The sequence below is a fragment of the Canis lupus genome, chromosome 12, assembly GCF_011100685.1.
Source record: "Canis lupus familiaris isolate Mischka breed German Shepherd chromosome 12, alternate assembly UU_Cfam_GSD_1.0, whole genome shotgun sequence".
NCBI classification, from domain to species: domain Eukaryota; kingdom Metazoa; phylum Chordata; class Mammalia; order Carnivora; family Canidae; genus Canis; species Canis lupus.
In genome coordinates, this window is record NC_049233.1 from 52,332,874 (window position 1) to 52,621,231 (window position 288,358).

General features: G+C 34.3%; 1 protein-coding gene across 5 annotated transcripts; it reads right to left on the minus strand.

Annotated features, from left to right (window-relative positions):
* Positions 1-14,561: 14,561 nt before the first annotated feature.
* On the minus strand, positions 14,562-184,520 carry EPHA7 (EPH receptor A7). Of its 5 annotated transcripts, none has more exons than XM_038554745.1 (17): positions 184,176-184,519; positions 179,642-179,706; positions 175,356-176,025; positions 125,456-125,611; positions 124,271-124,606; positions 45,682-45,806; positions 42,514-42,682; positions 37,572-37,680; positions 36,862-36,917; positions 32,853-32,966; positions 31,807-31,992; positions 31,142-31,203; positions 29,199-29,408; positions 28,304-28,453; positions 21,211-21,404; positions 19,832-19,987; positions 14,562-18,113 (listed from the first exon to the last, which is right to left on the minus strand). In XM_038554745.1, exons 1-17 carry the CDS (start codon positions 184,270-184,272, stop codon positions 17,999-18,001), a joined length of 2,970 nt encoding a protein of 989 aa, XP_038410673.1. In that variant the 5' UTR covers positions 184,273-184,519; the 3' UTR covers positions 14,562-17,998. The 5 variants fall into 5 exon arrangements, with proteins under 5 accessions (XP_038410673.1, XP_038410672.1, XP_038410671.1 ...); XM_038554744.1 differs by having other exon boundaries at positions 32,853-32,978; XM_038554743.1 differs by having other exon boundaries at positions 42,499-42,682.
* Between the last annotated feature and the right edge of the window lie 103,838 nt (positions 184,521-288,358).

A 288,358-nucleotide genomic window follows, 5' to 3' on the forward strand; every position in this document is an offset into this window, starting at 1 on the left:
ATTTACATTTTTGATCATCTAATGGAGAGTATAAGATATTTACATTCCCTGGTTCTTGAAAGCTTTTAGGACAAAGTTCCCGGGATATATGCCTATATTTCTCTCCTGCTCAGCAAGAGCCCTTTTAAAAACAGGAAATCAAACAAACAAACAAACAAAAACAAATAGATTATTATCATATGCAGAAAAGAGCATGATGTTTCAGAGTTAAATATAGCTATGAAGGCTATAAGATCCTGGATATATTACTTAACTGCTCTAGAACTTGGTTTTCCCGTTTGTGGACTGAGAATGATGATAATACCTGTCTCATAGAATTATGATAAATAAAAAGAGACCAATATATTGAGTTTAGCAATGCACTCCCCTACAGATGGCTATGATGTAATGATGTCAGCCATCAACGGTTAATTATTAGATTTATATATGCCTCTTTATTCTCTCATCAAAAGACTACATAATCCTACGTGTACCTAATATGTATGAATGTGTGTATGTGTGTGTGTGTGTGTGTGTGTGTATTTTCAGCAGCTTCAAATACCCCAGCATCATCTCTGAATTAAGGACAATTTTTATTCTTGCAATTCTGTTTATGTTTATCACTACTTCTGATATGGTTTTTCAATCTGCATCCAAAATGTAGTGAATTCATTTTTAAATGGCAACTCTTCTTTTTTAGAATTTATAGACAATTAGCTTATTAGATATTCCATCTAAAAAGTAGCTAATTTCTATGTGCAATTATGGAATGACAATGATTTGCAAGAGGAACTGTTGAATTCTAGGTATTGTCTTAGCACATCAGAACACATATCACCTCGTGAATGTAGCTGCAAGAAAAACCTAACATTTTTTTGTTTTTGTTTTTGTTTTTGTTTTTTACTGAAAGTCCTTGAAAGGAACCAGTTACGGGTTAAGCTGTTTAAGTTTGATGTTCTAAAGAATCTGGTCCCTGATGCTCCTATGTTGTCAGATAATAGGAGGGTGAAGGAGGGATATGAGGTTTACACCATAAATGGACAATACATGTTCTTCTATTTAATGTATAAGTTTATATATTTTAAGAGCCCCATTAATATGTATCCAGATGGTGATAATTCATATAGAATCTTTAGTATTTTAAATGTATATGTTTTGAAAAAAACCTTTTGGATTTTGTTATTTATCCATTTATGTAAGAACAGAGATAACATGTAAGTGATAGCAAGTATTTGGATAAAAATAAAATAAAATCCATATCTACTAATGTTTCTAAATATCTGAACAAAAGCCAATAAATAGTGACTGGCTTTTAAGCTTTCCTTCAGGTTGTTTAGATGTAACACATTTACTTAAGCTCTTAATGTATTATGTTACAGTGAACATGGATTCTGGAGATAACTTACCCAGGTTTGAATCCTGGCTCTTATTGGTCTGTGTGTAACTAAGGGAAATCATTTAATCTCTCTAATCTTATTTCCACATCTAGGAAGTGGGGATAATAAAAATTCTTACCTTAATGAACTTTAGATGGGATAATTGAAATAATTCATGTACCATGTGTAGCATATTCTTGGCAAAAGGTTAACTACTATTATTGTTAATAGCACTTTAATTATTATTATTTTTATTACTGATTATTTAAATATATTTGGAAACTATGCTTAGTTAATACTAATTAAGAAAAGAAGGAAAACAGATCAGCTCAAGAGCTTCTGATATAGCCAATAAATTAAATCTGCCAGTAGGAAGGAGAGTGGGGGATGGGCAAAATGGGTGAAGGAGAAGAGGAGATACAGGTTTCCAGTTAAGGAGTGAATAAGACAGAAATAAAAGGCATCAAAAGGACTATAGTCAAGGATATTTAATAGTGATTGTAGGTGACACAGGTAGCTACACTTGTGGTGAGCATAGCATAATGTAGAGAGATGTTGAATGTTATACACCTTAAACTAATGTAGCACTATGTGTCAACTATACTCAAATAAATAATAAAAGTTTAGAGACTGAAAAAAATTATTGATTATATATATCTAAAGAACACTTCTAATATTTAAAATATAAGAAAATACAAACGAATTTCAGTATGATGAAATCTATGAAAATACCCTTTGTCTCATTTTTAGTCCATCTAAAACGGTTCTAAAAGCATATTTACCGCAAGTGGCTAATAAAAATCAGTCAAACTTTATAATCATTTATGTATTTTGTCTTGTAACGATGTTACAAAGCTCTATTATTACTTGTCTGAAAATTGCCATTTATTTGAAAATCCCTGCTGAAGAGAGAGAGCAGAAAATATTTTCCACAAAGAAGCAAAATCATGATGACTACTATAGAGTTAAATTGGCATACTCATACAGAATCACTTAGAGTTCTGAAATAATAACATTGGGAAATTAAAAAAAAAGTCATAGTCTTTGGTATTCTACATGGTATAGAATGACCCACAGGGAAATATAGTGCTATTTCGTGAATCTTTTACAAACCTGAAGGATGTATTCAAATTGGCCCCAAACAATTTTATGGCAATGATAAACATATTTCTGTTGATCCAGAGGGATGATCTCAACTTCCCATTTCTTGGCTAAGGAGGATTAACATAATTAAGATGAATATCCTTCCCCGTACATTCCCCCATTGTAGACATGTCTGAAGCTTTATGAAAAATCACGAGACAGAGGCAACTGTTTCATTTTCCCTGAGGTTATGAGGGGTAGGGGTGGAAAGGAAACTTGCAAACAATCATCATTTATAAGATTTCTTGTAGGCGAGGAAAGAGCTGAGAGAGTGCTATTCTGGACCATCCCAAAGCATGATAATCCATATTCCACATCAGTGGTTCCCAAACTTTGCTGCAAAAGAAAATCACCTGGATTTAAAAAAAATAAAACTCCACATGTGTAGATCGCACCTCCAACAACTTATATCAAAATATTGCTGATGGACGCAAGGCATCGGTAATTTTAAAAGACCCCCAATGGATCCTTCCGTGTGTCCCAGTTTGGGAATCATTGGCTCAAATGTGAGCTTGGAGACCTCAGCCCTAGGCTCTGTTCTCTTATATGTAGCACCAGTTGAAAACTAAAGTTTTCCACTCAGGCAGACATTTCGGTGAAATTATTTGGGGCTGCCTTCTTGCTACGAATTTCGGCCTCTGTATGAAGTATTACCCAAGGAAAGTGGGAAAATAAAAAAAAAATAATAAGATATTTCTATCTGGCAAGATTTCAAACCGTGTAAGTAACATATCAGGGCTGCTATAGAGGGTGTGCAAGGTGCAAGGGGTGCTAGCAGTTATGAGACTGGCAAGAGAATTAGAATGCTTGGGCTTAGATAATCATAGAAAACACTTAATTTATAGCTTACTAGGCAATGGGAACTCTGATTCCTAATATAAACAAAAAGACTATTCTCCTACACTGTTTTGAAGTAAAATTAAGTGTGTGTGTGTGTGTGTGTGTGTGTGTGTGCGCGTGTTTTAAATGCCAGGGTCCCTCAAGGTTTTTGACAAATGATTCCCAACCTGGTGGTAGTGTGAGAAGTAATAGTTATTGGAGGACTTTTGACCAATGTGCTTCTATTTAGCTCTAAAGACAGCTAAGCAATTTGCAAATATTTCCTGATAGTTCTGTGAAAATCACATGAGGTAAACATGGAAATTGTACTTCTGTCAAGACGATCTTAGGTGACCTAATACTCCATAACTTGTTTGCTTGCCTGATTATTTTTGGTTATTTAAAAAATAAGGCTAACTCTTCTTTCTTTTTCCTTAAGATCCCAACAAATAAGTTCGCATGGCTTCTCTCTCATAAACAGTTAAGACACTGAAAGCTTAAAAAAATAGTTTCAAGTAAGCCTCAACTGCTACCCTTCAGATGAAAGAAAAAAAAAAAATAGAAAACATCTAACACTGAAAGCTTGATCAATAGGTGGAAATGCTTCCAAAAATGCAGGAATTCACCATTGGAATTCTATAATATAGAAGTCATGACATTACTTTGATTTTTAAAAGCTTCCCCAATATTTCAAATGGAGATTTTGTCCAGTACAACATTAGCCTGGATAGAACTGTAAGTTTGAAGTCTGTCTGCTATCCAACTAGAAGTTTACATGCTCCCATTTTAAAACATTCATATAAGGATGAGATGTAGATACTTTCTTGACTTACATTTTATTGCTTAGCTGAAGCTCTTTGCATAGTTATTCAAATAGATTACCTTTTATATGCTGAACTGTGCATGAAGGCAAGATATTATTTTTCCTACCGGTGACACAATATAGAATGCATATCAAGATAAAGTAGAGGAAGATTGTGTTTTTCTATAATTTTCATGATTCTGCCTACAGCTATTTAGAAAATAGGAAAGAAATGGGTTTTGTAAACCTATGCAGTTTTAGAAAGACAGGCTGTTGCTATACTTTCTTGAAAATTAACTTTCAATAAGTAGTAGTAGTAAAAGGAAAGGGAATTTGGGCAAAAGGGGAGATTAAGTTATAAAAATAATAATTAGGCATTTCTCTTTCTTTGCCTTACATTTCATCACTATTTAAATCATCAAGTTCTGATAGAGAGTTAGAGTGTTATCCTCACTATCAGCAGAATTAGATTACATTATTCCTACCAAGTTTTCCTATGTATTCACAAACACCCTGTTCAATGAGCTTATTTCTGGTGTGTGTGTGTGTGTGTGTGTGTGTGTGTGTGTGCATTGCATCAATATACCTCTGCTTCCACAAATAATTGGCTTTTAATCTCTTTCACCTTGACTATTTCTCCCCTCTTTTTCTACTTGGATTTTGTATATCTGTGATCTCAGCTGAGTTTTAGAAAATACCAAACGTCAATTTGGAGTAATCCAAATACTTTTGCTGCATCTTTAAAAAATTAGTATCCTGATTATGTTTTGATCATGCAGGCTACTGGTGCAGACTGAATGTTTCATTTCTGCTTCCCTCCAGAAACTCTGTACCTAATCTTAACAAAAACTAAGGGTAGTAATAATAATGAATTTAGGCTGTGCCATACCTTGATGGCACCTTACTAGGGAGAGAATTTTGGGTGTAGATAAACTGGAAAAATTTGCTCCCTCAGCTTCCTTGGCAAAAAGAGAGCAGCCAGGGTATTCTTGTATGCTGTGGAAATGTGGTCACTGCTACCCCTGCCCGGGCTGCAGCATTTCTTGTCTCTGGGGACAGAACCTGGTAGACCAGGGAAAAGGTGCACTCTACCTCAATGTGTCCTGTTGAGGCCTTGGTGGTGTCAAGGAGAGGAACATAAGGATTGTATTATATGAGTAGACAGTAGGCTTTGTTCTCTCTCTCTCTCTTTTTTTTTCTCAAAGCCACACTTGGAAGCAAATATTTTAGCCTCACTTCGTGGGTGATGACACAGGTTCAAATAGCTCCAGGGGATTCCTCAAAGTCACAATGAATGAATGGCCAAGTCTGTACCATAAGCAAAGTGTGTCTTGCTCCAATATCTGTGCAGTTGTCTCATCCACAACTGATTAGTAAGAGGTTTAAGAAACCCACAGTTCACATTTGTACCCTAAGGCAGTGCCTGGGCAGGTTTCTCCCAAAAGTTTATGCTGACTCCAGAAATCTGCATGTTGGGCATAGATCCTTCTTTTGAAAGTTCTCTATAGCTGTTTTCTGGATTCTCTAACATCTTTTATCATTAACTCTTCCACAATCACAGGGCTCTGAGGCCTAACAAAATGCTTAACATTTAAGTTGCTTCCAGAGAACCTTTCTGGATATGTAAAATAAAGCAAACCATCCTCTAATGGGTTCCTGCCTCTTAATTGACAGGTACTGCAGGGTCCTTAGTCACAAAGCTTAACGATTAAAGTAGTAACCTCCAGGCATGCTTCTAAGATCTTCACATACATTAATTTATTTAATTTAAGTAGCAACTTTATGAAACAGGTGCTATTTATCATTCTTATTCTAACAAAAAAGAAAATGAGCCAATCATGGTTGTGTAACAAGCCCAAGGTCATATCCCTAGTAGTGGATAGAACTTGGATTTGAAAGAAGAAACAAAGTAGTTTCTTACCTTATTCTGTCACAAAAAGTACTAACCTTTCCCTCCAGCCAAGTGCAAGTATGTGCAGATGCCTAACTTGCTCAAACTTGTTATAATTTGACTGAGAACAGAAGAGACTTAATTGTCATGTCTTAGAATCCCATGAAGGTGACAATTTCACACATCTGCTTCGGAAATGCAAACAGGGACCACCTTTGGCCATCAGATTTCAGAAGTTAAATTGAGAAAAAGATGGTGCAAACTTGATAACCAGTGAGTTTTGAGAAGCGGAATGGCAGGAGATTTTTAGGAACCTGCAAAATGCAAATCAAGACACAAGGTGCCATATATTATAAAAATTGTGCAGATCTGAACTTGATAATAATTATAATTTTTCAGTCAAAGGTGGAAGAACTACCAAGTAAATCAAGTTTATTTCAGTAACTGTGAAATATATTTCTTTCGTCTCAATAGCTTTTATGGAATTAACTTACCCAATCGCAATAGTTTTGAAATGGTTAGCTTTTAAGTATTGCTATTTATACCTATGCAAACATATTTCTACCTGAGATATATTAAAATAAAAAAGTAGAATGGAGTCTATTTTATTTTAAATGGAATGAGCCATTTGAAAATCCAAAGAGTAATCAGAAACAAAACAAAAAACAGTCCCCCAAATACCAGTCGTCTTCTTACCTGATTTTGAGATCATCTGAAACACAGTGAGAAGGGCCACAAAGGCCTGCCATGGTTGAATTCGATGGGAATATTTACACCCAAGTTATAAATCTCTACAATTATACAGAGCCTAGAAGCAATGTTGACCCAACCTTAGTCATGTTGTTTCAATTCTAGATGTTCTGCTCTGGTCCTGTGGCTGACATTTCAAGATAAGCAAACTCTAGATAATAACGTTAGCTAAACACTCTCCACACAGTGCTAAACCAACAAGCATAATTAGACATGCGTACCAACAAGATTAAAATAGAGAAATCAAAATTTACTGTACCCCAGAGCACTGCCGAACAAGCAAACATGACTTGTAAGTGCAGAAGTTACAGATGTTACATTTAGGCAGCTTACATGTGTGCTGGGTGACACCTGCCTCCCAGAACGTAGGGGCCCACACACAGAATTCATGGCGACTGAGAAACTCCGGGTGGGCTGTAACAACAGATAAATGGTATGTCGTTTGGAGATTTGGGGATATGATTTAGAGTTTATGGGATTAGGGGACCTAGCAGGTTACTAGCCGCCAGATTGTAGGAAGCTTTAGAAGCTAAAACACCTTGAGTTTGAGCCTTCGCTTGACTGGAACCCACTGAAGTGAAAGCAAAGTGGAGGAATTCTTAGGTTACATAATGTCCAAGTCAGGAAGCTTGCAAAGCCACAATGAAGTTAGGAAATACCAATCCAGATCAGAAGAAAATATACCAAAGTCATGAATAAATAAGGAACTGTCGATGTCTTTTCCGACACACAATATTTAGAATTTGTCAGGCTAACTGGAAATTGTAAAAAACAGTTGGCAAGAAGACAGCATGTAAAATTCAATTCAAAAAAATAAAATCATCATAATCTGAATTTAAAACTTGCTCTATATTATTTAAATCTCATTTGTCTGCTTAATTTTATATGTTCTTCATAAAATTGCCATTAAGAAAAAAGGAAGGCAGATATATCCAATCTGATGAATGAGAAAACTGAGTTTCATAGATGTGAATTGTTCTGTCAAGGTCAAGGAATCGGTAAATGATGAAATTGAGGCTAATACTTCTAAAAATGAGAGCTTCTAAATTTCACATCCGACTTGGTTCTTATTTATCCTTTCCAAGCGTGAAGATTCTTCGTTGATATTTAATTTATATGAGTTACATATGATGGTAGTTAAAACTTAGTAGTCAAAATTGAGATATCATAAAAGAAGTAAAAGGTTGTATTTCAGTTAAACTTGAAATTGTAATTTTTTTAGCCCCCATGACAACTACATCATTGTTCATCCAGTCAAAATTATTGATTAGTACCTACCATGTGCAAGCACTATTTATTCAGCCTCTAGGCAATGCTAGGTAAATATATGGGAAGGAAGCTCCCTTGCAGTAACTCCAGGGCCACAGTTCATGCATAGAGAAAATTTGCACTACTATAATAGTAAATTCAATCTCTATTTATTAAAGACAGAAAGAAACATGATAATATATTTACTTCTGAAAGATGGCAAAAGCATGTAATTAAATGCATGTCTCTAGTAACAAATTTTGGTTCTTATCATTGACGCACTGAATGTATAAAGGCAGCAGATGCAAAGACGCTTCAGCACTCTTCCCAAACACACTGCTTGGGCAGGTAGCAGGGTCTGCTCCTGGATGGGGAGCAGATAACAGAGATAGAGTAAGAATTACAGAAGCCTGTGTTTAGCCTATTTAACTCAGCTTACATGTATAAATAAATGATGAAGCATGAAGGTATGCATTTTAAGAATACTAGAGTCAAGAAAACAGGCTAAATACTAAGCATGATACTGCTCTGTGCTAAGGCCATACAGACCTCTTGCCAAAAGAGAGAAGTAGCTATAAGGCTATGGAAATATGTAAATCACTCAATCGATTATTTGGTAAAAGATAAGTAGAAGAAATAAATAGATATTATGGCAGTTGCCAAATTTAAACTAGTCCAAATTTGAAACGATGGAGTTATAATTCCATATCTGTTTCCCAAACAAAAAAGTTTGTGAGCAGTTAGTTAAATATAATATGATGCTTTATCGAATCAAAAACTGAGATGTGACCCTCAACTGCTGATTTCTTTTGGATCATGTGTTGGTACAAAGTGTTTTGATCATTGTGATACTGTGGTCTTGAGGTTCCTAATGGGGTTATACACAGCTTCAAGGTCAATAAAGATGAGGGCTATGTGAGGAACGGCACAGGGCAGCATCTGGGAAATTTCTGTGACATTGAAAAGAGAAACACTTTAGTAGGCTGAGAGTGATTAAGAGGCTCAGTTCGGGAGATTGGTCTTCCTGCATGAGGTTGGGACCAACTGCTAGAGTATCAGAGCCCGCGACCTGAGGGTCACGTGACTTGCAGTCACTCAACACATACCTTTTAAGAATCTGCTAGGTGCTAGGCACTGTGCCAGGCTTTGAAATAGAAATGTGAGCTGGACAAAATTTCTACTTCCTGTCTGTGAGGCAACATAATTGACAGATAAAGGAAAATCTAAGATATATATAATATAATATAATATAATATAATATAATATAATATAATATAATATAATATGACTGGGTAAAGGAAAATGAGAGGTTTTCCAAATTCCAGACAAGATGCTGAATAAAGCCATGCAGAAATCTACCCACCACTTCTTCAATACATAGCAGTAAAAGACAAAATTTTAAATGTATGTTTAGAGGAAAGAAAATGTCAGTTAGCATGTAGATATGTAGATTGTGATTTTCTACTATAGCTCAGAATGCAATGTTTATTAACCAAATGACCTGTTTTTCTTATAGTTTCCAGAGGCATATTTACGTCATTGAAAGAGATGCCTAAAAAGTGGGAAAATGATATTAAGATACAAATTACGAATTAAGGGGGATTATGTGTTTTTCCTCAGACTTAACTTTTTTTTTGTCAAATGTGTGTTTTAAAGGTAATTACATATTCTTGCTTTGAGGTATGGGAATAGAAACTATTTCTGTCCTTTAAACCTGGGTTGAGCTCAATAGTTACTAGGTGAAATAAAAGACATTCCCTTGCCCTCACTGGAAAAATCATAACGACAAGGGCGTGTGAAAGAATTTTGTATGCCAAAAACACAAATTGGTTAGTCCAGCAGGAGGTGGTAATGGTGAAGATCACACAGGCAGGATCTCAACTGATGATGCTGTGTTACAGAAGTGAATTCAATTCTCCAATTAGTGAGGGGCCGTTAAAATCTTTTAAACTGGGGGAAAACATGATCAGACACGTGTTAGAGAAAAGACTCTGAAAGTTATAATTAAAAAGGCTTAGAGGAAGAGAAACAGAGTAGAGGATGTGACATTAGTCTAGGTGAGAAGTGATGAAAACCTAACTGTAGGACAGTGGCTGGGAGGATGGTGGTAGATTCCAGAGATATCAAAGAGGTAAAATCAGCTGGACATAGTGAAAGATGGTTTATGGCCAGATGAGTGAAGTTTGACTCTTTGGGTCCTGACTTGAAAGATATGTTAAATGGTGATTTAAAACAACAACAACAACAACAACAACAAAACCCAAAACCTGAGAAAAGGATAAGGATGAAATTTGGGACAAAAACACATAATTTATTTCTAAAATTCATTGTGTGTTGGGTCAGAATTCACAAAAGTGTGTTCATTAGTGTTTGTTAAATAGGTAATTAGAAATAGAGACAAAAATATTTCTTCTAAAGTTATAAGAGCTAACATGTATTAAGTACCTACTGTTATGAGAACTTTCCAACTATCAGTTCACAAATTAGACAACTCTTAAAGTGGGTGTTTTTTATGTCTATTTTACAAGTAAGATAGGACGAAGGAAACAGAGAAATTAAGTCATTTGCCCCACGTTGCACGGGTAGTGACAGGAATCCCACTCCTGTGGTCTGTCTTCAAAGCCTCTGCCATCACCTACCACAACTGCCTCTTCATGATGTAAATGGTAAGTAGACTTACAGGCTGGCTCACGAAAGTCAATTTTATGATATATTGATTTAACTATGGAATTACTGACGCTGTCTTGAGTTTGAGAGAGCTGGAAGTGAGGGGTGTTTTCATCATAGAAGAAGAAAAAGAGTCTTTTCTCTTGTCTAAGCCTGATTTTGAATTAGTCACAATCACATCTCATTTATTTTTGCAGATTACTGCTCCTTAAAAAAAAACAACAAAAACCACTTTTGTCACGCCTCTGTCTCATCAAACAAGATATTGGTAAATAGCCCTTCATTGTTTCTCTCATCAAGTCCAATTTCTTCTGCTTGATTTCAAGTTCCTCTTTAATCTTGCTCAGTTATTTACAACCAGGGATACCTCCTCCTCTCCAACAGCTGGAAGATCCTGGATTTGACGCATCCTCGTCTTGCTTGCTAATCAGCTCCTTCTGCCTCCCTTTCTTACACGGGTCCATGTGTCCGCATTCCTCTGCAGGGTCCCTTGGGCCATCCTGCTGCCCCAACCTATCACAGGAGCAGCCATCCGTGCTCGGAAATTAGTTTTCTCCCTCAGCACCCGGTTTACTACCACCTTCACTGCACCCCATTCATCCTTCAGAGCACCTGATCCTCACTACCTTTTAAGAAGAAGCCAATTTGAATTAATTTGCACTTCAAGGATTCTAAAATATTTATAGAGTGTCTACCGAGTGCCAGAAACTGCTAAATCCCCAAGGACGCAAAACAAAGATTTCCATTTGGCTTCTGCCCCTCCAAGAGTACTTGATCCAGTGGGAGAGACACACGTACAAATAGTCTGACAGAGCACAGTGGGAAAACCGCAGCACAAGCAGCCAAAAAAACAAAACAAAACAAAACAAAACAACCAAAAAAACAAAGCACAGGAAAGAGAATTCTGGCTCCTGGGGGTCAGGAAGAGAAGACTTGGAGGAAGGAACTTCTGAGATGCGTCTTGGAGAATTTTCCCCATTTAGAAAAGTTAGAGGGCAGGTGAAAATCAAGAGCCAAGATATGGAGGCAAAGGATATGTTCTAGGGCTCTGATCCAGAAATAAAAAATAATTGATTCGTATTTCAGGCACCACTGCCAGACTGTGGTCCTTCAGACTTCATTCCCACCATATCCTTATTCTGGTGGGAATTGTCAACAGCTCTCCATTGCTTCTCTCATTAAATTCAGGGTCTCCTAGCTGACTCCCTCGGCTTCCTGTCATTTATCCCTGCCTCTTATCTAAAGGGTAGCATTAGTTGGTGTTTGCTGGCTTTGTTTTGTCAGTAGATCAGAGGAGGTTTAGCTGCTCTGGGTTCTGCTGGCTCCACACCACACCTGACCTAACAGGCAGCACTTCATTTGGATGAGTGCAGTCAGTGAACCAGCAGTAAAGCCCATGCCTGAACTCCCATCCACCTGTCAGGTAGAGCTCAGCAGGTCTGCTTGTGACATCAGGTTCCTGTTTTATTCTTTGTTACATTGGGTTCTGGTGAACACACATGGAGCTTGGTGTGCAACTAGCAAAGATCTAGTGAAAACATGGAATTACAGTAATGCATGACCAGCAGATCCCCTGACCAGCAGAGCCTTGAAAACTCTTGTGCAAATGTCAGAGCTGAAGAAATGTGTGGGTGTCTTTCCTTAGGAAAGAGCACATCTTAGCCTCGTATTCTATCCAGTTTTTAATGTTAGCAGTGTCTGTACCTCTAGCAAATTGTCAAGAGGGATAGCAGGTTAAACTTAGGACTTCCTCTTTTAATTTGCCTCAGAGTCTAGCCTAGCAGTGTAGTAAGTATCTGCAAATTCGCACCACTTTTAGAAAGCATTCTTGAGTTGGGTGCCTCATTTCTATGCATTGCAAAATATTTTTAAAAGAAGCATATGACTTCTCTGAACATTCGTTCTACATATATAGTTTAATTTTCTCTTTTTGTTTTACTAGTTTGTTGTCCAGTCATTGTCTTTAATTCGTTTTGGTTACATAGAGAAAGGTGAGATGAGATTTGAACAGTATAGGTTTGTTCTCTACTAAGCCAGACCCAACATTACTTAAAATAAATGTGCCCCTGAGTATCTTTAATGAAGAACCCTAACACTCATTTCAAAATACATTGTGCATTCTTTATTTAGATATAAAATCCACAAATATATTTAATTAAAGGCTGTAGATTTCAAAAGGGAAACAAGAATAATTTCCAGCAATAGAACCTTGGGATATTCGAAATGATGATACACACTGCAGGTTGTATCTGATTGAGCTTTGTTATTTATGGAGGCTTTGAATAGATAACACCTCACTTGTTACTATCTCCAAATCATCAAATGTTGGAAATTTAGAAATCCCTACTACTGTTAGACGCAAAGAATTCCTAGTGCTATTACATACCTACAGAACACTAGAGCTACTTATTGCTACTTACCAAACTTTGTGCAATAGGTCCAATTAAATTAGATCAATTAATTAAATTTCTTTTAACCTCAAGGTCAATCAGAAGAGGTCTTTTATTGTTTAATTATAGATTTAATTACATTCAATCACTGAACTTGAAAAAAATATCCCCTTACAGCACTTAAACCTGACGAGGCTCACAGAAGCATTCCTGTTGAAATATTATATTCTCCTGCCTGTATTCTTCAAGTTGAGATGTACTAGCCAGAGGTAGAAGAGCAGGGACACAAGGGGTATTGAGGGGACACTGTCACTAAACCAAAAGGATGGCATTCCGTTAGGGCACTTTGGACCTTTGCCAGTCACCATGCACTCTTTTCTCATTCGTTGCGATTTTTTGCATTCAGGAATTTGATCACCTTTTTGCTTTACCTGTCTTCCTTTCAGCAGCTTTCTTCAAAATTGATACTGAGTTTTCACTGCAGCTAATAATGTAAAACAAAATGGTAAAGGTAGGAGTTAAAAATACTTAACAAAAGATTGTTACTGATGATCACCATGAGTTTCACATCTACTTTTTTTTGCCTAGTGATAGAACTTGTGTATCTTTAATAGCTTTATGATTTTGCAGAGAAATGGGTGCTGGTAGGAGAGCATATTTGGTACTACTTACGAATCCAGTCCTTTAAGTCATCATGTGACTGCCCCTCAGTGTTTTGAGCCATATTATTCTCACCATGTGAACTTCACAAGAACTTTGCCTGTAGAACAGTCAGGGATAGCCAAGACTTCAAGGTTCAACTTTGCATTTCAGCTTAGCCTCGCCTGAACCTCAGCATCACAACTGATCAGCAATGGTAGCACCTTATCTGGTCTTTGTCTACTCTCATTTTTGGAAGCATGTTTAGATATTTGTTAGAGTGTCTAGGCCTTAAATTGGTGATGCTGCAGAATAGGGAGCACTTAGTTCAATGCATTGCAGGGGCAAGTTGGAATGATCACTGAGTCGGTGTCAATGGCAAACGACCCAATCAGACCACCGAGCTTCACCTTTTCTGTTTGCTCTGGATCCTATGTTTGCATCCTGCAGCATCTTAAATGCAAAAACTCCCCAGGTTGCCTTTTTATATCAAGTGTCTAAAATATTTGTCCCGATTTGATGACAAAATATTTCCTTTCACATGCAAATATCCTGGTTAGGATCATGTAAGTGCAGTTTCAAAAAAAGAACAATAAAGGTTTTAACTAAAATGCTTGATAGCAGGGCTCTTTGAAGATACAGTCTTAACTTGTTATTCTGTAATAATTAAAGTGGAATTAAGTCACTGTGCAAAAGGATGAAGGGAATCAGTGGCTATTAATTTTCTTCATATTCTGATTGGTCCACTGAAATATTTCAATGAAACCTTTACTCTAGACATCTCCTTTCATGATATTGTGTAATAAAATAAAGTGAGTAAAGGACATAAAGGAACCCGCCAATGATTGGAGACAGGATTTTCTTTACATTGTCTAATAGACTCGTTTATTATTTTAAGCTGGTAAAAAGAGACTTATGATTCGTGTTGAAGAAAGAGTTATTTGTGCTTGATACATTGAAGACACTGTTCAAAAGCAGTTTGTCCTTATAAAAGGATGACCCCTGTAGTAATTCTTAGGCAAGGAGGGACAAATTCAACCAACAAAAAGCACATCTCGCCCCAAGTTCCCCATGATTTCTCCACATAGAGCAAAAAAATACACATCAGTAATTTATTTGAACATGCACATCAGCGAGTAGCCCAGTTCTGGCTACTCGGGAAACAAAAGGGAGAATATTAGCATTACCTAAATTAAAAAAAGAAAAGAGGTGAATTACACCATTTTAATTGTCTTAAAAACACGGATAAGAGGAGCAATTAAAATATAGTCCTAAATAGTACTAGCTAATGTAGATTACATAAGTATACAATATGATTCAACTAATAGTGCTCTGACAAGCATAAACCACCAGTTCTAGTAAACAAGGCCCAGATCAATTGCTGAGAAAATGTTAGATTCAGATGTAGTAAAAGTTACTTTTATTTCAGTACTGAATGCAAAACACAAGTCAAGTGTGAAGACAGCATTCTTAAAAAGGTGGTTCTATTAAAGCAAGGAGGCCATTTCCTTTTGCATTTTTATAATTTCTCAATTCTATTTTTGACGTTTGCTTTCTCTACCTTTCCTCCCCTGAGCACTAATTTATCAAAAAAAGACTTCAAGGTGCAAGTTGTACATTCTTATCATTATACCACTTCGTCTCTTTCTGGAAGAGAGTATTACAATCAGCATTACAACGTTAATTCTTTTTCTCTGAATATTTGTTTCACATACATGTATTTCAAAATCATAACGTTGATTGGGAAAAGAAACCTACGAACGAGAGAGTGATGTATTCATACACTTCCTATTGTGCTGTGTGTCTTTCCCATCCCTTCTCCCCTTTCCCTGTAAAGAGCTGTAAAAAATTTAAGGCAGATGAGGTATATTGCTGAAGAAAAAAGTTATTTTTGAAAAAAAACTCAAAAAAACTTTTATTCTGCCCTTCTACTCAAGAAAGACTACTCAACTATAAATCTAGTGCTAGAAAAAAGCAGGAAAGACACCGTTTGCATGTACCATACTATGTCTTCTATTTCTAGAATGGCTTTTTGTTAATTTAATTTTAATAGAAAAAATAAGCACCTTAAGCTATGAACAGGAAAAGAACTTCATTATTAGTGAGTTTAGAATCCAAACGGAATTAGGAACACTCACTCAAACTCTTTCACTCATTCTCTCAAAGGCCAATGCTACTGATTAGAATTGTAAAGTGCTGTACTTAGTATAAACACTTGTATACACTGCGGACACTGAAAAATAACCCTCAAGCACATTGTGTTATAGTTCCAAAAATATATTTACAGTCTATTACAAAGATTACAAATGGAAGTGTCTAGGTGACTGTATTATGCTAATTAAAATTATTTTACAGATTATTTTTCCTTAGGGACAAAAAACATTTTAGTGAAATTAAAATGATTTTTCTAGTCAATCAAAAAATAAATTAAAATATCAAATAACACTGTACAGTGATTTAAAAGAAAAAAAAAAAGGGTGGGGAGGGGTTTGGGAAGCAATCCATTTGAGTTTTTCTATAGCCATCTTTGGTCCTAAATGTGGGAAAACACATTATGTAGCACTGAAAATACCTGTTCTTTTGTGATGCTCTGCAAGTAAAATAGAAAAATATAGTGCATTTTCAATGTATTCAGAGCCCACTACAGAGAAATGTGTGTACAAAACAAGACAGTATAAATAAAATTTACAAGTTTTACAAAGGAACATTTACAGGTTTTTGTTTCTGTTATTTGTTTGTTTGTGGATGCCCACATTATCAAACAAGACCAATTATGACCGATCCCTGGGATCTTTCTCTATTAAAATCATTATAAACAGCCCAATTCTCTTTGGAAGTACAACAGTTCAATTCTGGGGTAGTTCATGATTTTCGTAACTTTGAAAGCATTACTCACAATATGTATACATTCCTGAAATATCTATAAAGACACATTTAATTATTGCTTATGAAATTCTAACACAGTAATCAAATAATATGGTTTAATAAATAAAGCTTAAAAAAAGAAAAGCCAGATCCTTCACCTCTTCCTCATACGGTAAAAAGAGTTATTTCAGTTAATAAGTTTCTTATGTCAGCGCTCACAAATAAAAGACTTTTTAAAACCTGCAGTGGTGATCTTCTCTGCAGCCAATTTGTTTGTGAGAGGTGAAAATGTGAACTGCCCCTTTTCTCACGCTTTGGAGTTCTAATATAAAACTTCTTTCTTTTCGTGTTTGGACTGCTAACAGAATAGGATACAAAATATACGTCAACTATTTCTCCTAAATTTCCTAATGTCTCAATATTGAAAAAAAAAAACCTTGATGTGCTCGGATTAAATTTTAGATAACACTGGATAGTTCTTGCTCTCAGAGACTTGCCTTCACCAACACTCTTTAGATGAAGTGCCTCAGTTTTTTTTTTTTTTTTTATAGTCACAAACCTACAATTTGAGTTTTGTTTATTCTATTAAATTCTGTCTAGTAAAATCACTCTATAAACAATCTGTTAAAAGTGCCTTTAGTACTTATGGATCATTATTGCTTTTTTTTTTTTTCATTGAAAAGATAGCGTGTTGTCTGATCTTTACAAAAAAATTTCTTTTTAAAAAATACCAGAGCTCTTGGCAACTTGCATTTTCTTGACTACCTGCCAATTAGCAAACGATATCAAAACAGCACTGATTAAACAAAATAAAATGGCACAAAAAGGATACCAATGTTCTGACGGAAATAGATCTTCAATCATGCTATGTCTTTGTTTGTTTGTTTTAATTTGAGATTCTTTCAAAGGTACCCAGTGTAGTAATGTGTCATAGATTAACACTAAAAAGGTCCAAAGCTATAAACAACTTTCTAAAACAAAGTCCTTATGAAGAATAAACACAAATGGTTTTAAAAAGGAATCGTCTGAAATCACATATTTAAGGAAAATATTTCATTGATTTTAACAATAAGATCATGATTTTATTTGACAAATATATTCTTTCTTAAATTCTTTATGTACATTTTAAAAAGTCTATAAGATAAAAAGGAGGTTAGAGAGCTCAAGGTGTTTGGATGTTTTCAGGTAGTACTTTGTTTATTGTCACTGCTGTTTTCCTGGCCACCAGTGGTGGATTCTAAATTCCCTTTTTATGTATTCTGGTGGCACTTAGGAGTTCAAGTCTATAGGTGCTTCTTAGATCTTCTCTTCACTGGAGGAAGGACCCAGGACTTCAACTGTCTTCTAGCAGCATTCTTATGCATATACCGAAGGCCAGTACTGTTCTCTCATATAGTCCGTAATCTCCCTCATAAGGGAGAAATGCTTATCACACTTGGATGCCAGTTCCATGTAAATGTAGCATTTGTGCTCTCATAGTCTGAATGCTGCTCATGATTTTCTTTTGGTGGCCAACCAGTGTGATCCCTAAACTCATCACATCTCTGAAAAAGACAAATGCATTTTGTTAGTTACCCTACAAAGAATTTATTTGGTACTAAACTGTCATCAGCGCTTTAATTAAATCACCTGTTTATCATGAACAAACAGATCTTATCTCAGTGGGCTTGGGTATTATGATCCTATTCCTGCCGTGGGTCAGACTGGCAAACTGTATCAGCGTGCTCCTTTGCAAGAACCTAACTGCTCAGGCTCTCAGTTCGCAATAAGTCATTTTTAAACTGATTTGAAATTTTGTATATGGTATTGCCAATCTTAAAATTATTCTTAACTTAAGGTAAGATCAGGAAATGTTATTTGAAACATTGCATCCTTGAACCTAGGTGAAGTCTAAAATTTTAAATTGTCACAAAAGAATGCAGTATGAATGTGAGAATCAAGAATCTTCAGGCAGCCCGGGGGGCTCAGCCTTTAGCCCAGGGTGTGATCCTGGAGACCCAGGATTGAGTCCCACATTGGGCTCCCTGCATGGAGCCTGCTTCTCCCTCTGCCTGTGTCCCTGCCTCTCTTTCTCTGTCTCTCTCTCTGTGTCTCTCATGAATAAATAAATAAAATCTTTAAAAAGAAAAGAATCTTCGACGATCACAGAAGATTTATACTGAGTTTAATTACCGTGTGGTAATCCTGAGCAGATATTATTGGTTGCATACTCAACCCCGGTTCAGTTCAATCATTTAACTCAATTTTAGAAAAAAATTGGTTTCTATGTTTAATAGTGTAAATGTGACACCAACTAACTGTGTCTCTGTGTGTGCACTTCTACCTTTCCTAATAGCCACAGAGGTTGAGCTTAGGTGTTTGCAAGCAGCTAAAATATAGCAAGAGTATAGTACCATAATATTTCCTAGTAGTGGTCCAATAAGACTTTGAGAATCCTAGTTTTTCAGGGAAGTAGATTGCTTTGGAGAGATAAGGTATAATTATGCTAGCTCTACCCACGTGATGATCAGAAGTAAACCAAACAAGATAGCACGCACATGCTTAAACTTTTGGAGGTGCCACTTCCTGACCACCAGGAGAGAGCAGTTGATCGCTGGCCTTCTCATCTGAAAAATGTGAAACCCTTTGCACAACAGAACCTAAGCTGGATAGAACCTCCATAACTGTTTCCCATTTTCACACATAGGGAATGAGAGGAACTTCATTGCCCATAAGAGTTATGTTGCAGACAAAGAAGCTGAAGTTCAGAGATAAGAAATGGATACCCTAAGACCACATAGTCAGTGATGCATTGGTATTGGGTTTGAAGCTTTGAGTTTTTAATGTCATACAAACACAGTGAAAGAAATCCTTCTTTGCGGTGGCAAAAGTTCCTTCAGTGAATAGGCATCTAAATGATACTATGGTTAAGGAAAGAGGAAGACTCACTGTGTGTTTAGAACACTGGCTATGGAGACAAATTAGCTACCCCTTACTAGTTGAGTCAGTTCAGGGAAAATATATACATTCTCTAGGCCTGAGCCTTTTGTACAAAACTAATGACTGAATAAAATTATTGCTGTGAGAGCCTAAAAATATACTGTAAATTCAGAGGTCTATTTAGCACAATGCCTGGCACATAGTAGGCACTTAATTAAAGAGATGACCTTCTCTCTGATTTTCTGGCTTACCCCTCTTTAATAATATGGCAGGTGACCTGATGTAAAAAGCTTGGAATATACGTAATATATACTTAAATAGAGTTTTCAAAGTTTCAACTTACTCAATAGTCATCCTGGCCACTGATTCAAGGGAGTTGTAACCAGCTGCTGTGAAGTTATCTTTATATCTTTCCATCTTAATAGCTTGTAGCCATTCTCCAACTGAACAAAAGGTAGTGAAGTCAGGAGTGTTTTGATCCAAAAGAGGACTTATTGGCCTAGACACAAATGAAACAGAAAGGAAATTTTTTTTCATCAACTACTAAAGAAAGAATGTCTTGGCTCATACAAAAATGAGAGCATAAAGAATAAAATTACATATCCTAATGGGTGTTACAGTAACAGATAAACAGACAAGTTAATAAAAAGCTAAAGGTTGGGCAGCCCTGGTGGTGCAGCGGTTTGGCGCTGCCTGCAGCCTGGGGTGTGGTCCTGGGGACTTGGGATCGGGTCCCGCGTCGGGCTCCCTGCATGGAGCCTGCTTCTCCCTCTGCCTGTGTCTCTGCCTCTCTCTCTCTCTCTCTCTCTCTGTGGCTATGAATAAATAAATAAAATCTTAAAAAAAAAAAAAAAAGCTGAAGGTTGCCTGGTCACTACAAACTCCAAAAGTTAGTTTATTTAGATTTGACAATCACCCAGATGTGTCTTCCATATATTTTTAAAAATATTTGTAATCAGTCTACATTTATTTGTTCATCTGCTTCACCAAAAGTGACAGGGAGTAAAGGAAGGAAGCACAGTTGGCTGTGGACTACTTGTTTGGACTAAGTGGTGCCATTGAGAAGTTGTACCTTTGCTGTGCCATTGGACCCTTGTGGGTACCTTGTGAGTACCACACACCTCCACAAAGGCACAATGAGCATCAGGTTTACCTGGTAGCTGGAGCTGAATAATTTCTAGTGTTCCTCACAATGGTGCAAGCCAAGTGCAGAGAATGGATGGAGTATTTTGGACTCCTTTTAATGGGTAAGCTAAGCCTTGTTCATCACACACTGAGCTACTGTCATAAAATTTAACTTCCCAGAGTCATTTTATGAAAAGACTCAAAGTAAAGAAAATACAGCATGCAAAAAAGTAAGGCGAGAGAAATAAAGACCCACATAACAATATTACTGACTTGAAAATGTGAAATGCCACCTAATCACAAAATTCCAGTTTGGAAAGTCTTCTAAAAATGACAGCCAGTGATATCTGCCATAACTTTTAAGAAAAAAACAAACAAACAAACAAAAGGCAATAATAATAATAGGTCTCTTTATACACTAATAAGTTAAGGTAAGCCATCTGAAAAAACAAAAACTTCATGAACACAATAAACTTCACATTGATTTATAGTTTAACACAAATGTCAACTTGCCATTGAGTTAGGACTGAGGAGATAAATGATTTAAGTGAGTATTTGAATGACCCCCCAGATTCCCTTCCCATAGGTATTTCTTACCTACTACAAGTTCCCAGGGGTGTTTTCAGACTATTTGGGTTTCGAATCATTTTGTCTAGAATTCCAACTATCTGTTCAAACTTTGGCCTTTCTGCACGTTCCTTTTGCCAACAATCCAGCATCAACTGGTGAAGACCAGCCGGACAGTCCATGGGTGCTGGTAAACGATAACCTTCTTCTATCGCTTTTATAACCTAATAGCCAAAGGGACATTAAAATTATTACTGATTGAGGTTCAATTATAATAAAATGCATTATCTAGTAGGCAAAGTAGTTCATCTAGATAAGAGTGAAACACACTTTGAGGCTTTGTGAAAGACTTGCTTATTTTATTCCCAAACATCCATGAATGTTAAATATGTAATTACGGGGTGCATGAAGAGCATGACCCCATGACACTTCCTTGATAATTCAGCAATTAGGAGCAGTGATTATAGTCCCCCAGGGTGCAACAGATAGAAAAAAAAAAAAAACTTGTGTCATCCCAGAGATTTCGAAAAGGGAATATTCTCTGATACCATTTTACCTGGATATGGTTGTACGTGTACATATTTATCTATGAATGTCTGAATTCTTCAGGTTGTAAGAGGGCAGTCTAAGTTACCCAGAATTAACCCCCCAAAAGTTTCACTTTTTTGCAGCGTACAAATGACACTTTCAAACAAGATCTCAAAGTACGTGCATATGCTATGATAGACAATATTACCAAGAACACTATTACTTTAAATACTACAGAGCCTATAAAACTTTTGAAATGTACAGTGTTATAACTACAATGGTATGCCAGAGCAAGTAGTAAACAGGTGGCTCAGTGAAGGTGAATGTACCAATTTCCAAGTTTAGTGACTTCACACTAGCAGAGTGAAATCAGCCCTGGGAAGGGCACAGTGCGGGTTACACCAGGAAATCAGGAAAGGTTAGAAATTAGGGCTCTCCCACTCCGAGTACTGGTTGTTGAACTTTTATGAGCATGTCACTTTCTATTTATATCTAATAACAGTCTAAGACACTGAATCAAGCTTTGAATGTTCATGAAAAGTAAGTCTCCAGAGATATTGGTACACGGCAATCAAAGAGTCTGAAAGCTACTTATTCAGACTTGAGTCTTTTTATTTATATGGAAAGCAAAAATAGATCTTAAAAATCAGAAATTGTTATAAATCTGAGCAGCACAGCAAAATAATTAAGAAGGTAAGCAACACAAATAAGGACTTGTAAAACATTTATGTAATATCAAGGGGGGTTAACAAATCCTTTTTGATACTGACTGACAAATAGCAGTAGAAATGAAAAAAAAAAAAGGTGACTCTAGAAAGAAACAGAGGTAATCTTGAGTTTCTCAAGAAAATAAAGGCAAATGTAGGCAGACTAAAAGCTGGCTTTAAGAAATGTTGATTAGCTTAATATTTGTAGGGAAACATCTCCCTAAGTGGCTTGTTGACATTCAAGAATAGCATATTAAAATGTAAAAGATTGCAGAACGGGATGAATAAAGTAGCTGGATCAACAATTTTTACAGGAAATTCTTTGTACGAGAAAAGTCAAAAAAGTATACTTTAAGAAAAATCTATGTTTGTATGCAAATTGATACAATTTAAAAGATAAATAAATCAGTTATAGTAATTTTTGAAAAGTATTGTATGATAAAATCCTCAGGTGAAATTCTCCCCTGATTCAGTTTGTATGTCCTCACATCAGTTTACTTGTACTTTGGAAAGCTGGGTTAAGTTATTTAAATAGTGGCTTAAGTTGTGAATAAGCAAAGTTAACGATTTCTAAAAATTTACATATTGAAAATGACCAAATAATAAACAATTGAGAACCATTATTAATGGGAAAGGAGGGGCTTTCCTTATATTTGTGGTTGCTTGTATTTGAACATAAGCAGTCTCCTTCTGATTTGACAGGACTCCATTCCCATGCTCATAACATTAGTGCAGTCATTATTTTGAACCACCTTCTAATCTATGTCCCTGCTTGTAGTTTGTCTTCAGATGTCCAGAAAGGAACAATGCATGTAGAGCGATCTTTCCTTTTTCCTTGCCCTGTAAATAATCTTTAAGGACGGGAATCTAGGAGTGCCTGGATGGCTCAGTCGATGGAGCATTTGAGCCCCAACAAGGGAGCATTGGGTAGCAATTATTTAAAAATAAAATAAAATGTAAATCTAAACCTTATCATGATTCTCCTGACATTAATACTCTTCAGCAGCTCTCCAAGCCTTCATAAAAATATTTAGAATTCACCATTGAACACAATATATTCTTAAGTCTTTGTCCCAATGAACATAGTACCAGTAAGTGATTCTCACAGGGTTGAGTTAATGAACCCCCTGGAGTTAGTCCTGTTGCATTATAGGAATTTCATGATTCCTATTACTACAGCAGGAAACATTTATCTCAGCACCAAATGAAACTTCTGGCTTTCAAAGATTCAGTGGTTTACACATTTTTAAAGGAACAGCAGCTGAGGATGGCATTTAAAAAAAGAGATGCTTTGGATGGGAAATGGACTTAAGAACTCTAAATTTCCCATTAGCAATCATGCACCTACCTCTAGGAGCACTAGAGATAATTGCCTGGAACCTTCATCTTCTCTAGGACACAGGTTGGCATAATCCAAGATATACATACCCTTGTAGGGTAAACCTGCTAATGGGTGACGATGAAGGCACAAACTGAATCTAGAGGTTCTGCAGTTTTTGTTTGGTTAGCTGCATTTCATTGCAATTGGGAAAATACAAAGCACTTTCTTTTTTTTTTTTTTTTTTTTTTAATTTTTATTTATTTACTTATGATAGTCACAGAGAGAGAGAGAGAGGCAGAGACACAGGCAGAGGGAGAAGCAGGCTCCATGCATCGGGAGCCTGATATGGGATTCGATCCCGGGTCTCCAGGATCGCGCCCTGGGCCAAAGGCAGGCGCCAAACCGCTGCGCCACCCAGGGATCCCTACAAAGCACTTTCTGCAAATAGTTATACATTCTTGGAAACAACAAGGCACACAGGTAAAGTGGTTGTACCTACGCTTCTTAGAGCATTATGTAATTACTTACAGAATTCATTTAAAACATTTTTTTGTGAAATAACCAGAAACCCCTTGGACAGGGGTTTGCCTATCCAGGTCTGGCCTTAATCTTCTAACAAAAGTCAAAGAAAAAAGAAAAATGTTAAGCAATTTCCAATTCTAGATAGGTCCCAGATTAATAGGAAGTGACTTTTGGTAAATGACATTTATAAAGGGAGCACTTCTTTGGTATATATTGTAAAGAAAAACTTAGACATAAAAACAAAAGTTGCTTGCTGCAAAGTGTTTCAGTATTATTATAGTATGATCTTTGTAATTAAGAGAAAAATGAATACAGAAAGACTCCATGATAATGGGCCTGTAATAACTCAAAATGTGATCTAATGAGACTGACTTTGTTTTTTGTTCATGCTCATTTCCATTCCATTAACCTTACAATAATATATGACCCACATTTTATGCAATTAAATATTTTGGACCCCACATACAGGATGATAGCAAGTTTTGCCAAAAAAATCACAATTTTCTTTCTACCATAATATAAAAAATTCAGTCATAAACCAGTGGCGAATTTTAAAAGGAAAGCTGAAGTGCTCACAATTTATTTTTATTTAAATTTAATTTGCTAACATATAGAGGGCTCACAATTCAACTGAGTACATTTAGCTAAAGTGTATTATATTTTTGAAGTTCTTAAAATGTTTTTAGTGAACCACTTTAAACATTTATCTTTATGTCCCATATCTTATGGAACTTTAGCTGTTCTTATCATCCTTCTGACTATCTACTAGTGGAACTAACAAGCTATTGGTCTAGCTTAAAGTGAGAAGAAATGACTTTATTGAATATATGAACAGAAAAAAAATAATCTATATAAAGAATTTCAAAATCAAAATTACCCTCAAAGAATTGAGGGTAAAAGTCTTATTTGAAATATTTAAGACACGGATTTAACTAAAATATAGTTACTAAGAATGCCAAATAAGACCATTTTCAATTTCTGTAATATTTATTATGTTTGACTGAATTTACATACATACAGATTTTTCTTTGAAAGGCCATTACAGAAAAGGCTAAACATCTGCAGATTTTTAATGAAAATTAGAAATTTATTTGGGAAGCTCACTGTCAATTTTATTAGCAAATAATTAAATTTTAACTGCTTCTGTTGCAGTAAAAATTCAAGAAAGTTGTAAGTATGTGAAAATACGGTAAGAATCTGTTCAAGTGTTAATCAAGTGATAACCTGTTTGGATGTGGGTATCATCAGAACACGCATACTATCTTTTCCTGAGTTTTTCTTGCTCACTGCCCTGCCTAGCATGCAAATAAAGCCTTCTGGAAACTATCTACCTCACTGACTTCTAAAATACCCCTTGTCTGTTCAGAGTGATCACAGAAACCTCCCTTTACTCAGCCTGGAATTTTGTGGACTTGCTTACAAACATAACCATCAATTTACAGTTTGTTTCTCACGGTGTCTTATGAAAAGTCTTAAGATCCAAGGCATTTGAAATTTGAAGGCTTTCTAAAATTCCTGACAAATTCCTAGCTACTAAATTTGAACAATTTAATTAATTCACTTAATAGATCAACCCTGGCTAATTAAAAATAATAATAATATCTAGTTAGATCTGTTGAAAGCAAACTTCCCCAAAAATACAATCTATTCACACATAAACAGGATTTCCATATACATCGAAGGGCTGTCATATCTCTTAAATTTCTCCAGGGAATACTACTCCTACCAGAAACTTCTAGTAAAACAAACAAACAAACAAAAAAAACAAACAAACAAAAAAAAAAACTTTTATCTAGGTAATTTTTTGCCAGAATGAAATTATTTTGAATTATCCATTTTTCACCATTTGCATTTTGAAACTTAAACATGTAATTGCTCAAATAGCACTTTAACAACATAAGTATAAACCAATGAATATTATTCTATAAGAGGAGTATTAATATAAATTTCAGTATAAAAACTGAACTGTGTAGGTAATCTCTTACTATTAATATGAACTTGTGTCTGAATTTTTAAATCAGACTTTCAAAATCACAAAAAAGAAGAAAGATCGTGCTAAGCATTCTAGATCAGAAGTCAGTGTTATTGAAGACATAATTTCATTTGATCAGCAAAAATATTTATCAATTCATGATATAATAATTATAGATTTTTGACATTTCATTTTCAGGAAAAACAAAAGAATATTTAAGGACTTCTAAAAATTAGAATTGAAGATTTTTTTTCTTATAACCATTTCTATTATCTGATTTTTGGAAGTTAAGTGAACTTTGAATTTAAGTCATTTTATATTCCTGTCATTCCCTTTATGTTTGAATCTGGTACAGAAGGAAGGTGTCAAAAGAAATGAAACTCCACTGAGTGTCTAGGGAATGTAAATATTTCTCTTTCTCTGCCCCAAGGATTTGTTTGCCCACATTTTGACAGTCCATGAAATCTTTGACACTGAGTCCTGTCAAATATTAACAACTTTGCCTCTGCCAAACGGACTCATCATTTAGACTTTATCTTTGAAAAGCAAAAACCAAAACCAAAAAAAAAAAAAAAAGTTTCATGTCATCTCTCACTTCAAAACACCAAAACATTTAGATGACTTAAAAAGCTCCACCTCTTCAGGCTGTGAACTTCTCAGCCAATTCAGAAATTTGTGGGAAAGTGTCCTGAAAATTACCTTACCAACAAACAATCTGATTTTAGTTGTCAAAAAATAACTGTCTACAAGTTTCAGGAATTTGATATGGTAAATTCTAATAAACAAAACAAAACCCAAATATGGATTTGATATAACAATGCTTATGACCTCTTTTTGAATAAAATAAGTCATTTTTAACCTTACTCACCTTCTTTTGCTGTGCATGTTTATAATACTTCCAGAATTCACTATTCCACTTTGCTGGTCACATCCTTCTTTTAAATGGCAATATAGACTTTCCTCAAGCACCACTTGTGTCTTTACTCGTAAGGAACATGCATTTGTACCATTTCCAAACTCCTTCATAAAACCTTTGATCAATTTGTCCCAACTTAATCAGCATATCAAATCACTACCAATGTGTACATCTCTGTTGTAGGACAGGGAGTCTATTTGGCTGGTCTCCACACACTTTACTAAGTTTTTGCTCCTGGACTGTTGAATATGCCCCCTTGGAAAATCCTCTCATTAGCTATGACCAAAGTCATCTCCAGATTTCTAGTTCAAATCTAGGGTACTTTACTAGATTTTAAACTTGCTCTACTTTTATCTAAATTTCACTCCTATTTTCAGTAAGTTGAACTATATGAATCTGCCAGTATTTGAAAGTTATTGACCTATACAAATGCTGATTTCATAAGATTCAACCTATGAGAAGCAAATATTCGCTTGCATTTATGCTATATGGTTTTATAAGTGGTCTCTTGCTATGATGTATGACCCTAAGAACTGCCATCACCTTCTTTTCTCAAGGGATAACAATATGTTTTATGCCTTAGTATGTATCAAGATACATATTTAATAAGCACCAAATTTTTAGGAATTTCCAAAAGTACTCCCATGTGATTGCATTCTAAAATAACACAGGAAATACTTACCAATGTTGATCATAATCTCTAGTTTGTCTCATGAAATTAAAATTTAATCAAATCAACCAACAATAGATGGTTTAAACTAGTTTTCTAAGAACATTAAAAGAAAAAGAAAGATAAGCTTCGAAGACAAAACACAGGCCTCCTTCCCCTCCTCTCTGCAAATGATCTTACTCGTGTGACTTTTCCTCTAGAGCTGTGCAAGTACAGTATCATTATCTTTATTAGGAGGACATATCCTTTGCACGCTTCTATTATATCAAGAAGATTAAAAAAAAAAAAAGAAAGAGAAAGCAAGTCTTCAAAATGAAATTAACTGAACCACTAATTTACAGTAATTTTTGTGGGAATAACTGAAAACTCAGCAATCATATTTTAAAAATTCTATATGTTTCTTTTTTATGAGCCATTACCTACATGTTCCAATAACAATGGGTATCAATGTATGAAATCCTTTTTGTTTAAATAATGTAACACCTACATCTTGATTTGACATGTCCCAATAAGGTCTTTCTCCATAAGACATAACTTCCCACATGACTATTCCATAGCTCCATACGTCACTGGCTGATGTGAATTTCCGGTATTGGATGGCTTCAGGTGCTGTCCACCTTACTGGAATTTTTCCGCCCTGTTATAAAAAGATATTGAAATTTTAAATATGCATAATAACTTATAAATCATTTATAGCAAAACTATATAGCTACAGTTAAACATTTGTATATTGGTTAGCAATTCAGCAGTATTGCATCTATCCATCTTAAATCTCTCAAGTGTATTTAAACTTACTAATCTGGTTTTAAAATATCACCACAAGTTTTCATTTTAAAGGCAACTCAATTAATTAATTAATTAATTAATTAATTTTAAGGCAACTCAATTTAATGGACCCTTTGGTGGTCTTAGGGCAAGAGTCTAGTGGAAAGACAATGACAAATCAGGCAGCATAATTATGAAAATGGAATGAAATATGGGGAATTTAAATCCTCACATATTTTCCTTTTTATAATCTCACAAAAGTTATAAGAATTAGCATAGTTCATATTCTTTGAAAATATTTACTGGAAATGGGACTATATTTCTCTCCTGCAATTATGAGAGCTAGCAACTAGATGATATTGCGTAACTGTATATTATATATTGGAACACTTTGATACAGGACAAACATGTTGCTACTCTTATCACACTTCTTCTCTTAGTCTATACATAGAGTGAAAAGCAACAATGATTCTTCCAAAAGGAAAAAAAAAACAGCAACTACAAAAAGCTGAGATCAATTGGTCTCTTTTCTCCTGTTTAGTTTCATGTTAAGTCCTGCCTTCTTGGTAGGAAAATCTTAGGAAGATGAAGAGGTGCAGTAAGAGACTTTTTCTTACAGTTGTTGTATAGACAGCTTCTGGATCGTCCTCTATAACCCGGGACAGGCCGAAATCTGACACTTTACAAACAAGATTGCTGTTGACAAGAATATTGCGAGCTGCAAGGTCCCTGTGAACGTATCCCATATCAGCCAAATATCTCATTCCAGCAGCAATTCCTCTCAGCATTCCTACTAACTGAATGACGGTAAATTGCCCATCGTGTTTCTACAGGAAGACAAGAATAAAAGTCCTTTACTGTACTTTCAAAGGGAAAAAAAATGCAGTGAAAACTGTCTGCATGCTAGTCATTTACTATAGTATAATAGGAATTATTAACTAATTTTCTATATAATACAGACTTTTTTTTTATTGGAGTTCAATTTGCCAACATATAGCATAACACCCAGTGCTCATCCCACCAAGTGCCTCCCTCAGTAATACAGACATTTGTAAAAAAAAAAAAAAAAAAAAAAAAAACAAAAACAAAACAGCTGCTGATTCTACTGACCTTCAGAGAATACAAAATAGAGTTTTGGTAATTGTTTAGTTATTTAGATTGATGCCATTTGTATTGATTAAAAATAGCATCAGGTTAGTCAGATCCAACAGTATACAAAGATTTTTGAGGCAAAGATATGGAATGGAATATCTGAAAATTTTATCCCTGACTAGTCAGGGATAATTTTTTTTTTTTGCTAAAAAATTATGTAAACAATCCAGAAATATATAAATGGAAAGGAGAAAGTATTTGATTAAAAATGAAGAGACACTAGGAAGTATAAAATGCTTATCCTAGCTGACTTTGTTTTCATTTTATATTTTTTGTTGTTTTGCTGTTGGTGAGAATATTACTTGTAACAAAGATTCTCTAAAACAGATGCACTAGCAAGTGGGATTGAGAGCTCTTTGCAACAAACGGGCCACCATTTATTTTTTTTTTTAAAGATTTTATTTATTTATTCATGAGACACACACACACAGTGAGGCAGAGACACAGGCAGAGGGAGAAGCAGGCTCCATGCAGGGAGCCTGATGCAGGATCCTTGGACTGCAGGATCATGCCCTGGGCCAAAGGCAGGCACTAAACGGCTGAGCCACCCAGGCATCCCCCACCATCTATTTCTAAGCTGTTTTTAACTCATAGATTTCTCCTGAACTTACAATTGGATTTTAAATATGATGCATGACAATACTGGTTTGAGTTAATAAACTTGCTGGGTGATGCTTTATTCCAAAGAATTGATAATTATGTATACCATAAAGATGAGAAAAAAAAAAGTTTCTCTAAATCTTCTGATTGCTTATAAATTTAAGTTGAATGTATCATTCCAAATTACATATGATAAAACTGGAAGTCCTCTTATTCCTCAGACTATTTTCTCCTTGCCATTTGAAAAAAATGTTAACGTGTTTATATATGTAGGAGAAAAGTCTCAGAGCAAAACTGTGTATGTTTGTATATTTAGAATTTACTACAAAAATAACTACATATTATTAATTTTCAAAATGTTAGTGATTCTGCCCTTTACACTCATTGTTCACATTGCAATATGATAGAAATGGTCCCATAGAGCAGAATTGGGATCATCATGCCAGTATTGGATGGTGATCTCAATTTTTAGTCTTCTCTGTACTACTTCTTTGTCCCGAAAAAGTACAATGTTACTCTACAATATATATTCAAAGTAAAGGGCTTCAGGTGGGTATCCTCTGTACTTGAGGGAACATATTAATGAAAACTATTGTTTAAACTACAATGTATCACTTATGTGCTCAAAAAGATTCTAGTTCAATCCAGACTAGGAAACTGATTTTTAACCTATTTTGCTTTTTTAAAAGCAATTTTCTGATCAGTTAAAGTTTATAATGTTTACATTTTATACTATAAAAAAAATCAAACAACTATAGCGGTAGTATGGATTGTATATTTAGAATGAGAAGACGGTTTTGTTACTTACCCTGAGAAATGCATCAAGGGCTCCATTTTCCATGAATTCTATTACTATCATGACTGGTTTCCCTAAAATTAAAAGAAATGCACACACACATATATATATATATATGTATACATAAGGAAAAAAGCATTGCTTGAGGAACCATAACCTAGACTTCAGGCATATTCCCATTATCACCCTGGATAAAATACATGGTACTCTTCTGAGAGGCTGAATGGGTGAGCTGTGAGTGTTTCTAATGTCCACAGTGCTGCTGCTAAACTCAGCGTCATTTACTGTCTGTTTGGAAGATGCTTATGATTCACAAAATTAAACAACAAAGTCAGTGTGCTCTTCTGATGCCTGCTCTATGAATGAAACTCAAGAGAAAATGACACTTGATATAAAGTGTAAAGACTAAAGTGTATCACTTTTATGGATGTTGAAGCTGAATGAAAATATCAGTCGCTCCATCTGTCTATCAGATTTATTCTTTGACTCTCATCCTGTCTTCATTTATACTGATTTTTTTCAGAGGTAGTAACATAAAAGAAGAAGTTAGTCTGTTATATACCAAGAAAAACATTCATTTAGAATATGCAATATGTTCATAACTTGGCTTTTTAACTAGGCACAAAATAACACTAATTTCTGACAGTCCACTTGATAAATGAAAGATCAATATCTACCTCTTGTAACCACCCCTTCCAAATGGACAACATTCGGGTGGTCAAACTGCCCCATGATGCTGGCTTCACATAAAAAGTCTCTCCTTTGTTTTTCTGTGTAACCAACTTTGAGGGTTTTTATGGCTACTGCAACATCTCTTTTCCCTGGAAGTTTCAAACGACCACTGCAGACTTCTCCAAATTCTCCTGAAGTAATAGAACAGGCAGGTGTATTTTAATCTCAAAAATATTTCTTCTCTCGAAGTCAATGCATAATTCTAGAAACAGTTTTAAGGTTTACTAGACTATTTGTTAAACTACTATTTTTCAACTGGATTAGCACAAAGTTTTTATGAAAAAAAAATTTAGATTTGAAATACAGTATATAATGTACATTGGTGACAAAAGCATAAGGTCACATTTGCAAATTCTGAACATGGCTATTGCTTTTACTGTTTGAGAAGGGAATATTTTTTAAAGATTTAAAAGTCTGGAATTCGTGTGTACCATTACTGCTAAATTTAATGGAGTTGGATCCAACATGGATAATTACTATGAAAATATGTTGTATACATAGGAAATAACATTCCTTGTAAATACGTCACATATATTAATTTTCTGCATGGAATTAAATGGCTGATACCTACAAATACATGAAAAAAAGATAAAATTAAAGCCTGGCAAGAAGACGGTAAATCAAGTAAGAGGAAATGTATATTCCAGCAAAATCCAGCAATATTAAGAAATTTAATATTAATTAAAATAAAATACTAAGTCATTTCCTAAACAACGTTCCAGAACTATTATGAAGTAGCTTCCAGTAGAATGATATGTTAAAAATCCAACAGAAGACAAAAGATACACAGATTCTCTGTGCCACATGCTTCTTTTTCACTTTTTTTTTTCCTTGAGCTCTCATAAACAAGTACAGCCTCATTGCTTCCAACAGTTCAGGTAAATGCAAAAGTTCTATACTTGAGGTATAATTATTTGCCTGTCATTATGATGTATGACTTTCGATCCTGGCTAAATGGAACAGCTGAACAAGGAAGCTACAACAGCCTTACCTGCACCAATCACACGCTCAATTTTAATACAGGAGGCATCTAGCTCCTTGGCGAATTGATGGACAGCTCTATTTGGGTCCTCATAGGTTTCAGGGTCAATGTAGGTTTTGGTGCCTGGAAATTTAACTGTAATGATGTAAGAAAGCATGACTGTGATGAAGCAAAGCACTTATTGTGCAGTCAGCCCAGGAATTTCATTATGCAGAGTGCTCCTTGGAACAGTGAACTTGCTTCCACATCACCTGATTCACAGCAGTTTCAACAGACTACTTCAGTCTGTTGGCGTATAGGTATTATCTGCAAGCTTCTATAGGTAACATAGGATCCAGCTCATAGGTTACTAACTGAATTGCTTTTCCAGTAAATCAACAAAAGACATCACCAAAATTCTCTGACATGACTCTTATCAGAGTGGAGGTTTAATTAAATTCACTGCTATCATGGCATAGTTCAAGCCATATTGAGGTTTGTAATGGACTTGGAAACACATTTGTAAATCTATCAGTCAGTCAATCAATCAAATTAATACACTGGGAAAAGAAGACATTTCATTTACAGGTAGCCTACTACACTGACAGCAATATTAAAAACATTTAGACATCTTACTTATTCTTTTGATTTATTTTCTTAAAGACCAACCACCGTTGACATATACATAAAATTAGTACAAGATGTGAGGGACTGCTATCACAGAATCAGAGAGAAATCTACTAAAGACACAGTTTCATCTTCACCTTGAAGGGCAGTAGAGGCCAGATACAAAATGCAGAGTAAAGTTAGAAAATTTACAATATTCCTGGGATCTGCTAACCATGTATGACAGCAATTTGAAAAGGAATGGTTTATATGAACTTTCAATTATAAGGCTCTGGAAAGAGGTAGCCAATATGCCTCAGAAAAGGTAGTCAAAATTCAAACAACATAGAATCATCTTAAAAGTTAAAATTCGTCTTAAAATGCACCCAGAAGCATGCAGGTAACAGATAATGCTATGTCAACTTTAAATCAAATTTAATTACAATAATGTATTCCAAATCTAATCATTTGGTTAAAGACAAAGATAAGATAGATAGGCATATATTTGGTTATATTAATGCAATAAAAAGAATTACACTATATCCTCAAAAAAACTTTATTGTTTTTAACAAAGCCACTGAACAATCTTTTCATTAAATCTTACTATTTTGAGAACAATATATTTCTTTATGTATTACACTGCAGCCTAACTGTGCTTATGTCATTACATTAACTTAAAATTATATTTTAAAAATAAACACATAACAAACAAAAAGAAGCAGAATGTCTAAAGAAAATGGGATTTAAAAATCTTGATTTATTCTGTTGTAGTTGATTGTTTATCCAAAATTGATTGTCTTAAACAATTATTGTTGCAGTTTATAAAACTGACAGATGCTCATTTGTTACTAAAGCTGAACATGAAAAAAAAAACACAAGAAGAAAAGAGAGAGGGGATAGAAAGAGAAAAGATAGAAGAAGGAGTACAGGGAAGAGGGGGAAAGAGAAAAAGAGAGAAGGGAAGAAAACAATAGGTTAACCTCCTAGATTGGCAGGCAGATGGAGAATGAGCCATCTTCTCCCTTTTTATTCTTTCTTTCTTTCTTTCACTTTTTTTTTTTTTTTGGTTTTGTTTTGTGATAAGGGAGCTAGATTGGAGGTAACCTTCTGCATCTCAAATGGGTCTCTGATGGTTCTTTATTCAAGCTGTCATAAAACATTTTGACAGGCCAGAGCAATTTTGGCATAAAAACATGAAATACTGCCCAGCTTGGATTCAAAGACATTGTTAGAAGAAATGGTAGGAGGAAACAAAATGTAAATTGGAATTGCTTCACTAAACTTCTCCATTGTGTTTATATCTTTAAATGTAGCATTTGGGGCCATGGAGAGTTGAGGGCGCCTGATACAAATGACTGGACATTCTATTAAATTCAGTGCTCTAAAAGCTAGTTAAATGGTTGCTTTCATGTTCCTGTAAAAATTCAATCTGGTGTCTTAGCACCTAAGAAAATTGTCTGTATACTAACGAAATAAAAGGACACTGACTTGTAAATAGCTGGTGACCATAGCTTTGTGCTTTACGTATTTTAGATACAGCTATAAAATCAAATAAAATGCCTGGTTCTCATCAAATGACAAGAAAGGATATCTTTGTAAAAAAGGTGATTCTAAAATATCCAGGATTTACCAGGAGGGGATATTGTGAAGTGCACTTTGGTTTTTCATTACTCATCTAAAAATGGATGTTCCGAAGTAAGGAAAACATTAACATAATTTCTGAATTTGTGGTTTGTTGCTTCTCTTAATTTAAGAGTATGAGCTTTTTTGTGTTTTAATATCTCATTTACATTTCTCACAAGTGTTAAATATCTTAAAACCACCATTCATATTTTGCTCTAGAGATGAAAACTGTTTTTATATAGTAAGTTTATCTTGTCTATGTCAGCAAGTAAAACATGCGGCTCTATTTTTTTCTGATTACAAACTTGATGTCAAATGTAAAAGAAGCAAATGGCATCAAAATATTAAAACTAAGTGATGACAATTTAGCATAAGGGTATACAACATGTTTTAGATAAGCCATGTTTCAATTTACTTTCTGCATTAACCTGAAAGCTAAAAGCAAATAAGCTAAAAGGTATTTGATAATTTGGGGATATCTCAGATATGCTCAATAACGGAAAGAAAAGTGACATACTGATGAAGGTAAAATTAAATGACTCTGTCATAAAATTATTCACAAATGGGTAGAATTGGGCAATTTCGGAACTGTAGGTTACTCTTCAATATACATTTTAAACTAGATATAAAAGTTTAGGCATTCAGGTTTCAATCTGCTCCTTTCTGTTGGGGAAGTGTTACAAATAATTCATGTTGTGAAAGAGAAAAAAATGTAACCTCCATTTTTTCTGTGTATCTCTATAAACTGCCTATGGCACTCTCATCACTGATAATAGTAATGATAATAACAGTGCGCACAATTTGTGTCTTTAACCCACACATTTTCTTGATTGATGTTTATACATTTTTGTGACTTTAGAATGGGTACATGGCAGTATCTTTTTAGATACTGACAAAGTAATTTGATAAATGACACGATAATTGATGTAATTCTTAGGCCAATTTATCTATCCATGAGAAATTTTAGTAAAGATTATACTACCAAGAAAAATAATAAATGCATTTTTCTTTTAATATTTTCAAGGATTAAGAGTAAAAACAATAGGTTTGGATAAGAACATCATTAATTGTCTGAACTAAAATCATATGATTGTGAATTTTTACTTTGGCTACATGAACTAATAGCATTGATTTGCATAGCTCTCATTTTTTTACTTGCCATCCACATTGCAATAGGAATAAGATTAACGCAGATGGGCATCTGTTTTGTTGGGTTTCTGAAGATCTCATCAAAATATGATTTCTATAATCAACTTTTAAGAGTCAGGTAACCCAAATCCTCAGAAAAACACTGGAAAATTGAATCCCATTATTATGTAATTTATATCTGGGGCAATATCTGTCTGACAGACAATGTATGGTAGCTGAAGAGAAAAGGCTCCATAGCTTTGTCTTTCGTGGTAGCATCACCCACTGGGTGGGAAATCAAGGGTCTACCCTTCTAATTCCAAATAGATTCCTTAGCTAGAACATGGGCCATACAATACTTAATGGAGTATTGTTACAATGGTATGAAACACTTGGACATATTTTGCAAAAAGAAAAATTGTCACATAAAAGTAGCTAAATATCCTGCAGGAATATTAAAATCTCTTGTGAGAGATTACATTTCTCAATCTATTTTATGATTTTAAAATTCACATCATATGATTTTCATTCTAAATGTCTTGTTCAAATGCTTTAAAGCAACATTTGAGCTCATTACATACTCTGAAGCATGAGACATTAGGAATTTATTCATGCCAATACTAACAACCAGGTGTCTGCATTAATTGGGGTACACAATAATAAAGAAAAGCCAAACACTTACAATGAAAGTAAAGCTCTTCATCCCCTTCTTGGTCAGCTTTGCTATAACCACAGTGCCTAGAAAAAAATCAGATTTGTGATGATCCCAATCAATGATCCTACTTTATATATTTAAAATTCAGTACAACATACCTTAATTCTTTAACAACATGCTAGTTAGAGCAATAAACAAAATACAGAAACTTCCTGTCCATAGTTATGGACTCATTAATAATAATATATTAACTTATATGATTAAAAAACATACAGAATATAAAATCTTTGTGTGAAACAATATAGAAGGAACATACTTCATAGATTTAGATTTATCAGTAAGTGAATAGTTGCTCATACTTTTTTCTGAAAAACAACAATGACAACAACGGATTTTAAATGGTCTCCACAGACCAGTAAGTAAAAGCATACATTTTTCACCAGCTATCTCCTATATTTATTATGAAAACCTAACTAAAAGTAACCAATAAAAATGCATCCAATAGAAATTACAATATTCATTGCTCTTAAATGAAAGGCAGTGAATTATTAAGCTCACATTGTATTTTGACCTTGGGAGAAGTGAAAATTATTGACCTTTAATATTTTATATCAGACAAAGAGCGTTTGCACTTACTTTCTAACATTCTAATACACTAAATAGTAAGTAATAGGCTGACATAATCCTGAAAAATCAATACATTCTGTGTTAAAGATTAGAACAAATTTGTGTTCTACCTTCTTCCAATGATGAAGCCAAAGACCATGAACACCAAAATGATGGTCCCTGCCACTGCAACCACGGCAATTATAATAACAGGATTCTGTTCACTGGAGACGGCTGTCGCTAGAAAGAGAGAAAATAGGCTCAAAAACACTCAATACCATGTAAGAACTTGAGAGGGCAAACAAAATCTTGTGCATAAGAGATATCTATGCTTTGTAATTTACCTCTAATTTTAAATAAATGCATTATATTATAATAATATAAATTTAAATAAATGCTTATGTTTTGCATTTTGAGGGTGTGGCAACGACAATACTTTCATCTATTTTATATTTCTCAGCTATGAAAGATACTTATAAAATGCCTTTATTGAATGGCTATCCCCCGCTTAGCTGTTGAAAACTTAGTTATGAATCAATGGAGAGAGATCTTTGATCTACAATCGTTATTAACTTTCCATCTTTTCCCCAGCAAGGTATTCGATCTCTGTGTCTCTTCTTCTGATATGTTTAAAAAGGGGAAAAAAAAATAAAAAAAATAAAAAGGAAGCAACACATACTGTTAATTTTTTCAAAGCATCTTAAGTGCTTTATCTCTCACATCATCAATATAAAATAAAAATAATCATGGGTTCATAGTAAATCTTCCTGATTTTTAATGTACCATAATTCAGGAAAAAGATAAGCAGAATTATTTGTACTCATTTGACAAAGTATGCTATACACCCAACTGAGAGTTTAAGGTAAGAGATGAGGTAGGCTATTTATGAGAGAGCAAACTCTTTGGAAATACTTTAAAATATTTTAGCATTATCTAATTGCAGATACTTCCTGTACAATGCTAAGTGATTCTTCTAAGCTTATTAATAAGACAAGCCTAGCTAGACCTTTCTCTTGAGAGTCTCTTTGGGAGCAGTATATGTTTACATGTCCTTTAAAGCAGGCCCTGATTCCGATTCCTCATCAAGTCACATGGCTTTCTCACTTCCATTTTTCCAAATTAGAAAAGTTTTACTTACACGATAATTCATAATTGTCATATTTTCCCCAGAGTATTATATTTTCAATACCAGTGCAGATTTCATGAAACAATCAAAAGAGTGTAAAAAACAATGGAAATGTGTATTCCAACAAATGATCCAGTTCCAAATATCATTTAATTTATAATGTCAAACTAATATAGTTTGCTTATTGCTGAAACAATCAACAGCTGTAATCTTTAATATAAGGCCGGATGGAAAATACTACTCCTTCCCGGTGGCAGCAAGGGACTAGGTCTCCAGAGCAGTAAATTATATGTAGGCAGAGTATGTCTTGCCACAACAAGCAGCATGAAGCTTTCTCTGATTGGCCCTTCTCTATTTATCTATATTCTTCTCTTGACCACTCATTTCTTAATTTTGTATACCTATGCTAACTATAGATATATTTTATATCGAAAAACAGTGAAGTAGCTCTGGTGTAATTGACAGTTTCTGAACAAAGGCATATACACTCTCCCTAATTCACCACCTGCTGATTAGCTCCCTGAGGGAATTACACAAGGAAGGAAGGTTGGGGAAGAAGAAAAAGAAAACTTTTAGGCTTTAATTTCTGAATTGCAGCTATTATTCTACAAAGAAAAACTTTCAAGTATTTTTGATTTTTGGTTTGGTTTGGTTGTTTATTTCAAATTTTTATCTATCTTTCTATTCCCCCCTCTATAGATGAACAGAGTAGTTCATAACTACTGTTCATAAGGGAGGAAAACATTATACGTCTATGTGTAGAAATAGTTTCCATTCAGTCTATGTGTCTCATGGGTCTAATTCTTTGCTTGTCTTAGGCTTAGTTCTGTGTTAGTGTCAGAAACATAACTCCAACGAGAAAATTGAACTCAAGTGAATGATGATTAGAATTTGTGAATATTTATACGTTTTTATATATAGTCAGGGTCACACTTTAATCTTTCCACAGTCAACATTTATGGTTAATATTTTCATCTATTTCATGGGTAATAAATTTTAAAAGTAATCTTTAAGTGCCATAATCACCACACCATGGTTTTATCATTGTAAAAACACTAGTATTGACTCTGAAGAGATGGGGATTTTAGGATATATGTGCAATGGAATAATCTGTTTAATTTCCCTTTTCAAACACTGCTCAAGGGACTTCTCTTTGGTGGCATGTTCTCTTTTTCCCTTCTTCCAAGCATAGTGGATCACTGTTTCCTGACACTCCGATAGCATTGGGCCATGCACTCCAATGCTTAATTGTAGAGCAGAATTTGTATACAAGTCTCTCTCTTTCAAAGTACTTTCAACAGAGAATAATTGTGTCATGTGTCTCTCTGCATCTCTAATTCTTAGCACAGTACCCTGCTTGCAAAGGGTGGTCTGGAAACCTAATGGTCCCTCAAGAGCTTTTCAGAGGATCTGCAGGCTATAAAACTATTTTATACGATATGATGTTATTTGCCTTTTTCACACTCATATGCTCACAGGTGCATAGTTGAGTATTCTGGAAGTTACATGACATGTGAAAACATCATTATTCTGATGGCAAATGAAATATGTGTTTGTGTGTTTGAAACTTTTCTCAGTTTTAATTTCTAATGGTGAATATTGATAGATATAACCGAAAAAATCAAAACCGAAAAAATCAAAATCTCTTTGGAGATCCTCAGTATATTTTAGTAGAACAAAAGCTTAGGAATGGCTGTGCTAAATAATAAATAAAAGCTAACTTTCTGCATGTACTCTGTGTGCATTAACTTAGGTCATATTCAGAATACCATTGAATTAGGTATTGCCATCCTAGCAATTAGGGTACATGAACTTATGCAGTCTTACAACTGGATATAGTGGAACTAAGATGTGAAACCAGAAATATGCCTACTGCACTGATTGATAGTGGTAATCTGCTCTATGTTGATGATTGTGAGGTATTCATTCCTTGCGTCTTTACTGAGTGCCTTCTACCTGTCAAGCACTGATAGTAGGAACTGGTAAGACAATAGCAAGGGAAAATATATGGATTATACTTCCATCAACTTTATATTCTAGTGGAAGAGAATATTCTGATGATAAAAATTGCAAATTCTTTCCTATGCAAAAATTTAGTTTTAACATTAATTTCATATGATCATTCAGGTTCTACTACTGCATCTTACTTTCTTTGAATCTTAGTTATTTAATTTTTTAAATAATGAAAATAATATCTATGAATCTCAGGCATCAATAAAAAATAGTTTAGCTCAATATCCTCAACTTATGAACTGAGCACAATGAACAAATTCATTTTGAAAGTTTTCAAACCTAGAGGTTTAACTGACAAAGAATGATTAGATAAATGTGAGACAACTAATTAATGTGTCTAACTTAAGTTTAAACTATTCATTAGAATATAAAAAAATCATTTAAGGTTTTGTTATATGAGAAATCACAAAGTGGTATTATGAGATCAGTCTAAAATGAAAACCACAAAAAAAAAAAAAATGAAAACCACTAGAACACATTTGATACAAGACCACTCAAATGTTCAAATGTTGAAACCTTAACATAAAATGCTTTAATGTTTTTGTTGCCATTGAACTTAGATGCTCTCATTTTTAATCTTAGATACTCCACTTTGAAAAGATAATAAAGAATAATGGTGTTAAGTTTATCAAACAAAATTATGTGACATTTTTTCAACTGATGCCTTTGTGTCTATAATTCTATATAAATAATTTCTATTTCAAACTTATTTCAATGTCTGTTTTATTATTTGAGGTTCTGAGAGTTAAAGCTCGATTTAAAAACACAGCAACATATTTTGAAAGAAAAATGCAGTTAGTGGACTTACAGAGGATTTGTTAATCAAAGAAAATTTGTCAATTTGCCTTTTAAGAGAACCATAAAAATATTTTTCTGAAGTCAAAATAATTGATCAAAGTTATACTGATTTAATTTACTTAAAAACTTTTTACTAAAAATTGAGGAAAGAAAAAAATCACATAATATTTTTTAGCTCATGTTTCTTTAGACTTTTGTGGGTAGACCACACTGGCAAGACAACAAGGTAACAGCTGGGTGAACCCTAGGTCTGAGCAGTAATATCAGGAGAAATCAAGAACAAAATGCTGAAACACACCCTGATTCCTCAGCGAATGGAAGAACAACCAGCATAGTACTCAAGCTTTTCTGATCCTGCTCTCTGACAATAAACAGGGACATGCATTCCAACATATATCTGCTTATCTGTGCTACCCTATAGACACATACATTTTTGTTATGTTCTGCTGAATTATAAAACAAACAAAATGATAAAGGGGATTCAAGATACACGATGTTCTATTTTTAGGCTGAGTGGTTGACACAGAGATATTCATTTAATTATTATTCCTAATATTTCATATATACTTTGAATATATTCTCTAGGATGCTTGAAATATTTTATAAAAGATGAAAAGTGATGATAAAAATAAAAATACATACAACCTCTAAGATCTTCTCTCTGAACTGCCATTATTGAAATCATTGTTAAAATCCAAGTGGCTTCAGTTAACAAATATTTTTATAGATCATCTTTCTCTGGCTCACCCTGTGTATATCCTGGCTTCATTTGGGGGTTTCTTTGAAGGAATACCTTTGGCTGATGTAATCAGGGTAATATTGTTCTGGGTTCTATAGAAACATCTTGTGTCAGTACACAATTGAACATGTCCTGTTTCTATTTCTGACTTCATCTTTTCCAAATAAACCCAGTGTGTATTAAAGAGACTCATTTGAATTATTAGATTCTAACACTGAGAAACAAAACAGCAAATTTTAAAGTGTTATTCTGTATAACCTTTACATATTTATATATTTACCTTTATATATAAAAATAATCTTAAACCAAATCAGTACCCTCATATTGGGAAAAAAAAATTGACAGTTATAGAATAAGAATCCAAACCAAAGGTGGTAATTACCTTCAAACATTTTACCTGTAGCTTCCTCTAGTGTAGCAACGTCAAGTCTGGGGCTGTAATTTCCATAACCAGCAGCAGTAAAAGCCCGAATCTGGAAAACATACACTGTTCCTGGCTTCAGGTTATTAATGGAAGCTGAAGTGGACTTGGTTTTTACTGTCGAATAGGTCCGTTCCCTTTGATCCTGGAAACAATATATTCAGGGAATATTTAATTGTAATTGCAACCAGGCAATCTGACAGCCAATTCTTGCAATTTATTTCAATTTGCTGCATTGTTTTTATAAAGGCTACATTGTACCCTGTGGAATATTGTAACATTGAGTTGTTTCTAAGATAATATAAAATGTAAATGTGAACACATGCCTTTGTTCTATACATTTCAAAGAGAAATAATTTTGTAAATCATTTATATGTTTTGAGCTTTTGCTTTGTTGGTAGAAGGCACAGTGGTGAGAACTATTTAGCCATAAATATAATCAAATGTCCTATTGAACAAAACCTGGGTACACTTGTAAAATCCATGGTTTAGTAGAGGTTTTTCCTTAATAATGTAGTTCCTTTAATATTTTTCCTGAATGTTATTCAGCAAGCAAAAGTTCATATGCACAAAATAAAGGTATTAAATAAAGAAATTTAGCTAATACCACACCATATTCACCTATCAATTGCTCTCATTAAAAACTGCATTTCTCACAAAATAAAATAACAGTATTTAATGGAGTATTTTAAATTAAAATGATCAACATAAAAGTTAAAGTAGTGTATAATTTATGGTTTGGCAATATTTTAAAGATCACTTAGTTCAATGTCCTCACTTTTCAGAGGCCTAGAGCTTAAAAATGTGTTTGTCATATTATATATGATAAGACTAAAAATTAAAGAAGTATAAAAATTCAGGAATATAAGAAACAGGGAATCCCTGGGTGGCTCGGTGGTTTAGCGCCTGCCTTTGGCCCAAGGCGTGATCCTGGAGTCTTGGGATCGAGTGCTGCATCGGGCTTCCTGAATTCCTGCATGGAGCCTGCTTCTCCTCTGTCTGTGTCTCTGCCTCTCTCTCTATCTGTGTCTCTCATGAATAAATAAATAAAATCTTAAAAAAAAAAGAATATAAAAAGACATTCCATCAAAACAATCAATCTTGATTGATATGACTCTAATGGACTTTTTATTTAAAAAGCTAAAAACTACCCATCAAAATATACAATTTTAGATAGTGTCTTATTTGTTTTATAATAAATAGCTATGTTCTACTATGTCTGACAATAAAACTATTCATTGAAATCTGAAAATGTCAGTCTGGTTGTTTGATTTGCTTTCACATTGATATTTGCAAAAGTGTAAATAAATGTATACTTAAACTGTATTTAGTGAAGCTAGTTTGTGATTGTCTTAATTATAATCATTTATAAAAAATGTTGGTATCATAAATACACATTTATCTCAAAATAAAGAACTTGGCCTAACTGATACTAAATGACATGACGATATCTAGAGATCCCATGCTTATGTATGTTACAATGCAAATATTATTCTGTTCTAATAATTGCCTAATTTGTAAGTTCAGCAAATGTAGATACATTCTGTTTTTATCATGCAAAATAGAAAAGAAACTATTTGAATAAATCTATTCCAGAGTAAGGATGTGCAAAATATTTCCTTGCCCTGTGAGAAACTTCACTCTCATTTACCACTGAGCATATTTTTTGAATGTATTGCATTGCTTTTGAAATCTGATGAACTTTCAGAAGACACTGACTATAAACTCTTAGAACTCACTGGAAAAGGGACATAACAAAACCAACAGTAAAACAAGGATTCCCTCAGAAACACATTTGATGGGGCAAGAAATGTACTTCCTGGTACAAAAATAAAGTGTTTAAAATGTAACTTTGGCCATGGAGATCATGAATTCATAATGCAAAAAATAAGCAAAAATATAAACAATCTGAACACTGAAACTAATCTTGAACTTTTTTTTTTCTTCAACGGGAAAAAATGTATCTATTGCCAATGCACTACATGCATTTAAATTATTCAAGCAAGTCATTTCAGCACCCAAGATTTTCCAAAGCTTTGGGCTCCTATTTTGAAATTCTGTCTAACTGGTTAAAATGGCCATGTATGTTACAGTATCTTAGCTAACTTATTTAAGTCAAGAAGTAACAGTTGTATTAATGATAACCTTAATGTTAATTACTAATATTAATATTGGTAATAATAATCATTTCCATGTTTCACACCTTGAACCAGGTCTTTATGTGAAGTGGAGCCTTTGTAATAATTTGTGAACAAGGGGAAGCCCGGTGGTCCAGCGGTTTAGTGCCGCCTTCAGCCCAGGCGTGATCCTGGAGACCCGGGATCGAGTCCCATATCAGGCTCCCTGCATGGAGTCTGCTTCTCCCTCTGCCTGTGTCTCTGTCTCTCTCTCTCTGTGTGTCTCTCATGAATAAATAAATAAAAATCTTAAAAAAAATAATTTGTGAACAGGGTGCCCATCCCCCTCCAGATGGGTCAGAAATAAACGCGCGCATACACTCAATTATGTCACTATATACTAAATTCTAGTCAGCATGAAGAGATTAAAGGGCAGCACTTGGGTTTTAGCCATCCCATTTTTCATGGAGAAAGGAGTGTGAAGAAGTGGTAGATATGATTTAGTATAACATATGTGGAATAAATTTCAGGAGGAATTTAAAGGAGCAGAATATCATCAGGGGATTCCAAAGTTTAGAGGAACTACATTATTTAGTACAGAAAACATTTTTATTTTTTCAAATTACTAAATTATTTGAGGCCATCATCATTATCAATAAAACCACATAAATAAAAGAAGTCATTAAATGCCCAAGTAGAGATCCTAAAAGAACCATTTTTCAAAAATGCATTGGGCTGTGTGGCCCCATGATACTAAAACATCTTGTATCTAATAACTATATCAAAAATCAAACAAATATACCACTAGTGGAATATTTTCCTTTGTGTAACCCAGAAACTTAATATATAGCAATCATAATAACGATGAACCTGAGATGCAATAGGATGGTTATTAAAACTGGCTAAAATTAACTATGAATTGCAAAATAGCTCCAAATAGTTGGCATAATGACCAAGTTCAGTCTACAGTGCAGTAGGATGACATGAGACACATCGGCTGCACATTTCAGCTGTTCTTAGCACTTACTTTCTCGTAATACTTGATTTCATATTCGGTGATGACTCCATTGGGATGCTCTGGTTCCTGCCAGGAAAGCTCGACACTCCGCTGCAGCACCCTCTCCTTCATCACTCCGCTCACTTGCGAGGGAGCTGTTTGGACAAGACATGTCAATAAACAATGAGAAAATTCACTGGATGCCTCAAATCAAATGTCACAACTGATCAGTCCCATGCTGTGCCAGTTTCATTAAGGTAAAAGAAAGCACCTTTTCATAGCTCACAATTCAGAAGCTAATGAATATTCAAACAGGACCTTATTACTGTTCATAAACCTTAATAGAAATTTAAATTAAAGTGCAAACAGCAGAAGATAGCATTGTTCAAGTTAGTGAAAAATGGAAATGATGGGGCTGAGAATGACAATTAAGCAAATGAATGCTAATTAAGGCTACAAAATATGATTTCAGATTAATCTCCAGTGATAAACTAAGTCCAAATATTTACTTCACATGCAATGGCAATACACTTTTTAAAAGAAAAAAATAGTTTAGTACTGTGTAAGAAAAAATTATATGAAATGGCTACTTTGGTCTTCAATTAAAGGGATCACACTTAAAAACGTTTTTATGTTTTAACTGTGTGTAGGGGTGTGTGTGCATGTGCATGCATGCATGTGTGTGTGTATTCCCAAAGAATTCCAATTAACCTTGGGAAAAATTTTTTACACTTCATTAGGTCAAGATGCAAGAGAACGCTAAAGCTGCTGCTACTTAAATATGTGTATGAATGCACACACACACACACACACACACACACATATAGACTCACATATAATTCTATGTAACCTAGGCTTCAAGCTTTGATAGAAGCAATTCAAGCTACAATTTTGCTCTCTCTTTCTATATAGATAATAATGCTTAGAGTCCTTTCATTCTAATTAGTGGCATATACTCTTTTTGGTAGCTAAGACTGTGGAATGTAGCAAACTAATTTGCTCTGTCTAATTTGCTCGGTGATGATTAACTAGTTGTCTTCTCTGTCTAAATGAGTAGCTGTACTGGGTTGGCTGAATTTCAGTGGGGTCATTATGTTTCATGTATCATGCTCTATCTCATTCTGTAAAATATTTTCAGGCTGTTAATTTAATTTTCAGATGTCCAAAATTGTTAATAATCCTGCTGACAGAAAAGCAATTATATAGGGCCAAAGCTGTTTAAGCAAGCTTCTGATGTTTATCCTTTTGACTTTATTTTGTTTCTTCTACTTCTTAATATTGTCTTGTATCAATGTCTAAGAAAAAGCATTTTTCACTTCTCTCTGGCTTGGCGATTTTCAGGGAAGGACGTGGAAGATGCATGATTCCCATTTCCTCTCAGATTACTAACAGAAGCGTAACTAGGGCATATTAAGTGGAGCAACTTTCCCTTTAGGGGGATGCAGCTGAAGTACTCAGCAGACTGTGTTTACAGACTAGATGCGTTTCTGATATGTTTCCAATGAAACAAATTTCTAATAAGAAATCTTATTTTGCTATAACTTTTAAAACTTGAATGTAGTGCAGAAGAAGAATTTGTTTCTAAAGTGATTTGTCTCTCCATCCAGAACATGCTTAGCATACTTCAGCTGCCTAGGATGTTCAAGAGGCTGCATCCTCAAGCCTGAGCCTGGGGAAATACAAACCCCACTGAATTTTGAAGTGAGATTCTACTTAGCAAATAATCTCCAGTACTCTAATTCACTTAAAATCATTCGGAAAAATCTGTATTTAAATTGTAATAATAATAATAAAAAAAACCTAGAATGCAGCACAAGTAAGACTACTGCAGTAATAGCCAATAGGCTGAATTACTCAGTAAGGCTGTTGGTCTCTGATTGGGGTTTATGATATGATGTGGGCTATTTGGAAACATTCGCTGGGAACAGCTGGGAGGTGCCATCTAGGTCTCTTTCACACAACACACCCGGCTTAATGTGATTTTCAGTGTAAAGCAAACTATATGACACTTTGTTTAGTTTCTATCCTAAATAGTAAGGTGAAGAGAGACTGCATTCTCCAAGGTATGGAGGAGACTTGCGGCATAGATGTACCTCAGTTTGTTTATGACACATCCTAGCAAAATCTAAGTATATAATGAGATTTGATTTCAGCAAGTTACACTGTAAAATTATATTCATTATTTTCTCCTGGAAAAGCACTTTTACCAATAAAATTGTGGTAATTTGGGGTTTGGGGGAAAAGATGTCAAAAAATGCATTTGTAATATACGGTATTTTGAAACCCGTATCACAGCATTAACAGTGACTTTTCCCTCTTTTGTACAAGGAGCCACAGCTATAAATGACTATACTCGTGATTTTCTAGATATCTCCTTTTTAAAAATGTGTCCCTTGCTGATATTATATCGAGTCACACATTTAAGAGGGTCAGAGCTAGAAGTACTAGCACATGGCTCTTGAGGATAGGCAAAATGCAAGATAGGAAATATCTCTGTCTGCTGTATGTCCTTCAAATACAACATTTTGGTACAAGAGAATTGATAATATTTTCCCTTGAGTTTCAATATCTTAGGCATAAAGATATATACCTTATAAACAAAATATCTCTAAGCTAGTTGGATTCTAACAGTCATTACTTTCAGACAAAGTTATATGTAAAGGTAAAATTGAAGTGCTACAAAGACTTTAATCTTAAGACACAGTGATTTCTATGCTTAATATAGTTGATCTAAATTAATCACATTGTAACAATTTAAACAATACACTGACTGTTACACCAAAATATCCAATTAACTACAATCTGAAGTTCATTTTGAAAAGAAATGTCTACAACTAAAATATATACATACTTAAGATCAAGTTAGGTGTTATGACATTTAAATTATAATTTTTGTACTTAGTAAAGTGAAACAAAACCTACTGTCATTGAAATCGATGTGATGCTAATAAATAGTAATTAATAATAAATTTCCTAAATTGGAAAATGTAGGAAAAACAAATACTTCATAGAGAGGAGTTCTTCAATATAAATTTTTAACAGGGTTTCTAACAAAAATGTAACACATTCATTTCTCACCTAAGTTTCTAGCAATATTTGAATATAAAAATTAATTTCAACCGAAGAAACAGATGGAACTTTTTCTACCCCTAAAGATTCTCACAACTTATTAGGGACATATACGGAGTCTCTACAATTGACAGTGAAAGATGATCTTAGAAAATTCAGAAAATGGTTTCTACCTCTCAAAGTGGAAAATCTCAACACAAAAGAACAAAGTTGATGAAGTTGATGTAAGGAAATCAAAGGTCTAATAACAGACCAAAATAAAACCTGTGGGCTGCAATTGTCAGTAGAAGGCTTTGAATTTAAAAATAATCAGTAAGAATGGTGGGTTTACGTACAAACCTGAGCCAATCAACATTTTACAGATTTTAAGCTTCTACTACTGGTGCAAGGTTTCAATCTTAATCAAGTTCTTTTTTAATTCTTTAAAATTTTACTTACTTACTTATTTATTTATTTATTATTTATTATTTATTTATTTATTTATTTATTTATTTATTTTGTTAGAGAGAGAGAGAGAGTGAGCAAGAGAGAGTGCATGAGTGGTGGTGGGAGGTGAGGAGCAGAGGGAGAAGGAGAAGCAGACTCCGTGCAGAGCAGGAAGCCTGATGTGGAGCTCAATGCTAGGACTATGTAATCATGATCTGAGTAAGAGTAAAGGCAGATGCTTAACTGACTGAGCCACCGAGGTATCCCGTTCTTAATCAATTTCTAATTAAAATCAAGTATAGCAGATATATTTAAATTACAAGATGGAGAATACTTCTAAGGACTCTATTTTTTCCCGATAAAATATTAAATTTTCTACATATATGGGAAAATTTCCCAGCATGAAGTGGAGGAAAAAGATAATTTAAAAACATTGTATAATAGATAAATGGCCCTCTAAAGATGTCCATACTCTAGTGCTGGATCATGTGGATATGTAACATTACATGGCAAAGGGGACACTGCAGATGTAATTAAGGTTATACACCTTCCTTGTTTTTTTTTTTTTTAATTCTTATTTATTTATGATAGTCACAGAGAGAGAGAGAGAGAGGCAGAGACATAGGCAGAGGGAGAAGCAGGCTCCATGCACCGGGAGCCCGACGTGGGATTCGATCCCGGGTCTCCAGGATCGCGCCCTGGGCCAAAGGCAGGCGCCAAACCGCTGCGCCACCCAGGGATCCCCGGTTATACACCTTCCAATAAAGGTATTGTCCTGGATCTTTGCCTGTTGGCCCAATCTAATCACATCAGCCCTTGGGAGCAGAGAAATTTCTCTAGCCAGAGTCAGAGAGATGCTATAGAAGGAAGAGCCAGAGAGATTTTAAATATGAGAATAAATCAACCTGCCATTGTTGGAGGGGGCCACATGGGAAACATGAGAAGATATAGAGTGTAGTAGTTTTTAGGATCAGAGACTGGCCCTGGCTGACAGAGAAAGGGAAATGGAGGCCACAATACTACAAGTACAAAAGCCCCAAATTCTGACAACATCATGAATGAACTTGGATGTGGGTCTTCCCCAGAGCCTCCATGTAACAGGCCAGTGCAGCTAACAACCTGTTTTCAGCTAGTGAGGCTGGCAATTGAGAATCCAGTTGAGCCCTGCTGCACCCACACTTCTGACCCACAGAGCTAGAAGATAACAAACAAGTTTTGCTTTAAGGTTTCTGCGGTAGTTTTTTATGGGAGCAAGAGAAAACTAATAAACATTGTAAAAAAATAAAAATAGACTTACTGGAATTTTAATGAAGTCTACGAAAAAAGGTTAGTGATAGTTTCATAATGTGATCTGTCAGACTTTATGTTGAAATAGCATGGAGTCAAGGAATTTTGATCTTCCTTAGGACTCAAAATTCAATGTCTTACAGGAAAAAAAAAATCTCCAATACATATTTGGAAGAATGTGTGTGTGTGTGTGTGTGTGTGTGTGTGTGTGTGTGTGGTGGAACTTGAATGAAGCTCATGAATTTGATTTTGGATTTAAAAAGTAATTTATTTATACTAGTCATTATTTTTATTGTAGTTAAGCATTCTCACTGAATTTCAATAAAGAATGGTGCGTGAAAAAATAGTATTTGTATTTCTAAACAATACAGTGAGGTATTGTTGGGTCGACGAACAGGAAATGACATCTTACCATGTATCTCAAGTTGCTAAATATATTGACAGTTGTTAGATTTCCATGAGGTAAATACAAACAATGAAAATGAAGAAATTTTTAGAATACAGTCAAATACAAATCTGACAATAATCGAATAAGTCTTTATTTAATGCTTTATTTGCTATCCAGTATGGAATTCATTTGTAACAATTGTTTGAAATAGCCAATATGTGTATTCCTAGAAGCTTAGCATTTATAACCCAACTTTTAGCATTCTCACTTTTCCCCACAGATGTTGCATTTTTATGCTACTGGACAAATATATAAAAATATATATAAATTTACTTCAATAACAAACACTAGGCCATAAGTAGACATGACCCAGTGGAGTATCATTGTAACATATCAATTCTATTTTTAGGGTATGTTAGAATACATAAAAAATTCTAACAAATGGGGTGTCTGGGTGGCTTAGTTGATTGAGCATCCAACTCTTGGTTTTGGCTCAGGTTGTGATCTCAGGGTCCTGAGACTGAGTGCCATTGTGGGGTTCTGTGCTTAGCAGGGTGTCTGCTTAAGGATTCTTTCCCTCTGCCTATCTTCCCCAGTTGTGTGTGCTCCCCCACTCAAAAAATAAATACATCTTTAAAAAAAGTTTTAACGTGATTTCACTAATCTCATGAAAAAATAGTCACTAATAATATTATGAGTAATAAATATAAAATTCTATATGAAAGAAAAAGTGCAGGGACTAAGGGCATTTGAGTTTGCAGCAATTATGAACAACCCATTTGCAATAGATGTCTGTCAAATTATTTTTGGTTGGATAAAAGCATGATCTGTGGCTAAAACAGACAAGGTCTCGTTCCATAAGTAGTTGAAAAAAAAAAACAGTGGGAAATGAATTGATCTTTTTTTCAAAATTAAATTACATACTTTGCATTGCTACACATTTAGCATACCAATGAGGATGATAATGTTTTATTCAAAATGTAAGATTTACAATAGAATAAATAAGATGTATCACAGAAGAGACTTTGAAATACATTTAAAAACAACTACTAAAAAGACAACTTGAGTGAGAGCTAAAAATAAGATCTGAAAGTTCTGTGAAAAAGTGATTATGATGTTGAACTAACAGTGCAGGAAAAGATTGCATCCTGGATTGGAATCCAAGTCAGGGATATATGTAAGTCATGTCAATACATTTCCGGTAGAGTGATAAAATACATAACAGGAACAACAGAAGTCACTACTCTGCTATCTGAATAACTAAGAATGGCCTTGTCTTTAAAGATACAGTCACAACATCTCTGTAAAAATGATCTGAGAAAACATCTTGCTAATAATAAAATTGTCTTCTCTGCTACTATCAGATGATTAACAACCAATTGTTTGCATGTTTAATTAATTATCATAGGAGTTAGCACTCCCCAGAAAATCTCTATGCAAAATGCATTAAGGGCAAGGAGGTGAGGGTGTGGAGAAAAGCTACATACAGGGAACCCTGGGTGACGCAGCTTAGCGCCTGCCTTTGGCCCAGGGCACAATCCTGGAGACCCGGGATGGAATCCCACGTCGGGCTCCTGGTGCATGGAGCCTGCTTCTCCCTCTGCCTATGTCTCTGCCTCTCTCTCTCTCTCTGTGTGACTATCATAAATAAAAAATAAATAAAAAAAATAAATTTAAAAAAGCTACATACAGCAGCAATTGGTCCTAAATGTATAATGGGACTGCTGCTAACTTCTAAAATGTAAATTGATGAGGGCTTAATTTGTCATTTTCATATAACTACAATGTAATTGCAACTCAAAATGTAAATAAAGTAAAATGTTGTACAAACAGTAGGTATAAAATAGGCATCTTCCCAGAACTAGCTGTACTCTTCACGTCAGTCATACCAACAAAGGAGTAACTAAATGATGATCTAATATAACAATTCAGAAAGGTTAAGGAATCCTTGATATTAAATCATACATTTTAATCTATCATTTTAAGAACAGGTAATGCTTTTTTACTACAGATCTCCCTCAACTTATGTTAGGGTCATGCCCAGATTAATGCATCTAAGTTGAAAATATATTAAGTTAGAAATGCATTAAAATACACCTAACCTACCAAACCTCACAGCAGTTAGCCTAGTCTACCTTAAACATGCTCAGAACACTTAGATTAGCCTACACTTGGGCAAAATCATCTAACACATAACCTATTCTAGAATAAAGTACTGAGTATCTCATGTAATTGATTTAATACTGTACTGAAAGCAAAAAACGGGATGCTTGTAAGCATATCAGCCGTTCACCCTTGCGATGGAGCGGCTGAATGGGAGCTACAGCTCAGGGCCGCTGACCAGTCTCACAAGAGAGGATCGTACCACATTATCACTAGCACAGGAAAACATCGACATTCAAAATTCGAAGCACAGTTCTGAGAAAATATGCATCACTTTTGCCCCTTTTGTAAAGTTAAAAAATCATAAGTCAAAACATTTTAAGCCTAACCATTATAAATTGGGGGCCACCTGTAGTTCAGTTCTATGTAACACGTACGTGTTTGGCATTTATTATGTGCAGGGAACTGTGGCAAATCTATAAATCTATTATAGTTTGCAATATTTACATATATAATCTTCTTTATATAGTAATACATATGTATATAATCTTTTTTCTGTACTACAACCCTGTGAAGTAGGTACTGTTCTATTTTATTGGTGAAGAAATGAAGGGTTACAGAAACTTAAGTAGCTTCCACTCAGGGGCAGATTTTATTATTTATTTATTTTTAAAGATTTTTATTTATTTATTCATGAGAGAGACACACACAGAGGCAGAGACATAGGCAGAGGGAGAAGCCTCGGGAGAAGCCCAGGGGCCTGATGAGGGGTTTGATCCCAGGACCTTAGGATCATGCCCTGAGCCGAGGGCAGATGCTCAAGCACTAAGCCACCTAGCTGCCCCTCAGCAGCTTATTTTATTTTATTTTATTTTATTTTATTTTATTATTTTATTTTATTTTATTTTTTAAAACTTTTATTTATTTATGATAGTCACACAGAGAGAGAGAGGCAGAGACATAGGCAGAGGGAGAAGCAGGCTCCATACACCGAGAGCCCGACGTGGGACTCGATCCCCGGTCTCCAGGATCGCGCCCTGGGCCAAAGGCAGGCGCCAAACCGCTGCGCCACCCAGGGATCCCTCAGGGGCAGATTTTAAATTGAACCCCGTGTTTTTAAGTTCTCAGTCCCATCTGGTTTCAACTATAGCACAATAATTCCAGGTGAGAGCAGACACTAGAAGGAGGAAAGCTGAGCATTCATTCATTCATTCATTCAACATTTGTTGAGAATCCATGATGTGCCATAATGATGAAGAGACCCTTAGGGATCTGCTCAGTAGGCAACAGTCCCAGAACCTGCATATACCAGAAGAGGTTAAATGGAATAGAGATTTTTTTAAAGGGCAAATTCATGTATATGCTACAAAATTTGAAAGGTATAAGACTCTCTCCCAATCTGGTCACAAAGTTACAAAGTTACTCTTCTCTAAAGCAACCATTCTTAGTTTCTTTGCTCTCTTTCCAGAAATAGTCTAGGTGTGTATAAGTATATGAAGTTTTTACATGAATGGCAATATTCTCATAGCACAGTTGAAAACCTTGATGTTTTAAAAATTGCATTACACACACGGATCTGCACAGCTCTTTCATCAGCTGTTTATTTCATTATACACACGTACTATAATATATTTGACCAGCCCTTTTCCAATAAGCATGGGTCTTCCCCATATGTTTCTCTTGTAAATTATGCTGCAATGAAACTGCTGGTAAACCAGTATTTAATATGAATCCTCTAAGGAGAATAAAATATTTCAGAGCAGTCTAGTGCCAGCTGGTGAAAAAAAGGTGGGTGAGGTTATATGGACAGGACAGGCAAAATGTGGCCATTGTTAAAATTCATTTAGAGTCATTGCTTAATAAAAGGAAATGAGTAGTAAATAAATTTATTATCACTTAAATGTTTAAGACAGCGCCACTCTAAGTGCAGATTGGCTACTCTCCGTGCAGCTGTCAGTCAATGGCCTTTGAGGAGGTGAGGAATTTATGTCAGATATACATCTACAACAGTATTTTTTTTTTTATTATTGCTCAGCTGACATCTTTTTCCTTTGCAAAACTTTCTTGATGAAAGAAGCATTTCTTTTTCTTTGCAGACTCCTTGATGATCTTCTTTATGGGACAAGCTACTTATCATATATTAGCATTCTGAGTAGCAATGTCTTTTAAAAGTACTCTAGCATTAGTCTTAAGTACCCTTCACTATTACACTAAAATGCCTAGAAGGTAAGATCACTCTAACAACACGGTTATTGATTTCTGATGAGAGTTTCTTTTTATTATAAATTCAACATAAAAATTTTCATGATTGAATATAATATAAACTAAGAATTGTATGGACTACGAGAGGATGAGGCCAAAATTCTCACTTTCAGGAGATTTTAATGTAGAAATCGAGTTAAAATGTGAATAAGCACATTTTGAATGCACATGTAAATGTAATGGTCTAGATGAGATGTGAACCAAGTGCTAGTAAATTCCTGGGATGCAGTAAAGAGCAAACCACACAAAAAAAATTTCCCTGTTTCTTTTTTTTTAAGATTTATTTATTCATGAGAGACACAGAGAGGGAGGCAGATACATAGGCAGAGAGTGAAGCAGGCTTCCTGCATGGAGCCTGATGTGGGACTTGATCACAGCACCCCAGGATCATGACCTGAGCAGAAGGCAGACACTCAACCACTGAGCCACCCAAGTGCCCCCCATATTTCCCTGTTTAAAAAAAATCATTTCTAATTCAGTGTTTAACTGTATAACTACGTATTTAAACTTATTATCAGGAATGCTGCCATCAAGTCTATAATCTGCAAGAGAGAACTTTTTATCAACTAAATAACAACAGCGCATGATTTTTCTGTAACGGCTTCCACTAATAAGTCACAACTTATGGAAACATCCTTTCTCTGCCTCAGCTAATACAGAATTATAACTTTTTTCCTAAAATAATATTTCCTTTGTTGACAGTACTATAAGATGTAACATTTAATTATTTTGTAGTTTTTTTTTTTTTTTTTTTTTTAATCTAAGCAGTAGAGTGTAGGAGTGAAGGGCATGGCCCCCATGAACTAGTCTACTGGATCCGATCATAGGTTCCACTGTTTATTTGCAAATTATGCAGCCTTGAGCAAGGAACCAAACTCCCTGTGCCTTAGCTTTCTCAGCTTTAACATACCCATAATCAGATCGCATACTTCATAAATAGAATTGTTCTAGAAATTTAATGTATAAATATATATTAAATGCTTAAAATCATTCCTGGCATATGGTAAGAACTCAAAACAATATATAATGTATTATTACCCTATACTTTTTAAAAATCTATATTGGATTTACTGATGCCTGGGATTCATTTCAGAATACTCTACAGTCAGAGTCAGCCATCAGTATTTTTCAAATGCTTCTCAGATGAAACTAATGTACAGCTGAGTTTGATAACAATTCCTTTCCGGCTATGGGAGGAATGTAAATCTCAAGGTGTTCTCCCTAATAAATACTGACAACAGTTACATTTTTAAATATTATATTAAGAGTTTTTATTCAATTTCTAGAATTTAGAAACAACTAAATTCTGTAATTTATACTGTTTTATATGTACCAGATAGACAGAAAGACATTAATGTTATTCGGAAAGAACATATCATTCTAAAAAATGAAATAACACCCAAAATGGGACATATATTATAATATATGTTGAATTCAGAACAAAATACGATGAAGCAACCTCTCTATTTGGGGTAGTAAGAAAGCAAATATTTTGAATGTTAGTTTTAAAAACCCCTATCACATGTGGTCTATCAGGAAATCTGCCTCCATCTCTAATTTTCCATGAATCCATAGAAGGCTAAAGACTTTGTTATTTATAAGGCCAATGATATGACTTTGGTCCACAACCAGATTTTTTTAATAATTGAAATGAACCCTTAGGTAGAATAAGAGATGTGTGTGTGTGTGTGTATTTGTTATTGACCAAAACCTCCCCTACATGTTATCAAAGTATCATTTTCAGTTGTGTACATCTTTGGTCTTGGAACACGTTTTGTTATAAATAAAGAATTGTGTTGTATTTTAATCAAAACCAGTTATAATACCAGTTGACAATTTTTGAAATGTTAATTTAGTACAAATTCTTATGTTATGAATATCTTTAATTATAATTTTCATAGTTACCTAAGTTCTTTACAACATATTCTTTCTATTAATTGATTTTAAATAAAGATTGTAAATTGTTTTTATGTTTGAATATTTGCATTTGGCTACTGTAACTAGATGGTTTTACAGTATGTATATGAATGTAATCTCTTATTTAGGTAAGTTTAATTTATATACTATTCCATATATCATGAAATCTCATGAATATTCTTAAATTATGTAATGATATACACTAATTTATATAAATTTACATATATATATATAAATTTGTGGCTAAGCAAGCTCATTAGTTCCTCTCCTAAATATCCACACAATGTTTAAAATATTGTTCAGTATAACAATATTCTGGAAATCCACAGATTTGGTTTATTTTTCAGGAGCAGTAAAGAGTGTATTTAAATAAGTAGGTTGTTTACTAACAGGAATGCTGTTAACAAGAATATTAAGGAACGAGGGGACAAGAGTTTTGCCTTAAAGCAGTGTATTAGTTATATACTTTCAGAATAAATCAGATTTTCTATTAGAATAAAACTTGCATTACTGACTGCCACTGTACGCTTACTATGTGCCTCCACTGCATTTAGAGCTTACAAATTCTTTCCCAGAATACCACTATTTTTCATTGTTGAAAAATCAATACAATGTATTGCCACCAGAATTTTTAAAAATTAATGAAAGAATAAAAATTGAGTGTTCATTGGTATGATGATGGGGTTTCATAAAAATGTTCCACATGTGAGTATTCATATATATATTTACAAAAGTAAAGATATACAACATGTCTCTGTGAATTACTACTAGTAAATATATTAACATTTTTTGAAAGCCACTTCCTTATGTGATATATATAATTCAGGGTTTATACACTTATAGAATGATATACACGTGTTTAAAGCCATACAATACTAAATGTAAGGCAGCAAATATTGACAATTTCATATTGTACTCTTACTGTATCTCAAAGTTCGAGATAATAATTGAAGAGAATGACCAATTCTATTATATTAAGTCTGCTATCAATTTCATACTTTTCCACCTTATGGTTTCATTTTATTCTCTATCAGAGAATTGTTTTTAACTCTATTTTTCTGTAGACCTAAAACTCATATGTATCCAAACCATCCTACTTTCTAAAATATTATCTAACAATTTTCTTTTTTTTTGTAGAAATTGTTCCTCATTTGTGCTTTTGTTAATTTTAATTTTTTACTTTTTTTTCCCCAAAATCACACTATGGTGGTGTTGCTCACAATTAATTTTGATTTTCATTTTAATCTCATTCTAAGTTGAATTGTTCAAGAGGAGAAGAAGGAAAAAATGAAAGGAAAGGAAGGGAGAAGCTACGGATAAAGAAAAGAAGAAGAAAAATAAAACCTAAAGTACCTCAAAACTCACTAAAATTACTTCACTTAAAATGTGTAAGTATAAAATGTTATCACCTTGATTTCTCTAGGTATTCTGAATATATTTTCTCTCCAATATGCATAAACTTAACACATTTTATTACTTAATACGTTATCAATACCAGTCATAAATTATTAGTTGACTACAGAACTTACTATAAATGAAGCACTTCGTTTAATAGAGTCTGCTAAATACATTTCACCTAGCATTGCAGCTTGGATTTTAAAGTTGCTGTTTCACAATATATAAGCTACTGCCTAGGAAGTTAGGCATAAATGAAAACTTCATTAAATTCTATAAACCTGTATGATGCCAATAGTGCACTATGGCATTAATTTACTAAATAATATTTTAGTTCCAAGAGAAAATTACTGCCGTTTACTATAGTGGCCAATTAATACCCAAGGAGTAACTTTTATGCACTGGGAAAATGTAGCTTATAATGAATAGTTCTATGTAGGGAGAGTTACTGATTCATGAATGTTTGGTTCCAAAAGTTAATTTGAGGTTTAGTTGTTTGTAATTTGGACTCCATCTCTCATAGAAACGCTATTATAAATAGCATTTTGATTGCCACGTTAGTATACAAACACATATTTGACCGCAAATATTCTACACTGGTTCAAAACAGGAGTTAAACAATCCTATTTTAATAATAGGGACTAGTATTATACAGAAAGAAAACAATATAGTGAATAAAATGTGTTTGTAATCACTACTGAGAAAAGTGTTCAATGCAATAATTAAGATCTTCCCAAATCCCCCTAAAAAATTCTGATGTCCCTTAGCCAGAGACAGAAACTGATCAACTTCTGCTTGCTCTCTGCTTCCCTCCTCTTCTTGCCATTTATGCAGTTTTAAACCTTATTCCTACATATTACCCAGTCTCCAAGAAATAACTATGTCAGTAACTAACTAGAACATAAATACAATTAAGAAAACATCTTCAATTTTACCTTTCATCAGTTAGAGCATGGGTCAATGACCATGAGTCAAACCTGGCTAGTCAACTGTTCCTATAAATAAAATTTAAGTTCTTAAAATAGTTGCATCTTTCGGTTTATACACTATCTATAGCTGCTCTTGTGTTAAAATATCAAAGGTGAGGAATTGCAACGGAGAAAATGTGGCCTGTAAAATGTAAAATACTTTTTATCTATCTAATACTTTTCAGAAAAAGTTTGTGTACCCCTGACCTAGAGTCTGTTTGGCTGCAAGTAGGAAAAAGCAAATAAACAGTGTTTTAAGGTTTTTATTTTTGTTTTCCTCATGCAAAAAAAAAAAAAAATGTACTCTGCAGATGGGCAGTTGCTATATTTTGTTCAGTGGCTCCAGAATTTAAAGATGATAGTTGTGGCCTTTCCCTCATGGCTTCAATATGCTGCTGTTGCTGCTACTACAGCTCTCACTCACATCCACATTGCTGGCATGCAATGAAAAGGCAATGTGGAATGCTCAAGATCTAAATAAGGAAAGCCAACTTTTCCAGCAAGCTTTAGCAATCTTCTGTTTACATCTCATTCATCTCATTCCCTAGACTGGAAATGGATTTTTAAAACTTAAGCTGGGTATACTGCTGCCCTAAAAAATAATAATAAAAAGAGAAGAAAGAACTTGATATTAAAGAGGAAAGTAATAGTGCCTGCCACTTTCATTTTCCCAATAGCAGAGGAAAGTAAGATTATTCACATGATGCCCATCCCACCCCCCACCTCCTTAATTCATGTTTCTTCAGAATAGAGAACAGTAAGGACCAAGGGAAGTCATTCAGATTCCTAAATGAAGGCACTAGATCATGAACAAAAAGTAAAGTTATGTAAACTAGGACTCCGCGAGATATTTATGACACCACTAAGTCCTTATCTGTCACATTTAAGAGGAAGGTGGGAAAAAATTGTTTTCCTTGTTTGACTGTATCAAGGAGTTATTTCAGGTAAGGATTTTCCCTGTAGGGCCAGAAAGTTGTAGGAAACATGAGCAGAGTAACACCAGTTCTGAAAAGGTTGTACCAAGTGATTTAAACATTTATTATACACCATGAATAATATGTCAACTAACATAAATACAGACCTTTTTAGAAGGACACCTTCAATGACATTATTTCATTTAACCATTTTATACTTGGGAAATTCCTTTGTGAAAAAGAGGGTCTCACACTGATTCACAGTACTAGCAAGAAACACTCCACCATCCATATTTTAGATATTTAGTATATGTTAACTAATTGGATAAATTTATTATGTTACAAATCACTCATTATTTTTTTATATAACTAATCTCTTTCTTTCCATTATATTTTTTCTAACAGATTTTATTTTATTTTATTTTATTTTATTTTATTTTATTTATTTTATTTATTTTATTTTATTTTTTAATGATTTTATTTATTTACTCATGAGAAACAGAGAGACAGAGAGGTAGAGACACAGGCAGAGGGAGGAGCAGACTCCATGCAGGGAGCCCGATGTGGGACTTGACCCGGGGTCTCCAGGACCATGCCCTGGGCCAAAGGTGGCGCTAAACCCCTAAGCCACCCAGTCTGCCCTTCCTAACAGATTTTACATAAACTCAACTTTCTCCCATGGAAATAAAATTCTTTCTCGAGCCTATATTCCCTTTCCATCTGCTAAGGAATCTTTCTTTTTCCCATTACATACAAATATGTCAAAAAAAGTTGTCTAGGTTCTTTGTTTTCATTACTTCAACTTCCATTCACAGTCCAACCTTCTCCAGTCTGGTTGCAGTATATCTCATCCTATCTACTGAGTTGTTGATAAGGCTACCCGTGCCCTCATCTAACCACAGGAAAGTATTCTTCTCATTCTTCATCTTTCTTGGATTCTTTGTGACATTAATATTGTTATTCTTTATCTCCTTCCCTCCTTGGCTTTCATGACATATTCTAGCTTTTCTGAGTGGCTACTTCTTTAATCTGTCCTTTGCAAGCCCTTTCTTCACAAAAAAAAAAAGTCTAATTTCCTCAAGGTTGCATAAAATGGAGCTCCTTTTCAATGGTTATTAAGGAAATGCAAATTAAAGCCATGTTAAGATACCGCTTGCTACCCATTAGAATGGCCACAATCAAAAAGATAATAACAAGTGTTAACAAAGATGAGGACAAAGGTACTCTTCTTATACATTGTTGGTGGAAATATAAAACGAAGCAGCTACTTTGGAAAAGCAGTTTGGTAATTTTGAAAGAGTTAAATATAAAGTTACCATATGACCCAGTAATTCCACTCTTAGCTGCCTACCCAGGAGAAAACATAGGTCTACATGAGTTCCTAAATCTGGATGCCCACAATAGCATTATTCATGTAGGAAAAAAAAAAATCCTAAAAGAAACCTAAAGATCCTCAACTGGTGAACAGATAAAATAGAATACATACCAAGGACCAGTATTAATCTATAAAAATGAATGGACTTGCTATATGGGACAACAGGGATGAACCTCAAAAAACATTATGCAATGTGAAAAATTCCTGATGCAGAAAATTCACATTGCATGATTCTATTTACATGAAATGTTTAGAAAATGACCCAATATAGACACAAAATAGATTAGTTTTTAGCTAGGTCCAGGGGTAGAAATGAAGAGTGAAGGTAAATGGTCATGGTGACTATTACTGAATTTATTGTTATTTATTGTTATTGAAGTAACAGAAATGTTTTAATACTGGACTCGGGTGTGGTTGCAAAACTCTAAATTTACTAAAAATCCACTGAATTATACACTTGAAGTATGTGCATTTTATTGTATGCAAATTATATCTAATGAAAGCTGTTAAAAATTGGCTTTGCATGACTTCTAGAATAAGAACCAAAATTCTTAATATGACTTACTCTCCATCTATCTTTCCAACCTCATCATGTTTAATCTCCCATCATTGTCTGCATCTGAGACTCCATTTTATTTTTTATTTTATTTTATTTTATTTTATTTTATTTTATTTTATTTTATTTATTTATTTTATTTTATTTTATTACTATTTACTTATTCATGAGCAACAACAGAGAGAGGCAGAGACATATGCAGAGGGAGAAGGAAACTCCCTGTGGGGAGCCTGATGTGGAACCGGATCCCAGGACCTGGGGATCAGGACTGAATCCAAAGGCAGATGCTCAACCACTGAGACACCCAGGCACCCCCCTGGGACTCCATTTTATTCCTCGGCTGTGTCAAGTTCCTTTTTTGCATTGAGTTAAAACATCATTCTGACTGTTCCTCTTAGAGTATATTTCCCAACTTCTCTTCTCTGATACAACTCAACATATTATGTGTCCTCCTGGAATTAGGGAATGCCCCATTACAGCACTTTAGAGCTGGAAACTGACATGTGTTTGTAGGATTATTTGACGAATGTCTGTTTCCCCCATTAGACTGTAAGTTCCATACAGTTGGGAGGTCATGTTTGGTTCTGCTAGCCAGTATGTCCCCAATATTTATCCCAGTCTTTACGTGTCCATTAAATTCTGGTTTTATGAATAAATAATAACTCTCAATTATTATGAATTTTCATCTAGAATGCAAATGTGTATTTCTTATTCTACTTCCAGGTTAATTCTTCTTTCAAATTACAGTGCTAAAATATCTCATAAAAATTTGTAATGTAGTATATATACCTTAAGATCAGACTTCATTTTTTTGACTACTACTTGCAATGTATAGTGCAATTCTTTAAGGGAAAAGATCACAAAATTCCAAATGATTTTTTTAAGAAGAAACAAATTAGGGATACCAATCAGTGTTAATTAGGATAAGTTAAAACTCAGGCATTGATATTTAGTAATTTTCAGTATATCACTAAGACAAATTTTGATAGCAATGAGTCCAAACTATTAATTAAAATAGTTTTTAAACTAATAGCTTTTGAAAGAACCTAGCATAATTTTGCTTATGGTATTCTGGGGCTTTATTTTATCTTATTAAAAAGTTTTTTCACATGCAACCAAGTTCTCTCATTTTGTCTTATTCTATGTGCCTTTCAGGATTCTGGAGATCAAGTAGGACATATAAAACAATTGGTTATACATAATACACTTGTTAATAAAATAAAGCCTATTAAAATGAAACTAACATAACATTGTGTGTCAATTATATGCCAATTAAAAAAATTAGTGATTAGGGGCGCCTGGGTGGCTCAGTCAGTTAAACATCTGACTTGTGATTTTGGCTCAGGTCATGATTTCAGGGTCCTGAGTTCAAGTGCCCAGTTGGGCTCTGCATTCAGTGGGAGCCTGCTTGAGATTCTCTTTCCCGCTCCCTCTGCCCCTCCTCTCACTCTCTCTCTCTATCAAATAAATAAATAAATAAATAAATACAATTTAAAAAAAATTAGCAATAAGGAAAAATGCTAGTTTCAATTCCCTGAATTTTATTTAAATGGTTATTATAATGATAGATTTAGTTTATACTTATTTTTTAATCAAAAGTGATAATATATATGTTATTTATAAAACTTATCTTCTTAATATTTATTGTAAGTAATTTTCCATTTAATGGAATGGTTATAGCCCTTAATTTATAGTTTCTAAACAATCATAAAAATGACTTTTAAATATAAGTCATATATGAACATATGCAAATATATATACATATACATAATGATATTTATATAAAAACTTCTTTATATTTGTAGCTGGCAATTTATGACCAACATGTTTTGCTAATTCTATGGTTAATTTCCTTCATGTGGTAACTACAGAAAGATATTGTAAATGAAAAGACTTACACATTCTTAAAGACATTTCTCATTTGTGTAAGACATAGCCTCAGAAATTTTATTGGCTGAGATTTTCTAAAAATAAACTCCATATTTAATAAAGGTATGGAATTGACAACACTTCAACTCCCTGTTCAAAAACAGTTAGTGTATGAGAAATAGCATTAGACATTCCTCAGTTCTGTGGGGTACCCGGTCAGGTTTAATTTTAAGGGACTATTGTCACTGTAGTTCATTTTTGTTACAAAATTCTGATCTAAACTTTTCCTCTGGAATTGAAAGAAATTTTTTTCTTCTTCATCTTTCTTTCTCTCTCCTGTCTTAGTTTTAGTTTTAGGTTAATCATTTAGTTTTGTATCTTTTCGCCTTAAATCAGTAGACTATTCACACACAACTCTTGTTCTTGAGAAGGGCAGCAGTGAAGGGGTATCAGCACCTTTCATTACATGTTCATATACCAATCTTATTTCACTCAGTGCCATAGCAAGGCTCCTCAGGATCCCACTGTCTGGGCCTTTTAAGATTAGAGTCTTGGTAGAAACTTACATAAATGACTCATTAAAGATCATTCTACTTTCTGGTTAATACAAATCTGATTCATTATTATCATAAAACAAAACAACACAAAAAATACAACTGCAGAAAATGACTACAACACTGAAATATATCACCATTGTCTGTGTTGCAAATAGTACCCTACTAATGTTCACTTGATATTTGTAATCAGTGGTCCCCATGTGTTTAATTACCTTTTAAAACATGTACATTCTCTCTTTTGTCCACTAGTAAGATGTGTCCAGTGTTTTATTCTCTGGAAAACATCAAATTTCTGAACACATTACTTATTTTTGTTCTAAATTGCCTTGGAAGGCAAGCAGAAGAAAGTGTATAACACATTCTGTGCTATATATATCAATGAAAAACGATAGGCAGATTCTGAGTGGTTTGTACTTACTAAGAATTTACTTTAAATAGAAGTTTCCTAGGGATGCCTGGGTCGCTCAGAGGTTGAGGGTCTGCTTTTGCCTCAGGGCATGATCCCCGGGGGTGGGGGGATAGGGGGGTAAGGGGGGTAGAGAGGGATAGAGTCCACATCAGGCTTCCTGTAAGGAGCCTGCTTCTCCCTCTGCCTATGTCTCTGCCTCTCTCTGTGTGTCTCTCATGAATAAATAAATAAATAAAATCTTAAAAAAAATAAATACAAGTTTCCTTCTGTAGTATTTTAAGTTAAGAACTTTTGAATTGCTTCTCTTTTAAGAAACAGACTCCTAACTACAGAGAACAAGTTTACTGATTACTAGAAGGGAAGTGGGCAGGGGAAAGGTGAAATAAGTGATGGAGATTAAGGGGGGCACTTGTGATGAGTACAGAGTGTTGTATGAAGTGCTGAATCACTATATTATAAACCTGAAACTAATATTATACTGTATGTTAATTAACTAGAATTTAAGTAAAAACTTTAAAAATTATAAATAAAATAAGAATTTTGAACTGAAGGCTAGTGGTTTTATGGTTTTGGAGGTTTTTTTAGTCAAACACAAAAGAAAGGATTATCTTTAAGTACCTAGCCACACAAGCCAAATAAAATATTTGCTAAAAGTTGCAAAAGAGATTACTATTCTACCATTAAATAACAGACAAAGAATAATTTTCTGGTGCCTGATTACTAGGTTATGTGTTGAAGAAATGGAGAACCATTGCAATAGCTTATGCCCACTATCCTTTTTGAAAACTGTATGTTATTCCTTTGATAGGTGCAAAAGGACACCTGACTGTCAGACAGCTGGTGTGAGGACAAACACATGTTTGTGCACATCCATGCAAAAAAATGTAACTCCACTATGTGCCAAAGTTAGAAGAAAAACTATTTTCGATCAGTCTAGGTTAAATTTGATTTCCGTGCTTGAAATTAACCACCACCACCACAACATATGATTGCTTATTTTTTATATGTATATATGCATAATTATAGTAAACAGAAAGAAAATGCATTGCTAATGATGCCATCTCCAGCTTCACAAGTTTTGAAGTCACACAGAAAAGATCCCATCCCAACTCTGCCACTTATGAGCTACACCATCTTGCTCAAGTTGCTAAACTGCCCTGAGGCACACATTTCACCTGTAAAATGGGAATAAAAAGAATGTTGCAAGGATTTAGAAATCACTTAGCACAATACTTAGCAATCTTCCAATAAATGTTAGTATTACTAAGAAAAAAATTAAAGAATAAACATGTCAAATCACTTTAAAAAGCAACAAAATCAAGAATCATTTCTTTTTTTATTATTTTTTTAAGATTTTATTTATTTATTCACGAGAGACACAGATCGAGACAGAGGCAGAGACACAGGCAGAGGTGACATGCTGGGAGCCCGACGTGGGACTCGATCCCGGGACTCCAGGATCATGCCCTGGGCTGAAGGCAGCGTCAAACCGCTGAGCCACTGGTGCTACACTCAAGAACCATTTCTACTCAGGTCATTTACAATATTTGCATTTGTTTTAATGTAAGCTGGCATTTTAAAATTTAACAAAATTTTAAATGCAATATATTTGGAATCCTGACATTTTAAGTCCACAAGGATATACTATATTTAGGAATCTGCTGAGGTGCAGAGATGAACCATCTTATTCAATTATTGTGTCCTATACAATTTATTTTTATTTTTGAACATGACTTGGTAAATGCTCTACAAAATCCATCCATATTGATTCTAATGTAAAGAGGACACTACATAAAATATTATATGTTAAACTCTGGATATTAATTATAAACTATAGCATATTCCTGATTATAGGGAGATTTCTTTACTAATATGTTTGTTTGTTAATTTAACTGATCTGGAAGTATAACCTTAACACTTCTTTATAACATTATTATAACCTTTTAAAACATATTTTGAGGGCAGCCCTCCACCTGTGCCTCTGCTTCTCTCTCTCTGTCTCCTGTGTATTCTCATGAATAAATAATAAAATCTTTAAAAAATAAAAAAAATAAAACAAATTTTGTTTATGTTATTATGGCACTTCGAAGTGCTTTTGATAAATTCCAATTGAGAGTCACAGGGTGTATACCTTAAACTGTGTGACTTTGGACACATTTCATTTCATTATGCCTCAGTTATCTAACTTCTCAAATGGAGATAATATTGAGTTTTAAGATAATACTGAGTTGCTGAAAGCATAAAATGAGAAAAGATGGGAAGTGTATATCATTCTAAGTATAGAATGAATGGTAGCTGGCATAATATTAGCACAGCATACAAGGTCTGTCATGGTTGGCCTCTGTTTACTCCTCCAGCACCACTGCCCATCATTTCCTTTTCATACTTAGACGTCAAGTTTGCAAAATGCCTTCAAGTCTCTTTAAAAGGAAAATCTCTCTCTTTTTGAACAGTTCATGCTATTTCATTACTCCATCGTTACGGCTGCCTGATTTACTCTACACGGAAATCCTTATACCCTAGCCTGCTGGCCAACTTCCTGCTCACCACTTCAAGACAACTGAGGTGTCTCTGTACTTGGTGTCCACTTCATCTAGGCAACCACTTGCTTCTATGCCTGCTCTCTTACAGGATATGAGCTCCACTGGGGGACATCCCTGACACTGCATAGTACCATACACAAAGAAGGCACTTCATGCATTTCTGTGCAACAAACTGTAAAGGCTTTTTTTTTTTTTTTTTAAATCACATTTGGACAAGTAATGTATCTACTTAAAGAAGCTTTTAAATCAATCTGTCATGTGAACACAATATTCACATCTCTATGTTCAATGCTTCCCACTATTGTTGATATCACCTGAGCATTTTAAATATCTGTGTCTAAACCGAAGATACTCATTAGATAACAATAGCAGATATACTTGTTATTGAAAACTGCTGCTTTAAGAAAAGACGAGGAAAAATGCAGCACTCTTATTTGTACTGAAAGGTTTTGCTTTGTTCTTCAGTTAAGATGCCAAATGACAAAGCTGACCCTGATAAAGGGTTATGGAGTACCACTGTATTATGTTATAAATGCCTATTGCTTTAGATCAATATCCCAGAAATTCCCTGCTGTATTTACAAGCCCAGCATACTAACGTGGGCATAAATAAATCATTTATTTTACACCAACAATAGCCTACAGAGAAGTAACTTAACTTTCTCAAGCAAACTTTCATTCTGGAGTATAAAAATAACAGAATGCTTACAACTTCTGTACATGCTAGGTAGACAGCCGAACAACCCAACCCTAGCTAAAGGAGGAGTAAATAGAGTAGAGGTATTTAAGTCAAATCTATGCTCTTACCAATGCTCCAATTTCTAATCATCTACTCCCATTTTAGGACAAATATAAGCTCTTTATAATTTGCTGATCTATGCTAGCAAAGAGAGAGATGAAGGTGTTACCCTTTTGGTTAGTCTTTTACAAGTGAAAGGAATAATTCTAGATCTTGCAAAATTGAAAAGGAATGATAAATTTTTTTTCCTAACAGGCTGGAGATCATTAAAAATATTGATAAATATATATGCTTAAGAACTAAATAACTGAAAAACAAATAATACGTAGAAAACACTACGCAAAGCAACACATGATGCACAATGTTTTTTGTTATTCATAATTTAGTTTGTAAAATTTTATCTGTTTTTAAATTTATTTGCACATATGATTACATATTTTTTATTTAAAACAATTAAAATTTTGGTGATAAGGATTTTTTAGAATACTTTGATTATTTCAGTGTCAAGAGATAAATTCTGAAATATTTTCTTATTTAAAAATATGCATGTCTCACAATGTGAAATAAGCTTCAGAAAGAAATATAAAATTAAATAAGTCATTTAGGAAAATTAGATAGGAAGATTTATCTGTCATGTGTTTATGGTTAGTGCTTGCTCCCAAGATCATCTTTATGAAATCCCTTGTTCCTTTCTTTGACATTTGAAAGAAAACATCGTCATTCTTATGTCTTTTTTAAACCAATCTGTCGACACTGGTATTAAACAACTTTGAACTGATGTTGAGTTGTGTAACAAGTGACAATATCAACTCCCAAGACAGCCGAAATGCTTGCTTCATGAATGCATTTGACAGGTCAGACACCAACCTGATACTTACAAATGTGCAGCAGCAATAAGAAGATTTCAAAAATAGCAAAGGAAAGCTTCTACTTCTTTGGAAGACATGTTTATATTCTCCGGAAAATATTATATATTAATTATCACTCAATTGCCTGGTGTTTGTTGTGATTCAGCTCTGGCACTATATTTTTCAAAAGCAAAATGTTTGTCACCTGCTCGTGGATAAAAACTGGCCCGTAGGTACTGCTGTTTGTAAATGACTCCCAAAGGCAACAAGACATCGTTTTCCCAGGTGGGCTACTCATTTACTTTCTGTTTTCTTTCTCCCACTATTCATCTATGCTGACAAGTGTCAATTATGGACAGGAGATTTATGGGATGGGAAAGATAAAGCCCAATTTACAAATCATTTCCTGCGCAAGCAGACAGGTGCAATGACAGAGCCGGCTTTCTGTAATTGAATTTCTTGCTGCTATCTACTCAGTCACAAGAAGATGTCAACCTCAAGGATGTTAGCTGTGGAAAAAGTCTTAATACACTATGATTTTGAATGTGTAGATGACAATATAGCCTAGGTTTTAACCCTGGACTCGGAATAGAATATACCAAACTAATTTTTTTTTTCATGTAATAAGGATATTCCTTACCCCTGAAATAGGCCATGCACCAGGGATAAGGTGTCAAGGTAGTCTAACTTTAAATTCAGTGACAAGTATTGTTAAGAAAATAAACTCCATTTTGATGTATCAAAAAGCTGGTTTCTATAGAACTCTTGATAACATGAAGAAGAATATTTGTTGGAGAAATGCATATTTTTTTGATGGGTAACTAGTTTGATCCTTATTAAGGTGAATGTTTGCCAACATATACCGGTTTTTAGAAAATAAGATTATGATGTCATCAATTCATTAAGCATTAAACATTGTTTTCACATTTGTTAAAGAAATGTTAAATGTTGCTTTGTACCAAAGAATATATGAATATAATATATATCATCATAGAAAACTATAGTTACATTAATTGCAGCTTACCAGCTCTCAAAAACATTCATGCCTCCCTTGATTATTATTTTTTCATGCTTAGTTTAAATCCAACTTTTTCAGTGTATCTGTTAATAGGCAAAGATTCACATAGGGCACTGATAGTAAGTCAAAATTTGGGAAGTCTACAGAAAGTAGAATGCAACTAATACTTTTGATTATACACATTTTACTTAATTCACTTGGAACATGTGACATTTCTATTTTAAAATAGACTGGCTTGTTTGATAATCATTCTCTCAAAGTTTCAGATTTACCAGTTTTGAAAAAAAATTTATTTTCTGAAAAAATCTCCTAAATCTTACAAAGTGTGATTACTTTTTGAAATTGAGAGAAAGAGAGGAATAAAGAAAATAGGAGGGAGAGACGGAGGAAACTTTGGACGAAATTAAGAAATTAAAAAAAAACAAAACTCCTACATAATCTAAAAATAGAAATAAAATTGTTAACCTAGTAGCCATGGTCTTAATAGACATTTAATCTCCATTTTTATTTGTAAATAATTGATACAGTGAACTATTGTGTGTGTGTACTAGTTTCATTAGTAATATTCTTTTCAGTTTAACAGATATTGCTACATTAAGCAGTTTTGTAAATTCTTAGTTTCATCAGGAATTTATAAAATTTCCCTTTTTTATGCATTTAATTGCCATTCATTTTTGCATTTTCCTACTTATTGATTTATTATCTATTCTTGTTTCTTCAGTTTCATATATCTGGTTTTCTTTTCCTTACTATTTCACACTTTTCTTTTAATATAAACTACTACCCTATCCCTTGGTCAAATATATAACATCTACTGCCCACCCTGCCCATTATATTTTCACTTTCACAGTCAATTTTATCAATCTTTTCTTTATGGGCTGCATTTCCTGGGAATTGCTTCTCTTATCAAAGGCCATAAAGATAGCCTTCTATATTTTCGTCAAAATTATTTAAGTTATAATTTTTTCCCTTCACAGTTGTCTTCATTCTATGGAATTGATATGTATTATGTACAGTGCAATAAATAGTATTGTAGTCCTATTTGTTTAATTATATCACCTCTGTCATAGATCATATTTCCATATATGTTTAAGATATTTATCTTTTTGTATTAGGGTGCTTACCTGTCTTTTGCTATGAGCATATTTTCTTAATTATATAGCTTTATGTGATGTCTTGCTACCATTTTTTTCCAAAATTGTTTTAGTTATTCCTAGCCATTTTCCCTTTTCATTCAATTTAGGAATGGGGTTTTACATACATGCACACACTGTAAGAGAAATCTGATTTTAATCACATTGAATATATAAATCCATTTAGGAGGGTTTTATATATTTATGGTATGAAGAATTCCAAGCAATAAATATTATCTATTTTCTATATTTTGAGGTTTTCTTTATGCCACTTGGGAATGTTTTGTATTTTTCTATATAAAATCATGCATATATCATTGCTCCTTATGATTTTGGTCTGTTAATTTTTATAGCTGCCAACTGCATTTTTAAAATTATGTTTTCTCTTCATACAGCATTCATTTTCATCATTCATTAGCAACACGGTATGCTACACACTGAGGAAGATGCCCTATATAAGCACCTAATTTAATCATGAAAACAGTCCTTGGAGAAGACATTTTCATAATTTTACTGATAGGAAACAGGTTAAAAGAATTTATATAACTTTCTCAAGGTCACTAAACCTATAACACTAAAAGCTGACAAGTACAATATAGATTCTACATGGAGTAGGCCTAACTTAATTTTTTTTTAAGAAAGTGAGCTTAATTACTTGCAGGTTATTGCATATGAATCTTAAGAAAAACATTTTTTTTTTTTTAACCAAGGTTCTCTTTGTTCTGTAGCCGTAAAGACCCCAAACCACATTTTGTGAGAATAAGGTTTGGTGCTCTCTACTACTCAAAAATTTTCCTTTCTTTGTCTCCCATTTAGTCCTGTGTTAATAATTGGTTTAGGATCACTATACCAGAGGTGGCTGCAATTCTGTTGTAGCTATTCTGAATTAAAGAAAGATTTTGAGAAATGCAAGGTTCTTTATAAGTGCAAGTTGCCACTGGTTATTAAAATAAAAGCTTTCTCATATACAACCTTGTCAGCAATAGCACTTAGTGACCTACAGGGCAGCTATTTACTAAAAACAGGAACTCGGTAATTGAGGCTCCTATATACTATATCTGCAAGCTTGCACCAAAACATACTACAAAGGCTTGAGCTAAATGCTTTTTAAGCCGCTAAAGTTTCTACTTCAGCATATGTCTCTGCCCAAAATACCCAGGTCACCACTATTTCCATTATGATATTTCATATGTAATTCCCCATTGATTAGAGTTGGAATTATCCTAAGTTTCAATAGGAACAAAATTAGCCTTCAACTAAACAAGCTCTGCCTTTAGATACATGGCATTTCAGAGACTGCCTTTCCAGGAGGTGTTTGGTAGATCAGTATCCTGTACAACAGAGAGGCTGCTGCTGTGTCTTATGCTTCTCGATTTTTGACCTACTGTGATCTTTATGTTAACCTCAACCTAATATAATTCACAGGTAAAGAAAAGTTCCAATTTTAGGGGATGTTGAACAGAGCTAAAAATTAACATTTGTTGAACACAGTTTTTTTTGAGGATCTATATTAGAATCTTCACAAATATTGTCCCATTCACTCCACAAAATAAACCAGCAAAGTAGCTATTATTATAGTCTCTCTACACATGAGCATTTTGAAGTTTAGAGAGGTAAAGGTAAAGAAGCGTGTCCACAGGCACATACAGAAACTGGCTGAACTAAATTTAAGTAAAAATACACAGGTTACAAAGCCTAGAATATTACATGATGCTATTATCTGAGCTTTTGGTTTTGGTATTAGCTACCAATTTACTATATTTGATTTCCAGTAACTATGATAACTTTCTGATTATAACTTAAGGGTTAGTTCCCTTCCTCTCCCCACTTCATCACAATTTGCAATAGGCACAGAGAATATTAGAATCAGAATAGTTCTTGGTGCGCTAGAATCTGACTTCCATGAGGACTCAGACTTTGCCTTATTCACTCCCATATATTCAGCAAGAAGAACAGTATTAGGAACACAGTAAGAACAGAGTGAATAAACTAAAATACATTTTCAGTTCAAGATCTTGAATTTTATAGCTAGGACACTGAGACTTCAAAAAGCGAAGTGAAAGTGTTTAGTTAGTAGGAGATTAGATTATGATTTGGTTTACTTGTATTATGGTCAGTGGGTTTTCTAGTATTTAAAATGGCCCCTTCTGGACAGCCATAAGACAACTTTTTTTCTGATCTATGTATTAGAAGTACAAAGAACAGAAACAAAAAATATTTCCACTTATGGGTGTCTTTTTGTTAGAGAGTTTAAACAGTTGGACTGCTGAGCATGGTGTGAAGCACTTTCAAGAAATTCTCAGTTGAGAAAATTGGTTGAGAAAGAATACATGATCAGTTATTCATAGTGAACTAATGACCTTCAAGATATAGCACATATTTGTAAATTTTATGAATTGAAAAGTTGGTTTTCTTATTCTATAGACTTAGTCTTACAGCTCTGAAAGTCAACAGCTATTTTATTTTCCTTCAGATGCAAAAACTCTTTAAGAATTATCACCTAGGAATAACCCTAAGAAATGAACAGGACTTATATAAAGAAAATATTAATTCTTTAGTCAGCTACAAAGAGACATATATAATTTTAAAAAGGTATAGAATGTTTTCCGATAGGAAGACTCAATATTGGACAGATATTTACTTTATTCAAATTATTTTGAATTTTTGCCTTTTGGCAAAATTTTTTTCCATAATTTTTTTTTAAGGCCAACTCATTGAGAACTTCAAAAAGGATTTTTTTTAAAAAAACTCAACAAAAAGATACTATCATTTAGCTGGGCAAATAATATTTGAGAAAAAATAAATAAAATTAAGAATGATGATTATAATTTAGTGGCAGAAATGACAAAATATAAGAATCTAAATCTACATTAAGTTAAAAAATGTCATATTAGGCAAAAAACAAACAAACAATGAAAAGTTAGGATTAGAAAGTCCAGAAGTAGGCAGCAGTCTCTATGTGGCATTGGTAGACAATTTAAGCATTTTAAAATACTGTGAGAAGGATAAATTTTACAGTAAATAATATCAAAGCCACTGAAAAGATTAGTGGAAGTCGTCAGAAACACCTTCATGCTGTATATATATTCTTGATAACTAAGTATTTTAACATAAGATCTAAGCCATTGAATAAAAGAACATATGAATAAGTATTTTTATAATGTTGTTAAAGGTTTTTCAAAACATACTGTATTCACCAGCCATTAAGCAAATGATAGACAAAAAACTTAAACTTCTCTGTATCATGGGGCAGCCTATATAAAATTAAAACACAACAAACTGGAAACATCTGTATGTAAATAATTTGAAATATATCCTATTTGTTTTATTCATTCAATTAATAAATATTTATTTAGTGTCTAAGATATCCTAAGTACTTCTTAAAGCTCTGAGCTGAACAATGTATAAAATAGATTTAAAAATACATATATAATTCTAAGGAATTTATATCCTAATAGAAGTAGGAAGGAGATATCTAGAAAGTAACATGAATAAGTAGAATCGATAGTTAGCTACTAATGAGAAGCACTAACCAGGAAAAATAAAGCAGGGGTGAGATATGGGAAACATTGTTGATGGGTGCAATTTTAGATCGGGCATACAGATCACCTTAAGTAGTACAACTTTACCATATATTCCTTTTTGAGACATAAAATGGAAATAAATGGAGACAAAAGCAGCACATGATCAGCATAGTACTGACTCTGCATTTTTAAATTAAATTAAATAGGCTTTTACTGGAGATTTTCTAATTTTGTAATTTCATCAGTAGATAGGTGATTTAGGATTCTGTAAAAATGGGAGGTGAAGTTGTGTTTCTGAAGTATGAAGAAGCAAGGCAAAGACCACTCTTTTTATCCTATGAATGTCCATAGAAACCTCACTGATCTCTCAGTCACCTTTTTCCATGAATTGTTCCTCCTGATTTTCTTTGATTGAATTGTCAAGCATTATCTGTGGAAACCTTTCTACTATTACCTAACTGCCACTTAATATGCTTCTCACATGCTGCAAGACATAAATGTCTGAGAAATGAATAGAAGAAAGATGATTTCGCATCTGTTGTTAAAGACAGCCGTCACTGCACTCTAACGAAGAGAACATTCATTGGAAAATTTTCTGGTTAAATCAGAGGATCCACTAAAAAAAAAAAAAAAAAAAAAAAAGTATAAAGGACTAATAGGCAGTTTAGGACAGAGGGACCTTTAACACTTAAGTTGTACATTTTGGATACTTGTTCAAACTACGTGTTTTGAAAGGCAATAAAAAGACACCCTGAGGGTCTGCGATTGATTCTTGGTTCTAGATTGAAGACAGAAAAGCAGTTTCTATCGGACTGCTTGTATTTACAAGGTAAACTAATGAATCTGTGTAGAAAAGATGTCTGGGGTTGCTAATGCTGGTAGCAATGCTTGCTTTATCTGTTCTGCTCCAGCCTCCCAAACCAAATCAATGATTATTTACTGAATGCCACTACAACCACCTACTTTATTCTTGATGCTCTAGGGGATACAGAATGATTGATTATACCTTAATGTCCTTGACTTAAAGGAGGATATAATCAGGTCAAGAAAGTAAGGCATAAGTGCAGAAAATAAGACATACACTTTAAAGAATGCCATGGGTTTACAGAAGTCTTTAAAACCCTGAGTCAGATTATGTCATTCTTCTGCTGAAACTCTCTAATGGCTTCCCAAGTACCTCAGTTAAAAAGCCCAAGTCCTTAGAGGGGGGCTACTTGACTTCATCACCTACTACCATCTCCCTCTTGAATTTTTAGCAATCGTCTTGCCATATTACCACAACTTACCAGGCAGTTCAGCCTGATGGCTTCACATAGGGTGTTCAATCTGTCTGGAACATTCCTCCCTTAGTTATGCACAGGCTTGCCCTCTTTCTTCCTCCTTATTATTAAGGTCACCCTTTTACTATTAGAATTGTCAATCAGCCCCTGCCTTACCACTTCATTCCTACTCCTATTCTTCTTTATTGCCTTCTAAAATATCATACAGATTATTATTTTTTTGTTGATTATGTCCTTCATCTCTCTAGTATTTATTTAAAAAATAAATTCTAAAATTTAATTTTAAAATTTATTTAAAAGAATAAATTGCAGCTCCAATGGGGTCTGTAAATTTTGTCTGTCTTTTCCCCCGACAGTAATTTGATAGCCTCCTGATACTAAATACATGTATATAGAATCAATGAGCAACTGAAAGAGTTCACAGAAGAAAAGCATGAACTGAACCTAAAATAAAGGGAGAAATGATTAAGCAAGGAGAAATAAATATAGAAGGTGAGGATAGGGAAGAGAAAAATTATGCAAAAAAAAGTGCAAGGAATTATATGAAAGGCTGAAGCAGTTCTACTATACAGAATGTAGTGGATTAAAATCCCCTAATAATTCCCAAATGCTGGTTATAAATCACTTTTTAAAGGAATCTTTCCTCCTACAATTTCGCTATAACCATTAAAAGCCACATGGGCAACTCCAACCTAAAATGACCATGTAGGGGATCCCTGGGTGGCTCAGTGGTTTAGTGCCTGCCCTTGGCCGATGGCATGATCCTGGAGTTCCGGGATCCAGTCGCAGGTCTGGCTCCCTGCATGGAGCCTGCTTCTCCCTCTGCCTGTGTCTCTACTTCTCTCTCCCTCTCCTCTCTCTCTCTCTCTCTCTGTCTCTCATGAATAAATAAATAAATAATCTTAAAGGGACAAGATTTGGGTCAACTTTCCCCCTCCTTTAAAAAAATAATAAAATAAAATAATAAAATAAAATAAAATAAAATAAAATAAAATAAAATAAATAAAATAACCATGTAAGGGAGAAATACTTTCTGATAATAATAAAAAAAAAAACACAATACATACAATGATACAAGTAAGTGACCAATAACTAGTAATTCTGAAAGTGGCTTTCTTGCTAATTTTTTGTGTTAATGCTAATTTACACTTATTAGATATATTTAGGTTACTGTGAAAAATAATGTAGACTAGTAACTGGCAAGCAAATAAAAATCAATCTTTATTACCTATATGAATAGATACTAGGAAATAAGCAATTTTTTTTGCTGTTAATACCTCTATTTTTGACATCTTTGCAAACTTGTAGAAAGATAAAAAAGTTTTTGTTCCCATATACTCTGAATGCTCACAGAGATATAATGATATTTAATACAAACACCAGTACCAATATCTGTAAATGATTACAGATATTCTGTTAATATCCAGATTTTTTTTGCTTTAAAATAAATCAATCTGCATAATGAATGCCACAATAAAATATCAGAATAAAACCTATTTTAGTCTAACAAGTGGAAATATTTGCTAATATTTTTACACTAAAGAAAAACTAGCATGGGAGTGCCTGGGTGGCTCAATCACTTAAGTGTTTGCCTTTGGCTCAGGTCCTGATCCCAGGATCCTGGAATCAAGCCTCACATCGGGCTCTCTGCTCAGTGGGGAGTCTGCTTCTCCTTTTCCTCCCAGCTAACGCTCTCCCTCAGTATCTCTCTCTCTCATAATTAATTAATTAATTAATTAAAAAATGACTGTGAAAATCACTATTTATGCTAGAATCATACTTATTTGAACTAAGTAAATCCACACATATCTCTAACTTTAAAAGAACTTTAAAGAAAATATGATTTGGCTGGAGAATTGGAGAAGCAGCCCACAATCTTTTCTCCTTGCTCATAAAGCCTCCCAGGAATCCCAGTTGGATGACTCTTTATTTGGCTGATGTGCCAGAGATTATACTGAGAACTTTCCACTTTATCTCATTTAATGGAATAAGGGAACCATAATGTTAGCTTCTGTGGGAATGAAAATATAAAGAACGCCCTTAGGGAGTTTGCCAAGTATCAAGTTTCTACAAAGTACCAAAAAGTTGTAGGAATATATTTCTCAGCTACTCAGATTTAATTAAGTAGCAATTTATGTTGATGTAGCCAACCCCCAAATGTGTCCATGACACAGTACTGTGGACTTAAAAATTCTAAAATATGAAGAATTAGAGGAAAATAAAGACCTAAAGCTAGGTAATATTTCACACAGTCTGTTGTACTGAACTAAACACAAGCTTTTTTAAAAAATGTGAAATTAGTTCCAATGGTTAATATAACTTAGGTTGATTTTTCCCCCTAATTTCTAAGCTAAATTCCATGTATGTGTAACTCAAATTAATTTATATATTTATAAAATATGTAAGTAATATAGACTCTTTATAGATAACCTAACTAAATTTGCTAAGGCTCAAGACCACTAGTCCTCAGTTTATTTCCAGCTAGGCTAAAATTGGAACTGAATTCTGTAACCTACAATGGAAACAATAGCTTTTGGTTTATCAGATGAAAGAAATCAACTCTTTCTTGAAAGAGAGAAATCCCTCTGTGAAGATAAACCAAGGAATTTCGTTGTTTTGGTAGAAATTATTTAACAGAAAATATCATAGTGGATATGTACACTTAGAATTATTCCTATTTCAATTTAATCTTAATAGGATACTATTGTATGAAAGGAGTATAAATATGAATATTATATTTGAAAACATAACTGGTAATAAAGTGAAATCAGACTGTGAATCATCAAACCTATCTAAATTGCATCTGTTTACAAAGGAAATGCTTAATGTTGTCATCATTGTATCAACTAAATATTAAGTTATCCATATTTTCTGTGTTAGAAAACCAGCCAGTCTGACAATATGTAGTATAAAAAAAATTCACCATGATGACAAACATAAAATTCTAATTGAGAAGATATTGTGTATACAATATAGCAGAAATAAATCAAAGATAACAAACCTTTAAATCTATTCAGCTAATTAATGAGTTGTTTTGACTCTGATGACACATTTTGAATAACCTTTTCTGGTATAATCTTCAGCTTTCTCTGGATTAAATGTCACCCACAAGACCTCAGCAATAGTTATTATGAAAAGTAGATTAACCTCACTCCCTTTCTCTTCCTAACTTAGAAGACTACCAGGGTACTGAATCTATTCAATCAAAGCTATATATCCAATTAAATATCTATTCAATAAAATATATATGTATTTTATTTTTATTTTAAATTTTATTCTAGGGATGCCTGAGTGGCTCAGTGGTCAGGCACCTGCCTTTGGCTCACGTTGTGATCCCGGGATCCAGGATCGAGTCCCGCATCAGGCTCCCTGTGAGGAGCCTATTTCTCCCTCTGCCTATGTCTCTGCCTCTCTCTGTCAGTCTGTGTCTCTCATGAATAAATAAATAAATCTTTAAAAATAAATAAATAAATTTTATTCTGGAGAGTATAGAATTTTCAAGTAAAGTTTATTTATTCTCCTCAGGCTTATTTATTACAAATTGAATTTCATGGCATTGAGATCAACTGTTAGTAGACAGTGGAAAAAGAAGAACAGTTATGTTAAAACATGTATGCACCTGTGATACATATTAATACGGACCAGTCGTTATGACTGTTTTCCTTATCCCCTGACAAATTATGTGATCATATGGTGTCCTTTTCATTCTGGAGAGAGTACTCATCCAAGCTCTGAGCCTGGGTGAAACCAGGAAGATCTACTAATAACAACACTACCCTGCACGGTCACTTGAAACTAGTGAAAGTAGTTGGTTCTCAGATATCAATATTTTTTTATAATGAATATGAATGTGGACATTTCTGTTCCAATGTCATCACTGTCAGAATAAAAGAAGAACATTATCCTGGATTCTTCCATTTTCAGTGTTCCTGGTGGAGGGTGGAGGGTGGGAGAGATGTGGGTGAGTGGAATAAGCTAATAGAAGCAGACTAACAGTATCAGTCACAGAAACCTGACACTGTCCAAACAGAAAGCATACCCATTGTTATTTCATGAAATGCTGACCGTTTTTAATCTTTTGAGGTTTAATCACTATTGAGTGATATGCTATATGATAACTCAAACTCTGTCTCAGGCTCCAGCCATCCCTTCTGCTCAGGATACTAGAACTTTTTCTCTGTGGCTCACTGAACTAAGCACACAGTCCCTTCCACACCTGCTCTGGCTGCCATGCAACAGATTAATACACAAAAGGAAAGAGTATTCTATTATTTCTGTTGTTATAATCAGTAGAATCAATGCACTATTAATTCTGATAACTTTTAACTATTTGTATGTAGATTTATATGGATATTTATATATAGATTTCATATGATATTTTTATGAGTGATTCAAATACTTTTAAAAAATATTTTACTTATTAATTTGAGAGATAGAGAGAGAGTGCACAAGCCGAGGAGGAGGGGTGGCAGGCAGAGGGAGAGGGAGACTCAGATTCCTCACTAAGCAGGAGCTCGACACTGGGCTTGATCCCAAGAACCTAGGATCATGATCTAAGACAAAGGCAGAAACTTAACCAAATGAGCCACCCAGGTGACCCTCAAATATTTTTTTAATAAATAAATTTCAGAGCTCTCTTTCCCTTGAAAGGGTACGTATAGTAATCTTAAATTTCAAAACTCTTCATATGACAGCTATTTTAAAATGTTAAATTTCAAAACTCTTCATATGACAGCTATTTTAAAAATGTCCTGTATTAGATACTATACCATAGGAAATGCTGATAGTAAGAAATCATTGTAGTTACCAAAGTTCTAAATTTTTTCAAGGCACAACTTTTTTTCCAGCATTACCACAATAATACTTTCATTGAAAAGCTGATCTAAAAAAAAAAAAAAAAAAAAAAAAAAGAAAGAAAGAAAAGAAAACCTGATCTTGATTTAAAAATTAATGGCTTATAAAGAAATTATCATTCTTATTGAAATAATTCAAAAAATCCCTGTCACCCAATATGGCTAATCAAAGATATCTTTATTATATATACCCTTCAAATGAAATCTATTTTTCAAATTTCATAAATTATAGTAATAAGCAATTTATATAATTAATATAAGTATATAAAATGCATACCTATACACAAATATTATACTAGTATTAAAATATTTTATCATAAGACATTTTATTCTTCCGTTCAATTTAAGTAAAGAGTAAAATAAATGTTCATGTGGAGACTAGCAATTAAAAGCTTTAACATAGTTTCTCATAGTACATATATGAGTAGTCACACAATTAAATGAACAATGTAGGTAAATATTCTGTTAATCTCACTAACATCAGAAAATAACATTTTCCAGTTCTTACTTTTTAAAAGGCAAACAAGAAAAGTGAGATCAGGAGTGTGGAGAATAAATTTTTAAGAGGTGGATTTTAACCACTTCAGTCACTTTGTATTTGGTTCACAGTCCTTAATTCCTTGACAGCTTTACTGCTTTATCAGGCATCTAACAAGTGCATTTAAAGAGACTAAAAGGGGGTATGCTTTTGAACAGTCTTAATAAAGATGAATTATAATTCATTTACATTTTCATGGTGCTGAGTTTTGGAATAAATTACTTGGCCTATGACATGAGTCAAGTTCATATAAATTTTGGTTATAGCCTCAGTGGAGAAAATTGTCACGCCCAACCCCCATATAATTTTTCAGTTTCTTTGTGGGAAGACATTGTAAACTGAATGAAAATCAGAATGGAAAATCCCCCAAATAGAGGACATCAATTTTTCTGCATATAGTATTTCACTTTATAGACTCATTAAAATTCAAAATGAAACAAGCTCACAGCAAGTTTTCTCCTATACTGTTAGTTACAATATACAATGAAATAATCCATTTACAAAGTAATTTAACAATAAGCACCAAGTCTTTGGGTAAGTCTATTTCAGTAATAAATGTACCAAATAGATTATAAAAGATCTATTTTTAGAGAAATAGGAGGGGATTATCAATAATGGTGGAGAATTGAAAACAACATAAATATCCTATTATTATTATAAAACCAGAAAGTGATGTAACATTTTCAAAAATACTTCTATTCATGAGAAAATGATACTATATGATATTGAGAAAAAAGTAACATCAAATACATGTTAGCATATATTAAATATATATATCAATATATAGAATCAAATATATGTTATTAATAAAAATTTGGGTAGATTTTAACAGTTGATTATCTTCTTCCTTGTTTGTACAATGTACATATCTGAATTTCCTATTTTATAACAAAGACATATATTTTATAGCTAAAAACAATAAATGTTGTGAGACCCTCATATAGTAAAACATTATTTTATATTCTCACTTCTAAAATCTTTTTTTTCAATCCTTCTACTTCTAGCTTATACGTTTTTCTCCATTATTTTTCTATTCCATCAACTGCCTTATCCCTCTCTTTATCCATTTCTGGATAGAAATGGGTAGAATGTTTTGAAAAATAGTCATATTGAAACAATCTTACAGTGTTCACATCTTTCCCCTTGTGGCTCAACAAGCAAATTCCATAGGAAATATTGCTTTTTATTCAGGAAAATATCTAAAGTAATTTGTTTTTAAAAATACAATATGTCAAAATCAATTACACCAGAAAGTAAATTTTGAGAAGTTTCATTTTGGTTAAATTGTTCATTTTTAAAGAGAGTTATTATGAAAAAAAATAGTCTACATAATATACCCATTACCACTACCAGCATTTCTAACACTAATTATCTATTATTTAAGTGGCATAGTAATCAACCTAATAACTATTATTGTGATTCCAATTTCAGAGACAAAGAATTTTAGACTTGGATGAGCATTTAACAAGGTAGCATACGAACATCCCACTGCAAAGCTTTCCCAGACTCGCTCTGGCCCCCCATTGCTCTTAACCTGCTTCACCATCATTAATTAGAATATTCATTTACTGAGCTTTGACAGAGACCTCAGTTCAACCAACAGAGTAGCAAGTAAACCTTATGTACATGGTCCACAACCACGACCAACTATTAGAACCACATTAATGGACATTATTCTGAAGAACAACACATGACAATCTTTGAACTCTAAACACCTTCCACTATTGGCCGACCTTTCCTTGTTCAACTTGTTACCTATGGTCTTCCATGCTTTTGCCTTGCGAATTTCATGGCTGGTGAAGCTGTTTAAGCTTTTCACAATGCGTTCTTTTACTCATGATTAAAGTGCTCATAACTCATTCTCAGTTTTGATCCTCTCCTTAGAGAACTAGTTTGTTTTATAAGCCCTATTGCAGGACTGGGCCTCCTGGAATGGGTACCTTAAGATATACCTTTAATGGCTTATGTAAAAGTAAATACCATTGGTCCTGTTATAGAACTTAAAGTTCATCAGGTTCAAAGAAGAGATGCCTGAGCTAAGCTCCTACCTTTTTTTTTTTTGAAAATGGTTAGAGGGTGCAATGAGAACACACAATTTTTTTTTAAAGCATGTGATTTATTTATGCTACCATAGGAAGGTTCTGCACTGCCATAGTTATAATGATAGAGTGAAGCCAACAGATAATTAGGTGAGTGTACTTTACTCTCTCAAAACACAAATGATAATGCAGGCAAGAACTGATTTCTAATTTTTTTTCTATTCAACGATGAATATGTGGCAGATTATCTATGTTTAAGAATGAGAACATGACATCCCCTTTCTAACTTCCTAAATAATTTAATGTTGAAAACTAAATCCTTAGAAGTTTTTCATTTGCTGAACTGAACATGTCAAGCAGCTTATAATATTAGGATTTACTCTTACAGAATCAACTGGAAAATATTTAAGGTTTCTTCATCTGAAGCCACAGATATTTTTAGAGATCTTGAAAGCTATCATTTTGATGTATATCATTTTGATTTGTATTTGATTACATATTACACTTAAAGGATTTCTAGGTTGTGTATAATACAACTTCACTGCAAACATCTACACTTTTTAAGCATTATCTGTTCTTCTAAATTACTACCTATCAGGTCTCAAGTTGCTTATTTGATATGTGATTAATCATTTACACATAAAATATCAACTAGAAATTGTAATTACTTCCTATACAAGTTGCTAAAAATGACTAAGTAAACCTAAGGCATACATTTTTATTATGTCTGATTAAAGAAGAATGATATATTTTTAAGAACTTTCTATTGATTATTGAGCTTCTATATTACATAAATTAATGGTGTTGATTTGAAGATTCTCTGGACATATAGCCTATATGTTATGGCTTCTAAATGTATAAGTGATGTAGCTATAAAAACAAATATTGGAAACACTTAGAAGTTGGATGGAAAATAACAATTAGCCTTGACAAGAGAAAACTGAACCACAGCCTTAAGATGGAATGTAGTAATTTCATATTGCACATTTAGTAAAGCTACCTGCTGTGTTTACTAGGGTCATTCCTCCCTAGCCGCTCTTTGCCAAACAAATAATAACATGCTGGACACTTTGGATTTCCTCTCTTCTCTCTGCTAGGACGAAAGTAAGCTTAAGGGCAGATGCTTTTCGGGGCTTTACTCTATACTGTGTATGTTGTATGTTTGCTTGAATAGACATACAACGATGTTGCAGAAACCCCATAACCTTCTGGCTTTGGAATGTATCAGAGGAATTTTAAAGATCTACTACTATTTTAATTAAGTTTCAAATAAACTAAATGAAACAAATTCACATGCTCCTGCATGATAGGTGTTAGTGTGTCCTAGGAATGCACAGTATGAACCACACTAGAGATCAGCTTGGAAACAGAGTTCAGAATGGAGAGGTACTAGTTTGTGAGACACACTTATGTAAGACTCAGCTTTGTGCTGCTTTTGGTCCTTTATGTGTGAATTATGGGCCATGATTGATTCTCTGACATATTTTTCAGGGTATTTCATTTTAAGAATAGCAAAGTGATTAATCCAACTATGAACTTTCTTTTAATAAGGCCTTGCCAACTGAAGATTTAGTCTTAAGCAGCATTTATACTTGATCCCAGAGTTATACATAATTATAAGTTTAAATATTAACTGCTTGGGCAGAACCAATTTTACTGGAATAAAAACATTGCTCAGTTGTACACTCCCCCACATAAATCCTACCCATCCCCAATCTCTTCAGCTGTTATAAAAGTAGAAATCCTTGACCTTGTCTAGCACCTACAATATGTGAAACTGGCTCCTGCTGCCATCACAGCTGGCTTAAGAATCCCTTGGAGAGTCATTAGCTACAGAAAGAGATGAAATAGCTTATCTAATGAGGTTACAATGTGAGTTGGAACTCTTCATCCTCCTTCACGTCAGCCACCCAATAATCATAGCACTCATTCTCACCTCCATATCTTCTTCAGTGTCATTTTTTTTTTGTATCTGGAACACTCTATTATTTCTTTTTGATCAAAATACTACATTGCATGAAGCTTGGAGAGCTAATCCAATTATGGCATTACCCTCAGAAGAAAAATGTTGTACTTATAAGACATACTGTATTCCTATGTGTTAACATCTCTCTCTTGCTAATTCATGGGTTTCTTAAATGAAATAATATATATGAAAACACTAACACAGCGCTTGGTATATAATATGGCTCTCAAAACTGTGAGTTTCTTTCTCTTGCCTTTATTTTGCCTACAGATTCTCACACAGTTTTCAATGCATGGCAGAATGATTTGGCCTGCATGTCTCCATAGCTTGCCACGATGCTGCCATCTGCTTGGTGAGAAAGTGAAAGAAATGTGTGGAAAGAAACTACTTGGAATCTGGCATTTTGAAGCCAATGAGTTCACTAATTTATGGTATCTAAGTACAGGTTTGTGGACTGGTGCAATTCCTTAATGTAGTTTTCATTTCAATGTAGTAGAAAGAAGAAAAAGACAGATAATGCTATAAATTAGTGCATATTTAATATAGACAAATGTATTTATTTTGTTAGATGTCCTTAATCATACAACTTTATTTTCTGCCTGTACAATTTTTAAACAACAATTGCTTTTACAAAATAGTGGAGAATAAGTATATTGTCATTTGGGGGTATTTTAGGGTTTTCTGCTTTCCTGGCTATGTTATTACCATCATGGCAATATGATAATGGAATTAGTTGTTAATGCTTCATGCAGTTTTTCTCATTTGTCAGGCTTTCTTTTCTTTTTTAATTTTAAAATCGCCTAAAATTCTAGAATCAGAAAACTACTGTCGTGGCTGACAGAAAAAAAAAAAAATGATGGTCTTTTCTGATAAGTATAACTAATTTTTTCTGGTGTTTCAACTTTTCAATCTTTGTTGTTATTTAAATTTAACTTAAATTCTGAACTATAATATGTATACAATAGTTCATTTTCCTAATGTCACAATTCAATTCAAACTTACAAATATTTATTAAGGGCTTACTATGTTCACACTATTCTTGAGAAGTTTAAGGGACATAAAATCAAGGAAAAGAAAGATCTATTCTAATGAAGTTACATTTGCCAGAAGGAAGATAGACAATAATAAACCTAACAACTCAGAAAATTGTATGGTATGGAAAGTGAAAAGTGATCTGGAAAAAAAGAAAACAGTAGAGCAGGGTCAGGGTGTCAAGATGCTGAGAAGTAACAAGCTGTCGTATTAAGTATGTTGTCAAGATAGACCTAATTGAAAACAGAGGGGTTGAAGGATGATTTGAAGGAGATGAGTTAGCCAAAGAGACATCCAGATGAAGATAATTCTAAGGTAGCAAGATTAGCTGGAAAGGGCCCAAAGGTAGGCACATAACTGATGTGTCTTCAGGACCATGGGAGAGACTGATGTGGTTGGAATAAATGAGAGCAGAGGGCAATGGTAAGATATGAGGCTGGTGGAGTTAAGGAGGTGGGGCAGGAAGCAGAGCACATAAGGCCTGGTGGACTTTTCATTTTGCTCTGAGTGAGATGAGGGGCCATAGCTGCTTTCTGAGCAAAGGAATAAAATGGCCTATACTATAAAAAGGTTCTAGTTGTTATGTTGAGAACAGACTGTAAGGGGCCAAGTGTAGAACAACAGAAACCTAAATGAAAGTTTTGCAGTCATCCAGGTAAAAAATGCTAGTGGCCTGGAACAGCCAGACAGCCTTGCATGTGGAAAAGTAGTCAGATTCTCTCTACATATTTTTTATTAATGTATAAAAATGTAGAGTCAATAGAATTTCCTGAGAGACTGCATATATTGACAATCAAGTATTATAGTAATCTTTATTTAGGAACCAATAACTGATAATTATAAACTCACATAAAAAACTATAAATCAATGATACAGTTCATTTTATAGTTTTTTTCCTCATTTCTGTAGGAAGCTGAAAAATAAATATTCTATGCCGAAGCTCTCTCTTACTACTATATATTTACTAGCTATTTAGATGATGGACTGTGTATTGAATTGGGTAAAATGTTGCTGTAAGAAAGTATGGTAGATAATGAAAGCTGTGACTCAGTGGCAAAATCTGTAACAAGCATTGTGTGCTAGTATTACCAGGTTACTCATTTAAGAAAAAGAAACTCGCTGAAAAAAAAAAAAGGACAAAAGAAAGAAAAAAATGAAAGAAGAAAGAAGAAAGAAAGAAAGAGAAGAAAGAAAGAAGAAAGAAAGAAAGAAAGAAAGAAAGAAAGAAAGAAAGAAAGAAAGAAAGAAAAAGAAAGAAAGAAAGAAGAAAGAAAGAAAGAAAGAAAGAAAGAAAGAAAGAAAGAAAGAAAGAAAGAAAGAAAAAAGTAAGAAAAGAAAATTGCTGATCCATTGCATTGATTAATTAACCTCCTTTGGAAACTGTAGAAATTTTACTCAATATTATATTTTCATGCCTGGTTTTATTTTACTCAGAAGTGCTTTAATAAATGTCATATTTTAATACTAAGAAGCTGCAGCATGTTGGAATATCCTACAGGTTTAACAAAAGCTTAGCAAAGCATTTTGATATACATGTAAAATTCAAATAAAGATTCAGTATATTAGTTCCTTCATTCCAAAAGAGAATTCTTTAAAATTAACATTATATTACAGTGATAGGCAGAGTGATTAGGACACTGAATATGCTTGGCTATTTTAAAAGAATACAATCATTAGCACAAAATGATTTGTACTGCAATTTTGCTTCAATTGGGAGGAAAACAATTCCCTTTCATATTTAGTAAATATACTTAAGAATGTAGCTAGATAAAAGAAAGAATGGAGCTAGAAAAATCAGGTTCTGTATAAGCATAATGCTTACTTTTTTCTTGCATGGTTTTAAAAAGGTGCCACTAGACACAGGTCAGATGTACAATTAAAACTGAGGAAAATAGATATATTTTGTAATAAAGAAATATATTGCATTTTAAATTTCATAAGCATTAGTCAGAAAATATAATTTAGAAAATTATATTTAATGCTTACACAGCTTTACTAGTATTTAATGCTTTAGAGACAAGATGGCCCAACACAATTAGCCAAATCCTGAGGCAGCATTAAAACCCTGAAATACGACATTGTAGAAGCTTCTCAAGTAAGAAGTTTTCCAAAATAATTTTGATTAGTTAAAATATAATTTCACTTATAAAATGTCCCATGGTTTAATCAAGATTCTGTGTATTTTTATATATTTTGTTATCATGTACAACTACTAAATAAAAATAGCAATAAGTTTTACTTATCATAAGTGCTATGAGGAAGGCTTTAAAAAAAAGAGGTCTTTAATACACAACCTATGCCCTGAAGAAGAAAATGAATTTGTACTTTTATGCATCGCTTTTAAATTAGTATATCACAAAGTGCTATGTAAACATTTGGCAACCATATTAAAATCCTAAGAATCACCTGCATACATATAAATAATGCACAGAACTAGGCTCCACTCCAGTTATGTACAGAATGAGGACTTCTTAAATGTGGGCCCCAGTATCTGCATTTGTAACATGCATCTGACATGAATTTGGGGGACATAAAATTTTGAGACTCAAAGAATGGGCAACAGTAAAATATTATTAATTGTTGGTATATATGTATCAATCACAGTGGCTGAGAATATGGTCTATAAAGATCAGTAGAAAAAAGGAGACTGGAGCAGATCTTTAAGGATAGGTAGAATTTGAATGCACAGATTTAAATTTGTGAATTTGAAGGAGGAAGGCATTTCTGGTGAGGGGACTGGATATTTAGGGAATTGTTGAAAACAGTAGGTGGTATGACTAGGTGGTCCAAGTGATTTGGGTTAGACTGGGGATAGCAGGCTGTTGTATGTATAATCCAGATCTCCAAAACTTACTCTTTGGTACTTAAGTGTTTTGGAGACTGACAGCTTATGATTATCACTTTGATAATTGTTCCGGGCTGATAAGAGCACCCTGGCCCAGGTTCACACCTTCAGATAGGGGCCATATCCAATGACTACTTAATGGCAGAAGTGGGGATGGCATGAAGACCTGGCTCCTTACCCCAATCAGGACAACTGTAGAGTGCCCTCCCAACTCCAAAGCACTCCTGGGATTACTAAAGAGATTGTTGTGGATGCTCAAGGATTTCCTCTATCCGATCCTGCTCCCTATGCACCCACATGTTTTCATTTCAAGAGCTGTCCTCCATAAATTTCCTGCACACATCTCTGTCAAATTTTGTTGTTGTTGTTGTTGTTGTTGTTGTTGTTGTTGTTTTTGATGTTGTTTTTTGTCTCGAAGTTTTTTAACCTTGGAATTCAACCCACAATGCCTGGCTATAGCTGAGTTTACAAATTAGTGCTCCTCTAGTTCTTTCCTATATATCTGTTTTGTTTGGCACAATGAAAGCATCATTTGCTTTAAGACTGAATTATTAGGGATGCCTGGTGGCTCAGTGGTTGAGCATTTGCCTTCAGCTCAGGGGATGATCCTGGGATCCTGGGATCAAGTCCCACATTGGGTTCCCTGCAAGGAGCCTGCTTCTCCCTCTGCTTGTGTCTCTGCCTCTCTCTGTCTCTCATGAATAAATAAATAAAATCTTTAACAAAAAAGACTGAATTATTAGACAAAAATTGCACAATATGAAGATTTTACTGAAAAATATAGATTTCTGGAATGGACATATGGCCCCACTGTATATGTATGCATGCATCTTCAACCAGAACTGGGAGGCCACTGTTTCCCTCAAGAAGAGTAATTCCCTCTCCATCTCCCCTTAGTCCACAACTACACATTGGCTTCAACATCAATAGGTCAGTTGTTCAGGAATTTGTTTAAATGAATTGGCCAGTTATCTAAACTCCACCCTTTAAGACTTAATCTTGGCTTTTAAAAGCACTAGAAAATAAGGAAAAGCCATAAGGCATAGTGAATAAGAGCATGATTTGGGGTTTGATTTCTGCCTCTGTACAGCCTTGACTTACCCAAACCCTCTACATCTTTACTTTCTTATCTGTAAAATGGGGAAATTAACACTACTTACATTAGAGAGTATTGTGAAGATTCATTGAAATAGTGGGTGCAAAAACAACACAGAAGTCAGTATAAAGTAAATGAAGAAATCAGTTTTTCACACCACACAGATGCATACACTCACATATTTTATGTATATAATACATATATATATACATATATACATATACAATTTATACTCTATATAATTTATATAGCTATAATACACTATATAATTTTATACTGTATAAAAGTGAAATAAGCAAGTAAATTTAAGATGGATATTTGAAGAAAGGAAATAAAGTATTTATTAACATTCTTTTTAAAATTTAGGAAAAAATATTCCAATAAAAATTACATGGATATTGGAAGCAAGCGACTTTTATAGTCTTTGCATAACAATTCTTTTATTTTTGTCTTGCTTTATAAAACATGAAACTTCCTGGAGAATAAAAAAGATTTTTATTTCATAGAAGGATGTTTTTCTGATAGAGTACATAGATACTTTTCCTTAAACAGTTTCTATATTTGAACTCACTAGTTCATGCTCACTAAGAATCATGCTTTTTCCAGTCCACGTTTTAGGTATGGGGATAAAGCAGTTAGCTATGGTTATATCAATGACTAAATCAGGGGTGCATATTAGTGACTCTCTTATCCTGACTTTATTTCTGTAAACCTTAGGTCCCAAATTCATGAGGTACTTGCATCAAATCAGACTAAAAAATTATCTGTGGTTTCAGTGGTTCACATAAATCTCTGAGGCAAGACTTCCAAAAGTCACCCGCAGATACTTTTACTCACTATATTAAGTAGTTTCAAGTACTCAGGGATATTGCATCCCCTACTGTGTGTGTGTGTGTATCTGTGTCAGAGAGAGAGAGAGAGAGAGTGAGAGAGAGACAGAGAGAGAGAGAGTTTTAACAATTATATGAATAAATACATTAATGCTCTCTGGGGACCATATAAAACAATACTTAAACTGGTCGTTTTCAGTGAAACCAATTTATAAGTTTGAATTCAGACTTTATTAATACAGTATCCAAAGGGGAAGCCAAACAGAAAATATGATGTGAAATTTTTTATCAACTGCAATTAAAGCTTTTGTTCATTGCTCTCAATTCAAGTGAACAATTTAAAATGTGCAATATAGAACTTTTTGAGTATGTGTATTTAAGTATTTTAATAATATACTTCTAAATATTTATCTCTCTAGTAAAGAAATGAGTAAGTGGTCTATATTAATCAGCCAAATATAAATGCCTTAAAGCTTAGGGCTAAATATATTATTCTACCTTCCTAAGATGGCCTTTTAACTCCTCATCTGGGCTCCAATAGGGAAAAATGTGTTCCTATATATTTAGGACTCCTGTCATTCTTCCCCAAATGCTCTCCTTCTCTCTCTCACAATTCTACTCATTATCTCCTGCCATTTCTTACAGTTTAGCTCATGAAATCAAAATAATGATTTGAGGTATATAGAATAGAAAGTTCTGGGAAATGTGCAAGATTTTGTATGCTTACAGATATATATCCTATTCATTAGGTACTAGATTTCAATACACAAAGTAGCATGTGTTTCCTGGCCTACTGTAATCAAGATTTTGGAAAGGCAGCTGTTTGACAATTTTATTTACATTTTCTCAGATTTTATTTTTGAAATTGAAAATTCCATCTGGATTAAAATATATTCCTACAAGGTTAGAAAATCAGAAATGAAAGAACGCTACCCCTAACTGATCCTACTGGCTTTCACACAGTGCTGCTCCTTAGCATCTTTCAGCTTGATATCATTTTTGGATGTAGCTAAATGCCAGATACCCTGACAAACATACACTCTACCAGCTGGATCTCCATCTGCTCAACTAAACATTTTCACACCAAATCTGTATAAAAAGCTATGTTTTCAAAGACAGTTATCTACAACTGAAATATTAAAATCTTAACTCCAGGAGTCCTTCCACTTACATATTTCACATGCATTTAAGCACGAATACAAAACTACCTCCGAGTACTATCAGTGGTATGCTTGCTCTCTGTTGTCAAAAGTTATCTTAAACTATCCATGAAGGGGCAGACAGACTTCTGAGCAAAAGAAATATTTTTTAGATTTTTCACAGAAGTTTGGCTTAGCAGCTTTTGACATGTTTGCTTAGGAAAAAATAACCTGCAAAATTAATGTTAGTGGACAGGATGATTTTGTAGAAATACGCATTAAGCTTGTCTTGGGAGAGCTTTTTTTTCTTGCCTACATATGAATTAATTAATTGTCAATAAACGTGTTTATAATTAAATCTTTATAATAGTTATCAAAGGCTTTTTATTTGGGCCTCCATTATACAAAGGTGCCAATGACATCTCAGGTAATTTTTAAACATTTCTACCTGAAAAACAAAATTAATTAAGATGGTTCCATAAGCCTCCATGGCTATTAGATTTTCTAGCTTGGGGAAGAATCATTTATAAAGGACTATTAGATTTTAGGAAACCTAAGAGCAGATGAAAGGCATGAAGTAGAAAAATATAGTGATATTGCCATTGAGGCAAAAATGGGATCATGGAATTCATACAACATATTACTGAATAATAGGAAAAGTTTGGAAACAGGAAACTGCATACTCTCAGAACTGTGTATACTACCTTAGATAATATTGATGGCCATCCTTTTAAAAATATGTGTGTAAGTATGTTGGGGCAAGTAGGAGGAGTCCACTCTCTCAGATTTGAAAAACATATTCAAGAAAGCAAAGGATTAATGATGACTTCAAGATTTACAGAGAGAAACACAAATCTGCATTTCTTAGCACCTCGGCAAACAAACATGAAGCATTCAGAACTTTGCAATTTTTTACACATCAAGTCTTTGGCCAGGAAGCAGAGTGAAATGTTTGTGTGTTCCTAGCAAGAGCAGAAGAGAGGTTCCTTTTCCAAGCAGGAAAAGGGGTGTATAAGACCTTTATCCATATGTTTTCCATTCACTATTCTATTCTTCACTTATTAATAACAATCCAGAAAAAAAACATTATTTCAGGTAAATATCTTTTCCAGGATGGGGGTTATATAGGATAAAAAATGGGTGTGGATGGGAGAAGGGTGATTTGAGAGGAAGGGAGTACACATAGAGAGGTTTTGTTCAGGTAAGTAAGTATCTTACAAGAAAAACACCTTTCAGCTTCCAAGTCTGTACTTCCTCTAAGGAGACAAATAAAAGATCCAAATCACAATGCATAAAAACACCTATGGTGGAGGCCAAAATTTCTTATAAGATTCTACCAGCAGAAAAAAAAAAATAGAAATACAAAGAATAATATATGTACATAGGGAAACACTTGTAAAAATATAGCTCAATTCTAGTGCTGAATTCAAAGAGACCAATGGAATTTAGAAAGAATTAGTCCTAAATGGTTTTTACTTCACAGAAATCTCAATATTACCTCACCTATTCTATATTTTTTTAATAATCAAAACTCTTTAGGGCAGCCTGGGTGGCTCAGCGGTTTAGCGCCACCTTCAGCCCAGGGCGTGATCCTGGAGACCTGGGATCGAGTCCCACGTCAGGCTCCTGTATGGAGCCTGCTTCTCTCTCTGCCTGTGTCTCTGCCTCTCTCTCTCTCTCTCTCTCTCTCTCTCTCTCTCTCTCATGTCTTTCATGAATAAATAAAATCTAAAAAAAAAACCTCTTTAAGTAAAAAACTCTTCAACTTATCCTTCTAGAAGAGATAATGTCCCCCTTTATCAAAATAAATATCAGGACTTTTCAGTTATATAACACAGGCCAGACCAGAGATGGGTAACTGACTCAAAATAAAAATCTTCTAGAATCAATTGTCTAAAACTTTCCATATAGGCCAGACCAGAGATGGGTAACTGACTCAAAACAGACGTCTTCTAGAATCAATTGTCTAAAACTTTCCATAATTGCAACCTTTGTTTAAAGCTGTAAAAGTTAGGAAATAACATCCTGCTATACTACACTGTTTCCACCCTCCACACCTACTCCTGATCTTGCCAAAATATATCCACCTAAGGCACCCAGGTGAAAAATAAAAGATAAAATAAGAAAGGGAATTTAAAAACTGTGCCAACAAGATGACTACCACTTTTGTTAATATTGAAAACAGGTGTACACTTAACCAACATTGATTGCAGTAAAAAAAAAATTGTTTTGAACACACTGGTATGCTTAATACTTTATATTTATCCAGACACACTTTGCAGAATCTGAATATATTTAATTGGCTGAAAAAAAGGACTTTGAATCATAGAAATATCAATGAAGAAAACTTGCTTAATTCAAGCATTTGCCAAGAAAAAATGGTTATCATCAAACACGAGATTAAATAATTATCTGTTTTCTTTGCTGGCTCAAGATAGAAGTAGTGCTGATGCGTTCGCTAACTGAAAACAATGACATAACATCCTATCTTTGCCGTTAGTTAGATCCATTAAAGATTCAAGAACAATAATTGTAGATTTATATGCTGTCTGATGTCCTCAGTCAAACATCAGCCACATAGCAGATAATTTTATCCATGGGCTAATGTCCATTCATGAAAATCTTATAAGAACACTCAAGAATAACACCATAGTGATGATGGAAGCAAAAAGAAAAGGGGATTGATGTCTATCTCTCCCAATAATGTAGGTTCCATGAGACACTATGAACATTTCACTACTGAGTTCCCAGCCCTCAGCAAAATTATTTGAGTGTCAAATATTTAATGAAAAGTATAACTAGAACTTATTTAGGAGAACGGCTGACTAGCCTATGATCTAAAATCCTCCATATCTGATGATTTCTAGTAATTCACTGAAAATTATAAGCAGAAGCAAACATATAGAGCGATTTTTAAAATAGAAATTATTTGTCCCTGGATTTTTTTAAGGTAAAATTATATTCGTTCCTTCTTCTTCATCCATTTTAGTGGGCGAGTTTCCTGCTAATATGGAAATATCCAGAGACCTGGGATCTTATCATGATCTAGCGCAGTTTTAGATTAAAATTCTTCAGACATTATACTCCACGAACACAGGACTCTTGTCTTCTTTGCATACTACTTGATCTCTAGTGGCTAGCAGAGTGTTTGACACATTATAGGCATTTAATATTTATTGAATAAATGAGTGAATGGGCAGAGATTACTTAGACAAATTGTAAAGAAAGAACTTTCTAAGACATAAAGCTTCATAGTTCTTCAAAGATTACTATCATATCTTCCTCAGCTTTCTCCATGTTAGCTAAACCCATTCTTTCAACTGTGACTTCCATTTCATAATTGGACACAATAGTCCCAGATGGAGGTGACAAGTGTAGAGCAGAGCTGAATGTCAGCCACCCTTAGTCTATAGGTTAGTGCAATATAAGATATATAAGATATTCTGATGGCCATTAGACTCATACTGAGTTGATTTTATCCAAAGTTCAGTTTTTACTCCTCACCTTGCAGGGCTATTAACATTTGACACAGATCACCGCCTCCTCCTTGAAACATTTCTTTTCACTTCAGGGCATGAAACTGAATTTTCCTCCAATCTCACCAGATATTCATTCTCTGTCACTCTTCTAATTGTTCTTCATCATCCAATGCTCTGGCACTCAGATCTGAACTTTTTAAAAATTTTATTGATATGCATTCTCCATACTATCATATTTAGTTTCATTACTTTAAATTCCATATCTATGCGGATAACTCCAGATTTATATCACAGACTCAAATCTCACACATAAAACTCCAGATGTGTATATACAACCAGAAGTCAACTACATGCATCTTAAAGTTAGCATGAACAAAACTGAGTTTCTAAACTTCCAACATGTCCCTTTCATAATCTCCTGTATCTGAGATACCAGCAATATCATCTTTCCAGTTGCTCTAGCTAAAATCCTCAGTCACCCTTAGTCTTTCTCATTCTCTCATACCTCACATTCTAATGGCCAACTAATCTTGTTCACTCTGTTCAAAATGTACCCAGGTTGACCAGCACTCCTTACCATTCTACTGATAATAGTATAAGCCAACCCAATGTCAGTTTTCTTCTAGATTATTGCAAAATCCCTCCCAAACTACCCTCCTGTTTCCACCCTTGAGCTCCTTTTGTCTATTCTGAATATAGCACCCAAATGGTATTGTTAAAATGGAAGTAGACTGATACCTCTCTTCTGTTCAAATCCCCTATGGCTCTCTATCGCAATCTAAAGCCAGAGGTTATGCAGAACCCCTCCTTATTTGGGGTGGTAATGTTCTAAGACTCCAGTGGATGCCTGAAACTGCATATTGTACCAAAATCTATATATACTATGTTTCTTCCTATACATATATACTTACAATGAAGTTTAATTTATCAAATAGGTATAGAAGTTAACAAGAATAACTAATTATAAAATGGAAAAATATATAATATCTATAATAAAAGTTATGTGACTGTGGTCTCTCATGGAAAATGTTTTATTGTTCTATATTCACCATTCTTCTTATGGTAATGTAAGATGATACAATGCCTGTGTGGTGAGATGAAATGAGGTGAATGACATAGGCATTGTGACACAGTGTTAGGCTACTATTGACCTTCTGTTGATATCTTAGAAGGAGAATCATCTACTTCTAGACCGAAGCTGACTGTGGGTAACTGAAACCATGGATAAGAGAGGGAATACTGACTGTCATGACCTGCAAGGACCAATAAAACATCCTCCAACCCCATTGGTGTTCTGATAGCCGCTTCTACTTTCTCTCTCTCTCCACACCAGCCATGCTCACATGCATGCTGAACATACCAAACATGCTTTTTGCTCAGGACCTTACATAGACTGTTCTAACTGAAACAGTCTTCCTTTTTTTTTTTTTTTTTTTTTTGGTTTTGCTTTTCTACCTTATTTAGGCTTTTTTTCAAAGTCAACTTTGAAGTCTATCCCGATAACCTTTTAAAAACTGCATCCCTTTTGTTACTCTATTCATGCCTTTCCTACAACTATTTATATGGACATCATCTAATGTTTAAATATTCCCTATGTTTAATATATTTTCGTCTGTTGCATCTTACACCTTACTCCTACTAAAAGTTTCATAAGGGCAGATTTGTGTGTGTGTATGTGTGTGTGTGTCTTCTGTGTTTTCCCAGTATCTAGAACAATGTGTAAAAGTTATCATCCGCTGAATAAATATTTTTGAATGATAAAAGAATGAATGAAAGTTTTAAGGAGAAACATTTCACTTGTACACTTTCAAGTATCAGCCAGCTGGGAAGAGTTTTGGTGTGACAAAATCCATACCTTCCTAGAAGTACACCATATGTCACACTCCATTGAATTTTTTCCCCACTCAAAATAGAGATAAGCTGGTCTTACCCAACTTTATTATCCTTGGATGTCAAAATTTCTCCTTGGACATTGGTTCCTGAGTGACAGCAATTTTAAAGCATACTATGATTACTACTCACTCTGGGAAATTATATATCCTCATTAGAAAATTTCCATGGGGGCAGCCCGGGTGGCTCAGCGGTTTAGCGCCACCTTCAGTCCGGGCCGTGGTCCTGGAGACCCGGGATCGAGTCCCACGTCCAGCTCCCTGCTTGGAGCTGGCTTCTCCCTCTCCCTGTGTCTCTGCCTCTATATCTCTGTGTCTCTCATGAATAAATAAATAAAATCTTTAAAAAAAAAAAAAAAAAAAGAAAATTTCCATGGAAGCCCTAAAAATAATCAATGTGACCCCTCAAAGAACATAACTTAAACAACAGGAGAGAAATCTGCCAGGGGAAGATAGCATGGTCCCTTAAGCAAACTACATACAACCACAGTCAAAATAAAACTTGGACTTAAAAAAAAAAAAAAAAAAAAAGCTAAATAAACAAATAATAAGTGAACATTCTAAGTTCCTAATTTAAAGATAACAAAATTAAGAAACAAAGAGAAGAGTACAATTTATAGAATAAATTAACCAAAACTATATTATAAAAATCCGTGCACATCTTTCATGATCAAAACAACTTGTGATGATGACACCATTATTGTGAAAGTCTCATCATTTTAACACACACAATTAACTAAATCCTCATGGAATTGTTGTTAATGAAATAATGCAGTTTTTTTATTACCATTAACTTTTAACTATTGTCTCCTTTAGAAATTTTATATCTTAGCATCAGTTAGACTGAATGAAAATCTTTTTTTTTTTTCAGATCTGTATTGTAATGATAAAAGTAACACATGCCTGAGATAAATGACTTCAGGGAATGTTCCTCAAGTTTTGAATGAGACATTGGCCTCCAAACATTTATCTATATGTTAAGCAGAAATAATTAAAAATTTTAATTGCTAACATTAGCAGTTTTTATTTCAGATACAAGTTTGATTTTGTCAATTAAAATCTAAGTAGGACCATAAGCAATGTTAACACAAAATAGAAATAAAATTGTCATACGACACTGCAACAGCATGTGGTCAAAGAGCCTTTTCAAGAATTTTACTCCACACTTAATAAAGAATAGGTGTTCATTACCATGAACTGCAAATGCTGATATATGGGATTTTGCAAGCATTTTTCCAACACAGATGTTATTTGTATACCTTTGAAAATAAGGGGACATCCATTGGAAAGTATTGAGGTTCAATAAATTTAGGCTATCCTAAATCCTCTCAAATATCCTTGCCGTTTTCTCAAATATTTTTGAGAATGTTATGTATAAAATAATTTTTCTATGCATAGTCTACTTCCCACAATAATAATACAGCAGAAGAAGGTAAAACCATGTCTCTCTTGCTCAAGGGCTCATTTTCTTTCCACTATACCAAACAGTTGAAGTGAAACCAGAAACAAAAACCAGGCTTGGAACAGAAGATACTGAACAAGGATACTGATAATTAAATTATTAGCAATGTAAACTCTCACTATACTCTAAAGTATAACCAGATCTATTATTTTACTTTAAAATAAACTACATTTTTAGGGCAATGAAGAAAATGTGATAATCAGTGGAATGAGGGGAGGGCATGACTATGGGTAATTGGAATAATCCTTACTATACATTATTAAACATAGTAACTAAGTTCTTTTGCAAACAATGCATAAAGTGGTAATCATTGAATGAAAGTGACTCTTTATCCAAGGCAATCAACAGCATTTTCTCCAAAGACAAAAAATGTTTTATTTCTCTCTCTTCATTGTTAGCTTGGGCATCGGCCAAAAAGGCATCTCAAAAGGTATTAAGCATTTATTGGAGTCCTTACTCTGGAAGTGATCATAGGACTCCGCTTTATGGAGAACACACACATTTAACTACAATCTTGAACCCCGAGCATTTCTTTTTTCTTTTTTCTTTTTTCTTTTTTCTCTTTTTTAAGATTTTATTTATTTACTCATGAGAGACAGAGAGAGAGAGAGAGAATGGCAGAGACACAGGCAGAGGAAGAAGCAGGCTCCATGCAGGAAGCCCGATTCAGGACTTGATCCCGGGACTCCAGGATCATGGCCTGGGCCAAAGACAGGCACTAAACGACTGAGCCACCCAGGGCCCCCCTGCTGAGCCACCCAGGGATCCCCCACTGAGCCACCCAGAGATCCCCGAACCCCAAGCATTTCTTAAGTGGCTTTACATTAGAAGATCTTCTGATCAAGTTCACATTCAAGAGTGGGCATATGGATCAAACATTTCAATAAAGCAATGACTATTTGAAGGAAAAATATTGCAAATGTTGGAATATAAATTAGCAACATAGAAATGCAGTAAAAGAATGAGTTTAAATATAACTTTTGGCAAAAAAATGTGTAAATGAGAATACTACAAATAAAGTATATCACTGTTATTTAGGAAAATAAGTAGAGAGGTAGCCTACCAGGTTTCTCTAGTTTTATTATACTCCACATAATATAGTTACATTACTATCATAAAACTTCATTTTCTAAGGTCTCCATTGATATTCTTCCAGCTAAATCTGAATTTATTCTCTCATTTTCTTCACCCATAAACCCTTTCCAAATCTGTAACTCTTGAATACATACATGCCTTCCTGAAATATGCAGATTATATCTTTAGCAGAAAACAAATATAAGAAGCAAGTATTGGAGCTCCCTCAAACATTGACATAGTTCTTTTTCTTTTCTTTTAGAACTTAGTAAAAGAGATTCCTTCTAGAATGTATACTAGATTTATTTACAAACACACATAGCATTTTTCAAGGAAATTATCATGGAGAGTTAAAGAAATAATCTGCATAACTGAGGACAATTTTTTTTTCACTTAAAATATGCAAACAATTGAGGTAATGATGCTTTCTCACCCAATGAATCTCCAATGTAATCTGTGTGTGGCAAACAGCAACAACTACATTTTGCATTGTTTAGCTTATCAATGATTGCTTCAAAGGTATGTATTTTTCACTTTTTAGTTGCTAGTGCAAACTACTGTGCCATTTTATCTGTTCTGTGGTATCCACAAGCCAATATTGAATGAATAGTCTTTCATTTTATTAACTCTGCCTTAAGGGGAACATACACAACTCTAAGTCACATTCACTCACATAGTTCAATTCAAAAGAAATAACGTCTTAACCCATTTTCTCAAAAAAAGTACATATTATGCACCTGCTATGCACCTGCATTTTTAGGTGCTTGGCTTTAGAAAACATGTTTAATAAAGAGTACTTATTCAAGAATATTCTCACAGAATTGGATTCAAAGTATGTTTACAGCAGAGCTCAGAGAACCTAGTGGGAGCTGAGGAGGAGATAAAAATCAAGCAAAAAATGTAAAAAATAATCTTCTTGGAAACTTAATAGATGAATAATAATCTTCAGAAAATAAAATACAATAATTAAAATTATAATTCCTTTTGCTCTCACTCTGGCAAGTTACATTTCTGCTAATTCTGGCTATGATTTTAAGAGAACATGTTATAAACAATGAATAGTTATTTACAGAAAGTGAGCTTTGTATATTTGTCATCTTTAAACTGACAAACTTTTATAAAAATTTCAAATTCATTTCTCTCTGCTAAGTGGCTTATATTTTTATTACATGCAATTTCTACAGTGGAACACAATCATAACTGTAATAAAGTTTAATTTTTGTGCTACACTTTAATGTATTTGCTCATGGCAAAATAAGCAAGTTTGTATGAACATTAGTATTGGTTTTGTGCACATCTTTTTAATACACCTTAAATTCTGAAGCCAAAGGCAAGAACTTTTTTAGAAAAATGCCTTAAAGTTTTGGTACAATTAATTACAAATATTAGAACATTTTTGAATTTCAAATTTTCAAATAAACTGATATGATCAACAATGTGATCAGGCAAAGATTTAAAGCAATTAAATTGTGCAGTGTTAATGAAAATGTGAAAAATGATGGTTCAAAATCATCAAAATAATAGAAATTAATATTATATTTCTAGCAAAAGCTCTCTAATCTTAATATACAATAGGTACAGTTTGAAATACTTTCCAATTACTACAGAGCAAAGTTAACATATAGTGTTAGAAAAAGTGTCCAAAGAAGCATATTAAATGTTATCATGACTGCTACTCTGTTATGTCCTTGTGGGTTTTTCCAGGCATTATAATTAGGATATATTCTGAATAAAATCCAAAAATACCAGGGTTTTTAAAAGTGTGATGCAAATCCATTTAATTCCCTGATAACCATGAATCTATTTGGATGTTTCCCTGTTTAACCCAAAAGTAGTATAGATTGTGATGTGTAGACCATATTTAGAAATTTTCCAGTATGAGTATGCATCACATGTTTATTAGAATTGACATTTTCTCCAGAAATAGGACAACACAACCATAAACATCAAGAGCAGAAATAGATAATATAACCTAGGGAAAAAGAGGATTGGCCACAGGGACTGTCTGACATCACTGGTCATTTCACTCAGCCACTTTACAGCCTATCACCTTGGGCAAATTGTTAACTTCTTCCTGTGTTCTGAATAATAACATATTCTTCATAAAATTGTTGAGAATTTGATACCTAGGGAGTCAATAAAGTGTTAACAGGCAGAGCTGAATCCTTAAATATCTTTTATGTTACTCCATTCTTTCTTTTTCTGCTTCCAAATAGTATGGGTGGAGGGGTGAGGGGAGAGACTCAAGAAATATTATACAAATTCTCCTTACTTCTGTTTTTAGTATTAGAATGAAATGAGACTTTTCATCCAATGTAAAGCATAATCATCTACATATGTGTTATATTATCTGTCTAGGGTTGTAATATAAGCTTTTTGCCCTGACCAAATCTGGGACATGAATTCTATTTAAAATTTTACAACTTCATTGGTATTTACATTATAATTCCAAAGGATTAAAGTTCTGGGTGTCATTAGAGACATAAGGAATTACTTAAAAAAAAAAAAAACTAGTGAAATAATTATATTTTAAAAAAGCACCTGTGTCTTGTAAGACCACCAGAAAAGATACAGAGCAGTGAAAAAAAAAAAAGAGGCAAGAAGGAAAAACCTATTGGACCCTAAGTTAAACTGTAATTTGGTAACACTGAAATAATCATCTACAGGTTTTTTTTTTTTAATTTTTAAATCCAATGCTATTTATACCAATCAAAATGGAGACCTAAAAACTAGGTATAGTTTCTGAATTCTCATAATGATAATTTCTTACTAGCATGTGAATAATTGTAAATTTTCCTTTGCATTTGGTGAAATCTTAGGGAGAGAAAGGATTAGTAATAATTAAAAAAAGATTATTAGGATTCAAATCACTCATGGGGAAACTCCCTTATATATCTCTTGATATTCCAGAGAAACAGTGGGATAGAGATCTGAAGATCTATTGGGATATGAGAGATAACACTGCCTCTTTCTCTCTGTAACCTATGAAAAGTGGCACAATTATTTTTATCCTAGTTACCCAATACAAATTTTATTTGTATTGTATTTATTGTTTTTATTTATATTATTATTCATATTTTTATTTATATTATATAATATATTATTAATAATATATTGATTATATTATATTTATTTGTATTTATATATTGTATTTATATTGTTTTATTGTATTTATTGTTTAATTCCAATTTATAAATTTTGAAAAGTACATGTAAAGTAGTATCATAAAAGGGAAAAAAGTTAGTTCACATAGTGTATTGAGTACCAAAGACTTTCGAGCCTTTCAAAAATTACTATGGCTGTTTAATATAAAAGAGAAAAATAATATACAAGCATTGCGTAACTGTAACTGTAACATGGTTCTTGATTTTTAAGATTGCCCAGAGGGATACTCTTTACACTCTCTTCAATGAGTTTAGCATCAGTAAACCATGCAAGTGCATGGCATACATGAAAGTTTCAGATTCTATTCATATGCCATATGTTACAAACTGCTTTGATATGATGTGCCATCACTTTGAAAGCCTAGTGGGCAGTCACATGTACCACCCAACAAAGCCTTTTAAACCGCTTATAAGAACAGAAGCAGACAGATCTTCCTCAACACCAACTCCAATAGCAACTACTGCTCCAGCAGCCAAGGTAACCTTTTGCTTCCACTTTAACAATTTTACCATAAATTAGAAGAATGTTTAAAGTGATATAAATTGGATACCCTTCATAAAAAACTGTACTAGGGAAAGAAAACACAAACAGGCTCGTATCGGCTAACCTGTTCCTTTGTTCGGCATCTGTGGGGATGAGGGTTGGAAATGGTCAGGAAAAAGGCATGAGTGAAGTATAAACGAGTGATTAGAAGTGATTGATGGTGTTGTTTTAGGGTATTTGGCAAAGGCACACTCACTATAGTGAGAATCTTTACAGAAAGTACCTTAAACAACAGAAGAGTGTATTGCTGCTTTGTTTTCAAATCCACAATTCAAAACCTCACTTTTCTCCCATGGGAGACTGACCCAGAACACTAGAGAAAGATCCTCAAGGATAAGGTTGCTGAATAATGTCAAAGATTACCAGTGATCAAAAGCAAGGTTCCAGTGACCGCACACCATTTCCAAAAGGTCAGAATCACGAGATCTTGTAGTAAGTGACTGTATTTACAGACTGATTGAGTAAGACTTTAACAAAAGACTCTATTTTCATTCTTTGGAATACAGATTAGAAATGAGACCTACTTTTCTGTGGGAAGTTCTTTGACAAATTCTACCCTTAGAAAAAGCTACTCTTACAAATATAAAATCAGTTTGTTCATAATGCTGCTTTTTATTTAGGAGAATCCTAAAGTATCAAGGAAAGAAAATCTGTTTTGAAGGGGCCTTAAACAACTACTTTTTAAAAACACTCATTCTGATTTGTATAAATGTATTCAGCAGAAATTGAGAGATTTATCTTATAGAGGACTAGCAGAAAAAGAAAATATTCCAATATTTTTCCATATCAAATAGTACAGCATCTGAAACAAGTCTGTTGTTATTTTCACTACTGATCTCAAACCTGCAGCTCTCAAGTTAGATGTACGTCAGAAAGAAAAGTAAATATCACAGGATGTAAAAATCTGCAGCATCCTGGAGGCAAAGAAATGAATTCTCAGGGAACAGCCCGTTCTTTGTTCACCATTTATAGGACTCTTGTGACATCGGAATAGTGGTTGCCAATTGTTTCATGCTTTTTCCTGTACCTAGCTGCTCATGGGCAAACCAGATAGGAGGTCAAGAAAGGCAGGAAGGAGAGAAAAACAGAGATGAAGCGGTGAAAGGAGGAGTAAGGAAGTTAAAAAAAATAAGTAAAGAAAAGAAAGTAAGGGAGGGATCAGGGAGGAGGTGAAAGGAGAAAGAAAGATGAGAGAAAAAGAGAGAGGGGACATGTCAAATAGCATACAGATCTAGGCCAGGAAGTCCAAGAATACTGACAAGTTTCCAAAAATCCTCATCAACAGCCCCTGGGGGTAGAAATGTAAAAGGCAAAGGCAATAACTTTCTAAGGTAAAGGTCTGTCTGGAATTGCTTCTATGTATTATTCTACCCATAATTAGAATACTAGCGCAAGGGAAACCTGGATGCCTCAGTGGTTGACCTTCTGTGTTTGGCTCAGGTTGTGATCCTGGGATCCTGGAATCGAATCCTGCATCAGGTTCCCCACAGGGAGCAGGCTTCTCCCACTGCCTATGACTCTGACTCTCTTTCTGTATCTCTCATGAATAAATAAATACAATCTTTTTAAAAAAAAGGATAGATATGCAAAATTATGTTCTTCTCCTTCCTTGCTTTTTTTTAAATTCTATTTTACATCTTTTGGCTTTCTAATTCTTGCCTTTGTTTTCCCAATAGTTTGAAGTGATCTAAGAGGGATGTGCATACAAGGATGTGTATTCAAGGGCTCATTTTCCATACAACAGAGAAAGAACCAATGGAAAACCAGAAACCAGCGAAATATATTACATGAGAGAACAACTTTCAGGTACTCTGGAAGCTTTTACAGAGTTACAAAAGGGTGATTCTATACCACATCTGAAATTCTGAAATTCAACTTTCTTTCTAAATTAGTACTTCAATAAATCCTATTTCTCCTGCTCCCAGTTTGCCAAAAGTGGGCTTATGTTTCAAATGTAGATGTTCTCATTTAAAATTTCCTCAAAGATTGTATATCTGAATGTTAAATAAATTTAAAAAGTCATTTAAATCTTTTTCTTCTTATGTGATAAAGATGGACAGCAGAGTATCTTTTAAAAATTTAATTAAAATTGTTGATCTTTAGATAATCTTTCAATTGTTTCTATAAAATCATTCTCTCCCAATTTTATCTTATTCTCAAAATACTATATAAATTGGATCCGATAGTGGAAGCAGTTCTGTATTCTGATAAAGGAATAGAGAAAATTATACATAGATATGAGATCTACACCTAGAGATATAATTCTAGGTATACCTAGAGAACTAAATTTTATGTTAAATTAAGTAAACATTAAACTTTATGTAAACACACATATAGTACCATGAGGTGGCAAATATTTTAACACTACTTAATCTGTTTTAAAACTAGGGATAAAATACATTAATACTTAGCATCTTTTTCTCAAAGTATAACAATATGAAAACTGGCAACAGATAGTTTTAAACTTTTTTGTGTCTTGGCAGCCTGGGTGGCTCAGAGGTTTAGTTCTGCCTTCAGCCCAGGACGTACTCATGGAGACCCGGGATCGAGTCCCATGTCGGGCTCCTTGCATCCCTCCCTCTGCCTGTGTCTAGGCCTCTCTGTCTCTCTCTGTGTCCCTCATGAATAAATAAAATATAAATAAATAAATAAATAAATAAATAATAAATAAATAAATAAATAAAATTTCTTGTGTCTTAAGAATTCAAGATTCACTTTAAGGAGTGGATTATATCTAACACACCTCTTATAAATTCCTGGAACTCTATGAATTACAATGGTTTTGCCCAGAAATAAGTTTTTAGAAATGCCTTCACTTTTGTAGTCCTGTCTATTGAGATGGCTGAATTTTGTGAGAATGAAGTCAACATTAATTTGTATTATAATCGGCATTATTTTGCTAACTTTTCCAAGACTGTGCCTAGCTATAGCTAAATTTATAGCACAACTGTTCAAAATTATATTCTTGTATATCAATATCACCACAGTCAACAATAAAGTGTTTTTATTTTATAATACACTTTTTCATGCATTGCTTCATGTAATACTAATATTAACTAGTAAGATATAAAAATTGTATTACTTGCCCAAAGTCAAAAAGCAACCTGTTCAACTTATATTCAAATATTCTGAATTAAATCCAGTGTTCTACATAGTGATTCAAAGGTGTACATGCACCCCCAATGTTTACAGCACAATGTCCACAATGGCCACATGGAAAGAGCCCAGATGTCCATCGACAGATGACTGGATAAATATATATGTATATATATATATATATATATTAGATAGATAGATAGATAGATAATCTGGAATATTACTCAGCCATCAAAAGAATGAAATCTTGCCATTTGCAATGACATGAATAGAACTAGAGTATATTAGCCTAGAGAAATAAGTCACTCAGACAAAGACAAATACCATATGATCTCACTCATATGTGGAATTTAAGAAACAAAACAGATGAACAGATGAACAGGGAAGGATGGAAAACAAAGTAAGACAAACACAGGGAAGGAGGTAAACCATAAGAGACTCTCAATTATAGGGAAAAACCTGAGTATTACTGGAGGGGAAGTAGGAGGGGGATGGAGCAACTGGGTGATGAGCATTAAGAAGGGAACTTGAAATAATGAGCACTGAGTGTTATATGCAACTGATGAATCACTAAATTCTACCCCCTGAAGCTAATAATGCCTTAGGTTAACTAACTTGAATTTAAATTTTAAAAAGTAAAATAAATATATATATGTATACACACACATATATTTTTTTCAGTGTTCTGAGTCCAACTTGTCTGATAAATTTCTGAAGCCTATATTTCTACACATGCATCACTATATAAAAACAGATTTTATTTTGATAGAAATAAAATAATCTGCTCAACTCAGTATATGTATTGACTATGTCAAGAGCTTAAACAATACATATTTTTGGCAAGTCAATACACTGAGATCTACAACTAAGAATATATAGGAGAAAGCCAAAATAACTCAATTGGAATGTTTCTGGTTAAAAGCCATTTGACCCTACTGGCTCATTATATAATGCTACACAAACAGTCTTCTTGTTTAAGTCTCAATTCCTTGACCTGCAAACATTAAATTAATTATATGTTTAAAAATAAATAAATGCATATATTTTTATATTTATAATTCAAAATGGTGTTATGGCAAACAATAATAATTACTGTAAAATATAAACTCTTGATTCAGAAATGCCAAAAAGAAACTAAATATAAAAAAGCCATAAACTGCTTGGCTGTTAATATTTAAGAGGAAATATATCTAACTACTTAAGAGATAATAAGCCTAATTATTAGAGGCAGTATATATTAATAGTATAGTCACACATGAAAGAATTCCTTTAAATATGAATTTATTTATATTCATATGACATAAATATGCATGTCTGAGTATACATGCATGCATGTACAAATACATGTGCACATACTTTACTGAGAAATTCACAATAGTGAACCATTCAGTAATAAATATTCCTAGACAATTTAAATTCTGAGTTAATCTATACCATCTTAAAAGCAATATTTTGACATATCATATTAGTATTAAATTATTATAACTTCATGTGGAAACATTATGGATAGTAAAATATTTCTGTATATTCTTGCAATCAAATCATTGAGGAAAAAATAAATAGAAGATTCATTTCTGTGTGATGAGAGAAACCAATACTTGGATAAAGAAACATTATTCAGTTTTTACAAAGTAATATCAAATGTTTCAGAAATCCATTTTAATACATATTACATTAAAACACATTCAATTATTTGCATAAACACAAAGGATCAAATTAAAGTTACATTAAGAGATTTTTAAAAAATAAAGTTAGATTTTAGCTGTATAGAATTTGATTAGATGGTGAAATACTTATATATCCAATCATAACCTACAGTTTTGTAAAAATACAAGGCAGGAATTTGTGAGTGAGGTCAGTTTTAGATGCACAGATTTATAGAGTTAACTATATAGATGAGATTGCAGAAGCTGAAGAAATACTCATCCTTTTCCCCAGTAATATCAGAACAAATTTTCCAAAATATCTTACTTTACTGTGTAAACATTATAACCTATTCTAAGTATTGGACACATTCTCTTGTGCTAATCAGGCCATCTATAGCTTAAAATATTGTTGAATATTTAGATCACCTTCAATCAGACAGCTAATCTATTTATACTATATTTCAACTTGACTTTCAAGGAGCTCCCAGAGTTTTTTAAAATGTCTTCAGAGAAGAGAAGTAAAACACCATACATATAATAAACACCCTCTCCAAAATAAAACATTATAAAACACTTAATGCATTTTTGCACTAGACTATTAAACAAGACTATTACAAAAAGGCAAATTATAGAAGTCAAAATTATTGTATGTGTATGTGTGTAAACCAAGTTGGTAAGATCATTGAACTTTGGCATCAATTGGTATAAGTAATTAAGGAATGAAAATTATTAAAATCAAAGGATAGGTAAAACATAAAAGGCAAATTGTCTATTAATTCAGAATAAAGAAAATTGTAGAAAACAGAGTATATGACTGAATATAAAGCAGAATAATTGTGATTCTAATTTTTATCTAATCATCTTTTAACCTAAAGATTCACCTAAATTCATACAAATAAATCCTGAAGTAAAAGAACATGCCTAAATTTAGGTGATAACTGTGGCAAATTTATACCAGCAAATTGATACAGATGTTAGCTACAGTTAACAATTTAACACATACATCCCACAAACAAAAGGACATGCAGATTGGTTACACCTAGAAGTGAAGCCTTTCATGATTACAATAATCTATAGGCTTCACTGAATATGGAAGTGTACTTGTGATGCCAAATATAATTTAATCATAATATTTAAGGAAAAAAAAAAAAAAACTTCTGAGATACAGTTCCAGGATTTGGAAGGCCCAGATCTTTTTCAGGGTCTGCCCAGTTAAAAAGACCCAAGACCCATTCAGGCACACATAATTCAGGAGGCCTGCCTGCCAGCAATAAAGGCCGAAATTGGATACTTGGTGAGATTAATTACCTAGATAGGGCTTGATAATGCAAGTCAAATGGGAATGTAATTAAAGTGCACCTTCCATGAAAATTATTCATTGCTGATGGATCAGGTGACAGATAAATCAAAAGACATTTTAAAAAAGACTACAGGTTAACTTGAAGCAGGTCTTTCCTCTTTATGAAACTCTGTAATTGCAGGTGTGGAATTCACTCTTCCTGTCCTATCCTCATCATGATACCATGAGACAAAAAAAAAAAAATGTAGATTGTAATGTAACCTATTAAAAATAGAAGCCAATAGAAAAACCATTAGGATCACAGTTACAAACAAAAGGTCAGCTAGACTGGAACCAGTTGGCTGGCAGCTTTCAGAAGAGAGTATCACTCTATGTTCATACTATAATGGGGATTGCAACCATAAAAAGAACAAGTGATGAATTAATAAGTTGACTAGTCCCCAGGGCGCAATTCTTACAGATGAAAGGCATGCTGGGGTAATCAAACAGAGTTATAAATTAGATAAATTGAATGGCATAAGAAGTATTTTACATCATCATTATTAAATAAAGTCTTCCTGGATGTGTTGTTAATTCTTTACTGTCAATATATTTATTTACAGTCTAAGAACAATAAAAAACAGTGTTTTATAACAACAGCAGGGTAATTTCAGTTACCCAGAGGGATACTAAATCTAATTTCTACCTTGAGTTCTTTTAGATGTGTTTATTATACACCTAAGAGAAGACAGATGAAACAAAATGTCCAATTAAATGATAGTTATTGGAAAATATGGCTTTATATGTTACTCATTTGGTTGCTCTAACTAATGAACATAACTTGCTTTTATCGGCCTGTATAAAAATGCATAACAGTTTTCTTGTCTGCAAGAATAAAGTTAATGCTGAATGGGAATACTGTGTCATCTAGTAGATGGCATATAAAATTCACAAAAAAGGACAATCACTGTTAGAAAAAACATAACAATATAAAACTTGAAAAATCTTTGTTCTATGGAAATCTTTAATAACAATGTAGATATTGGCTTATTATGACACTCATTTGAATAATTGTGTAACCTTTCTAAAAATTCCCACTTTATATTTTATTTAAACTTGAAAAAAAGACAAAATTCGAGTTGAAATTCCCCTCAGGAATCCACTCATTTCAATATCACATAAAAATCCTTCCAATTAAGAGACCATCAAAATAACAAAAACTGATTTTGCAATATTACCTATAGGCAATTAAGAGGCTTATTGCAAATACTCTAACCTAATAAAGTAATATTTCTAAAATTGTTTTCAATAAAAATAAATTTTACATTGCAGCTCTTTTCACATGAAGAAAACTTAGAAGTAAGAAAATTGACAGGCAAATACATAACAAGATTTTAGACATGTAAATTTGATATATGAGGGTCTGTGTTTGAAGTGCTATAAGTAAATGTATAAAAAATACATCTGTCAAAAATTATCTGTTTATAGTTCCCAACTCCTAAAGGTTACTTACTAATTAAAGTTGAAAATAGGCATGGCAAACACCCAAGATATTTTATCAGAAGACACTGCTTTTTATGTTCTCTGCAGGTTCCAGTAAGTAACTTAATCCCAACCAAACTATAAAGTAAACTGTTCATGATTTGTCAGATTAGCTGATGCTTGTCCAGAAAAATGGTCTGAAAAAAAGAGTCACCAGGACACTATAATTAAGATTCATTCATCCATTTCATCCCTGGATTGAAGAAAATAATGAAACATCAAAGTAGTCAGACAGCAATCTAAAGAAGGTCAGTTAGTATCTTTTCAAACATAACACTGGTATTTAATGCTGCAGGTGCACCAGAAGTAACTTACAGATCATATTAATATCCCAGGTTGGTTGCAATAGCATTATGGATTTGTTATTTATGTCATTTTTAAAAATAAAGGAAATGTGGTTTAAAATAAAAGGTAAAGTCTTAGTATTAATATACTGACTGAAGATAGCAAGAATAAAGTTTCCAAACTTTTAGGTGGGTCTCCAACTTTTCTATGGGTGAGTACAGGATAGGTGGCATGTTTTAAAATGTCTGGGAGAAAAAAAAAGAAACTAGGAAGACAAAGAAATGTGAAAATAAAAGTATAAAATATAACTATAATATACATACATACTATATATGTTATATATAATAACAGTCTTTATGAGATCTGTGCAGTCATTTGATTTGATAACAATATTTCATATTAAGAATGACAATAAAAATATTAGAGGAGACAGTGTTACAAATGCATAGTTTATCTTTATGGAATTAACATCTTTCCTTTTATGACCTCTACTGAGATTACCAGGTTCTCAACAATGAAATTTATGTGAGGCTAAATTTGGGTTCTTAGTGATGTCAGAGACGTGCGAAAATAGGATGAGATGTCAAAACAAGGAGAAAACAAGGTTATGATAATGTATTAGAAAAGAACAAAGGCAGTAATTTTTTTCCAAACAAAATTCAGACTCATAATCTATCTTAGGGTTTTTACCAGTCTGATAAATGTTGTATGAAATCAGCATAAAAAGTAATCTATTACAATTCAATTCAGCCAACACTGAGCACTTACACCACATATGCCATAGCGTTATGCTTTGTTTTCAACCATGACAAATACGATTATGACATTTTCTACTCCGAGTTGTCTATCAAAATTGTTTCTCATAGCTCAAAATTGTCAAATCCAAAGGACTTTCTTCTGTCTTCATTCTATTGACCTCCTGTGACATTTGATTCTATGATTAACTGACTTGGAAAATATCCCTTCCTTGAGTTACTATGACACCCCAACTGGCCTGGGTACTCCTTTTTGATCTTCATCATGTTGTTTTGATAGCCAGCCAGCTCCTGTGGTATTCTCAAAACTCCTCTCTCAAACTTTTAAATTATAGCTCTCTCTCCTCTTCCCCCTCAAAAGTCCATTCATTAACTTGTCATCTATAGGTTCCTGATTCCCAAATCTGTAACACTTAGGCTCCTCTACCATTTCAACACCTATTCTCATAGGAATATATATGTGTTCATAAAATGTATGAAATTTAAAAGTACATATAATCAAAACTGTCTATATACATGCCTATACACACAGATACATCACATTACAGGTGATATAGCTTGATGTCACAGGAGCTAAAGGTGCTATGTTTAAGTATATTAGGAACATTTGAATGAACTGTACAATAGTGATATGGTTTAACCAGTATCTCTGCATTTTATTTCCATATATGATTGTCATTATGAATGCTATGCTCAGACAATGTCCTGCATCTTTCTATATGCTGAAGTTAATGATCAAATATTATTAAAAATTGGGACACTAATTATCTAATGTCAACATGCTATGGATAATTAAGAACTGTGTGCATTTAAGCTATGATAATTGTTTTTCACAGATCTTTTCTAATGCTTGTGTCTTAAACAAGTCAAGCAGCTACAGGACTGCAAGTACATCTCTGCCCCCTACTTTGTCAGAGGACATACATCATCTACTCTGCCTTCTCCTTGATTAATTTTGTTCGGTTGCAGTAATTATCTCTCCTTGTGCAACAGACCTCTTTGTAAATGAAATCCAAGGAATTTGGATAATTTTTCCTGGTTTTTACTCTTAATTGATCCTTGTTTCTTGCTTACAGTAGTATAAAGGGAACTGAAGTCAGAAAGCAGCTGGAATTGACACAAGTACCAACAGGGTTCTGCACTAGTAATCGACACATCTGAAAAGCAAGACCTTGATAGTGTTCTTTCCTTTACCCTATTACTTAGATCATTTGGTTAAAACCGTTAATGATCCTCTTGGATCAATGTCTTTTGCTTGTAGCTCTAATTTACTGCATTGGATGATTAGTACAGATGTTTTTGTGGATGGCTCTGCATCATTCCACCAAATTGCTTGTCTGAATCAAATTTGCTTCAATTCATCACCAATGAAGCAAGGAATAAAATAATCAACATTTACTTTCTCTTAACACTGGTACCAAAAATAGAACAACTAAACACTTGTCAATTTTAGAACCATCTCTTACCTTTTTCAAAGCTATGTCCCTCAGCCTACCCAAGGGCTTAAAATGGTTTGTATGGTGGGGTGTAGCAGAGTGTAGGAAATGGAACCAAGAGGAACCAAAATATGTACTTCAAATTCATGAGCCTGATTTTTTTAATTGAAGTATAATTGACATACATTATATTAGTTTCATCATCAAATTTTTATCATCATCATCATAATCATCCTCCTCCTCATCACCAATTCACATGTGTATTCATCTATATATGAATAATGTATGAAATTACCATCCACTGGCTTTTCATTCTCTGAAATGCGGCTTATTGATTTCTTGCTCTTAAATGATTTCTTTCTGAAACAGTGTCTGTCTTCACAATCCAATTCCTTTAATAATACTTCGGGGGAATGATTGTGATAGTTTTCTCTATAACAAATAAGCAAACAACTCCCAGATCAAAACCATTTTGTACTGTGGAAGAGCACCAAGTAAATCAGGTAACCAGTTTTGGTCAACTAAAAATCAAACAAAAATCACTTCCTGATTCAATTCATATTGACAATCTTTTACAAATGTGTTAATTTGTATTCTTAGCACAGTAATCCTCCTACATACATATATTTTGCTGTTTTATTATTTATAATTGTGTAATACTTCCAGAAAAAGAGACTGAATTCAATATATATTGACTGGGGTTTGCACTCTGAAAAAATTCTTGCATATTTAAGTCTCTGGTGGTAACTTGCTTTTTATATTATTTCCTGCTAAATTTGAAAAGTAGGTGGTCTTGTTAGTCACATTTGAGTTAAAATGGATTTTCTATTTCTCACTTGAACAAATTTCTTGACTTTAAAAGTAAAGTAGCTATTTCTTTACAAATAATACTCTAGTGAATGCATTTTCAATTCTCTACAATCTCCACTCAATAAACTTAACAGTAGCAAAATGAAGGACCTCCTATTAAGGGCAAGACATATAATAAGAATTACTTTACATAATTCCATCATTATCTACTATTCCAGGACAATGATCCTAATGGGCAGTCATATATTTTGTTGAAGAGCCTATTTAGAGGAAGCTTAAATTTAACAAGTTACAAATTTAAATCTCCAAAATACAGTTATAAAAACTTTTTCACTAGAAAATCCTAAAAGAGCACTCACTTCTTAATCATGTTGAAATTGCTAGTTTAAAATTGCCAAGAATTTGACAAACTTGCTCAAGCTTAAAAATTCAGAGACAAACCACATAACTTCCTTTATATAGAATGTTCTGCTACCATCAAAGTAGCACCTTCTATAATTTATGAGATAATAAATTGGCTCTGTTTAGAAAAAAAAAAAACTGCCTTGGATGTCAAAAGCAAAATATTACTATTGGTCTTTCTGGCACTTACCAATGCATTGCAATAAATACGTTTAGTGCCATTTGGAAGGGGAGAAATCATAGAAATGCATAAAATTCCTTCAACTCCCACCATTTGACCCACCCACAAAAGTGTCTATGCCTGTCGTAGGCATATGGAAAATAAGTACTTTCCTTCAGCATGATAAGATGGAACTAAATTATGTCAGGGATGGATATTTGTATTAGCCCATTCAGAATGCCATACTACAGACTGGGTGTCTCAAAAACACAGAAATTTATTATCTCCTAGTTTTAGAGGCTGGAAGTCCCAGATCAAGGTCTAGTGGGATTCACATTCTGATGAGACCACACTTCCTGGCTTGTAGATGGCTACCTTCTCACAGTGTCCTCACATGCTCTACATCAGTGAATGTGCATGGGTAGAGAGCAAGCTCTCTGGTGTCTCTTTTCATAAGGACACTAAGCCTATCAAGATCAGGGCCCCAACCTTATGATCTCTTTTAACCTTAATTACCTCCCTATAGTCCCTGTCTTCAAATAGTTACACTGGGGGTCAGGGTTTCAACACATGAATTTAGAGGAGGACACAATTCAATCCATAGCAATGTTATAAATGAGTTATTATACAAATTAAACTCTTCTCAGATACTTAAGTATCACTATCCACAAAATAGCAAAGCTGAGATGAAAGAACTTGAGAAAAGATTAAGATATATTAAATTGAAAAATATGAGAGGCTACTTAAAACACCTTACAACACTAGAGTTCTTTCAAATGTTTACAGAGTCCTTCCACTCAAGAGTCTACAGATCAACTTGTTAACCTCAACCTAATCTCAACATAAGCAAAATAGTTCATCATAAGTATTTATAAAATTAGAAAAGGGGAGATATGACAGCTCACATAGACACTGGGACTGGAAAACATGGAGGTCGCAAGAAAGTGATGACATGGGGTTGAGAACAAGGTTATTTAAGGACATCTCCTTACATATATTTTAATTGAGGAAATTCATATAATAGCTATATGCTATAGTCTTATCAAGTCACAAAACCACAAAAGGGAAAGAGATTAAGTTATGAAAAAAATATTTTAAGTTGGGTATGGAGCCCAACAAGGGTCTCAAACTCAAAATCCTGAGATCAAGACTTGAGCTCAGATCAAGAGCCAGACGCCCCATCACCTGAACGAGCCATCTAGGTGCCCTTATATTCAATGTTATATTAAAAGAAAATAATAATTCTATTTTCAGTAGGTTTTCAAAATATGAAGAACTGTAAAAATTTTCAAATATAAAGGTCATTTATACCTTAGTATTTTGAAATACAAGTCCTTTAAGCTTTTCTTTTAAATCTCTACTTAAATATCAAGTTATGGTGAAAATTCATTTTAAGATTCTAAATATGTCTATAGTTTCAAGACCAAATCACAAAGTTTTTATACTTGAAATTATTATCTTCTATACTTATTGCATAATTTAAATAAAATTATATTGAATTTGAGTTGAACTAACCCTTTATACTAATCTTGATAATCCTACAAAATCTCTTTTAATATTTTTATATACAAAGAATTTATATATTTAATTCAGTGAATTTACTAAGCATGGACCCTGGGCCCAACTAGTTACAGAGGATAGAGAATAAGACCAAAGATGTCACTGTTTTCTTACACTGTGAATTCTAATAGGAAGTCTACTATGTGACAAATATTGTAAGAAAATCCATGAGCTATTTACTGTAAGACTATGTCACAGAAAGACGTAATTGTCTTCTAAATGTCCATTATAAGTTTGGGATGTGAAGATATTGTTTAGGCATACAGGTCTTTACGTATAAAGTGGTTGGCACATACTAAATATTCATTAAGTCCTAGTTGTCAGTGTCAATGCCAATATGGTCACCAATTTGATTAAAATAGTATCTGAAAAGATCTTCATATATATATATATATATATATATATATATATATATATATATGTTTTAATTGCTATTAGCAACTAAAGAAAAAAACATAAATGTATCTACATGTTTATTTTTAAATTATGTCAAAAATACTTAAGCTTTAAAGAATTAAATTTCACTAATATAGTCTAAGACTGACTTGCTAAACAAAATTATATATATATAAAAAATATCATGCCCTGGGATTCCTGGATGGCTCAGTGGTTGAGCATCTGCCTTTGGCTTAGGTCATGATCCTTGGGTCCTGGGATGGAGTCCCGAATTAGGCTCCCTGCAGGGCTTCTCCCTCTGCCTATGCCTCTGCCTCTCTCTGTATGTCTTTCATGAATAAATAAGTAAAATCCTTCGGAAAAAAATAAAGTATCATGCCCTAAGGCATGAATTAGCATGACTGAATCCTGGTCTGCCTTTCAGATGCATCAGATTTATAAAATAACTAGAAACATGACAGAAATGTGTATTTTGAATGGCTTACTGTTGAAGGAATCTTATTCGGTTGATTTTTCTGCTGTAGAGTACATGTATGTTTATGTACGTATGTTTTAAGAAAACTAACACTATTTCCGCAAAATGTTTTTTTGCTGGTAGTGGTGGCAGATTTTGTTTTTTTGCATTTATATCATTTCACTTTATGGATAATGCTGCATTTCACATTACTTGATATAACCAGTAAATGCTCTCAAACAAGAAAATATATTTTCTTAACATCTTGTTCCTTTAAAATATAAATCAAGCTTATAAATTCCAAAGAAATATCAAAATGTATAAACTTAAATAAGAATAATTTATTTTACTTACAGGACACATAACTTGATGGCCTACCATTTTAAATCATTGAAAAGAGATGATCTGAGTTAATTTATGAGAAAATAGTCACAGTTGAGTCACACTAATAAAAGTGAGTGAAGATATATCTAACAAATTTAGGAAATGACTTTTTCTATCTCCTTTCCATATAGATTTGCTTATGTATGATGTTATATAACTCTATGGTTATATTTCATTTGGGGCATTATATAAACATTATAAATCTAAATAAAGAGAACAGTGAAGCAAATGTTAATTTTGACAGAAAAAAAATCTGGGCATTTGAAAACATAAGACAAATTAGTCAAATTATGATATGCAGGGGTATTTTTAAAGTTTCTTATAAAAGGGCAATAAAATCATAGCCAGAAGGCAAATGCTACAGCCAATGTTCTCTGCAAGAGATTTTGTTATTAATATCCTCAGCAGATAACACCTCTTAGTATGTCCCTTTTGCACTGAAGAATAATTTATTACCAATCCATTAAAACAAGTAGTTCATGATAAGATGACATAATACTTAATAATTCTAGGTAAGCAGTGTATTTGACTGCAATAACCTGGGATGCTGTGATGGACTGCCCACATTTTCCTCAGTGAAGAACTGAAGAATTTGTTTGCCCAGCTGCCAAGATGGCTGCTAAAAAGCAAACCTAGTTCCCTACCCCACTTTAGAATTTCCTTGACTGAAAAATGACACCTTCCTCCTTCCTAGGCTCCTTCCTGTAGCCATGTTGGGACAATACAAAGGTATGAAAGCCTGCCACTCTCTCTTCAACTCTGGGCAATATGAAGATTCCTTACAGGTGGAGAGCTCCCCCATGGAGTAGGCTGAGGATTCCATGAGATTGCATCACATCTCAGCTGCTTCTCTGCTCCATACTTGCTCCCTTCCTTTCTCTTCCTATGGCACTGGTCCCAAGGGCATGGCCTAATATATACCATCCCTGCACAGTAGTCTCCATCTAAGTGTCTGCTTCCTGGGGAGCCCAACGTGGGAAATTATATCCTCTTTCAAGAGATTATAGTTTTCATCTTTAATTCTGACTCAGTGCTTTCTACAGCATTCTAAAATTATCAATCCCATTAAAATTATGGTATCTGTAACTGTATTACTCAGCTATAAATTAATCCATAATTTCAATCAACAACATACTGCACAATATATAGTTTGTATGGTATTATGACTGTTCATTTAACTATGGGCATAAAACAGGCTTGTAGAGGTCCTCTGTTCCAAACCTCTCCTTTATTTAGGAGGGCTACATGAGTTCAAAGGAGTTAAGTGATTCAATTGGCATTCTATTTATGTACATTTTACATATGAAAAATATCAAGACCATAGTAAGTATTCAGTAACTCGTCACTCTTACTATTATTTCCACTACTATAATTGTTATAGTACTATAACACACTTTTCTATTCTAATAAATGTAACTGGTGTTAAGCTAAAAGCTCAATTTTTATAATATGAGGAGTCAAGTGCATGATACCATTTCAGGAGAAAATTCAAGTTCAAAGAGCTGAAATAATGTATCTAAAATTAAGTAATTATGTCATCGAATATCAAATCCTATGCCTTTTCCATTCATGTCTCAATGTTTCCACTCTTGTAAAATCATTTAACTTTTCTTGTGTATGACTAGTTTTCCCATTGGAATTAATTGCACAACATTCATTGTACAGCTTGCAGACAGAAAGAACTGTGTTACATGGTAAAGGTACAGATGAACATAACATATAATCACTGACCTGAAGAATAATTACTGAGTCCTTTAAATCTCTCCAGGGGTAAGACCACATACTATAAATGCTTTTAAAACTGTCCAATTGTTTAAGTGATCATGCAGTGAACTGAGGTATTATAAAAAGAGACAAAAATTTTTGGAACTTTAATACTTCTGCAGACCAGAAGTTTGTGTTAATGCACTTAGTTTGTAGAAGGAATGTAGTGGCACTTATACAATGTTTTAATAGGGGAGATCCTTTTAAGGGCCTAGAACATGACTCACTTGTCCTTCTGGCAAAATCATATTTATTCCAATGTTCTACACTGACTGGCATCTTTTCTGTGAGGATCTCACTTTTTTCCCAAAGATAGAATGAATTATTCCTTCTTGGGATTCCTGTATTTTGTTCCTAATGTTCGACAATATGCATCACATTCTATTCAAGCGCTCTGCCTTATTAGATGTGCAACTAAATATATCTACTACAATATAGAATCCTTATAAGGGTAGACCCAAACTTTACCTTGCTATCCCCACCATCCTCTATACTGTTCGATACACACTACTTGGAACAGTTGGCTGAATTAATATTATAATTGTTATAAAAAATAGCATTTAAATACTCAGCTGTAAAGAACACTTATGTAATTATTATACCATTTCTGTTCAAGAGAACTTTCCAATGTAAGGAAGAATCAGGATTATAACATCTAATATTAAGTGTATGTGCTTTCCCCCTCACTTATATATTTTTAAAAATACCTTCAACATACATATGTTTGATATGTGTCATATTATTCTTAACAAAATAAAACAAAAATGAGAAGTATATATATTAGACTGTTTATGTAGGTCATATATTCCTAATAAATACATACAAAAATTATCTAGATATGAATATATCTACATATATACATATATACATATATATTCCTAATAAATACATACAAAAATTATCTAGATATGAATATCATATATTGTTCTCTATACACTTTTCATCTTAAAGCTAATTATTAGTTTAAAGTAGAATCTCAGTCTTAAGATAGCCTGTGACTAGATAATAGTCCCATTTTACATAGGCAAAACAAAATTAATCTCTTCCTCCTCCAATGTTATGAAACATAATTGCTAATTCCCTCCACACTTCGATAAAGATTTTACAGTGTTTTGCCTTGACAGGTTCACAAAGAGTTATATAAAGAGGATTAATTCAGCATTCATTTTGTAACCTACTAAAATAATATTTTTATGACAATAAAGAGTTTTCAATTTTTTTCTAATATCTATCATCAAACATTTTATCTCCATTTTAGTTATGTTGATCTTCAGTGATCCAGCAAAGAGCACATAACTCATAAGGGCAGGGGAGGGGCTAGGGCACAGATTCTTTAACACGAATACCTTACTCCTACCCTGAACAAAGCATAAGGGGTCTTAGTGTAGTTCCATGTCCACAAACACCGGTGGGGAGAGAGGTCTTGTGCTCTAGTCTCCAAACTAAAAGAAACTACAAGGTGTACATACTACCTTTCAAACACTGGCTGATTATTTTCCATCTTCACTCTATTCTTGCCCAGACACATGTAGATTCCCCTAATAAATCTTTTTATAGTAGGCATCAGTGGATTGCTGATGAGGGGGATAACTGACCAGAGATCCAGATTTAAAATCATTATTGAAATGACTGTAGCATAAACTAGGTGGGAGGTGATGCTGTTTAGTTAATAGAGAATGAGAATTTCAAGGATCATTGCAGGTTTCCATGGACAGTAATGAACATAGGCAAAATTTCAAATCATTCCTCCTTTAGAAAGAGCAAAAATACTGGTGATGGGGAGCAGCGGGAAGTGAGTATACAAATTCCATATAGCAATCACTAATATAATCTAAATTTCCTCTGTTAAAAAATAAAGGAAAAACTTCTGCCCCATGTTGGGACTCCCCGCTCAGTGGGGAATCTCCTACTTCCTCTCTGTCTGCCCCTTTGCAGACAGATTGTCCCTCCCACAATCCTGCTCATGCTCCCTCGCATGCATGGGCACACATTCTCTCTCAAGGAAATAATGTCCTCAAAAAATAATAAAGGAAAACGTTTACAATTATCACAGATTACTGTCTTATTTAGATGCATTTCTTTTTGAAAGTAAAAAAAGCTAACTTTAAATTCATGGGGTCTTAGCATTTGAGATGCAGTAGAGACTATACAGTTGTGAATTAATACTTTAACATAGAAGTATAAACATGGTTTGCTTTTTAACTTTCTTATATTTATTCTTTTAAAAGTTTTAATAGTTTTATTGAGGTATAGTTTATATACCATAAAATTACTCTTTTTAAGTATACAATTCAATATTTTCTTTAGTATATGTACAGAGCTCTGTAATCATCACAATCTAATTTTCGTACATTTGAATTACCTCCTCCCTCCCTCCCTATAAACAAACAAAACTACTTTGCTCTTAACCAGAAGAGAATCAACACCCAAAACCACTTTACCTAACTACTGTAAGATATTTGATTCAAGAATTTATGGGAAAAATTTATGGCCTATTTAGCCCATGAAGTATTAACCTAAAAAATTAAACGGCAGACAATAAATAAATAAATAAATAAATAAATAAATAAATAAACAAACAAACCCCCAAAGCAGCCTATTTGGTGAACTCTATTTGGGGCATCAGTTCAGCACCTTTGGGTCATATTCAAAAATAAATAAAAATGTCCCTTCTATACTTGATATCAGCAGGGATAAAAGAACATACCAACACAGTAGACCTAAGAGTTTCTATTAATAGTTCCAAAGATAGCTATAGTGTCACAATCATGATCCTAAAATGATTCAAACCCACTCACTGTAAAGTTAGAGTGACATATTCCAATGTAAAACAACACAGGCAAAAATTTCTTTCATTTAATTTTTGAAAATTTGAAATTTTCTAGGTTGTTTTTCCCCCCAGATTTCTGCTTTTACACAGGAGATCGGATCTGCAATAGCCTTTCAAATAAATATCAAAATGAAACCTTTAGATTAAGAACTCACTAATTTGTTCAAAATGGTAAGCATGAGACCATATGCATAGTTTTCATTCTGCAGATACAATTTAAATAGGTAACATTTTGTTAAAATTGGCATAGAAGTGAAGAATAGATTAATCTATGTCCAGGAATTTGGGATAATACTGGTTTCTGACAACTAGCCAAAGATCAAGAAGACTTTGTTATAAGCTTATTATGATGCTCACACAGCTCAGTACTCCAGTACAGGTCCCATTTTATTAATGATGATGACATGGCACTTGGTTGCATCTACTACACAGCATCTTCTTTCAGCAGCTAGAGGTTGAGAAAGCCCTCAATTTCTGAAACGTCTTTCAGTAATAAGATTTTTCTGAAGGTTTAGAAAGTCTCCAATTTCTGAAACTTGCTTTACCAATTTGTATTTTCCAAAACATACCACAATAAAGAAGGACTGAGTAGGATACCTCAAATTCCAAGAAGAAAGTAAATGAAAACTGCTTTTAGGCTAAGTTACAAGTTCACAATCATCATGGTTATTATTTCCTAATTCATTTCTTTTGAAACCCTCATGAGATCTCCCAAGTATTCTATTATTATGAACAGTAATATGATCTCTAATATTATGAACAGTAATATGATCACAAATCTGATGAACTTAAAATTCCCTCATGCAAATTTTAACAGACTTGCCATATATTACAAATATCACCTTCAATGTGGTAAAATAGTGGCTAACACAATGTGAGACAGTGCACTCAACTCTTCCATCATTACTAATTATCATGTAGATTTTGATCATAAGCATGTACCACACAAAAAAGTAAAACTGCAAGAATTAGCCTACATCTCATTTTGTCCAATATTTTCACTCTCTTCCTCAAGATCTTCAGCAGAGTTGCCTGTCTTAGAACAGTCTTAACTGGTTTACAATTTATCCCTTTTTATTTCTCTGGCCAGATCTCTGGAGGAGATGTTAATGAGTCTAGCAAATGGTTTAATAGGCGACAGGAGAAATAACAAAGAAAAGTTAAAGGTGTGAATAATCAACAGGCTGGAATAATTGGGTTCTGTGTAGCCAAGTTAACCAAATATCCAAGTGAGACACCTCACTTATGTAGTCACATTATTCACTTAGTGAAGACAAACACAAAAACATACCTGCTTGACCAGTGGTGATACTGACAGCCGCAAAGAGCCTCTGGGATCGGCTTAAGTCAGAAACTCCATTGACAGCTTCCACTTCAAAAGTATAATTAGCGTGGGCTAGCAGGTCCATGACAGTGACATAGTTATCCTCTAATCCAGTCTGCTGTGGCATGTATCCAATGTTACTCCCACAGGGAACACATTCGCCCTGTTCCCAACTGCACCGCTTACACAATATTCTGTAGGTCACATCATTTCTTCCTCCATTATCTGCAGGAGGACTCCATTCCAAACTTACTGTGGTTTGGTTGATGTTGAAAATGAGGTTCTGTGGCGCAGATGGAGGCCCTTTGGAAACCAAAAATAAGTAAACAAATAAACAAAAATAGAAAAAAAAAATGAATGAAAGGATCTACATGGGCCATTAAGCTAGTGGCTCAATTACCATACAGAAAACTAGTTGAAATGCTTTCTTTTACATAAACATTTCATTACCTTGCCTAGGGAAGCTGCATAAAAGCCTCCTTGAATTCACTTGGCAAGAGGCTTTATTTATTTTCCATTTAATATGTCAAAATGAAAACAGGATAACAACTGTCTTTGTACTTTTGCCACAGTCTTTAGTTATTTTTCTTCTAAGCAATTAAAAAGAACAGTTAATGCACCTAAAAAAAAAAACAGTTGTGCAACTGCTTAAAAATAGTCTCCCATTTAACTATATAACAGAGAATACATCTATTCATTCTTAATGTGCTCAAGAATGATTTACAGCAAGTCTGGGATCGGCTTTGGATTTGGGTCTCTCCAACATTCATTAATTGAAGCACCAAGATGTGAGATTTGCTCTAGTTAGTGATGGAATTTTAATTTGGAAATCATGACTTTTTAATCACATTTCATATCCACGTTAAGACTCAAATAAGTTTTACATTTATTTATGATTCCCATTAGATATATGTGAAAAATATTATTAAATATATCTTGATTTTACAAATGTGAAAGTCTCACTAAAGACAGCGTAAGATGTGTCTATTTTATGTTATTATTTAGCCTTATCAGTTCATGAAAAAATGCAAACATTTAACAATAATTAAGGATGCATTCACAAATCTGATGACTATCTCAACAATGTTACACGAGTACAAACAAGTGGAAGGATTCTGAAAGTCCTTTCCTATTTTATTATTATGAACTTACTTGTGCAGGCAACATACGGTGGATCAGATGGAGCCCTGTAATACCCATCCTCACATTCACATCTTGAGGAGCCTTCTTTATCAGAAAAACTGTGAGTTGGACAACGAGCGCACTGAAGATCTTGAGAGGAAGATTTGTAGAACCCACGGCCACAGGCTGGGTATGCAAAAGAAAGTGAAAATACCAATATGAGCAAATAGACTTACTTTTTGATTTTAGTAATATTTAGCAAAGAATAAAATATGAAATTTAATTTGTGAAACCCAAGCTCTCTATGACAAAATTTTAGTGTATATCAATAACCTAGTTTTATGATACTACATTTTAAAATGAAATAATAAAAACCAAATGATACAGTGACCTTGCACCTGTAGTTGGCATCAGTTCAAAATCTAGAGCCCCAAACTGAACAAAAGCATAATTTAACTGAACAAAAACTCAGGTTATTTAATTCAGGGTAACTTCAATTTCAATATAATTAACTTATTTGTTGATACATATTCATATACTTCAAAGTTTTGTTTTCTAAATATAATGTAGCTGTAAATTAACTTTGTGTGTGTTAATTAGGCTCATATAGAAAATATTAAAATAATTTTAATTACCTGACAGAAAGAACAATGGTATAAAAAATATCAACTGATAATGACAGAAATGTATGCCCCCCCAAATTTTCAGAAAATTTCAAGATATAATTTCAACCAATTCTAAGGCAGGCTGCCTTCCGCTAGTGAATTCCCTTGTTACTAAAAATAACAAAATCCTATGAAAAGGAGAAACCTATTCCCCCAGAAATAAGGAGAAAGCCTTCAACTGTAAACAGATGAGGACTGTTCCTCCTCGGCTGAGAGAGGTTAACAGTACAATCATACTAACATGGCAATTGCTCTCAGCAATGAATAGACAGGTACAAAGAATGTCTCTATCACCTCCTAGTGAAGTTGCTCTTACTCATTTAGATCCTATTTTCTATTAAATCAAGTAACCTTGAACCATTTTCTATTACTTATCATTTTTACGTTTAATTGAAATTTAGCAAATTAAATTTTCATTATTTCAACAATTTTATTAATTAATGGCATTATACACTGAATATATTAAATAAGTTTAATTTACCCTTCATATTTATCAAATGAAATATGTTAAAATTTTAGTGACTCTCATATTTAATAAAAATTAATCATATTTCTAAAGAAAGATTAGTGAATATTTAACATAAGTTCAATTATGACTTTTAACTTATGATATTCACATTTGTTTAATGTCCTCAACTTGGGCATCACTCAGGAACTTACTCACATTTTCACTCTTAGGTGGGATAAACAGTCCTATCTTACCAAAATGGTATACTGAGTCATTTCCTACTTGTGTTCACATGCTCAATATTTTAACAAGTTATTCTGATCTACCTGAGAGTTTACAATCATCTTTTGAGCTTCAAGAGCATAAGGCTATTTCACACAAATGAGACATGTATTTTAGATAATTTATAAACTTAAAGGTGTGTTATATTGCAACAGACAAGGGATAGATGTATAAACAGAGAAATACAACCATCTCCTTGTAAATATATGATCCACTACTGTCCTCGGAAGCCAATCTGCCTTTAGTTGGCTTCCTCAATTCATACAGGAGGAAAACACTCACAGATATTTTAGGAAAAGAAGCTTATTACAACTTCACATGTTCTCAGTAGTAATTGCTACAAATCACAGAGAGAACAATGAGATTGATCATAAAATAGTATAACCAAAGACCACACTTTAAAATGTTTCTTTTTTTCTTTTATTTTTTTAAATGTTTCTAAAGATAGAATGCCACATTAAAAAAATGGTTAACTGGTAAGATAAAGGATTTGGCATGGGTTTCTCAGGATAGAAATTCCTCTTTGTAAGTATTCATTGTATCTTGCTTTATGTATTATCTATAATGCAATGATCACATATGATATCCGTAAAATAGAGAAGACCGGGCTTTACTCACAACCTGCAGCTTGATAACTAAGGAGAAGAGAATTAACAAAGAAAAAGAAAGAGACAGAGAGAAGAGGTATGTGCTGACACTCTTTAATGACATGTGTATAATAGTTTTTAGGGAGCAGGGAGATGGGGCCCACAATGGTAACATAACTTAATATGTACTAGGGAAGGCTTCCAGAATTAGTAGGCAGCACACTACCTAGTGGAATTCTGCAGAATCCTAATTCTCCCATTGCAAATAAAAGCTTCTAATAAAGGCATATTCCTATTTTTCTTACAAATAAGGAGGGACATTGCTTGTTCAACTTGCATGGTTTGTAGAATATATATGGTACCTAACGTAGAGAAATTTAAAACCCTTATCACTCAACTTTCAAAGTTACATTAAATTCTGTTACCACTTTAACAGATGGGAAAGCAGATTTGAAGCAAAAGTAACCTGAGTTCTTCAAATAATTCTGTTTGTCTAGGTTAAAACTGGATTTAGAACACAGGACTACTGATACTCAACCATATGCTCTTCCACCAGCCTTGACTGCTCAATGAGCCAAAGTCTGGCACTTATTCAATGGGTCTCCAGGGCTTTAGCAACCCTAAAAATTAATTTTCTATGGGTCCTTGCTGCCTTTTATTATACCCCTTTACTAATTTAAAACTATTATTTTAATTTAGAAAACTATGAAATAATAGCCTCGCACACCTCACATAAGAGATACTAAATACGTGCTCTCAATTGCACTGTGAATTCTGGCACCAAAGATGCCTGCAAAATTGTGGAGTACATGCATGGCTATCATTAAATAGATAATGATAGAGGCAGTACCGGAAAAATGTGGTCATCAAAGTCTTAACATTTTTTCTTTGAAGTAATATGCTGTTTCAGTTCAGTTAATATTGAAAATAATAAGTTGTGACAAGACAGTTTTCACTTAATCTCTAGGAAGACTATTAATTTAGAGTTATTAAAAATAAGTACAAAATCTTTGGAGCTATGGTGTTAAAAGTAAAGCCAAGAACATGCAAAGGCATAAGCTGTATCTCTTAGGATAATAGTGAACGACTGGGTGGTAAAAAAGTTTGGGAAGGAAGTAACAGATGCTCTTAAAATTACAATTTTAGATGAGATATCATACAAAATAGCTTGAGTAAAATACTCAGTGCAAGAAACTGGGGTGAAGTGACATATCTGAGAGTCAGCCACATAAGAACTAGGTGATCTCTCCAATGGCTCCCAAAAAGCCTATGTGGAAATCAAGGGAATTTCTTTTTACAAATGCAGCTGGTTTTCTTTTTCTTTTCTTTTCTTTTCTTTTTTCTTTTCTTTTCTTTTCTTTCTCTCTCTTTCTTTCTTTCTTTCTTTTTTTTTTTTCAGCTGGTTTTCTAAAATGTACTAATACAAAAGTTTTTAGAGGTAAAGGCCTTCTAAAACCTTAAAGAAAAATTCCCTTTATATGCAACTATGAAGTATGCAAGAATAACTTTCTAGGAATTTTGCAAATGCAATTTTAAAACTTTCTCTGCTTTATTTCTCAAGTTGTTCAACAGCATTTGAACTCAAAGCAAGATTTAATTAATGCAGTATGAGCACTATGGTAAGTTAGTTACAAAAAAAACCCATACAATTGTAATTTCCTGCCTTTTGATGTTTTTGATTTTTTAATTGTATATTATTTTAAGGTAACGTTCACTAGATTGATGAAGACTGGGAATATGTATAAAATTTGTTTACAATATTTAATTACTTTGGTAAAAATAATCTTTCAGTTATCATTTGATTAATAGTATTTTAGCAGTGTTACCACAAAGGCCTGGGATTGATTCTTTCGAATGTTTTTTTTTTTTTTTTTTCAGTCTTTTAGGGTCCTAATGAATAAAATAACGGAAGTTCATTATCCTAGAGCCAAGAACCATAATCTTGTCAGATTTCATACCTTAAGCAAGCCTTCACTTATTCCACTCTTTAAATGAAAAACCACCAAAGTAAAAGGAATCTAGGAAGCATGTGAAACATCTATTTACCACGCACTAACAATATACTGCAATACAGCCACTAAATGATGTTACAATAAGCTATATTACAAGATGTTATATGATCTACTGTGATGAAATAAATATAATTTATTATGTTTAATTTCAACTATTTTTCAATAAGAATAGTGCCCCTATGTGACTGCATTGGTTCAAATAATGTTTGAGATTTCAATTATTTAAAAAAAAGAACACAAAGACAACAGAGTTTCCCATTTAGAAATGAATTACTTAAAAGTAATAATACTGTAACAAATTCTGAACATGAGGACATTTAAATACACGATAGTTGATACTAAAACCTGGCATTCTGATTTCTTGGTTAAACTCTTTAACAATCAGATTCCATACTTGTCTTCAATGGATGTCAAGTGTTTAAGCAACAAGGTGCCAGGCCTTTGAGTATATACTTGCATGATGCATGTAGTCTGTGGAACAATCAGGGTACTAGTAGAACAAATCTGTGTTCAACACAGATGAACAATTCTAAAGGTCATCCTAAAAGCCACAGACAGATTTCTGGGTAGGTTAAGCAATTAGGAGAAATGGAATATCTTTCTTGTGAATGAGGGTGCAGATTCTCACACTCGCTCTGGTTCTTCAGGTTTATGACCTATAAGGGTAAACTTGGGGGATATCCTATCGATTGTATTTATAAAGACCCTTTCCCACAAACTGGTTATCCCAGAAAATCCACATGCTTTTAGAGTTCCTCTACAGATAAGAAAGATTTTCTGGTCCTTAATGGACTCATTTTTTGGAAGTCTTAAGCTCCACTTCTAATCTCAGACACACTTGACACCATCCTGGACTTTAAGGCACTGATAATCTATATCTTAGTCAGCTGTCTTCCATGACTACACATTAGGGACTCTTTGAAAAAACACTAATAACTTAGCCTTATCAAAATAATTGAATCATTATTAAGGTCCAGACATTTCTATATTTTAAAAGCTTTCTACGTGTTTAGAACTATCATCCTGTAAGTCCCAGGTCTTTTTTCCAACTAGCAAAGTTTCTAAAGAATGCATGACAAGATATCTCCACCATAAAATTGATGGTAAAATGAGATATTACAAAGAAATCTAATAAATTAGAATTTTAAGAAAAATAAAAATGAAAAAAATGAAAATTCATTAATAAGCCAATCAAAAATAGGCAGAGGATGTGAACAGCTATTTCTATATGGAGGACAGAACAACAGCCAATGAACACACACAAAAATGATCAATATCATTAGCCATCAGAGAAATGCAAATCAAAACCACAGTGAGATATTACTTTTACCCACTAGGACGGCAATAAGAAAAAAAAAAAGGCAGATATAACAAATGTTGGTAAGAATATGAAGGAGTTAGAAGCCTCATACCGTGCTGTGAAGAATGTAAAATTGTGCAGCCACTTTAAACAAAAACTGGCAATTTCTCAAAAAGCTAAATATAGTTACCAGATTAACCAAAAACTCCACTCCTAGGTATACACTCAAGAGAAATAAAAACGTATATCGACACAAAAACTTGTACATAAAGGTTCACACTGATATTATTCATAATAGCCAAAAAACCCCAAAACAACCCAAATGTGCATCAACTAATAAATAAAACACAATGGAATATTATTCAGCAATCAAACATGGATGAACCTTGAAAACATTAGACTATGTGAAAGAATCCAGTCACAAAAATATATTTCCCTTATATGAAATGTCCAGAATACACAAACCCTTAAAAACACAAAGTAGATTAGTGGTTGCCAGGAGCGGAGGCAGTGAGTAGAAATGGCAAGTGATTATTAATGAGTGTAGGGTTTCATTTTGGGGTAATTCAAATGCTCTAAATTTGATTTGTAGTGATAGTCATACAAATCAGGACTCTACTGAAAAGCCACTGAATTGTTCACTTTAGTGGATGAATTGTATGGTATGTGAATTACATTTCAGTAAAGCTGGCATATATAATGAAATCCATTAATAATTCAACTTCAGATTGAACATACGAGCAAGCAAACATTAAGGAAAAATGCCAAATTACATGTTAATAATATATTAATTTGTCTTTCTAACACATATACTCTATATTCATCTATTTTTATAAAGCTGTAGTTAGGGGACACCTGGGGGGCTCAGTCAGTTAAGCACCTGACTTGATTTCATCTAAGGTCATGTTCTTAAGGTCCTGAAATCAAGCCTGCAAATAAGGCTCCCTGCTCTGCACTCAATTGGGAGTCCACTTCACTCCCTTTCCTTCTCCCTCTCCTGCCCCTCCTCCACTTGTAGGCTCTTGCTTTTTCTTTTTGTCTCTCTCTAAAATAAATAAATAAATCTTTAAAAAAATTAAGGCCATAGTTAGATGTAATAAATTAACTATGAATTATAAAAAATATTAGAAAACTTTAAATCTATAATCTACATCATAATCTATAATCAATATATTCATTTTACCCATTTGTTAATTTTAGAGTTTCATAAATAATAACTTATCTTTTATCTGAGGGATAGCAATTTCATTTTATAAATTTTATAAAGAAGGAAATAGATTCTTATCAAAACCAAGCTTATAAAAAAAAAACAAGCTTATAATTAGGAGAGATTTTTAATTATACAAAGTTAATTTTGTGTGAATATCTGAATAGGCCTTAAACATTATTTTATTTTAACCCATCTCTTTGCTAGGCAAGAAAAGCCCAGCAGCTCTTTCTCCTACCATAAACTAACTGAATACAACTAGATTCAGCTTCTTCAAGTCTTACTCTGTTTCCAGACCTGTGATTTTAAGCACAATTGAACTTTTTCTGAAGGAATTATGTGTATGTGTCTGTGTGTAAAATACGAGGCTTTGCAGATGTTTCCGGCCACAGTTATGCAGCTGCAAAGAGTTTATTAATTATGAACTATAAGTGGATTGTTCTGTAATTGAAACTTTCTGGGCTTTAATATTGTAGAATCTATACACATACATAGTTAGGGATACTAACGAATGTTGTTATTTTATTTATTGCATGTGGACACTGTACTTAATCCAGAGCTTAATTCAGAAAAAGCTAGTCCGTTTCCATAGGATCGTTCAAATTAATGTCTAATGTCTATGCTCTATAATGCGAAGGGGAAAGCACAGCTTGTAGAAATAGTACTCCCACTGCTCAAAGTGCTGACCTCATCTGGGATGGACAGATCCAGAATCTGTTTTTTAATCCTATTGACAGTGCCTCAGTGGGAATAATTACAAAAGTCTGCCTGAACGCCAGACCTCCTGTCACTGATATGCTATGATTTTTCACATTGAGAATGAACAGCGGGCAGAGAGGATAAAAACAACGTGATGCAACGAGTATATTATAGCTTGTGAGGCACCATCCACATTACCCTACAGATAACTTGTAAGAGTTTGGAGAAGAAATGATGCGGAATGTAAAGTTTGTGATAACAGGTGCTCAATTGCCAAAAATATTTGGGGATTTTAAAAACTAAAAAAAAAAAAAAACACACACACACACAACTAATTTCAGGGCATTATAAATCTATCTGTGTTATTTATTTGTGTTAGTTAATTGAGAACTTGATGTTTTATTAATACCATACAGTGGAAAAGAAACATGTAAAATTAGAACCTTCTAAAAGTTTTATTTTAAAACTTCTTTAAAACTATAAAAGAAAAGAAAAGAAAAGAAAGGATTACATAAAGACAGGTTTTTTTGTTCTGTATTAAATTATTAGTTTAGAATATGCTAGGAATTTTGCTGAGGTCTGGCATTAAAATACTCTTTATTTTACCAGAAAATCACTGTAATTTTGACGTCATTGCCAAAATGATAAAAAAAAAGAGGAAAAAAAAATCGTTAGAACATTCAAATCTCTTTTCTCTTCTTATTCTATTTTATAAATATTAGGTTTTATTACATAGGTAATGTGAAACAGCAAAAGAGAACTGGATTTTAATTAAAAAAATCCATGTTCAAATCTACTGCACCATTTAGTGGCATGTAATTTGGATAAGGCTACTTCACATTCCTGGGCTTCGATGTCTTTGTTTCCTCATTACTAATTATTAAGTGCTATGGAGACTCTAGTGTGTTTGTGTATATATAAATATATATATTTTTTCTAGTTACAAAAACTTGTTTTAACAATAACACAGTTATCTAGCTGTTAAGCTCCCATACAATTGGTTTTTTTTGAAATGTGTATTTCGGCCACCATCACCAAACCCCCAAAACCCCACATATAAACTTAGACCCACTTAGTCTTTCAGCTGTGCATCAGCAAGAGTGTGAAAGACGGGTTCTGAAGAGCTGGTCTGCCTCTGCATGCCATCCTTGATAGGCAGTGGCATGCACTGTGTCAGAGATGCATCTGCCTAGCAGTTCACCTCCAGCTCTCCCTATGCCATTGTTGTCAAACACCGTCTGTGTTCTAAGACACGTGCATGTTCATTCTGGTTCATGCAGATATGAATCCAAAAGTGGAGTTTTTAAATTATGTAAATAACTTAAAAACCAACTCCCATAAAAGGAAAGATGCAGAATGAAATCAGACCCTTCTGGATCTCACTCAATATTGTCCTCAGAGGTCTATTCTGAGATCAACCTTCAGATTAAAAAAAAAAAAAAAAACCTGAATTACCTACACAAACTTAGGATTTAGTTACCTACTAGAAAAGGGCTAAACCAGAGTATTTTAGCCCTAATTCAACTCTATAGCAAAACAATACAATTACTGGGTTCCCATGAATTAAAAACACTTATATTAGGGGAAGCCAACTTCACACATTACTTATTCATAGTGACTAAAAAAAGTCACTTATTTATGATACAGTATTATTTTATTTTACTATAGATTTCCTTGAGAGCATTGTCATTAAGAACAAGAGGCTGCAAAGAGGAGCGCTCTTAAATAGCAATTGGTGCTGGGAAGATTTGGCAGGGGCACAAATTACTATATCATTTAGGTCACTGTCAAGTTTATTTTTAAATATTTCTCTTGTATTTATTATATAGTACTGTAAGTTTTATAATTTCAGTTTTATTATTCATTTTCACTATACTAAGCCATTCCTCACAGTTTTGAAAATATACCTAAATAGGTCAGACAATGTAGCCAATGTAGCAATAAGACAAAAAATGATGCAAAATATAGGAGTGAGGATTCCTCTTTTGAAAGATCAATACTCTGGTTTTAACACAATCGTTTTATTTTTTTAACACAATCGTTTTTAAAACTGCACTTCTTAAAAGATAAAATTCATATTCTGAATGACAGATATTGTTAATTTCACCACAGAAAGTCTTACTTCAACAATCCTGAAAAGGCAATACAACTTGCCCTTTATATAAATTATGACATTGGTTTCCCCTCTAGCCTGTACTAGCTGTGTAACCTTTGCAAATCTTAAGTTCTCTGAGCCCAGTTTGTCCATATTAAAAATAGAGAAACCTAATAATACGACTATCTCATAAGGCTATTGTGAATTAAAGTGCTAATTCATGTGAAAAATATAGCACACTGCCTGGCAGAGAATAAGCACTCAATAAATAACTATTATGATTATTTCACAATGCCAATTTCCATGCTGTTTTGATTTCACCCTAGTTTCTACCTCTGATAAACAATGAGCCACTTCTCTATTATCAGATGTGTATGCAAACAAAAAACACAAATTAATTATTAGGTAAATACAGCCAAATTACTATTCCTTCCCTGACTAAATAATTATTGTTTGCCTACTCTTGGCATTGTGCTAGGCAGTGGACCAAAGTTATGTCCACTAAAAAAACAAATACGATGATCTCTAAATACATTTTACCTCTGACCTGGTATCAAATACTATGTATAATCAGTTGGTTGTGTGCTTAAGCTAATTAAATTTCTGATATGTGATCAGAAATTATTATATAAATTATAAATATTGTGTCTTAATTTGTATATTTTGCAATATGCTTAATTATCTCCCAATTCAGTGGTGAATATAGACACTAAAGTCACCTTTCCTGCCAGGGCTGTAGCATTTCATCAATGTGAAGAGAGAGAATTCAGCGCAGGTTGACATGCAGGAAATGTGGGTAGGGACTTATTGACCAATTATATTTAAACTAGAGAGTTATTTGTGGCAGTTACTGTTTTGTCTTTCACTGAGGCTAATAGTGGATCTGGCAATATCAAAATATTTCATAAAAGCAGGTGACTTTAAGTTCAAAAAACTTTAGGTGGGTAAGAAATAGTTTATAAATACAAACTTTTGAAATTTAATCATTTCATAAAATGAACATTTTTAGTTCAAAGAATGAAAATTAAACTATCTTATGAGTGATTCATCAATAATCAGTTTTTCTCCCACAAGACACTTAAATCTACCTATCTGTAGAAAAAGTCTGCAAGATCCACAGACAAAATGAAAGAAATAATTCCATTTGAATTTCTTAAAACAAAGTGCAGTCCTTCCGTTTCAAGTAGTACAAAATGTGGGCTTTTCACTATAATTTTCAGAAAAAAATTCAAAAATGATTAAAACAAAATCATCAGTTAAGACAATCTTTCTAGCTCTTTTATGAAGACTAGTTTTTTCCTTAGTCAGTTATATAATGTGAATCAATACTAAGTCTTGTGAAGCAAATAACCCTAAAGCAGTTTAAGGCAGTTTGAACATGTGGGGAGATAAATAATCATTTCTGTTATGTCAGTGGAAAATTTTCTGAAGATCATAAAGAAATCAGTTTGCCCTGAAGCATGACATTTTAAAAAGATGCATTAGGACAATGAGGATATTCACTCAATCCTTAATTCTTAGAAATAAAAGAAAATAACAGACAGAATAAATCCTCACAACAAATGATAATGTTGAGCTCAATCCTTTTTTCAAAAAACAGGAGCTCACTACACATATACACATACACACACACACAAAAGCAGACAGACTTCTACATATATATACACATATGTATGTATGTATGTATATAGAGAGAGTTTTGAGATAAACAAAATTGTTAGAAATAAAACAGTAAGGAGATGCTCAGCGGCTAAGTGTCTGCCTTTGGCTCAGGGTGTGATCCTGGAGTCCCAGGATCAAGTCCCACATCAGGCTCCCTGCATGGAGCCCGCTTCTCCCTCTGCCTATGTCTCTGCCTCTCTCTGTGTGTCTCTTATGAATAAATGAATAAAATCTTTTAAAAAATAAAGAAAACAGTAAGAATTTTGTAACTGAATCCCCATATTTTCTACTCCTTAATAACAGAAAACCAAATAATTATTCATTTTTATCTCCACACAAAGCAAACAATCTGACACAGCTCTATCTGTATCTGATCCACTTTGCATTCATGGCATTTTGCAAAAAGTGAATGTATGTAAGACCAGAATATTGTCTAATATGTTTTTTAATAAAAACTATTTTTAGAAATGGTAGCTATGTTAGCATGCAAAAAGACATCTAGTTTAGTTCTTGTTTTAATGAATAACTAACTCACACTTTATGAATCAGTTAAAAGCCTTACTCCTCCTAAAGCTACTGAAGTGGACAGTACAAACTGGTCTGTAGGACATACCACAATTATGGCATTAATGCTGTCATATTTATTTCTCCATGTATATGTCTTCCAGTTCCCTGTGCGACCTTCAAGGGCAGAGATTATGATATGTGTATCTATACAACCCAGAGCCTAGCACAATGTCTAGCACATAGCAGAAAGTTAACCTGCATTTACTGAATGAATCATTATTCAACTTGCAATATTAGGCATCTGGTACTAACTGTCCCATTTACCAAAGGCTAATTCACCAAAACAACTTAGTAAACTTTTTATAGTAATCAGATCCATGGAAACAGCATGGCACATTCTTAAGTAGAATGTAGCAGAATCCTGACTGTATCGGTTAAAGGAAGATATTTCATGGGCTCTTATTCTTAAGGAGGTTGCCGTTACGCTGTGCAAGGAGACAACTGCACAGCCATGTTTAGATTAATGCTTTAGATAATTTCTAACATGATCCTATGAGCATCCTTAACACGGTAACATGAATAAATGAAGGAGATATGAAATATTTTATAAGCATATAATTAGAGCATTTTTCTTTGAACATGGTAAAGAAAAGTTCCAAGAGAAGGAAAACTACTAGTTGTGAATTATAAATCATAATAAAACTGTCAGTGTAAGGCTCTTTTCTAAGACAAAAAAGATCAAGTGATAACTCCCCATTCTTAAAAAGTCCATTTTTCCTTAAATATATGACCTAACCAACCTCAAAAAAAAGAATATCCTAGTTGTAGATAATCTAGAATTCCCATATTCTAGAAAGTACACATATACTTTCATTTCTGTTAGTAATTTGAAACTAGACAGGCCACTATTAAAATAAATTCTTGTAATTAACATTTCTATTGGAAAACACAGAAATATCACTGATGCCTTACATTATGAAAAATGATTTCAATTTATTTCTTACTGGCTCTCTTTTAAATTTTAAAAACAATTATTGTAAACAAAAGAGCTAATTTAAATACAATGGGCCGTTACATCTTTTCTTTTATTATAAGTATAAACACACAAATATCCACACACCATTCTGTATCTTTGTCTTTTTGCATTCAATTTCAGATGTCTCTAAGATAAATTAATTCATTCTGCATATGACCTATGCAGAGGGGCATGACAAAAGTAAGGGTTAAAGCCTACTTATATGTACATATAATATTTTACTTTTTTCATATTTAAAAATATTTTATTTTTTTATTCATGAGAGATGCAGAGGCAGAGGCACAGGGAGAGGTGAAGCAGACTCCCTGCAAGGAGCCTGATGTGGGACTTGATTCCAGGACCCTGGGATCATGACCTGAGCCAAAGCCAGATGCTCAACCACTGAGCCACTCAGCCATCCCCTCTCTTTTCAAATAAAAACTAACAGACAAGAAAACTGGATAAGAACATTAAGTACCTTACCATAAAGAATGAGCTCAGAAAAAGTAATGTAAGTACTACAAAGTACATTTAAATCTGAAATAATTGAAAACTTCATAAGTTAAATATTGATTTTTACATGGTAGAGGATAATAATGTAAATGTGTATTTCCAAACAAAAAATGTGTTGGACATTCTTGCAAAGGAAAGTATAAACTGGAATATAACGATCCATTCTATTTCTACACCAATGATGCTATAATATAGCACAATATATGCACAAAAAGTTGGCAGTGCATTAAATATTCCTAGTTAATCAGAGTCAAGTAACCTCAACACCTACCTAAAGGTTTTGAAAATATCAACTTATACTAACCAGATTACAGATAGTCAAGAAGGAAAAAAGCAGTTCAAAGATTGCATGCAAAATTAATGGTAAAGAACATACAGGAGAAAAACAGAATAACTCATTGTGAAGACACACTGTGACAGATGGAAACCAGGTGGAATAGGTCAGACAATACTTTTAGAATAATTTTTTCAACATTTAAGTTGAATTACTCTTTTATAAATGTTCAACAGAGTGATTAGAATACCAGTTGTGTACATGTCTAAATAAACAGAATGTCTATAAGCCACAATGTAATAGACTTTTAGGGATAATCAAGCATTGTGTAAGAATTTGTGAAACCCTTTTATAAGTGGATGTATACCAATGAAAAATGAGGCATCTGATGCTTGAAAATTTTCATATGTTCTTATTTTATATCACCATAATGAAAATAGTAAATAATAACTATGGCATGATAAAACCAATGGTGATCCCTGCCAAATGCCAACGATGATAAGAGGAGAGAGTCCTAACCTCACAAGAATATGACTTTTGCCATTTTTCAATATGACTATCTTAGAGTTTAAATTAGCAGTCCTTTAGGAGGCTAAAAGCTGAATCTTTTCAAAGCTACAAATGTTAAAATAGTATGTCTAATCATAATGTCAGTAAAGGTTTGGAGTTCTAGAATTCTCCCAAAATGAAATCCTTCTTTTTTTTTTTTAAAGATTTTATTTATTTATTCATGAGAGACACAGAGAGAGGCAGAGACATAGGCAGAGGGAGAAACAGGCCCCGTGCAGGGAGCCCGATGTGGGACTCGATCCCAGGACTCCTGGATCATGCCCTGGGCTGAAGGCACATGCTTAACCCCTGAGCCACTCAGGCATCCCAAAATCCTTCTTTTATCAAAGAAAGGGACAATACCACCTCACACCAGTGAGAATGGGGAAAATTAACAAGGCAGGAAACCACAAATGTTGGAGAGGATGTGGAGAAAGGGGAACCCTCTTGCACTGTTGGTGGGAATGTGAACTGGTGCAGCCACTCTGGAAAACTGTGTGGAGGTTCCTCAAAGAGTTAAAAATAGACCTGCCCTACGACCCAGCAATTGCACTGCTGGGGATTTACCCCAAAGATACAGATGCAGTGAAACGCTGGGACACCTGCATCCCGATGTTTATAGCAGCAATGTCCACAGTAGCCAAACTGTGGAAGGAGCCTCAGTGTCCATCGAAAGATGAATGGATAAAGAAGATGTGGTCTATGTATACAATGGAATACTACTCAGATATTAGAAATGACAAATACCCACCATTTGCTTCAACGTGGATAGAACTGGAGGGTACTATGCTGCGTGAAATAAGTCAATCGGAGAAGGACAAACATTATATGGTCTCATTCATTTGGGGAATATAAATAATAGTGAAAGGGAATAAAGGGGAAAGGAGAAAAAATGAGTGGGAAATATCAGAAAGGGAGACAGAACATGAGAGACTCCTAACTCTGGGAAACGAACAAGGGGTGGTAGAAAAGGGAGGTGAGTGGGGGGTGGGGGTAACTGGGTGACAGGCACTGAGGGGGGCACTTGATGGGATGAGCACTGGGTGTTATGCTGTATGTTGGCAAATTGAGCTCCAATAAAAAAAATAAAAAGAAAAAAAAAGAAAGGGACAAGTGTTGAGTGCTATAAAAATATTTTGCAAAATTAGAATTTGGAGGAAACAAATTTTCATCACGATAAGGTATATCACTCTTTACTTACTATCTTCATTATATCTTTGCTTTATTAAGTTATCCATCTAAGTTATATCACACAAAGTAAACTGGCATTCCAATGCATCCCCTTCTGAAGAATCATGAGCTTAACATAAGCATGCTATTTACTAATGGATAAATATATTGCATGCTTTCTTGAAAAAGGAAAAAAATAAATAGTATTCTGATTCCCATTTTACATATTTTATTAATATATGAAGGAACAAATCCTTTTACAATACACCTCAGTGTTTCATAAATACCCCTACTATTAACTTCCAGAGAGAAACAGCGTAACAATAAATAAAGAAGAATTTATCAAATGTCAGAAGAAACAATAAGAAAGTAGTAGAATATTGGGGCACCTGGGTGGGTCAGCAGTTGAATGTCTGCCTTAGGCTCAGGGTCCTGGGATTGAGTCCCTCATCGGGTTCCTCACAAGATGCTACTTTTCCCTCTGCCTATGTCTCTGCCTCTCTCTGTGTCTCTCATGAATAAAAAAATAAAATCTTAAAAAAGTAGTAGAATATTGAATTTCCAACTAACAGAAAGCACTAAAATTACATGGAGTCTTATAAAAGGTATTTAACTAGAGCATTTTTTTAAGTCAGGCTTGAATTTAGAGCTATTTATATCAAGAAGTAAGCTATGTGGTGCTAAACTTTCTGAAGAAGATTCATTACAAATGCATTTGCTATAATTCCAAATCTCATCTCCCTATGAAGCCATATCTGACCTCTGGTTTAAACAACTGAGTCCCTCCTGTCTCTTCCCATTTCTATAATTAATCACTATAGCTAAAATGTATACTTCTGTCTCTGTCTGTCCATCTATCTATCTCATGCAGGGTACATTACACTCTCACTGCAATCTTGCAAGATAGTTATCATACTCTTCCAATCAAATATAAAGGTGTTAATTATATTTCCTTTATATTTCACAAGAGTTTGGTCCTTCGAAGACTTCCTTCTGAATGTTATGCCTGACTAAGCAAGTCTGTAATAGTGCCCAGGATGATAGGGTCTCAAGCATAGTTACGTATTTTGCAATTTTACTTGCCAAAATAGAAGAATCCTGTATACATGAATATATATTGATGATTAAGAAAAAGTTTATAGGTCAGTAGAGAACAGTATTTATAAGAAGGCAAACTATGGGACCAAACACCTTACGTTCAAACCCTAGGTTTGAATGCCAGATCTACCACTAGACCACTAGATAGGAAATTGCCTAGGAAAAGTAAGGTTTTTTTTTTTTTTCATAATAGAATTCTTATGTGAACTAAAGAAATTACAAAAGTGCCTAGCACATATGAGCATTTTATACATGTCAGTAATATTATAATTACTATGTTAACATAGTAGAGAACACTATTTTTTAATCAAGAATATTTAGCTTCCACTAAAATGTAAAAAAAGAAAAAAACACTTCTGGAATATTCTCCAACATTTTTACAAGCAATCTGTTTAACTGCATCATTATAGAAATTATGTAGCTAAATGTCTGGAAGTTTCATTTTAGGAATTCATTTAATAGGTTTGACAGTTAAAGAAATCATATACAAAGAATTCTTTGAAATAACATCATTTTGAAAAATATTCACTTGAAATTTAACCTATTTTCTCTTCTGTTGTTTTTGTCTGAATAAATCTACTTTGTTTAGTATGTTATTTAGGTAGAGGTGCAATTTCAACCTATACTCTACAATGAAAGGAAATATGCCAAATACACATTTCAATCTGTGTAACTTGCCATGTAATAACTAAAATAAAACAACATAAGACAGGCTGATAAAAACTCAGAGATTTGAAAGGGTCAAGAAAAACTCTAATACACTACAGGCAGCTATTACAGATAAAACATTCACTGAAAAGAGAGGGAGAGAGAGAGGGAAGGAAAAGTCATGAAGAAAGAATAGATTTCTATGAAAATACAACTTATTTTCAAGTTAGTTACTGAGTTTTCTTTGCTATTCTTAACAGTAATGTAATCATCCATACACATGATATCAATCTGCTTTCCATCCATATCTGTAAAGTCTGACATTTTTTTCTAAAGACAACTAAGAAAAATGAAAACTACCATTCTCTTTCTTCATGACCACTAAAGAAGAAAAATCACAGTATTTTAGGACTTCTGTCATTATTTCTCTTAGCAAGCATGTCCACAAAGCCTTCATTATAAGAGATTTATGATATATAGACATGAGAGAAGTTAGGCAGAAGGAAGTGGGGCCTTCTCATAATTAATAACTAGTCTGAAGATAATAATCGAGAGAGAGAGAACACTCCAGAAAGCATGCCATACTGTCACCATCAGTGACCAAGTGACATTTCATGGTTTCATTTTCACATGCTAATACAACACTGGTAGTCCACAAACAACTGACATGAAAACAACTGATCGTAGTGTATGATAACAGAACCCCAAAGATGTCTCACCCACGTACAGGAATATATGCAGCTGATTTTCTGGAAAATTGTATCCATCCATTATAAGAACCATTCACTGTCTTCCATTCAGGTGCATTTGAACAAAAACAAAGACTATATAAATAAGTGCATACCCAATAACTGAAGCCCTACCCTTTGGGAAGAAATGTAAGACTTCTTCAATTCTTCAGTCCTGGGTCCCAAGTCAAAGACTCATGCAGACTCATTCATTCTCTCTTTACACCTTTAAGGCAGATCCTCAAAGCACAAATTCACTGTCTTTTCTTATCTTATATTTCTGTCATTCATTCTATTCCTTGGACGTCTTTGCCTTCTGAAACAAGTAGTCCAGAGTCCTCATCACTTTCACATTCCTCACAAAATCTAAAAGTAGTCACATTGATCCTTTACATTTTTTCTAATTATCATCAAATATAGATCTAGAAACAATTTACATAGGAATTAAAAGGCTCCAATATATTATAAAGTTATCCATATGACATAGGGGTATAATTTTAACTTTCCAGTGCAATACTTCCCAAGTGGGGGTTATTTTGCCCCCAGGAAACATTTTGCAATGCCTGCAGACATTTGTGATCATTTTAACTGAGTGATGTTACTGGCATCTGGTGGGTAAATATCAGCGGTGCTGCTAAACAACCTACAGAACTTGCCACAACAATTATCCGGCACAAATGTCAACAGTGCTACTCTTGAGAAAACTTGCTTTCCTACAAATAGGTATCTGTTCATTCTACTTCTGAGTCCTAGTTGTCACCTTGTTAAGGAAGTCCTGTCTTAACCAGGGGAAAAAAAAAATTACAGTTAGACTTTTTGATATGCAAACAAAATAGAACATGATTTTGCCATAAAAGTTAGTTTTAGCTTTTATAAACTTAGTTTTTCTCAAAATTTCTCCAGCTAAAGCCCTAGATTATTTGCTTAAAAATTAACCTCACTTGAAATTTCTATTTAAAAAGGTTTAAAATTTTTTAAAATGCTACAGAGATGTGACAGAAACATTCTTCTTATCACTATCCCCTCTCTCCTATCAGTGTCACTATTTCAAATTTCCATCTACATATAAGGTATGTCTCCGGTTAAGAAATCCAGCTTAACGTAGAATTAAACAACAACAACAAAAAAGAAATAAAGCCTGAACTTGTAATTCCTTCAGAAGCAGGAAACATGGAGGTTTTACTTCCTTCTCCCTTAATATCAAGTTAATTCTTGTCCATTATTCTTTTGACAATCTCAATACAGTAACCCTGTGACAAATGTTTATCTTATTTACTCTACTATCTTCCTGTACAGTTATTCACGTATTCATCATCCAACAAATATTATGAATGCTTCTTACGTGCTCACTATGCAAAGAACTGTAGACATTATGGGAAGAAAGACAGGCATAATCCTTGTCCTCACAGAGTTCTGTCTGGTGGAAGGCCAATAATTCAACAAGCAATTCTAAAAAGCGTGATGTATCATGAACAGGAATCAGTGCAAGGACACAGATAAGTGGCATCTCTTCTGGTGTAAGTGAAACCTGCAGAATAAGTAGGAAAAATGCGAAAGAGAGGGGAAGGAGATTCTTCACAGGCAAAGACAGAACAGAGAGGAAAAAGATCATGGCAATCTGAGGCAATGGCAGGATGTCAATATGCCGGAATGTAGGATACAGATGGCAGAGGAGCAAGTGATGATGCTGGTAAGAGGCAGGGACGAGAGTTAAGGAGCTTTTATTTCATTCTAAGAGGAACAGAAAGCCACAGAAGGATTTTGAGTAGACAACGTTTATATGATAAGACTCGCATTTAGAAACATCACTGTAGCTGCAATGGATCAGCAGGAAGCAGAAAAAGGGAAGAGAGAAAAGGGCCATGGTAACAGGTGGAAGATGATGGTGTGGTGGACTGGAACAGGACACAGGGGGCTCATTTGAGAGAGCTGGACATTCAGTAAATCTTTGGGAGGTAGAATCAAGAGATTTTTATTAGATAGTCCCCAGTTTCTACTCTTACATTTTTCCAATTATCCAGCTCACGCCAGTAGTTTTGGTTTTAAAATATTGGAAATTAAAATGCAGTTTGATTTACGATAGCTAAGAGGGTCCTCACAGCACCATATGAGATATGCAATGCAAGCAAATTTCCCTCATTCAATAGATAAAGCGGAGGCTTAGAGACGTTAAGTAACTGATACCAATTTATAATGTTACTAGGTGGTAAAAATGGGCTTAGAACCCAGCCAGCAGTTTCTGAATCCAGTTCAGTTTCTAGTGGCATGTTTCTTCTGGAACTACACCTCTGCCAAAGTCCTGGGCTGTTTGGTGGATACTGTGCAGTCTTGCACCTGATTACTGTCAAGTATAATTTTCTAATCACTTCATAAATGTGTATGTATATTCAGTAACTATCTCACAAAGAAATGGGGGGGGGAAAGTCATAAACTCTGATTATATGGAATATAACTAAATGAATAAAATCATAAATAGACATTTATATTAATATAAGCAATACAGGAAAAAAGAGATCTATTAGTGCTGTCCAGGCTAAAACTGTGTTTCACATGGATTAGTTGGCAGTATGATCAGAATATAAATATTTAATGAATTATGAAAATCAAATTTGCCTTCATGTAAGTTCACTCTAAATGCACATTAATTCCAGAGAAGCAAAAAAAAGTTAAATTGCCTCTTCCCCCAAAACATAATTTTTCTTTCCATCTAGCTGCATTTGACAAGTAATCCTATAAGGTGCTTTACCTTCTCAGCTCTAAATTTGACTCAAAAAAAGCCTATAATTAATTTGCTATCATGAAAAATGAATACCTGAGTCACAATTTTATAACTTAACTATAGGATAAAATAATTACTTTTGTTAGTAGATAAAACTACCAGTTACACATACATAAATTTTATTTTGTATATGGGAGGTAACAACTTTATATTCTAAAAAACCAAAACATACTAGAATATAAATTATAAAGTGATTATTTTGGAAATTTATAAAATGTGTGGTGAGAGGACACCAAATGCCTTACATAGAAGGTAACTATATAATTCATCATCTCGGCCAGGACCCTTTCAAGACTGAAAGGAGGGCCATTAATAACAACGGAATGAGTGTCACCTTAATCACTAGAATGAGATAACAACAAGGGGAAATGGCTTTTCTAAGAGTTCCTGAAATTCCAATGATGAGCCCCTAATAAAATTCACTTTAGTATACAACTGTAGTAACTAAATAACCTGGACATATACCAAAATTCCAAAATTTGGAGATTTGGGAAATTTTAGCAGCGAGCTCCTCTACACGTGTTTTTTGAATTAAGATCAATATACTTCACAATAACAACTTGCTTAAAACTGAGTTTAAAACTGTGAGAAGGTTTTATGGCTATTTGCTTTTAACCTTCTTCCACAGTAACTAAAGTACCCCGTATACTGCTAGAACCGGGGGTCCTTGCCACAAGTTACAAATCAGATGTCAATCTCCAATAGCATTTAAAAAATCTATTATTATTTCCATTAACTCTATTAAATCTGTAAGAACAATACCCAATTAACTTTGAAAAGTAAAGCACAAACACCAAACAAACCCAACCCTATTATTTCTCTCACAATTCTTGCATGTCAGTTTTAAACTGTCACAGGACAAAGTAAATATTTTGGTAGGGGCAAAGAAAAATGCTTTAACTCAGAACCATTACGGTGTGAGCTGTGACAAGAACCACTCACAATATATAATACAAAAGCAATCTGCTGCCACAGAAGCATTCCTCCATGGATAGGAGACATTTTAATCCGTTTTTTGTAAAGCACGGGAGGAATTACAGAGTTGAAACAGAAACAGAACTTTTTAACATGCCTGGAGAAAGAAATATCCATTAGTAAGCAGCATTCTCACTGGGATTGCATTTCTTGAATATTCTCCATCAAGGAGATGAGAATATCAGTTTTTACACGTTAGTCCAGGAAAGTGATAGTCTGAAATTAGAGCTGCTAAAAACAGGCAGGTACTGTGAAATTCAAGGAAATGCTGCATCAAGAAGCTGGGGGAACGAAAAAAGGATAAAATTCTCTTTATCCTTACAAAATTGGCACATTATTCCAAGTGAGGTAACAGGCAGAGCCTCACAGCAGATTAAAAAGAATTTGAGGACAAATGTTTCATTCAGTAGGTCTTTCTGTATAGCAGATAACTTTCCACCCAGTAAAGAAAAGCCTCGTCTTTTATTAACTCCATTTGAAGGTTTGTGTTACTATATAAAACCCCTCTTTTTCACATAGTCATGGATGTGTTGGCGAGTGCCTCTACATCATTCATACTTATAAAATCCAACATGGCAGGTGGTCCTTAATTTTTCACTGTTAAAAGCTCTGCAGAAGGTGACTGCCTTGTTGCCATTTGCTTTTCATTTGCTTCACTTACCATTTTAAAAAAGTGCCTCCTGAACATTTTCAAAGAGCATATTAGTTAAAAATAATAAAGTCTTCTTTAGAAAAAACACAGAGTAGATTTTTCTGATTTTTTTTTTTTTTTTACTCTTTTACAACCAGGTATACTCATTTCCAAGGATCACATTTGCTATTTACAAATTCATCTATTTTCACTACTCCCTGTACATATGTCCTTGACAATACCATTATACACAGAGAAAATTCTAAGGTGATGAATTTTAAGTTAAAAGGAAAATAAGCAGTAAAAGCAAGTCATTATTTTTTAAGTTACTGGGTTGGTAAGTAATTCATATTTTCATAAATTAAGAACTGAAAAGAAATAGTGGGGAATGCAAGTAAGATCTAATGCAGTATGCCTTTAAAAGATAATACTCTGTTTTACTAAATTCCCTGAAACAAAGTAAAGATTTCTGTTTTAAAAAAAAAAATTTAATTTTGAAATATGTCCTTAAAAACCAGAACCTTTCTGTTTGATTTATTCTGTAGGGCAAATAAGCTGCTTCTTTTGACTTTGTGATTACTAACACATGTAGTTAGTAATTCTAACAACTGGATAATTAATAAACATTAGCAAATTAATCACAAATTAAGTTAAATTAATCACAAATTATTTCACAAATTAAAAAGCTTAAAAACTGTATCAAAGGTTGTTGGAACCAATGAGCTAATAAGTTAGGAGAAAAAAAGTCATTACAGTCTGGAATTCTAAGAGAATCCCCTCTCCCCCACTTCCACCCTTTTTCTCACACCCTGTGATCCTCTCATCTCAATTCTTTAGCTACATTTTTGGAGAGATGAATTGATAGCATTTCTGTCTGTCAACATGCCCAGCCATACTTATGCCACCATCATCAATCAGAATTTTATTTTTTTTATTTCCCACTCACAAACTGAAATGACTCACTTTGATCTCAGTTTTGAATCTTGTTCCTTTCCCACTATAATCCTGCTTTCTATGCTCTTCTCCTACAGGGATCCTAGATGATCATTTTCCCAACTGTGTTTGCAAACACTGCTCCAAATATAGTAATATTTGAACTACATAAAAAGGATTTATCTTAAAGTCAACTCTCCACATTCTATCAATCAAATAAGTTTAGCAAACTCTGGACAGAAACGGTCTTTAATACAATCTTTCAAAGCTTTCTTCTCTTATTATGAACTCTCCAAATGGGAACAGATCCCATTTTATGTGCACTATCCAAATAATTTAACCTTTAACGACTTTGCAACAATTTACTTTGTTATTGCCCTCTTTTCTTCAAGACAACTGTTTATTCTCATTCCAGCGATTTTCTCACATTACCATTCATTCTTGGCTCATGTGAATTTGGTTTCTGCCCTTACCATTATCTAGGTGATGGAACGACACCCCTGTGAAAAGCCCTCCTACCAGGATTTTATCTAACTTGTCTCCCCAGCTTTCTCCACTACTTTCTACTACTACCACTTTCACAGATTATCTCTGACAAGCCACTACTACACACAGCCAACATCTACAACCACATTCATTTTAAAGGGAGAAGCCCACACTGTCAGGTTTTCTGACCTCGTCAAGGATGAGACTAGCAAATGCAGGTATTTGAAAAAACTCTCTTATTCTTTGTCCAATGTACTCAATCAAAGTCTTTATCTTAGTTTTAGGAGCCCAGCATTAAGAGTTCAATTTAAGTGACCCATCCTTTGATAGGAGAGTCTCATTCCCCATTGTCTTAAATCTTTGAGGTAATTTACATAATTTCACACACCACACAAGCAGTTAGACTAAAATTTACCAAGCACTAATTTTTGATCTTGGGATGTCACTCAGTAATATATATGCATTATATAATTTAATGTTAATAATAATATCAGATATCACTCAGAATCCATAGATTCTATCATCATACTCAATTTGAAATGAAGAATCTGAAATTATATGAGATTAAGTAATTTGCCTAAGGTCATAATTAGTAAATAAAATAAAAAATTGTCTCCAACTAAAATGTTGTAACTTAGGAAATTAACTTAATTTTCATAAGAAGCAGAAAAATTAAATATTCTGGGACTTCCAGAACAAGGAAGATTAATTTTGACCTTGAAGATCAGAGGGGCTTACCTGAAGGAGCTAACACTTGGGCTTTTGAAGGACACAAAATATATGAATATTTTGTGAAGATATGGAAGAAAAGCCATGTCAAGAAAATGAAATAAGCAAAATAGAAAATATTGAAACCAAAAAAGTAAAGGCTACATTTAGAAACTACTGACAAACCAAATTAGTCTGGCTGAAGTAAAACGGGCTTTAAAAGAATAGTAGTAATGGGGTGCCTGAGTGCTATAGTCAGTTTAAGCCTCCAGCTCTTAGTTTTGGCTTAGGTCTTGACCTCAGGGTCAAGAGATGCAGCCTGGCAGCAGGCTCCACGCTGGGAGCTTAAGATTCTCTCCCCTCCCCCAGCCCCACTCTCTCACTCTTCATCTCTCTAAAAAATAAAAATAAATAAAAATAAATAATTAAAAAAGAATCTCTCCCTCTGCCCCTCCCCCATATATATATATATATATAAATAATTAAAAAAGAATCTCTCCCTCTGCCCCTCCCCCATATATATATATATATATATATATATATATATATATATATATTTTTTTTTTTTTTTTTTTTTTTTAAGGATAGTAGGGAGGTAACTGGGTGGCTCAGTGGTTGAGCGTCTGCCTTTAGCTCAGGTCATGATCCTGGGGTCCCAGGATCAGAGTCTTACATTGGGCTCCCCACAGGCACCCTGCTTCTCCCTCTGTCTGTGTCTCTGCCTCTGTGTGTTTCTCATTAATAAATAAATTAAATATTTTAAAAAATAATAAATAATAATAAATAATCTTTAAAAAGGAGAGTAGTAAAAGATAACTCAAAATTCTAATGCCATGTGTCACCCTTTAGATGTTGTTTTTCCAAGCATTAGTTCTACCTCTGTGTTGTCCCTAACACAACCCTTGCTTCCCATTCTCCATAACAGGGTCCTTGAGTCACTGTGAAAGGAGCTGTTGCTTTCAGCTTCTCCCACCTCTAATCCAGTTTCCAACTTCCTTTTCATTTATTACCATAACACAACTTTAATTATATGCCCTTCTTAAAAGTTCTTGATGAACTCCTCATGTCTACAAAAGGTACTACAAATTCCTTCATATAACATAAAAAGTCACCTCTCCCCAAGATTTAATATAATTTATCATCTATTTTTCCAGCATTAGTACTATAATCCTTTTCACACAGACCCCAACTATCACCAAGTATGACCTATAATTTCACATATCCCCCATCTTTGCTCATAACATTCACTGGGCCTGGAAGTACCTTTTTATGACTTCATATCTATTGATTAAAACTCAGTGCATATACCATCTCCTGCAAGCCTTTATTTTCTCCCCAATAGAAATTTATTTCCTTGTTTAATCAGAATTTGTGTGCAATTAGAATTTCCTGGCTTATGTTGTAACTAGTTATTTAAACATTCATTTGTTGATGAAAATATGAAGTCTACTTAAGGTGCAGAGAATAAATGTTCAATACAATTTTGCCTTATTTTTGTAGTTTGTTTTATATAGGACTAAGCAGGGCTAGAGGCTGTAAGTTTATATATCTTTAAAAAAATCCTCTTATTATACTTCACCACATAATTCACAGATGATTTATCTCCCTAAAATATGTTCTGTAGTCTAATATGAAAGTGAGTGTTAATTGCTTAAAAGAAATCTACTGAATGGCATGTAAGTTAAAAATTCTATTATTGAGGGGTGCCTGGGTGGCTCATTTCGTTGAACAATGGATTCTTGACTTTGGCTCGTGTCATGATCTTAGAGTCCTGGGATCAAGCCCCATATCAGGCTCCGTGCTCAGCCCTCTTCCTCTGTTCCTATCCAGCTCATGCTCTCTCTCTAAGAAATAAATAAATCTAAAATAAAAAACCTGTATTCTTGATAGAACTAAGAAGCCCAGAGAATTTAGATATGCTGTAAAAGACAATAAAAATGACTTGCACTACAAATACTAATGTGTATGTAATACACAGAATATACCAAGATTCAGTATGTGTTGAAAAAATTGTTTCATGATATTCACTTCCTTTGTGTAGTTAAGTTTTTTATTTTGGTATCATTTTATAGTTAATATGCAATTATATATCAATTTCTTCCTCACACAAAAAACACACTTACATTTGGGGAATTAATATATAAAACCTATTACAACTCATGCTACCCATTTGGAGCTTATTCTTTAAGTGGTATTCATTGCCACAAAACAATACAATTGACTGAAAATGCATAATGGCTTATTACTAACAGCAGTATCTCAAGGATTACCAATCTATAAGAGTTCTAAACTATGTGTTTGTGTATATATACGTATAACATAATTCATTTTGATAAATTTTAAATATTACAATGTGTTTAAATAGTGTAATCTGTTCATCCAGCAATCAGAAAGAAACCATAACAATTAAAACACTTCATAATTTTTTAACCTCCACGAAGTCCCTGTTTTCCTGCTACACCAACTTGGTGTAGTCACCAAGTTGGTCTAGATTATATTTTAAATTAATACTAAAATATTACTGAAAATAAGGAACCTTCTATTTGTTAACTAGAATGGTAGCCCATATTTTTAAATGACAACCAAAAATAGTACTTGTACCCCAAATATTAATGAGAGTGAAGAACAAGGCAAGGATGGGTTGGTTAATTTTGTCATGTTCTACTTCTTTGCTCCTTTTTTTCTTCGTAAAGTTAGAGATAGATTAGATAGATAGATGCGTGTGTACATGCATATGCATATACGCACAGAGTAATACATGATCAGTGCAGAAAACATAAAGATCATAGAATAATCTAAAGAAAACTAATCATAACCTATATCTCACTGACCATGGATGATTCATATTAACAGTTTCATGTATGTTTTTTCACTCTTTTCCTAAAAATTTAGTTAAACTATTTTTGCACTGCTTTCTTATTTGGCCTAATACAGTGAACATTTTCCCATAAATACATATATAATTTAACAACATGATTTCAGAGTCTATATGATATCTCATCTTATGGATATTCATAACAGTCTTAATCTCCTATTCTTGGATATTTAGGCTGGTACCTCCTTCCCAAGAGTCAAAGGTCTTTTTCTTACCCTAAAAAAATAATTTTATAATATATAAAATTATTATAATTACCACCATCAAAATTACTTGTTGGCAATTAACTGAATACTGGACATTTATAATCTTTGTATCCTGCCTTATAGGAGTTAACCTAACTTCATGTATATGGTCAATCATTCCTCTTTTATTTACTGAGCAAGGAGGTTAGCTACATAGGGTGCTAGTTGTATATAAAGGTGCTGGAAGGACATAAAGGAATGCCATTATTCTGTAGAACCTATAATCTAATGGAGCCCATTACAGTAAGGCTAATGAACATCTGACCAGCATGACTGTGGCCTTATGGGGAAGGGTACACAGAGTTGGGAGGGGACGATGAGGAGATTAGAAGTCTTCCCCAATAAGATGGAATTTAGGCAGAAAATGATAATATATGAAAATTGCAGTGGGGAATTCAGCAGTTAGGATGATTCAAATTATTCAGTATGGTTGAGTAATGGGGAAAAAGATAAGCAGAGGCGAGTCAGAAAGGATTTTGAATAAGATGTTAAAAAATATCTCGGGGAAAAATATATCTTTTGAATAAGATGTTAAAAAATATCTTGGGGAAAAATATATCTTGGAAACTACATGAAGAAATGATACGTTTTAAAGAAAGCCATGGTGAGGTACCTGGGTGGCTCAATTGGTTAAGCATCAAGCCTTTAGCTCAGGTTCTGATTCTGGGGTCCTGGGATCAAGCCCCATGTCAGGCTCCCTGCTCAGTGGGAAGCCCACTTCTTTAACTCCCTCTGCCATTTCCCGCCCCCCCACTTGTGCTCTCTGGCTCTATCTCTCTGTCAAATAAATAAATAAATAAATAAATAAATAAATAAATCTTTAAAAAAATAAAAAAGAAAGCCATGATATAACTCAATTTGTATTTTAAAAATAACTTCAAAGAGTAAGTAGAAAAAATACTGAAAAGGAATAAGGCAAACTCAAACAAATAGATTGGGAGGCTACCAACACTCTCCTGTAAGGTAGGTATGTCACAGACTTAAACCAAGATAGTGTCAGTGAGATGGGGAAAACTGATTAGATATATTGAAAAGATTTTATGGAAGTAGAATCGATATAATTTCTGGATCTTTTCCAGCCACATTTACCAAAATAGAAACACAGAGCAATTCGTAGAATAATAACAACTGCAGGTAACATTTATTGATTACTCAACCTGTGTTAGACAATATGCTAAATGCTCTACAAGTACCATCCCATTTTTATGCACATGTATTATCCATTTTCTGTTGCAAGTGTTTTCTGTATATTAGATTATTTGGTCCATACACAATCTCTGGAATTGATAGTTAATATTTTTCACTTTGAATATAAGAGACCAAGGCCTAGAAAGATTATGTAGCTTGCCTGAGCACACAGCTAATTGACCCTATGTATATCTAGTCAGAAGAGGTATTTTTAACCATTATTTAATTATTTTAGTAGAGTGATGTTACCAATCTGAAAGATGTCTCAAAAAGACTCCTGAAAATAAAATACCTATTCACTCATTACAAAAGATACATAACAATAAAGATGTATTAAACTTCTCTTCAGAGGTTTAAAAAACAAACAAAAAAAATTAAAAAGAGTAGAACAAAGACAAGAATGTGGGCTAGAATTTAAATCCTAAAAATTATAACCTGACTTCAAAGTAAATATAATTAATATTCAATTTCATTCTTCTTTAAGCAGAAATTATTTCTCTTTAAGTAAATACTCAGTAGATATAATTTTTTAAAAAATATATTATTAGAATCTGAGTCTATAGCACTATTCAAGACAAATTGAGACTAGAAAAAGGAAACTTTCTTACAGAATAAAACTTCTAAATGTAAAAGGAAGAAGAAAATATAAAAATCAACATTTTGCAGGGCACCTGGGTGGCTCACTGGTTTACTAATTAGCTACAAACAGAAAACAGTAAACTTAAAACAGAAGAATCTGGTATACATAGCCTTAACCAAGTCATCAAACTTAGCATCACAAATAAGGGGACATGATGTGATGCAATGGAAAGCAAATCACATCAAGGATATTGTATCCCTGCCAAAAATTTAACTTGAACTGAATAATGAAGAGACAGCCAGGCAAATATAGAATGTGGCATTATTCTAAGAGTAACTGGTTTAGATTCTTAAAAGGTCAAAAAAACAAAAGTTAAGGGAAAGTTCTAGATTAAAAGAGAAGAAAAGAAATATGACAACCAAAGAAATATAGGATCCTTAATTAGATCATGGATTTAAAAAAGTCAACTATAAAGACCGTCTGAGGCAACTGGAAAATTGGCATGTGTATTATTTATTAAACTTTTTAATGAATGTTGAATTTCTTGTGTTTGAAATATAGTTTTGTGTTTATCTGGCAGAAAGTCTTTGTTTTGGGGAAATATGCTAGAACAATTTAGTAGGAGTTAAGTGTAATGACATCAGCAACTTATTATCAAATGGTTCGGCCAGGAAAAAAAAAAAATTACACACACACACACACACACACACACAAGGGTGGGGAGAGGTAAACATACACAAATGTGGTGATATTTTAAAAACTGGAGACTCTGAAGACCAGTAGGGTGATTAATGTGTTATTCTTTATACTTTTCTATTGGTTAAACATTTGAAAAAGAAAAAAATTATAAGGTAGAAATTTCTCAAATGGAGTTAAAAATTCATCACTGGATTGTTAACGTTATTAATTTTAAGTGTTTTTGGCAATCTATAAGCTCATGTAATTTTATCTCTCCCAGACAAATTTATCATAGTTATCTATAAACAAAAAGCACTCAAGAAATGTTTGTTGAACTAAATTGAATTGGTTTTATATCCCAAACATCTTTCCCCAAAAGTCTTAGAGTGCTGAATTCTTTTTAACTTCAATATTTTTGTATTGTTTGATCTTTTACTTCCCACGCAGCACTGCAGAATTCCTAATCTCCCTGTATATTATATGCCTGTCAGTTTCATCCTTTTTTCTCAGTAAAATGCACGAAATCTTGGCAATAATTAAAATTGTCAACAAATATTTAAATTTAGCTTAATATGTAGCCTTGCTAGGAGTATACTCTAATGAGAGCAATCCCTCTGGAATTTTATACCAGATACTAACCCTCCAGAGGTTCCTACAGATTCCAAAACATGCATCTCTGCCTTGAGGGTAAGAAAGGTCATTACAGGTCTAAAAGTGTGAATGGAAACTTCAGTGTCACCTTCTCTGGAAAAACTAATACGATACCACTGTCCAAGAAATAAACAGAAACAGACAACTGGAAACAGAGGAAAAGAAAACTAGAAAACACTTTATAGTATACAAATGATGAAGCACAATTCTATGGTTTTACAAAGAACAAAACAGAGCGTCTTGACCTTCTCACGTCGATGTTTATGTCCTGGTGGAATGGAACAGAGAAGGACCAAAAGGAAGTAAAATGAATAGGAATAATATCCTCAGTCACAAAAGAAAAGATGCAGATAAACAAGGATATACTGCAGAGCCCGCTGACCTCAGAAAACTTATGAATATGTCTATATGACTATGACCTATAAGTATTATATTTATGAATATAAATAACAGAAAGGAAGGAAGAAGGATGGAAGGGAGGAATGGAAGCAGGGGAGCATGTTCTTTAGTTAACTAGCTAAAAGATAAAGGGAACCAAATAAAATAATTCACTCTTGTAACCTATTACTTCTTCATTTAATTTCCAGCTACTTAAAAATAGAAGTTAAAAACTCTTCATGGCTTAGGAGAAAGAAAATCTAAACCTGAAAACCGAACACCTGAATTGTAGTTGGATGTCATCTCATTATAATGTTTATAGTTTGGAATAATCTGTCAGTCACCATTAGGCATGATTTCCTTAAATATGAAGCGGCACGACCTAAAATTAAAAAAAAATTATGGTACAATCAAAAATTTGAAAAATTATATAGTCATTTCCTGCTTTACAGAAGAAAGCAATTTTTGTACTGAATTCCTTCCATCTCAAGATTCTTTCACAACTGTCAAAAAAAAAAAAAAAAAGCCACAGCTATGCTGACAAAGCACTGTGGAGTAAACCCCAATCTACACATAACTTCAGAGACCTGCAGGTATAGAGAGTAAAATCACCCACTTTTCCTGACAGCAAACATAGGTCATGTTTCTCCAGAAATCCTTGACCCCGAGAGCACAGTAAGAATCAGAAGTAAAATCAACCATGCCCTCAAAGGGATGGTTACCGTGTGGGTTATAGTGTGTGCTTTTGCCTGGCTGCCTCAATAGGAAAAGATGGGAAATGTCAGACTGGGAATTGGAAATGCTGGTTTATTTTTCCTTCCAGATGGACACAAAGGAATTAAATAACTTTCATGGCGATCAGGTTAGAGATGTCACTGTTCACCTGATGATTCTCTTCCATTGATAAGACTGCAAATAACCTGTCTCTTTTTTTTTCTGTACTTTTTTAAACAAGAAAAATTAAAAAAAAGCCCTTAAAACTAAATGCTACTCTCCATTTACCTGATTTTTCCATAAATTGCACCTTAAGGATACGAAAGCAATATTTAGTGCACTGTGACACAGTGTGTAAAGTCACTACCAAGGAAAAGACTAACTTCCAGGGAGGACATTTAAATACATAGTAATTTCTTTCATATTTAAAAATATAAGCATGTGAAGCTTGTCCTTTACAAAATAAACATCGTTTATTATTTTAATAACAAGTGTAATTCCTATTTTGAAATCATAGATTTCCCAGGCAAGATCTTAAAAAATAAAGCATAAAATACAAAATTAAGAATGCTACTTGAAATATTTCAATTTTTTAAAATAAACAGAACCAAATTTTTGTTGGGAATGATTGTTTAATGTACATGTGAACTTATTAAATTATAGCAACCTCTTACTCTGAAGAACATCATTAGGACAAAATATCTCACTTAATAATAATGTATGGCAATAATTACAATAAACTCTGAAAAAGAATGCTTTGATCCTACAGACTGATTGAATGTAAAACTCTGAAATTCACTTTATGACCTGTTCTAACAAATCACAATTCATACGGATGTGCCATCATTAATTTAGCCATTACTAATAACCCTTATTGGTATCTTTTCTCAAATCATAGCCCTCAGCAATTATGGCTTTCAGATCAGAATCTAGGAAGCCCAATTATTTCAGGCATTGCTTGGTGCCTAAAAAAATCTGAACTATAAATCAATATTGTATGTAACTATAGTATCTAATATAATTTTGAATGAGGTAACTCAATGAGTGATTGTTATATACATACATGAAAGATGTTTAGTACTGTCCTAGTCTCAAAATTTCCCATCCAAAATAGTGCCTCGAAGAATAAGCCAATATGTCCTGTGAGATTACTCCACGGGTTCAAATGATTCAACAAGGGATGATTTTGGAAACTTACCAAAAACCATTATGATACCATAATACACTGATTCGCATATAAAACACCCTCTACTAGGCTTGCAGAACTGAACTGGACTGAACTCTGTAAGCTCTCAGGGCAAAGGGGCTGATACTTAGCAGCATAAAATGACACTGGTTTCTAAACTTCAGTGTTACTAATCCAAACTGACTTCTGCAGACCATAAAGTACAATTGGCCTTTTCAATTTAGATTCAAACACCTGGCTAAATCCATTAGCCAGTGATTCCATGAAGCAAAACCTACTTCCTTTTACCAATACTTATTTTCTTTCCTTTTGGAAGCTCTTTGTTTTTGAAGAAATCAAGAAAATATACAACAAAATAAAAAAATAAGCAAAATTGTATCTGTACTCCAGACAACTTTTCACAAATTTTTATCAAAGAGAACAGACTGTACCGATCACTAAGAACAAACTTATATCCAGGATAGGAGGCTCCTATCGTTCCTGGAGTATGTGTATTTATGTCACTGGATTCATCTGAAAGACCCTCTGCACATACTAATGTAATTCAACAGATGTGAAAATCAGCTCAATTTAGTCCATCACCCTTACTGCTACCACCATCATAATCACCGCTACAACCAGGCACAATAATATAATTTAGGAAGTTACTCTTTGTCAGAGTATTGCCTGGAAAATTATGGATTCACAGACTGAGTTTAACACCTGCATGTGTAGATGTAGCATATAATTCATAAACAAAACTACCACTTTAATACTTGCATCTTATACGTACATCATTGTTAAATCTTGCAGAAGATAACCAACTAATGAGAAAGAGCTATCAGAACTCAGTGAAGGTACTATCAACACGATAACTTCGCTTTGGTGTTTGAGCATCACTTTACTTAGAAGAGTGCTTAGATTCAGACAAATGTGGGGAAAAATAAGAATTGACAAAACACATGTTTAGTGTCTTTGTATGATTAGGTTCAGGCACACCGCCAGGAGAAAACTTTGTCTATGATCTCATCTGATCTTAGTTACTTGTCAAAAAAGAAGGAAGAAGAAAATTTCTTACTCATTAGATGGTGTCTTTTTAAGTTTGGTGGAACAAAAACCATGTTCATTCCTTTAATAAGTACAAATAAACAAGACTGATGAGGTGAACAACAATCAATACACAGATTCTACAAATTTTACAACTGTTTATTTTCAGTTCAAACATGATTGATGTCAATTAGATGCAGATCTGTCCTGGTGATTCTCATGAATCCACCATGTCAGATTATCACCTTCCATGGAACTCTTTGAAAATCCAATGCTGGGCTTTATCTTTTCCCTAAATCCTTAAATTCCACAATTTTTAAAAAAATCATTGTTTTATATTTATCACAGCTATTTTTCTTTTTTTGTCAGTGGTAATGTTTTACTTACAGAGTACAGAGGCTACTTAGTATTGTTGATGTAATGGACATTTATGATCACTGGTACATGTTAACCTTCATTTTTGCGAGAATTTTTTAAGTACTATGAAAAATACTTCAGAGTGAAAAATGCACACTATACAATTTAAAGTGTAATCTCAGTAAGCAAAATATATGAAAATCTTGATTTATAGACAAAGAAAGACTATTAGATTGCAACATAAATTGCTAACTAGGAAAAAAAGGTGCTTATAGACAATGCTGTAAAAATAACAAAATCTAGCCTTTCTGTCTTAGTCTTTAAGGAGACCATTCCACTTTTTATAATCACAAAGAAATATATTGTTTCATTATGTTTTAAATGCAAACTAGTAACTCAGAATTTTCTGGAAATTTACATATTTTATTAGTGAAAACTCAATCTTCTTTTCCTGTGACAAGGCACTGTCACAAAGACTAAAGAAGCCAAATAAGAGCTTGTCTACAGCACAGTCAAGCTCTGCATATAAAGTGTCATGACATGTAAATGAAAATAATACAAAGCTAAATTGGTGTCTAAATGGTAAATCTGTGGCTATTGTGAAAATCAACTAAAAATATGGAGGAGCGAAAGGATATATATTTGCTTACTTGACACACACACACACACACACACACACACACACACATTCTGTCCATCATTCACTTTTTGAAGTGTCAGAAAACATTATTTCTCAAATGACACACAGGGCTTCATTTGCTATGCATAAGGTCAGTGAATATTAGCTTCATTTACACTTGGCTGAGAATCAGTTGGTGTCAACAGGAGAGGCTTAGTTCCTCTACTGAGCCGGGTTAGAATCTGACAGAGAGCTGCCACTGAAGAAGATGGATGATCTTCTTTGCTGACCCTGCTCCCCTAAAGTGTCATAGTTTGGGTCTCTTTCTATCTCCACAACAAAAGACCCTCTCTGAGCTTCCCAGTGGCCTTCAGCTTTATTGGTGCTAACAGGTCCAGACATTTTCATCGATTGGATTCTCTACCTTTTAAACACAAGAGCTTGCCCTTTTTGGCTAGCTAAACCTTGGCACAGATGTCTTTTTTTGTAATTGCGTCTTTGCTGTCTATTGGAAAGGATGCAGTCAGACAGGCAAACATCATGTCAGCACAGAAAATGTTGAACTATTTATCTCAGTTTCCCAATGTCATTTTAATGAAAGTGATATGTCATCTGTCTGAAGGAATTAACCCTTAGATAATCTCATGGTATACTTCTAAATGGAAAGTCAAAATCTCATGCCTATTTGATGACTAATATATGTAAAATACGTTATGTGGAACTAGTCAGCAGGTAGGAAAGAAAGTACTTTTCATTTTATGTAAGTAGTTACCGACAACCATATTTTAAAACAAATATACCCAAAAATATTCTATATGATTTTCATTCTATATGATTCTATTCCATATAATTTTTCCATTTTGCTTTGTACTACTGGCTGACACTGTGAAATATGGCCTTCTCTGACTAAAAAATATATATAAAATATTTAATATATAACAAAGATGCTGTAATGATATAATAAATTACATGTTGCTTTGAGATCCTGGCTGTGAGCTATTTTAATATGTTAGAGATTTGTTATTGATATTTGAGTAATCCGAAAGAAATTACCTAACCTCAAATTCAAATGTTCTAAAACACATATGCTAAAATGATGAAAAGTTCTTACAAACAGATTTACATGTAACACATTTTACGAGAAATGACTATTTTGAGTATGTGTGGATAACTCAGACGCTCTAAAATATTATAATATGTAACTGTCAGCATTATTTATTCCATGCAAAATATAATTTAACATATTGGCATAGATGGAATTGCAGTTAACTAATAAATATATATGTATGTAAAATATAGTGATCTCAGTACAAAAAGAGAGAACTAAAAATAAAAATAAATTATACAAAAATGAAGATAAGGATATACCAATTGTATCTCAAGTTAACCCTTTTGTTAAACTGCAGACAAAATATAATGTGATCATTTTCTTGTACTCTGAAATAAAAATATTAAGCCTCTATTCAAAGATTCTGAAATTCTGCCTATTATTTTTAGTGTTAATGCTTTCATCCAAATTGAGAAAATTAGCAAATTACAGTTGAAAGTAACTATTTATTAAAATCTCCATAGCCAAACATTTTGCTCTAGATAAATTATTAACAACTCTCATTAAAATGAGTATACTTATCAAAGCTGAGGAATCCACTTAAAAATATAGTGTTGAGACGATTTAAGGAAAAAAACTTCAAGAACACAGCTTCCTTTTATTTTTAATATCATATAGACTGTACATCAGTGACTTTTAGCTTTTATTCTCTAAATTGAATAGTATTCCCTCAATACAATGCCAATAATTTCAAGTATGTATGCATGAAGCAACTATCAGCCTCTCTCTATACATATATATATATTTTTTCACTTCTTTTTCTAGAGGAGAGAATGAACAAAGTCAACATTCTGCCTCTAGGATGTGAGCCAGAAGGATCAGGAACCTGATTTTTTAAAAAAATCAAATCAGTTACTACTTTAATTTGATAATTATGGCACTAAACAACTAAGATTAATATTAAGACCTGATGAGTTCTTCAGACTATGCAATGTTTTTTAAAAATAAAAATACCAGTAAGACTCCTCATGCCCAATCTGGGTCCAGGATGGTTTTATGTGTTCAACTGACCCAAGCAGTATGCCTATGAAGATCCTCAGGAGCATGTCCGTCAATCAATGTCAACATTCTGTCAGAATCCACTCTGACTGCCAGTGACAGTCAGTTATCTATTGACATTAATGAATAATAAATAAGTATGCCCTTTAGGTTTATATGAATACGATGTATATTATTTTCAGTGTAGATTAGCCTATATGCAAAAGCAGATTTGTTTTTTTGTTTGGGGGGGGTGTTTGTTTCTCATCTAATTCATTAGGCAATGGTAAAAAAAAATATGCAAGCAAAAACAAAAGCAAGTGGCTGCAATAAAAGATGTGCTTAATGTGAACTCTGGTATACATTTGTATTTTGCTTTTCAACAAGTCAACCTTGTCGCAGCTTGTATCATATAAGCTTCAATGAGCTGTATTCACAGGCCCCTGAATATTTATGCTGTCTTTTACGGACCTAACACGTAGTTTGTTGTCTCTACGATAGAGTATTTGATGACAGAAAATCTTTAAAAAACTAAAGATCGGAAGAAGTTGTGGCAGTATCCTAACCTTGCTCGTCTTTGTATTCACCCTTAATCTTCCTTCCTGGTGGGAAAAACTATTTAAGTTATTACTAACTCTCCTTTGTTGTTAAGTCCCCATCTCCCTTTCTCATACCATAACAAAACTGTTATAGCTTTTTGAAAAATAAGAATTAAGAACTTTAATTAAACATTCATATATACTTGACTAAATTCCTTTTTGACACTGACATGATAATTCTAGAATTATACAGTCGCAGTCCAAACATTACAAAAGGGATGATAACCTCCAGCATTGATCAAAGTATAGTTTATTTTCTTAGTTTAGTAAAAAAAAAAAAAAAAAAAAAAGTTAGAATTCAGATTATAAAAGATTTGCCACATATTATGACTTGTGATTTTTTATTTTTAAATTGACCATTTTACCTTCCCATTATGAAACTCTCTTCTTAATTTAATATTAAAAGCTTAATTTTATAAATTTTTGTAAATAATGAACACTATTGATGATTTGAAAAGGTTTAAAAAATAGATTTCCTTTTATATCTAATTAAGATTTCTATTCAAAACATAAAAGGATAGAGAGTAGTTCAAAACACAAAGGTATGCCACCATTAGATTAAAATTTTGCAACAATAATGAATAATAGTTTTTAATAAGGTTTAAGATGTTTGAATTGATATGCATAGCATGAAATTATAATATGTGAAATCACTGTCACGTAAGGAAGGCAAAAAGACATAATGTTGCCAACTATATGCATAGATTCAATAAGTGAAAACACGGAGTGGGTAATACCTTCACTATTTTAATGCACTTGGTAGATGGGGAGGTTTGCCCTGAAAAGTTTCAATCCAGGGAATAGCATAGAATTTTCTAAAAAGTAAATGAAAAGCTATTGCCAAAGTCTACAACACTGTGGGAAAAGATGTGGAGGAGAAAAAAAGAAGAAAAGAGAGGGAAGTGGAGATGGGAAAGAACATCTACTTTACCACATTTAAAGAGGAAGGATTAAAAAAAAAAAAAGAGGAAGGATATTAGAAAGAAAGATGGCTACACATACTGGGATAGCCTCGTAGATAATCTTGAAAATCAACAAGAGAGCTGTTTGAAATTTGAAGTGAACAGCAATGTTGTTATATTGGAAAAAGTTAAGAAGCAGTAAAATGATCTAACCATTATGTTCAGCCTTGAATAACACAGTATTCTTGTACATAACGTTTGTGCAGAATAAACATGAGAAACAGCAAGGAGCATGGCTGAAATAGCAAACTTTAAAAGTTCCTATCAGGTTTCATTTGCAAACTAAAATACTATCTCAACATATTAAGCTTGGAGCCACATGTTTTCCCAGCTCTAGGTCACAACTTGAATGCCTAAGCTTAGTATGTTTTAATTTTAAAGGTCAGTTTGAGAAATAGATTTTGCAAAAGTCTGACTGTCCCTCTGCCCTTGCAGGGTCCAAGGGGCTAAGGTCTGAAGAAGGTTTCTCAGAAGACATCCAGTCAGAAATCTAGGTTAAATGGCAGAGTCTCTACTTCCTTCCAAATTCTAGGTTTCTGGTAATGTAAGAGGTGTCCACTATCCTGTGTTGAAGCACATTTATATACAATTGTCACAATATCCAAAATTTGTTAATTGCTAAAAATTCACCTTCCTAAGAGCTGGTAAAATAAAAGAATTGGACATTAAAAAAAAAAAAAAAGCAAAAGAAAGAATAAAATAGGACTTTACTTTCTTAAATGGCAGAGGAAACCTGAAACAACCTACTTAAAAATAAAGAAGTAACATTAGTTTATGTTACTCTTTGTGAAGGAAAATTTAATGACATTGCTAAAGTAGCTTTTGTTTTTTTTTTTTTCTTTTTTGAATATGCAGTAATCCAAGAATATCCTGTAAGAGTTTTCAGCCTCCTTGTAAAAGTCAATTGAGATTTCCACAGAGAAGGAAGACTTAACTATTCAGCACTTACAAATTAAAATATTAGTGCAGAGCAATTTAGAAATCTAAAAATGGGTCAAGGAAAAAATAAACTTAATTTTTTATTCCCTTATATTGACTTATGCTTTTTTACCCTTGAGGCAGGTAGAGGTGAGCAGTTAATGGGCGTGTGTGCGTGTGCATGCATCTGTATATGTATACATACATATATACGTATGTGTGTGCGTATGTATGTGTTGTCTGTAATGTCAACTTAGAAAAAAAAAGGAAAGAGTAAGTTCTGATTTCACTTTGGGATCTGCCATGAATGAACTGTTAGAACTATAAATGAGGTCTTTAGTTGTCCCACTTATTAAAAAAAAGAGAGAGAGAGAGAAAAACCCTCTAATTTATTTTTTATAATCTTTAAGGTACACTCAAACTCCAAGAATTGATAATTCTAATTGTCTTGGAAAGGATTATACCCTCAAGGAGTGCAAGAATGTCCACAGAACAGTTTTGTTATAATGAATTTATATATTTGAGTAGTAAGGTGCCTGTCCTATCTCACATCTCTTTTCAAGGATAAAAGTACTTTATAGGAAAAGGTCAAGTGAAATAGGAGCACTGTGTAGTATAAGTTATTTTGCCTGTGAAATGTAATAGATATGAAGAAATGGTTTTAAAATCAATCAGGTTTATTTATTTCAGCATTCTACTAGTTTAAATTAAGGTCATTCGTTAATGTCATTAGGGAACTTAATGCCATTAGATGTCATTGTCTAAACGGGAACCAGTTTAGCTAATAATAGTAAACTACTAAATAAACACAGAACATAAAAATCACTGGAAAATACAGAGTAGTATAGTAAAGTCACTAATATTCAGCTTCTTTTTCTTAGAATAAACTTTTATTATATCTAGTGATTCTTTAGATATATTCTATCCCTCCATACCTTCCACTCCCATCCTTAATCCCTCTCTTATCCTACTCTGTTATAGAATGTTCTTAAAAAGCAAAGTAGGTAATACTAACCTAATAGATTGTTAACCAACTCTAATAAGTGAAAAATGCAAAATATGCAGATAATAATTATATCCGATTGTCTATTTTATTAATAAAACCACCGTGGTGTTCCCTTCACCAAATATAGGTTTTCAATAAAAGGCTGTAATTTAGTGTTAATGGCTTCAGTGCAGGTCAGAAGCTAATATCCTAAGTGAGAAGCTAAACTAGGTTCTAGTTGAACCTAAATATAAAATACAGTATGTGTCCATTCAAAGCCTCCTGGGTTTTCTCTTAGAAGCAAGAGATATTATCATCAACAGTAATTTTTTCATTTCAAATGAAAAAATTCAAAACCCACAACACAAAAAACATAACCTTGAAAAATATTTTCACACTCCTATACCCTAGAATATATTTTCCCTGGTTTTCTGTATCATTCATTGACCCCAGACTAAACAAAGTAAACCGAATAATAAACCTTCCATACTTGTTCATAAGACCACAGAATTTGAAAGAAAAAATACACATTTACTTCAACTAAGGTTTATCTTACTCTGTGTTCCCGTGACAAGCTGTTAGATGGGGAAAATACTACGATATATATACACAGATGTTACAATCTTTAACAAAGTTGATATCACAGGTAGAAAGCAAAAAGTTATGTTTATAATTCATTAGTTTGACCTAAACTCAAAGCTGAATTGCTTTTGTTATCAGATTTTTTAAAACCTCAAATTATATAGGCACAAAACCTACTTTTCACATAATAACACGACATGACTATCCTAATAAAGACATGCCTCCATAAACTAAATTACTAAGGTATTTTGCAGATGATGCGATAACTAAATTCTATTAAATGTGAGGGAAATTAGAATAAAGAGACTTTCTGAAACGTTCCTCTCTGAATCATGCATCAGATTTTTATACACAGAGGAAAATATCAAAAGTATAGCTAGGTCAGATTTCTCCCATGAAAAAAAATATTATTTGCACAAAATAACTATATTATACACAATATCATCATAAAGAAAATATTTTGTGGGTTGTAATTATAGTGATAATAATCTTAGAGGAAATGGCTAGAGTTAGATACAGAAATCAAACCAAATATAAAATTATCAGGTATCATTGATTTGCATTATGACACTGCCTGCCAGAAATTAATGACAATTTAAGCTTCCACCGAAATATAAAAGATTGACCATATACTTGCCAAAGTTAGGATAATTAGAAAGGTTCTGAAGTCATATAAATCATAGAAAGGTATAAATTCTATACATTAATTTCATATTTCCTTGCTCCCTTAATTTTCCCTCACTTCAGATCTTCCTTCTTCCTGTCCTTTCTGTAGTGAGTAGTTACCATGTTCCATGCACAGTGGGTACATACAAAGATGAATGAAGATTAGTAAAAAGCAGTATAATTTTAAGTGAAGTCTACAATGTCCTGGTAGGAAATTATAGTATGATTCTAATTTAACTATGATCATGATATTTATCTGTATTTTTAAAGACTAATGAGCACATATCTCTGTAAAGGACAGAAAAAAATGCTAACAGTAGGTACACTAGAAAAAGGCCCTGTGAGACAGGAGCACAGGTATGGCACTCATTGCAGATCTACATACATTACCTGTTCAAAAATGCCTTAAACAAGTATCACGAGCTTCTGAGAGTGAATGATTGAAGAGTAAAAAAATCTGTAATGTAGTTATAACTCAAATAGAAATATATATGGACATGATACCCAATTTATATAATTCCTGATTTGTAGAACAGAGTATAATATTAGCTTAGGGGTTGATTTTTCAGGTTTGTTTCTATTATTTCATTTTGTTTGGCAATTCAAGATAATATTTATAGTATATAATTTGGAAGCAAAATAATCTTATAAAAATCACTTTCCCATGTAAGATCAACATAAATATACTTCAAGAGTTTCTTTTTTTTAAGTCTATTTATTTTCTTTTAGTAATATCTATACCCAATGTGGGGCTCAAAGTCACAACTTCGAGATCAAGAGTTGCATGCTCTTCTGACCGAACCACCCACATGCCCCAAGTCCTTCTTATTTAAGAAAATGTTACCAGGCTCTTGGAACTAAATATTTCTCAAAACACATATATTAGTAACAGGACTAGCTTTCAATCCATCAGAGGAGGGAGAAGCAGAAATTTAAAGAAAGACACAAAGAGACAGAGAATGAAAATATGACAATGAACAAAGAAAAATAGTTTTATTATTCACAGAAATAAATTCCATATCTGAAGCAGACTCCCACCCAGGTTTTCTAATGATTAGCATATCATCTTGCTATGCTATAAGGAGAACAAAACAGAATAAAGGGTTCTCATACTCATCAGGTTTAAGGCTAATAACAGAAGCTAGCCATATATGGCAAGAAATTAAATAGTTATATGAATATGAAATTTAAAAAATATTTGCCTTGGAAGTGGGCAGTGTATGATTAATTCTTTAAGAAAGCTGAAAAACATTTACTGGAAGACTAAGGTGGTATAAGAACTGTACTTAGGTGGGTACAATGGCTGGTAGGAAAAAACCATAAGTTTTGATTGTTAAGGAGCTTAGAAGCTATAAAAGGAATGACAAATAAAGATTAAAATCAGATTTCCTACGATGATTCCCACAGGGAAAGTGCAAAGTATTTTATAAGTATCCACAAAAAGAGGTGATCTAAAAGGGAATATGAGGCATTTAACTTGAAATTGTAAGGAAAGGCAAAATTTCAACCTGCTGGCACAAGCTAGCTAGCACTGCAGGTAGAAGCAAGGCATGTTAAGTACCAGAGAGTGTTACTACCAGTAACTGCTATCAGAATCTGGAAGAGAAAGGTCATTGAAGAATTTGGGAATGTGCAGGATTAAGATACAATAACTGTGAGAGGCCCTGATGGGTTTTATTTTTTCTGTGTATGTGGGGCCAAATGTTAAGTAATAGGGCATCATAAAAATTATCTATGAGTGTACTTACGGTAGAATGACAGATCAGTACCAGGCCGGAGAACAGGGGCTCTGAGTATGATACATATGTGACAGAAAAAGAGAAAAGAAGATTCAAGTTGAAGAGAGTTAAATGCCAGCCTAGAAAACTACAAAATTTTTTATTGGTAATGAGGAGCTTGAAACCTTCTGATTAATAAAGTAATGTGTGTGTTGTGTTTGACAAAGCTGCATTCTGACTGCCACATGAAAAAAAAAAAACTGGGAGAGGAAAGATAATGGCAAAACTGATGAAATATTTAGGATGTGGGGAAAGACAGAGATAGAAGTATTTTGAAATTATAAATAAAGGAAAATGTTAAGAGTTGTAGCAACTTTCGAGATTTAGAAAGACCGTTTATTTTTATAAAAGACTGTGATAGATAAAATGCCCATCTCTAAAGATGTGAGCTCTGCATTGGGTAGGGGCAAGGATTCCTGAGCCAGACCACTTTGAGTAAATAGCAGTCTACCACTCTATGTGGATTGTGGGCACGTAACCCACTTCTCACTGTGCTTTGGTTTCCTTACATAAAAATGTGTGTGTGAGTGTGTGTGTGTGTGTGTGTGTGAATTTGCATCTACATATCATATGTATACGTAAATGTACATATACACATCTTATACACATATCTCAATATATATAGTATAGATAAATAATGTGACACTTCAGTAGGAGTATTTTTTTGTACTTTAAACAGGGTGATAATAGTACCTACCTACTGGATTAAATAGTAACATCCCTCTGAGACTAAATGAATTAATATATGGTGAAAACGCTTAAAACAATCTCTTGCTATCTATTAATAACTAGAAAGCACCCAAAATCTATGACCTGCTTTTGTTGAAGGCCTTGAATCTCCTTTTTTTTGAATCTCCTTCTTTTAAATTATTTAAACTATGTCTTCTGCTTACTACTCCATCACCTGAGCCCTGTATTTTACACAGATGCTAACTTAATTTTAAAACACATATATTCAAGATACAATTCAAGCTGTTGTTATATGAAATACCAGGTTACGCATAACTTATAATTGTTAAAAAAATATCAATGTTCAAGATAACTTAAAAACTCAGAGAACAAAAGATCACTCGCGATCCCACCAGTATATAAATTGCATTATTTATGCTTGCATCTATTCTTTCCCCATGCATATCTTGCATATTCTAATATCAATGTCTGCAAAGTTTTATCCTTTATTTTTCATTCAAAATTATATGTTTTAAGATTCCATTTATTTATTCCTGAGAGACACACAGAAAGAGAGGCAGAGACATAAGCAGAGGGAGAAGAAGGCTCCCTGTGGGGAACCCAATGAGGAACTTGATCCCAGGGCCCTGGGATCATGCCCTGAGCTGAAGGCAGATGCTCAACCGCTGAGCTACCCGGTGTCCCTCATTCAAAATTATTAATAGAGAGCAATTTAAAATTCCTATGTCACATTGCTGATATTTTAAGGACTAATTTCAATCAAGGCGATGCACTTAACTTCAGACATTTAGGTTATTTCCAATATTTCAAGTCATATACATTGCTGAGAAAGAAAAGGTTATGTAAAAAATTATTTTCTTTGAAATATCTTCTCCAAAAAATTACCAAGGATGAGATTACTGTCTTAAAGGGTATTTAACCATTTGTGGCCCATGAGATCTAGCCTCATTTAGTCATTGCCATAAGATTTCTTTACTTAGCAAACTCCTTGTTGCATTATTAATAACAAGGTAATAGCAAGCATTCATTGATTATTTGCTATGTCCCAGATACTATTCTTAGGGTTTTTACATGCATTATTTCATTCAATTCTAACAAGAACCCTATGCGGGAGTACTCTTCTTATTAGCCCCATTTAATACTTAAGGAAATTAAGACTTCGTGAGATTGTCCTAGTTTATAGACTTGGTATGTTGTAGAGAATTTGAAAACTCTGTGACCCTACAACTGAGCTCTCAACCCTGTACTTTAACTTACTTTTCTATTTATATTTAATTATAAACAAGATATCTTATAAAGACTCATTTGTTATCATAAAAAGTGATGGTACAAATTATATGCTACTTAAAAAAAAAAAACATGGTCTTCAAAAATCTAATCAACACAGATTTTAATATTATCAATGCTTTCAAATTGAATAAACGTTTTCATTTACTTAACTATAGATATGTCCATTAATTGTATGCTAATAAAATAATGACATATGTTAATATATTAATATAAAGTATTAAGAAGCAATTATTAGGGAAATCCCTTATAATAAAAATTAGGAATCGAAAATTATTTGAGTTCTCCTTTACATTAACATCATCAAAAAAGAAATTCCTAAATTTTTGTTTTAATTCAGAAAATCAAAATTAAGCAATATAAATAATGCAAGTATATCATATCTTTATGATCTGATATATGTGCATATGAACTGTGTAATATTCTTGGACTTTTTACAGTTAGGGGGACCATATATTTTATTATCTAAATCTGAACACTTTGGAAAGCAAAGAGAGACAATATTAACAGAACAATTACCCCAGGCAACTGAGGCATAGAGTCACCTTAGTTAGAATAAAGTTTCACCATTTCTTCAGTAACTAGAATCCATTGGTTAAAATCCAGGACAAATTTTAGGACGCAGTGTAGTATAGTGGGGAAAAAAGGCTTAAATTGGTAAACAGGATATTGGATTCTTACCCAATTTTCTTACATACTAATTTCCTTGAGTTTCAGTTTCTTCATATGTTGAGTGAGTGAAAAAATAATACTTTCAATCTCTTAGTGATGTGGTAAGGATTAATCGATAAAATGAACATGATTTAGTGTAAACTGAAAATCACTCATAGAAACCCAAGTTATAATATTAATGTTCCACACTTTACAAATACTATTCTACTTTTTTAAATTCTACTTTCATTTTTTTAATTAAAAATTATTCAAGAGTTCCAAAATTTTCAAAATATATTTCAGAATACAATTTTATTAATCTTCTGAATATATTTATATATGTAAATATAATATAACCTGCTAATGTGCATAGAAGCTACGACAACTCATAGTAATTTTTTTAAATGACTTTTTGACAATAAAAGCTTGCTAACCAACTGGAATTTATTTATTTTTAAATGACTGAAGAGATGTCTTCATTAAAGCATTATCATAAAGAATTAGAAGTTCTCCATAGATTGGCCGACTTGAGAAACATTTGTCTCTCAAAATTGAGTAATTTTTTCAAAATCATGAAGAAAAAAGAGCTCATATCAATTAATCAAAACTGTGATCAGTTTTCACACTTATTCATATTTCAAATTATACTCTAAGAAATATCACCATGAACTTCCTCTCCACAAAGTGCCTTGATAAACTTGCCTTTAAGTGGCTAACCACCCTCATTTGGCTAGAGACTCACTAGCATCCTCTCCCAAACACTTCAGTTTTCCTCAATATGGGACTGGAATTTGTTTTCAAACTCTTAACAAGATCATTGAAAGGAAACAGGAGAAATACTATAAAGGCAGGCCTGGATTGATTCCAGAGGCAAGTACTCTCACAGCAATGCACTGGAATTATGCCAAGGAGGGAAGTGTTTTTGCAAATGAACATAGTGCCAGAGTTAAGTATAAGGTCTTTAATTCCTTTGTCAACATCACCAAGGTTAAAAATTAAGAAAGTTATGTGATAAACAATTTACTTGACTTATAACAGTGCACACATACTCTTTCAGTTCAACCATAAAGGAGGCATCTTGACTAATTACAGTTTTTTTAACAAACTCTTTTTAATAGTTAATTCCATCTATTTCAATGCAGGGTTAATGCATATGACAGAGAAGTCATTGTACTTTATTTTTAACTACCTGAGTGTGGTTTGCAGGTGACAATGATTTTGGTACACAAATGTGGTCCCAATTCTTGAAATTGAAATAAATAAATGTGGATAATTTTAATAGTACCACATTTAATGAGATTATTTTGCTGATTTGGAAGAAATTGAGAGTGTTTTCTTCACAGTAAATGTCTCTATTGTAGTTAAAGACTGTTTTTCTTACTAAGTTCTATATTTGTAAGTATAAAAATCAAATAGTTCCTGTTTGTTTTTAATAAATGCAAAAATCATTTAGATTAAATTACACAAAATAATACAAAAAACACAGTAATTTTCTTTAAAAATCTTTAAGCCTTAAAAGGGCAGGAGGAACTTTACCGTTATTTCCTAGACTTTTCTTAGACAGATTTATTTGGGCATTTTTATATATATTCTCACTTTATCTACTATGTTTCCCATTTTTAATAGTGCGAAAGTTTAAATTCCACTTTCACATCATTCAAAAATCAACATACTATTCAAACTAGCTGTTTTTACAGCTATCATGTAATAGTATTTTCTTAAATTTTCTTATTATAAGTAATTGTTGTTAACTTTCAGTCAATAAGAATATTGCCTTTCATTGAATTGATTAGTTCACTAAGAAGATTTCGACACTTCCCCAGTGGTATAGGATTCCACCTACGAATACTGATAAATTTTCAATAGTTTTTTATTTCCACATATATGGAACCTGCAGGGTGATCTACTCAATAAGAAATTCTACCAGCATAAGGGATAGGGTAAGAAGACAGTTGGGTAGGACAGGTTTTACTCCTTCACAGGGGTGTCAAAGGAAGTTGCTAAACTGGCCTATAGAACCTGAACCTATAGCATCTGTTTGTTTTGCCCAGAGTTCACTTCACAACATTAGTTATAGCATGGATGATAATTGAGTGCTGGGTCCTCAGTACTTTACATGCTAGCAGCCATCCACTCCACATGAAGTATTTAATTCTTCAATCAGGATAGAGAAGTATATTTGTTCCGTTTATCTATATAGTTTATTTAACTATTTAGTTGGACAATGTAATATATTGTCCAATATATTATCCAATATATATATATATATATATAATTAAGAAAGTTATGTGATAAACAATTTATTTGACTTATAACTTATATATTGGACAATATAATATATAAGTATGTAATTTTTAAATTTCTAAAACCCACATTAAAAAGAAAAGAAACAATTAAAATTAATTTTAATATTATAATTTATTTAACCCGGCCTATCTAAAGTATGATTCTTTCAACATGTAAGCAGTATAAAAATTATTAATGATATGTCACATTCTTTTTTTTTCTACTAAGCCACTGAAATTCAGTTTGCAAATTTTACTTATAGTACATCTCAATTTAGAATAGCCAATTTTAGGACCCTAAGAGCCATGTGTGGCTCCTAGTTACCATGTTGGACAACACAGATCTAAATATTTTTTTAAGATTTCATTTATTAAAAAAAAAAAAAAAAAAGATTTCATTTATTTATTCCTGAGAGACACACAGAGAGAGAGGCAGAGACGTAGCCAGAGAGAGAAGCAGGCTCCATGCAGGGAGCCTGATGTGGGACTCAATTCCCAGACTTTAGGATCACACCCTGAGCTGAAGGCAGACACTCAACCACTGAGCCACCCAGGTATCCCTAAATATTTTTTAAGACCATTTTTTTCTTTAACTATTCTGTTAGAAAGGAATTTTATGAGAAAGTAATGTTTCATTTACCAAATTAATAAGACCAAGACATGTGAGTTCAGTTCAGAGTATTTGCCAGGATTCTCTTTGCTTTGTGCAGAAACCAGGTCAATATTGTAGCTAAAAGTCCAAGCTCGGGAATCAGAATGCCCTGAATTTGATTCTAAGCTAAGACAGATATTATTTCCTAAAGTAACGACAAGCAAGCAGTTTACCCTTGATAGTGCCAATATTTTTTGTCCTATAAAACATATATGATAATGAAATCTACCTCATTAAATAAACTAGTATATACAAGCAGATGGAAGAGTATTTCCAAAGAGTAAGTTACTACTGTTAGCTCCAGTCCCCTCTAAATTAGGATTTGCAATTATTTAAACTATGTTGCTGGCTTTGAAGTACAAAGAGTATATAAAAGTTATTTTGGGAATGTATTTTGTTCTATAACTTATAAATTAAATCATATATAAATAATATAACCTTATTATAGAATATTTTGGGATATCCACAAATAGAAAAATATCTATCAATTTTGAAGGTCGATGTGACATAGTTTTAAATAGAAAAATACTGGGCAATTATAATGACTACAAAATAGTATATAAGAAAAAAATCCTGTTTTGCCAAATAAAGGAAAAGGTTCACTAATTCGTATGCTCTTATTGTTTTAAAACATAGGGAATGTCCAACTGATGTATTAGAATAACTAAAGCTTTGCTTTGGCCCACTTCCACAAAAAAGGTGGTCCACGATAACATGACTTATCAGAAAAGCATTCATTTTATTATTTAGTCCAGAAAAGAAAGATGGCTTTGGCAGAAGTAACCTCAGAGATTTATCAAGTGAAATTTGATGATTTTTGTACCAAAGTTTTAGTAGTTATTAAAAAAATTCTGAAAGTTTAGAAATATATTTTAATGTGCCCTGTCAGGAGAGCTCTTGTTAGCAGACCCCTGAAATCTCCTTTTTTTATGTGATTTACAAGTCCAGAGAATACAGATTTCACAATAGGAGGAATCCCCTATCACTGAATCCTGATTAATATCACACCTCACTCTGCTCACTCTTCTTTCTTAAATCTCGTGGACCAATGTGCAACTGTCAACTTCTAGGTCAAACATAGGGCAAATTAAATCTTAAGTAGCAAACCTCATTATTGCCAATATTCATTGCATATCACTCATGCAGTTATCACTGTGGAGAAACTTTTGAGAGTTCAACAGTGACTTCGCTTAAGATCGGCTGGATCGGAATGCTGGGGTAGCATAGACTTGCTTGTTAAAATAACTACCATTACTCAATATATCTGATATTGAAATAGAAAAAAATGCAAAGTGGAATTTTAATAGCACATATTACTTACGTTCACAAGTGTCCCCTTTTTGCTGGTAGCCTGCTTTGCAGATACACTTTCCAATGGGCACTAACCATTCTCCTTCTGCACTGCAGTGCATCCTGGGGGAGTTTTCCGCCTCTTCCTCTGCACTGCTGACACATGTCCCTCGAACCTCGACTAAAGAGGAAAATTCTGAACCAGTCACTGTATCTGGAAAGATAGCTAAATTCTCAATAATGGACCAGCACTTCTTGTAGTATACTTTGACAGAAACCAAAGCTATGCAAGCCCCTACATCCTGAAAGGCAAGATAGAATCCCTTTTTGGACAAAGGTCCAATCTCTCTCACCTCAGTGTTAAGCTTCATCTTTCTTTCACCAAGGTCACCTTGGGTAAAACTTTCATCAGCAGCAATGGTGTCTATTTTTACATAGAGATTTTCTCTTATATTCCTGCCAGTGTCGTAGTCTGTTTCATAATAGTACAAATTAAAGGTTTCCTTGCAAGTTCCCAGGACTCCAGGAAGACTGTTACAATCCCTCAGGGTAAATTTCAATTCTACAAAAATCCTCTGTGCGTTGCCTTTCGAAATCCAGTTAGTCCGCAGCCAGTTGTTTTGGTTGGGTTCCATGACCTGGCACACCTGGTACGTTCGTATTGGGGTGTAGTTCTCATCCAAACCACTGATTTCTTCCCACTGTAAATTTTTTTTTAAAAGGCTATCAGTCAATCAGCAAATAAATAAATAAATAAATAAATAAATAAATAAATAAATAGCATTTGTATTTTGAAAGTACATGAGGAACCTTTCGTAGCACAAATAATTATCTTTGAAAGAGTTAGGTAGATTCCTACCGTGGCCAACACTGTCACCTGAGAATACAGGGCTCTTAGCTCAGCTTCATCCTGGTAGCGGGACATCATTCAGGTTGCTTGTATCGTTTGCACATACAATAAATATTTCATTTTGTTTAATGTCTGTTTGCTAGTGTATTAGTGTTTCTTTTTACATGTTTGCTTATGTCTATAGTCTCCACTGAGATTATAACTTTTATAGACTAAGTGCACAACACATCGCTTAAATTACCATTTAATGCATATGCATATGGACACATGGCAGAATTTTTGATAACTCAGTTGACATTTTAAGTGTTGATGTTCAACTTAGAGCACCTAAAAAACAAGGGAAGAAAATGCCAAGAGTCCTCTGAAATGCAAAAGCATTCCACAACATGTTGATATTCATAATGCGAAATCTTTTACCATCTTTTCAAAATGAGATATAAGGGAACAACATTTTACAGAGTTCGTTATTTATTGCAGTGTTATATATAATACTGTACATAAGCCACAAAACTATAAATAAGTAGTTATAAAAGCATGATTCATCTTTATAAATAAATTGCTTTCAATAGACAATCAAATGTACATGGCAAATCAGCATGCTGGATCATATTTCAGTAATAAGCTTTTTGACAGGAAAAATATCACATGTTTAAAAATGTCCATTCACATGCTGATGCAATATATACTATAGCAAACATATATTTTCATAAAAAGGGAAAATAATAAGTTTAGCAGAACTTGCAACAATTAAAGACTATTAAGCTATGTATAATAATATCTAGACTGCTCATTAGCAAATAAATTCATTTCACCTAAAATAGTCCTAGAAGTCTAAAATAACAGATGATTATGTCCTTTCTTACCCATATTACAAAATTTCCCACTTTATATTTAGGCTATCTTAATAGTGAAATCATCATCCACTTGTATTCATTTCCCCAAAATAAAATGCCAAATATGAAAATATGTTCGTATTCAATTCAAAAATCACACAGCATGTAATATTTAAACCATTGTTTCAAGAAAGCAGATAGGAAAATAAACTAGTAAGCCTGTGGCAATGAGTTTTATTTGTAAAACTTGATTAGAGAATCAATTTATTACAATACTTTAAAATATTAATACCTACTTTTAAAATTGTTTTTTAGAAAACTGACAAATTAGCAAAATACTATCATTCAGAAATCTCTTGTATGACATTATATATTTGCTACAATTTTATTATATATATCAAAATTCCTCAAATGCAGCAAAGAACCCTTTGTCATGTGCAGCTTTTATTCAACACAACTTGAGTTTGTGACTAGTTAATGGTGTGCATATTTCCCTTTGTCTCAGTTAGCTGCTTATTATAATCTGTCTGAATGGCACTTAGCCAAATATAACCAAATTCATCCATTTGGATGCGTAGATTTTAGTCTCTAAATTAGATTGAAATTATTAAAAGTAAAACTAATAATGATATCTACCAAGAAATCAAAAGCTCCAAAGAAAAATGTGCTCTTTTTAACAATTCCCCAGCCTGAAGAAACCAAGGCTAATTATTATAAAGGCATATCTCAGGATTTTCTTTTTCTAACTTCAAGAACGATCGTGTTACTTTGTTTTACGTATGAAAAATCAATTTCACTACCTACGAAACCCAGTTAATTTTTATTTTTATTTAAAAAATTTATTCCTGAGGGAAAAATTTCAAGACAACTATTGTATAGATCACAAATAGTGAGACTACACAAATGCATTTAACACAACTTTTGTTTTATTATCTCACTTTTCTAAGAGATTGCAATCATTTCTAGAAATGACATCATTAGGAAAGAAGCCTTAATTCAGATACTATGCTTTTATAGTATACTTCTAAAAATATTTTCTAGAAACATTATCTTAATAACACTTTATTACCTGCAAGATATTTAATCACATGAAAGTCAATCCATTTCATATATAAAAAAATTCTGCGGTCAACATTTCCTAATATTATCTCTTGATTCCTCCAAATATGTAGGGTTAACTGTTAAGATATTTGGACTGATAAAAAATGCCCATTTGAGTCAAAGATAACATAGACAGTCATAATTTATCATTTTGCGGATTACATTGATGAAATACTACAATCACTACAATCCTGTATCAGTTTACTTCTCCTTAGAGATAAAAACTATCCTCTACCTCCATTTGTTTTAATTGATGGATGGTAGAAAATAGTCTACATCTGTCATTGGTAAGAAAGATGTTTCTTTTTAATTGTGAATGTCTTCCTGAAATGTGTATTATTTTACTCATGGAAACTATTCCACTTACGAGAAAAGTATGACATTCTTACCTTAAGCCCAGAACACTTTTTATTATTAATCTGTAAAATACTTGTCATTTTTTCATAATTCAATCTGACCTATACAGATAACTACAATATGATCTTCAGCAATCTCAAATATTAATTGAATAAAAAATCTCAATATTTTAAGCAGATTTGCATTGTTCACATTTTGCAGTATTAAACTTACTTCCAGTTCATGACATATTGATTTTATGCTCTTCTTATACTAAAAAAAATCCCTTTCAGACTTTCCTTCTTCTCTTTGCAAAATGTGTTATACTTTTTATATCCCCACTTATGCTTCTTACTGTAAGGAAGATCAACTTAAGTAACAATGAGATATACACTCTCCTTTCTCAGAGCCCCTTTCTTCATAAGGATAAAGTATGTGCCCTCTCTCACAAATAAAATAAGACCTAAAGTCAAAGACATTGAACTACATTTAAGTAAGTGATATACCTTTCCTGACATGTGAAATGTAATGGTCAGAATATCTTTACTTTTATTTTCATAAATTTTTATTGGGCAGCTTTTACTCCTATCTATTATAGTAGGTTTTTAATATGTACATGTCCTGCCATTGTTTCTGATTAACAACAGCAGATAGCACGTGATAAAAACTTGGAGAATCCAAATAATATTTTACAGCAAATTCCATGCCAAAATATTGAGCATATTGCACTTTCAGTTACCTTTTAAAGTGTATTTTGAATGATGCTAAAACTGTTTTTAAAAGAGGAAACATATCACATACTGTTTTAAAGAACTACATACAACCTACCTAGTGATTATACTAAGAAGTATAAAGCAACTAAAGAGGTTTAAGTGAGTTTGTGGAGGAAATGTTCCCTGTAATTAGTTAGCATTTATAGCCTGGAAACTGAGGTATGATTCCTCTCACAATAAGAACTCAAAAGATTATGGTTATAGAGACTTTTTTAAAATCCATTTCCCCAAGTACTAAGTATACCCTCTCTTAACTCAAAGAACTCAATGTCTCATTATAACACAACAAAATGTTGAATGAGACATTTGGAATTAAAACAGTTTAAATAAGAAGAATGTGAATAATTCCATGGGGGAAGGGAGGAGGTTGTATTTCTTACTTTCAAAAATAAAAGGTGATTTTTTTATGAGGAGAAGCACTTACCCCGTTGGGGGGAGAGGAAATCCATTCCAACTCTGTTTGTTGTGCTTTAGAATCCAGCAGTAGTACTGAAAAAGAAAGTTTTAGTTCCAAATGTTACATGAAAAATGTAAACACATTTGTAAAAGTTATTAATGTGAATCCAATTTTTATATAATTATCACCTTATGATCTAAGATATGTAAACAGCTATCTATGTAAATGAACGATGAAATGAATACCCACCTGCTACAAGTATATTCCCCTTTCTTGGGAGAAAAGATGTCAAAATACCATATGATTTTTGATATTTTTAAATTAAATAAGTTCAAAAACTGAAAAATAGCATGAAAGTAACATAAGAAAAAGATTCGTGGTATATCGATTCTATAGTAATTATATATTGTAAAGAATTTTATGAACCATTGAGCACTCCAAATTTTGTCAGATATAACAACATGAACATAACAAAATGTAATTCTGTATTAGTCCTCGGCTAATCATTAATTTGTAATGTGCCAAAAGTATTTCCTAGCACCTTTTGAGAATTGAAGTTTATTTTTTAAAAACTTTTCCATACAGTATCTTCTCTTAAGCCAAAACGACTACAGTAGAAAATTTTATCAGACAATGTCATCATGAGAAAAGTAAATTGCCCATTTTTTTTTACAAGATATATTTCTGGGTTAGTCAAACATCTGTTTTCAATATTTCTATTTTTTAAAATTTCCAAATATTTCAAAGCATTAGCTAATTCTCAAAATGATATATTTAAACTCTGACTTGACTTTGTTCCTGACTTGATTTTTTAAAAACGGTTGTATTCCACTTTTATGCTATCAAAAAGCATAAATAATTCATTTAAATGTATATAAATGTAACAAATGTTCCGGATAGTAATAAGACAACGTATTCAAATGTTATACATTAATATAGATCATGCATCCAATTCAATACACTTTATTGCTTTTTAAGGCAGTTACTCTCCTAAAGCAATCACTCTGTTCAAACTGATTGACTTAAGAGTTTTTATTCTTCAAAAATATTCCTGACTCTACAGCGTTCTAACAAATGTATCAATTTGTCCAGAAATAATACTGGATATATTCCCAATCTCGTAAATGTGCTTAACATCAACCTCAACAAAGATGTCAAAATCTGGGCTTAAACAAAATATACGCTTATATGAACTTTTAAATAATCACTAGAGGAAAAAAAAGTGCATTTAAAAGGTAATGGAAATTTGTTACGCTAAGAAAACAAAGGAATACATTGATTATGTGTTCAGCTCCTTCACACCAGTCAAGGTTATTCTCTGCAACTGAAAACACATGGATAAAGGGACACTTTTTTTGCAAAAAAATGTTTCACACTTAAGACTCTTGGGAAGACCAGGAAAGCACAAACCTCGGTCACAAGCACTCGCCTCTCTTTCAGATAAGGGGGCGGGGTTGGGGGGGGGGACGACACACTTGCAAAACACCAAATTGTATCTGGCGCTGGGAACATCGCTAAATCGTTGGGTTAGTGAATTTACGTAAAGGGATGTTTGAAGTTTATTTTGTTTTTGTCCTCAACAACACAGACGAAGCACAACGAAACAAGGTGGGATCTGGGCTCCTTTTGAGATGATTTATTATTACTACTATTATTTTTGTCTTCTGCACTGACAGGAGACAAGTGGATTTTAAACCCAGGTGACCTTCGGGTCATTTTGGAGAGTGAAACAAGGAATGTGATGATTGTTTACTGCCGCCCCGTTACCCCTCAGCGCTGCCCGGGTTGGGGGGGCGGGGGCAGGGGCCGCGGAGGGCGGGTGATGCCAAACAAGTAAAGGGGGAAACTAACACACAGAACGGACGGGACGCCGGCCCCGGAGCGCTCCTGCGGGGGGAGCTCAGCAGCGCCGCGGGTCTCCCGCCGTCCGCTCTCGGTGCGCGCTTGTGCCTTCCCGCGCGGGGCTCCCTCCACCTCCACGCCCACCAGGGCTTGGGGCGCCCAGGCCGAGGCCTCGCGACCCCCGCGCCCCGCCGCGCGGGGTAAGGGCTACGGGGCAGGGTGCGGGGCGCGCGGCTGCCGAGCCTGACGGGGGCCGGGGCGGGGCGGGGCCCCCGGCGGGGCGGGGCGGGGCCGGGGCGGCCAGACGGGCGCGCCCGCCCGCCGCGCCGAGCATCCATCGCGCCTCCGCCAGACCCGGCCGCTCCGGGGGGCCCGTGGCGCCCTGGCTCCACAGGGAGCGGGAGGAGGGGGAGGAGGCGACAGGCTTTCGGGAAGCGTCTCCTTGGAGGGAGAGGCGGCGGCGGCGGCATTTACTAAAGAAGACGAAAAACAGCAGCTGCGCTTCGCCTCCAAGCGTCAGACTCGGACTTGGACACGCGCTCCCAGGAGCGAGAACTGACCTCCCGAGAGAGAACGCGCGGGAGGAAAGTGCAGGAAGGAGAGGTCCCTCCTCATCTTCCTCCGTCCAGCCCGCGGTCCCCCCCGGCCCCCCGCCCCGGGGAGGCCTGGCTGGCACCTGCGCCAGGCGTTTCCCAGCGCGCGCCCCCGGGTCCCGCTCGCTCGCCCCAGAACCGCGGCTCCGGACCTCGCCGCCGCCGAGCGGGGCGCATTCGCCCTCCCGCCCACCTTTGAAGCATCTCACTTCTGCACTGAAAGAATTCAGCCTCCTAGAATCAGAATCCTCTCCACGTACCCTGCACGCACAAGAGAAAAGCGAGCGAGCGAGCGAGGCGTTCTGGCTGCAGGAACCTCTCCCCCTAGTGATGCAGTTATTTATAGCTCAAACTCCTGCCGGGTCTGCGCGAGCCTGCGCGCCCGGCTTCGCCGCAGCGGTGCAAACTTTTCCTCGGGTCCCGCTCTTCCGGAGCGATCGGTGCAAGGCTCCAGGATCGAATGCTCCTAATCGCTAACGTTATGCGGGGAGTAGAACGTGCATTTTGGCGTGGAGGGCTGTGTGTTTCGGGCAGACGTCGGTGCATACGCTACCGCGTAACCGACAGCTCGGAGTCGTGGTTTCCTCCGAAAATTTCTCTGAATGGGTTCAGCGTCAGCACCGGTTGCAGATGTGGAAACGCGGGGAGGGGGCGGCGGGTGTCAGAAGGTCAGGCTGGCTCAAGAAGTAGGACAGGGCGTTGGGTTGGGGGGAGTGTGGTTTGAGTGAAAGAAGAGGGGTGCACGAAAGGAATGCAAAAAAAAAAAAAAAGGCAGCACTGAATCACTAAGTTTTCAGGGCAACCTGAAGCGAGAACCGGTATCGATCGGAGCCCCCCTCCCACCCACCCCCGCCCCGCATCACCACCGTGACCTAAATCTGATAACAGATTCCTCCAGCCTCCAGGAACAATTCATTATCAGTACTCTGTTGTTAAATACCGGGAAATCAACCTCAGGTGTGCAGTCTGGAAGACAAGGTGCGGGGAGCCGGGCGCGCGCGGGGGGCGGGGGGGGGGGGGGTGATGGAGATGGTGACATTGCTCAACAAGCAAGACATTTCCATTGAGAGGATTTATTTTTCCCCAGCTCCAACTACAGGCACCGAAAGGTATTTTACCTTGTCAGTGGTTCAAAGGAGAAGAAACAATAATGATGACGATGATGACCATATACACTGAGGCGTTATCTGGCCGCCCACACGAAACCGGCTCCCTCCGTCCCGAACCAGCCTTCAGGGTCCAGGTCCTCCGCAAGGTCTGACCAGTCAGGACAAAACTGCCCGCCGGGCAGCTGCTGGGGGACTTGAAGTGGCCCGGGCGGCACCTCGTTGTCGGTTCCACGGCCCCAGCGCCCCCCTCCCCGCCTCCCCGGCCGGCCGAGCCCCGGGGCTCCGGGACCCCCGCGCGGCGCGCGCTGATCGGGGCTCGCACGGTCGCTCGCTCGCTCCAGCTCGGCGGCGTTATTGTTCCGCGCCGGCGGCCGAGCGCCCACCGCAGGCCCGCGCCGCCGCCTCCGACGCAGCGAGCGCTTCATCAGTCACCCGAGCGATCGGGGCTCACGCGAGCCGCGGCCCCGCTGGGAGGGCTCGGGCGCCGGCCGGCTGGCCCCGACTCGAGACGCGGCGCTCGCTCCCCAGCCTCCCACCAACTCCGGCCGCAGCTCACCCGCCGGAGGCGAACACCGGGAGGAGGAGGACGAGGAGGGGGAGGAGGGGGAGGAGGGGCAGGAGGAGAGGGCCAGCGCGGAGACCTGCCCCGCCCGCGCTCCTAGGGAACCAGCCCGCCGGTGATGCCCCCGCGGCACCCCCACCTCGCCCCGCCGCTCCCCGCAGCTGCTCCCGCCCTCCGGACTGCCCGCGCCTGAAGCCCGCTCCCGTCGGGCGGGCGGCCCCGGGCCCCGGGCCCCGGGCTCCGGGCTCCGGGCCGAAGGCGCTTCGGAGCAGCCCAGCTCGCCGGGAGCCGCGGGAGCCGCGGGAGCCGCGGGAGCGGGGAGGGGGCGGGGAGCCGGCGGGGGAGGGTCGCCCGGCGCGGGAGGCGCGGCCGGCAGCCCCGCGGACCCGGCGGCTCGTGCAGGTAGACCGCTAAATAAATAAGTCAGAACAAACTTTGCTTTCCCATCGCCTTACCTTCCTTGGCAGCCTGCGCCTCCCCGGTGTGTGCAAAGCGGAGCAGCCAGATGTAGCACAAAATAATCCACGAAGGGTGCCGAGTTTGAAAAACCATGGTGCATGAGCAGGTTTTATTTTAGGTTTCAGTGGAGTCGCAGCTTTTTTTTTTTTTTTTTTTTTTTTTTTAAATGCTGTTTGCTCCGAAGTGGGTTCTTTTGTATTGCGCTTTTCGCATCGAATTCCCCTGCTCGATCTCCGGCCGGCTGCTCCACGTTTAGCTTGCTTGCTTGCTTGCTTTTTTTTTTTTTTTTTTTTTTTTTTTTTTAATTTTTTTTTCTCCCCCCGCCCCTCCTGTTCGTTCGCACCGTGTTTGCTGCCTGCAAGTCTCCGACTGCAGACCGGCCGCTTGCTCCACACTCCAATAATATCAATTAGGGGGGAGGGGGCGGGGCTCCGAGCCGAGAGCCTCCGCCACTCGGGCTGATTGGCAGGCGCAGCCGGCCTGTCAGGCGGCGGTTCCCAGGGCCGGGGGGCGGGGCCCGGGGAAAAGGCCGCCCCGGCCGCGGGGGCGGGCCTCGGGGCGCCGGCCAATCGGCGGCGAGCGGAGTCAGGTTGCGGGTCCAGGATTCCCTCCAGGCTCCGAGCTCCCAGCTTTCGCTAGACGCTCGGAAAGGGAGGACGCGGATGGCAGCCGCGGTGCGCGCTGCTGTGGGCGCTCGGCTTTTAGCAACCGCAGCTCGCGGGGAGCGGAATCAATCCGAGAATAAGGCTCCCAACTTAGAGTCCTGTGTATGTTCATATAACGGTACTCCTCGTGGTCTTTTAGGAACCAGAGGCAATGCCAGCCACCTCTCAGCTACCAAGCACGGAACCAGGAAAGTGAAATAAGCTGTGTCTTTGAGTAGAGTGCCTTCTACTTTTTTTTTTTTTTTTTTTTTTTCTGTTACTCAAAACCTCCGCGAGTCGGGTAACTTTGTTCTTTTCATTTCTTGAAAGGTTTCCACTTTTCCTTTTTCTGTTACTCCACAGCAGTCAGCTCTAGGCACCACCCCGCACAGACCCTGGAAGAAGAAAAGTATCCAAATGTATCATGTCCAAACAGTGTTTCCAAGAGTTTGCAACAAGCTCTGGCAAAAGAAACAGAGGAAAAGGGAGTGGAGAAAGGAAGTCTTTTGTTTTAGGTGCCCTCTTCACCCGCACCCCCCCCCAGCCCTATCATCTCACAATAGTTTGTGGGGTGAAGTAGGACTCTAAGAACGTGTAGAAGGTTCCATGTCACATTTCTTATATGTTTTAATGTTTTTTGAGGTTTTCCTTGGATTGCCCCATTTTGAATGTTTCCCATTCCGTTGCATGAATTACACTTAATTTTAAAGAATGTTACCACGCATTGAATTCATAAGGCAAGACCTCTTTAGCAAATCGATACATTCCAATAATCATCCAATTATATAATTACTATTACTCAATCTTTCAAGGGAAACTGAGAAGAAAAAGTATAACCAACATCTCCAGTTGAATTCATCCAATTAAAATAGCAAGGGCGACTGCGTAGAGAAATCCGTTTACCGTTAGGCAGTTTCGGACACTTTGCAATTCAAGAAGTGAGTAATGTAATAAGAGGAAGAACTTTAAAACCTTAATTGCCAAATCACCAATTTCAAAGGTCACAGCAGAGTAACTTGATCACATGTTTAAGATGAGCTCTGTGTTCTTGTCTCATATTTCTTCCTTTAAAAAAAAAATCTGCCATTCATTCATGATTTGCCTTTATTTATGATAAACACAAAGTTTGATCTCGCCTAAAACTCCAAACTTTTCCTTCCCTTTCTATATAGAAATATAAAGTAAATTGAGTTGTTTCTGGTATTTGTAGCAAAGAACTCTCAGAGATGACAGATCCCCGGATTTTTAAGTTGTATTTTATGGTAAATTGTCTCCTGTAGTTTTAACTTGCCTAATGCAATTACAAAGAAGAAAGAAATGAAATTTCCTTCCCTAGCCTCTCTTTGCTTCTGTAGTTTATTTCTTAAATGTTACTTGTTCCTAGCCATTATGCCTATTAAATATTTCAGAAATTTTGTCTAAAAGCATCTTAAGTGCCCTTAAAAGGATGCATAGAAAATGTAAACTGCTTAATAGATTAACCTTGAAAAGAGACCCCCGCCCCCCCCCCCCCCGGAAAAAAATGTAGAGTGTACTTGTTACAGAGAAAATCAAGTGTTATTTACACAAATAGATGCTTTAGAGTAAAAAATTGTAAAGTAAAACATAATTAAAAACATAAATCTCCACACATATGCTATAAAACTATTAATCTCAGAACCACAAACTCACAAATATTAAACCACTTCTAATAGTTAAAATAATTCTACAGGATTTCAGCACTTTCTCCAGGGTCTCATCCCCACTACTTACAATGACACCAAGGTAGCCTTTAAAGTTTAAAATATTCCTTTCATCTATTGAATGACTAATACTCAGTGATGTGAATACAAATAACTTTCCATTAAACCAGGAAACCAAAGAAGTAACATCCTTCACTCTGATGAGTGTAGGTGGTATAGGGAGTCCCCTTATTGTGTCCCTTCTGTCTGTCAGACACAGGAGCATGTGCAGCCTTGCTTTTATTTTTAGAGACAAGAGGCTTCACATTAAATGCACATGTGCCAGGCTGCTGACAGTTTTCCCTGCAGAATTGCATAGTGATACTCATTTTTAGGTTTACCAACCTTCTTTCTTTTGTATCTAGGTATTGATAAAGAAGTCAAAACATTTAAATAAAAGTGAATGACTTAGTCAACAAAAGAATGCTTATCGTGCAGTGTTATGCAGCATATATTTTAGTATAGGAATTGTTAATAGACAGTATTCAGGTAACAGAAAAGTACATAAACCTATTTGTACATGAAGCCCTTGAAATAAAAAATAATCAGTTCACGAAACTTTCATGTTTTAAAATAACATTTAATGGCGAATCTTGTTCTACCACGTTAGAAATGGTTTATTTTAGCTTCACATCTATGATTTTTGTTATTATCTCTATAGAAAATTCTAGAAAAGTAAAGGGTTGTGTGTATACAAAATGAGTTAGAAAAGAATTCATCTTCCTGAGCTATATGAAATGATGTATACAACCAACACATGTGAGCCAAAGCAGAAATTCTGAAACTATTTTTTTTTAATTTTTATGTATTAATTGTGCAGTGCAGTTGATGGAGTAGCCTATATATATTTAGCTCATTTGAAATAAATGGAAAAAAATAGAGCTACATCTTAACATTTCCATTTGCATGCCTTCTTTTGAAACATCTATCATAAATGTATAGTAGAAAGATGAAAATACCTATTTTTAGATGCAAGAAGATATGCCTAATTTTTCTGCACCATGTTATTTCCATCTAATTACTAATAATCACACATAACCATATATATATGAAAATAAATGTACAAATTCAAGACACACATTCCAAATGAGGATATAGCTGTTATCTCCTTTTAACATGCTTCAATACTCATATTCACCTCACTGCTTATCTCTGGGAGATATTCTATGACTTTAAGGAAGAAATAGTAACTTAGGAGTAAATCATAGTGACTTTGGGGAATTAGTTCCATGAATTTTCAAATAAAAAGCCATTTTGTGTGTGTGTATGTGCACGTGCATATAGTAAACAGGCCTTTAGAGGATAAAGTACAATCTGAGACTTCAGTATGTTACAAATCCAAGGCTGCCAAACTAAATAGTTAACAACAACAATGAAATCAAAGGGCTGTTTCTGAACCTACTACTTTTGCACTTACTGTCTAAATGCATTCACAGCTGGTAAATGTGAAAATGCAAGTTCATCACAGAAAAAGGGGTAATTTAAACTGAATTAGAAAAGGTACTGTGCAGAAGAAACTGATTATAAACAGAAAAGAAACATTATGTCTCTGTTAATAGATATTACAGAAAATTGGGTTCTCTATTTGTGATTTCAGTCAAAATGTAAACAATCTTTCCACTGTGCAGGAAAACCATTTACATATTTACATTAGCATGATTTATGTAGTATATATAAAATATTTATTTGCAGTCCAGTGTAAAAAAAGTACATAAGCTAGGTTCATAAAACACATAGTCATAATTTCACCTATTTTTCTAAGCTTCAGATTTAGCCAACGGTATAGGAAGTCAGAGGTCAGGAATCAAATTATAAGTCAAGACTGTATTTTGTGTACAAAAGTTTATTCATTTCTGTAAGGTCAGATAAATAGATACTGCTATGAAAACAACAAATATAATTCTCTAACTGCAATTATTGAGTTGCTGTAAGACCACTTAACAGAATTAAAAAAAAAAAGTTATATCAAAATTGTAAGAGTCCAGTTGAATTTGCTAAGGTGGTCACTCGGAAATTTTCTAATCATTTACAGTATTCAAAAGTGTTGAGTCAAATAACTTTTATTATTTGATATAATATTAAAAGAACTGCTAAGAGAAAGTGGCACATTATACTCACAATCACTTACCCCACGTTCAGTACTCTTGAGAATTTTTTTTTTTTAAATTTGATTTTGCCTGCAGAGGTTCTTCCTTTCTATTAGTTATATTTCATTTTGCCATAAATCGCCAGCGCTGATAGGAAGAACTAGCTTAAATTATGCAAATTACTTCTACATGCTTTCGTAGTTTCTCCTCTTGCAATCTTTTTAGCTCTTTGAAACCTTTGGATTTTAGGTGTCAAGGATATCTGCGATGATTCAGTGACCACCAGGGGGCACCAGGATCTCTGGGTGTTCTGGCCAATCAAGTCCACACGGAATGAAGACAAGGTAATTATGAAATTAAATATATAATTATATGTATTTATATCTATATAACGTGATATGTAATTAATATATATTTGCCCCATTGGCACTTTTGAGTTTCTTATTCTCTTTGTACCCGTGCCAGCCGACTGAAGGCCTTCATAAAAATTTGTGAGATGTTCTGTGACCTAGTTCAGTCTATAGAGACCAAGTTAACTGAAGGGGCTCCAAAAGTACCTTAGAAGGTGAATATCTTGCAGGAAAGCTCTCTCCAGTTTTTTAAAGCTTAACATCTGAGGGACTCTGAGTCCCTAGATAGACCTTAGATATTCTCTTTCTTATTCTCCACCCACTTAACTCCCAAAAGTCTTTTTTACCTGGGAAATAGTACCAGGCTGAGATTGAGTATTCTCTTGAACTTGATGGTTCTGAGCTTTAAGGATCCTGTGAAGTTCTTAGAACTCTCTAGCTTAAGGGGCATTTTAGAGACTACTTCTTACCATAGCCTTCTGCCATGGTTAATACTAAAAATGAAATTCTATCAAAATCTGCCTGGCTACTCTCTCAAGGAGGTATAAGAAAAGGTCTGAACAGTAGGAATTTCTATGTATCAAAGTAATTTAGGAATAGATTTTATAGGTTCAGAGAGAAAATAGATTTGAAGAGTATCTCCAACCTATAAACTTATAAAACTGCAGGTACTCTCTGCACTAAGAATGAAGTTCTGTATACTGCCAAAGGTGGTGACTTCTACTAACCCCTTGACCTGATATGCAGTGTTGTTCCCTATGAAGAAAGTGAGCAAATTTGTATAAGACAAAGATCCTCCTGGGAGGAGAGGTATCATAAGTCCCCATCCCAATCTGGGTGTTTCAACAATATTAGAAGTTCTGAAATATTAGGATGGTTCTGACTATTTAAAAAAAAATGATCTAGAGAACCTCAAAGAAGTACCCATTGTGAGGGAAAGATAATTCTAGGCTCAATATTTGCTAGGTGAAGTGTCATATACCTGACGGTCAAAAGCTCTCTGAACCCAGCAACTTGGATCTGTAAGTAAGAATGAACTAAAAGAGCTGTACTATTGTAGCTCAAATGTGAAATAACATAGCTGAGAAAGGAACTATAAAGTAAGGCATCACTAGCAATTCTCTATAAAGCCAGGTTTCAAAAGTTACACAGTAAAGCAGTAATGAAAATAAAATGGACTTAGGACGCCTGGGTGGCTCAGCGCTTCAGCGTCTGCCTTTGGCTCAGGGCGTGATCCTGGAGTCCCGGGATCGAGTCCCACATCCAACTCCCTGCATGGAGCCTGCTTCTCCCTCTGCCTGTGTCTCTGCCTTGCCTCTCTTTCTGTGTCTCTCATGAGTAAATAAGTAAAATCTTTAAAAAAAAAAAAAAAAAAAGGAAAGAAAAGAAAATGGACTGAACATACTACTCATTTGGAAAAAAATCTGAACCCTTTGTACTGAGTGTACTTCTAGGAGTTCTTAGTTATGGAGAGGAGAAAGCCTCAAGAAGGAGATGCAGGATTTCCTATTTAGTCCTATTTAGTTTATCCCTTAAAAGGGATATGACTATATTTCTTCCTAATGATATGGATCAAATTGATTACAGATTCATAATCTAACTAGCATAATATCTCAGAAGGAGAATACTAACAAAAACCTCAATTAAGAATAGGATTTGGGGGCACCTGGCTGGTTCAGTTAGTGAAGCATGGGATTCCTGATCTTGGGGTTGTGTGTTCAAGCCCCACATTGGGTCTCAGCTTACTAAAAAAAAAAAAATAGAATGTTCAAGTATTTATTGTATAGTTAGAAAGACATCAAAGGAGCATATGCAGGTGAATAAAGCTTAGCCCAATACTCCAGAGACCAAATATCATCAGCAGGATTCCTTTGTGACTCATATTTCCTTTTAGAATCAAGGAGATCATATGTTTAGAGAAATAGGTAACTAGCCAGTTTTCCTCAGTGTTGATTTCAGTCATGTCAACAGTGATGATGTCTTCATAATCACAGTATTGACATAAACTGCAAGATGATTCAGTGTACAATACGATTTTATCATCTGGCTTACCCAAGATTGTTTCATTTTCCCCTGTCTGCACTCAGATCAGATAGAAAATTTTCATGAAAATTTGCACTCCATCTCAGATTCTATGGGGTTATTATTATCATTGTTTGGTTTTATAGATGCATTGCTTTAGCTAAAGCTATAGAGTTAACCTGGCACATTCTTCAGTTGATTTTAGATTGATGAAATGACTGAGGTCAATCTCAGTTTAATTAAGTATTTTAATATCTGATAGTCACTCTCTTGTCAGTCTTTTAACAGGCAAGCTCCGGTGGCAAAGTCTGTAAAACTAAAGATGTGAAAAGCATGGCAGAAGGTTGCTTCATTTAAGGATAGACAAGAACCATAAAAGACAAAACCTCCTTTATCTACCTCACAAGTATAGGAATAGAATAAATTATCCTACAATCCAATAAAGAAGGCCAGGACTCCTTATGAGAATATTTTCAGATCTCAACAGGGATTTAAAGTTTCTTTTTTTTTAAAAAATATTTTATTTATTTATTCATGAGCGACAGAGAGAGAGAGGCAGAGACACAGGCTGGGGGAGAAACAGGCTCCATGCAGGGAGCCTGATGTGGGGCTTGATCCTGGGTCTCCAGGATCACACCCTGGGCTGAAGGCGACGCTAAACCACTGAGCCACCCGGGCTGCCTGAGATTCAATGTTTCTATACTATCAAAAATCTCTCTTCATTTTAACAATTTATATTTACATATATTTTTGAATTAAGCTTTTGAGGAAATAATTACCTTCTAAGTTTGAATAAAGATATATTATAATAACATACATGTCTCCAGGTACTTTTGGGAAACTGTCCAGTACATCATCACATTTTAGCTAAAAAATAGTTGCATCCATTTTACAGAATAATAGCTATGACTCAATTGGTTGTATTTGTTCTCAAGGCTATACAACAGGATGGTAAAGATACTGAATAAAACAGGGAAAAATGCAGTTACAAGCTTAGAATTAATGTTAGAGTTCTATGTATTCAAATATCTCAAAATGAATATTTTAAAAATTTTACTCTATAATCACCATTTAAATGTCTTTTATTTTATTTTATTATTATTGGGGGCGGGGTGCAGTGCAGGGAGGAGAAGAGAGAGAGGGAGAGAATCTTAAGCAAGCTCCACACCCAACACAGGGCTAGATCTCACAACCCTGAGATCATGACCCGAGCAGAAATCAAGAGTCAGACACTTAACCAACTGAACCACCCAGGTAAACCATTCATTTAAATGTCTTTAATAAAGTTTAGGACTTCAAAAAAATAGATTCATTTTTGACCAGATAATGAAAGTATAAATTTTATATAAATTTTGCTGTTGGAGATATGTGTGTATATCTATATCTATATCTATCTATATCTGTGTCTATATGTATCTATATATAAAGATCTTTAAAGTTCTATATGAAATTTAGCTATAATGGTATATATTTTTGTATAATTGTGAAAATATATAATTTTGATTTTCTCATATTTTATTGTTTATTGTGAAATATACTCTGTTAATAATATCTGTTATTCAAAATTAAAATGTTTTCAGGTTATTCTTATAAGGCATATGTCCCATTGTTAAGAGTAATGCTTTTCCTATCACATTTACTTATTTAAACATAAATAATAGGAATAATGAACACAGATCCAGAAATATTCACTATTCAGATACACATATAATGCACCATTTCTAAGGTTTGCTTGACTCACAGTCTTTGTATATTTCTCTATACCTAGTAGAAACCAGTAGACTTTCACCTTAGTCTCTATCCTAACTAAGCCTAGTCTTCAGAAGCAGAATTCAAGGAGAATGAGTTAAACACTCAGAGAACCTATGTTTCATTCTTGAATCAAGGCCTATATCTGGTTTTCTAAATCTGGTATTCAAATCCCTGTCTTAGCCCCTAAGTGTGAGTCCCTTCCCACTACCCATCCCTCTAATGGGATTCCTGTTCTAAAACCTAGCCCTATGACTTAGGCCTCTTAGACTTTTCTCATTACTGGTTATGATGTGAACGATCTGCCATCTGCCTCTGTGCTAACTGCTCTTCAGTGCCTTTTTTATTTTTTTTTTTCCTCCTGCCACCTGCTATACTTTTCTGAATCTGTCTTATCTCTACTATTTATATGTAATATCTCTACTATTTATATGTAGTACCATTTTTCCCATCAAATTTTTATTAATTGTCCAGTAAATACCATCTGCCTTTCTAGAGCCCTTAATCACCTGCAGATTTAGGTATTTCATTTATCAAGCCTAGGTGTACCTTATTTCAGCCCTGACCCTTTCTACTATCATATTTTTTTCTACATTTAGCCTGCAATGTCTTTGCCACATCATGAGATGCCATAGAATGTATTATTCCTCTGATTATCAAAAGTCATGTTGTAATTACTAAACTTAGTAGAATAAGGCCTGGTTTTAGAATTACCTCTTCCTTTTGTCGTCTCTTCCTTTTGTCCTTCTTACTCTCTCTTTTGCTCCTTCCCTCCTTTATTTCCTCTTTCCCTTCATTCATCACATTTTACAAAGCACTTCCAATTATTTAGCCTTTGGCTAGGTATTGGTATGCAAAAATAAAGAGGAAATAATCCTCCTGGTACATGACAGAAATAAACACAATTCAGAAATTAAAAGTGCCTTTTAAATGACAGAGGTGGTCTGTTAGATGTGCTTAGAGCAATAAATCAGACTGGGAGAGCATTCTAGAAGGGACTGGCATTTTAGATTAATTTGGGGTTGCACAGACCTGGTCAGATAAAATAAAGGCGATAGGGGAAAGGTAATTTCATACAGCAGAGATAATATTCAGGGAGTGTATAAGTTATAGTTTACTGAGGAAACAGAAACCACTCTAGATATTTTAAGCTGAGGTAATTTAACTTAAATGACCTTGAAAGTAGATCTTATGATGTGTGAGTTAGGAAATGAATCCTCCCTGAGTTGAGCTTTGAGATGACCACAGTCCCAACTGGCATTTTGACTGCAGCTGGTGAGAGACCCTTTAGCTAGAGGATCCAAACAAATGTCACAGGATTCCTGACCCAGAGGAACTGGGATAATAAATGTTAGTTGTGTTAAGCAGATGACTTTTGGGCTAACTTATTATGCAATTATATGAAACTAATACAAAAACTTACACAAATTGTTGTGAGCACCTAATTTCCAAAATGAATCTCTTCAACTTAAAATGCCTAGGTTAGTTTCTCTTTTCTCAAATCATCTATCAGATCACCTAGGTATGAGGGTTGAGTTGCTCCATCTAGTAACCAACACTTAATATTTTCCACATTTTTATTTTAGCCATTCTATGCGGTGATATCATACTGTGGTTACAATTTTCATTTATCTGATGACTATTCAAGTTGAATACTCCTTTATATGTTTACTGGCCATCAGAATATTATCATTTGTGAAGGGTCCATTTTTTAAAAATTGTACTTTTATTCTGAGTTGTCCTTTTGTTAGAGATTGTAGGAATTTTTCAGATATACAGATAGGCATCATTTGTCAGATACATATGTCTTGCCGTACTTTGTGGTTTGCCTTTCACTCTGTTCGTGACATCTTTTGATAAAAAGTTCTTCATTTTATTTTATTATTTTAAGTTAGCTCTACACCCAGCATGGGGCTTGAACTTACAACCCCGAGATAAAGAGTCACATACTGTACTGACTGACCCAACTAGGCATCCCCAAATTTCTTCATTTTAATATGGTCCAATTAATCATTATTTTCTTCTGTGATAGGTAATTTTAGCATTCTGTTCAAGAAATCTTGGCCTAATTCAAGGTCACAAAGATAGTTCTGTTTTCCTCTAAAATAAATATTGTTTTACCTTTTATATTTGGATCTTCAATCCATCTGGAATTGATTTTATTTATGGTGAGAGTTAGGGATCAAGTTGTATTTTCTTTCCCATTTACTATTCAATGAACCCAGCATCACATTTGAGAAGACCAACTTTTCTGTATTGCAGTGCAATAGAGCTTGGGTCATAGATCCAGTGTATGACTGTGTGTAGAAGAGCCTACTACGTTGTTGTTGTTGTTGTTGTTGTTGTTTTTAAGATTTTATTTATTTATTCATGAGAGACACACAGAGAGAGAGAGGCAGAGACACAGGCAGAGGGAAAAGGAGGCTCCATGCAGGAAGCCTGGTATGGGACTCAATTCTGTGTCTCCAGGATCGTGCCCTGGGCTGAAGGCAGATGCTCAACCGCTGAGCCACCTAGGCATCCCCCAATCCTACTAAGTTTTTAAGGAAATTCTATTGTCAGAAAAAATGTGCTAGTCAGAAATCTGCATATTTATCTATTTGTGTAAGAGAGAGAAATGTGCTGTTTGAAATCCTATGCCATCACATACAGCTCTACAAAGATCCCAATTTTGTTAATAGGACTTCAAAAAATCTTACTCTATATTTTGAGACACTGTCTAGTTATTATCTATTTTAAGTTTCCCTTGATCCTTGGAAAATGTATTGCTTGATGTAGACAAGCCCACAGATGTTTTATCTTGCTCCCATTTCACTGGATAGGAAGTAGCAAGCAGTGCCATGAATGATATTATGAATCATGGCCGGGACAGAAAAGCTTTTAACAGTATGTCCATCAACTTTTTCCAAGATAAAAGAGATCCAGGAGCCATGTATTCCTGCAGCTTCCTGTTCTTGCACTTCTTGCATTATCCAACCTGGGATAGAGCACAAGCTGAAAGTGATTGTAAATTAAGTGATTAAAGTAACTTCGAAATTTAGGTATAAAATACAGCATTTAAGTTTAAAATACATTACCTATCTCCTATAATTTTTGTATTATTCTGTTAACTGAGGTCTGTGCTTCTGGCACTGAGGGAACACTTGCCAGAGGGATCTTTCTATTTATCTTATTTATTTGTTTGTTTGTTTTGGTTGGTTCACATCTCTTTAATGAGATCAAAGAAAGACTCCTGTGTGTGTTTGGTGGGGTAGACTTAATACAGTCCCCCGAACACTGCCACTTTCCTCAGTACTTCACCCCTTCCAGGCAGATTCTAAGAGGGCAGGGAGAGGCCAAGGAGAGCTCAGGAGTTGGGACCAGGGCTGTTTCTAGTGGGCAAGTAATGGACCCACGGTCCTAAAACTGTTTTTATTTATTTATTTATTTATTTATTTATTTATTTATTTATTTATTTCAAAGATTTAATTGATGAATTTATTTATTTAGAGAGAGAGCATCTGAAACAGACTCCACACAGAGCATGCCTGTGGGGCTCAATTTCACAACCAAGATTATGACCTCAACTAAAACCAATGAACCACCCAGGTGCCCCGTGGGATTCTTTTAAAAACTTATATCAGAACACACCACTCTTCCACTGGAAACTCTCCAGTGGGTCCCATCTCACTTGGTGGTAAAACTCAAGTTCACTGATAAAAATAAAAGGCCTAACAATCCACCAATCTAGGATGTATCTGACTCCCCCTGTCTTGCCTCTTTCCCCCTTCTTACTTTTTCCATGACACTGACATCTTGCTTTTCTCATAAGCCAGGCAAACTTCAACATCTGGGCATTCATATTCCCTGTGTCCTCTGCCTGGCATGTAATTCCTCTAGACATTTACATAAATCATTCCTTCACCTCCTACAGTTTTACTCAATCATCTCTTCTCTCAAAGGTTTCCCTTGGGCTTCTCTATCCCTTTTGTTTTTTTTCACAGATTTTATCACATCTCAATATATCATAGCTTTACTTACCTTGTACATTGTCCTTCTCTCCAAACTAGAATGAGGACTCATAAGGATGAGGGATTTTTAAATTCTATATCCCTGGTGCCTAGAACAGTGCCTGCACACATATACCAGCTACTTAATTGTTAAATAAATGAATGGTTTTCAATTAGTTTGACCATGTGTTTTATAATTAGCTTTATAAAGCTATTTCTGGAGAAATGTTTTATGAGGACATTTCTTGCAGTTTAGATTACTTGGAGGCAAGATTTTTGGCAATGCCACTGGTAATAACAATTCAAATCTTTAAAGAGCATTAGAGTAGCTAATATATAAAATTCAACAGAGGGAACAACATATCAGAGGATATATATTCATTTTAAAGAGGGCTATAACTATTAAAATACAGCAGATAATTATTAGGGAAATAAGGAAGAATTAAGCAAAATAAGTTCTCTTTCTAATGCTTAGTCTAAAAAAATCATTTCTGAGAGTTCAGGAAGATCTAGGTGGGAAAGTTCATCCTACCTACAGTTTACCTACTTAGAAATGAAATGTGATAATAAAGGACATGAAAAAGTATTATTCACTAAAACACAAGTTTCTTAAAAGTAAGTTATATAAAAGCTGTAGAGCAATTCTTTATATGATGACTAGAACTACCTTGAAAATGTATGCAAATCATGTGTAAAACTTTATTTTCTTGGGAGGGAGGTTAGTTTCCCAAATCTAATTGTCTAATTGTCCCAAATCTAATCCAAGCTGAAAAAAAAAAAAAAAAAAAACAGAAGCCAAATTTAGATCAATGATTTTCATATCTGGTAACACATTAAAATCATCTAGGAAGCTTTTTTAAAATTATTAACATAAGGGCCTCATTATAAGCAGTTTGATCTAATGTAGTGTAGGGTATAGGCACTAGTTTTTTTTAGCTCCTTGGGTGATTCTATTGTATATTCAGAACTAAAAATAATGGTTCTAGAGGAGTTCTGTTGAATAGACATATAATGTAAGCCATATGTAATTTAAAATTTTGTAGTTGCCATATTAAAAATATTAAAAAACAATAGGTTAAGGAAAATGTTGCTCAAAGGGTAATAAATTTCCAGCTATAAGATGAATATGTTCTGGGGATCTAATATATAGCATGATGACTATAATTAACAATACTGTATTATATACTTGTAAGTTGTTAAGAGAGTAGATCTCAAGTGATCTCAACACAAAGCAAAAAAAAAATTGTAACTTAGTGAAGTGATGGATGTTAATTAAACTTATTATGGTAAACATTTTGCAATATGTATATCAAATCATCTTGTTATATACCTTAAACTTATGCAATGTCATATGTCAGTTCTATCTTAATAGAGCTGGAAAGAATTTTAAATAAATATTGAAACTCATTTTATAAATACATTCTACTTAACATAATACATAAAAAATATTATAATTTCAGCATGTGTCACTGGCCACATTTCAAGTGTTCGATAGTTACATGTGGCTAGTGGCTAGCCTATTGGATACAGTATGAATAAGAATCACCTAAATATTTTATTAAGATCGCTTCCTCAGAGTTTCTGAACCAGTAGGTCTAGGCTGGGACCTGAGAATTTACATGACTAATGGGTTTTCAAGTGATATTTTGCTTCTGATTTGGGGATCACACCATGAAAACCACTGCTTTGAAACAATGGCTTTTAATGTTGACTGTTATTGGAATCCCTTAGGAAATTTTTAACATGATACTACACCTAGAGGTTCTGACGTAACTGATCTGAGATGAGGCCTGGTCTTGGTTTTTTAAATAGATTGTTAGGTGATATTTTTAAACTTTTTATTTTTAAATAACTATAGCTTCACAGATGTTACAGAAAGTGTACAGAGAGGGACTATATGCCATTCATCCAGTTTCCTTTGATATCAATACTTTGAGCAACTATTGTAAATATTAAAGCTGTAAAGTTGACACTGGTCTAATACATGGAGCATATTCAGGCATCATCCGTTTTACGCATATATGTGTGTTTGTGTTTATGCAATTTTATTCCATGTGTAGATTCCTGTAGCCACCACTGTAATCTACATACAGAATTGTTATATCAACAGAAAGATTCCACATGCTCCCTGTTTATAGTCACAGCCCCTCCCGTCAGCATTTCTAACTATGGCAACCACTAATACTTTCTCCATCTCTATCATTTTGTTATTTCAATAACGTACAAATGGAAGCATACAGTCTAGAACCTTCTGAGACTGGCTTTTTAACTCAGCATGATATGTGTGAGGTTCATCCAATTTGTTGAATGTATCAATGGTTCATTCTCTTTTTGATGAGTAGCATTCAATTATATGAATGTACCACCGTTTATTTACCCATTCATCTCCTGGAGGACATTTGGATTGTTTCTAGATTTTAACCATTACAGATAAAACTATGAATGTTCATGTATGGGTCTTTGTATCTTCATAAGCTTCCATTTCTCTAGAATAAATACCCAAAATTACAACTATTGGATTATATGGTTAAGTACAAGCTCCATAAAAAAAGTGAAACTGCTAAAATCTTTTTCAAAGTAATCATTTTACATTATGATTAGCATGCATGAGTGATCAAATTTTGTACATCATTGCCAGCATTTGGTGTTATCACTTTAAAAAAAATATTCAATTAGAAATGTAGTGATAGCTCATTGTGGTTTTAATTTGCATTTTACTAGCATCTAATGAGACTGAATATTCTCTTATGTGCTTTTCTGCCATCTATGTATCCTCTTTGATGAAATGACTCTATATATTTTGTCTATTTTATAGTTAAATCATTTGGGTTTTTAGTTTTTGTACTGTTGAGTTTTGAGGTTTTTGTATATTCTAGTTACTGAACCTTTTATAGATATGTGCTTTATAAATATCATCTCTCAGGCTGTAGCTTGTTTTTTTATCCTCTCCACAAGGTCTTTAACAAGGAAAAAGGTTTTAATTTTGGTGAGGTCCAATTTATTGATTTTTTTTCTTTTATAAATTGTGTATTTATTATCAAGGCTAAAATCTCTTTGCTTGCCCTAAGAAAGACTTAGGACTTTCTTCTATGTTTTTCATTGTGTGTGTGTGTGTGTGTGTGTGTGTGTGTGTGTGTTTCTAAAAGTTTGAAAGATCTACATATTATATTTAAAACTGTTGGGATGCCTGGGTGGCTCGGTGGTTGCGTGCCTATCTTCGGCCCACGGCGTGATCCTGGTGTCCCAGGATCGAGTTCCATATCGGGTTCCCTGCATGGAGCCAGCTTCTCTCTCTGCCTATATGTCTTTGTGTCTCTGATGAATAAATAAATAAAATCTTAAAAAAAAATAAAAATGTGATCCTTTGAATTTAATGTTCTCTTATAAGGTGGAAGATTTAGGTAAAGTTTCATTTTAGGGGTCTATGCTCCAATTGCTCCCACACTACTTATTGATAATACTTCCCCAGCAAAGTCTGAAAACCATTGTGAACTGTCAGATTATTACCCTTACATCTACCACACCTGTTCTAGTGCATTCTGTAAGTTATTTAGAAGTATCTTTCAAGTGTCTCAGGTTCCAAATTCACTGAAACATCTGGGGTTTGGCTAATTCAAGTATTTTAAGTTGAGGTTCAGTTTTATAAATACATTTCTTCACTTTCTTCTCCATGTCTCCTTCTTCCTTCTTATACTCTTCCTCCTCCCCTCCTTTTTATTCCTCTTCCATTTCTCCTCTTCTTTCTCCTTCTCATAGCAAGATGAGGTTGCAGATACTGGGATATAGCAATGAACAAATCATACTTGTCTTCATGGAATTTATACTCTGCATGAATGAGACATAATATGAACTAAAAGCAATGTAATTTTAGTAATAAGTATTTAGAAACTAGTAAATGTTAGTAATATAATAAAGTTTATTAGAAGAAAAGACTACTATAAATCAAGATGTAAGCAAAATCCTTTTTTAAGAAGTACTATTTCAGCTGAATTTTGAATTAATGAGATGGAAGGAGGCAGAGAAAAACCTGGGGAAAGGGCTTTTCAGGTTGAAGGAATGGTTGGAACAAAGGCTTTAAGTTGTCATTGAAACCGATCCTTTTTTGGGACACCTGGGTGGCTGAGTGGTTGAGCATCTGTTTTTGGCTCAGGTCATGATCCCAGGACCCTGGGATCAAGTCCCACATTAGGCTCCCCACAGGGAGCCTGCTTCTCCCTTTGCCTATTCTCTCTCATGAATAAATAAATAAAATCTTAAAAATAAAAAAAAATGATCCCTTTGAAGAACACACAAGGTCAGTATGGCTGAAGTTGGAGAAGACAGTTTGATTCTATTTTGGAGTTGGTTGAAAGAGGCCAAATCATACGCATTCTTCTAGGCATAGGTAAGAAGTTTTTATTTTACTGTCATTCCATGGGTCGATGGTGGTTGGTTATAAATAGAGAAGTAATGCGAGCACATTGTATTTTTTTAAAGATTTTATTTCTTTATTTGTTTATTCATGAGAGACACAGAGAGAAGCAGAGACATAGACAGAGGGAGAAACAGGCTCCTCACAGGGAGCCCAATGACCAGGATTGGGTCTGGGATCCCCAGACCAGGATCACACCCTGAGCCAAAGGCAGATGCTCAACCGCTGAGCCACCCAGGCGTCCCAGTGCACACATTTTAAAATGATCACCTTGACTAATAAGTCAAACAAAATAGTCAAAGGACTCTTGGAGAATTCTCAGTAAGAGATGATGGTGGTGTGGACCAGGGTAGTAACAGTGGGGATAGAGAGAGGTACTTGGATTCCAACTACATTTTGGAGTTGGGTGAAAAGATTTGTACATATAATAAATATATGTAGTGACCATAAGAGAAGAATAAAAGGTAAATTCAATGATATGAGAGATTGGCTAAATAATGTTATAGTTTACTGAGATGGGTAAAAACTGGTGGAAAATAAATCTGTGAAGTGTTGAGTATCCTACGTCTATTTTGCGCTTGGCTAATTCTGAGATGCTTACAATATATCCAAGTTGAGATGCTAAGTAGTCAAATGGACATACAAATCTGGAGGTCAAGGGAAAGGTCAGATACAAACACATGCATTTGTCATATAGTAATTAAAGCCTCAGATCTTGATGAAATCACATAGAGTGAGAATGTAGATATAGAAGAGGATATATAAGGATCCCAATATACAGGAGTTGTAAAGGAGTAAAAGTGAGGAATGTTGTGGGATCATTGAGTGCAATGATCAAGAAAGAATTCTTGAGATGTTTTACAGGGCAACTTAGTAAGTTTATTTAAGTAGCACAGGGACAAGACCCGTGGGTAGAAACAGCTGTGCTTTTGCTGTACAAAGCTGGTGGTTATATGCTTAGTGCTCAAGGAGGAGGGAACATGCAGGAAGTATTAAATCATAAACATTTTCCTCAAATTTCTACTCATAAAACAAAATTTTTTAAAGATTTTATTTATTTATTCATGAGAGACACACAGAGAGAGGCAGAGAGACACAGGCAGATGGAGAAGCAGGCTCCATGCAGGGAGCCTGATGTGGGACTCGGTCCCGGGTCTCCAGGACCTGGCCTGGGCTCAAGGCGGCACTAAACCGCTGAGCCACCTGGGCTGCTCTCATAAAACAAATTTTGCAAGATTTCACTGATGTTTATCATTCATTTTGATATTAACTATGGATGAAATTTGCAGTCTGTCATGAGACCCTTTAAGAATGTGGCAACCCCGGGACACTTGGGTGGCTCAGGCATTTGAGTTTCTGCCTTGGCTCAGGTCATGAGCTCAGGGTCCTGGGATCAAGCCCTGCATTGGGCTCCCTGCTCAGTGGAGAGCCTGCGTCTCCCTTTCCCTCTGCTACTTTCCCTGCTTGTGCTCGCTCTCTCCCCCTCTCTCTCTCTGTCAAATAAATAAAATCTTAAAAAAATATAACTTAGCAACCAGCACTTACTTGATCGTTATTGAAACTATGCAGGCTATTGGTCAGTCTTCTAGGCTTAAGGTGAACCTTTTTCTTCTTCTATCCCTCATAAAGGAAGCCAAGTAAACTGGAGTATGATATGGAAATGTCTTTCAGGAAGTGGTCAGTTCTGCCAAATACTGACAAGAGGTCAAGCATAAGGAGTATTTGATTAAGATAGAGAAGTGCTCATGGACTTTATGTACGTGTACTTTATGGTGATGGAAATATGATGGCAGAAATTTATGTTTCTCTGATCCTACAGTCTGAAGAAAAGATAGAAGCAAAATTTGAGAAGTTTTTTCATAATAAGTTTTGCAATATTGTGGCACATACAGGGTTGAAAAGTGAAAGCAAAATAACTTAAAGCTAGATGAAAACTTACTGACTCATTCAGGAATTGATGAGTTCAGGCTGATTTTAAGTCTATCTGAGGCTGGGGAATCAATCATTTCCAAGGCTCTCTTTCTGACTGTGTCTTTAATTCTCCACCACTCCCTCCCACCTCTGGCTTTATTGGGTGAACTTGTTTCTGGGAGGGGTACATTCTCTGGAGGTTCTAGGACATAGGTGGGGAGAGGACATCGCAGGGAGGTAGGGGCTCTGTAGGAGTAGATTGGGACAATAACCAGGATTATGTAGGTTGCAATTAATTCAACAAACACATTTTCAACTTTTCCTTACTTCCATCTATGAAATAGTCTATTGAAGAGTTGACTGTATCCTCATCATGTACATAAAAATGTTCATATGTATGTTCACACAATCATGTGTGACATATAAATGCATATTTATGTATGTGTATAATATATATATATACACACACTCATGAGCACACAAATAAATGACTTATAATAAGTTTTTAATTTTTAAAAATTGAAATACAGTGTTTCTAAAATGTAGATGGTCCTGTTGATCTAGTAGTTTCCTGAACTGCCTCTGCAAAGTACTGGGCACTGTTTGTTTGTTTGTTTGTTTTAATATGAAGCAATTAAGGGAACATATTCATGGGCAAAATCTGAGATTTGTTTAAGGAGAGTGTGTATCTTCGTGATGTAAATCTAGCTTTAGTCTTTTTTTTTTTTTGAGATTTTATTGATTTACTCATGAGAGACATACACACACACACAGAGAGAGAGAGACAGAGAGAGAGAGAGAAAGGCAGAGACACAGGTAGAGGAGAAGCAGGCTCCATGCAGGGAGCCCGATGTGGGACTCGATCCGGGTCTCCAGGATCACGCCTTGGGCTAAAGGCAGGCGCCAAGCCGCTGAGCCACCCGGACTGCCCTAGCTTTAGTCTTTTATGCTCAAACTATCCTCATAATAGACTGTATTATGTATAGCATGTACTTGATCACTATTTTCAATATGTAGAACAAATTTTAAAAGAAAAGAGGTCAAAAGATAACCCACTAAAAGAAAAGTAGATTTAAAAGGGAAAACATAGTGTTACTTTAACTTGCATTAAGCCTAACTCCTAGGTCCTAATTCAGTTGTTCATGAGATGTAAAATGATCAAATGCCACTGACACACTCCCTTTGCATCTATTGCAACAAGGCAGAAGCTCCTTGCAAGGAAAACATCTTGAAAGGAAGAATATGAGACTAGAGTTCCCAACAGAGTTCCCTGTCAGAGTTTGATGGAATAAGACCCTTTTAGCTTACTACAGAGACTTATGCCTTGACAGAAGTCATATATATGTGTGTGTGTATAATATATGTGTATGTATATAAAATATATGGGTACGTGTGTATATATGTATATTCATACATGCATGTGTACATGTATATGCACACACGTGTATATATATATATATGTGCAGCTGATCAGAGAAATACACTCCACATACTTGTAACAGATTAACTTGTTCTTTATACCCAGAGCTACCCATAAACAAATTCTCTCTGCACGTTGCAGATCCCACAACTTATCAATTATTTTTAATAACCTTGTCTAAACTCAGTTGGGCAGGTGAATATAGTTGCAAAATGCTATCCATATATCATTGTCTTTCAAAGACAAAACTACTTTTAAAGAAAAGGAATTATTAAAGCAATCATGATCTACCATGTGTGCTATATATGGACAGACTGGGGAAACAAGTAGGTTTCCAGGGTAGATTTCTTGGTACTATGTGTGATGGTTTTATCCATTCAAAGAAGGTTTCCATATAACAGCTCTCTTTTTGTCTCTTCTTCAGGTATAGGTTCTAGCATCATATAACCTCAAATAGTGCTCATTAAATTTTCTGAGCACCTGCTCTATTCCCTCTGTTTCCATCATACAAAAGTTGATAATGAATTCTCTATTCCATCTCACCATTTGCTTTCATCCATTTTTCTCAAAGGTTTTCAATAAGTATAGCTTCAATAACTCAGGCCTGACTAAGTTCTAAGACCGCACTGTTAGAAAAATTGTATGAAAGGGAAAGAATTGATGGTACCTATTCACTAATTGAATGTGATTTTTGTAATAAGTCCAGCTCTTAGTTCCAGACATATATCGTGGAAATAAATACTATCCAGGGAACACTATCAAAAAGGTTATTACAGCCTTACTCTGGGGTACATTATTAAATAATACATAATGATATACACATGCGCATCTAGGGTCAAATCCCAGTCCCATTCTTATATGCTTTGTGATTTAGGGCAGGTCTCTTCTAGCTGTTGAGTATCAGTTTTCTCATCTGTCTGGCAGAGATGAAAATATGCGTCTCACAGAGTAATTTTAATGACTCAAAATTATGAATATAGCTCACTTAGTGCTTTGCAGTCAAATTTTACAATTAACCTTTTAAGCAAAAACATTTTATTAGTCTTTAACAAAACACATTTATAGGTAATTATATATAAAATCTGTGTATATATTTTATATATATAAAATTGTGGACCTGTTGTGGACTACTTAGCAGCCTAATTGATAATGGAGAAAATTGCTAAATGTGTCCTGGTTCCTTTGCCCAGTCTTTGACTCTATCCCAACATTCCTACTAAGTGCCTCACCCTCTCCAGTCTCCTCTGTCTCTTACTTGGAACAAGTTACAGATCTCTGCCATGCTGGAGCCCTCATATATCTGGGGTAGGTTTGAGGAGCCCAAAACCCTGAATGCTTCTGCAGAGTGAACACAGTATCAGTCTGTGCCACTCTGCCCCAATCTCCTGGCAACCTGGTACTAATTAAATTAAAAACACTAAGTTACCTCCCACTTCTACATGAGTAACTCTCCTCTGCTTACTTGCCTCTTTTTCATGAAGGAAAAAGCTTTCTGCTCCACTAGGCTAGACAGACTTGACTAGAAGAGAGGATACCTCCAACTGTATAGAGATACAGACAGAAGGCAATGTTACCCCTCAGGGTCCTTGAGAAATTCTATAATTTACCCTTTCTCATCAGAAGTGTAATTTTCTTGCTAGACTCATTTTCATGCTGGTCAGGAAGTTAGTGCAAAAATTTATTTTGCTTCAAATCCTTGTTCTTTGACTCTTCCTACTTCTACTTTACTTTCATCCTGTTTCTTAAAGGGAATTACAACTTTCTTTCAGAATTCACATCTTAAAAGACAGTTCCGTTGAATACACACACACACACACACACACACACAGTTTTAAATCTGAGATATATTTAACACACAATGTTATATTAATTCCAAGTGTACAACACAGTGGTTTGACAAGTCTATATGTTATGCATGCTTACCACAAATGTTACTACCATCTGAGAACAGAGATTCTAAGCACAATAATTTCTTAATTTTCTTAAATAATATCCTACATATTTAAATCTGAAATAAGTATCTCATACTTCTAATCTTTTTTCTTCAAAGAAACATTGCATTTCTAATTCAGATTTAAATTGCTCTCCCCTCACTGTCTCGCCCTCCCAATTGGTGGTAATTGAAGGAGCATTTACTGTAATACATGCCATCAGGCAAAGTTCATATTTGAACAACTGTATGCCACAGAATTTCCAAAGAAGGCTAGATTTAAAACAAAAAAAAAAAATATAAGATGAGTCTTAAACATTGCACAATGTTAGTTTTGAATGTGCTTGTGACATGTACCTGTATCTTTCTCTTTTGAGTTAACTGAAAGTTTCAAATAGAATTCTTCATAGTTAAAGCCGGTTTTGGAAAAAGAGAGCTAATCCAATAGTGCATTGTTGAGCTGGAAAAAGTTGCTCTTCTAAACATAATAATCCAATTACTTGAAATCAAAGTTATACTACTTTCGGTGTTAAGTAAAACTAATATATAATAAGAGTTGAATCAATGTAAACTTGCAAACAGTATAAGAGATGAGCTTTAGATGAACTATTTAATGCAGACCAGAAAGGCAAATCCCAAACCATTATCAGACATGAAGAGAAATAAATGAAGGAAAACTGAATGATTAAATGCTTTCATCTGGAAATTTGATTTCAATATTCAGAAACTCTACAATTCTCCTAATTCATCATGGTCTTTGTTTATTACTAATAAATTAGTGTGCTGATGGAAAGAATTCATTACCCTTTCTACACACTTCACTAGTTGCAGGTCATTTATTAATCTGTGTTATCTGGTAGGACTAAAACAGCTGTAATTACATTGTTAAACATTGATTAATAAGCAACTCTCATCACTAATAAAAGAAACATGTAAAATGTGTATTCTTTCAAGTATTCGGCTTAAAGTTTTACTCTCCTCTTGGGAATAAGGAATTTCAGAGTGTCATTAATATTCTTTCTGAGCAAACTTGATTTGCTTTTGCAGCTGCTTCCGGTCACACCTATGAAACCCGATTACCAAAAAGAATTCAATTACATTGAAGAAACTCATCTTGCCCACAAAATAATATTAATTCCCTAAAATTAGCATTCAAAATGGAAATCGATTTTTTATGATTTTCAGTTATTTTTTTAAATTTAATTTTAAAAGGCTAGTCAATCAAAGCTGTGTTTTTATTTCCTCTATTTTGATTATGCTATCGATTACACATCCCTTTGCGGTTTGGAATTCAAATATTTTACAGATTGGCAGTGCTTCAACAGCCAGAAGCATATTAAAAAGACTCTGTAGTTACTGTTTACTAGGTTTCCAGGGTAATCAGGTTGATTTAAGTGTTACCCAGAACATTATTACACGTCAGATATTTTGATTATCATTAACAGTAAACAAGCAGATTATCTCTGACACGTGAACAAATTATACAATTTCCGTTCTGTCAATATCGTAGAAAATAAAATGTCAATTTAAGAAAGAGTTTTCCAGTAGATGTTTTACATATAACCCCTTCAAATTCATGGCTTCTTAATAAAATGCCTCTTGCTGTCAAAAATTCATCTCGAAATTTAAGGTGCTATATAGTCACTTACCTTTGTCACTGAACTGACTTCTGCCACTGATTTTCTCACACACATATTTGAGTGCCAGGATCTTCAAAGAGGTAGCTGTCATTTTTAGGCAGGGTGAGAGTGTAGCGGAGCTGAAGGTGGGCGCCAGAGGTCCCAAGCCCAGCTGTGCCACTAGATAGCAGTGACTTGGGAAGTTACCTAAAGTTTCTTATAGTAAGAATGAATGGAGATAATGTTTTTAAAAAGTACAGTGTGGTTGACTTACAGGAGACAAGTACAGAGTGTTATTTTCCCTCATTTTTAAGCAGGGTGGTCAGCATGCTAGCTACTGATTTTTTTTTTTTAAGACTAACAGGATGATCCTCCTATTCTCCAAATATTTTAACTAATTGTGTGCCTCTGACACCTGAAAATTTATCGGTTATCTTATCAAGCTTCTATCAGTGATACACACCTAAGTGAATTCAAATACTGGAATTACTAAATGTCCAAAGATGATATTGAGATAAAAAAAATCACAAATTTAATAAGATGAGTAGACATGGGAAGAGAAAGGCCCCAGATGAGGACAGAGTCAGCACAAAGAGAGGACCCAGTAAGACACTAAAGAAGGGGACTAAGTGACTGGATAGGGAGAACAGGACAAATAGGGATAGGCCCAGGTTACAGAAGTAAAAGACTCCAGTGGTTCCATGGGAAACCTGGTGTCATCCAACTGGCAACTTGACCCTGAACACAGGAATCATACACGTTAAGATGCTCTTGGGTACTCATAGCAGAAGGCAACAAGAGCATTTATTGGGAGAATTTTTGGAGATTATGTAATTAGAGAGAAACTGGAAGGCTAGGTTAGTGGAATGGATTGACCTAAGTGCTTCCAGTAGTAAAAGTACAGAAGGTACTACAAATGTTCAGAGGCTCCTACTGCTGCTGCTAAGGAAATGAGCAGATCTTCTTCTGCTTGGAATAAATCCTAATTCCTTAGGTTATATTGTTTACTTCCTCCAAATTTAAAACTTGTGAAGATGCATCCCATTCAGGGCTCTTAGCTCCAGAGACTCACCTTAGTGGGGAGAGGACAGCAAGAGGAAAGGTCTATCTGTCTAGCTTTCACAGTCCAAGGCAGGAACACTTTTCCCCACTTGCCCATGGAAACGATAAACAGTGACAAATTCCCTCAAAATAAAAAAGGGGGTTTGATGCTGTTGAAAGCAAACAAAGAAGAAACAGCACATTATAGTACTTGCCTTATGTGCGAGTCTTCCAAAGCGAAAGAGAAAATGAAACTTCGCTACTGTTGAAATAGGGGTTCCACTTCATTTTTGCTTGAAGAAAATTATATAATACAGGATCTGGGCAACTTGCTAAAGGAAAACTCATTTATTTTCTTTCTGGAGGATGTGCTAGCGATTTTTTTCCCCCACTCTGCTTTGTGCTAGGAAAGGCTGACTTTTACGGCCACATCAATTGGTCTCCCTTATCTTCTGATTAGGTTTAGAATGGGAGACAAAGCCAGAAATTGGAGATCAGGAGGACATGAGTTTGAGATATTCATTCGTCCAGCTGCCTTCCTGTCAGGCTGCATTCAGGTTGGTTGTAGCTATTTCTCTGTTGAAGGCCACAGCTCCTGTTCTCCTTTTCCTACAGTTGCATGTTTACCTGGGTTCTAGTAAATATTCTCTCCTTACTCAGGCCTGAGTCTGAGAGTTCTTCCCACTATCCTGAACATCTAAGGACGGTATACAATTCTTTATTGTTTTCCTTTCACTGTGTCAAAGCCTTTGTAAAACACTCCCTTCTCTGAATTCTCTTCAATCACATACTCCTTTGGAGTATGTCTGGTTTCCTGCCATAACATGGCCAATGCAGGTGGGCTATGGGACACATCATTGTCTGGGAATGGACTTACTCTGTTCCAGAAATATATTTGTTAGTATTAGGGGGAGAGGGTAATCAGTGTAAATCTTGGGCATAATGCATGCTTTCACTAATATTTCTTTCATTCCTTTAAAATAAGGATGAATCAGTATCAAGGTCAATTTGAAAAAGTCACCACAGCCTTGCTTGAAGGTTTTTTTATTATTTCAAATCCTCATCTATCCTCAGATTCAAGAAGTGTTCTAGAATAAAATAGGAGTCATTCTTCTCTTTACTGATCCCTTTGTGATCTATGTATCCTGAAAATAAATTTATTTAAATTCAAGTTTAAGAAAGAGTTTAGGGATGCCTCAGTGGTTGACCCTCTGCCTTAGACTCAGGGCTTGACCCCAGGATCTTGGGATGGAGTCCCACATCGGGCTCCCCACAGCGAGCTGCTTCTCCCTCTGCCTCTGTCTCCACCTCTCTCCCTCTCTGTGTCTCTCATTATTTATTTATTCATGAGGTCTATGAATAAGGAGACCTATGCAGGACTCAATCCTGGACCTCATGATCATACCATGATCATCTGAGCCAAAGGCAGACGTTCAACCACTGAGCCACCCAGACGTCCCAAGAGTTTATAATTTGTAATCTGTCTCACAAACTTTTAAATTTAAAAAATCATTTTAGAATGCATTCATACTCTCATATGTGTTAAACTTCTCACAGAACAAATAAAAATCACTTACCTAAAAGATTGTTTAAGACTATTTGTATCTCTTCTCTCACTTTTTATTCCCCTAAAAGGTACTGCAATCTGACTCCTCTTGAAACAATCATCTCCAGATTGCCAAATTCATTTGGACTGAACCTCCTGACTGCATGGGATTTCTCATCTCTTTATTGGAAATTGTTCCTCTCTTGACTTTCATGGCAGCAAATCTGTTTTCTTACCTGCTTGACCATTCTTAGAATTGTTTTCATAGCACTTCTTCAAATTTTCAACTGTTACTCAAGGAAAACATTCTTCTCCTTCCCTCCTTTCCTTTTGTTGTCTCTCTCATCTTTTACTCTCCTCCTTTCTCCTATAAGTGATTTCATTAAAAAAGTAACAGCTTTAACTTTGACCTAGACCAGAGGCTGAAAATGTAAACATCATCAGGGGCTCACAGGTAATACAAATGAATGAGGCAGATGGAGGTAGATGGAGGTATATGTATGTGCCTCCTCACTAAGTAGTGGAGTAGAGAGGAGGGGTTATGTCTTTTGAAAGGCCATCCTTTACTTAGTAAGTGGAAGAATTATATGTTAATTTACTTCAGGCCTCCCTAAACTTGTATCTCAAGAAGAGTTGAAATCAGTCTCCAAATGTTGTCCTATTAGTCCAGAAACATATTTCAACATTGTGTATATCAAGCAAAACACTTGTATAGACTAGATTTGATTTCAGTGTGACTAATTTTTGATGTTTAATCTCAACCTTTATTTTTATGACTCTAAATTTGATTTTATATAATTTCTCTGGAAAGCCCTATTTATCTGTATGGCTTCCTCCTGAAACTCACTCAGAATGTTCCCAAACTGTGGTCAACTATGTTTATTTGCAAATGTCCCTCTCTTTATTTGTGATTTTCAAAAATATCATCATCATTGAGACCAACTGCCCAAGGTAGGAACCTTGACTTATTCTTTATCTCTCAATGTTTCTAGTCAAGAGATCCTGCATTTCTTGAGTCAGTTCCCTTTTCTCTGTTATCACTGTTTTATGGCTCTGTACATTTTCAACATCATTTAAAAATCCACCCTAACATCCAAGTATTTCACATATATTTTTCCATCGCCTTTTCACTCCCTCATGAGATTTTTCAAATCTGCTTTTTAAATTTTTCAAATCTGCTTTCTCAGATAATGCATGGGAATTTTAGAAACCCCAAACTGATTGTGGTTGTGCTTACTGTAGTATCCATTTTACTCATTTGTAAGTGGGTCAAAATATCCCTTTAATGTTATGACAAACAAAAGAGTAGAATGAAAAATTCTCATTAATTTTCAAGATAAAGTATAAGATTTATATATTTTTTTGCTTGTAGTAGAATACTGCTACAGATGTTGCCAACAGACCTGTAGTGTGTAAGTTCACTATCTTCTCTCTGTATTATTATGACAAAAAGTTTGAAAAGCATATCTTAAGGACAAAATTTAAGCTATTTTCATGGCATATGAGCCTTTAATAATTTGGTTCTAATTCATCATTTCTAATTCATCTCATTTGTATCCTTTACTCTCATTCACTCTTTGTCCACATCACTCTGAATTTTTGTGGTTTCCCAAACATACCAGACCCTCTCACTTCATGCTTTTGCAGAAGCTCTATTCTCTGTCTAGATCATTCTTTTTTGAAGTCTCAGGTCAAAAGTTAGCTTTTTAAGAAGGCTTCCCTGTTCTGAGGTCTTTAACCACTTTCACTTACATTGTCTTCTAATTGCTTGCTAAATTTCTCTCTTTCACTACAGTGTGAATTTCTGGAAAGCAGAGATCTCCTTTTTAATCCCTAGTGCCTAGCAGAGTGCATGATAATGATTGAAAGAATGAATAATGAACGTAGCTGTTGAATATATTAAGTGTGTGTGTGTGTGTGTGTGTGTGTGTGTATGTGTGTGAATAAATCCCAGAAAGCATTTCCTCTAACATATTTAGTAATGAGATTTGTGTTAGGCCAGATGTTGAACTCTATCAATAATAGTAATCGAAATCAAAAGTAATTCAAATAATTCTTGGCTGTAATTACTAACACTGTTCAATAATTATTATAATTTAAACACCTTAGATAATAGTTTTGAAGAAGATTTAAATACCTTGGATGTCAGTTTAGGAGAAAAACTTCTGCTCTGGCTATGTATTTTTGGCTTCAACATTGCTGGTTTGCTCCTCTAGATCCTCTACCCTCTTCTTCTCTACCTTGTTCTCTGAGGAATCTGAACAACTTGGCCTATAGCCATTGGCCTCTTGTGCCCAGAAGCTTCTAGTTGGGTCTAGCGCCCTGTGGAATATCTGAAAGAGGGAAGAGAATAAACTCAGTTATTTATTCTCTTGGTCCTCTTTATGCAGTGGTCCAGTACCTGCCCCCTCTCTTGTCCTTTGGGTCAAGGTGCTGCAACTACACAGTTACTGCTAAGCTCTCATTGCTGCATTGTACTTTGTGGTTGCTCTGCACCCCTATCTCTGCAAATAGCCCCATATTTGGGTGGTTTGTTGAGTTATCCTCATTTGAGTGTGACATCTGTTTTTTATTGGGAACCTGACTGATATAATTCTCTCCTATTTCCATGATTGCTTATTCCTTAGACAAAATTCAAAGCAAATAAAGAATGCTTTTTCTGTGTGTGTCTGTGTGCGTGTGCGCATGTGTAATTTTACAACTTTATATAACCATAGATTTTATTCACCCTTAGGCAGATGCACGTGTGTGCAAGACTAACTTAAAAATGAACAATGGCATGTTTTAGTAAAATGTCTTTGAGACCGATAATTCAAAATTATATAAATCGAAGTTGAATAGCATGTGCATTTTAAGAAAATTTTCTGTTAAGCAGAATTATTTATTAAAGAGCATAAATCAGAGGCACCTGGGTGGCTCAATGGTTGAGCATCTGTCTTTAGCTCAGGGCATGATCCTGGAGTCCTGGGATCAAGTCCCGCATTGGGCTCCCTGCAAGGAAACTGCTTCTCCCTCTGCCTATGTCTCTGTGTCTTTCTCTGTGTCTCTCATGAATAAATATACAAAATCTTAAAAAATAAAGAGCATAAATCAAATTAAAATAGAGTATTTTTTCAGGGTAACTCGGGTTAAGAAAAGCTTTCATGGGGGCACCTGGGTGGCTCAGTTGGGTAAGCATCTGCCTTTGGCTCAGGTCATGATCTCAGAGTCCTGGGATCAAGCCCTATATTGGGCTCCCTCCTCCTGGAGAAACTGCTTCACCTTCTCCTCTCTGCTTGTGCTCTCTCCCTATTTCTCCCTCCCTCAAGTAAGTAAATAAAGTCTTAAAAAAAGAAAAAGGAAAGAAAAGCTTCCATGAAAGTTTTGTGTTTAGAACAAACAAAAGCTAGTTTTATACTTTCTATGGAAAATAATTAAAATCAACAGTAAGGAAGATTAATAATTTAAATAATTTTCAAACATTTTAATATATTTTTATTTATTTTTATTTTTATTTTTTCTTCATTCTAACATATTTTTAAAAGGTGAAAATTAAAGATATCACCAATAGTAACATGTTATAGGTATTAATAAATTATTTTTAAGACCATGAAATAATTTTTTAGCATTCTTGTCATAGATTCTTAGTGTACTGTTTTAGTTTCTAACCAAATTGTGGTTTTTATTCCAAAGTATTAAAATACAAAAATATACTAAACATTGCTAAAACACTGTACTCAGGGTTCCTGTTGTGAAATCATTTTAAGATCCTCCTGGTATTTTAATGAATACCCTTCCTCCAGATGATGCTCAAATAGATTTGCTTCTTCTATAATGTTTTGTCTAGTGAAGAACCTAGCTTGTACAACATGGTTTCCACACATAGCTCTTTAAGAGTCAATCCTTAATATTTAAAAAGATAATTTTAAAATACATTTTAACAAGGGAAATTTTCTGAAGCAAAGATTATGCCTTTAACTGCTCTATTTTATACGCATATCTGTTTCTATGTTTCTGTAGCCTTATTCCTTTTATTTTTCATGTCATAACTTTTTTAAAAAAAACCTGTACTCCTCCCCTGCCCCGTTTTTCTGAACCTTCCCAAATGAGAGACCAGGTTGCGTAATCAAGATTGGTGACTCTGATTTGTCATTTTTCAAAGTACGGCCTATAGATGAAATTGATTGAACTGGTCATAAAGTCAGGTTTGTGTTTTTTGTTTTGTTTTTGTTTTTGATGTTTTTTGTGGCACGTTCATATACTATAGAAGCTTTGACAGCACTGGTGCTCATGTTTTGGGTCATACTTCAAACTTCCTAAGAATAACACCAGTATGAAAAAAACACTAACCCATGATCTGACATTCTGATGAATGTGATCTTGAAGTCCATCTATAAGAAGAAACACAAGTGACTATAAATCATTTGATACAGTCTAGTTAGAGATATGAACAAATAGAAAACCTGAAGACAACCAACATATTGATTTAGTCACAACTAGAGAATCTCATTGACTGCTGGACACAAATTCTGCCAATCTCCTAGACCTTATGTTATTTTTTTTTAACCTAAATCATTGTTTTACTATGCTCTCTTTGACAGAGTCTATGTCCGTTCTCTTGACTCTACTGTCCCAGTGGAGTCGCTTTACTCCACCAATAGAAACGAGTCTACTTCTCTAGAGCACAACTTCATATTCCCAGTTCCTAAACCATCTGACTTAGGAATGAACAATTGAACTGGTGAACAGCCTAAGACATCAACCTGAAGATATTTAGTGAGTAAGTGACTCTTCTAGCCTGAGGCTCTGGAATGTAGCGCTTAGAGTCATTCTCACTCTTATCCCTAGGGGATCCCGTTCCCAGAAAAGGACTAATAAATAAGCCAGTCTCTTTTTCTCTTCCCTTCTAGATGTACAAAAGTGTTGCTTCTAAACACCTACCTATTAATTGGGCCCTTATTTTCCACCTAGACCTGTTTCTGAATAGTGACCTTTTTTTTTCTTACTAAATTTCCTGGGCCATCAACCAGATTATAGCCATGCTCTGCCTTCCTGCTGGGATCTAACACCTGCTCTTGTAAACCCCTTTTTGACTTTTGTCTGAATCCAAATTGAGTTTATTACATTCTTTGTACATTGTTCATGGCTCATACTACCTCCTACACCCCTTCCCTTTTCAACTGCACTTTGTAGTTAGTTCATAATAAATCTAACTATTAAATCCTACACATAATCTCCACACCTGTTCTGTCCAGTGGATTTAGATTAAGGTCCAAATGGCTTCTTCCTTTCCACTCTTTTGTTTGGCTGATTGGAGCTCCAAATCTCATACCCCAGCCCAATGTGTGACATGTCCCAACACCCTATGCTTCCTCACTCCCTCAGTAATTCCACAGCACATTCTATGGTATTCTAAGCTTTCTGAACTCTCTACATCTGCAGCCAGGTTGTTTATCATTGCTTAAAAAAAGAAAAAAAAAATCCTAAGACTGTCAATGTAATCAACTACAGGTTCATTGTTACCCCTCAAAGAAACTTTGGTGGTAATTTTTATATCCCTGAGAAGCTGTTTTACACTCACTCGTTTCTTTCCAGCTTCTAAGAACATTTCTGCCATCCCCGTCACTTCCACTCCCCCACTCGTCCCTTACTATCTTTTGCCCTTACTCTCGGAGAAAATAAAGAACAAGCCTCTTTGTGAAGAGAACTACAGACACTCTAGGGGTGCTCCCTGCAATGGCTTTATTTGCTTCTAATATTTCTGTCAACTCTTTTCCATTTTCCTTGTGTCTAACAGAAAGATGTGCCTGCCACCATTCTTTAACACAGCTTCTTTTTTTTCCTTTAAATATTTTATTTATTTATTCATGACAGACACAGGAAGAGAGGCAGAGACACAGGCAGAGAGAGAAGCAGGCTCCCTGTGGGGAGCCAGATAGAGGACTTGATCCCAGGATCACTACTTGAGCCAAAGGCAGAAGCTCAACCACTGAATCACCCAAGTGCCCCTAACACAGCTTCTTTAACATTCTCTAGTTTCTATAATTCTCTCTCTTACTATAGTCCTCTCCTCTTCATTTTCAATCTATTTCATCGTGATCATCAGAACACCTAAAACATTTCCTCTCTCTTCCCCTGGTACTTCTTGAACGTTTTCAGATCTCTTTTCTTCCTTTTACCATGGAGGAGACTGTAATTGTCACTCATCTCATTCTCTTCACAATTGCTTAAAATATTTTTTTAATTCACAAACAGGTGTATATAATTATTTAAAAATGGGACAGTGAGCACACATGTGCCTATCCAGTTAAGAAATAGATCATTACTAATACAATTGAATAGGCCTGTGATAATTGCCTCCTTTCATTCTATCCTAGAGGTAATTGCTATCCTAAATTTTGTGATAATCATATCTTTGTTCTTCTTTATGGTTTTATATATGTGTGTGTATCTCTAATTAATATGTTGTGTGTATTAATGCAATATTTGTCACCACTCTTTTCCACCCAGCAGACACCCCTCTGTTGTGGTTTCAGAGACCTGAGCTTTCATCTCATAGCATTTATTACATTTATTTTATTTCAGTTCCTTAGACTATGAGCTCTTTGCACATTTTTTTAATTCTCAGAACTTAATCAGTGCCCATAGGCATTCAATAAATATTATTTAAATAAATTAATAAAAGAAGAAATTGTGGGCACAACCTCTTTGTGGGTTCAGAGGTCCTGTATTTTCATTTTAAAACATTTAAGTAGGTGAACACATTCTGGAGTAGAAAATTTTCAATCACAAAGATTGAAACAAAAAGCATGTTCTAGTTAAATTTCTCTTATAATCCCAGTTCTGTCACTAATTGACTGCCACCTTGGGCCATTTACTTAACCTCTTGGTCCTCTGTTGCCTAATCTATAAAATGAGGTTGGACTAAATGATCCCCAAGGTCCTTTCCAGCTGTGAAATTCTATGATTGTCATCGATGATTGTATAAATAAAAAATTCAATTAACAAGAACATCTTAATCCCTAAGCTTTATCACTAAATTGAGATTTTACTTTTTCAAAAAGCAATTATTTTATATACACAGAAGGAAAAGAAAGTGTTCACATACCTTCCTTTCCAGTTACAATTCAACGTCATCAACAGAGGTTTTTTTTTTTTTTTTTTTTTTTTCTTTCCACAATGTGCATAATGCTCTTCCTACTCAAACATAGGGATTTCTCTTCCTTGAAGGGGCATCACTGAGAGATCTCTTCTTTATTTAATCAGCAAATTCATTGCCTACCTTAAATAGAAGTGTCACTTGTCTTACTCTACTCCAATGAAATATGCTAGACTCTCCAAATCTAACTAGACAGTCTAGACTGTACCTGTTGGGTGACTAGCCTGCGCTGATCTCTTGTATCTTTAATTACTGACCTTGGCATACATATGCTCCTGGACTTTTCAAAACTCATTTCATCTCACTAACCCATGTTCACCTTTCTTATTCCTCTGGTTTTTCCTTCCTATTGCTTCTTTGTCTTCCCTCCTATGTGTAGATTCTATGGAGAGACTTCTGTGTAACATCCCCTCCCTAAAAGTCCTATGTGACTTCCTTCCATAAGCCTTTCCCTTGAGGGAAATTCTTCACCCACTATGTTACTGGTACAAAGTCAGAATCTGGCCACAAAATTATATAATCACAGAATATTGAAAATAAACATAAAAGGTAGTACGTGGTCATTGTGAATTTTTAAGTTCTATTATGATGTAAATGGCCTACACTAAATTATATATATATTATATATATACTGTGTATCTAATGTATATCTTGATAAGCTTTGAGGGATGTCTACACCTGTGAATCCATCAATAGGACAAGATAATGCATCTTTCATTCCCTAAACTAATCTCATAACCCTTTAGAATTCCTGTTTTTTGTTAGAATTCCTGTTTTCTGCCCTTCCCATGCTCCTGTCACTCTCCCCCTCTCACACTCTTGGTGCCACTCATCTGCTTTCTTTATAGATTATCTAACATTTTCTATAATACTATATACATGAAATAATAGAATATCCATACATTTTATCTGGCTTTTTTCACTTAACATATTATTTTGAATTTATCCATATCATTTCATATATCAGTAAGTTCATTCCTTCCATTGACAGAATAGTATTCTGTTATATGAAAGTACTACTATTCATTTATCTGTTGATCTATTGAAGATTTTTTTTTCCAATTTTAGGCTATTACAAATAAAGTAACTATGGAAATTTGTATTCAAGTCTTTGTTCAGACATATTCTTTTGTTTATTTTGGGTAAATACTAGCAATGGTATAGCTCGATCTTATAGTAAATACTTTAAGAAACTGCCAAACTGTTTTCCCAAGTGGTTGTACAGTGTATGAGCAACAGTGTATGAGAGTTTCAGTTCCTTTACAACATTTTCATTCTTGGTATAGTCAGTTATCCTAATAGGTGTAGAGTAAGACCTCACCATGTAGCATATATATATATATTTATAATATTATAAAATAAAATAATATTATAAAATAAAATAATATATTATAATATAATAAAAATATTATAAAATAAAGTATTATTATTTTATATATAAAACATTCAAATTTTGCTAATAAAAAAACTAATAAAAATGTAGAAAAGATTTTTGAAAATATGGAAAAGTTTTGAATAGACATTTCACTAAAGAAGATGCACTGGTGGCAAATAAGCACATGAAATGATGCGCAGCACCATTTGTCATTAGGGCGATGCATATTACAGATATTTTGATTCATATAAGAATCAATTAACATGAACTACAGTTTACAAAACTTCCTACTATTTTCCTATCTGGTTGAACATAGTTAAAATCATATTACATATTCAATTTATTCCTGTTTTTACCCTAATGCAATGTAGAAGAATTTAGTGCATAAATATGGTGTTTCAGATTATGTCCTTGTTATGCTTTCAATTACCAAGAGTGAAATTACAGGACATAGCAATACATATTTTCATATTACTTCTCATAAACATTGTACTATGGTCAAACTTCCATTAATGGATGAAACTTTTTCTCTTCACCCACTTGTAGAATTATTAACCTTAAAAATATCTTTGCAAAGCTATTTCTTGAAGAATTGATTTTTATCTTAATTAAAATGCATTTCATTACACTTGATAGTCAACATTTTTATACAGTTATACATTTTATACATTTAAGTGAAATTCCTTTTCAGTTAATTGTCTCATATTCTTTATCTGTTGTCTCATTACTGTCTCAAACTTTAGTTTCTATGAATAATGTTTATGATACCTTCAACTTTCAGTTTTATGTTTTCATGTTGCCAATATATTAATTGTATCCTCCCTGTTTTTTCTAATGACTTTAAACATATAAGTTTTAATTGTATGTTTTTTTGTTTGTTTTATGTGTCTTGGTATTTTATATTTAAGTTTTTAATTAATCTAAATATATTTTGGTATGTCATATAAAGAATTGATATCTTTCTATTACCTGACCATTTATTCAGGACAATGACTATGTTCCACATTTTTTAATCATATATTCCTTTCATCATGTAAACCAATTGCTTTATGTAAATTTCCAAAAAAATTGTTTGATTCCTGCTTGTCTGTTCATGAATGTATATATATATTTTAATTATGGTAAGACCTCTTTGGAGTTTTAATTAAAAATATTATTACATGTTTAAAGTAGTTTGGAAACAATTAGGTATTTATATATTTTGTAATCATGTCCACAGATAACTCATGACTTTCAATTCATTCAAATATTATTTTCTGGCTTTCAGAAAGTTTGTAGTTTATTTTATACAAATCTCATATATTTCTTGCTCGTTTCTTACTGAGTACCTGAAATTTAATACTAGTATATATGTTTTTTAATTATACTTTTCATTGTTTAATACTGATACCCAGGAAGTTATGTCATTTTGTATTTGTTTTAAGCTACCTTATTGAATTTTCTTGTAGTTTTATAGTATTTTTCTTTATTCTTTCAGATTTCCTAGCTAAATAAACATATTATCCATAAAAAGGATGTTTTTAATTCTGATTAGTTAACATATTGCATTATATTAATCTCAAGTGTATGATATGGTGTTTCGACAATTCCATACATCAGCCAGTACTCATCACAAGTGCCCTCCCTAATCCCCATCACCTGTTTCATCCTTCTTCCCCCTACCAACCCATCAGTAACCACTCCAATAGTAACAATGAGTTTGTTCTCTATAGTTCAGTCTGTTTCTTGGTTTGTCTCTCTTTCTTCCCCTTTGTTCATTTGTTTTGTTTCTTAAATTCCATATGTGAGTGATATCATATGGGACTTGTCTCTTTCTGACTGACTTTTAATTTCTATTTTTGATTAGTTGTAGTGGATAGAACTTCCAAAGGCATTAAAAATTATGGCAGTTTTACTGGAGATTCTTGTTTTCCCCCCTGATTTTATTAGTGTTTTATATTTAGTATGAAGTTATCTCTGCTTTTATTTTATATTTTAAAGCCAGTAGTAAGGTTTACTCAAATTGCCTCAAATATCAGAATTATTCCTCATTTGATCAGATAGTGATCTTCTAATTGCGTGAGGATAAGAATAAGAAGTATAGCATTGCAAAAATCAAATATATTCCCTCAGATTACCATAGCTTTAGAAATTGATTTCTTATTTCTAATCCAAACCACTAATGGTCAGAGAAATCAATTGATGGATATATTCAGTTAACAAAAATTTATCAATTTCCTCTCTTAGACTTTTGAGACCTACTCTGCCCTTCGATTCATATAACATGTATTTGAGGATGATAAGAAACGTCTCAACCATTGAGTATTTCAGGTTTGGTAAGTCACTTCACCTTTTTGCATCAATGAGATTCTTAATTGGCAATCAACGCCTTTGTAAATTTGAGCAAATTGGTTCATTTTCCCCAGTTTTGTTACCTCATTTATTTATAAAAGGATAAGATAGAGTATCTCTACTATCTTTTTAATTAACACTTTCTGTCACTTTATAACAATGTTTGTTAGAGATAAGGCATATATATGTGGAAATATATATAACCAAAAAAACCAACCAACCAACCAAACAAACAAACAAAAAACAAAACCCTCAAGAGTCAATGTGGTATTGTAGAAATATCAGGGATTTTCGCTCAGATTATTCCATATCAAAATTTTGGTGCTACCTTACTTTCTGTGGGACATTAGGTAACTTATTTAAACTCTACAAGCCCAAGTTTCATTGGTGTCAATAGGAAATACTAAAATTAGTATCTGTCATCTTTGTGATGAGAACTAGGTAATGGTCTTGTACCATGTGGGTCTGTGTCTGTTATAGTACCAGCAAGAAACAGCACACCTGCACTAGGTTCATTCTAGAATAATGTATTTATAGAGATACTAATTATGGAGGTATAGGTGTATGGTAACCACAAAGGATATTGCAATAATGTAGAGCAGCATAGCAGGAGACAAATTGTTACCACACTTGGATTCAGGGGGTATGGTGGAGGAATAAGTTTTGGGAGCTTGGAGGGACACAGTCAGCCTAAGACAGAAATAAATTTCATTCAGAAAGGTATAAACTTGGTTAACAGCCTCATTAAATCAAATCTGGGCTCCTGAATTTCAACTCTAATAATATCTGTGTGGTTTAGGTATCTTCATATAAACAGATATTCAGAGAAGTTTCTTCACACTGAAACTTAATGAAGGTAAGCAACTTTTGTTTGTCCAGAGTAACTGAGTCCATAAACCAAAGGAGGACTTTATAAAATTTACAGTATATTCAGATAAGATTTATAATGGAAAGGGTGTAAGTCCTGATATTTCCAAATTACTCTCACATAAAACTTGTAACATTCATTTAACAATACGATGTATCCAATCTGGGTTCTGATCTCTCTGTCTCAAGTTTGTCTTGCCCAAATCTATCTGACCTAGCTCCAGGATCCTTAATACAAGATTCTCAGTCTTTTCCTATTTTCCTTCCTGAATGCGTACTCTTTAAGTACTAGATCTTTATCAATTGATTTCTACAGAAAGCTGTGTTTCACTTCAATATGCTCTGGAAACTGCTGTCCGGGAGTAGTTTCCAGCTGCTCTCTGCCCTTCTATTCTGAGAGCTCTGTGCCTACTGGCAGCTGGTTTCTCTTTGTAGAATTAGTATTCTCTTCTTTACTTTGCTGATGCAAGAGGGGTTTTTAGTTCCTTGTTTTAAAGCTCACTTCCTGCTTGGAATCAGAACTGGATCTGCTGTTGCAGGGAAACATTGATGTCATGACACTTCCTTAGGTAGCAATAGCTCAAGGCACCATTGTTTAATTACTTCATGTCCTACCTGTCAGGAAATTAACAGAGGTGGATGATGGTATGATACAAAGCATGCTGGACAGAAATTTCAACCTTGGGCTATTGTTGGTTAGTTGTCCATTTTCTAGCCATGCGGTTTGAAAAATTACTTACATTTCTAATCCTCATTTTTTTCTTATTTGTAAAAATGAAATACACTTTTATGCTTACCTCACATGATTGCTATAAGATTCAAATGAATTAATGTAGCAATATAATTTGCAAACTATAAAGTGGAAGGCATTATTACTATCTAGAAAAATGCATATTCTTGAGCCTTTGGAAACAGTAACAGTATGTTATGTAAATTAGTATTGACTTTGTGTTCGTATTTTCCCACCTGACTAGCCAAATGAAAAAGACATGTATTTCTCATGAAAATCTCAAGGGATATTAACCAATCTTCCTTCAGTATATTTAATATAATTCTAAGAATTAATAGGTAACACTTAGAGTAATCACAGATACAAGACTGCACAAATCAAATCATAATCATGTTCATTTTACACTAATAAAATTTCCAAGAGTAGAGTGTACCTTTGCTATTTGTGACTTACTTGAAATAGTTTTCAAGCCTCCATATAGTTTTTCCTTCAGTTATAAAACTTCAAAATTATTATATTAACATGAAGAAGGAAATTGACCTTCATTAAAAGCAATGACTATTATTAATTTATTAATGCAGGAATTATTGTATACTATTCACATGAATCAGCCTACTGCATGGTTGTTTGGATCTTTAAATGTTTATGTGAGTTAAAGTTTTATTAAGGGATGTTATTTTCCTTATATTTCTTCTTTTATAAACCAAATCATAATAATTGCATTATTATTGCTTAATATTATATCTTTATTATTAGTAATTAGGTTCTGTACTATTTTTCAATGTGCAGCAAAGAGTATTTTAAGAAGGAAGATAAGGATATTAAATCAATATTTCAAAACACTAACATTTCTCCCACTGTTTTAGAATTTTAAAATAATTATCTCACTTTATTTTCTCTATTTCAGTCAGACACTTAAATATATTTGTGATCATTTGAACATTTTCCCACAATCTTCACACATTTTTGCTATTTTATTGCTGTCATCTACTTTTTTTGAAGTATGGCATTTATTGAGTGCTTATCTGATAGTTGACACGAGGTACTGTAGCAAGTCAAAAGAGGTGCTTTCTCTTATGAAGATTATACCTTCCAATAGAGAGAACAGGTATAAACATATCCCCAAATAGTTAAACAAGAAGACATTTTTATATGGTAATAAGTGCTGTAATAATAAAACTAAAATATGGGATCAGGAGTGGTTGAGGAAGATAAAGAAGAGAGAGCTGCTTTAAATAAGATGACCAAGGAAGATCTCTTTCAGGAGGTAACATTTGAGCTGAGACTTGAATTATTAGAATGGACCACTGCTTTGGAGTATAAGGGCAAGGACATTTTAATCTAATTACAATGAGAATCCATTGGAAGATGTCATCAGATAAGCGATTTGATTAACATTTTTGAAAGTTTGCCCTGGTTAGCATGTGGAAAATGAGCCATGTGAAAGCCAATGATGGAAACTGAGAAACAGGTTGGGAGGCTGTTACAATATTCCAGGTGAGAGAAGAAAGTAACAAACAAGGTGGTCAATGTTCAATGGAAATGGTCAGATTTGGGATATATGTAAGAAGTATAGTGATTAGATCTCTCTGATAGATTGTATGTGGTAGGTGATGAAAGAGATTAATAAATTTTACCTTTTATATTTGTAGTGTGATCATCTAGGTATCATTGACCATGAGTGAGAAAATCTAAAAAGAGAATCAGTTTTGGGGTACGGTATTTGGGGCTAAGGTGGAGTCAAGACTTTTATTTTTTTTCAGATTTTTATTTATTTATAAATGAGAGACAGAGAGAGAGAGAGAGAGGCAGAGACATTAGCAGAGGGAGAAGTAGGCTCCATGAAGGGAGCCTAATGTGGGATTCAATCCTGGGACTCTAGGATCACACCCTGAGCCAAAGGCAGATGCTTAACCGCTGAGCCATACAGGCATCCCAAGACTTTTGTTTTATACTTGTCAATTGAGATGCCAATTGGGTACACAAATAAAGAGATGAGTAACCATTTAGGTATATTATTCTAGAATATGGACTATTCATCCTTTTTTTCTAAATTCATTCATTCATTCATTTATTCATTCATTCATTCATTCATTCATGAGAGACACAGAGATAAAGGCAGAGAGAGAGAGGCAGAGACACAGGCAGAGGGAGAAACAGGCTCCATGCAGGGAGCCAGATGTGGACTCAATCCCAGGTCTCCAGGATCACGCCCTGGGCCGAAAGCAGGCGCCAAACCGCTGAGCCACCCAAGCATCCCTGGATTATTCATTTTAATGGAAGACACCATTAAGTTTAGCCAGTCAAAACTTGAAACAGATTTAACATTTTTGACCACTATTATATACTAAGATCTTAGGTATCATAATTCAGAAAAATGTTCACAATACTGTCAAGTATTCATTATTTCTCAAAATCTTAATTGAGAGAAGGCTATCTCTTAGATAACTCACATAGTGATAAAGCACAAGATTTAAATTCAGGTATATTCGATTTCAAACTTCATGCTCTTTCCAGTAAAACCCACTGCCTTCCAGGTATTAGTATTATTGTAACTTACATTCCTATCACCTATTTAACAAAAATTGAAAATATTAAAACCAGTTGTATTTTTGCATAATGGATCTACTACACCATGATAAAGCTACCTTTGATACCATTTCCACAAATCAACTGAAAGAACATTCTTGCAGGTGCTCCAGTTTTGTTTCAACTCTAAGTGTATAACATAGTAACTAGCACGGCTTCTGTAGCTTCTAAAGTAGCTCTATAGAGCTACTTTATGAACAGTTAAGTTTAAGTTTGAAGTATAGATATAATGTTAAAAGGGCTCTTAAAAAGCATTTTTTCTCTCCACCTGTTTAAGAATTTGTTCTGTGGTATTATTCAGCCCTGAGATAGAAGGTCATCTTGCCATTTGCAACAACATGGGTGGATATTGAACATATGCTAACTAAAATAAGTCAGACACAGGAGTGCTCTCTGATATCACTTATATGCAGAATATAAGAAAGCCAACTAGTAATAACAGAAAGTAAAATGGTGCTCCAGGAGATGGGGTTGAGGGGATAGGATGGATATTGTTTAAGAGGAAAATTTGCAATCAGTAGTAAATAAGTCCTAGAAATATAGTCACCATAAAATGAATATAAGCAACAATATTGTGTTATAATCATTAAATTTGCTGAGACTAGAAGTAATGATTCCAACCACTGAAAAGAAGGATCATCATGTGATGTGTTAGAGATGCTATTTTTATGTGAAGACAGAGGCAGAGATAAGATGCAGTGACAAAGAATGTGGGGAACCACCAGAAGTTAGAAGAGGAAAGGAATAATTGATTCTCCCTTAGAGCCTTCTAAGGGAGTGTGACAGCTTGATTTTGGACTTTTGGCCTTCAGAGCTGTAAGTGAATAAATTTCTGTTGTTTAAGCACCACCACCACCCCCAGTTGGTGGTAATTGTCATGGTAGTCTCAGAAAATTATACAATACAGTGACCAAGCAACAGTTCAAGTTTGGAAGGATTTAAGTTCTAAACCTGACTTCATTATTTATTGGTTCTGTGACCTTGATCAAGTGATATAGCCAGGGAACATCAGTTTCCTCATTTCTAGGAGAGGGGTAACAACACTTAACTATGATATTCCCAAGTGTCAATGAAACAAAGCATAGAAACAGTAAAATACTATATAGACAGGAGTGTTTCTATGTCTCCTTAGAGTCACCTCTTAAAGATAAATCTTTGAGACCTTTACCTCTTCCTTATATGATATAGGTTCCAAATCCTTCATCAAAATGGCTATCTTTTTATGGAAGGACTAAATTCTACTATTCTGAATATAGATTTTATCTATCATTAGACTATAAATCAATTAAAGTTAAAAGAGACAAGGAAATAAGAGGAAGAAGGAGGAGAAGAAAGAGAAAGGAAGAGGCAGAGAGGAGAGGGAAAAAGTTATAGCAGAAGAAAGAAGCCTGAAATCTGAACTAATGTCATAAGTTATATCAGAAAACAACACAAAATTCATCATTATTCATAGGGTAGAAATTGGAAAGAAGTGGAAGCAACCAAAACACTAATCAATGGGAGAAATTAGGAAATAAATGATATTATATACCTATAATAAAAGTTATTTAGAGCTAAAACAAATAGCTTCAATAGATATGTACCAAAGTGGCTATTTCAAAAATACAATATTTGATAAAATGTTCAAGTTGCAGAATGATACAAAAAGTATAATGTCATTCATATAAAGTGTATAAACACATGGAACAATATAGAACAATGCTGCATCTTGTTTGTTGATACATAACATGTGTTATAAAAGAATTAAAACATGGAAAGGACTAATAGAAACCGGGTTCTGGATCGAGGCTACCAGTGGGAGGGAGATAGGGAATGAGATTAGCAAATGTGGTAAGTAGCTTTAATATTAAACTATAATGTTTAATTAAAAAAGAATAAAATGAAGGAAGGAAGAATATCTGAAGCAAATATGGCAAACTGATAACAAATCTAGGTGGTACATTCTTGGGTTCATTCTTTTTTTAATAGCTTTTCATATCATTGAAATGTTTTATCACTGCCAAACCAGTATTAGAAAGTATCCTTAAAGTAACACTAATTCTGTAAATAAATTTACCTTTAGTCTTGTTTTTCAGAGATATAACTTACTTTCGAATCTTCTTTGTAAATGTGATTACTTTTGTGGCCTCCTTGCTGCCTAACAGAGAACATCTTTGAAGTCTAAGCATTTTATTTATGACTGTGTTTTTAAGGTTTGGTTCAGAAAGGAAGAGGACAGATCTTCTGGTTTATACTTTCGTTAATCTGGTAAATGACACTGTTCATTCACCTAATGGAAGAGTCTTAGGGTTTGGTTAAACAAGAGGCAAACAGATATAATATGATAGTGCAAGCAATAGTATTTCTGAAATATATTTTGAGAAGGTTATATTCAAATATGTGTTTAATTTTGTTCTGATCATACATAGTTGACGTCTCTAATGGTCTTCAACTTATGATGATGCAGAACATCCCTTTTACTATGATATTCTTGACTGTGGGTATGTGGCTGGGGTTACATTATGAGTTTTGATGGTGCTCAGACTCCACTACACTAATTTGGTTTCTTTCCTTAAATGAATGATATCCTGGGTCAATATACATCTGTGTTTGGGATACTATTTTGTTTAGTAATGTTATAAAGTGATTCAAAGTGGTATGGAGGCCACATAATACCTGTGTTAAATTTTATAAAATCTGGTTACCAAAAACAGTTTTTAAAAAAGAATTTAACTTTGCTGCAACTGTCCCTGTTAATGGAAGAGAACATCCTTTCTTAGCAGAGTTATCATATGTGTGCTTTAGGTTAACTGGCACATTTCTGCCTCAGCTATATATGCTTATGATGCTTGGAAGGTAGTAAGGAAGGGAAGAGGGGAGCTATAAAAGAAGAGAGCAGTCTTTACCACAGATGCATTGTTTTAAAACTAATACAGAATCGCATGGATTATTCTGATGTTTTAGTTGAATACTGAAGTTTAAGCTTATTCTGCTGCTCTAAATCATTAATAGATTAAAACCTGTTCAATCTGTTTACTTAAAAAAAAACATAAGTTTTGTATGGGTAGTATATCAACTTGATATCAAACTTGTTGCAATTAAAAAATACTCATTTGTTAATTTGTGTAATGAATTCATAAATCTCTATTTTGTTGTTGAAATACCAAATACTATTTGTTGAGCAATTTTAAAATGGTTTGTCATGTACAATAATACATTGCTAGTAGGGTATATTTTACTTTCTTTTTTTTTTAAAGAATTTTATCTTTTTTTAAAAGATTTTATTTATTTATTCATGAGAGACACAGAAAGAGACAGAGAGGTAGAGACACAGGCAAAGGGAGAAGCAGGCTCCATGCAGGGACCCCAACGCGGGACTCAATCCTGGGTCTCCAGGATCATGCCCTGGGCCGTAGGCAGGTGCTCAACGGCTGAGCTACCCAGGGATCCCCCAGAATTTTATTTTTTTAATCTTATTTATTTGACAGAGAGAGAACACAAGCAGAAGGCAGGGTTAGAGGGAGAGGAAGAAGACTCCCCACTGAGCAGAGAGCCTGCCAAGGGCTGAATCCCAGGACCCTGGGATCAGGACCTGAGCCAAAGGCAGACACCCAACCAACTGAGCCACCCAGGCACCCTTGATATATTTTACTCTCATCCTACATTACCTTCTTTACGTTTGTGAGAAAACCCAGAAGCTTGTTGGCATTGAAGAGCAAAACGTCTAATTGACATGCACAGTGAAAGTTTTCCTAGCTTTGCCCCTTGTTTTTTTTTTTTTTCCTTGAGTTTTTCATTGTTGATGAAATATTTTAACTCTTTGTTTAGAGTCTCTTCACAGGAAATCCTTTCCTATATATATATATATTTTTTTCTTTTTTCTTTTTTTTTGCAGTAGAGTCACTTGCTCAGTATATATAGTTGATGAAAGAGTTCCTGGCAATCCATAAAAGAACAGGCTGTGGGGATCCTCATTAATCTTCTAATAGTTTCTGCTGTCGTCCCTCACTAAAGTTCCTTGCCTTGTAAAGTATTTGTGGTAGAGCAACAGCGCTTTTGCTTTCCCCTAAGCAAGGTCATCCAGCCAGATCCCAACAAAAGCCACATCACCCTTTCAAATAGTTTCAGCCCTCAGTTGTATTATTGGCTGGGATTCTGAGCCATGAAAGGGAGACACTATTTGTTTAACTGTGCTTCACAATACAAACAAGCCGAGAAAATACAACTCCTCTGGCCTTCTTTGGTGTCTCCTGATAGTAATATAGTTTTACTCTTAGTGACTGCAAAATTACTTTGCAAACAGATGTTAGGCATTTTTTTTTAAGTTTGTAAACATTTCTTTAAATATGGTACCTTAATAACATAGTCATGTGTAGAGTTATCAGAGGATATCTTGCTAGTTCCATTAAAAATAACATGACAACAATCTGTAAAATGTATTTCATATTAAGCCACAAATGTGACTATAAATTAGAATTTAATAAGTTATTTAAGAAAGTAATTTCTAGCCAACTTTTAATGTGTTTTCTTTTTATAATATTAGTCAATATTTAATTTCAAGATTAGGTTTATAGGGTAAACTTATTGAAAAGAGAAGGCATATCTAAGTAATACCAAAAATTTGTTCTCAAAACCTGATAGGAATTGTGCTATGCAAAATTTTATTTATACTATTCTAATTCCTATTAAAATAAGTGATTTTCTCTGTAAAAGAGAAAATAATGGGACTCATCTAACACAAAGTCTCACTTACTTTTTATGGTCTGTATGTGCTCTGGAAAACTGCAAACAATACTTTGTAATATTGTCTATTTAGAAAGATCAACTTGAAGCATATGACTATTTTTTCAATTTAAAGAATCCTTTCTCTTAAGTGAAACTCCCACCTAAAATTGAAGGTAATGTAGGAAGAAAGATTTACATATGTGAATGTATCCCTTTATGAAAATTTACATTTCTAGTGTTTGGTTTGTTTGTTTTTGTTTTTTAGGATCCAAGTGCCCAGATGAGAAGAATGTATAGGGAAACCATCCTTGAAAAAAGGGAGGTATAAAATTTAAAACATACTTAACTATAAAATTTTAAATAATGTCAATTAACTCTAAGGCAATAGTCCCAGTCATTTAAAATTATATGCAAATCAAAATGGTTAATGCTTGGTTTTAAGACTCACATAGCACACACTGCATTGTGATTCTCAAAGTGAGATCTCTCAACTAGCAGTTCAACGTCACTTGGAAACTTGTTAGAGTTGCAAATTCTTTAGCTCCATTCTAGGCCTAATGAGTCCAAAACTCTGGGGGTGGTATCCCAAATAAACTGAATTTTAACAAGCCTCCAGGTGATTCTGATATACACTTATGTTTGAAAACCACTGCTTTATGCAGCATACAAGGTTGGCAAGAACTAATTCTGAGCTTACCTCAGTACAGTCTTCCTAAATTGTAAATCCATGGGAAATGCAAGCCAACACTTGGTCGCTTGATAAAATAGGTCTTTTGTTTCATTAGCCATCTTGAATTTCTCAAGCAAGCAAGATATTTTGGAGGTCACATGAAGAAAATATTTATTCTTCAAAGACAGGATGTTATTTTGAAAATCTCCCTAAGAGAAGGTGTGACTCAAGAATACCAAAGTATATTTCGTTCAGTCACTTTGGTAGTATTTGTGCTTTATTCCGGAATCAGATCTGGATCATTGTTTTCCATATATATATTATTATATATTTTTTCATATATATAATAATATATATATGAGAGAGAGAGAAACAGCACATGTGCACACAAGCAAGATATTACCACTATAAAGATGTATCCGCCTCTCCTAACCTCTGCATTCTGTTAATTATTCTAGTAAAATAGCTATGACATATGAAGCAGAATATCAAATTTTAAACACAATTCTAGTATTTAGGGATGTAGGTGGAGTACACTGAGCAGCCAATGGGATACTTGGAGAAATGTATTCATTGCTAGCTATATTTCTGATAGACACAAATTGTACTGTAATCTAGTAGTAAGAACATTAAAAAAAATCAGTAAAGTTTTTTACTCTGTAGGTAAAATATTTCCTATTCTACTATTGATCAAATGTTACTGTTAATTACCTTCTAACAGTGTATGTTATTTATAAATCTTGGTAAGGCAAAATATTTAATTTCTTTGTATCTCAATGTTCTCATCTATGATTTGGGGATAAATTTCTATCTAAATATGTATTTGCTAAAATTGGAGTAACCTTGAGCAAAAATTGAGATTTGAAAATGAACAGCACTTAATATGATGCCTGGCAAGTAATAACTAATCATTTGATATCAGCTATTGCTACCATTATTTTTATCTTATTATTCCATTATCAATTTCTGAAATCAGGAATATAAAATATATCATTGTGGTGATCATTTTGTATTATATATAATCATTATATTGTACATTTGGAATCAATATTTATATGTTAATTATAACTCAAAAAGTTAATTAAAAATTAAATTAAAAAATCAAAGTATCCTATTGTATGATACTGAGTGTTGTAAAAATCCTTTTTAATATGAGAGAATACACTTTCTATTTTAAAAAGAGACTCAGTAAAATTCATTTACAGGTTATAAAATAACTGTTGTGTTGAGCATTCCGTCCCTAAATGTATACTTGCTTTGTTTTTCATCTAAAGTTTTCCCATTACATTCTGAAACAGAGCTAGGAATAGCAATAGTTAAAGGAATACCGCACAAAATAGTCATTTCTCAAGAGACACAATCCACACACCTACTGTACATTTTTGGAATGTGCTTTAAGTCACTCTTTGAAAGTAGTATAATAAAGTGCACATCAGGAATGGGAATGAGTCCATTCTCACCATCTGTTCTTAATTTTTTTTTTTAGCTGAAAACTCTGTATTATTAAACCACTGTGTAAAATGTTAAAATGGTATTAGAAATCTGAGTTAAATCCAGAAGACTTCAGAGAACTTGAGGTTACTTGAACAAATATTGATAGATGCATTACAGTGATGGGTAAAATAAAGTTAGCCCCTTATTCTCAGGTAACCCTGAACTTTATTTTCTAAACTTCCCACAAATTTAAAGTTCTGGCAAGTATATTGTTAGCCAAATTAGATATATATGTAATTTCTATATAAACATGAACAGTGTTGTACCCTGCTTCCTTTACCCTTATTTTAACTAATAAGAATTTTAATATATTCTCTAGCTCCCAAATCACAAAATTTTAAGAGCTCACATGGTCCCATGACAGAACTTTTGTGACTTTCTGAAGACCTCACAATTTCAGACTGTTTTCAACACAATTGGTAAGTGATTCGAATTGATTTTCCCAAGGAATGTGGACATATGTGGCATCCTTGACAACTCCCTGAAACGTCTATAAAAACTGCCTGAGTTAAGATTCATTCTTGGTATAGACAGGTTTCTGATGGGATTTGAAAAGATGCAGGGTGCCTGGGTGGCTCAACTGGCTGAGCTGCTGACTCTGGATTTTGGCTCAAGTCATGATCTCAGTGTCCTGGGTTTGAATCTCATGTTGGGCTCTGTGTTCTGTGGGAAGTTTGCTTGAGGATTCTCTCTCCCTCTGCCCCTCCCCCTGCTTGTGCTCTCTTTCTCTCTTTCTAAAATAAATAAATGATAAGAAAAGAAAGAAAGAAGAGAAAGAAAGAAAGAAAGAAAGAAAGAAAGAAGAAAAAGAAGAAAGAAAGAAAGAAAGAAAGAAAGAAAGAGAGAAAGAAAGAAAGAAAGAAAGAAAGAAAGAAAGAAAGAGAAAGAAAGAGAAAGAAAGCAAGCAAACAAGCAAAAGTCTTCTTGGCTCCAAAATATCTTCATCTGTATTCCTGCCAATGTCCTAGAAAGTCCCCTATCAATACTCTGTACTGGGATTAAAATGTAAATGTAGTGTTAGATATAGTTTAATTTATTCAGCACTTACACTGAGGCAAGCATTGTAGTATGTTGGTTTACATAAATGTAAATCTTTCAGCATGAGAGAAGACTTGCACTATCTTTGCTCCAATCAAGTGTGTCAGATGGGCATTTGAGTATGTGGAGGATGCCCTGCTTATTTTCTTAGGAGATAAAAGCCTAGTTAATTAATTTATTCTTAAGATGTTCTTGGAAATGTCTCACACAACCTGATTGGGTGGCAACAGTCTGTCTCAAAAACTCTCCCTGGGAAGTTAGGCTAATTACTTGATCCCATTCTTTTATGAATTCATATCACATTGGTTCCTAGGGAATATTGATGTCTGAGCCCCCTTTTGACTGAGGTTATACTCCTTTCTAATTTATCTTGGTTCATTTCCAATGGACAAAACTCTGAATAGTTTTCTGTTCGTAATCTCTTTCAATTTTCTGATGTGTCTCCTGGGCTGACCTGAATTTCTTCTGATACATTCACTGTTTTTGCTTTGCACTGATGTTGCTGCTCTGCCACCACATTCCAGTCTGAGAAGAACCATTTATTCTTAGACCGCTCTCCTCTCTAATCCTCGGTGTTTGGCTTGAAACTGTCGTAATTATCTGTGCGCATTTCTAAGGTCATCCTCCTTGACCATCCATCCACCATACGACTTTCCTACTTACTGATTCCACTTCCATCCTGACACAATCCCCCCCCCCCCCGCCTTTTTGCCCTCTCACCACTTTATAGTCTGTGCATTTTTTACTTCTAGGCTGGAATCAAACACTGACCATACACATCTCTATGTTTATGGATATGGGACCTCCCCTTTCCTCTTAGTAGATTGCTTTTGAATTTGTGTGTGTGTGTGTGTGTGTGTGTGTGTGTGTGTGTTCTCCATTCATCTGCAAGCCCCTCTCACAGTACAGGAAACATTGTCTTCTCTCCTACCTATCTCACACGCATCACACGATCCATCTGGTATTTTATCCTGCCTTAGTATCACTCCAGGGTAGGGCCAACAATAAAAGGTAAAATAATGAAAATAATAATGACTAACACCATTGAGTTCTTACATGTACAATGTATTTGCTTCTAGTGTTTTGCATTTATTATCATGTTTAATTCTCAGACAACTTTATGAAGTTGATAATATTATCACTATCCTAAGAAAACTAAAGAACAACTTGTGAGGCAAGATTAATATTGATCTGGGTAAGAACAATGGGATAGAAAGAGGAGAAATAACTCTGTGAAGCTGATCTTCTTTTTATTTATTTATATTTTTTTATTTATGATAGTCACAGAGAGAGAGAGAGAGAGGCAGAGACACAGGCAGAGGGAGAAGCAGGCTCCATGCACCGGGAGCCCGACGTGGGATTCGATCCCGGGTCTCCAGGATCGCGCCCTGGGCCAAAGGCAGGCGCCAAACCGCTGCGCCACCCAGGGATCCCGAAGCTGATCTTCTATTAACCTTCTGCTACTTCTTCTAGTAAGTATAGCTGATGTCTTCCCATCTTTACCTTTCTCCCTTCTCTCTTCTGCACTTTATCTGGAGAACATCCCATGCACTGACTCCCAGCCCTAGCACAGAAGAAATGCTCCGATATTCTCAGGATTATATTCCTCTCAAAAGTGGATAAGACTTATTTCTGTTGTTTATGTACCCAAATCTGCCATTAGCTCTTATTGAAGGATATTATTCTTGATTTTCATTTTTCATAGAGTATGATAAGGAGGAGAGAGGAAGCAGAATAAGGTTCTTTATTCTTTTGCCTTAATTGATTGCAATGACATTATAATAAAATCTTCAATATGTTGTATACTTAGTTTTGGAATAGAATGAGGGGAGAAGGCAGGAAATTAATTATATATTCTGTCATAGTCAGGTATAGAAACCTTTGTTGGGAAAATGGTTGCAAAAACAGTCTTGCCATGTAAACAATTAGAGTTCTTTAAAAAATAAAAAGAAAAGAAAAGAAAAACAATGAAGAGGGATAGAGAGCAAGAGAAAGAGAGACACAGAGAGAGCAAGCACTGGAGAGAGGGGGGGAGAAATGATGTAAAAGTATTCAAGTTGGAAAATGATCACCAAGGAAGTCCACTAACAGGAGGTCCACCAGTCCCTCCGTGGCCAAACCACTTGAGCTAGTTCATGAAAACTGGGATGGATGACTCAGTCGGCTTGGCTGCAAAGATGTTTAAAGGAAACCTATTCTAAATATCTTACTTTTCTTCTGTATGCTTTCCCTTCCCACAGACATGAAGGTGCACTAGTTGACTGGTTCCCACAGTATTATGACACAATTTACTGGAGTCCATTAATATTCTGTAGGCAGAGGAGGTTTTGTAAGATGCAGAATTCTATGCCTTACTAAGTCCTTACTCTGTATGCCCTTTACAAGGATGATTTTTATGTAATCAACATACCAACTCCTATAGAATCAGTGTTTTTGTCTCTCTTTTTTAAAGATTTTATTTACTCATGAGAGATACACAGAGAGAGGCAGAGACACAGGCAGAGGGAGAAGCAGGCTTCCCTCAGGGAACCTAACTTGGGACTTGATCCCCAAACCTGAGGATCACACGCTGAGCCAAAGGCAGGCACTCAACAACTGAGCAACCCAGGCATCCCTGTCCTTCTTTTAATGATGAGGAAACTTAGAAAGTTTATGTAATTTATCTTAGGTTATACTTAGGGTGCAATGGAATATGTCTCCAGATCTTCTTTTATTTGAAAACCTTTGCTGTTTTTGACTATACCAGTAGCTCGCTCGCTCACTCGCTCTCTCTCTTTTGGTCATCACAACCCAGTTGTGAATACTAGAATTTTTGACAGTACACTTGAATCAAGTGATTAAAAGACTCAAAAGGACACTAAACAGGTTAGCAATAATTACAATGCAATCACTACCACAGCATAACAATGTCTCACAGTATCTATAAAAAAACCCATGGTTCTTTAGCACAGGCCACTGTTGGAGCTGGACTGTTTACTGCCCATTTAAACAAGCGTGGTTATATGCTCGCCAGGGAGCCTTCTCACATGTCACGCTTAATCTGAGTTTATTCTCCGTTACCCGCTTAATGCTAAACTGTGCTTAAAACTCATACATAGAGCATCTTGTACCAGCTCTGAGCCATAATAAAGGACTCTCATCTCAGTGTTCACTCTATAGACATTGTTTAACATTATGTATATTCTGTTTTAACAAAAATTAAATAGTATACATGGACCAAAATATATCAGAGCATTAGAACCTCAAAAGTACCAATCATTCTAGTGGGAGACATAGATGAAGGTGAGGTGTGAATTCCCATGAGATGAGAGAGGTCATAGAAGACATGACAGAAGCAGTACTTTGGATCTAGACCACGAAGAAAAAGTAGGCTTTTACCAAATTAGGAAGGGCGGAAAGGAATTCCATATAAAAGGAGCAGTGTGATAAAGGGCCAGAAGAGCCAAGCCTAGGCCTTGTTTGTAATTGCTGAGTGTATTATATTGGGTGGAACAAAAAGTTCAAGTTAGAAAATAGCAGGATAAGAGACTGAAAGCTAAGGTATCAGGGAGATCATAAAGATGGTGACAATAAAACTTTTCTTTTTTTTTAAGATTTTATTTATTCATGAGAGACACAGAGAGAGAGGCAGAGACACAGGCAGAGGAAGAAGCAGGCTCCATGCAGGGAACCCGATGTGGGACTCGATGCCGGGACTCCGGGATCACTCCCTGAGTCAGAGGCAGATGCTTAACCACTAAGCCCATAAATAAAACTTTTTGGATAGAATACTTTGAGAATGAAAGGAGGTGCTATAAATAATGACACCAAAACAACAGATATAAGCTGGGCCTTTCCTGAACAAAACAAGATAAATAGTCATCTAGGACATAAAGAGCCTTGAATGTTATGCTAAGAAAGTAATTGAGATATTTAGTCAAAGGCACATTTTTAAGAAAGATTATTCTGGCAATAGAGTCAAAAGAAGTATCAGCAAAGAATTGGGAATGACATAGCCATTAAAAGGCAAGGTCAGTGAACCAGGTTGAGTACTAGGGACTTCATTTCTCTCAATCTCTGCCTGAAGTTTCACATGCTTCAAGGAGCCTTCATTGAGCTCATTGCTGGATTCTTTCTTTTTAAAAGATTTTATTTATTTATTTATTTATTTATTTATTTATTTATTTATTTATTTATTTATTATAGAGACACAGAGAGAGGCAGAGACACAGGCAGAGGGAGAAGCAGGCTCCATGCAGGGAGCCCGACGTGGGGCTGGATCCCGGGACTCCAGGATCAGGCCCTGGGCCAAAGGCACTAAATCACTGAGCCACCCAGGGATTCCCTCATTGCTGGGTTCTTTGAAGAGGCCAGCCACTCCCTAGAACTGTCTTCTTCACTCAAATTATAAACCAAATGGAGAAAAAAAAAAGAGATAATAAGCAGATGTTGCTAAAATATCACCTTTCTTACTGATAAAGTCTGTGTTGAAGAATGTGGCTTCTATCTGTAGGCATGCATGCTTCCCTAATACCAAATTCCAAACCATAGGCAGCTCTGGGATGAGGCAAGATCCCTCTGCTTCCTGGAGCAGCACCTAATCTTGGCAGTGCTGGCCAGTCATTCCCAAAAGAGAAAAAGAGAAATGTTAAGTTCAAGTTTTTCAATGAGAAAAGGCATTGTAGTTCTCTGGATTAAAGAGAATTAAAGAGGCAGAGAGAGGTTAGGGGTATTCCACTGATTTTTATCTACTATCACGTGAAAGGAAATATTTAGGTGGGGGTGAAAAAAAATCTGTTACCTCCTAACATGCTTTATCTTGAAAAATTCTTTCTGGACTCATTATTTGCCATATAATGTCCATTCAGTTTATTCGATATTGTTATTAATATGTATTTATATATTCACTACATTCTTCTATAGTGATTTCTACCACATTTTTACACACTTGTTTATATGTGTATGTGTTATCCCCAAATACAGTAAAGTCTCTTACCTGGTCTCCACTGAACACAACTGCTGGATTAACAGGCACTCAGCTATCCCTTTGTAAATGATGCTACCTGCTGCCCAAAACACAGTGAACGCTTGAAACCATACTCCAGTATTCCTGTGCACTTCTGTTTCACCAGATACTCATATGCTTAACAAAAGTTAGATGAATTTGTTTTCAGATCTGTTTATAATAGTTTAAATAAAATTATAATTATGTAAAGTAATTAGATACTATAAAATAACAAAATATAAGTATGACAAGAGTTGGACCTATGAAAACTAAGTCAAATTCTTTGAAAAGGCTCAGTATGTAGTCATCAAAGAAAACTATCCTAAAATTTACATAAGTAAATCCCTAATAACAGAGTAGACAAAGGAAAAAAAAACTAGAAGGATTTTGTACACATAAATCTTCAGAGTAGTCTTAAACTCTCACTTTAAGGAAACAAAGTCTAGAAATTATAAATAATATATTATGGTCCAATTACTAGACCTATGTTTTTTTAAAGTTCTTACATCAAAAGATTGGCGAATGGGTGGTCATTTATAGATTTAAAGTTAACATAGAATCTTTAACCTATATATTATCATTATTTATAATCCTGATGGAACTGTATTTCACTACTACACATGGAGGCCCATTGACAGCAGGGATTATGTTAAATAATCTTTTGTATTCTCACTAAGGTACTTTTATTGTTTTAATTATTGTTGCTAGAGGTGGCAGTGATGGTGATGGTGGTGGTGGCAGGGATTAAAAACAGACTAGATTTGAAGAATAGGAAGGCATCTTGGAGACTGCAACATTTAATGCACTAATAGCAGATGAGTAAACTAAGACTCCCAAAGGATTTGATCATTGTCACACACATAGTAACAGCTGATGTTTAATAAAGGATGAAGGTTGGATAGTTTTGTCTTCAGTTGGTTTTAGAATTCAAATATGCTCAGAAATGTTATTAAAAATAAAAATTTTCTTCTATTTCTTCTTCCTTTCTTTGATATGAATCTAAATGCTCATGCTTTCTGCTATTCTGATCTCTCTTAGCCCTTCATTATAGTTCATAGTGCTCACTCTCACCATGATGAGAATTCTCCAACATTTCTTGCTCAATTATCACAAGGAATTAACTGTAAAAGATAATATTCTGGCAAAATGCATGCTTACCTCTGAAAGAAAAAGATACCTTTCACCAAACAGAAAAACACAAGACACTTATGTGGGCCTTATGTGCACATGTGTGTTTACATGGGATATTTTGTGTTAATTCACTATATTTACTTGAGGAGAAAAAAGTCATGCACCATAGATGTCGCTTTAGAGAAGAGAAGAATTACCGAGGATGAGTACCTGTGATACATGACCAAGATACAGGTTGGAGTACAGTCATGAGTCTGCTCTGCCTTAAATAATGCACAGATGAGAATGAATGTAGAAGAAAGATACAGCCTTGTGTCCCAGTGATTAGAGAATCTTTTCAAGTTAAATCTGAAGACCTAGATACATCTGAATGTTGCTGTAATATGAGAACAAAATGCTATTGTATTCAATTACTTCCTTTAAAAAACACTTTATTAAGATATGACTTTCTCAAAATTGTTCTTCAATAGCTCCTTTAAAGGAAAAGTAGAGAGCTGTTTAATACCTAGGAGAAGAGTAAAAATAGAAGTGTGAAATTTTCTACATGGGAAGTGTGTTTATATAAGCCATTTAAAAACTTATACATCAGTAATAAATATTGGAATTAGATAAGTCAAAGTACCAAAATAATTGTATTTGAATGGAACTCTCAGTGAATTTTCTTCCTTCTGTTTTCTACATTTTTTGTTTTGTTTCATATTAGATTTGTATTTTAGAAGTATATAAATATTTTTTATTATCCTGGGTGGAAAAAAACTGCCAACTTAGGCTTTTTCCCCACATGAGAATAGAGCACTCTGGCAAACGTTATAGCTTTAGCTTGTCAGAATAACTTTTGACATTAAGGACTAAGATTACCAGTATTTTTGTTTGTGGCCTATTATATTCCTCTATTCATTCAGATATTGTACTCTGTTCCAAGTTTTGGGGGAACTCATAAATGGTGTTTCTGGTCATTCTGTCACTAACCAACCTTGTGGACACGTAACTCATGGTCTCAGTTGTTTATTTATAAAATGATGTAAGTAGACTAGCGTACATAAGATCCATTCCAATGCCAATATTATATGATTATAATATTATTATATTCTTGGGCAATGGCTACAATGAATTTGCAAGTAGTACCAGCATCTTTCTCTAGAATATTCCTCTCAGATGATGATGAATTTTCAATTTTAACATCTCCAGTGAGGGGAAACTTTGAATTTCCCCATAACATATAGTGAGTGTTCAAATTATCATAATATTGTTAATGAAAAGCTTTGTAATTTAAAAATATTCCTCCTTACTTTGAACTTCAGAAATATAATCACCCATATTTACATTGTGATATTCATTTCTGTTCCCTGGGCTGTGAAATTAGTTGACTATTTCTAACTATAATATGTTTAAAATATTTGGAAACAATTGTTAATTTTCTTCCCTGCAATTCTTTTACCTGAGATATATATATTTTAGAGTATACTCATTCAGCTACACTTCCTTGGGTACTTACTGGCTAGGCTTATATTGTCTGCTTTAAACTATATCACATAGAATGGGGGAAAAAAATCCAGAAATATTTTCATCCTTGTGGAAATGTAGGAGATACTCATAGTGAATATCTCAGGTAGACACCAATCGAGGTCTTTTCCAGCCTCTGACCACAACTCTTTTCCTAGTTTTGTACAGGGCCAAAGATGATTGACTCAAGGCAGATGAGGCCTCAGTCAGATCCTCTTTCTTGGGAATTTGAAACCTCCCAGAATGTTAGGAATCACTGGACTAAAAGACTTTATTAGTAAAACCATGGGGAAAGGTTTCCAGATTTCTGTAGTTCAGTTTTGAGAACTTCTCAGTTTTCTTCTCTTCTTCAGCACTCTTTCTGGTTTTATATTGTACCTCTGCCTCCTGCCTTTAAATTCTACCCCTCTTTTTCTTTTGATTGAAGATCAAGCCTTAAGAAGTATGCCATATCGAGATCCACAAAAAAGCAGGTTGAGGGAAAGACAAAGCATCAGAGGAGATGGGGAAAGGGAGGTGCTCTATCATAGAAGGCAGTAGAGGAAAATTTCAAGTAGGAAAAAGAGGCTATCAATGGAGACATTGTTAAGGAAATGTGAAAAACTAGGGAAAGTGTCCTGATTTTGGCAATTAGTAGATCACTGTGCAACTTTGAAAATGGAGTTTGAAGTAAAAAAGAGCTTTGTTGTAAAAAAATTAAGGAGTAACATGAATAGAGATAAATAGCATTTTTGAGATGTTTGACACAATAAATATAATTTAACTTGATGAGTTAACAAGTCACAATGGGGTTCCTCATTTGAGTTGCAGATATAAAATCATGTTTGAGGACATTGAAGAGTGAACAAGTAAAAATTAATATTTCTTAAGAAATAGGAAATCACGGAATTAATAATTCAACAATAAATTTTCCTTGGAAAAGGAGAAGTGAATAAGAAGTAAGGGTTGATGGAGGCTACCTGTTATTTTGAAGTGATGAAGCAGGTGGACATGGAAGCTACTATAGGAGTATATTATTACCTCCATTAGGACACAGGACCTACTACATAAATTGGGTGGCCAAGAGAAAAATAAAAATGAGGAGCCCATGGTTCAAAAATTAGTAATTTCAGGATAATAATAGCAGAGCTTTAAGCCAAGCTATTTAAGAGTGGGAGCCTAAAGTATAAATGAGCTTAATATTACTGCAAACAAATAACATAACTATACTGAAGGGATGGAGAAAAAAAGAACTAAAATAAGTAACTTTGATAAGCAATATTTTGATTATATCATCTAAGAACACAGACAAAAATAAATTTCATATATAGTAACTATCATATTTCAGTAGGGGAGTGGGTTAGTAATTGATTGAGCAAATAAGTGGATATTATGAGTAATAAGTGCCAGATTTCTTATTGTGAAGTAAAGAAGTTGTAAATCAGTAAAGATAGGAGGCTACACATTGTTGGAGTGGAATTAAAAATATCCTCATAAATTCATTATTTCTAATATAGACAGATATGTACATACATACAGATAAAAATAAATGTGTGTATATTAATATATATATTTATATTTATAAATATATACATATATATGTATATGTAATCTTAAAAAAAAGAGAGAAAAGAAGAGGAGAGAAGAGACCAAGAACTAGGCACAGGGCATGTTGATTGCTAGTTGGTTTTTTGTTGCTTACAGGCCCTTTCAACAAAATTCTGAAAAAAAAAAAATATATATATATATATATATTTTGGTAATTTGGTATATATATATGTTTATCTACTAAAAGATAGACAAAACTATCAGTAGACAAAACTCTGAAATCTGTCTATCTATCTATCTATCTATCTATCTATCTATCTATCATCTATCTATCTTTCTATTATCTATCTATCTATCTATCTATCTATCTATCTATCTATCTATCATCTATCTATATTTATCTACTAAAAGGGCCTGGAAGCAATAAAAAACCAACTAGTAATCAACATCCGCAGTGCCTAGATTTGGTCTCGCTCTTCCTTCTCTGAGAGGGTAGGGGAGCTTCTCTTCGTCGAGGAGGGTTCTCGAAAGAAGCACGACACCCCCGAAAAGACTCCCCTCCCCCCCCCCTCCCCTCACCCTCCCCTCCCTCCTCTCCTCTCTCTCTTCTCTTCTGCTTTCTTTCTCTCTCTTCTCTTCTCTTCTCTTCTCTTCTCTTCTCTTCTCTCTTCTCTCTCCTCTTCCTTTCTCTTTTCTCTCTCCTTTTTTAAAGAATTTATTTATTCATGAGAGACACAAAGAGAGAGGCAGAGACATAGGCAGCGGGAGAAGCAGGCTCCTCATGGGAGCCTGATGCGGGATTTGATCCCAGGACCCCAGGATCACGACCTGAGCCAAAAGCAGATGCTGAACCACTGAGCCACCCAGGCATCCCTGGATCTTGGTTTCTTAATGCTACTCTCCAACAGACAGAGTCATTCCCTTTGAGAAATAGGAGATTCTAGGGCAGGGAAAGTCCATGATAAGACAAGAATCTAGTATCTTGTGATACTAGAAAGTAAAGGAGTGTTCAAAAAATTATTGAGGTAGGTTTCAATGGCCAAAATCTGGTACAATTTGAGCAAGAAAATAAACAGCAATAGTAATGGATTATAAAGCATAAAAGAAAACAAATATACATGAGTCTATGCTGATATATATGAATATATGTTATAAATATAAATACATATCTGAATAAATAAATAAAATTATTCTTATACATATATCTGAAAAATAATTAAATGAGAAGTGATAGCCCTTCCTTATAGTAAAATTCAAATGAATAATTGTAGAGGAATCAATGGATAAAGAAAATTGCTATTTGATAAACACTGAAATTATGATCGTTTTAAGCAAGAATTATCAAAGAATGCTAAAATTAATAGGTGAAAGTATGATGAGAAATAGAGTATTTACATAAATCTCAAGTATCTTCTCATTAGATACTTATGAAATTCAAAGGGAAAAAATACTAGCTTTATAGCAGAACGACCTATCAGATCCCATCTCAGTGAACAGAGTTAATGTCGCTAGTAATGGGACATATCAATAACTTGAGGTTCCTGATATTATGCAGTAAGAAGGACACAACATTACTTCTGTGACATACTTGCCAAAAATGCATACTCGGAACTATCAGAACACCTGAAATTGAGGGGTACTCTATAAGATAATTGGCCAGTACTCTTCAAAAGATTCAAAGTCATAAATGATAAAAACTGAAGAATTGTTCCAGACTAAAGCAGTCTAAGGAAACATGATATTTAAATGCAATATGTGGTCCTGATTGAATCCTGGACCAGAAAAAAAGACATTAATAGGGCAATTGATGAAATTTCAGCGAGGTCTCTAGATTAATACTAGTATTATATCATTGTTAATTTGCTATCTTTGAAAATTTTGTTGTGCTGTAAAGGATGTTAACATTTGGAGAAGATGAGTGAAAGATACAAAATATTTGTACTGAATTTAAAATGTTTTTGTAGATCTGGAGTAATTTAAAAACAAAAAGTGAAAAAAATTGACTAATGACACAGGACATGTCTTTTTCCTGATACACTGATAATGTAAAAAAAGAAGTTGACTACAAATGAGTATGTACATTGCAGTGTGTGTGAATATTTTAGTGATATATGTAGTACATTTTAGAAATTACATACACTAAAATATTGAAAGCAATTACCTCTGAGAGATTGGATAATTAATATTTTTCTTTTCTTTTCCTTATTTCTTTTTCCCTTTTTCTCTTTTTCCCCTTTTTTTCTTTTCCTTCCATCTTTTTCTTCCTTCCTTCCATCTTTTTCTCTTTTTCCCCTTTTTCTTTCTCTTTTCCTTCCATCCCTCCCTCCTTTTTTCCTTTCATCTCTCTTTTCTCTTATTCCCTTCCTCCCTTTCTTCCTCCCTTCCTTTGATCCTTTCCTTTTTTCTGCCTTTCTCTTGACTCTTCCGTACTTTCCAAATTTTCTACAATTTGTATATGTTGTTTGGAATCAAAAGAAATCATACAATAATTTTACAACACGTTGAACAAGAAAAATGGAAATCTTTTATTTTTATTTTAGTATCTGAGAATAGAGATTATCAAAATAATTTTATTTGGGATCCCTGGGTGGCTCAGTAGTTTAGCGCCTGCCTTTGGCTCAGAACACGATCCTGGAGTCCCAGGATCAAGTCCCGCGTCAGGCTCCCGGCATGGAGCCTGCTTCTCCTTCCTCCTGTGTCTCTGCCTCTCTCTCTCTCTCTCTCTCTCTCTCTCTCTATCATAAATAAATAAATAGATAAATCTTAAAAAAGTAATTTTATTTGTGATTATTTTCTTTTTTGTTGTCTTTATCTTAATTAAGTCACAAGTGGCTATTATGAATCCTTGGACCAAAGCCAGGTAAAAATGGCCCTGTGATGAATGTTTCCTCTAACTTCTCTTTATAGACTATCCTAATGGTCTCTGTTTCTCTTCTTATAGTATTACTAAAATAGTTAAATTCAAGTGGAACAACTTACACCCATAATGGCAACATATTAAGGAATTCCTTTTCAGCTTTGAAACAAGTCCAAGTGTTAGCTCTTCATGTATAGATATTTATGAAATAACTAAAACATTAATATGTACTTAGGTAAAAAAAATACATAGGTAGGTTTCTATTATTATAGATTATCCAAGAACTCCATGGTCTTATATGTGTTTGCTTTAGATTTTGAGTATAGTTCTTAAAATGTAGTAATTCTTGAAAACCCAGAATGAAGCCAACTTGCTTGATTTTAAATCACAACTCCAAAACTCTGTATCTGTGTGACCTTAAACAAGTTACCTAAACTGTCTGTGCCTCAGTTTCTCATATGTAAGATGAACTAATAATATGAGCACTCTCTTAGGGTCATTTTAGAAGGAGATGAATGATTAAATGTATCCCTGGCACATGATAGGTATCCAGTTAAGTGTGACCTAATATAATTTCTACTATACAAACTGAGCTCCTGTTCAGAGGTGACCTTCAAATGATAAACTCCATCCTTACATTAATCAAAGAAAGGTTTGCTGTAATTTCTACCTATCTTTCTACATTAGAATGAGAATTAACCACACTTATAAAATATCTTCTCTCTAAAGCTGTCTTGGAATATTTAACATACCTTACCTTTAAAAACTAAATGCCTGATATTATTTAGAACTTATAGTTGAGATAGATTTTTTCCATAAATTACCTATTTCAGTTTAAACTTCACACTTTGTTACATCCTAAATAATAGAGTCCCCAGTCTGTAGGTGTGCTAATTACCTGAAAGAGTTCTTTACATTCAAACTCCAAGTTGCAGTTAATTAACTTAATTAATTTTTCATCATAATTTGATCCCTAAAGTCCCATTTTGGTTGTAATTTCTTGTAGTGTTCTGAGCTAACCAATGAAGCACACAAGATATAGCATAATATTCCAGCTGTGACTTATATCCTGTATAACAAGAGACAACCAAACAAAATTTATAGCTAATAGACACTAAGTTACATGAAAAGTAGAAAAAAAAAAGATGGAGAAGTGGGCTAGCTGATGCTGTGGATAAGTAAAGAGGAAGAGGCACCTCAGGAAAAGGGGAGAAGGTAGAAGAATTCATTAAAGAAGGAATCAATAAGGGAATAGAAAATATATGGGATTAAAAGAAAACAAAAAAAACAAACCAAGTCTGGAGAAGGTAGAGAGAAATAGTTCTCAGTCAATAGGGCTAAAAAATGAGGGGAGATAGAGCATGGTTTCTAAGACAGCTTATGTGAAGGGGGAGCAATGAGGGAAATGTTCCTTTGAAAACATGGAAATACTAGCTCAAAAATATCTTAAATATCTGACCTAAAAGCAATTAAAAGTGAATCCACATTTGCTTTAAATCAATTACAACATCAGAGCAAAAGTAGTAGGTCAAGGCTGATTAGCAGGTGATTGAGCGATTGGGATTCTAGAAGGTGCTTCAGGGGCTGGAGAAGTGGACTCTATAGTTTATTACAACATGAAAGACTATGCAACGTGATCTCACACTGTACAAGGAAAAGACTCCTAGGAAGCTCAGCACTCGTCTCTCCATCCTCTCTTCTGAGAAGCATTAAGGAACTTTCTTGTCTCTATCTCTTGAGGGAAAATGTCACCGAAGAGAAATCGAAATCCCAAGTCTATCTTATGTGTACATGGCAAATATTCAACATAAAAATTGGTCTGAGATCAATGAAGTCCTTGAAACATCCAGAATAAACAAGCCAGAACATCTGTGAAGTGACATTTCCTCAACAACTTTAGGGCCTCCACTAGAAAATAATAAAAAAATAGATAAATATAATTGAAACTAACAAAAATTACTAATGCATAGCAAATTATTAATGCATAGCATTACTAATGAGAATTGGCAGATATAATGGAGAAGAATGACCAAACTTGACATCATAACATTTAAAATAAGAACATTAAGAATGATTAAAGAGATTTTTTTCTTAAAGATTTATTTATTCATAAGAGAGAGAGAGAGAGAGAGAGAAAGACATAGACAGAGGAAGAAGCAGGCTCCTCATAGGGAGCCTGATGCGGTCCTCGATCCCAGATCCCAGGATCATGCTCTGAGCCGAAGACAGATGCTCAACGACTGACCCACCCAGGCGTCCCGATTAAATAGATTTTTTAAAAAGCAATAAAACTCTAAGAAAATAACAGCAAAATAAAGGGGCCTGAATTCAGAGCCTCTAAAGTCCTGGGATTGACTGAGCTTATCAATAAGTAGTTGAATAACTGGTGTTTAATTTCTGTGGGCTTTAATTTTCTCATGGAAATATTGGTATATCTGTCTCATCGTGTTTGTATAAGGATTGACTGAGAAAATGCATGCAGAATTCCCAGAAAATTAGAAGTACTCAATAAATATCAATGTTTTTCTTACTGTTTATGAAGGAGTAAGTTAGAATTGAAGCTTGGTCAACTCTTTATTTGCCAATCTAAGTATCAACATATATTTGATGGACATAAAATTTTGAAACATGGGTTTCCTTCTTAGGAGGATTGTAAGAAATTAGTATAGAATAAGGAACCAAAAAAAAAAAAAAAAGAATAAGGAACCATCAAGATACGAAGTTAACTTACGACAGCTACATACTAAATATTCTATGTAATTTCTACCTTTCTATGCAGTATCTTCTTCAGGGAGGTGTAAAATATAGTCTAATGCTTCCCTTAAGTATGGCCTACCCTAAGCTACCCTAAGAGGAGAGGGTGCAAGGACAGCAACATCTTTTTCCAGGTATAGCTTAGAATTATTTTTGTCAAATTTGAAATATATCCTTTTGGGATATTGGTTAGAATTTCATTGTATTTACCGAAAATTCTTGGAAAATGGATACCTTTTATAATTCTCCTATTCATCCAGAAATCTGGTGTTTCTCTCCTATTTATCTTTTTTTGTTGTTGTTCCCTAGTGAAGTTTTGTGATATTCTTCTTAAACATTTCTTTTACAGTTAATTCCTTGGGGGTCATGGGAGTCTCCTGGGACCTCTGGAACTGCCTAGGAACTGCAGGAGCTGGCAGGACGGGGGTGAACTGAGACTCTGGGTCTTTGGAAGCTTGACAAGACCTCTGTGCCACATAGGTTGGGGGCACAGGAGCCACTTGTGGGTATAGAAGCTGGCAGGTGCCAGTGTGATCAGTGGCCTGGGATTGTGGGAGCCTGTAGGGGGCTACCTATGGCCAAGGCATCCATCTGGTGCTGGGCAAGCCAGCTCTGGGGTCCATGGTGAAGTCAAGTGCTCATTTCTCTCTCCTCCCACAGGGAGAGTGTCCTTATGTGCTTGGGCTGCCCAGTCTAGGAGGAAGGCTGATGAATGTAGTGTGGATTTATGTTTCCTACACTCTGCAGTCCATCTTTTTGTATTTCAATGCTTCACCCAGGTGCTGGAATCCCTCACCTGGAACCCTCTGCCTGGAATCTTTTCTGTCATCCTCTTCACACTTTTCTTCTAGGACTATTATGAATTCAATAAAAAAAATGTCAATATTTAGTGAAAGCTACTATGTTTTAAGTATTTTTCTAGGTATTATGTGATGTCAGCCTTAGATTCATGTTGAATATTATTTTATCCTCAGTATATCATAACTTACCTCTCATTTTATCTCTGAGAGATTATCTACTTAGTTCTTCATGCTATTCTGGATTATTTTGCCACAGTCATCTTTTTCCTCCCCCTCCTGTATTTTCATCTCTTTCTGCTTTTTTTTTTCTGCAAAGATCTTTATTTAGAGCTAAAATTTTAATTTATGGAAGCACAATTTGATCTCTTCTAAATCTACAAATTTTTTTCTACACCACCTTGTAGTTTCCTCATGAAATATTATAGATATTTAGTTTTAATACATATCAGATTTAACTCTTACATGACCTGTTAAGGCTAAAATGTTAACATCATTGTTGATTCATCTTTTTTGTTCACCAACATCTGATGCTTGACTTCTGTCTTCCATGTGATATCTGGAATCTGTCCACTTTATACCACTTCCACTGGGATAAGTGAGGTACAAACCTCCATCAAGTATGCCTGGATTATCGCATCAGTCTCCTAACTAGTCTCTTTGCTTCCAAGCTTGTTCACTGTCCCCAGTGTATTCTGAACCTCAGCCAGAGTGGATGCTTTAAAGGGTAAGTCAGATTATGTTTGTTTCTGAGTTTAAAATTTCTATCTACTCTCCATCTTTCTCAATATAAAAACCAAAATCCTTTCTTTTTTTTTAAGTCTCTTAAAATTTCTTTTTATTTATATTTTTAGTTAGATTTTCTTATTTTTATTTATTTTTTTATTTAAAATCAATTAACAGATAGTGTAGTATTAGTGTCAGAGGTAGAGTTTAGTGATTCATCAGTTGCATATGACACCCAGCTCCTTATCAGATGTTTGTAGAGAGCCAGGGCTGTAGGCTTTGCAGCAGGGAGCTTTCCTCTGTATTAAAGAGGGAACCTTTAATTAAAGAGAGAAAAAGAGGGGACCTGTATTAAAGAGAGAACCTTTTTGTATTTTTCATGGCAGCCATTACTTAGCAGAGGCAGTTCCATGGATACACTGTGAGCCATTGTTTTGGGATCCAGACACACAAGGCAAGAGTACTTGGGCACTTACTGAGACTCTGATGGGGTCACATTTTGCTGTATTACTCTCCTAATATCCAATTTGGCCTTCCACCTGTTGCTGCAAGGAGTTCTTTTGAGATATCTTCACTTATTTTTCCAAACAAGCAATCTTTTGTACTGAGTCTCCTTATGTAGAGAATTTTCTTGAAGTTCCTGGTATGCAACTATTTTTCTTCCATGTTTGTAATACTAATACAGAATATTCCCTGTATATACTGAATATTTAGATAGTAATTTTAATATGAATTGAGAAATAAGTTAGATATATGTGTTTGATTTACTATTTAATTAAGAAATCCACATGATATACTTAGCATTAGATTCTTAAGGGGAGTATCATTGACCATTTTAGCCACAGAAGGTCCTTTCTTTTCATTTTCAGGCATTGCATCTATATTTTCCCCTCAGAACACTTAAACAATTTTAAGTTATTTAGTTGCTTGTTGGCTCATTCTTTTATCTCTCTCTTTCATTTTGAAAGTTCCTCATGACTAGAAATGCTATCTCTTTTGCTTATTGTATCTCTACTGCCTGACATAGTGCCTGAAAGTCAATAGGAATTTAAAACATATACATTTGCAGAATAAAGGAATAATTATAATTTTAGACAAAATCCCAGGCATATGAGATGAGTGAGGTAGAACCTATTTAGTCTATGCCAGATCAGGCCACAGACCTTCACAACTTTTACTTTTAAATGTGCCTATTTTGTGGTATTCATTTCTTAAAGGAATAAAGAGAAATATGAAAATACAAGGAAATACATCTAACTTTAACTTGTCAGGAACAGCTAAAGGAGCAAGTGTTATTAAATCTGGCAAAATAGTAAACTTTACGAAATAAATATATGCACCATTATACAAATGTAACAATAAAACTGATTGTATTTTCTTTAACATTATTAAAGACACAGCAAGAAGAACTGGCATTTACCTGTATAGAAAAAATAAAAGCTGAACTACAACAAATAACTTCACAGTTAGATCATTAATGACAGGAAAAATTGCCAAAGGGCATTACAGAATATCCTTTTTTTTTTTTTTTTTTTTCAATATCCTCTGGAAAAGAAGTACCAGTTAGGTGTTACAGATTCAGCCTTTATAAACTCAAGCCATCTTTTAAAATTTCTTTCAGATGTAGAAATAAACCAGAGTAAAATATTTTAGACATATTTTTGACACAAGCTAAATGTAAGCCTAGAATAATTTGCTAAATGTCACAAGAGAGGGAAAAAAAATTAGTCAGAATAAATAGCTGCCTTTAAGCTTAACTAGTATTTTCTTGTATCTGTGCTTTAAAAATCACCCCTGTTAGCTAGCAGAACATGTTAAATCAAAAGGATTTAGCATTGTGGTTAATGTCTTGTTCTTTATGATCTGCACGGGCCTAGATATTGCAGCACATATTTTACATATGTAATTCTGCTTTGGGACCTACTTTAAAACCAACGTACAATATGCTGAATTAATAATGCTTATAAATGTAATATATATGGGGAGAGTTTGAAAAACTCTTGATGAAAGGTGATATATATTTATGAGGTGCCAGATGTTTGCCTTTAAAAGTAATTTTTACTAACCCACACTATTGAGATTGGTATTGAAGTGGTCTCTTTGTGGTAGTATATTATTTAAAATATGTTCTGTGAGACCTAGGCACAATGGGGTGAATAAAAGAATAAGTACCTGTCTAAATTTTATGTATTTTTTAAAATTAGGCCATTGGGGTACATTTTTAATGCAGGTGCTGTGGATTAGACAGAAAACAATAAAAAGAGTTATATATTTCATATACAACTGCAGGTGGTGAAAATATACATATTATTGTTATTTTAATATTTTCTTGCCTTTTTTATTATGGAGGTAATCATGATATCATATGCTTATATATCATATTTCTTCCAAGGTGTTCAAACACGTTATGGTCATTAATTATTTTACATTTCATAACTTCCCTAGAGGGTAGCAGGGACAAATATTATTGCCCCATTTTACAGATGAGGTAACTGATTACCAAATGGCCACTCTCCAAATGTCTCCAGAATATTTTCAAGCAATTTGCCAGGGAGTTTTTCCTCTGGCCTTTCACACTATGTGTCCACTGGGCTGTTTCTGTTGCTGTTGACAGTCAGGAACATCACTCTGGTACTGCCCCTGCTACTATGACTAGAACATTGAGGAAAGTGTTCATTTCTTCCCAAACACAAGGCAGAATCCACACGGCATATTGTAATGAAAGCTTACCAATCATTTGGGAAACTAAAAGGTGTATGTTAACACACACACACACACAACTGAGTACTTTCAACAACTGCCCAGGTCCAGACCCATCATAAATCTCCTTTATTGGCCTGCTTCCTCTCCTACTTTTAACCCTTTTCCTTGTGGCCAGGGCAATTTATCTCTTACCACATCTCACATCTGACCCACTCTTGGCTCCACTAAAAGCAGAAGGAGTTTTCTTCCCCTAATCTAAAATCCCCTTCCTGAGGTCCCAGGACTAACTTTTTCCCAGGATGGAAATCTCCATTTTTCTTAAAGGAAACTCCATCCTCTTCTACAGAAGTATGTTTCATCTTAGGGCCATAATAACACCAAATTTACAAAGTAGTCAAATTTATTATGTCTGGTTTCTTTCCCTTGAATAAAATCGTGTGTGTGATAAAAACAGCCTGGCCAGATGTGCCTGTACCTAACTATTTCTCCTCATGAGGGAGTTAGTATATACTGGTGTTCAGTCTCACTCAAGTCCTCTTTCTGTGATGTATGATCCTGGGGTGGATTGTGGTAACACACACAGTTCAGCAGAATCTAAAGTTCTAAGGCCCATCAATACCCTGGCACCTTGTTTGAGTCTCATGTATCAGACATTGTGTTCTTCACTCAATTATTGATTTATTTAATGCTTGTCTGTGTGAGTGTGATGGTAGTAGAACCATGCCATTAAGACAAAGTAGACAGGGTCTCTGCCTTCAGTCATCTTATAGTTTAGGTAAAGCAAAATACAGGCAATTACCAACATTTCTCCTTTATAAAAAAGTATTCCACTTTTCACCTACAGATCAGCCCTTTTCTACTGGACACCAACTGGAGGGACTGTAAATCACAGGTACTCTAATATGGAATGGACATCACTGGTTCCCTTCATCTCCGCCTCCCTCTGTCTCTCTGGAAACACAGAAAGTCAGGCTTCTAGAAGTCTCTTTACTCATGTGATAATTCATAGCATCATTCATAGCCCACTTGCTCCAACTAATCCAGAGAAATAACAATAAGAGTTTGGGTAGCTAGAAGAGCCTGAATGGCTCAGTGGTTGAGCATCTGCCTTCGTCTGGGGTGGTAATCCCAGGGTCCTGGGATCAAGTCCTGCATCAGGCTCCCATCAGGGAGCCTGCTTCTCCCTCTGTCTATGTCTCTGCCTCTCCCTTTGTGTCTCTCATGAATAAATAAATAAAATTTAAAAAGATTTAAAAAGCTAAAGCATCTGCAGATTTTTCTAAAGCAAGATGAATATTTTTCTGAAGGTCAGCCTCAAACATAAACCTAAAATGAACAATAACTAAAGATTATGTATAACTATAGGCTGGGTTCCTTTTTTGGAAATTCTTAGGAAATACTTGATGGGAAAGGGTTTTCAAATACCATTATCTTTTCTCCTTACAAATATGACATTTCATTTGTGCACATAGATTACAAACATATTTATTTTAAAATTTGAAATGTTAGGGAATTCCATAATTTATTATGACAATTATGAATTAGCTTTAGAGAAACTTGAAAATGGAATTTCCTAAGTTTGTTCAATACTCAGAGATTAAAATTAAATAGAAAGTATGATTTATTTTGAAATCTTATCATGGAAATCATCTTTTTTCTCATATTTGTTAGTTTGATCTTTAAAGACTTTATTCATTTATTTGAGAGAGAGCAAGAATGAGAGAGATCATAGAGGGAGAGGGAGAAGCAAACTCCCCACTCAACAGGGAGTCTGATGTGGGGCTCGCCCAGGACTGTGGATCATGACTTTAGCTGAAAGCAGGTGCCTAACTGATTGAGCCACCCAGTTTCCCCTTCCCTCATGTTTGTGACTCAATTAGAATAGTTTGCTTTTTTATTCTTTTTACATGATTTCATGGAATCTTAAGAGTTGGAAGGTACCTTAGAAGTCTTTTCATTTTAACTCCCAAGAACACTGAAATCCCTTTACCCTCATAATAGATAGGTTTTACTCTTTATTTGAACCCATAAAAAGTGGAAAATTCACTCTTTTTGAGGAAGTTTATTTCACTGTTGGACAGGCTTGTTGGCTGTCAGGAATTCTCCATTATTCCTAAAATCCTTCCCTGTTTATTGTCTACATATTGGCTTGTTTATTGCTATGTCTTTAAATATTTGAAATGAAAAATAATGTGCCTTCCCTTGCCCCTTCTCTTTTCCAGGCTGAAACACTTACTTTATGGCAAGAGAAGGACAAGTTATTTCAGGCCTAGGGAAGCACCTTATGCATTAAGCTAACAGCTTTGGCTAGAGCATGGAATTCATGAAGAGTTGTAAAAAAAAAAAAAAAAATAGACAAGTTAGAAATGAAGACTGAAGTCTTGCTGTAAATAACTGTAGGCAAGAAAGTCTTTGATGTTTTCATGAGGCATTGTAGTGATAACATCAGAGATCTGCTTCAGGAAGATTGATCAGATCATCACTAATCACCTAGAGCATGAACTTTTGGTCAGTTCTCCCCTCCATAGATTAGCTTTTCTGCATTCCAGCTCTTGTGTCATCCCCTTTCCTTGAGTGTGGGCTAGATTCTAATCAATAGGAAATGGTGAAACTGCAGGGATGTCACTTTATGATTACTTTATGACTTCCATTGTAATATTGGCTCTCTGTATTGCACGGTTTCATAAAACAAGCTGGCACTTTACAAAGGCCCATGTGAAAGAATGGAGAGTTTCCTCTGGCCAACCACCAGTGAGTAACTGAGGCTCTCAGTCCAACAGCTCACAAAGAACTGAATCCTGCCAACAACCATGTGAATTTGTAAGTGGATCTTGCTCTAGTTAAGCCTTGAGATGACTCCATCCTGGCTGACTCATGGATTGCAGCCCAAAAGAGATCCTGGAACAGAAGACTCAGCTTAGCCACGCTTGCATTCCTGACTTGAGAAACTTAGGTAATAAATGTGCATTGTTTTGAACACCTAACTTTTTATAGTAAGTTATTACACGGCAATGGATAACTAATACAGGGTACGTGTGTAATATTTTGAAAGGGTAATGCTAAAGCGCCAAGCAAGTGTAAGCTGAGTAAGCTGCCAAACCTTAACCCAATGCATACATTTTGAGAATGCAAATGTTATGAACAAGAGTATATTTATACCCAAATAATGGGGGATTACAAATATTCAGATTATGATTGGTTGGTTCTGGTACGTGTGCATTCAGATAGTTCATTCATGTTCGACAATAAAACACAGAACTGTATTATCTGGACTGAGGTATTGCTGACAGTAAAAATATATATATATTCTTGTGTCCCTAAAGAGTGCACTTTATAAATTTTTATAAGCAATTTTGGAGATGCAAAGCATGTGCACGGCTAAAATGTTCAAGTTTTTTTTTTTTTTTTTTTTTTTTTTTTTTTTTTTTACTGGCAGAAGACCAGCCAAATGAAGGCTTTAAATGGAACCTCAGAAATTAAAATACGGGTTAGCCCTATGTTTTAATGTGTTCTTGCTACCATTTTAGTCAAGTGAAAAATCCATTCCAAATACTTGAACTTATAGAGCAGATCTTTGGCACTGTAGCCAAAAGCATAAAAACTAAACAAGTCCTAAAACACAAACAAAATGAAGTGCTGCCAAATCAAATCAGACTACTTTATTTCATTCTGCCAACTCCAAAAATTGAGACCTTCCTTATTGTGAAAATAACCCTTAATGAGTTTTTCTATGATACTGCATTTTGTTAAAGAAATATTGACTAGCTAGTGTCATCAGGTTTCCTCATTGAGAGAACTAAAGTGCTGAGGGAAGAATATCTGAGGACAATTCCTTTGAGATGCAGAGATGTAACAAGGCAAGAAGAATTGCAGGGCCAACATCCAGAGAGAGATAGACACTCTAAGAGATAGAAACCCAATATTTGGGGCTGCTCTTCTCCTAATCTTAGAGGCACCTATAAATTCTATTAGAAACAGACTGAGCAGAACTTTTGATAGATTATCGATACCAAGGAGCAGAAATTCTGATCTATGCTGGCCAAATGAGAAAAGTCCTATCATTTGAATTAGAATCTCCAAAGGGCTACACTGCAGAAGAAAAGGTAATTCAGAAATAAGAAATAAATATCCTCACCTTAATGGGGACTGAAGCCCAAATTTGAACCATCTGAATCTCAGTAACTGGATTAAGGTGACAAATAATCTCAATGCCTCCGATTTACTTAAATCAAACATAAACCCTCAGAGAGGTTCACTTCTGAGTAAGGTGAAACATTTCAACACAGATCAAAAATAATTACAAAGTAGAAAATCTGGAAAAATTACAAGATCATTGATTTAAAGGCACCAGAGTATTCCAGAAGCCACAAAGACTGAAAAGAGTAGAATTCTGGCCAAGATGTAAATTTATGGAAGAGAGCTAAGGATTTTCTGCTTTCTTTGCAAGCATTTGTTGGTTTTAGGTTTGAGACAAAAGCAGAGTTTCCCCATGCATAGGGCTGCTACTAGAGAGAAAGAATGACCAGCAGAGATTTGAGGAGAAGGAGGTCGCATGAGCCTGGTTTGACATAATTAGTTAGAGGTTTCAGGGAGCTCAAACATAGCTGGTCTCCTCCCAATGCATGTCCTGAACCTTAATGCTGCACAAAACCAGATACCAAGGAACTAAGAGCAAAGATTAAATGCCCAAAAGACAAGGGAGTATAGTGTATTTTTAATTAGATTATTAATTATTGAAAATATGTCAATTTTTCCTAAACTTCTTTAAGGATTCAGTGCAATCCCAACCAGAATCCTAGAGAGAATTTATTTTTAGGGAAAATTGGTAAACTGATATCAAAGCTTAAGATCGATTAAAAAGCTATGGTAATTAAGACAGTAGGTATTGGCATAGGGACAGAAGTTGCAGCCAATGAAATGAAGAGTCCAGAAACATATTACTTGATTTATGACACAGGTAATACCACAATGCCAAGGACCAAAGACATTCTTTTTAATAACTTCTCTTGTGTCAACAGTACATCCATATGGGAAAAAATGAAATTGGACACTTACCTCTCAATTACATGAAAATCAATTCCTGTTGGCTTATAGATATAAATATAAAATATAAAGCAATACATTTTCTAAAAAATAATATAGGGGGAATCATCTTGACCTTGAGAAAGGGAAAAACTTTATACTCATTGTAAAAGTGCCAATCTTAAAGCATAGGCTGAAAAATCAGATTAAAATAAAAACCATTATGTTTATCAGAAGACACCATTTGAAGAATAAAAATGCAAGCCCCCCAAAGTGGATGAAATTATTTTAATTACATATAACTGAGAGAAAATTTTTATCTGGAATTTATAAAGGACTACTAAAATCAGTAAGAGAAAAGGACAAATCCACAGAGTAATTTAAAGGACTCTGCAAGGAAGTCAGAGAACACAACCACATTAATCATCAGGAAGATGTAAGTCCAATTCATACCGAGATATTACTACTCATATGACAGAAGGGGTAACATTTAAAAACTAAAATACCAAAATTGGGTAAAGATATGGGATAGTGGGAACTCCAGTACCATTGTTATTGGGGATGTCAACTGGTAGAACCACTTCAGAAAACAATTTGTCATTCTACGCCAACACTGAAGACATGTGTGCTTTTTGATATAGAAATTTTAGTGGAAAGTGTATACTGATCAGAAATATATAAGCCTGAGCTCCAACAGACATACAGCAGAATTTTCACAACAATAATCCCAAGAGTCCCAAACTATACATTAATAAAAATGCATCTCTTGTATATAATGTGGAGCAAAATAAGCCAGACACAAAAGAATATAAACTATATTGTTGGATTCATAAAGAGTTCAAAAGCAGAGTAAACAAAGATATTATGTTAGAAGTAGGGATAGTGGTTACTTTGAGAGATGGGAAGGGGTAGGGGGAGAGAGAGGAAACACAGAAGGGCCTTCTGGGTGATGATATTAGTTATCTATTGCTGTGTAACAGATTACTCCAAAACTCAATGGCTTAAAACAACAAATAATCATACCAGTTTCTATGGGTCAGGAATCAGAACACAACAGGTGCTTTTGGCCTAATATCTTTCAAGAAGCTGAAATTAAGGTGTCCAGCCAGAACAGTCATCCCAAGCCTCCACTGGGGCTGAAGGATTTTATTCTAAGCTCACTGATATGGTTTTGGTACTTCTCTGAAATCTTCTAAACTCACCTATGTGGGCCTCTCCACAAGGTTGCCTCATGAATTTGAGCCTGGCTTCAGTCATTTTGAGTAATTTGAGGGAGAACAAGAGAGGTAATTCCAAGAGAGAAGCCATTGTCTTTTTATTACCTAATCTCAGAAGTAACATCCCATCACCTCTGCCCCATTTTATTTGCTAGAAGCAAGTCACTAAATTCAGTCCATAGAAGGGCATGAATGAACAGGAAGTGGGGATCATTTAGCAGGCCCATCTTCGAGGTTGAATACCATAGATGGTAATGTTCAATTTCTTCACATTGGTGAAGAGGTTGCAAGAGTAATTGTTTTACAATATTTTGTAAAGATTTTATTTATTTATTCCTGAGAGACACAGAGAGAGAGAGGCACAGGCAGAGGGAGAAGCAGACTCCCTGCCGGGAGCCCAATGCTTGTCTCGATCCTGGGATCCTGGGATCACAATGTGAGTCAAAGGCAGATAGATGCTCAACCACTGAGCCATCCAGACGCCCCAATTGTTTTATGATTATTCATTGAACTGTATATCTTCTGTGTGTGGGTGTGCATGTTATCTTTTATAATAGAAATATTTTTAATTAAAAGATGTACAGTCATAGAAATTTCTTCAAGCTTCATATTCTCATAGAATGGAATTGAGATTCTATACAACTCCAAAGAACTCCTTACCTACTTACTTAGATATATGAACTGCCTTAGGAATATTTAGGAATTTTGGCTAAGTATCCCGGTTACAAAGAAGTAAACTCACTAATGTTCAAAATAGAAATTGATAAATTAAGTTGACTACTCTTTTTCCTTGGGGAGCAATTGTCCTCAAGACTCTTATTTAAACATTTCTTTCTTAGTATGTTTTTTCAGCTGATTGTGGACAATTATATCTAAAAGAAAGTCTCAAATTTCAAATTTGCCACAAATGCCATTCTCAATGTGAACTTAATAATTCTCCTAATCAATTTCTTAATTATAATTTTCTAAATTTCAAAATAAAAAATTATATTTCACGGAGGCTGCAGTACTGACTGAGTGGAAAAAGAAAAAGCTCAACTGATGGTATATTTTTGCCACATATAAATAGTGAGACAGAAAACATTGTCATTAGTACTTTAAAATTAGCATTATGAAAAAAAAATTAGCATTATGCTTTTAATGGAAACATAGACAATGCACATGATATTAATAGAAAAATCATTTAATTTGTGGTACTCATCCAATAACAATACACAGATATAAATAAATAATTTCATGGATAAGAGAGGAGTTACTTACATCAAAATGTACTGCTCACTCATTCCTTGACAAACTTGACAAATGGCACAGCCCAGCCAGTCAACCTGCCCTTTTTGATGGGGAAGAGCACAGATGTGAACATGGATATGAAACACTTCTGTCACTTTCCCTCAAGTAAAGAAATCCAGAGGGAACTTGAGAATGGGTTAAGAAGGACTAAGGAAAAATATGATGTTTCCTTTTTTATGTCATCCTTTAGAATAATTAAAAAGCATTAAATACTAAGATTTTTTTAAATATATGCAAATAGTGTACATCAATCTTGATTTTTTTAAAAGCATATATTATGAAATCTAAATCTTCATATTTTAAGAAGAATTTCACAATGACAATAATAAAGACAAGTGTCATTTTTGAACTATTCTTTCTCTCTTTTTTTAAGATTGATTTATTTATTCATGAGAGACAGAGAGAAAGAGACAGAGAGAGAGAGAAGCAGAGACACAGGCAGAGGGAGAAGCAGGCTCCATGCAGGGAGCCCGATGTGGGATTTGATCCAAGGTCTCCAGGATCATGCCCTGGGCCAAAGGTGGCCCTAAACTGCTGAGCCACCTGGGCTTCCCCTATTCATTCCTTATCTCAAAACCTATCTTTATATTCCATGATGCTGGGGTAGAAACATTGCAAATCACATTGCCATCTGCTTCTCTATAGGTTCCACTAATAGCATCACAAGAGAAGGCTTGGAAGGTCAGAGGTAGGCATGTTGCTCTGCTATCTTTGCTTGGTGGAGCTGATAACACTTCACCCTGGCAGGGGCAGTTGATTCCAGTGCCTGATTTTCATGTCTGCTCCTAGACTCATTAGAGGTACAGGGAGTCAATGCCCCTGCCTCAGAAGTTGGAGTCTCAGCTTTTGGGGCTCTTTACCCAGCTCCTTTTATTGTTCCCCTGCCTCAGAAGTGGTGGCTGCCTCCAACAGAAATTGTCTCTGTTACATCAACATTTCCTTTATATATTTCCAGTTCTCTAGGGTATCCTTAGCAATTCCTTATACTGGGTTCTCTTTTTTTTTTTTTTTAATTTTTTTATTTATTTATGATAGTCACGAGAGAGAGAGAGAGGCAGAGACATAGGCAGAGGGAGAAGCAGGCTCCATGCACCGGGAGCCTGATGTGGGATTCGATCCCGGGTCTCCAGGATCGCGCCCCGGGCCAAAGGCAGGCACCAAACCGCTGCGCCACCCAGGGATCCCTATACTGGGTTCTCTATGTTGAAATAACAGATACAGGTTCTGCTTTCCTGACTGTATCTCTATGGATACATATTAATGTGCCATTGTTAACAATTATATAATTATTACAAAATGTATTATGGTCATATCTGAGCCTATACCTTAGTTTGCTGAAAAGGAAGCTGTTTTTCTTCTGCCATTTGATATGAAAATGATTTCATTGGTTTAAGAAGAAAAATACTGGGGATCCCTGGGTGGCTCAGTGGTTTAGCACCTGCATTCGGCCCAGGACGTGCTCCTGGAGTCCCAGGATCAAGTCCCACATCAGGCTCCCTGCATGGAGCCTGCTTCTCCCTCTGTCTGTGTCTCTGCCTCTCTCTCTCTCTCTCTGTCTCTCATGAATAAATAAATAAAATCTTTTTTAAAAAAGAAAAGAAGAAAAATACTGATTACCACTTAAATTTATAGAAGTCTACATGTAAATAATTTCTATTCTAGATCCGTTTAACTGCTTCATAAAATATCAAGATGTCATTGCTTGTTATATGATAAGAATAAACTTTAACTGATTATTAAGATGTATCCTTATAAGAAGGCACATTGCCATACTATGTATGACAAATTATAAACAATCTGTGTGTTATATAAATAAAATGACAATAATTACTTCATTAAAAATTACAGAAAAAATAAATGTTAATTTCTCTGCAATGTTGATCAAAACAACTAATAAGAATCATTTTAAAATTACACAAATACTTGACAGCTGACCAACCCAATACCACCTTCAGTTGGATATAACTTTTGAAAAACACTAATAAAATTGGTTTCCATTGCATAAGTATGCATGTTTCAAAATAAATAGTTTTAAATAGTTGTAATGACCACTATATCATGTTATATACATATTTCTTTCTTTTTATTTATTTATTTATTTATTTATGACAGTCAGAGAGAGAGAGAGAGAGGCAGAGACACAGGCAGAGGGAGAAGCAGGCTCCATGCACCGGGAGCCTGACGTGGGATTCGATCCCGGGTCTCCAGGATCGCGCCCTGGGCCAAAGGCAGGCGCCAAACCGCTGTGCCACCCAGGGATCCCCTATATACATATTTCTGATGAGAAGGTGAAAGCCTGTGAAAAATGTTTGTCATAGAATTCCAGAGATGACAGTTGTACACACTTAATTTTTTTTTAATAGAAATCACTTTCTGCCTATGATTTACAGCTTCATATTTATGATTTCTTTGGTGATTTCTTCTCTTTTTTGAGAAAGGGCACAATAGAAATTTTGAGAATAAAGAATTAATTGGAAAACATATGTGAAGAAAGTGGGGCATAGAATTCTACATTTTAACAGATTATTAATTAACTTACATTAAGATATTTGGAAGCATCTGACTTTTGTTCAATAATATAAAACTACTTGATTGCAAACCTATCAAAATGCAAAATTGACCACTTTAATATAAGTTATAATATAGTAGGATATAATAGTATTAAATCACTTAGTAAAATAATAATAAACATGATAAAATAATTATTTTTATAACATATGGATTTTTTTCTGTTCTTGAAGATTCTAAATATGTTGGACTTTCCCTGTTGGTGGAAAGAGTGTTCTTGAGTGAAAGCTGCTTTGATTACTCATGTGACTGAAGCTGGTCTCCAAAATGTTTCGTAATTTCTAATTGCCAAAATCATTATATATAAAAGCGTAGGTAATAATTAAAGCCCATAAAGTCAGCGTTCTTGCCATCTACTGGGCCATACAATACTTTATATATTTATGTGGACACCATGAGATCCCTATCAGTATCCATAATTCCACGGCTGAAGTGAGAAATATGTAATGTTTGGTATCTGGTGGTGTTATTGGTATTGACCCTAAAGAATTCTTGCATTAGATATCTGGAAAAGGAGTAGAAATACATATCTATCTTAGTTAGGGGCAAACCACCAAATAGCCTGTGATACTAGGCTCACCCACATATACCTCATGATATGCTAAAAATCATTCAGAGGCATTTTGAGTGAGCATTTTAAAGACAAACATTGGAGGTCCATTGTCAAACCAATCTTCCCAAGTCTTTCAAAGTGCAATATAATGGCTGAAGTGGTAGTATACTTATGACTAGATGAACAGAATGTTATTCCTTTAATTCAGGCAATTTGCAACTAGGAATGTTCTCTTATCACCCTCTGGAAGTCTGACCATCAGTAATTTTGTTTTTTTAAAAACAATCAACTGATTTTGATTGAGGGCCAGCAAGAGATGTGATAGAAAAAAAAAAAAAATCTGGGAGGTGCATTGTGATTCACTGTATCTTAAAATACAAAGGCAATATTTATTTAAACAATGGCAGGAAAAAAAAAAAAAAACAATGGCAGAGATTTGCCCCAGGGTAAATGACTATTCCTATCACTTCATCCCTAGGAAAAATGATAGAAGAATTTACAGTGGTGATCCACTAGAAGAAAGGGAAGGGGTTAATCTTATGTCTGTTTATGTTTAAATGCTGTGCTTCTGTGTATACTCAACCCGTGGGTATAAACCTGTCAGAAGGAATCCTTAAATTAATGCTTCCCTGCCATGAAATACACACAAGAATCAATGATTTAATGACAAACATTAATGCTTGTTCTATGGCCTATGGGCTGCCAAAGCACCTAGGACAGTGTAAACACTGGAAGCCACAGGTTCAAGTCCACACTGAATTCATCAGGCTTCATATTTGTGAGGAAAAATATTTATTCTTATTCTCAGTGTTATTTCTACCTTGTAGTAAGAAACTGTCTTTTCAATTTCAAAAATGTGAACTACATAGCACATTATTGTTTAGATTCTGTTTTGCTTTGTTTTTGCAAATAAGCAGATTCCTATGTGGTTAAATCAGCCTGGAGCCTTCATTTGCATTGGTAGTAATGATACGTCTGGGAAGATGATGAAAATTGATAGGAAACAATATTCCCTCACAATGACAGTCTATGAATGGTAGAGATCCTGATTTAGACCTGAAAAGATAATCCACAATGAATGTGCTGCTCTGTCTTTTCTCCCTTATGAAATTTTGAAGGCAAAGGTTGAAAATTACTGACTTATTGCCTCATGAATTCATTTGAAGTGGCATATATTGAAATTGAAAGCACTATTACATGGGTAGCCCATTGTATGTGGTGATAAGGAAGCTATTACTTAACTTGGCTGAACACTTGTCAAGGATTGCTCTTGAAATGAGTCCTATTCATACTTAGGCTCTGCCATCAGGAAAACAAACTCATTCTTTATGACAAGAGATACCAAATCATGATCCAGAAACATGGACAAGTCTTCTTGTCAATGTTCCTGTGAGAGGGACTTCAGGGCCATGTGAAAATTAAATACTGAGAATTCTAGGTTATAAAATAGAAATAGTTAATTATTTTTTGATAAGTTATTGCTATAATTACTGAGTTGATAATTATATTAGTCCAGATAGATTAAGTGGTACTGTGGTGGCAAATGACCTCAGAAACCTCACTGGCTTTAAAAAACAATAGTTTATTTCTCACCCATGTTTGGCTGTATCCCCTTCTCTCTGGCATCTCTTTTTCATGTTGGAATTGAGCATGATAAAGCATCTCCTTTCAAGAATATTGCCAGGCTAATTACAGAAAGAAAAAAGCAAGATACCAAAGAATGCAGTGACTTTCAAAACTTCTGCTCAGAAGTGGCACATATCACTTCCACTTTTATTCCATTGGCCAAAGCATCAATAGTGACTTTGTTCATGGGTCCTTTATAGAAGGATTGAATGGTCAAAGACAGAGGTGAGTGACCATTGAATGAATCATCTCATCCTCCTTATTATTTAGTGTTTCTTCTGCACCAGAAACTCGTTACTCGGCACTGAGATGTAAGACATAAAGATTTGTGCCTTTGTGTCCACTCCCACAGGAGCGGGATAAAAGATTGGGAATTTCAACCAGATTAGCTGACACCAACTTTCAGCTCTCTCTCACTTGATCTTTGTAATTATATAGGTCAATGATACCCTTGTTGGATATCCATGTGTCTCACTCCTAGGAGCACCATAGTCTATTAGCCATCAGTACAGATCCCAGCAAGTCAGGTGTTCTGGTTGCCATTTTAGATTTATTACCTGTTATGGCAATTATGAACACCTTGCCTCTGACAGTTGCTTTCATCTGACCTGTACTATTCAGAATCTCATTCTTTCTTTGCCTCTAAAGAACCCAGCAGCTTTTTCTACTATCAACTCTGACCTACAAAGGAGAGCTATAACTGAGCTCCTTAGTAATGCTAGTGCCCTCACCACTTGATCATCCTTTATTGCTTTAATAAATGAAGTGTCCTCTAGATTCTCCTGGGGAGCATAGGCAGGTTATGGGGTTCACTGATCAGTAACGTATGGATTTTCTGATAATATGTAATAAATCCATTCTAGCATGCCAACCTTTCTGAACTTCTTAACCCCTTCCTCAGTACTATGCCAAGGCAAATTTTACATCTACCTTTCATTTTTACTAGAAGCCATCATGTTTTCCAAGCTTCAAGGAGCCATTCCAGCAGCGTATCCAGATTAGCTCTTGCTGTCTTTGTTTATTGTTAAATCTGGAACTATACGAGTGGGTTTCCCATTAATAAATTTCAGAGAATCTTGGATTTGTTTTTAGTTTGCTTCTTTTCATCAGAATTATTGGACATATTCTGAAATACTTAGTTCTATATAATGCTTTAGTCAAAATGAACGATGTTAATCCTGATAATTAAAAGTTATATTGGAAAAATACAGAGTGAACTTTAACTAATACAAACCAGACCCTTACTAGAACATAAAAATATTCTTTCCCAGAGTGTCTGTTTTCTGGCTTCTTGTCTGGTAATATCAACTGAGTGTGAATTTAGGTTACTGACCACATAGTACATGCTATTAACTTAATTCTTTGTGGGCACAGGTATAAAATGTGTTCTTAGCTATGTCCATATAAGAGGAGATTAGAAGTAACAGAGCAAATCTCCCAAGACAGGATCAAGAGAGTTGGCCCATGTGGCAGGCCTTGAGTGCTTTGCAATTAACACTTAGTTCACTTTCTTAGAGGACATCACCAGGATCAAAATGACCCCTATAAATATGATGTAGAGGAGATCGTAGTGAGTTTCCTTACATACCAAAAGTTATTCTGGGGAGAGAAAATGTGATTTGGTTATTTGCAACCCCCAGTAGATTTTACGGTTGGTCAATTCCATTATTTGTTGAGTGTCAACAAATTTCTGCTGGAGCCACAATACTAATTTTACCAGGTACAGGAGAGCCTAAATCTGCCCTTGATATGTCAAGCTCCATGTCCAGACTTAAGAACCATGTCTGTAAAAAAGCTACCCTTGAATTTAGGCATTGGGAGATCCACATAGGAATTTACAACTATTCTTTTTCAAAGTTGGGTGAAGTTGTATGATGATCATCATCATCACCATCAATATAACCTTATATATAAATAAGACTTGCTGATCTTTTCTGGATATGTTTATTTCTTATGTATCTATTTTATTCACTTGTGTTAGGCTGATGTCAACAGTTACATAAAACATATTGTCTTTTTGAGTGCCCTATTTTATTATTAAAATAGATGTATTCAGGGATAGAACAAAATTAGGAAGACTCATATAGTTGGATAATGAAGAAGTGTATTGTGATTGATTTGAGTAGAATGATGTTAATAATTAACAGTAAGTGTTATAAAGTGGCTTAGATGGCAAATTAAATCACAGTGAGAGAGGACAAATATATGTTGTGAGGTCCACTCTCAATAAGTAATTTAATAAATAGCAATAAAAAAAGGAGAAAATAAACAACCACTAGACTATTACTGGGTGTTATCTTAAGGGAAATCAAGGGCCAAAATGTTTGTTCTCATATGATCTGGAGTATATGAATTTGACTGAGTTATAAGTACATAATGATCACTCCACTCATTATACAGCTCCTATTAAGAAAAAAAATAAGGTGATATGGAGTAGAGAAATTCAAATTGAATATATATTCATATGAAAGGTAGTTAGTTGAATAACTTTTAATTAGTATTTTTTTTAAGATTTTATTTCTTAATGAGAGACACAGAGAGGGGGAGGGGGAGGGGGAGAGAGAGAGTGTGAGCGGCAGAGACACAGGCAGAGGGAGAAGCAGGCTCCATGCAGGGAGCTCGACATGGGACTCGATCCAGGGTCTCCAGCATCAGGCCCTGGGCCTAAGGTGGCGCCAAACCACTGAGCCACCCAGGCTGCCCAGTTTAGTTATTTTTAATTCCAAGCTATACCTTTGAGTGGAAATACTTATCAATATACCTTGATCTGTCGCATATGAGTGGAATTTTACTTTTCTTGATATTTTGGTGAATTTACCAGCTCTGCACTAGTCATTTTACTGAGATTTGATGCCATGGAGATTCTGCAGTAAGGAATTCTCTCAGGCACACTGACGGCTGCTGCTTCAAGGAAATTTCTGAAAGGGTTCATCTACAATAAGTGGTCTTTTACAATTTCACTTTGATTATATTGTATAAGAGATATGGGAAAGAAACTTTAAAAATATATTTGAGTACAACTTCACATGAAGCATTCCTAGATAAATTGCTAGCAAAAGGCAAGGGCAGAAAGCACAACTAGGCATGCAGTAATCAGAGATAAGATACATTTTTCAACAAGAATGATCGCTTAGAATATGATTCAGAACAGTTCTATGAAAATAGTCCAGTGGCTGCAGCTTCAAACTTAAAACAACCTTCACAGGTGTGCTGTGCAACAAAACTATGGAAGTGCTTTGACAACGTCCTGTGCATAGTGCATTATTATTGATTTATAATGGATTGCACGTGATAATGACAATTACCATATATATGAGCTAGCCAAATCTCAGCTTTTGTCTAGAAGACAATTAATAGAAGATTTTTGACAACACTTAACTTTATATGCCCAAACTAGAGAACAGATGATGCTACTTTCCAATGTTTGCTGAAAATTATCTGTCAAAGTGGTATGAATAGTTTCTTGATTTCTTCTCTACAATAAGTTTTGTGATCTGTAATAATAAACTTCCTTAAGAGTAGATAATAAATCAATGACATTTTTGTGTTCTTTAGAGTCAAGTAATTTTGGATATTGTGAAATATACAAAGATATATTTGATAAATGCATATCTACTTGTTCAATTACTTAAAATTGTCTCTAACTTCAGTTTTCTCAGCTGAGAAGTGGGCAAAATAATAGTGCTTATCCAGTAGGATACCAAACCATCAGGAGTCTCACATAAGATTCACAGAAGCTGTGCCAAATTTCTGGGGCAAGTACTATATGTGTGTGTGTTGGCAGGAAGGTACTGAGAAGCCAAGAACATAAGCCCAAATGTAAGTATCACAAATAGGAATTATTTTTAAATTTTGTGCCTTTTTAGTTCATGGGTACATTTTTGCCACTTAGATTGCTATGAAAGTTTTGAAAAAACAAAGATGAGGAACTATAAGCTGTCATAAATTTAGATTTATATTAAAGCAAAATTATTAAGATAGTGTAATATTGGTACTAGAGTAGAGAAAATCACCAATGAGACAGGAAAGAGATTCCAGATGCAAACACATAAATTTATTGGAACTTGATATATGACCAAGATGGCCAGGTACAACAATGATGAAAGGAAAGGCAAATCATCAGTATTTGGAAAAAAATACCTAAGAGAATACCTTTTGAAACGTTAAGGTAGGGAAGGAATTTTAAACAAGACATAGAAATCACAAAACAGAGCTAAAAATGCTATAAAAATGATTTTTAAGAGGCAAAAACTATAAGAAGATATTTGGAAAACATAATTTACAAATGATTACTGCCTAGAATATGTAAAATTCCCTAAACATCGATTTAAAAAAAATCTAATAAAAAATAATAAAAAAATAAAAATAAAAACAATAAAAAATCTAATAAAAATGGACAATGATATGAAGAGATATTTCACAGAATAGGAAACACAAATGGTTGATAAAAATATGAAATAATATACATTATAATTTGAAAATGAAAATTATACATTAATTCCTTCAACCGAAAGAAAAGATTAATAAAAACTATCATGATTAAAGATGTGGAACAAGAAGGACTCATATGAACTTATACAATCACTTAAAAAAAACCAATTAGGTATTATGTAATACTAAGGCATTAAAGCATAGCCTTAGAAAATTAGTATATGTGCAGTAGAAGACGTGTACCTGAATATCTAAGGTATATTGTTTATAATAGATATAAAATTTAAAGAACTTTAATGTCATTAACAGAAGAATGGGTTAACGTATTAGAGTGAAGTTTTGTAACTTCCAAAACAAAGAGATTCTAATGTTTTGTAGAGAATAAAAGCAGGTTACCAAAAGAAGAACAAACATTGGTTTGACTTCTTATCACTGCACAAGAAATATATAACCAAGAAAAACAATAAAACTGTATTTTTAAATTACAAAAAATCTGAAAGTAGAGCCTAGAATTTTAACTAAATGAACTATTATTTATACATGAGAGAAATGAAGATATTTTTAGGCACATGATTAGTAAAATACCGAAGAACCTTAACACACACACACACACACACACACCAATTTTAGAAGAAATTCCCAGTAAGAAAAGAAATAAAAATGTAGGACAAAATTATAACATGAATCAAAGGTGGAGAATCACAGAGTGAGAGAAAATTGGAAGTTTGTTCAGTTATATTACCTTTTTTAGAGGGAAGCTACAGATATTGATATACTAATGAAATTGATAAGAAAAATTAAACAGAAGTTTTGGTCTCAGAAAGCTAAGGAGCACAAGCATAAAAATAATTATAGAAGCCATGGATTTCACAATAATAGAGAAAAAATTAAATTTGCTTAATTATGGTAGGGTAAATGGTAAAAATACAACATTAAATAAGATAGCCAAAATAAATATGAATATAAGGAAATTAAGTAAATAAGTTAAACTCAGAAAATTTTTTTTAGAAAAAAATTCTTAGAAACCACTAGAAATCTATTCATCAAAATGTTACCCACAAGAAATATACATAAAAAACACAAGGCAAAAAATAAATAAAAATAAATAAACATTACCCAAAAGAAAACTGGGGAAGAAATTTGAGGATTAGACAAAAACAGAGATAAAATGAGACAACATATATTTAGTTGGATCAATCGAAGTTATATAACATTTATGAACATGTATATACTCCTAAAACAAAACTATAATTTTCAAAGTATATAAAGCAACAGATGATAAAACAACGGAGGGAATTAGTTAAATCAACAAATTACTTGGAGATTTTAATATATTCTTCTCTGACACAACACATAAAGCACAACAAAACCAACCCAAGATATAGAAGATTTAGAAAACATAATTAATATACTTGATTTAAGTGTAGACTGAAGTTTGGCTTTAGCCTTGGTGTTAGGCACAATTTTCTTAGTAAGGTCAAATATCTAATGCAGAATTATCAGCATGATTTCTGACATCATCTGTGTGTAATCAGTGTATAGTAATTTCAGTAGTATGAATAAGTCAAGTGCTTCAGATTTATTGTTAATTTCTGACTATTAACATTTAAATATAAGCATTTCACATGCAGCTTGCAGTGGAAATTTCTTTATGTGCTATGTGTTGAAATTCTATCATTCTTTTTAATTCATGTGTTGGTTTACTATTACAAAGGCAAAGAGCTCTATTAGTTAATTAGACACTTGGAAGTTTCTTATTATAAACAGAAAAGTAATTATTAAAAACTTTCAAATATTTACAAGAAGAAGAAAATAGATTGATGATTAAAAATGAATGTTCAGAGAGTCTTAGCTAGATAACTAGAGAGAGATATATATTCTTTTAGCAAAAAAAAATGCTAATACAAATTTAAATGACACAAAGGAACTAATGGAGATTATATTAAATCATAATTCTAATCTTTGTGGATTGTACTAGTATTCATAATATTCAATAAAATATCATTTAATAACTGTATTTAATTTGTAGTTATTCATCAGTGGTATGAGTTTTTTTAAGAAACAGTTCTATTTGAAAATTTCTCATCATGTGGGGCTAAATTAAAAGCAGAACTTTCCAATTCAAATCTTATGAGGAATTCAACTTTTTAAAATCATGGACAATGATATTTATGACAAATTATCTTTGATGCATACACAGATTTATAAAGAATATGAAGAGAATAAGAAAGGAGTAAAATCAGCCGCCCTAAATTTATTTTGTTCTCATTAAACAAACTTGAAAATGACAGATTTTACAAGAAAGCTTGAAAGTATCATTTTACTACTTTACTACCATAACTCTATTTCACTGGGACTTTCAATCCATTGAGCCTATCAACTTTTCACTGTTTCTCATTCCATTTATATCCTTACTTCTTATTCAACTGAAATTCCAAATCCATGGTCAATCAATATAATCACTCCCATATTTATTTATTTGACTTCCTTGACCCTCTCTTGCTTTATCCTGTTTGCTTGAATAACTGCTTGAATCCAGACATCTACTATATTCCTGAGCAAGATGAATCAGACTAGATAAAAGCATGAATTCATCGATGTGTCCCATTTTAAATTCATGATCATTAACTCAAGAAGTCCCTTGAGTCCTCTTGGGCGATCTCATATTTCCCTGGTTCATTCACTCAGCCACTTCCTTAGATGACTACTATTTCACACCTTCTCCTCTCTTCAAACTTGAACACTTCCTCTTATAGCCTCCTTCTTAGCTGATGACCTTCCTTCCTACTCGATTGAGGACATTAAAACAATCAGAAGAAAACTTTCATAGACCCACTAACCATATACTCACCTCCAGCATGTACACCCACATACTTGGGCATCCTATCTGTGACCAGAGATGAGCTATTCCAATAGACAATTTCCCCATCCTTTTTTGCTCACCCCAGAGTCCTAAGTTTTCTCCTCTATTTTATCACTATTTGCTCTCTACTGCATTACTCTCTTAAGTCTAAAAATTGTTATCATTTCTTCTTGCTTGAAAATATATTTTTTTCAAAAAACCTACTTACCAAAAAAAAAAAACAAAAAAACAAAAAACCTACTTACCATCAAACTTATTTTAAAGCAAATGAAAACAAAAACAAAAAAAATTTTCTTACCACCTAGCTTGTACTATACTGTTTTTCTGCTTTTGTTAGCAAAATTCTTCTTGTTGTTCTAATTCTTCAATACTCTCTTGAGCCTCTTAAATTAGAATTTTGCCCCCAAATTTCCACTAAAACTGCTTTTATGAAAGCCATCACTGAACTCCAGGTAGCTAAAGCAAAAGGATATTTCTTACTCTAGCACTTAACCAGTGAATCATTCCTCCCTCTCTGATAATCTTTCTTTACTGGGCTTTTGGAACAACTCATTCTACTGGATTTAATAGTTCTCCCACATAATTCACATACATCTGGAACATATAAATATAACATTATTTGGAAATAGGAGTCTTTTACAAATGTAAGTTAAGTCATACTGGGTTAGGGTGTGCCCTAGATCCAATATGACTGGTGTCGATGAGAAGAGGGAAATTTGGACACAGAGACAGGAACAGGAGGAAGACAATGTGAAGACAGACACATGAGAGAAGAGATTATGTGAAGATGGAGGTAGAGATTGGCATGATGTATATACAAGCCAAGTAATGCCAAGAATTGCTGGCAACCACGAGAAGCTGGAAGAGACAAGGAAGGATTCTTCTCTAAAGCCTTGGGAGAGAGCATGAGCCTGAATGATACCTTGATTTTCTACTTCTAACTTCCAGAAATGTGAGAGAAGAAATTTCTGTTGTTTTAAGGAACTCAGTTTCTGGTCTTTTGTTATAGCAGCCCTAGGAAACTAATAAATCTACTCTTTTGGTTTTACTTCTTCCTCACTGGTCACTCTTGATCAGTCACCTGTATTAGTTCTCTGCTTTCCTCTAACCTCTTAATGTTGGAGTTCCCTGAGGCTCAGTCTTTGATTTTTTTTTTTCCTCTACATGCATTTTGTAGAGAAATGTGTCAGTGCTCTGGTGAGATTTTTTGGCTCCCTTTTTATTATATTAATGTGTTTGCAGGCACATGGGAGTGGGAAGTTTCAATGTCATTTTACTGTCACCAGCCAGCACTTGTAGCTCTCTTTCTCTCTCTTTTAAAGAAATACCTTTGAGGGACGCCTGGGTGGCTCGGTTGGTTGTCTGATTCTTGGTTTCAGCTAAGGTCATGATCTCATGGGTCATGGAATCAAGCCCTGTGTCGGGCTCCATGCTCAACAGGATCTCTCTCAAATACATAAATCTTAAAAAAAAAAAAAAAAAAAAAAAAAAAAAAAAAAAAAAAAAAAAAAAAAAAGAAAAGAAAAGAAAGAAAAGAAAAGAAAAGAAAAGAAAAGAAAAGAAAAGAAAGAAAAGAAAAGAAATACCATTGAGTTTTGGAGCCTGTTTTGGTCTCCACTAACCATTGAAGGGTTTTTGAGAGGTATAGTAACATAAACATATTTATATTCTAAATGGGTGATGGGTCTGCTCTATTGGTAATAAATGGTGCTGGGGCAGGGATAGATTCACAGAGATTCATTAGTAGTTTACTGCAATATTCTCCACCCTCAGCCGGCACACACACATCTGAGCTCACTTACCATGGGAAAACATGAGTAAGGATATTCTTTTACCTAATTCATTTTTCCCAGTAATACTGGGAATCTCTAATGATTGCTTAGATGTCCAACAAATCCATCTTGGATGTGGGTCCACCTTCTATCTTTGCTTTGAAATGAGCATGTCCTAGAATTTGGAAAGAAACTCTTATCTTGGGGGATCCCTGGGTGGCTCAGCGGTTTGGCGCCTGCCTTTGGCCCAGGGCGTGAGCCTGGAGTCCTGGATCAAGTCTCGCATCGGGCTCCTTGCGTGGAGCCTGCCTCTCCCTCTGCCTGTGTCTCTGCCTCTCTCTCTCTCTCTGTGTCTATCATAAAAACAAAAACAAAAACAAAAACAAAAACAAAAACAAAAAAAACTCTTATCTATTCTGTAACTGCTTTTCCAGTGTTTTATTTTCTCCTCATTGTTTCTGCTTCAAGTATTTTTATTAATGCCCACCTACCTCATCCCTTTAATTTTTCCAAATATGCATAAGAGCAGGCTATGACAAACTGTTGACTTCAAGAGAAGGAAAGTCCAACAGGAGATGAGTAGAAATACCATCATCTGTAAATTGATAGGGGCCATGTTAAATAAATTATGGCACATCCTGCAGCCAAATAAAAGAAATGCAGAAAGCTATGTGTTGATATTGAAAGATCTCTAAAATACACAGCTGAGTAAAGCAAGGTGCAAAAGAAGAGGGTAGGAAGTAACCTACCATTTGTGTTAATAAGACAAGAATGATATGTTCATAATTGCTAGTAGATGTACTCATGGAAACGGTAGCTCAGCCCAATTCTTATTTCAACCTTTGTCACTCAGTGGAATCTTCTCATCTATGCAAGTATTTGAAAAAATACTTTCTTCCCCCTAAACAAATAATTTTCCGGATTAATGTATACAAAATTTAGGAAAACAAACGTAATTTATTTCTTCAATCTGTGCACACAGCACTTTATTAAAGATACCTAATTTATGGGGGAAATTTAAACAGATCTTACCAATGAAGCCTGAATCATTGGAATTCAAATTCATGGTGAGTTTAAAATTATTATTTTCTAGTGAAAATAGGGTGCAGACTAATAATTTTATAAGAACTTGTTTTATCATTTAACTTTTAAAATGAAAATCTATTTCTATCCTGAATTGGTGGACTTCTCTCTAGGGAGAAATATATGAGGAATTTTTATTGAACTCTGCATTATAAAAATTTTAGAACTGATTGAAAATTAGAATGAGAACACTTATATAGTCATGATTGAGATTTAACAATTGTGATTTTGTCATATTTTATTATGTTAATTTTGATGAATTCTCTTACACTTTCATATTAAATACTTCAGAATGTTGCTCTAAATAGTAAGGACATTTTCCTACAAAAAACATTTTTAAAGCTATAAATAGCTAACAATAAATCTGTAATATGTAAAAACCACCTTTGACTTTTTAATTTGTCAAATCAGTGCCTAATCAAAGACCATGATTTGCATTTGAGTTTGGGAGTTCTGAAGTTTCTCTTCCCCTATTCTCAACTTTTTGATAGCATTGACTTGCCAAACAAATTAAAAATATGCTCCATAAATCCTGTAGAATAGGTGAACAAATTTTAAGTAGTACTTGTTCAGTGTCAAAATAATGGCAACCTCAAAAAGCCTGCCATATATATATATATATATATATATATATACACACACACACACACATACATATACATGTATATACATATATATCTTTTAATAAAGGTTTTTCTTTCTTAATCATTTAATGCAAGCATTTTTATATTTGGAACTTAGAAAACATAATTTTATTAATGTTTCTTATGAACAAGCCATCCTCCTTTACTTGGGTTGTTTCTAATTTCTCTTATTACAACTTACACTGTAACAAATGCCTGTGTACATAAATATTCTCTCCCATATCTATTTATTTCTTTATAACAGAGTCCCCTAAGCAGAATTCTGATCAGGAGTAGGATGATAAATTTTGCCAGATAGCTTTCTATAAATAGAAACTTTTTAAGTCAGCACTGGTTGTGAGTGCTGGTGTCACAACACTCTCCCCAGCACTGAGTATTAGGCTTCTCACATGTTTGTATTTGTGTGAAAAAATAAAACCTCTTTTCTTAATTCAAATTAACTTCACTACTAAGAGGTTTGAATTTTTTCATATGCCTATTATCTATTTCTATTTATTCTTTGAGAACTCTGTTTCTCTTTTTGCCCATTTTCCTATTGAAATTATAAAGTTATTCTTTTCTGTTTTTCCTATTGCTTTTGCTTTCATTGTTAAAAACTTCTTTTAAGTAAGGGACATTAACTCCTTGTCATATTTTTTGCTACATTTTTTTTTTACAGTTTGCATTTACCTTTACTTTTGCATTTGTTTTTGACTTGAACATTTACTTCATTTCTTGTTCTTGTTCTATTAATTTCCTTTAATGACCATAACCAGAATCCCATTTCCCTCCCTCCCTACCCAATCACTTTAATGTTTCATGTATATTTTTTATTTGAATGCATTGCAGTGTATGTAATATTTTGCATATGAATAAATAGCAGTATGTTACATTGATGAATATTATTATGTTATATATCACATTCTATTTTCTATTTTAAAAAGTTAAGCATTGTTATAAAAAAATTAAAAATAGAATTACTGATTCAGCAATTCCAGTACTGATATTTACTCAAGGAAAATGGAAACACTAATGTGAAAAGATACATGAGCCCCTGTATTTATTGCAATGTTATTTACAATAGCCAAGATTTGAAAGCAACCCAAGTGTCCATTGATTGATCAATGGATATATATATAATGGAATATTACTCAGCCATAAAATGGGACAAAATCCTTTGGCTCAGGGCGTGATCCTGGAGACCCGGGATCGAATCCCACGTCGGGCATGGAGCCTGCTTCTCCCTCTGCCTGTGTCTCTGCCTCTCTCTCTCTCTCTGTGACTATCATAATAAATAAATAAAAAAAAATTTATAAAAAAGGGACAAAATCCTATTTGCAACAATATGGATGGGCCTATATGCTAAGTGAAATAAATCATACAGAGAGAGCCAAATAAGATTTCATTCATGTATGGAATTTACAAAACAAAACAAAGAAAAAGGAGATAATTGAACATAAAAACCATAATCTTAAATGCAGACAACAAACTGGTTGCCAGAGGAGAGGTGGGTGAAGAGAATGAGTAAAATAGATCAAGAGATTAAGTCTCCACTTGTCATGTGGCACCTGAGTGGCTCAGTTGGTGAAGTGTCTGCCCTCGGATCAGATCATGGTCTCAGGTCCTGGGATCAAGCCCCAAGTCAGGCTCTCTGCTAGGCAGGCAATCTTCTTCTCCCTCTTACTTTTCCTCTGTGTTCTTTCCATCTCTTTCTCTTTCTCAAATAAATAAATAAAAACTTAAAAAAAAAAGAATATACTTGTCATGATGAGCACTGAGTAATGTATAAAAGTGTTGAATCAGGGGTACCTGAATGGCTCAGCAGTTGAGCATCTGCTTTCAGCTCAGGTAGTAATCCATGGCGGTTTTTTGGATTGAGTCCCGCGTTGGGCTCTCTGCCAGGAGCCTGCTTTTCTCTCTGCCTATGTCTCTGCCTCTCTGTGTCTCTCATGAATGAATGAATGAATGAATGAATGAATGAATGAATACATAACTAACTAACTAATTAATAAATGAATGAATGTTGGATGATTGTATTGTACACCTGAAACTAATATAAACACTATGTTAATTATACTTCAATTTTAAAACATGAAGCACTGTCCGTAAGATCTATCTTTGCTGATGGTTATGCATTTTGCATTTAGTCAGTGTTGCTAAATGTTGCATATTACTCCATAGTGAATATCTGTCATATTTTATTAGATCATCTTTTCTGTGAACAAAAAAGTTGTTTTTACCTTCAGAATTTCTGTCACATACTTGGATAACCATCGATAGATAGATAGATAGATAGATAGATAGATAGATCTATCTCTTTATGAACTCAAGTAAAATTTTCCTAGGTATACACATTCATAAGTGGACCTGCTATTTTATATATATATATATATATATATATATATATATATATATATATATATATATCTTGACTAATTGTTACTTGAAGGCTTTCCAGATTGTATACTTGACAGACTTACTAGCAGAGTATGAAGGTTCTTATGTCTTGACATCCCTTTCAACACTTAGCATTATAAAACTTTTTATTTTTTTCTCACTGCAGTTTAAATTTTCATTTTTCTTATTACTAATGATTTTCTGTGTCTTATCAATTACTAAATAAATTGAAACATATGAAACTGCTGATATCCAAACATTTTTGATTTACAAAATATGACAGTTAAATATGGTTCAACCTAATAGCTTTTGGGGTTTCCTCTTCTATAAATAACCTGTTTTATGCTGTTACTCATTTTTCTTTTTTTTTTCTCATTTTTCAATCAATTTGCTTTCTTCTACTTTTTTTTTTTTTTGCAGACATTTCTTATATTCTAAAGGTTAATGTCTTATGATCATTAGACACTGGCAAATATTCTCTCCCCTTCTCTCTCCTGTTACCTTGTTCATGGTACTATTCTTGATCAGAAATTCTTGATTTGGGAATAGTAGTATGGGTAGTAGCAGTAGACAATTTTTTAGCATCTACGGTGTATGGGCATTCTTATACATATTTTGCATATGTTAATCACTTAATACCCATTTTCAAGATGTGGAATTTGAGGTATATAGGAGTTAGGGATTGTCCAACTTCACTTAGCCAACATGTGTTGGAGCTCTTGTCCATGAATCTATTAAATTTTTGGTCTTAGGGTTTGAACTTCAGAAGCTTTTTTTTTTTTTTTTTTTTTTTTAATAATGATACTTTGTAACTAACACTCTTTACTTTCATCTACACTTTGCTTTTACATGTAGATTAGGTGAGGATTCCATCTTATTTTCTATCAAGCAATCTGTCTTTCCCCCTTTTGATTGTGGTGCTATATTAATTTTATGTCAAATTATCTTATATATGGAGCAATCTCTATTTCACTGGCATTTTTGTCCATTCCTATATTTTTCACTACCATGGTTATGAGGTATATCTTGATATATGATAAAGCAAGGCGTCCACTTTCCTCATGTCTTATGACTTTACTATTTATGTTTCTTTAATCCTCCATACACATTTTAAAATAGTTTTAGAAATATGCTTTAAAAAACAACAGATAAGACACACCAATGAAATTATTATAATAGTAAAATACAAAGTTTAAAGTGAGAGCACAGTTTTGAAAGGTAAGTTCTTGAAAATCTGGTCAACCTAGAGAAATATGTAGGTCTAGGTCAAAGTTGTCCCGAATCAAACTTATGTTGTAAAGGAAGACAAATGGCAACACAAAGTAGCTGAATGAATCCTTCATATTATCCATGTGGATAATTGGATAATTATCCAATTGAACTCTGAGGCTTAGGAAGCCACCATGACCTATCTCTGTCCCCAAACAGGAAGCCATTTTTGGAAAACACTGACAAGAATTTGGTCAAATTACACACAAATAAATATTGTAATAAAAAGATGAAAATTAATCAGATGATACCCTGACAGTAGAGGAAAATGTTATTAAATCATTGCCACACATGGGGTGCCCAGGTGGCTCAGTCGGATAAGTGTCTGACTCTTGGTTTTGGCTCAGGTGGTGATCTCTGGATCCTAGGATCGAACCCCACACTAGGAGCAGAGCCTGCCTGCCTTACTGACGTTCTCACTCTCTCTCCCTCTGCCCCTTCCCCTACTTGTGCTCTCTCTCTCTCACTCTGGCTCTAAAATAAATGAATAGATATAAATAAATAAATAAATAAATAAATAAATAAATAAATAAATAATAAATTATTGTCACACAGAAGATGAACACAGAATCCTAATATTCCAAAATAACTTAGAGGATATTAGGAAAATTCTCAAGGTCTGAATACTATTCATCAGAACAGCTCAGGAATAAGGTGGCTTCACAAGAAAAAGAAAAGAAGAACTTGCAGAATTTAGGAATAAGAGTAAAAAACTAGAAGAAAAATAAGTCTGAAAATAGACGAGAGGAAATATAAAAACACGCATATATCACGTAAAGCAGAGCAAAGGGATTGAAATGAATCGGGTAGAAATAGAGATTAAAAGGAAAAAAAATAGTATCCAGAAAAGTGATAAATATAGAAGACAAACACATGAGATGTAGGATACTGTGTGTGGTTGTAGGATGCTAAGAAAAGAAGTAAAGCCATAGCTGAATAAATATTTTCAACTGTAATTCAGATAAAACTTTCCTGAAATAATTATGATTATAAATTGAAAAGGCAAAAAGGGAAACTGGATGCTTGAACTTGAATGTCAAACTCTCAAATGTACCCTAACAAAAGTGACTTAACTTTAAAGATTTATAAAGCATGAGTTGTGTTTCCAGAAATATGACTAACTTCAACTAGCTGTTGGTTAAAAAGAAAACAGATCAGTATATAAGGGAAATAAAATCAAATTAGTATCAGACTTCTTGGCTGTAATGTTTTATGCCAGAAGACCTTGGAACAACATTATTTATACATTTAGAAAATGTGAGTCAGGGACGCCTGTGTGGCTCAACAGTTGAGTGTCTGCCTTTGGCTCAGGGTGTGATCCTGGAGTCCCAGGATTGAGTCCCACATCAGGCTTCCTGCATGGAGCCCGCTTCTCCCTCTGTCTCTGCCTCCCTCTCTCTTTGTCTCTCATGAATAAATAAATAAAATCTTTAAAAGAAAAGAAAAAAGAAAATGTGAGTCAGGTATTTAAAATTTGACTGTGCTGTTTTAGCAAACATTTATGGACATGGACAAACTTCAAGATTATTGTTCCATGTGGCTAGCCTGAAGAACCAACTAGAAAATAAGATTCAGCTTATCCAACATATGATTGATGAAGTTTTGCCATGATTGATGAGCATATATAGTATTATAACTTTATACCTAGACTAACTAGTAGACATAAGAATGACAGAAATATGTGTTAATGTAGAATTAATGCCACCAGCAAATATAAGAGAATGGGGAAAGTCCATGGAAAATGGAAAAACTCACAAGTATAAACGAGAACTAAAAGGCAATCAGTTTTGATATGATACGGGGGAAAAGTACAGGAACATTATTGTGACTCAGTAGTGTCTGAAAAGAGAGGGAACTGCATTTTATATATTTAGAAATTAGTAAAAATATATCCCAATAAAACAACATTATAAACTTCCCTGAAAATTAGAATGCATGTGGTGAAAGGCTTGAAATGGTATGTGTATATGAGAATATGTGTGCTTGTGCACATGCATAAAAGTATGGGAGAATCAATAATGCTTTACCCTTCTCTCTTAAAGATATTGGGATTCATGGAAAAATGGCTAATTCGACAAGAAATGTACAGGATGGGTCTATAACATCTTTTTGTGCCAGGAAACTAATATGCTCGAAAACTAATATGGCCAGTCAAAATGACAAGGAAGACAACTAGAAAGAACTATCAGTTGCTAAAGTTAAGACAATTTAAGCATCAAAACAAATAATGACTACAATTGCATACAACATATTCAGCATATAAGAATCACGAGTTGGCCAGAGTGTATAGAATAATTTTGAATAATAGTAACAGTGACCTGCCATGCTTCTTTGGTCCTAATTATAACAAGACTACTACTGTTAGTGGTTCACCATTAAAATATTATTTTAAGGATTTGGTTTTAAAAAGTAGAAAGAATTTTTGGGATTTGTTAAAAGATTTCTTTACATTTATAAGTTAATTAATATGCATATAATTTTTGTTTATTTTGACAAAGATATAAATGTGTTTTACTAATAAATTTATTAAATTAAATCACCTATTTACCCTTAGAATAAATGCTGTTCATCACTGACATTGGAAGTAAGATACAACTCACTTACAAACTCTCTAGAACTCTTTTCAATACTGTTTTCTGGATTTGGTCTGTTCCTATGATTTCTTCTTATATATTTTACTCTTTACTCGTGTGATTTTTAAATCAACAGTGATACTACTTTTGGTGAAAGTAGGAACTATCTTCACTTCTAAATTTATTTTCATTTACTTACCTACTCTCTCAAAATAGATTATAGACATTTCACTTTTCTTTTCCTAGAGGCTTTATGATTTATTCAATGTTGCTTGCTTGAATCAAATGATACCAAACTATTATTATTAGCATAGTCTGCTGGACACTCAATTACCGCTGTACAATAGGCAGGTGAAGAAGTTGAGTTTGAGAAATACTATAAATATAAATACACAATTACTAATTATTAGTTCAAGGTGCTATAATTAAATAAGGAGTTTTTTAAAGAAAAATATACATGAATCCTCTATAAGGTGTGATATTTGGGTCACAGTTTTTGAAGTTCCTTTTAAGATTTCTAATTCCTGATCTTAGGATGTCAGAATGTGTGTAGTGTATAAATATATATATATATATATATATATATATAAATGCTTCATTAAGAATATTTAGAAATCATTTTTTCTTTTTTTTAACAGAAATGGATTTTTTTAATCTTATGCATCAAGTATGTGGATTTGTTTACTTACTTTGTTTCAAGTTTTTATTTAAATTCCAGTTAGCTATAGTAGTTTCAGGAGTAGAAATTAGTGATCATCACTTACATATAACAGAACTTTCAAACAAACCGTCTTCAAAAAAGAAGTCTTACAATGGTATTAGAATACAGAATAAGGGCAGCCCGAGTGGCTCAATGGTTTAGCACCTGCCTTTGGCCCAGGGTGTGATCCTGGGGTCCCAGGATCCGGTCCCAAGATCGGGTCCCACATCAGGCTCCCTGCATGGAGCCTGCTTCTCCCTCTCCCTGTGTCTCTGCCTCTCTGTGTGTGTCTCTCATGAATAAATAAATACAATCTTAAAAAAAATACAGAATAAATAGAATTGTTCTACCAAGTGAATGTTGATGTGATTAGAGTTCCTATTTGTAAGAAAGTTTTATACCTTAGAACGTTGGACATATGTAGATTAGAATATCTTCATTATTGCTTTCACCATAACTGTTATTTGATTGCTACATGGAATTAACTAATAATTATTCTACATTATTAGCTACTCACCAAAAGCTAGAGTGAATCCTCTTGAATAGAGATAAGTCACATATATATTAGAGTACACAGCTTATCCTAGGAATATAATAGACATTCAGCTAACATTTACTGATGTTCAATGTACTGATTAACTGATTGATTTTATTATTATCAATCTTAAAAGGTTTTTACTGGAATAATGTTTGTTTTTTGACCATTCAAATAGAAATTAATATTTTCTATTTATTTGATCATGCTATACACCCATAGTGACCTCAGCATCAGATGTATCTTCTTCTTTGGTACATTCCAGGATACCATTAACATGAATACATTCACAATAATGTTTACTCACCTCAATCTATTACTTTCTGACATTGCCTTTTGATCTCTTCAACCTTGGTAACTATTATCACATTAAGCAACCTTTTACAATTATTAGTATTTAGAAAAGAATAACCCAAGGAGCAATTAAATGTGTTGCCCTTCTTGTAGTCTGTAATTTTCCCTTTTCCTATTAAGTAGTGGACTTATACTCTTCAGTGACATTCTTTTGATTCTCAGGCACTTACAGTAAGTGTTTCCTTATTTCTTTTTATAACCTCTGCTAATCGGGTTTCATTCTGTGACTCTGTCTCATGACTTTGCCCTAACACAGACCAAGTAATTACTACTCTTACATTTTTACCTTGTAACTACATTTTCTCTGCCTTTTTAATGTAATTTCAGTAGTGCCCTATACTCAAGTTAGGGCATTCTAGGTTTCTGAAGGTGATTTTCTGAGATGAGACATATAATCAGAGTTCTAACTACTTCTATTCACAGCACTTAATTGAAATACATTGTACACTAATATTTCTGCACTTAAGAACATCAGAAATTTGAAACATTTATTTCGACCAACAAACAAGTATTATGAATATTTGACTCATTTTTCCAGGAGTAATTGTCTACTAAACACTGCATTTGAGCTATAAAATATAAGACTAAAAAGGCACAAAAAACCTTTAAATTATGCACTGATAACTGACAATGGATTTTTGTTGTTGATTTTGCATATATCTGATTAATTCTGTAAAAACAGATAAGCAAACTCCAGTGTAAAATGAAACATTTCTCATTGTCCATTAAGGTAAATGTTTCACAAATTCTAGGTCTAGTAAATTATACAAGTTTACTGAGAAGTGTGTGCATGAAGAACTCTTGTAATGATATTGAAGGTCAAGCAGTTCATATTCTTCAAGGGGAAAATCTAGCCCCAAACTTTATTATTCAGCATGGCCAGACACATATCTGGCCAGCTGGCCTTGGCAGTGGGATGGGAACTTCATGAAACAACCTATTGTTTATACCTTAAACTGTTGTTTCTAAAATACCAAGATTATCACCTCCTTGTGGACCCTAGGTTTCTAGGACTTTCAAAGGTGATCTCTAGGGTGATGAACATTTGCTAGGTCATTTTGGTTCATGAAGGAAAAACACACATGCATACACACACACACTTACCCTGCTTTCAGAATTCAACTTTAAATTCACAAAAAGTCTATTCATTGTAATGCTAATCTAGTGCTTGTTTAGCTTTTCTTCAGCTTTCAGTGTCTGAAAATTCCATTTGAAATACTGAAAAAAATAGACGACACCTATTTTCTTTTGGAAAGTGGTAAGTGGGATGGATCACTCAGCCTAAAATAGAATGTGCAAAGCAGAGAGATATATTTGCTTTGATTTATGGCAATGTGCGTGTTTCAGCTTAATAAAGATTTTACTCTTGGGAACAGAGAATGGATTGTAGTGTTTTCATGGAGAAGGCAAAGGAGATCTTGTTTTGTTCTGATTGGTTTCCCCATTTAATCTCAGACAGTCTTAGGAAGTCCTGCAGCAATAGTTGAATATTCTCTAAAAATGAGCCAAGTTTTCGACATATATTATATGGAAACTAAAACAAGGAAACTTGCTTTGATCGAATTGTGGAACATTTGGTGTATTACACATTTACAGAGTAACTCACATGGGAAAGGAGTGCAATTGTCCAGCAAAAACTTTGTCCCATCAGGCATCTTTTTATATTATGAATTTTTATCAATTTTCAGGAATATAAAAGAATCATGATTGACAACTTAAAACCTAAATATGCTGCCGAGGCAGCACCAGGGCAGCAATGGCGCAGAAGAGAAGGAAAGAGATTGAGTGACTGTCAATGATCATAATTGTGTGCATAGCACCGGTAGCTCTGTGCACAGCAGAGTCTAAATGAAATGTCTCTCTCCATGGGTCTTAGAGTCTGACGTGATCATACTGACAACCAAAAAGGGGCTGCTTCTTTTTTTTCTTTGAAAAAGGAGTTTCTTTTTATTTTCCATTGTCAGTCACTTGATAGTGGCATCTCCCTGACTGAAGAAAATGCATGAGCCATATCTGAATGATCAGCATCCAAAATAGAACTAAGTAAACTTTTTTTGATGTAAGCTTTATTGTCTTTTTGTCATACAAAATTAATATACATCCATTTTAGAAAATTCAAACTAGCACAAAATGGAATTTAAAATTCTGCATAACCTTATTAGCTAAAGGTATCCTGTATTAATACTTTGTTTCTGTTTTTCCAAAACATCATCAATTTGCCAATCGTATATCTAAGTTTAGCAATTTTGGACACAATTGAAGCCAGTCTGTATTTTCAGCATGCTGCACGTTTTGCCTCGATATATCACTAACAATTCCCCATCGTTTTAAAATTCTTCTCTATGTTCATATTCATGGTTTTGGCAACTCAATCTTACAGATGTCTCGGAGTTTATTTGTAAGTCATATTCATAAAAGTCACTTTATTTCTTGGGGTCCAGAACAAAAATGTCTGAAACTATAAAAATTTTTGTGATAAGTGGAGACATTCATTTTCTTTTTTTTTCTGCCCTATTTGTTCCAATCACTCCGATCTCTGCCTTTTATATTCCATAACATTACGCTTTATTGTGTGGTTTGGTAGCTCTCATTTTCAAAAGGGATCAGATGTATATTCTCTTCTTTCAGCCAAAAGTGACTCTGTACTGTAACTTTTTATAAATTTTTGCTGCTAATTTTATTAAGGTATCATTTAAAAAAAAAGAAAATTTATTTTTAATAGAGATACTCAGAAATAATATGCTTTAATATTTGATGGCTGGTGATAGTTTAAGAAAGATTCTTAATGTTCCTGGTACATATTAAGGGGTTGCATTATTTATTTTTATGGAAAGTACCTGGTATTATGTAATACATTCATTTTTCATCAACACAGAGGAAGCTTCAAATCATTGCAATGCCAATAAATAGTGTGGTCTGAGGCAAATTATTTAACATTGTTGAGATTGTTTCCTTATCTAAAATAATGAAGCCTGTTTTATATGGTTTTTAGGAAGGGAGATAAAATCTATGTTGCAGAATTTTTAGGAAGTTTAGTGATACATTATTTATTAATATATCTATATATAAAGTTTGCCACAGTAAATGACAGGTACTCAAAGAATTATAGATACTGATATAATCAGCAGTTCATTTCTGTTCATGCTGTTCAGGATGAGCACAGGGCTTATCTGTCTTATTTTTCTCCTTTTGCCTGCCTTCTCATCCTCCTTCCCTCTTCCTTCCTTTTCTTTCTCTCTTTCTCTTTCTCTTTCTTTTCTTCTTTTCTTTTCTTTTCTTTTCTTTTCTTTCTTTTCTTTCTTTCTTTCTCTTTCTTTCTTTTCTTTCTTTCTTTCTTTTCTTTCTTTCTTTCTTCTTTCTTTCTTTCTTTCTTTCTTTCTTTCTTTCTTTCTTTCTCTTTCTTTCTTCTCTTTCTTTCTTTCTGTCTCTTTGATTTTAGCTCCTACTAACTATAGGAATAAGTTATATTTTGTAACAAAAAATTACTCAGAAACTCTATAGAAATCGTCCAAATATTATCCAGACATTCTAATTCCATACTATGCATTTTTTTCTTCCCTTAAGCCAATGCCTGGTTACTTACCTAATAATATTTACTACAACCTTATTTTCAAGTTTGCTACTGCTAAGTGTTAATTGTGCAAATAGTTATGTTCCTACTGCCAGAGTTGACTTAATATATTTTCTTTGCAGTTAATGATCATACAACACCCTAAAGCGGTGTTTTTAAAATATATGCTATTCTGCAATGTATCCAAAAAGTAATTTCAAATAATTATTTTTTTTTTCTTTTGGTTTGACTCAAGTACCACAGCCTGAAATATTTTTCTCAGTTAAAAGTCTGTTTTAACCTACTACTGGTTGAAGATTTCTATTTACAGAAATAGGCAGAGTTTTTTTTTTCAGGTTCCTAGAGGAAAGCAGAAAGAAGAAGTTAAGGCAAAATACTGAGTTTAATATGGAAATTATAGAAGTGTATTAAAGTGAAGATGGAGGGGGCTATCTGAGATCAAGCTCTGCAGGGTGGAAGAGGAGAAAAGTCCCTCAGCTTAAGATTGGAAAACCTGGGTTCGATTCCTGGAATTGCTATTTACTCACGTTTTGTTTTTAGAGAAACCACTTAACCTTGCTCTGCCTTTGTAGTATTGTTAAAGTCACTTAGCCTTTTTAACCTTAGTATCCCCATTTATAGATTAAAGATAAATAAAATCTATTTTGGATAATTCCTATGAGAATGAACTGAGGTATTTCAAATTTAAGTGGTTTGCAAAGTGGCGCTTTTTTATTTTATTTTTTTTAGATAAGCATTTCTTTTTTAAATGGTGAAAGACAATGAAGTGATTTAAAAATAGACACAGCAGAGATGAGTTCAGGGACCAGAAGGGAGATAAACTTGAACATTGAGTCTGAGCTTGTAACCTATCTGTAAGTCAAAAGAGTGCTTGGATTAACAGTATAATGGAGGTGGGGAAAGTAGAAGAAAAAAATAGATTTACTATTTAATGAGTGTATTAGACACTTTTACTCATGTCATGTTATTAAATCCATAGGACAACTTGAAGGTAAGTTTTATTATCCTCATTTCACAGATGATTAAATAGATGCAAAATAAATGTTCTAAGTAACTTGTTCAATATCATATAGCAAATGAAGAGGAGAAGCCGGAAATCAATCAAACCCAGACCATCATGCCAAAAACATGCTCGAGCTGTCACACCACAACTCTAATGCAACTAGAAAAAGGCATACAGACATATATTAGCAATGAGCTTATACTGCTATTAGGTCTTCTGTTAGCTAATAAGATAAATAAAGGGGCAAGAACAATGGCCTCTGTCTGATATGGAGTACAATTCCTAAGGAAAATAAGTTCTCATTAACACAGAAGCCCAAATAGTAATACCTCTGATGTGCTATTTCTGTGACAATATGTAGCAACCAACAA

Bases quoted from the DNA above. Each gene is read 5' to 3' on its own strand.
- EPHA7 (XM_038554742.1), bottom strand. From the start codon at position 184,272: ATGGTTTTTCAAACTCGGCACCCTTCGTGGATTATTTTGTGCTACATC. The intron at 32,979-36,861 runs GTAAGTGTTTGG...ACATCATTACAG, and splicing joins TGAAGAGCTTTACTTTCATT to TTAAATTTCCAGGCACCAAA. The intron at 28,454-29,198 runs GTAAGAAAAAGT...TTTTTATAACAG, and splicing joins AAGCTGTCTATACAACAACT to GGCGGAAAAATTCCAGTAAG.